This window comes from Notothenia rossii, assembly GCF_949606895.1.
Source record: "Notothenia rossii genome assembly, chromosome: 2".
NCBI lineage: Eukaryota > Metazoa > Chordata > Actinopteri > Perciformes > Nototheniidae > Notothenia > Notothenia rossii.
In genome coordinates, this window is record NC_136904.1 from 13,523,254 (window position 1) to 13,811,611 (window position 288,358).

Here is a 288,358-nt window from a genome sequence, read left to right on the forward strand (position 1 = left end):
GACCTCCTTTTTAACAAAGCATTTAGGGTTGGTTTCAGGCTTACTTAAAACATCCTACCAGGTCCTATATTTTGTATTTTACATTCTATCTTGTAATTTAATTCGCTTTTTACATTGTCATTCATGTGTGATGATCTGAAAAGCCCCTTGAGACAAATGGATTTTTTTCTGATATTGGGCTTTATAAATCTGAAGTCAAATTAAATACCTTTTAAGACCTTTTTTAAGACCCTTTCCATACATTTTAAGACCTCATCAACACTTCAAGTTTTAACCGGTTACATTGACGACATACTTTACCTCACATTGGCTATATACAATATTGATTATCCTTCCTCCTTATCTTCCAACCATTTGGACGCAAACTTGCGTTTCCTCATAACGATGTTTAACAACCGGCGTAAACGGGCCTTCGCACGCTATCAAGCAGTGAGCGTGCAATGTGCTGTTCAGATGACGTAAAATCCAACGGGATGCCATAAATAAACTACACAGAATCACACTACACACCTACGCAATGATTACATTCAGGCAGACTGTAGAATACAACCTCTTTGGACCATTTATATACTTATTGAAAACAAGCTACAAAATGTAACACCTTGGAAAATGCCGTTTAATACTTTTTAATAGCCTTCATTTTCGCTAAATTGATTTATCAACTTTTAATACTTTTTAAGACCCCGCGGACACCCTGTAAATACATTTGATCGGCTTCAGCAGTGGAAACATGGCACCCGAGTAGTAGCTAATAGTCGTCCCTCTTCCACGGGATGCTATGATGCATTTTGTAGTGAATATATAATAAATAAATTCAACCTAGATTTGGAAGATTATTGGAATCCAAACATACAAAAGGAGTTAATAGTAACATCTGCATAAGCGTACTATGATTGTCTGAAAAAGGCTTACATCTCTCTCTCTGCCCTCCCTTATCCAGCTTCTCTTCCCTCCCTTCTTCTACCTACTTGTTGTTACATCTGTACTTTTTCCTTCCACAATAAAGTAGTGGAGAGTAGATACTTACTTTATGCTGAATATTGGTGCATTTTCAACAATTGATGGTTTGTGGAGTGAGGAGCCCGTATGTTTTCTTTAAGCCTTTCTTGCATATCAGGCATGTTGGAGTAATTAGGAATTCAAAAGGTTTCCATTCATAAACTTTTGCACAGTTACATTTTTGAACTCAAGCCAGGCTCTGAAAAACTGAGACAAAGACAGCACTTCCTTCTGAGATCAAACTCAACAGAAAAGTTATTGTGCAGAATCATAGATTTTACATTTTCCTGAACTGAAAGTATTCTGAGAGTATGGTATCATCACAGACTTATCTTTTACATCTCTCTGCGAGTGAGGAGAAATCTTGTTGGGCATGTTCTGCAGCTGAGGCATGTTGTAGCAGGCGTGTATTTCAGTTTCCTGATGCAGCTGATTCTGGGTTTTGTTTTAGAGGAATCCATTTCTGTTACATGCTCCAACCTACTAATAATCTATCGACTAATCTTGTCCAACTGTAGAGTAGACCTCCCGCTCAACTCTGCACACTGAGAATACTAAACATTAATATATGCAGGAGCTTTACACAGATGGTATTTTATGAAAGCGTATATCTGCATTTTTAAGTACATACTACTGGTTACTCTTTAAAAAAAATATATAATTCTGGCATTGGCCCTTGTCTCGCTGAAACTATATACAACACATTTAAAAATCTACAGTTTAAAAGACTTGAACTAAGAGCAAATGAGTTCAGGAAATATCAAGAAGAGAAGAGAAGTGATAGTCAGGCAGAAATAATTGAGGCTGAGAGAGCGAGAACAAGACACAGAGGAGCAGGTCTATAGAGTGTGTGTGTGTGTGTGTGTGTGTGTGTGTGTGTGTGTGTGTGTGTGTGTGTGTGTGTGTGTGTGTGTGTGTGTGTGTGTGTGTGTGTGTGTGTGTGTGTGTGTGTGTGTGTGTGTGTGTGTGTGTGTGTGTGTGTGTGTGTGTGTGTGTGTGTGTGTGTGTGTGTGTGTGTGTGTGTGTGTGTGTGTGTGTGTGTGTGTGTGTGTGTGTGTTATGGGGTAACATGTCAGTTGTGGAAGGGCTGTGTGTGTGTAATGGTCTCAATGCAGCAAGGGCTGATGCAGCATAACAATAAGTTCCCACACACATACACACACTCACAGGCAGGCTTGTAAGTGCACAAAAACACATTAGATTATCATGGTACCATAATCGTCAACTGTAATATGTCTCAGTAATGCGATACTAGCTTTTTATTTTATTTATATGTTTTTACACACGCATCAGCTTTTTTTGCTGCTCAATGGTGCATCCCCAACACACACAGATATGTATAAAATTACACATAAATACACACACATTTACAAGGAAGGTAATTAGACATGCTAGCGAACATGCTAGCTTAAACACACACACACACACACACCCAAGAGGTGAATTTGCTTGAGGGAAGCAATAAAACGTGCCACAGCCAGATCTCATCTGTCAATGCTTATTGCACCACTGCAGCCTGACCAACACACACATACACACTGAAGCAACGAAGTATCCAAAGACACACAACTGGCAAACATACATCCCACTGCAGTCTATCTGCATCACATAGCTGCAGTGCCACACACACACACACACACACACACACACACACACACACACACACACACACACACACACACACACACACACACACACACACACACACACACACACACACACACACACACACACACACACACACACACACACACACACACACACACACACACACACACACACACACACACACACACACACACACACACACACACACACACACACACACCCCTTCCCTAGGGTATATTATGGGCAGTAATGATGTGGCATTACTTCATTGTGTGTGTCTGTGTGCATGCTTGTATGTGTTTGTGTAACGACTATTAGTGTGCTGTGGAGAGAGTAGCTATTAAGATAAAGGATGTTTTATATAGAACAAAACACTTTCCAAACGTAGAAGAATAGACCTCCAACACACACACACACACACACACACACACACACACACACAATAATGACCTACTTTGTTAAGCATACTAAACATTCCAAGTACACAATAATAAACTCCTCATTTGTACTATACTGGAGACATTAAAGAGAGAGCATAAGGGGAGGAGGAGAGATAGGGGGAATAAGAAAGAGGGAAGAAGAGAAGGGGCTGCATGTGTAGAGAGAGAGAGACGTGGAAAGAGATGTGAGGACAGACAGAGAAACACAAGGACAAGGACAGAGAGATACATGGACAGTTAAAGCAGAGGAGGGACGCAGAAAACATTAAAACACTTCTGCAGAAACAGAGAACACAGCCAAGAGGTTGAAGAAAGGGATGAAACCAACATAAAGGACTCCTCCTCCCTGCTATCCGTGCAATCACAGTGCCCCCTATTGGCAGGCTGTTAAATACCACTCTGGATATTGGCAAAGAACTCCTGTCACACTGGTTCTGTGGTTGTGTCTTTCTTTACACTTGTTATGGAAGGCAAGGGATTGTTTGGATGTTGCATGGGCAGGAAATAATTAGGTACATGCATTTGAGCCTGTGTAAATGGTTTTGGGTTCTCACTTACTTCTTACTTACTCTTACTCGTCCGAGACAGTTTGGCTCAAGTAAAGTGGAGGATATTGATCCTAGGCATCCGCGGTAATCTTAATAAACTACTTTGCTTATAGTGTGAGTGTGTGGTTGGTGTGAGTGTGTGGTTGGTGTGTGTCTGTGTGTGTGATTGTTCTTTGTTCTTTATATCAGGAACCTGTGATTACGGTTTTATTATGTCACTTCTTTTTGTTAACGAGTAAAGTTACTACACACCCCATCTATACCCCACTATCTCAAAATGTGTTGTATAATACCCCTGCATCATATAATGTTTGAAAGCCCTATGTACTACTAAGGTGCGCTTTTTTTAAGATGTGAAATGACAGCACCTTCTCTCATAAAGAGCTGAAATCGTAAGCACACTCCAAAAAAACAGGTTTTCAGTATTAATACAAGACTGTTATGGCGTGAAATGTACATGGTTTGCCAGATTTTTACATTTTTACACTAAACTCAGCAATTATCTTTTCATAAATGTTGTGTTGAGTTATTTTTGGGTTATTATTATATATTATTTGTACAGCCCATTTCTAAATGCAGTGAAAGTTATTTACAACCAAGTTCCTGCTCCTTTGTAATCTCTCTGTGTGACTACCTCCTCTTTTCTCCCTCCGTCATCTCTCTCTGTTCCCCTCTCCTTCATATAGGAGTAATGCCCCAAATGGCCCTGGACACACACACACACACACACACACACACACACACACACACACACACACACACACACACACACACACACACACACACACACACACACACACACACACACACACACACACACACACACACACACACACACACACACACACACACACACACACACACACACACACACACACACACACACACACACACAGACAGAGAGAGAGAGAGAGATATTACACTCTCTCTCTCTCTCTCTCTCTCTCTAACTTTCTCACTTAACCTCCATAAAACCTAATGCATTATGCAAAATCATGGAGACAAACACAGTATGTGTGTTGGTTTTGAGAAATGAAATTCTCCAGTTCATGCGCTGCTGAAATTCTCCTGTCACATAAATTAAAGTCAAATACAAGACTCAGAGTCCGCTGCAACGCCAGTGATGTTCCCTGTATGTGATGTTCACTGTATAGCTCATTGGTGTCAAAGGAAGTGGTTTATCCTCAGTGGACCTGGGAAAACATTGGTCATGTAAAAGTCTCGTGTTTAGTCTGTCAGTGGCTTTCCAAACTTGCCATGTTAACACACTGATGTTTATCACATATGGCTGACAGGGAATTCCTTTTACATATCTGAGCATCACCAATGATATAAAACCTTAAACCTGTGGTAGACATGAACGAAATATATCCAAAACATCCAATTTATTGAGATAATTTAGTGTGGACTGACTAACTGAAAGACATTTTCAACCCAAAAACCTTATCAAAGGTGGAGTTTAACAATAGTTTTTTGTTAAACTATCTTTGTTTAAAGTTCAAAACTAAGCACTGACATCAAAGTCAAATGCAAATCCTGTTTTGGATATAAAAAAATCATTAGATGACCTAAGCAGATCTGAGTGAGAACATCAATGTCAGGAAGTTTATCGGTGAGTTAAGCGTATTAGCAACATTCATGTTTTATTGAAACACCATTAGCTCAGCCGCCTGACTGCTTCCAATTAGTATTAAAATATACTAATAAAATCATTGTGATGGGAAACAATGCCCACACACACTTTTGTTGGAAACACCTCAGAGCTATAACATCTCAGAGAGGAGTCAGACATCTAACAGATGACAGAGCTAGAGTGAAATCCAGGCAAACACATCCTTGCATACATAATGATTTGCGGTGTAAAGTCTACTGAAGGCAGCTGGTGAGTTTTAACAAAAAAATAAGACTTGAGGTTGTTCTGGGAATACACACACACACACGGACATAATCACAGATGCTGGGGAGATCATAGACATGTGTTGGGGTCCATCGAAACGCAGCAGGGGATGCTAGAAGCAATAAACTGTTGCTTGTGTCTGTCCTTTTTGTGCAAGGGTAAACATGTGTGTACAGCCAAGGTGTGTATGTGTCTACAAACTATATTCAAAAACAAACGTATACATATATATTTATATGTATAATGCAACCTCCAGGTCTGAAAGTGAAACAAATACGCAAGTGCCTTTTAAACTTCATTCTTTCTAACGGCAAATCCACTGGTTGCAAAAAGTCAGGTTCTATAGAAGTCTATGATAAAACAAGCCTACATTTTACTTGTCTTTTTAAATAGATAGACCATTTTCTGATGGCCTCAACTGCTAGATTAAAGGCTCCGTTCATTACATCATGATTCATTTTGTAGATTATATTCCCCTTTAGAGTAAAATAATAATAATAATACATTTGATTTATATAGCACACTTTAAAGACAACGTCATCTCAAGGTGCTTCACAAAGCTATAGAAGCAGGATATAGACGAGAAAGCAGGATATGCTTTACAGCAAGGCTACATTGTCATTGACGATTCACTACAACGGTGTCACTACCACTAAGACAATATCACAGCCTCTATGACAGCATTGTTCAGCATTTATTGTTCTTTAAAACAATCTTAGCGGTAAGTTCACTTCAAACAAGCCTGTTTTATGCTAGCAATACCAGCTAACGAGAGCTGGTCTCACCGGGCCCCGCTCCGTCCCCCAACCTCTGCCCTTATGTCAAAATATGGTCACAGTGATTGGCCAATTCTTATAAACAGTTAATGGTTAAAAACTCCTACCTTTGCAATGAGGCTTAAGGGTTCTTGGCAGGAAGGAGGAAGAGCTGAAGTCACTTCCAGGTCAGATACCTCCTGTTGAAGGTACAGCTCTAACATGGAAGCCAGCTGAGACAGACCCTGTTTCTTCTGCTCCGACATGGAACTCAGGTCTGTCAAAAAATATAAACAATAAAGAAATCATTTGTCTGTGCCTGACAGCCTCTGAGTGCGTCTAGACAGAGATGTGGCTTTGACACTGCCAGACACAGAAACACACTCAACTCTTTCAGTTGCCAACATGTCTGCAGAGAGCTTGCAGGTTTCTGCACAGGCATCAAACTTGTGCAAAACAGACACATATTCCCACAGGAAGGAAAGACTTACGTGATTCATGGTCCTCCAAAGTGAAGAGCTCCTCACTCCTGCTCTGAGATGGATTTAACTAAAAAGAAAAAGGGCATCAGCATGTTACTATAGTTTTTCATCTTTGTTACATATTATGAGCTACTAGAAACATATTGTTGTTTAATTTGTTCAAAAAACATTTGGAAATAATGTCATTACTGGTTCTTAATTATTGTAATTTGTTGTATTTTAGAAGCACAGTTGAAGCAGTTTTTTAAAAAGCAACAGCATTGACTACACTCTAATATATGTTTGTGTATCCAAAGCAATATTGTGACTGCTATATTTTACAACTCTATTACATATCGCACATTTTCCTGACATTGTGCAGCAATATTGAGCTTGGAAGTTTAAACATGACTATCCTGATTTAAAAAGAAAACATCAATAGACAGCCCACCACTACTGACAAAAGGAAAGATATGAATACAACACAAATTGTATCTGTCTTGAACAGGATAAAGCTCTGGAAACATACCAAGCCAAAGATGATTCTTGCAGCGAGACGGACTGAGTCAGTGGGAATTCTGGGTAGAAGGCTCTTCAGACATTTACACTCTCTCTTATGGCCAAGCCATGCTTGTTTCTGCAGAAGAAGAGCATTTCATCAAATGGAGCATACACAAACACACTTTGATACGCGCAACATAATACACACACACTATACCTGGCAAGTGGTGTTGCAGTAGCGAGCCATCTTGCACTGGGAGCACCGCAACAAGGTCTCCTGTCTAGACAGAGTGAAAGAGAACATATTAATTCATTCTGCAGATTGTCAACAGCGTCTCCACAAAGACACAAAAGCTGAATCACTGATATCAAAAACTCTCAAGGCCAAAGGTAGAACATGTTAAACAACTGAATTCATTAGTGAATTAAAATGTTAAATGGATCCAGCACTTTATATTTCTTGAATGACTGATGTCAATCTTTATATGAGTTTGTATTCGACAGTTTGGGAGATATTTAAGCCGCTACACGACCAAACATATTGTCTCAAGCATTCTGTCATGGTCTTGACCTTTTCCATGTAACCTTGTCTTATCCTTTCTATTTACTTTATTAAGTTGACTGTGTGCATCCATTATCTAGTTTATCTACCTACCCATCTTCTTTTAGATTGACTAAGAGCAATACATTAGGTACATTCTCCTCACTGTCACAGCCGGTTAGTATCACAGCACTTCATGTGTGCGCATGTGTGTGTTTGCTGTGTGTGTTAATGTCTGCTTGTGTGTGTGTGTGTGTGTGTGTGTGTGTGTGTGTGTGTGTGTGTGTGTGTGTGTGTGTGTGTGTGTGTGTGTGTGTGTGTGTGTGTGTGTGTGTGTGTGTGTGTGTGTGTGTGTGTGTGTGTGTGTGTGTGTGTGTGTGTGTGTGTGTGTGTGTGTGTGTGTGTGTGTGTGTTTGTGTTTCCTGCCTCCAAGGTCTGCTGTGTTTCTCAGTGACACTGTTGTCCACTCCAGTTTGCCTGTCAGTCTGATAACAAGCCGGAGCATAGCAGTGTCTGTCTGCTTCACGCAGTGTTTGACTGTGTTTCTATACACCGATTGAATGTATATGTATAGATATGTATGTATGGTCACATGTATGTGTATTGAATGTATATATGTATGTTGATATGTATGCATATGTACATGTGTAGACATTTGCTATTTCAAAAAACCCTGTGTACTTTTTCGTTTTTATTTTATTTTGACTAATTTTGTCTGCCATTTCATTTGTCACTTTCGGGTCTCTAAAAATATATGATTTGAAAAACTGTACTTGTACTATAATGTGACCCCAAATAAATAAAGAATAAAAAATAAAAATAAAAACAGAAATGTATCCAGAAGATAACACAAAAATGAAAAAGAGATCATAGCTAAGAGAGAAAATGAGTTAACGATAGATAAACATTTGTTTTGCATAAACACTTATATGCAGACACCCCTAGTTGCAAACAGAAGAAACTTGAGGCTTAAAACGTACTTGAAAAAAACATTTTGGCTTAAGACACAGTTACTTCCTGCACTTCTTCTATACCATTAATAGTAATAACATTTATATGACAAAAGACTGGCAGAAAAATTCAAAAACATTTCACACACAGAAATCAAATCAGGGATGTGGCGATTTCATTGGGTGGGCCAGAGACCACTTGACAAGGACGATGCTACACAAATGAAGTTTTCAAGGCGATAACCTTGGACCTTATCTCTGTATCAACACATTGTTCGGCCTTGGGTTTCCGTACTGCTTGATAATCAGTGCTTTCGAGAGGCAAAGCCTGAAGAATGCTCGGTATCACAACTTTGTTAAACATGCTCATTCTATGTCACTGCAATTCAGATTTACAAGAACCAAAGAGTGGCAAACCAGAATGCTTGGCACTTTGCATTCAATTTTGGGTGTGTGAAGGATTTCTCTGCATTGCTAATGTCATTACAACATTAGATTATAAGCATAGTTGAGTCAGGGGTATCAGAGGAGCCCCGGGCTTGTTTGGCATTAGCTCACAACCAGCAAGAAGTCCCTCTGTGAGGTTTATCATATGATAAGAGAGAGAAAATGATATAATATTCGTAATTAAATCTGACAATGGATGGTGTTATGAGCTTACACAATTAGGTAATGGAGAACATGCGATGATGGATGTAAAGACATTAGCATAGGGCTTATCGTGCTGAATATGTGACATTTGTTTAGATTGGACATACTTATAAATGACATTTTAAGAAGCTTAAAGGCATATCAGACATATATTATGAACACACACACTCAAACAGCGCATTTCTGACAGAAGGCTGTTGCCTGTTAATGTTAGCGTCAGAAGTTAAGTGTTTCATATGATGGTTTATCACTAAGGCACCAGACTGGACTGTTGTATTTGGCTCGTGGCCCTCACAGGCTTCAACGAGTTTCCACACACTGTCCTCTCCGTCTCACCCTTTTAGTTTCTGTGATTTACAGCTTTCCTCTCCCTCCTCCATTACCTGTTCTTACCCTCCTGTTGTTATGCCCCTGTGCCTTATTTGCAATGACCTTTCCAGCCTGAAACCTAATTGTTAATTTATAGTCTCACCTTGAGACGGAGGTACAGGAAAACACAGCTATTCTTGTCACGTTGAGACCCTCCAGAAACAGGAGAGCCACCCACGGTTATAAGAAACACATGCCTGAAGAATGGGACTCAAAGCAATAACAACAGATAGAAGCAGACCAGACGTGAACACGACAGGTTCTGTGCAGCTTCACAGATGAACCGAGAACATAACTCAGACACTACGAGTCGGCGGGTCACATCACGATCTGCCAGCTGCAGGAAGTCCATCCATCTTACACTGACACAGACAGGAAGGCTATACTTTCTGTACGTGTTCCCTGCAGCTTAACTCAGTGGGAAATGTTGCTCCCAGGAAGCAATCTCATGTGGAAAGAGCTCTACTGTGTTCACGTTTATGTCGTTTAGTAGATTTCCATAGCTTCTCTACAATGCTTTATACCTGTCAAAATGTCTTAAAGAGTTATTCCAAGGTTAACATCAACCAAAATAACGGTCACGACAGAATATAATTAATTATATCAAACAGCTAAAATCCTCTCAACTACTGTAATGACTTTAACGTGCATTACCATGTCTGTGGGGATCCGTGCTGAAACACATGTACATGTAAGGTGATAGAAACAACAAATCATTCAAACAAAATGATTTGAATGGTACACAGAAAAGGAAACTACATTCAATAAAGGAAATCCGGTACCGCTTTACAATAAGACTACCCTTATAGAGGGTTTACAAACAGGTTGTAATTCATTTATTAATTAGGTTGTGAACACTTTATAAATCATTAATAAGCTTTTATAAAGACATGAGATAAACAGGGCAACTGTGACCGGTTGTTTGCCAAATAGTGAGCCCACATTTATCTGTACTGCTAAGCCTTGTTAGAAATGGTAGAAACTCATTAATAAATGGGAATGTGTTTTACACTTTACAACAAGGCTCCCATTTGGTAGTTATAAATGTTAGTAACTCGTAAATAAATGGCCATAAAGAGATGCCAAGAAACATCAAGATGGAAGGGGGGGATCAATCAACTCAGTGAACAACAGATACCAAGGATGCTGGCTGATGAAGATGACGAAGTAAGCTAGGTAGCCAATATAAGGCTTAGTCATCTTGCCAAATAGTGAGCCTGTGTTGATGTATGAAAACTATGTTAGAACTGGTTTATAAATGGTTCTTAAATGATTAATAAAGTGTAAACTAATTCATAACCTAATTATAAACCCTTTATTAATCCTTTATTCGGGTAGTCTTATTGTAAAGTGGTACCGGAAATCCCTTGGTTACAGTGTTTAAAATCATGAAGAATCATATATAAGTTAGGATTTAGTTGATCATTATTTTGCGTATAAATGTTAAATCAATATTTATTTCCTTTTTTTTATTATTAGAAAGAGAACAAGTTTTCAGTTTTATCAAAAAGTTATTAATTAAAAAAGAAATTGGAGAAAAAAAGGCATACAGTAGGTTAACAAAGAAATGCTGGCTTGTTATAAATATTATATACATTTATATAATTTACAAAAGGTTTCTGACTGATTGGGACGTGCAAAGTGATGATTTCTGCCACAAGATGATAGAAATTAGATTTTGCCACGCTTATTAAAATGGGGAATCTACCACAGTCCCGTATAGGCGAGGTTGCAAATCTTTGAGCTGGACAGTTTTACGGCAATATCGAGTTAACAGGACTTCTGCATCACTGTGATGAGGAAACTTCATTTGCAGGGTACCTCATTTACTGGATCAGCTAAAAGATCTGACATCCCATATGGTAATTTAATTTGTATCGTTTCTCCAATTCAGTTACCAGGAAATGTAATACATCACAAATATGTACATCTATACCACTGTCATTGCTTATTGAAATAAAATATGGATACACTGAGAGGAGAGAGACACCGGCTCCAATACTGTTACACATAGTTACCAAACCACATTAATGCACAGTTGCACCACAGCAACTGTTGTTATGGTGACTGCCTCCAGGCTGATAAGCTCTCAGCATTTCCAAGGTATCCACTCAAAAAACACACACACACACGCGGCTGTATAGATATCGATTAGATGATTCAGGTATTCCAGAAGGACCGCAAAGGTTATATCTTGGCGAAAAATAATTGAATATTTCTTGTCAGGAAGGGTTGTATGACACTCATGAAAAAAAATATGTTTGCACTTCTGTCCTTGCAAGCGGCAACGTATAATTGTGACACACTTATGTGGATTATTGGCAAAATATATCAACGGGATTTCCAGACCATCTAAACTCTCAAACTATTGCTCCAACGCAACCGAAGCAACCACCAAAACAAAAACACAATTTGTGTTATATCTTGTAGTCCAACATTTCAGCCAAATGTTCTTCTAACTGACTGTGTCTTCCTGTCTTCCTTAATCCTGAAGTAAGCAAACACCCACACACATTCAGTGCATTTCACACACATTACTTCTGGATTCAAATACATGGAGATGACTCTGTTTAGGCCCCCAGGCGATAGCCAACCAGAGTTCAGAACATACGCTGCTACATACTGTACAGTAAATGCATACCCTATGAGACGTACACTGATGCCACCCAAATATAGATGTGGACAAAAACAACAGCGCAAGACGGATCAAAATAAACCGCAAAAGACGTCAAGACATACAGTCCTCCATATAGCCTTCGTCATATTACTGTGTGCAACAGAACCATATTTTGTTCAATAGGAATACTGATTTTCATATCAAGGTTATGATTTCTAGCATTAAGCATAACCGTCTCATCTTTGGCCATGTTTTCTCAAAGTCAACTCTCATGTCAATTTGTCTGTGTGTTTGTACAGACTGAGGGATCAAAATAAGGTTTCCAACAATCCCGAATACAAAATATACAAAAATGTATAACTTCTACAATCAACATTTATACATATGCACACATTAAGATAAAACACAACAATCAATATATACAAAATAACAAGTCACTTCAATATCTTAGGGAATGTACAGAGTGCAAGATTCTCCTTGCCTCTCTTTCCCTCTCTCTTTAGTCCTGCCCCTTTTCTCCCTGTGTCAGATGTTGTGTGCAGTGATGGTCTTCTAGATGGCAGGTCCATAGTGGGTCTGCAGGTCCAGAAGAAAAACTCATGAATAATATTAGACGGCTTTCATTAAGAACATGCACAACATGAATTAAAAAATAGACACATACTCTTTCTCTCTGCAGCCCCTCCTCTTCTCCATGTCAAACTCTCTTAAATGTGTCCTTTTTCTGTCATTCGATCTTTTTTTCTTTTATGCCCTCCTTCACCTCTTTCAAAAACAGTTTAGAGTATCAATACATCATTTAAGTCTTATACCTAAGTGTACCTTTGAGGGTCCCAGCTTCTCCAATGTAAGAAATTAGATACTTTTTTATGTAATATCTTTTGATTTTGATTGGACAAATTAAGCAATCACCCACATGTCACCTTGGGTTCTAGGAGAATGACATGGACATTTTTCTAAATTGTTTAACATTTTATTGACGAAATAACCCACACATTCATAGGCAATGACTATAACCGATATGTGTAGCCTTTATCAGAATCATTAACTATTTCTCTGGACATGACGAGGACACTTATTCTTTCCTTTCTTTGAAATTTAATTTAATTTAATGTAACATGGAGAAGCTTTTATTTTCTTAGAGACAAAAGGCAGGGAGCTCTTAGATTCAACATACTGTATCATCAGTTATTGCAAAGAACATAAATCCTTTTACTTTTATTTTGTATAAATAACTGGTTGCTTTAACATGATGATCTACTAAAAAGGGCTTCAGTGTAGTTTATAAACAATAGTTTTAGAGCAGCAAGGCAAGTCCCTGTTATATGAAACAATCAAATTATACAATTCCTTCTGTGGGTATATTATGTCCAATAGTGTGTATACAGTCAGCATAGGGCTGCTCGATTATGGCAAAAATCATAATCTCAATTATTTGGGTCAATAATTGATATCAAGATTATTAAAAACGATTATCCATTTACTTTTAAAACATCAATTTATTGGAGTAAAATGCTTTGAACAGTATGTTTTAACAGTTGATTGCCCCGAACTTTAAGTATAATTCAACTGAAAAACCAAAAGAAAAAGAAAAAAAAAAAGTAATAAGAAAAAAAAAAACGTTTTATTTCGATTACGTTGTTTTTGTAATCGTTGCAATTAAAGGATTAAAATATGATTAATGGAGCAGCCCTAAGTCAGTGTCAATTTTGTTTTTGTTTTCCTTCTCAAAACAACAGCTGTATGTTTTTTTGACCTTGCAAATTAGCCAATTCTGAAGTTTTTCAAAATGTCAAACATGCAGTCACGATCAACTTCTGGAAAGTAGATTTGTTTCAAAGATAAAGTACTTGAGCAGACAGGAAATCAGGAAGACAAAAACAAAAAAACTGTCCCCAGACAGCAGAGGAAGTGACTGAAAGATGCTGTTTTGTCACATTGAAATGCAGGAGCAGAGATGTGTGTGCACTCACATGTGTGTATTTATGGTCAAATGTGTTAAATCTATGCTATCAGACACCTAATTAGGCCTACCTCAGCATGTCTCTGATGGGGGGGGGGGGGGGTGTGTGTGTGTGTGTGTGTGTGTGTGTGTGTGTGTGTGTGTTTGTGTGTGTAGCATGGTAATTAATTTCCCGCGAGTATTGGATGCTGAGAGAGAGATCTAGCTCCGTGTTCATGTGTGTGTGCGCTTGTGTATGTTAATAATTAGTGGGGTCCTCTTTTCTGGGCTGTCCGGTCGTGCCTGAGTGGATTTTCTCATTTCCAGGCTGAGTGGCCAACGCAGCGTGGTACAACTCACTCCCACGTGACAGGTAATGGTGTGCGAGTATATGTATGGTGAATTACTGATAAATATCAACATAAATCAACTGCAGCATTCCTGATGCTTCAAAATGGTAACTTCTTGTTTCAAAGGCAATCCACACAGAAACCTGTGCCTGGGCTGCTTGAGATCTTTTTATGGGAAAGATCCAACTCCTGCGAAATCCTCATGCAGCAAAGCAAATTCCAGCACAGACTCTCTCTTTGCCAACATTTCTGTGTAAAATGTGAGACAATGCAAGAATTATAATTCAACAAACGAGCTTCCTGAAGGGACACTACTGCCATCTAGAGTTGTGTCTACTCTCTGATAGTCCAGACTAAAACAGCACTGAGACGCTCAGTACGCTGCAGACTCCCAAAGCACAGCTACACATCAACACGTGAGCTTAGTTTAAATGAGTGACTGGCATGTGGAGCTGTGTGTGTGGTTGAGCGTGCGTGTGTGTGTGTGTGTGTGTGTGTGTGTGTGTGTGTGTGTGTGTGTGCGTGCGTGCGTGCCAGCTGTGCAGCGCCGTCCACAGCCATCCTGGAATCCTTGCTGTGCTGTTAATGATTGTTTAGAGGATGATTCATCGACACCTGAGGGGACTCGTATGAGAGAGGCTCCTTATTGCTTTATTATCCTGATGATAAGAGTACATGTGCACACAATTACCGCCTCAGGGGAACATCTACCTTTGAAAACAAATGTTTTCTGAGCAACAAAAAATACAGAATCAGAGGGAAGAAATAACAGTTCGCTTCATAGCAAACAGGTGTATATGGCACGATTTTCCATAGTTCGGGGCTGTACTTTGATTGAAGATATTGTTTCTTCTACGGATGGGACATAAACAAGGATATAATGGTTATATCGTTAAAGTATTGAAGAGCTATTCTCCAATCCTATCGTCTACTACTACTACTACTACTACTACTACTACTACTACTACTGGTAAATAGAATAAACTGGACAAATATGAACACGCAAATAAAAGCATTAAAAGTCAAAAACATAATTAGATTTTGACTGAATTATGCAAGTTGAAAAGAGGATTCATAATCTGAGTAGGCTGCAATAGAGGACTTAATAACTTGGAGTCCTAGAATCAAACAGTAGATCTGACCTTTTCTTTAGTTCTGAGATAAAAGGAGCATGGCTGTACCAATCTTGCCACGTTGATTGAAATGCAAAACAAAAAATCATACAAAAATTCAACTCAGAAATACAAGCACTACACGACACCATAGGATCCAAGGAAATGTCAGAGAACTCCAGGATTGCCATCTGAACCAATAATGACATTTTCTTTCTCATCAATATTTAAATGAAGGGAAGGACCTCATCTGGATTGGTCAAGGACATCAGCGATTCAAATCTTGACCAAATGAGTTCAATGAAAGACAGCAATCAAATGTTAATAACTTTGTCTCGGACGTCTTTTCAGAAAACTATTCATATTCACAAAGGGCTTAAATTACGTTGCACGTTTTCCCTTTAGGTTTTAGACATGAGTGTTTACAAGCAACAGATGCACCGTCTTAGATCAGGGGAATAATGCAGTCCACAGGGAGCTTTTCGCTTTAATCAAAAATCTCCTCGGATCAAACCCTCACACAGATCAACACTGAAGGTTCTGCACTTCTTGGAAAATTACAATGTCTCTAATGATGTTGCTTTTAAGTAAAAAAATACTATCCATCCTCGTGAATGCCGACATTAAAGTAGTTCACAAAACATCTGGTCTTCACAAGGACGGTTAAAAACAACCCATGCAGGGGTTTTACTTGATGAATACTGAGTATTTACACACGAGAGGTTTGTACAGCAAATCACTTGGCTTGCAAAAGATATACAGCTGTGTGTGTGTGTGTGTGTGTGTGTGTGTGTGTGTGTGTGTGTGTGTGTGTGTGTGTGTGTGTGTGTGTGTGTGTTTATTTTCCGACATCAAGATGCTTTGAGACACCTGGGTATCTAACAGCAGGAGGGAGAAGGAGAACCAAGAGGAGGAGGAGGCGGAGAGAAGCAGATGCAAGCAAAATAATCTACATTAGGAATGAGGCTGGGGGAGAGAGGCAGGCGGGACCAAATGTGAATCTAAACACGAAGGTTGGAGAGAGGAGTGAGGAAAAATAAGGAGAATGAACAGAGAAGGAAGGAAAATGGAAGAAGAAGGGAGGAAGACATAGATGTCAGAAGTAGCAGATGGGAGGATAAATCGGGGAAGAGGGAACAAGGAGGAGGGCTGACTCGCCTTTTGAACCATTTCAACCTCCTCCTCTCATCTGCTGCAGCTCCACTTACTGTCGGCTCGTCTAACTGCATCTAAAGTAGTAATCTGTATGCTTCATATACCACTACACTCTTATCAGTGGGTCTGTGTGTGTGTGTGTGTGTGTGTGTGTGTGTGTGTGTGTGTGTGTGTGTGTGTGTGTGTGTGTGTGTGTGTGTGTGTGTGTGTGTGTGTGTGTGTGTTTTGCAAGCAAGAACAAGGAGGGAAGCGGGTGTATGCATGCATAAGCAAAAGATAAAATGCCTGAAAAGTGAATGCAATCATGAGGAGACATACAGCATGTTCCTGAAGATAAAGAGAACTGGGAAAAGAACTGTATTGAAACACAATGCAATGTAGGTATACAAAGTTATGTGGAATGTATGCGCACAAGTATTTAAAAACAGTGAAGAGCTCCCAAAAGGTGGGTCAACTCAAAAAGTGAATCAGATTTTAGATTTGTATTTTATTTATGATCAAATAAGCGCTCTCTGTGGGCTGTTAGGCTAAAACATGTCAATTTATTAAGCAAACGTTTCAAACCGAAGACGTTACAGATTGAATTATCTGTATCTCATTAAATACATTTTCTTCTTAGTGTATATGACCTTACATCTTCACCCTTTTATGTTTGTATTCACATTTATATTATCTAGATCAGTGTTTCTCAAACTTTTTCATACCAAGGACCACTTAACCAATAAAAAAACACTCACGGACCACCTGAAAATGGTACAAACAAGTGGCAACATGTGTGACGTAGGTGTTGCGCTGGGCTATATCATGCAATTGAAAGTGAAACTTAAGCTCGCTCCATTGCGGAGATATTCCCACGAGAGTGCGGAATACTTAAATTTATTTATTTATTTAAAATGTGAAATGTTGCCAATATACTCACGGACCACTAGGGGGCGCTCACGGACCACCCTTTGAGAAGCACTGGTCTAGATCTATTTCAGTAACATCTGTTCAGTTGGTACATTGGCTTGCAATAGGAATAAACCAACAATCGAGAAGAACAAACACAAAATGCATGAGCCAACATTGTCCACACGTTTAATACTTCACTGCTATTTACACACTTGGATCAGTTTTGGGTTTACACTGGAAGAAATGGCTGTGACATCATCTCAGACTCCAACACCTAAAATCTATTGTTGCTTTGTTTTGTACTTTTTGTACAAGTGCAGTTTCCCTGTAGCAGGCAGTAACATCCAGCTGAAATTAGAACAAAACTCTAGAGTCAACAGCCTGTCAATATTTCTTATGTTCTTTGAAATAATGAAGACCCTTTGGAAATGTGTTTATCCAACCTTCAATCAAAAGTTTCCCGCTATAAATAAGAAAAAAGTTTAAGATGTTTTGTTTTTGTTGTGTGGTCCAAAGAGACAGTGAGTGAGAGATTGGTGTCAAATATAAAGACTTCATCTCACACACACACACACACACACACACACACACACACACACACACACACACACAGGGATCTCAGCAGGATTTAAATCGCCAGAGGTCATCAAATAAACAACTGTTAGAGATTCTGACAGACTCACAAAGCGAGAAGGGGGTGAGGAGAGATAATAGAGGAACACATCCAATAAAAAATTGATTTTATTTTATATTCCTCAACATTTCAAGATGTACAAATGCAAAGGAAAGCAGTATTGAAATTATTCTACATTGCCAATTAATTCGAAAATGCAATGTAACATTATCTTTGATGTCAGTTGGGTGTCCCTAAAGTCTTTTTGACAGAGCTCCGTTTATCAGACAGATACATCTCTATATATTTATCTCTAACCATGTCAGTCCTGTTCTGCCCATCTGTCTGATGATCTCACATGCCAGTTGGGTTCTATGGGACTGTTGTTATGGTCAACAGTTTTTAGGTCATTTATATTATATATAATATGCAATTAATATAGTTTATAGTAGAGTATGCCTGTGTTTTCTTGCTAGATTTGCTGGTGGAACACAAAGAAAATAGAAAAGGGGCCAAAGTTGTTGCTAAAGATTATAAGCAGGGCACGTGCTTTGTTAAAGGCAAATTATCTTACATGAGGAATAAAAGAACACTGGCTGCAATCCTCCAAAAAAAATGGCCGGCGTTTCTCGTCAAGCAGTAGGCTGAGGCTCAAAAGGAAAAACTGAAATCCAAGATCATTTTCACATTTTAGATAAAAGTTGTTTATACTGGCATTTCGCATAAATTATGAATGTGTAAATTTCTCCCAACACAGTGACAGGTACATACGTATGTGCATTGTAACTGTGAGGAAGTTCAAGAGAAAGATTGAGGTATAAGAAAGACGACACAGTCTCTGTTGGTCGGACAGATAACACATCAAACACACACACATAGACACACACACATACAAAACACACTTTGATGGGTATTTCTCCGGTTTTGACACACCAAAGAAGAATCTGATGGTGTGTGTGTGTGTGTGTGTGTGTGTGTGTGTGTGTGTGTGTGTGTGTGTGTGTGTGTGTGTGTGTGTGTGTGTGTGTGTGTGTGTGTGTGTGTGTGTGTGTGTGTGTGTGTGTGTGTGTTCCCTCAGCATTTATCAGTCATTACTTAGATACAGCCTTCAAGGCCTGTAATTAACTTCAGCTTTGATGCCCCCCAACCTGCTAATTTCCTGCACGCACACACACACGCAATATAAGCAAACACAAATGCATTCAAACGTGCAAACCTTCAAACACTCACTCATCTCTCTGCTGTTCCTACAGTGAGATACAGGCGCACAAATATATGCACATCCACAGATCTGCACACATTCTTCAACACTCGGTCATGCTGTTAACCTAATTGTGTTCTAGTGAAAACAGAACAACAAACTTCAAATCTCTGAGCCCAATATTTGCCTTTGAGCTGTGCGTGTGCGTGTGCGTGTGTGTTTGTGTGTGTGTGTGTGTCCAATGTTCTACAACTGTTTTTATGACACCAACACATCTCGCGGATCCATCACTGATATCAAATCAATAAGAGATGTGCAAAAGTCATCCTGACAGTGAGGTTGTTGAGCATCGGCCACAAGGCAAGCAGATGTAGCCATGACACTTATTCAATATCTCAAAACATGATCATACTCTACACAACATGGCCTCGGTCTTTCTCCACACACTTTCCTCTATTTACCCGAAGCACATACAACAATAATTGAATTCAGTCGTGGCACAAAGACTTTAATCTACTATTGATTTCTGTTATTAAGAATTCATCTTCCTGTGTGAGAGGTAGAATAGGATTTTTGATATATTTAATAAATGCCCAGTCGTAATGTTTAGGCTTGTAACCATGAGTCCTAACACCGTGTGTGTGAGGTTTTTTCCATCATATTGTAATATTGTAACTGTCAGGCCAGCGTTGCCAAGCCGGGAGTCGTAATGCGTGCCTTCAACAAATGACTATTTCAATTTGATGAATCTGAAGATTATTTTATGGTTCAATCAATTAATTGTCCAGTCAAAAAGTGGTCAGAAAAAGTAGAAAAATGTCACAGCTTCTCAAAGTCCAAGTCTTCAAATGTCTTGTTTTGTAAGTCCAAAAAACCCAATAGAGGTTCAGTCTACATTTTTTAATACAGAATGTTAAATCGTTTAATTAGTTCTCGGATAGATTGATTCGTATCAACAGCAGCTGTTTTTCTGTTAAATTATTTATTCGAAACGATGGGCATCTCTATATTAACAATGCGGGACCTACATTTAGGCATTATGGGAACTTCAGTCTTAACATAGAATAGTTTAACGATTGTTGCCTTCATACAGTAAGTATTCAAAGCTACATGAGAGAAATTGAAACATTAATGTCGTAAAATGTACAAATTCAAACCAAAGAACACGTCTGCTGGCTAATACTAATCATTTTGTCTCACACTATTGTTTTAAAATTTGTTGGAGTCTGTGAAGGTAGCAGCTGAAGAAATAATTTCAAATGACATTGAATAAACAATACTGGCCTGCTGTTGTGTATTTATGTAGCGCAGGGGTGTCCAAACCTTTTTCACCGAGGGCCACATACAGAAACATATAAGAAGGGCTGGGCCACTTATACAGGTGAGGTATATTGCCTCGTAAGTTAAAGGTCCCATGTCATGGCCATTTCTACTGATCAGAATTCCATTGTTGAGGTATACTAGAATAGTTTTATATTGTGCAATTTTCCAAACTCACATTGGTTTCTCATGCAGCATCTCTGTATAGTATGTGTATTCACTCTCTGTCCTAAACGGCTTGTTGGAGCTCCTGGGTGTGGGCTTATCAACACATGAATACTACTGTGTAATATATGTTTACATATATTTAAGAAGTACAATATAAGAAAAGCACAAGTTTCATTTGTGGGCCATATTTCATTATACTTTTTTAATTTGCTGAGGGCCGATTCAAAATGGCGTAGTTTGGACACCCCTGATGTAGTAGCAACAACTGAACTGAAACACATCTATTTATTTTTCCAGGGGTCATCTGCTTTAGTTGCTCTTATTTATCATCTCCCCATTGTTACCAAGGCTTATATACAGTACATTATGTATATAGCCAGTATTTTACCCTTCATTCACCTTGCAAATCAACACATGCTCTCAACTCTCTCACTCTGCTTACAGTCTCATTAAATTCACATACATCTGTTCAGCTAGATGAAGCTGGCTCTGGCTACAATAGAGAAGACAGTAGTGCAGCTATTGAGTAGGGCTGAACGATTAATCGATTTGTAATGACGCGATTATCCAATCGCGAAGCCTGCGATTTTTTTAACTTTTTTTTTTTGTTTTCTTGTGTGTCAGTCATCCACACCAATCAGAAGTGCTGTGCTCCACATGTACCAGCCATTGTTAACCAATCAGAAGTGGCCCATGATAGAAGGTGATAGACAGATTGATCCAATGGCTTCCAATGGAGCTTTCCTAGATGGTTTGGTGAAACAAATCATCTGAGTCAGGTTAGTAATGCTCCATCACATGTTTTACATCTATTACAGGGTGAATCTGAAACTCAAGCTTGACTTTAAAGCAACCCAACGGAGGTTTCATGTAAGTTTAGTTCTTTCACTCGTAGCTCGGGCTTTGGGGGTGCTAGAGACGGGAGCATGTTAATGCGACCTTCCTAGCCGGAGATATGGCCTCATTTTACAATAAACTTCCGTTGGGTCGCTTACAAACAAATATCGCAAATCGTGCAGCCCTACTATTGAGCATCCAGCTGGACAAATATCACGAGCAAATCGGATGAAACAGAGGAAGAAATCCTCACAAGGAGGCAGAGAAAGGCTACACTGCACATCTTTGCTACATCCAGAGTGTCTGTACAGAAGGAGTGGCAGACACGGAAAGCTCCATCAAAGTTCATTTAATTTTATATTTAAACAATATTATGATAGCATTTTTTTTTATTGATATCTATAAGGAAAAGTATTGTACCACATATGAGTGAATGGGAAGTCCAATAACAGCCTGTCCTCCAAAAAACGACCAAATAGGTTGATGGTTCAGCAGCTTATTACGACCTATAGTCACGTTTAGCACCTCTAGTGGTCGTGTAAGAAACAACAATTTAGTTTAGTTTGGCCATTAAAATGTTTTTTATTTGATTTCTAGGGAGAAGTGTATATTGTACTTTTAGAATCCACGTCCAGTGGATGTGTGATCTATAGTTTGATTGATATTACGAAGATGATTTTACGTCTCGTCTAGGAGAACGTGTATATACTACGTCTTTCCCCCTAATCATTTCTATTGACGGCAGCGTCCATGTAAAGTTGGCGTCAACCCTCACGGGGTGAAAACAGTATTTCCGGTCTCAAAGTTTTCATAATAAAACCGTATTCCCCTCACTGTACAATGATTTTGCAGTGATATCTGCAGTACTCATCCACTAAAAAAACATCAGTTTATCCTTGTTAATTACACAACATTGATTGGTTTAAATTGTGTACAATGCTTTTGTGTTTTTCCCCTTCAACTCGGAGAAACAAATAGTTTTTTCTGAGTTTAGGATGGCCGAAGACACTACACTACCCACAATCCTCAGCTATCGTTTGGGACTACAACATCCGGTTTGCTTGACAAACCCCGTGATTAGTCCTCAAGCTCTCTGATTGGATGTTGGAGTGGCAGTGCGCCAAGGTTACGCCGAGGGTCAAACAGCTCTTTGAAATGGAATGAAACTATGGCAGACTATCCAAAACTGGACTCGAACGGGTCCAGTCCGAGTCCCGGTCCCCCTGTTTATTGATCCCAAGTTGGCAAATGTTTTTGTTACTGCTGCAATTTATTGTTACTTTGTAATTCTACTCCACTACAATTCAGAGGTTAACCTGGTATTTTTACTCTACTACATTTATTTGAGTTACTTTGCAGATTCTGATTAATGATGTGAAATATAAACAACCCTTAAATCAGACTTTAGTTACACCTGAGTAAAATTCAGGGAAGGTGATTGTTAAGTGCCAAAATAAACTATGCAATATAGTAGAAGTTAAGTACTTTGTCATGCTTAATATTTATCTCTAGATACCCCCAAAGCTTTTTTCTTATTCAAAAGAAGACCTTAACTTAAAGTATTCTTTAATGTTTGAATAAAGCCTTAGTTTGTCTGTTTTGCACATCCTCCTATTAATATCTTTGGACGTCCTCCACTAGCTGTTTTATTGTAGAGATCACTACAGTATCTTCTTGATATTTTCTATTCTATATTTCTATCATTGATCTTCTACTTTCCCCCTATTTTGTATCTAGGCTACTCTTAATATTTTTATTTTTTTATCAAATATAACATATTCAACAAAAAAATGCAATAACGTGCTTTAACCACTAGGCGGTGCGGGTTAAAAAACTGTCAAGTTTACAGTGTTAACACAATCAATTATACTTTCCAGTATAATTTTGCAGTTTAGTTTATGACGGATTTTGTTATCCACACATACAGTGGGGCAAAAAAGTATTTAGTCAGCCACCAATTGTGCAAGTTCTCCCACTTAAAAAGATGAGAGAGGCCTGCAATTTTCATCCTAGGTATACCTCAACTTTGAGAGACAAAATGAGAAAAAAAAATCCAGAAAATCACATTGTCTGATTTTGAAGACTTTATTTGCAAATTATGGTGGAAAATAAGTATTTGGTCAATAACAAAAGTTCAGTTCTAGTTGAGTTTTTACCAAAAAGTTATATTTTGGTTTCATCTGACCATATGACATTCTCCCAATCCTCTTCTGGATCATCTAAATGCTCTCTAGCAAACTTCAGATGGGCCTGGACATGTACTGGCTTAAGCAGGGGGACACGTCTGGCACTGCAGGATTTGAGTCCCTGGCGGCGTAGTGTGTTACTGATGGTAGCCTTTGTTACTTTGGTCCCAGCTCTCTGCAGCTCATTGACTAGGTCCCCCCGTGTGGTTATGGGATTTTTGCTCACCGTTCTTGTGATCATTTTGACCCCACAGGGTGAGGTCTTGCGTGGAGCCTCAGATCGAGGGAGATTTTTCAGTGGTCTTGTATGTCTTCCATTTTCTAATAATTACTCTCACAGTTGATTTCTTCACGCCAAGCTGCTTACCTATTGCAGATTCAGTCTTCCCAGCCTGGTGCAGGTCTACAATTGTGTTTCTGGTGTCCTTTGACAGCTCTTTGGTGTTGGCCATAGTGGAGTTTGGAGTGTGACTGTTTGAGGTTGTGGACAGGTGTCTTTTATACTGATAACGAGTTCAAACAGGTGCCATTAATACAGTTAACAAGTGGAGGACAGAGGAGGCTCTTAAAGAAGAAGTTACAGGTCTGTGAGAGCCAGAAATCTTGTTTGTTTGTCGGTGACCAAATACTTATTTTCCACCATAATTTGCAAATAAATTCTTTAAAAAATCAGACAATGTGATTTTCTTTTCTCATTTTGTCTCTCATAGTTGAGGTATACCTAGGATGAAAATTACAGGGCTCTCTCATCTTTTTAAGTGGGAGAACTTGCACAATTGGTGGCTGACTAAATACTTTTTTGCCACTGTATATTGTTTTGATATTTGTAACACCAAACCGACAGAAAATATGGTCTTAACATGACCCAGTGGTCTAGTTAATAAAACATAGTAATATCAAACATAATATTACTATTTACTTTATTGTGCAATTAAAAAAGAACGGTAAAGAAAAATACAGTTTCATTCTCTCGATTTGAAGCTTATGCATTGTACCATGAACCTGTATAGACCTGTAACAGTCAACTGGTGAGGAGTTGGAAAGGTGAAGATGTTACAAATAACACACGGCATACAATGCCATAATAACTTTGTATTATTAGTGTAGGACACTTATGTATGTATAACATCTGAAGATGTGTAGTTTTATTCATGTGTTCACATCATTTTACAGGATATTGCTATAGTATTTCAAATATTGTAGTTCTACACATTAATATCTGATTTGTAAAACATCACAGACAGAAAGGTATATCCGTCATTTAACGGTAAGCTATTTAAATTGTGAATCCATAGATGTGTCTCCCATCACCCAAAACCCCTGACTATTCTCTCAACTCAGTATTTACATTCTTATATTCAAAGAAAATCAGTAATATCTTTAAAAACTTTTCTATCCGCTGTGCACCGTTGTGGTGTAAATGTAACCTATCTACCAATTGGATCAAATATAAAATTTGACCGAATTACTATTGATACTGCAAGGAGACGTATTGTCTGAAGAGAATTTGAAGATGTTGTTTAATTGCTGATATATTTATGATCCAACTCACATATTCAGTTTCGGGGGCAGTTCTTCCAGTTTGCCCAAAGGTCTTCTAATCAGGGCTCTATAAATACAGAACTACGGCAGATGTGTAATATTTATTTCAGCCGAACCGTGTATAACAATGCCGTTATGTGATGACTTCCAAAGAGAACAGCAAGCAAACACGGAATAAAGTATTATTATTTTATTTACTTTTTCATGTTTTCGGATTTCATATCGCATAAACACCATATCCCAACATGCATTGCGACTAAAACATCCAATCACCAAGCTTGATCGATAGCTGAGGATTATGGGTAGGTACATGTTTTAGCATCAAAACCTGAAAAACGAAACGTGTCTTTCAGAATCGAAAGGGAAAAATGACAAAAGTATTGTACACAATTTAAACCAATCAATGTTGTGTAATTAAAGGATAAACTGATGTGTTTTAGGGGATGAGTACGGCAGATATCACTGTAAAATCATTTGACAGAGAGGGGAATACGGTTTTATCATGAAAACTTCGAGACCGGAAATACTGTTTTCACCCTATGAGGGTTAACGCTAACTTTACATTGACATGCCGTCAACAGAAATTAACAGGGGGAAAGACGTAGTATATACACGTTCTCCTGGCGAGACCTCAAATTATCTTCGTAATATCTATCAAACTATAGATCCTACACATCCACTGGACGTAGATTCTAAAAGTACAATATACACTTGCTAGAAATGTAATCAAAAAGCATTTTAATGGCCAAACTATCCTATGATTTAGGATTTTCCAGAGAGGGTTATTTTTTGGAATATAGGACCAACCGGAGTGTTTGCAGTCAACGGGAGCACTAGAGGTCGAAAACGTTCAAACGTGATTATAGGTCGTAATAAGCTGGTGAACAATCAACCTATTTGGTCGTATGAGTTGGAGGACTTAATTAGGGATGCACCGAATATTCGGCCGCCGAAAATTATCGGCCGAAAGGGCCTTTAGCACCGAAAAAAATATCACCAAATGTCAGGGAACAGGGTTACGTTGGTAAACTAACGTGTTGTTGTGATGACGTAATCAAAACGCGGCGACAAGCACGGCGCGCGACCATGCTCGCGGCTGGCTCACAGCCAACATGTCTGGCGCTTGGAGATATTTAAAAATATCAGAGAAAGAGGCGCAGATTGCGATTTGTAAAACGTGTTCAGCTGACATTTCTCGAGGGGGTGTAACTGCAAAGACTTTCACCACTTCAGGATTACTCCACCACTTGAAATCAAAACACCCGGACAAATATGCGGAGTAAGATCAAATCACAAGCACTGACAGCGGGAGACTGTTCAGCGCTGCCTCTCATGTGCTTGATGAGAAGAGGAACAGACTTATGGCTGATAAAGCAGAGAAGCTAATGTTCATTAAAAAGAACCTCCCACTTTTCCTTAATAAGTAGACAAGGCTGGCTTATCATAAGCTTATCTAGTTCTCCATGTCTACTATATACCCACTTTCCTGAACAATTTTCATTGTGAGTTATAATTCACCATCTCAGGTTATCATTAGGGGGAAATGACAGCAGCACAGTGTTCAATATTTTGTACTTTCGGTATCTAAATGATACAATGTTGTTTACATTGCTCATGAGGACAGACCACCTTATTTGCAGATTCTTGAAATTGTAATTTAATTTGTAATTGATTGTGGACTTTGCATCCAGTTTTCACTTTATGTATCTTTATACAATGTTTACTACTTTTTATTATGAGGACAGACATCCTTATTTACAGATTCTTGAAATTGAATTGTAATTTCATTTGTAAATAGTTACATTCATGTGGATTTATCCAGTTTGCACATTTGTATGCATGCACTTATAGGTGCATTTGTTGTTGTTGAAGGCCTGGCTGTTACAGTCTTTATTTACTCTATTTTGTTGTAGGCCTACTGGCCTAGATGTTTATGCAGTTTTAAAGCACTTTGACTTTGTTCTGAATGCACTTTGTTGTAGTTATCCTACAGAGAAAATAAAAAGGACTTGACTTGGAATTAATGTACTGTATGCATTCAGAAGTGCTGAATAAATGTTTTATGGACCCATAATAGTGATTATTATTTAAGTTAAGTTTTGCCATAATCATGTATTTTTCCATAATCAGGCAGCTGAACAACATTGGTAAAAAATGTATACATTATATATACATATATATTTCTATTAATCATTTTCGGCCTTTCGACTTTCGGTTTTCGGCCAACCGTTTCCTATTTTCGGTATCGGTTTCGGCCAAGAATTTCCCATTCGGTGAACCCCTAGACTTAATATAAGATAAATGAAATACCAGACAAATGAAGTGAAGCCCTGGTCAGTAGTTTGCAAATTAGTATTAGGCTGCTTAATACAAACCAGAAAGATGACACAAAAGCGTGGAATATATGGCAAAACCTCTCAAAGCAAAATACATTAAACCAGAACATGCAACCCATTCATGGCTAATATTTCTTAAAAATAAATTTTAACAAAGGGCCCTTCTTCAAGAAAAGGTCTCAAAATCAGGTTATAAAGCAGGACCTAGCTGAAGACCTATATCAGTAAATAATATGCTTTAATTAGTAGTGTGTATAGTATAACCAAACAATGTAAGAATAAGACATACTATTACTACTGCCCTCTCACCCAGCTCTTGTACATGGCATGTTTTCCCCAGAGCTATCCCAACATTAATTTTGATGACGTTCAATTTCAAATAGAGAAACTTTACCATAAAACGCCTGCCACTCAGCTCAAGCTCTTTACAACAAAGGTCTGCATGTTTTCGACTGTAATCATGATATTTACAGAGTTATTTGACTCTTAATTTTGTATTATTACATCGTTATGTCAGCCCTTAAGCCTTTGAATAATTATCTGCACACCACATAGCATTATGGTGTCACTTCGGCCTCATTTGAAACCATGAAAGAGCAATAGTGCCATCTAGTGATCGGTTTAAGAAATTAGTGGCATCTACCAGAGTGTCAAGGTTTTATAATTTTGGTTTTGAGAAGCGAGAAATTAAAAACAAACACTTGAATGGCCTCCTGATATAAGCCGTATGCAAACATACATATGTACCGACATATACATGTTTGATGCAGACCAAAGAGTATGGTACACAGAAAAATTGGCACAGAAAAGTGAAAATATCAAACGACATGTGCGGTATAAATCTACTTTCTCTATTCAGAAATGAGTCAGGAACATGTGCTTATTCACCAAACTGCCTTCAAACCACCAGCTCTAATGTAGCATACGTCTACTATTAAACACCGAGCAGCTTTTAATGGTAAACGCAGGATGTTGGTGACTCAGAGGACTCACCGGGAGAAGCAGTGGTGGCAGACATGTCTGGACAGCTTGTTGGACACACAGCAGGCCAGCGGCTCTGCAGAGTGAACCAGCTCTCCCCTCTGGATCCTGGCTGCAGCCCGCAGACCGTCCCCCTTTCCCGGGCTCACGAAACGCTCCAGCTTCGGTGCCATTGCCGAGTTTCCCTCCACGTGAAGCGAGCACTCTGTTTACATCCGTAACGGAGAGGAGCGTGATGACGTCACAAAAACGTGCGAATCTTTGCCTTCCATCAATGCACTTTAGTTTCAAATATTGTTATTGAGAAGAAGCATACAAGAAGTGTAAGCAATACTACAGACTTCTTTAGGGTGGAAATCATGCTTCTTTTTTTCAACATAAAAGATAGAAAGAACAGCCAACAACAAATAATAAAGAAAAAACATAGCATGAAAGTAATACCATACTTAATGACATACATAATCATCCTGGGAAAGAACATAAAAAATAGTATATAAATACATAAATAAATAAACTTACTTATTGATTGTTGTCAAATTTTATTTTGGGGGAAAAAATGTTTTTTTGGTTGTTCTTTAGAACTAGCCCAATCCCTGAAAAAGAGCCAAATTAGACCAGGCCGAATGTGGGAATGGTGCCTAAAAAGCCCATAACTTGAGAATGACAACTCTTTCCCTCTTCAGATTTGCTAAGGTATGAACCAGGTGGTTGTCATCACCAAATAGTCAGACACTTATTTAACTAAAAAAATACTGAATTATAGTCCTGTAAACTTAGCTTTAGTTTAGACGGAAATTGTACTTTTTTGTGATAGGAACATAGGACTCCATCACTTTTCTCTCATTTATCAGAAAAACAGAAATCCTTAAAAAATATACCATTACTGAATTGTCTAGGGTGCTATTGAACACTATCCAGTAGTTGTATGGAAATATCTGGTACAGTTCTATTTCAAATGAGATTTCTTTAGACATAGGCCTACCTCTTCTCTGATACAGTCACATTCCGAATGGGGGATAAGTGGCACAATAGCCTATAAGTTAAGAATGCTTACTCTGATTGTCATCATATTTGGAGAGGGAAATACCAGGTGGCTGAACTACATCACCAAATAGTCAGAATAAGAGTAACCCAATACAATAAAGTGTATTAGTTCTAAATTGCAAGCCTCTAAAACATAGGTGTAAATAGTACGGTTGTATTGAAACTGGAACCTTAATTGAAAATACAGAATACAAATCATCAAATAATTCTGTGAGAGGTCAGGTATAATATAGATACTAGAATATAATGTTAAATGTCAGGTTCCTCAGAAACGTTAAGGGACACATTTTGACATTCTGCACAGCATGGTGCAGAACCCCGTACAGGGAAGGCCAACAGAGAGGCTCTGGCACTTTCCACTCACTCCACACTTTGCATCTTTGCAATACAAGTGAGTAATGTCTCTCACTTCTGTAGGTGCTGTTTTTTTTTTAAATAGCACTGGTTGAAGGGCCCCATCTCTGACAATCCACCCCTTGCCAACAGGACTCCATAACAAGGGTTTGGGTTTTAATAGATATAATCTCTCTATATGGCGCTGCTTCATACTATTGGAGTAAGTCGGCATGCTAAAAATCACTCCTGAAGAAATCACTATTTTTGGTCAACTTTTGTAAGGTAACCATATCCTTTTTGACATATTTTAGTGTCAGAGCACTTACTGAACATAATTAGATAACTTGATGAACAAAACATTTTTGTAACAAGGCTGTAATTATTTTTTGGAAAATATGCTCAACCAACCTGTCGAATTGGCCTTCATATTGTAAACTATAGACTTTTTCAGAGTTTCAGAGATGTTTTCCAATAACATATGCTAAATAAATGGCTATATGGTAATATTAGTAAATCTAGTACTGCCTTATGAGTCTCAGAGTGAAAGAGTGATAATAATGTATATAGCACCTTTCATGCATGAAATGCAGCCTAAAGTTGCACACAGATGAGCAAGTTAGGCCAGCACAGGATATAGAAATGTGCTGCTGGCCAGTTGTTTGTTGTTAGGCCAATTCAGCATATACAGCAACATATGTATACATTGGTGGGAGTGAGCTAAACTCTATGTATTAAAGTTAAATTAAGCATTTTTTTTTCCTACGATTTAATTTGAGCTCTCCATTTGCATTTGCTTTATAAGCCATGACTTTTATCTAAAATAACACATTGTATGTGTCCTATCAAAATCAGTCACTTCAATGCTGAAACACTTTTCAGTTATACACAGCATTGGAACGAGGAGATCATTAGCTGTCCAGTGATATCATATATGTATATATTTTTGTGTATTTCAAGGCAAAATACGTCCCTTTAGATAATGATTGTTACCAATACAGAATTATGAGAAAAGGCTCAAAGTTTTAAGGCAATTTTTAGGTATTTATTCCACTAAATCATGAACTATAAAACAAATTCATCTTGACATGTTTGCAGAAACCCATACTCACACACTTTACTGTTTCACCTTTGTCCCTTACATAAATCAATCGCTGGAAAAAAGTCACTAAATTAATCAAAGTTTATTTATATAGCCCAAAATAACACATTTTTGACACATTTGTCTCAGGGGACTTAACAGTTTGTACAGAATATACATTATATTTCCCCGACTCAGACTGCAAGGAATCTGGGTGTGATCCTAGATAACAAACTGTCCTTCACTGCAAACGTTGCTGCTACAACCCGCTGCTGCAGATACACTCTTTACAACATCAGGAGGATACGTCCCCAGCTGACCCAGAAGGCGACGCAGGTTCTGGTCCAGGCTCTCGTCATCTCACGCCTAGACTACTGCAACTCCCTCCTGGCTGGTCTACCTGCATGTGCCATCCGACCTCTGCAGCTCATCCAGAATGCAGCGGCTCGTCTGGTCTTCAACCTTCCTAAATGTTCCCACACCACGCCGCTTCCGGTAACTGCTAGAATCCACTTCAAGACAATGGTACTTGCGTACCATGCTGCGAATGGATCTGGCCCTTCCTACATCCAGGACATGGTTAAACCGTACACCCCAGCACGTGCACTCCGCTCTGCATCGGCCAAACAGCTCGCTGCACCCGCACTGCGAGAGGGGCCCAAGTTCCCATCAGCAAAAACTAGTGGGTTTGCTATCCTGGCTCCAAAATGGTGGAATGAGCTCCCCATTGACATCAGGACAGCAGAAAGCTTACACATCTTCCGGCGCAGACTGAAAACTCATCTCTTTCGACTCCACTTCGAGCGATAGAATTATTAACAGAGCACTTATATACTAATAAAGGACTGGCTTATCTAAAAGCCAGTTGAGTAGCACTTGAAATGTTTTGGCTCTATGAAACCTGATGTACTGATATGATTCTGTTTTCTTCAAGTTTGTATCTTCCTGGTCGTATGTACTTATTGTAAGTGGCTTTGGATAAAAGCGTTAGCTAAATGAAATGTAATGTGATGTAATGAATATGAATACGCAAACGACTCCCTCTGTCCTTAGACCCACACATTGGACAAGGAAAATCTTCCAGAAAAACACCACAGTTAATGGGGGGGAAATGGGAGGAACCTCAGGGAGAGCAACAGAGGAGGGATACCTCTTCCAGGACGGACAGACTTGCGATAGATGTCGTGTGTGAATAAAATAAATAAATCAAAGATATTATTATTACTGTTTTTGAGGAGTGGGTTGGAGATCAGATTAGCTTACTCTAACAGTTTTTTTACACTGTATTTGTCTAACACAAATACTGATGCGGGACGAAACGCGGAGCGAACCCTGGAGAAAACCCTTACATACGCAGCACTATAACCTATATGGTCGATATTGGGAAGTTCATCCAACGATTAAAGGATGTTCTCTACTGTTTTGAGGAGTGGGTTGAAGTTCAGATCTACTCAGTCTGACAGTTGTTTTGTTTTTTTGCAATTTATAGTGATGCGGGACAAAACCCGGAGAAAACCCGGAGAAAACCCGTACGCAAGTTACAACTTACAGGTAAATAGTTGGAAGGTCATTATCCTCATGTGAATAGTTTTCAGAAGTCACATTTATCCTTTTCCCTCGGGGGAAGTGTCCCATTGTTTCATCTGAAACCATTGTTTCATCTAAAAACAACATTTCCTCTGAAACACTTTTGGTTTTTCTCAGGTACTTTTCGTCTAACCACGAGTCCACCCTCTTCGGTGTTGTGTCTGTTGCTCTTTCAAGAAGCTTTTCCGTGATTCTGAGTTTTTCTTTTAGCTTCCAGATCTCGCGTGTTGACTCGTTGATGGTGTTGGTTTTTTCAACACACAAGTCAATCTTTCTTTGATTAAAACAGTTAACCTCTTCCTTGATGCGTTCCACTAGCTTGGCATCGGCTGTGTGAACCTTTGTCAAACCTTTAACCTTACGCATCAAACCATCAACCATATGACGATACCCTGTCCTCGTGTTTTCCTCCATTGGCACTCTGTCATCGCCATCTACGTGCTGTGCTTTGAGGCGAGCAACACCGATAATAAGCTTCTTGGGGTTAGTGATATCAGCCACTGCTTGTATATCTTCCTTACAGCGCATGATGCAGTTTGCCATGATTTGGGTTTTTGCGCGCTCTTTGATTAAGAGTGGCTGACAGCCCCTGAGTTGAGAGTATAGATCTAAGACCTTTCCTTTCAGTACCTTGTTTTCATTCATGTTCTGGTTCAGCCTTGCCCTGGTCTTCCTGTGTTCAGTCTCGGCGATTCTGAAGTTTTGGTCCAATAACCTGGATTTCTCCTTCTCTTTCTCTAATTTAAGATTTGTAATAAGGTTTCGGTCCTTTTCATTTGTCAAATCGTCTACCAATAATTTTTCATCCTTTTTTAAATTTAATATTTCCGTATTTTTTCTTTTAATAATCATCTTGAGATGCTCGCATTGTTTATGTGACTTAACCAAATCATTAGTTAAATCCGGCTGCGCACGTAGTTTCATTACTTCTTTCCTCAGTCTTTCAACTAGGTCCTCCTGGCGTTTCTTGCCCATAAGACTTTCCACATTTGCACCTAATCTTTTATGAAAAATACCGGTCTTGATTTCAGCGGCCATTGCCTCTCTTAAGTTCGCCATCTCTTTTTCCTTCTGAAGGACTTTATTCGTCTCCTTTAACACATCAGCTTCACATTCTTGCAACTTCTCTTGCAATATTTTATCTAGTTTTTCATTTTTCTCTCCCAAAATCCTGCTTATTTCCCTCGTATGCGTTGCCAGCAGATTCCTCTCATTTTCTTCAAACTCTGCTGAGCTTCTCCGTATGAGAGACTCATACTTTGCAATGAGTTCTTTTTTCTGTTCCTCAAATTGGGTGTCCTTAGTGACAATTGATTGCTGCAGCTCAAAGATTTTTGACTCTGCCTCTGCGTCTCCACTTTCTTTGTTCCAAGATTTTTTTTCGTCAAGAAGGTCCTTAATATACTCTAGCTTCTTTTTTAATTCATCCTTGTTTTCTTCAATAGTTGCCTTTAGAATATTATTTTCAGACTGCATAGACTGTAGTTCGAGGCTTTTTGAGAGCAGTTCTTTAGCAAACAGCTCCTGCTTATATTTTGACGCATCTTCTGCAACCTTGAGATGGAATTTGCTATAATATTCAGTTCTCTCCATTTTGAGAAATGTGTCTAAATTAAACAATTGAGTTTCAGCAGCAAATTTGAATTATACTTGAATTATAAAGCTGCTTTTAGTTGTTTTGTGTGTGCAACCTACAGTTGCTGTTGTTCCTGGAGTTCGAATTTATTAAACTTTTAGCCTAATGTTTAAATTAAATCGAAAATGTTAAAGTTTGTATCTTTTCTTACTTGCTGTCTTTTCAAAAGCTACAGTCTCTCTGAACAAACTAAGTCTTACAAAGCCGGGAGTAGCCTACTTCGAATTCAGATGTGTGAGTCTCTTGCAGGGAAGATGACATTACTCATTACGTCATAAAACATCAAGGCTCTTCGAACGACGCCAGGAATTACGTCATCACGTTAGGTGTAAAACTACGGTGGCCGAACATTAACAACGTTCCATGAAACGCTGCATACGTTAAAGGTTGTAATTAATAACACTGCAAGAAGCTCATGACATAAGGAAAACCAAAAAGGAGACACTAAACCGTGATGCACACGGCTGGGGCCAGGAGCGCTTGTTGACGGGGATTTACTCGACCAGCTAGGGCAACAAGAACATCAGGGTAATCGAGTGTGACTATTAAAAAATAAATAATTATTATATTAATATTGACAATAACAACCGACCGTCGGGGTAGCATTTGCTTGGCATTTCCGGGTATATCTCCACTGGTTGGGCCATGTTAACCATTACCGTGTAACTGTCACGTTTGAAGGGACGAAATCGTGACATCTTCACGTCTCGTCTCCCAGCATGGTAAATCGTCACATGTTCACGTCTTGCCGTGATACCGGGTTGCATTTGGCATAGTATTTGTTCATTGGTTCATGTGTGTAGCATTTTTATGGCAGTGTTTTGAAAATGTCAGATGTCTGTTTCTTACTCAGAGAACCGTGTGCAGTGTTTTGTAAAAATTGCAAATTGGGTGCAGAGCTGAAAATGTGTTTAGAGTTTTGGAGATTTGAGCTGAGGTTTTGCTCTTTGAGTGTGGGTTTAAATAAGTATGCTTTATGTGAGATTTGTGTGTGTTAGCAACTGTGACAGGGTTCTTCGTTGTGGCGGTGGGAGTGCTGCACAACTACGTACTCAACATTAAAGCAAACAGAAGAAGACGACATTAATTGATCAACAAACAGCAGGTCAAGCCTTGCCACTCCTACATTACTCATATGTTGTTGCTGGTTAATCTTTGGTGGAGATTCAGGACTCAACCACTAGATGGCAGCAGGCCCTTAATTTTACCAGATGATGCTGTTGTTTTCCATCATTCACATTAGTTAAAATTACTTTTAAACACACTTTAAAATCCGTTACAGATTTTATCAAACTTAATCAAGAATTATTCAATATTAGACATATTAACTAACTCCTAATAGAACACAGTTATATCATTTTTTTTTAAATGAACGTTTATTTTTCTATTGTTCATTATTGTTTAATACATTACAAAATATATATAAATATATTTTTGTAAATGCATTATAACAGAATTTATAAATTCACTTCATCTTAATAACTGCTCTTTAACTCACTTGACAGTTTAAGTGTCTCATGATGGTCCAAATACTTTTTAACGTAAATAGACATTTTCTGATGTATGTTATTGTACACTAATCATATTGTTAATAAAGACTTGTTTTCACAACATATCAAAATCAGCTTCATATGGTGCTCATATCCGCTCGGTAACGAATCAGCTTAAAGGTAGGGTCGGTAATTCACTTCAGACACACTTATGTTAAATATTCCATGGAATGCTCTTAACATCCCGATAGCAATGAATAAACTAAATGCTTTGACAATAAATATATACAAATATTTCATCTGTGAAAGCCGTGGCGCTGTAAAAAGTAAGTCCAATTATCTGCCTCGGCCCGCAGATAATTGGATGGCCTACCTGTTTGTCAGCCTTCCATCTCGTGCACAAACTTATCTCGTGCCCTCATTGGTCATGTGCGCGTTCGTGCGTGTTGGAGGAGGGGCTCTGTAAGGAAGTCTGAAGGAAGGGGCAGATTTTTTCGGTTGTGTACGTTCAAATTCTAGTTTACTCGAGCTGGTTCTCCATTGTTACCTACCCTACCTTTAAGAAACAATACAGTGTAGAAACAATGCCTGTGCATTCCCGTTTTTTTAAATACCATTATTGATGACGTTACCCAATACGGATTATCTGGCTCATATTTCGACTGAGTTACATGACACAGGGTGTATCAATGGTCAGATTTGGAATACATACAAACCATATTTCACTGGGTCATGACCTTTATATATACAGTCTATGGTCATGACCTATGGTCACTGTCTCTCTCACAGTCATATTTCAAACTCTGGCTCCAAGACTGACTAGTCAAGGGCAGCTGGCTTTATAAAGACAGGGCTGACTCACTCTGTCAAGTGAACACAAGGACATGAGGAGTGGGTTACACAGGCACACAATACACACACACAAAAGTGACATAGTGCCCTTAAATTAGATATTCACAGATGCTACTGACTGCATCCCTGTATAATGTGCGGCATGCATGTGACTTTAAATAAATACAATGTAACTTGTGACTAAAGAAGCTTTTGTCAAGATCATCTTCACGGAGAGATTGGTAGAGAATGACTGCTTGTAAACCGTCTATTTATGTCTTGTAAGTCACATAGGCAGAATCTTCAATATTGGTGGTGGCAATACACACCGATTTAAACCTTTAATCAATGCATTGCTCTGATAAATACTTTATCTTTAAGAATTCAAAAGTCTCCAGCAGGTTCTATATTCAAGTAAATCTGCTCACAGGATTTCATTTACATGTTCCCTTGATGTTGATCACATACAATTCGTACGACACTTAAATGCTAAGTGATTTTTTTTTTCAATATGACTGGATGAACACTTTAGATTTTGTGTGTTTGACATCATGGGAAATATGGGTCAGTTGAATTGTTGCTGCTTTATCTTGAACAGAGGCATACATCATTTGAAACCTGTTGAGTGTGGGGCCCTGAATTAAAAAAACTGTCAATTATTTGGAAAGTGACAGTAAGTTTAAATTGTGTTTATCATGATTTTTCGATACTCGAAGTGTCAAATTATGATCCCTTATACTAGCTCTAAGAAAAAATAGTTATCAAAATACTTACTACTGCTAATCTGTATTCACATATTTGAAGTGTATTAGAAAACAATGTTACTTATTGTATTCCTCATGTTTTCGTTTAATTTAATGAGCATTAAATGAAAAATAATTGTCGACTGGGAGAAAAAGTTCTTCTGGATCCGAAAGCAATGATACACACTGCTCACTAGATGGATCCGTTTAACCAGGAGAGCTCAGATCCAGCTAATAATACTGCTTTGTCAGTCATGGAGCGAGAACATTGTGTGCCAAAACACAGGGTTACCTGATTTGGCAAATAGAAGATTAGACAGTAAAAGGACAAATGAACATCACATTCAAATGATGAAATAAAAAGGCACCACCAAAACAAGAGCCGGTATGTACACATTTATTAATGCAGTGCAGCACATTAACAATGTTGTTATAAACACAATATCATCGAGATGTGACAGGGCTTCCTGGTCTCCTGCTAAGCCGCTGCTGAGCTCAGTCAGAGGGATGGATTCATTATTACTAAATGTAGTTTAGCGTAATTCTCTAACCTCTTCTGCTTCAGACAGGTCAGCTGAGCAAGCAGTACAGACCGAGGGAAATTCACAATTCCCTATGAAAAAAATATCTTTTTAAATATACTTTTGAATGGCCAAACACATGTAAAAATAGAACATAAACATGGCAACACAATTCATTGATTATCTGTCATCATATTTTAGTGCTTGTGGATGAAAGAGGCAATATGTGAATACAAGACTTTAAGAAAGGAGATGCCGTCTCCTTTAGGACCAACAGCCTCCTTCTTCACGTTTAAGTTCTGGTTGATCTACAAGTACAAATGATACTGACCCCAAGTGCCACAAATCTCAAAGAACTAACCAACAACTTGATGACAACTTTAGCAGGAGGATTTCAATAAAATAATTAAGAGCATCCACTTAAAAATGTAAGAGCCACAGCCTTCGGATACGTCTTAACCAACATGGCTATTCTACCAATGTTGAAATGCGGGAATTTAGAGGGAATTCTGATTACAGCATGTAAAATAAATGATGACCAAGCTAAACCAATAACTGATTGATTTGCAAAAGATATCAAGATGATCTCATTGACTTGAGATAGACAGAAACCTTAGTAAATACTGTTAAAAGGAATGTGGGGCAGACAAACCCGAACATGTCTCGAAACATTTTGGGAACTGAGTGAACAATTTATAAAAATGCAACATACAAAAACTATTTAAAATGGCTTAAAATAAACAGTCCTAGCCAGACTGCTTCTCTTCAAATCAGCGCTTTTTACATTTCTTTACAGTCTTATGTACAGTCAGGGATGTGATCCAGACAACAAAAAAAGCAGGAAAAAAGGTCAAATATATGGAGGTCTGCGAGCAAAATATGACATCACTTGTGATCAAATCACAGCAACGTTGACGTCCTGTTTTCAATCCTTTGAAACACCAGGACCAAAAAAAAAAAAAAAATCACATCCCTGTACAACAGCCGTTACAACAGCCGTTACAGCAGTCCACTTGTGAATTTTAAAAAAGTCTGATGAAAAAAAGTTGGAGTTGGGGAGATAAAAAGGTAAGAGAAGGAGCTGCAGGTTCTACGTTGTCTTGCGGAAGCCTTTCAGGATGGGATAGATGTTTTCAAACGCTTCGTAGATCTCTCCCCTCACTTTGGCGCCTTGAAAACAAAACAATACAGATATCATTCATAACAATAAGATACAGCAGCAAAAAAACACAAGGCTGAAAGAAGCAACCTTTATTCCCATAGACATTATGAAATAAGATGCACTAAGTATTAACATTACATTTTAACATTCATTGATATTATATGTATTACCCTAAAAAAAAAAAATTCCAAATGTCCCATGATATAAGGAATTGGAATCGCACATGATTTATAGGCATCATCAAAATCAGTTATTAAATACACAGGCCAATTCTCTTCCTGCCGCAACCTCCGCTCGAGCTCTACCAGGCTGAGGAACAGCTTCTTCCACCAGGCGGTCTCCCCTCCTCTCCCTGCCTCTGACCTCTCCACCTTGCCTCCCCCCCTGCCCCAAATGGACCTGGACTTTATTCATTTATGTCACTCTGGGGGACTGCGAGAAACGGTATTTCAAGATTTCTGTATGTATAACACATGTAGAAATGTTGAAAATAAAGCTGACTTTGACTTGGACAATTAATCCATCTGATTCGAACAGGCATCTATGCATTGGCACAGAAATATAAACTAGTATAAGTGAAGTAAAGCCATTAGCAGAGTCTTACCTGTGAGTACAACTTTCCCAGAAACAAAGATGAGCAGGACGATTCTGGGTTTGATCATTCTGTAAATCAGTCCTGGAAACAGCTCCGGTTCGTAGCTGAAACAGACCAATCACTTGCTTTTAACCATTTCCCTGACTGAAACCTCACAACGCAGCCATCATATGCTGGGGCTCGACAAGAATGGCAACATGTGGGACCTTGTGTTTTAGCTGCCCAAATAAATGAAACAATCAGAAATTACCTGCTAAACTGCTGATGTGTGAGGACTAATCCCTCCAGTCGAATGGGGAACTTCACGTCGCAGCTTCCCACCATGTTCTGAATCTTAAAATCCAAGAACTTAGCAGGAAAGCCGAGCTTCTGCACCACACGAGCGTATTTTCTGGCAGCTAACCTCGACTGCTCCTCACTGGAGAAAAGAAAAGTCAATACAGGATGGATTATAATCAAGGTAGAACACTTTAAATGGAAAACAGGGGAAGGCTAACATCCCTATTAGAGAAATCCATAAGTTCTAAATCAGTCTTTTTTTAAACTCAGCACATGAAAGATCAGCAAATAACTCATTTTCTGACCTCTTGGCTCCCGTGCAGACCATCTTCCCAGAGCTGAAGATGAGAGCCGTGGTCCTGGGTTCTCGTATTCTCATGATGACCGCAGCAAAACGCTACGAGAATGAAGAGAGACAATTATTAAACACCAGCAGCGCTTCAACACGGATACAGTTGTGTGGGATGTTTAGCATTAATAACATTTGGACCATTGAGTTGTGGTGTTTTTGTATAACAAGACATGTTGGCAGTATATCAGTACTAGAGGAAGGATCAGGGAATGATCAAAGACACTCCCTGTACCCTGGTGGATTTCCCATGAATGGGACACTATGGTTCGTACTAACTGTGCACTTGCAGCCTCCTGACATAGGTCAGTGAGCATCGATAGTGGACCTTTTTCACAGCAGACAATTTGACATGTCATTACAGGAAAGGCATGTAATTGCGATCAAGTGCCAGGGCTCTGCAAGCACCTAAACACTGGTATCATTTAGTGGACACATTAGGATCCAAACATTTTAAAGTTGCTCAAATAATTACACAAGTAAATTAAACAACATGCAAGTGGAACCGGATTTGTTCCCTGTGCAGTAAGCCTTTACAGTCGGCCACTTTCTGGGTTTACAGGGACTTCAGAAATTGTACTTAAAAGCCCACAGGTGACCTTTATGAGCTGTTGAGCAGCATGGGGCTGATCAGATATGAAGTGTTAGTCAGTCTCACCTTTGGGTTGTACTCTGCATTCCTGGCTCTCAGGGCGATGGTCTTCAAATCCAGTTTACAGCCCAGATTTACAGTAGATACTATGTTTCTAAAAGTAGAAGAAGAAAAAAGGTAAGAAACTGAGAAAGAGACAAAGGCAAACCATTTAGTCAATAGCTCTGTAACAAGGTTAAGTCCAAAATAATGTCAATGTAGTTTGAATTCTAAATGTGTATATTTACCTATAGCAATGTTTAAACAAAACTTCAACGATAACAGCTGGCTAAAATAGCACAACATAAAAAGTGAAAGGCTTTTGTATTTGCTAGATTATATTTCAAGTGGCATTGACATAAATTGGACATACTGAAACTTTGACCATTGTTTGTATTGGATATGAAACATACTGTAGCTGTGGTACTATTCCAGAGCTCTCTGAGGCAGGTGTTGCCGGTGTGATGGGGGTCATGGGGGTCAGCGGGGTGTTGTAGAGCGGGGTGTTCCCTGGCAGCGCTGTGGTGGTCGAGCCTGCAACCGTCTGGGAATTGTAAAGCTGAGGGGTTAGCCCCGACGTTCCAGGAAGACCTGGAGAACAGAGAACATATTTTATTCTCTATAATATACCACCACTTTTGATCAGACTTTGATGAGCATTTTCTATTCTCAGCAAATATCTGAAGAACACCAATTCTAGGGATATGAGATTATGGTTAAAGGATTGAGAATGTGTGTTTACCTGCATTTGCCTGCTGTGCCTGTTGCTGCTGCTGTTGCCTCTGCTGTTCCTCCAGTATAGACAAACCGGTGGCCACGACGGGCTGAGGTGTCAGACCTGAGCCATAGGGCATCATGGGACTGAAGATAGGCATGCCTGGGGTCATGGCACCCTGCACAAGGACAAGACCAAAAATATGAGGTTGAGTTAGAAAAGCAACATAAGTAGCACTTACTATACTGACAATTGAAAATGCAACAGTTTTTCAAAATGTTGTCTGCCAGCTATCTGACCTGTTAAAGCAAGAGCACAACTCTGGGTCTGAATTAACAGAGCACTATTATTTATTTCCGAGATATTTTCAGATATTTTACAAGTATGGTAATACCAGAAAATAGTTGAGTCAGGATGTTTGCATTCTCTGAGCTCAGTCAACTTGTGAACTTTAAAATCTATATTAAATTGCCATTAAATAAATTGTAATTGCAATGCTAAAGCTTCCAAATGGGACATAAGACGCTGGTGATGGTAAACTGGGGGATCATCCAGGTGAGAAGAAAATATTAGTAACAATTTTAAACCTACCTGAGGGGAGGCCAGTCCCTGGAAGGGACTGGCTGAACTGTTGTTCTGGTCCATCTCTGCAGCTCCTCACGTGAGTTCACTGCCACCCGAGAGCAGGAATTTATTTTAGACAGAAGGTGCAAAGTTGTGCGTCTTCAGTCTTTTTTTACAGTAGAAAAACCACGGTGGACTGGACTCAGAAAAACACCCTCTTCTTGTTTCTTCTGTCTGGCTGTCAGGCCTGGAAAACGGTAAAAACAAAGGTTTACTCAGACAATGCTTAATACTGTCAGTGTTGGAAGGTAACCAAGTACAATAACTCAAATACTGTACTTACCAATAACAGTTTTAACGTATTTGTATTCAACATAAGTATTTCAATTTCCTAATACAATTCAGAGGAAAGTATTAGCTTTTTTTGTATTGCTCTACATACATATACTTATTTTTAAGATTTAAATGTCTTTATGTTAATTATATATATATATAAATAAATATAAATAATTATTTTTCAGGTTTCAAGGTTAGAATATAACTTAATTGATCCCTTGGTAAAATTCACACAACAAGCAGTATATATAGCAAAGTCAAACCAAGGTCCTCCTTTACCTGATGCAACTATAAAGCAATGAACGCATAAATGCAGGTACAATAATTGTTCGATAATATACTACATACTATTCTGAAATGGGCCATTGTGCAGAAATGTGTACTTTTCATACAAGTAAATGCTAATATGTTGGTGAGTAACATTTTGAACGCAGGTGTTTAACTTGTCCTGTGTGGACCGTGGTGCAAATACGAGACCTGTTACTCAAGTACCATCTATATATATGTAATATATCTAAATACCTCGTCCACCACTGATAACTGGTCATTATTTAACAAAAGTGCATAATGTTGCAGATAAAATGAAACAATGTGTGCATCCTGCAGCAGTGGCGCGAAGACACTTACTGCTTGCTAATCATCACATTTAGCTTTATCGTACATTAACGTCACTTAAGCTCGTTATTTCATGCTTTAACCCGATGCATTGTGTGCCCTTTGAGTGGATAATGAGAAAAATATGGGTGACAAATATGTTTATACGCAAAAAAGTCTTCTATGAGTGTCTCTTGACAGCCTCCAAATGAAACACATCAACATTCTGGCTAGCTGAAGTTAGCCGCAGAGCTAGTATTAGCATCACTAGCTAATGATACTCAGAGTGAAAGCAGTGAATTAGTGCGCTAAAATAGAACTGAAAATAAGTTAGACATATGCCAGTGCACCGCAGTACATTGCCCGGTAACTTACACGCACACACTCGCAGTTCAAACCACCACACGGAGTGAATGAATTCAGCTTCAGGCTCGCTTCATCCTCGGTCTTGCTGCAGTGCTTCTTCGGCGCTCATGAGTGCTGTCGGCTAATTCCGGAAGTAGAACCTTTATTTTCCGCTGTGTCACAGTTCACGGCAGACAGAGCAAAGATGGCGTCGCTGAGTGACAAATCAGTTTGGGACGAAGTCGAGGATGGAATCGGCGAAGAAGTGTTAAAAATGTCCACAGACGAGATAGTTCAGCGGACTCGTCTCCTCGACAGTGAGATAAAGATCATGAAGAGCGAGGTGCTGCGTGTGACCCACGAACTGCAAGCTATGAAGGATAAAATCAAGGAAAACACGGAGAAGATAAAGGTGAACAAAACACTGCCGTACCTTGTGTCTAACGTGATCGAGCTGCTGGATGTGGACCCCAACGACCAGGAGGAGGACGGGGCTAATGTGGACCTGGACTCCCAGAGGAAAGGAAAATGTGCCGTTATTAAAACTTCCACTCGACAGACCTACTTCCTACCGGTGATCGGGCTAGTGGACGCGGAGAAGCTGAAGCCCGGAGACCTGGTTGGTGTCAACAAGGACTCCTACCTGATCCTGGAGACCCTTCCTACCGAGTATGACTCCAGAGTCAAGGCCATGGAGGTGGACGAGCGCCCCACAGAGCAGTACAGCGACATAGGAGGGCTGGACAAGCAGATCCAGGAGCTGGTGGAGGCCATTGTCCTGCCCATGAACCACAAGGAGAAGTTTGAAAACCTGGGCATCCAGCCACCCAAAGGAGTGCTGATGTACGGACCACCTGGTACCGGAAAGACCCTCCTGGCCAGGGCCTGCGCCGCCCAGACCAAAGCCACCTTCCTGAAGCTGGCCGGTCCACAGCTGGTCCAGATGTTCATCGGAGATGGAGCCAAGCTGGTGAGAGATGCCTTCGCCCTGGCCAAAGAGAAAGCCCCATCCATCATCTTCATCGATGAGCTGGACGCCATCGGTACCAAGAGGTTCGACAGCGAGAAGGCCGGAGACAGAGAGGTGCAGAGGACAATGCTGGAGCTGCTCAACCAGCTGGATGGATTCCAGCCCAACATGCAGGTCAAGGTAAATATGCGGCCAAGAAAACACCTGTAATTAACTTTGTATGTGTAGAAACAGTATTTAAATTGACATTCTCTAGTATTAAAGAAGTTACAATACATTTACAGTATCATTCTAGGAGAAAAGGGAGCTCTGTATTTAAATAAGAATGAACACAATGATAACCATTAAAATATGGATACAATACATGTTTTCACAAACCACACATCCAAAAAGTGTTATGAAATCCTAAAACAGTCTAAGTTTATTTTACTTGACAAAGTTAAGCACCAAGTTTCCTTTCTTTTTAATTGCCACCTTGTTATTACTTTATAGTTTAACTACATAACATGTTTTTTTCTAGGTTATTGCTGCCACCAACAGAGTGGACATCTTGGACCCTGCGCTGCTACGTTCAGGACGTCTGGACAGAAAGATCGAGTTCCCCATGCCAAACGAAGAGGCCAGAGCTCGCATCATGCAGATTCATTCCCGCAAGATGAACGTCAGCCCCGACGTCAACTACGAGGAACTGGCTCGCTGCACCGACGACTTCAACGGAGCCCAGGCCAAAGCGGTGTGTGTGGAGGCCGGCATGATCGCGCTGCGCCGCGGGGCCACAGAGCTGAACCACGAGGACTACATGGAGGGAATCCTGGAGGTCCAAGCCAAGAAGAAGGCCAACCTGCAGTACTACGCCTAAGGACACTGTCTGTGTCTGTTTTTGTGTGAGAGAGTCTTTGATTATTAAAACAGTTGTTGGGTAAACACTTGTTACAGTTGCTGATTTAACTTGGGTTAATAAAAATAAATAAAATGTCCGTAAGTGTTGTGTTTCTTCTTGCTTAGCCCTGATAAGACGGATAGTATTTTCACATTTCCAGGTGGCGCAGAATAATATAATAAAATCGTTATCCTTCTTAAAGTTTTATTGGTTTTTAAAACCTTGGTTTTATTGAGAAAAAACATTAAGCATATTAAAATAGTGCAAGAAAATCCACCAACATTAGACGCACCACAAAGTTGTTTGGATAAATGTTTGTTTATTAGTCACTCATGAGCAGAGGCAGCCTTAGTGTACTGCAGGGAAATGTAAAACAAGACAACTTAATAATGGTCACTGTATACACATTTGAACAGTTATACAGAAATATAAACCTACTGTATGTTTTTCATTCATTACATAATTACACCATAGTTGCATGTATTGTATGTTATGAAAATAAACCTTTGAATCTTGAAAACATAACCATTTATATCAACAAAATGTGACACTACATTGAATTTTAATTAGTTTGGAAAACCATTTAGACTTCACAAGGTGATGAACATTTCCCCTTATACTAATACACTAGTTTTGTTTCCAGTATTATTTCCACCACCTAAAGTTATTGATGTTATGTAACCAATAACAGGTACTGTATGTAAGTACAACATTAAATGTACTTTCCAAAACAACTTTATGATTCTACTCCACAAAGTTAAAAACAGGACTGTCTAAGCTCATGGAAAATAGACTTTTTAGAGATATGTGATTCTCACTGGACTGTAACGCTACAAACATGAGCTTATAGAATATGATGCATTGTAATAAATGAACTAACAGAAAAAATAGACTCAAACCTTTTTAATTAACTCCCTTAAGCTGTGTATACATAATTGATCATATTTAATTTCCCTTCAGAATGAAACTTCTATTTTAAAGAAATGTTTGTTGAAATACCGAAAATCATCTGAGGTTTGCGGGATATTTATGAACTTGCATAACACTTCAGATCCTGTACTAAATGTGATCAAGAGCCTTGAAAAGCTTGACATGAGGGTTCCACTGAAAGAAAGTAGTTATCAGTCGCAAAATTAAACTGTCCACCTTATGGATACATGTATCATTCTAGAACATCTCAGTGTGAGCGTCTTTCTGTATAAAAGATGATATTGTGATAAAGATGTTTCGAGTAGTAATACTATTACTTTATTATTTAAGGACAATATTAACCTGAGATGGAGTGTTCATGTGTGAAGACCACACAAAGAAAGACAAGACATCCTTTTTCAATTCTTTACATTTATTAAGAATGTAAAAAGAACAGCAGAGTATGTATCCTTCCAAAACATAATGAAAAACTGAAACATTAGGAAGTGTCTAGGGGCGATCGAGTGAAGAGAGTGTCTTGCTTCTCATAAACAGGAGTGTTGATCTAGAATAAGAATGTTTAACCAAAACAATACAAATTATGTATCATAGCAGAAATTGAAGGGGAAAACGGAAAAGCAGGAGAAAAGTGTCATTTTCAACTGATATAGATTGTTAATGGATATAAAAAATGGAAATCTGCTTTCCCAGATTAAGCCTGACCTAAGATACCAAAAGAAGCAGATTCTGGAACAACACTCCTTTTATTAAGAAATTTGAAAAGAGCCAAAACAACAGGGAAATGTGGAGAAAGGAGAACACGTCCCTCCTCAGTCCTTCCTCAGGGGTACAGTCTGCTCGTTGATGCCCTCCTTAGTGATGATGCAGAGTCGAAGGGCATCTCCAGTGTAGACATCTCTCTCTGCGGCCGAGATGAAGACATCTTTGACCAGCTGAACTGCCCTTTCCTGAGACAGAGGGATGTGCTGCACACCCTCCATGTTTTTGAAACCAATCTGTGATGAAAAAATAAGACATACATCAATTTACAGTACTTTATGGAAACTTGGCTGGAGCACTGCATTGTTAATACTCTTTACCTGGTTGTCCAAAAGTGGCTGAAGCATGGCACTCGCTGATCCTCCGGCCTTGTAGGTGTCTCTCTGGTAGGAGCCCACTGGATCAAAACTGTACACTGCTCCCTTGCCTTCATTACAAAAACAGGAAATATTTCAAATAGAACTAGTTAATACAACTTACACAATCGAGTGTGTATGCATACAAAAGCAATACATTTTCTCATCTCAATATTTACAGCTTTAAAGTCCCTACCATGCTCATCCAGTCCTCCGATGATGTTGTAGACGTAGTAGGGGAAGAACCTCCTGCCGTACAGAATGGTGGACAACATGGCTGCGATGGCGTTGCTGGTCATTGTCTTGTTGTTTGAGTGTTTGTACATCTGAGAGAGTGGGCAGGGACATCACTTCAAGTTAGAACAGAGTTAATACATGGACATCACATTGTTGCAGGTCTGTCAGAAAAAAAAACGTTGCAGAGTCAGCTGAATGTGGTTATTTTAGAACGGAGATTAAAGAGAGAGTGAAACCAAAAACCTTGCTAAACCAGCCCACCTTTAGTCTGGCATCAATGATTTTTGTCAGGGTCAGGCAGTCACCATGGAAACCACTGCAGCCAATAACGGTGGTGTCTGTCCTGTAAGTGGAAAGAGAAGCAGAAAAATGAGTGACAGTCAAAGCACTTAGTTACTTATGTTGAAATGAAAAGAGATTTCAGCCAAGAAAATTGTATTTATTGTTATTCATTTTGATGTGTTTTTTAATGCATGTTTGAATGCAAGGCGCTATATAAATAAAATGCATTATTATTATATAAATAAAGGTTGAATTGTATCAGAAAAGCAGTGACTTCAGTGGTTGCACTCCAAATTCAACTGATAATGGCTTTTAATGAAGTTGAACATAACTATGAAAGTAAAAGGTAAAAGGGACCAGTTATAGACTTCAAATTTGAGATTGTGTCCTATAACTGCCCATCTTTCATTTACTGACAGTTTGCAGGATAAAGGGTAAATACGTGCAGAATGAGTGACAGTGCAAACTTACAGCTTGTAGCATTTTGGCGAGTCGCGGCTGTGGATTGAGTATCCTTCACTCAGCCTGGTGTCTGAGGCTACGATGGCGAAGTCTTCACCAGCAACAGCTAGTACGGTTCTGAAGAAAAACACAACATACACACTTGTTTATTAATCGTATACACTGCTTCACCAAAGAGGAACATTATTGATACTATGCTAACGGAAGCTAAGCTAGTTTCGAAAATGAAACTGTCGTATTAGCAAATCGTATCAGGTAAACTAATGTATATTTTCTTTTATCCTTTTTGAGCATATAGAATAAATGAGGATGCTAAATGTGCTGGACAAAGACCTTTTTCTGTTCACATACTTTCCATTAACTTCACCTTTGTTTAGTTTCCTATCGTTTGCTAAGCTGGTTAGCTAGCTAGCATAATGCAGTTAAACGTAAACGTTAGCTAGAAGGCTAGCAAGCCAGCGGTTTAAAAAGTCACACTCACCCTCCGTTGAAAGAGTATGGTGAAAACCGGTGCTCTACGGGGCCGGAATAATGATAATCTTTCATCTTCCCAGGGTCTTGGTATGATTGAGAAGAAAGCATTTTGATGTGTTCAAGATTCAGTCCGGTAAACTCGCTGTATCACTGCAATATGGCAGCCTCTTCTTCTACTGTCATGTCACCCGCCTGTTACCGTGTAACCTGGGCGACAGCGCCACCTCAGGCTGTTTGGATGTAGAGCACGAGATATCACAGTGAGACAAGTTATGTCACTTCTAGTCATAGTTGGAAGTTGTCCGATTCTTTACTCGAGTAAAAGTACTAACACCACACTAGAAAAACACTGCATTTCAAGTTAAAGTACTGCATCAAGAAAAGGTACTTAGGTAAAATTATTTAAGTTGTGTCAATTCAGTGTGTGTCTAAATCTGAATTTATAAAGTAATTACATCTGTCAAATAAATGTAGTGGAGTAAAAACTACGGAAAGTAAGGATTTTTGATTTAACAGATAAAGTATACAACGAATTTCTTTGGTCTCCGATTTGTGGAACTTTTAGTTTTTAATCAAAATAGTCATTATATTCTTTAAACTAATCTATTATTACAAATAATATTGCCTTCTAGAGAAGTGAACCGGAACCCATCAGGTCCGGTTTGAGGAATCATTCCTTCACAACTTGGTGGCAAAAATAATAAAAATTGTAGTCAATTTCCAGTAAAGTAGTTTACTTGAACATCCAATGACCATTAACGGCTCAACCAGAGCAGCCAGCTGCCGTTTTGTATCACTGCTCGAGAACTTTGTCCAATAAATTGAAAGTACCAGATAAAACTGTATTTTCATGACGCAAAGACAGAAACTTCAATCTTTTCAGCACACTAAAGATTCTGTTGCTCCTTTGAAGGTTCAATTTAACACAGCACACAATTAGCAAGGCGATTAATATGAGTTGGTTTTAAGTAGCTTTTATTAAAAATACACTTTATAATTCAGTGACTACGACATTATTAGCAACACATGTTTCTTAAGCAAACTGCCTACTGAGTGACAATACAAAAAAAGAGTAAATTAAATACAAAACAATACAAAATAATCTTTCAAGCTGACTGCAAAAATATCAGTTGGCTAATCATTGCTAATGGATGTTTAAGTTCAATGTAATTACAGTGAGTGGTTACAATTTCTGTTAGGGTTGAAAACTAAATGAATAATGTGAAGACTCATAAAAACCTGCTGCAGCCATGAGGTCTACTCGAACCAAAGTCTGTTACATCTGATTACGCAGAATCACTAGCACCATGTCATAATTCAAAACATTTGTTTAAATAGGATTGCCCTTTATTGACCTGCCTCGTAAAATACATGGTACTAAAAAAAACAAACATAAAAAATGTGTTTTGAAAGTCAAAGAATAACATAGTTGAGCTCGATTGTCTCAGTAGCACCACTTGTTCCAGTGAAACACATTTCTCACTGTAGAAATGTTGAGACAGTAACCACAAGATGCATCAGTTTGAATGAATTAAGAATGCCGTTATACCGTTAGTGGTTAGATCACAGGATTTAGTGCAGTGCTGGATGGAGTATGAGGTCTTATACCGAACAGACTTTACTTTCTCAAGCCAATTCATCTTGATGTTTCTGAGCACGTACACATGAGGTATAATCACACACGACTTAAGGTTTGTTTTGGTGATGGAAAGAGAGTTTTGCTAAGCTGATGCTTTACAGATGTCATTAAAGCTGTCACAGGAAAGATAAATACATTTGTTTTTCTAGTGTCAGCCTGTGTATTTACAGATGGAAAAAATTACTTGATTTACATTTCGGAAGAATTTGGTCGAGGTATCATTCTTAAGGAGGCTGTCGATCATTTTTGAGCTGACTTGGACTTCTTAGGTGTTTTGGCTGATCCTTTTTTCTTGGGTGTAGTGAAATCTTTGTCGCAAACCTCACACACCCAAAGGCCTGAGGAAACAGACAGAACTTATTAATATCCATACAAGAAACACATTTTTTTAAAAGCAGACAAACAAAAAAGTGTGTGGTAAAAGAGAGTTACAAAGTAAAAGATGTAGACACTCCTACACAGTTCTCCAACCATGTAGTTGTATTTATATAACAATACATATTTCTATGACATTATACATTGTGCTAAAAGAAACAAATTATACTTAAATATATAAAAAATAAAACTTTCCAAAAAAACCTAAGCTACTCAATAACTAGTAGCTGCAGTCTGAACATTTGCGGTAACTACATTTTTGTTTTAACTAAACAAAAATGTAATTAAATAAATCCACATTCATAACTGTTATAACCTTGTTCTGTCTGAATGCATGTGTGTGTCTGAAAGTGTGCGTGTCTGTCTGTCTGAATGCGTGCGTGCGTGTCTGAATGAATGTGTGTGTGTGTGTGTGTGTGTGTGTGTGTGTGTGTGTGTGTCTGTATGCGTGCGTGCGTGCGTGTCTGCCTGTCTGCCTCTCTGTCTGAATGCGTGTGTGTGTGTCTGTGTGTATGCCTGCCTGCCTGCCTGCCTGCCTGCCTGCCTGCCTGCCTGCCTGCCTGCCTGCCTGCCTGCCTGCCTGCCTGCGTGCGTGCGTTCCTGTCTGTGCTCATCCACTCACCAGTGGGGATGGAGTCCATGCCGACGCAGAACGTGTGGTATCCTCGGTCACATTTGTCGCAGAACATCATCTCGTCCTCATGGTGGGGCTGCTGGCACACGATGCAGGTCTTACACTCCATGCACTGCCAGCGGTACGTGTGGATCACACTCACCAGATCCTTGCTCATGTCCAGGCACGACGGGTGGCCTAAAGTTTACAGACAAATACACAGAAACAAGCGTGCACACACAGAGCCAGACACACACAGAGATATAAACAAGAGGCATGTGCACCAACAAATATAAGAAGGCAAGTGGGACAGTGTAAATCATTTGAAGTGAATTTTACAAATTAATTAAAGCTTAACTGTCTAAAAGTAAACACTTCCAGCTTTTTAAAGAAGACAATAAAGACACTTTCGACTAAATATTTGTAATCTTTTTTTATGCACAATGCAATAAAGTTGTCCTTTCAATGATGCATTACTCAATGAGGGCTATCTTGCTTCAAGGTTGTATATACAAATAACCAAAAAGAAATGTAAAAGTAAGTGAACTGTCTTTTGAAATGAGCAGTGTGAACTTACCGCTGTTATCGCATTGGGAGCAGTGAATGAGAGCCTCTGGCCGGCCCCTCTTGTTGGCCTCTTTACCCTTCTGGCAAATGCCACATATAGCATTGGGAATGACCTTAGGCTGCAAGGGTAGAATAACGCTATAAAAACAATGTTTATCCTGTAGTCATTGACAATGTAGTATTTAAAATGATGTTTAATGCCAAAGAAAAAGACAAAAACAGCATATTTATCTTGACTAACATGAGAAACATGGCTCTCTGGTACAAATGTGCTCTTGTATGCTCTTGGCATCTGAGATCTACAACAGATCCAAGTGTTTGTTTATTTGATAGCAGATTCCCGCCTCGGCCGCCACTGCGTCAGGCCGTTGTGTTCTTGGGCAAGACACTTCACCCACATTTGCTCCTGTGGGTATTGTCCACAGTAATGACTCTTACATGTCTAATATGTGTAATGTGTAATTGTAAAGCGCTTTGAGCACCTGTAAGAGCGCTCTAATAAAAAATGTAATGCATTATTATTATTATTATTAGATTAGTTTAGAGATCTATCAAGCGCCTCTACAAGAAGCCACAATAAAAACATGCAAGATGGCATTATATCTGGACTGCCACTGGCCTAGCTAAAAGGGTTATTGGCATTGTAACCCGCCAGCAGGCCGCAGCGGTCTCTTTAACTACTGGACCAATTAAAAAACATGTTTATCTCTATTATTCACTTAGAAAGATAATGTGGGAAAACAGCGGGGAAATAAACGACATTAACTTCTTCATTCAAATGTCCCCTGACAGGAAATGAGCGGGGAGTAAACAGCCATGTAAAGGCATAAAACGTTTGATCAATAAAGATAATTCATTTTTAAGACAAAAAACAGAGCGAAGGATTAATCTAAGACAGACAGCAGCAAGAAAAGAGAGGTAAGAAGAAGGTAGAGCTGGACAAGGCACCTTATCTACATTCTCAGTATGCATAGATACACACTTTTAAAGTCAACTACCTACTTTTGACCTTGCTGCATAAGTACATGGTTAGTGAAAAGAAAACCCTTTTTGCTATCGCTCTTCACAATTGTAAAATGTGTGGCCACATGCAATGCCTACATTACAAGACAAATGTCACATGGCCTTTATAGTACTAAACATCTCTTCAGTGGAAACAACCTCACGTAAAAATAAACCATGATCACTTCACAAGGTTGGTTGCTGTTTTATTCTAAATGTACTGAATTAGGATCAACACAAGAAATGCTGTATTGTTTGCACATAAAAGAAAGAAACTCAAAGAACTCACTTTCAGGCATGTTTGCTTTTATATAATCTGGTATACTGTGGAGTCATATAGCTATAAAAACATTACGTATAATTCAGACAGAGAGGCATTCATACTGAGACACAACACCTTGGGAACTGTCCATCTGACCACAGAGACATTAGACAATCTATTTCAAACATTGCTGTTACTGTAGATGGTCGCTAGACCACCGAGGGTAACATTTATCAGCTAGCTGCCCGCTACACTGACTTTTTCGCTTTTAAATAAGAAGTATAAGAAATAAGTAAACCTTTGACCTAATTCTGAAAAGGGGGAAATAGATGAACAATCTACCACTGAAAAGGGCACTGGTGCATTTGAACTTTTCAGGCATATAACTTTGGCAGATTTACCAGAGCTACAAAACCATGAATAATACTTGACTTCTATATACGACATATCTTTAGATATAGAAATGTCTGAAAGCTATCACATCTCTAGGTCTGTTTGTACGCATCACAAATTGATAGAGTACATTATGTCACTGGTCTGATCTAATAAACTCTTAATACCAACATGCCATGCCATGTTTTAGGAACCAAAAGCACACAGAAAATGATCTGATGAGGTCAGTCAAAGTGAATCAAACTTAAACACACTGACGGTTTTAAATAGACACTAGAAAAGGACCATGGCCACACCACAAAGCTGAGCTGACTACACTAGCATTAAGGGTAACATACCAGCATGTTTTAAGTGTTGGAAATGGAAAGAAATGGGCACGCTGACATTATACTATTTTCCCATAAATAAAAGCATTTTTCCAAATAAAAATCAAAGCCATGCCATGACTGGTTTAAAGAAAGGGAAGCTGGTGTGGGAAAAACCAACGACTTGTAGCTCAGCTCAGCAACAGTGTGAACAGGGTCAGCACGTCCCCATCTCTCCAAGAGGACATGATAAAGGACAGGTAAACCTCATGTCAAACAACTCTCCATACCTATTAACAGTACATCACATGGAGTATAAACAAAGCATATTACCAATAAACACTTAAAACATTAGGGTTAAGTGCAATCTACACTTCAGATATAAATGTCAAAATCTTCTAGTGTTAACATCAACTACTTTTCTTTTTTTTTTAAAAGCAACCACAAATTCTATGTGGTTAATATTTGATATATCAGAATAACAAAAAGTATTTTCTCCATCTACTTACTTGTCTAGGAAGTATCTTTTTTGACAAGCGAGGACAGACCAGAGGTATATTGAAGACATTCAAAAGGAACAACTTTTAAAGTTCAAATTTGTCTTTGCTGAAAAACTCAAAAAGTGAAAGTGCATTGAAAAAGAAACAAGTGAACTGTTCCTTTAAAATGTTCTTATTGCTCACAGTCTGGTATGAAGAGAAAAAAAAAGTCACGTGGCAACCATTAAAACAAAAACTGAAGACAGGACCCCCAGTGTGTATGTTTGAGTGTGAGTGTGAGTGTGAGTGTGAGTGTGAGTGTGAGTGTGAGTGTGTGTGTGTGTGTGTGTGTGTGTGTGTGTGTGTGTGTGTATCAGGTTTTCCCAGCTGAATAGCTGACCAACCGTAGAAGCCGGAGAACAAAGTGAAGAAAGCTAGGTAGAGGTGGCGGGATGGATGGAGTAAGGGAGTGGTAGTAGTAGAAAGAGGAGAGGGGGGGGGGGTAGAAAAGTGCTGCTGCTGTTGTTGGAGAAGAGTTCAGGTGCTTTTGTCCTCTACCTTGTACCCTGGGGTGGCTTTGTGGGAGGTAGAATGACGCTGGCTGCCATCTTTGCCCGGAGTGGACGTCCTGTCTTTGGCCTTGGACTTGCTGCCCGGTTTACCTCCGGCGTCCTGGCTCTCCATGTCTGATGCGTTGCCTGAAGAACTGTCCTGTAGCAAAACAGACGAGGGCGAAAGAGTGGAAGACAAGTTGGTTTAAATGATTCTGATCAAAAACCAATCATTAGGTTACTTTCATAGTTGAATGATAAACTTTTATCTTCACCCGTGTACCTCACTTGATATAAGTTGTTCCAATGGCAAAAACATCTTTGTCTGAAAGTCTTCCATACTATTAATTCATGTGATTTTTCACTTAATCATAACCACCAAATATTCATTTTCTTAATTTTAACCCTTTATGGCCAGTTTGTATTACATAGTGCATCTGATTTTTATCATCAATTTGCTCTCTACGACCGACATAAAAATCTCGTGGAAATAGTATAATCTCTTAAATGCTCAGTTCAATAGATTGTATGAGTTTATGATTTCAATGTGTGGTTTTGAATAAAGGTTAAGGCTAAGCATCTCTGCCACTAATCCAGGATGGGCATGTGATGTGTTGTACACCCTCATGTCTTACAGATAAGTTCTTTTTCTTTTTGTCCTTGCCATCCTCTGCATCGTCTGAGTCTGGTTCTGAGTCCAGAGCAGGGAGCTCTGGGTCCAGTGGAGGCTCAAACAGAGCTGTGTTCATCGGCAGGTATCGCAGCTCATTGGGAGAGTACCTGTGGTGGAAAACACAATGATGCATCATAGAATAGAATGGGAGGGATGAAACCCTCTTTAATGGTCTCACATGCAGAGCACACAGCACACAGTGAAATGTGTCCTCTGCATTTAACCCATCCCAGTACCAGGAGTCTAGTACTAGGAGCAGTGGGCAGCTATTGTACAGCGCCCGGGGCGCAATGGGAGTGAGGGGGGAAGGGGGGTGTCCGGTGCCTTGCTCAAGGGCACCACGGCAGGGCAGGAGGCAAACTGGGACCTCTCCAAGTAGCAGTCCACACTCCATTTTTTAGGTCTGGTCGGGGACTTGAACCGGCAACCCTACAGCTCCCAGTCCAAGCCCCTACTGACTGAGCCAACATTAACAACAGCAATAAATAACAGGCTGACAACCTAACTAGAACATAGTTCCACTTAGGGAGGTAACATATGGGTTATCTTGAATACAAAAGAGGTGATTATAAAGCATCAAGTGTGTACCTTTTGTAGTATTCTTGGAACTGTCCTGGTATGAGAGCCACGGGATAAGGCCCCGCCTTGGTCATTTCTGGAGCCAGCACCTTGAACCTTCCCTGGGGCACCTGGATGATCTGTGAAAACCCCCACAAAAAAACAATGTATGTAAAAAATGACACAAAACTATTTTCTAATACCCTCTACAAAAACACTTCAAAAAAGATGATCTAGCATAGTTAACAGATGATAATTGGCAATCCATCCTTCAAAGAGTTCACTCTTCCTCAATTTGTGCCAAACATGGCCTTCTCCAATTTCAAGGTATTACACCGCCTTCATTTATCAAAGGAAAAACTAGCAAAGATGTATCCAGGGGTAGATCCCTTATGCAACAGATGTAAGTCAGTAACAGGGTCCCTCATCCATACTTTCTGGACATGTCCAAATCTTCATAATTATTGGACATCTATATTTGATACGTTTTCTAAGATCTTTAAAGTAAAATGTAACCCTTCTCCTCTTACTGCAATTTTTGGAGTGGTCCCGGACGACATTGTCCTTTCCAGACATTATTCAAACGCTGTTGCTTCCCTAATTGCGAGGCGACTTATACTTGCGTCTCCCACTCATGTCCACTGGGTGACAGAACTTATGATGTTTCTACACATGGAGGAAATAAAGTGTACTTTGGGTTAGGGGTGGGCGATATGATCATATATATCGTGGAGACGATATTAGGTCTCCACGATATGCCTTTTCAGAGATAACATATCTATCGTGACAGTGCACCAGGGTAGGATTTTCACTAGCCCCGAAAATAATTGTACATCCTACGGCCACCATGGCCTGCGTGCCCCTGATACTGTTAAAATCTCGAAGTTGCTTTAAAAGCGTCAGAACAGTGTTTTCTGAACTGCGTCATGCTGCGTTCACAACGGACGCGATGCGAATATTCTCACCCTAACCGCTGGAGTTTCACCGCGGCTGTCAGCTGTGTTTACTCCTGTCATTCAAACAGGACACGCTGGAGAGGGGGCGGGGCTTATATCCATGTAAATACTGTGGTGGAAACCAACTACGACAAAATTAACCTATTTTACCGTGATTTAATTGTAATACACATTTCAAAATAATGCTGAAGTAACTAAATACTGATAACGGTTAGTAAAAACCAAGCTGTCTACTCAGGATTCAGACAGTATTGCACTTCATATATTGTCTTGGTTGATTCTGTTGGCTTATATTTTATTTTATCAATAAGGTATTTATATTGTTTTTCCCTTTTGAAACAGATGTTCAGTTATGTTAAAGTCTTTGATTGCACTTCAAGTCTAAAGTTTACATTTTAATTGTTTGGCACTGACTTTTCCTCATTGATGTTTTATGTTTTACTTAGTTATGTTTTACTCTCCTTTTCATGTTTATTGATGTTACATCACTGCTAGTGCTACCTAAAACAGAAAGTGAATTTTTAAACTGAGAAACTGTGCCTTCAATATTTTATTTTATTTAGCAAGAGAGTGCACTTTACTTGGTGAAGAAACCAGTGTTAACGTTTGTTGTGTAGGGTGTAGGCCTACCTACTTGAACACTGAGGAAGCCATTTCAAAATTCCTGTTGAATTGTTCATTCAGGGATTCATTGCAGAATTAAAACCAGCTTGAAATTTTATTTTGGTGTGTTACTCCTTTTTATTTTTATTTTTGTTACCTTGAAGGTGGTTGTACTGTTAAGTAACTTGAAAAATAACCATAATAACCGAAATGAAAAAATATCGTGATAAATATCGTCTATCGTGATACTGCTTGAAAAATATCGTGATATTATATTTTTTAATATCGCCCACCCCTACTTTGGGTGGCTCCACTTGTAAATTCTATAGGACATGGCAACCATTTTTAACATACATGGAAAGTTTGAAACTGCCTACTCTTCTCTAACTGATTTATATCTCTTTTTAAAGAAAAAACTGAATTAGAACAGATTTTCTCGAGTCAACCATGATTAACATGTATCTCGACTTTGTCATGTCTTTTTTAGTTTTTTTGTGTGCTGTGCTTTCAACAATCAGTTTGTTTATTATTTTTAAAATGTTTTTGTACTATTAATCTTGTCTTATTCTGTAGGGGGGGGGGATAGTAAGCTTTTCTTTTTGTCACTGAAACTGAAACTGTATGTGTTGTTTAAGAAAAAGGAAAATAAAGTTTCTTTAAAAAAAAAAGACTTCAAAACATGTATCCGTCTTCAGTGGATGGACTTACATGTGTCTGGAGGTCAAAGTAGGCTCTCCTCTCTTCCATACGCTCCCTGTTGAAGTTACTGTTGAACTCCGCAGCTTTTTTAGCTGCCTTCTTAATGTATTCAGGAACCTTGCTGGCCTCCACCTTCTGAGGATTCTGTGTCTGCATTTGCTAGAAATAAAAACAGACAAAGACTGTAAGAGACATTTACATGAAGGATCTTTTTGAAATGCATTACTTTCTAAATAAATGTCACAGTAATGATGAGCCCTGGGTTACTTATTTTAGTTTATAAACTTACAGAGTACTCTTTAGCTATTCTCTGCCGCTCCCTCTCCTGCAGTATGACTGAATACTCAGCGTGTTTGATGGGATACTCCTTTATCATCAGATCTATCACCTCGTCACTCCGCAGAGCGGTCAGACCTGGAAACAAACGAAAGTTACACTTTTATCTGTTGGAGAAAAATGTACAAATGATGAAGAGAAAGAGGAGGTTCCTACCCAGAGTGCACTGTGTCTCAGTGATGACGTTCTGTTCCCGCAGGTAAAGCTTCTCTTTGTGGGTCAAGTCTCTTCTCTCCATATCTACAGAGTGAAAAATAGAAACAACACAACTTGTCAATTAATAGCTTACTATCCATCAGATCAGAACATGAGTACAGAAGAGTCATTAAAGCATTAGGCAGACTAAATAAATAAATATGCATAGCTACTAGTGAAGGCAGTGTACTCGTTCTCGATGCCTTTTACTTCTATCGTCATTCCATTATTACATTTATATTACTTTGAAATAAAAAATAGCAAATCAATAAGTTTAAAATATAGAATCAATATTATTATTTTTAAAGAAAAGAGTATCACGTTATCCTCAAACACTTAAACAGATGCAGAACTGTTTCAGATGTCTGCTTCAGTCTTACCAGGGTACTTCCTCTTGAAGGATGTGACTCCCAGATACTCGCTGACCTGCTCCTGCAGCATGTAATACTCTCCTGCGTCATCTGATGGCCACTTGTACTCTGTCAGGTTCTCTGCTGGGAAATATGTCGGCCTGAAACAGGAACACAAGGGGCAAGAAAAGTAGAGGATTGAAGCTTTATTGAATGCTTTTTGTGAGTTGATATAATATCATCATGGCAGGCCTCTGAATTGAATCAAATCAATCGTAATAGTATTGTGAAATACACTGAGATTCACGGGATAATGGTTTCCAAAGAATAAATGTATATATTATTGGGATAAAACTTAAAAAAAAAAAAATTACAATGCCACAAATGTATTTTACAAATGCCAACTAATGTTACACTGCAAAGTATCAGGCAAACCTACCCCATGTCTTGACTGGAGGTGTCGCAGCTTCGAGAGCTGTCACCTGAACCAATCCTCCTTCTCTTCGGTACCTGGCTGCCATCATTGGACTCCTCTTCAATGACATCCTCCTACAGAGCAAAATGTGGACATATTTTATTAATAATAAACTGTAATGTAATGTTGGTCAACTCCACGGAACATTCCTGCATTTACAAACTGTTTTCATCTGTGTCCATCACAGCCATGATCACAGCTGGTAAAGGTGGAGCTCATTTTAATTCCGTTGTATGCTGCAGGGTAGGTTGTGAGATGTAATCCAGGTGTAACTTAAAATGTTATATAAGTGTTGATTAAATGTCATAATATTAATCAAAATCTCTAACTAAACAAACTAAAAAGGTATAAAGTACACTTTTAACCTCTGAATTGTAATGGGATAGAAGTACAAAGTAGAACAAAATGTAAACAGTCAAGTCAAGTACAAGTATCTCAAAACTGTACCTCGAGTAAATGTACTTAGTTACTTTACACCACTGCAAGCAAAGGCACAGCTAAACGTTTTCGCTGTGAAAGCACTCATACAAACACCATTTGTCGTTTCTTATGGGGACATAAATCATGTAAACAAATGTCATTAGATACGAAACAGAGAAAACAAACCACCCCTAACATTCAGCACACAGTTGAAAACAAAGGGGTGATGCTAACGTCGCCATCAGTTTGTCATTCATGGACGCTGGTAGCCGTTAGCTGAGCAAGCAACCGTGCAGAGCTCCGTGAAGAGAAGTATAGTTGTTACTATATGCGGGAATAAACGTCACCTTTATGGATTGTGCCCCAGGGGTAGCGGGGTTGCTGTCGCAGGGCAGTCTCACTGGGAGCACAGCAGCCATATTTCCCTAAATAAAGCCTGCAGCTAGGCTAGCTCATTAGCCACTTCTTCTTCTTCTTCGTTTCCTTGTGAGGGTTTGTGGTTTGTGGCGGTGGGCAAACTCTAAGGTACATAACCGCCGCCTTCTGGCCTGGAGTGTAAGGGGATAAATCATTATTATTGATTATAATTTTAAAAATAATAATACATTTTAAACTATTCTATACTTTTAACTATTTATATAGCATCAATTAAAACATAGTTACAAAGTGCTTTCACAGAACACATTACACATAGAGAAAGTGAGCTAAACAACAGCATCTAAACATAAAACACAGAGTAAAGCCGATAGAAAATAATCAATGAAAAATGAAATAAAAATCACATAAAGCGTTTGTTACTTAAAGTAAAACAAAGTGAGTTTTAAAAGTTCTGTCTGCTGCCGTCTGGCAGGCGGTACCGCAGCATCCGGACTAACACCACCAGACTCAGGGACAGCTTCATCCCACAGGCAATACGACTATTAAACATTCATTTAATTTGGCTGCTACTCAGGAATTATTTATCTAATATATCATTCCAATCACTTGTACTATTTCACAATTTCCCATTTTTTTTTTACTATTTTTCCTTTTGTATTTACTATTTACTTGCATGATTTTGTTCTGTGTATCTGTTTTATTGTGTTGCACTGTTGGAGGAGCCTGTGACCTAAGATTTTCATCGTCATCATAACTACACTGTAGCTTTTCACGTATGAACAATAAAAGCCTTGAACTTTGAAAAGTTCAAAAAGCTGACAGATTGTGCAGCCCTGATCTCCTCAGACACGTCTTGTTAGTGGTACTCAAATTATACACGAATGTGATATGATAAAGATATAATTATTTGGCAATTGAATAATTATTTTAGAATATGTTTATACTTTCGAAAACTGGTTTTGAAATAAGGCTGTGTCAAAAGCATCAAAACACTATTGGTTAAACAGTGGCACCCTGCGGCGGTCTGAAGTAATCAAAAAGCTCTGCCTGGCTTTTATTTTGAAGAAAAAAAACGCTTACGGGAAGTCGGAGGGGAATCAGCTGGAATCCGCGGAAATCATCCACAGGACTATTTTCCTTTACTTAGCTAGCTATCCATCTGTCAACTACTATCTCTCTTTTCCTTCGTGTTGCGGTCAAAACGCCACACTGGCGATGTCGGAGTCATACGGTAAGGATGCAGTTTTTACTAGTGGCCACTGTGTTAACATCTCACAGAGAGGGGATGAGGCAGGTGTGCCGAGAGAGCTTTTCTCATCGTAAACAGATAGCTGACAGGCTAACCGAGGGATGCTGGCCTTAAAGCGTCCTGTCAGCGCAAATAATACCTCAGAGGTTACACAGTAGTTTTTACTCTGCCTGTGCGGACAAAATGATCGGGTTTGTAAGGTTGAAAATCCCAATAGAGGTTAGCGGAATGGACATGAAGCTGACACCAGGAGACAGGGCTGAGGATGAAGATCTGCCTGAGCATGATGTTTTGTCCTGCTCAAAACACATAATACAAGGGGTGTAGATAGGAATACATGTTATAACCATGGAGCATTTAAGGGAATGATGTCATTTCATCACCATCTGATATAAGGATGATCAGGATGTTGAGGCATCCTTATTTATGAGAGCTTTTAAGTGTGTAAAGCATAGCTGATTACAATTGTGCATTTTGAAGCTGAATGCCACTGTGCTGTTTTCGGTTTCTGTGGATTCTATTTTGAATTCTATTGAATTTAAAAGTGCATTAGTGTTCTTTACTTCAGAGTTAGAAAATCAAATAAGGGCTTTTGCACACTATTTTTTATTTTATTATCACCCAGAATTAAATGTGGTTATAAAATAATGGTATTGAGCATAGTATTTTACAACAACAATTAACTGGTCTCTCTACAAACTATATAATAGTAACATTGTTTCTACATTGTCACAAACATATCTTTCACATGTCCTTACTGCAATTGATTAATACATAACTGTGTTTAGCTACTGTCAAATAATATTGGCACATCTCAAGATCTAGTTATGGACATCATGATCGCTGTGTCTTAAGGGACGAATGTTGTCTTGGGTTGAATGTTAACACCAATATTTCTGTGTTTTCTCGCTTCAGATTTCCTGTTTAAATTCCTGGTGATTGGGAATGCTGGAACCGGCAAGTCCTGTCTGCTGCACCAGTTCATAGAGAAGAGATGTAAGTCAGGAAGATGCAACACACTGTTCATTATTTACTGTTAACAGACAGTTTCTCTGACCTCCAGTTTACAGTACTGTAGTGTTGAGTAATCAACACATATAAACATGAAATGTAGGTCAGAGAAAACGAAGTGTCTCTACGTATGTGTTAGGTACATATAATGGTATTCATTGTCTCTTCCAGGGCACCAGTTATCTAAAAATAAACCTTGTTTTATTGTGTTTTCCAGTTAAGGATGAATCCAACCACACAATTGGAGTCGAGTTTGGCTCTAAGATTATTAGTGTGGTCAACAAAATGGTCAAACTGCAGATTTGGGACACTGCAGGACAAGAAAGGTTCAGGTATGGAAACACGTTCAAAGGCATATTTATTTCTCTTACCCTCTATCCCAACACATTTTGTACCCTGTGCATGTCATTCCTATTCCACTCATACTGATATTTACTTGATCACTGTTGAAAGACAGAGGTCACAGAGATAAATGTTTCAGTAAAAAAGTTGAGAGGAACAGGTGTAAACATTGACATTTATTCAACAGCGTAAGACAACGGTCTCTTATGTCTTAGTTTCACCTTTGCTTTTTTAAGCTAAAATGTTATGATTGAAAAGGGGAGTGACATAAAAGAGGATAAGGATACAAAAAAGTGTAGGAATCACTGGGTCCCCTGAGGCCCTATCATATACCATATCATCTGACCACCTGCTGACATAGACTATGAATTAATTTGTGTTTTTGTTTGTTTGTTTATTTTTTGTTTGTTTGTGCGGGTCAGGTCTGTGACCAGGAGTTACTACAGAGGAGCAGCAGGAGCTCTGCTAGTCTATGATATCACCAGGTAAAATCCTTGGACACCTTTTCAGATTGCCTTTGTGTAAAGTACCCTTTTTTCTTTTTTAATGTCTCCCTTCTTTCTCTTTAAACTGCAGTCGAGAGACGTACAACGCCCTGACCACGTGGCTGAGCGATGCCAGGATGCTGGCCAGTCAGAACATCGTCATCATCCTCTGTGGAAACAAGAAGGACCTGGATGCAGACAGAGAGGTCACGTTCCTGGAGGCTTCACGCTTCGCTCAGGAGAACGGTAGGTTCAGAACTCCGTGATCAAAGGGGCATGCTTTGACAGATCCTGTCACAAACTCTAATAATAGCCAGGGAACTTGTATCTCTGAAATTGTTACAGTTTGCTTCTGTTCTGTAAAGGTGATGCTGCCCAAAGTGATTGTATTGTGTGTGTGTGTCAGAGCTGATGTTCCTGGAGACCAGCGCTCTAACAGGGGAAAACGTCGAAGAGGCCTTTGTCCAGTGCGCTCGGAAAATCCTTAACAAGATAGAGTCAGGTACTGAGATCCTCACCTTTAGCCCAAACCCCAGACTCTAAATCCCCTCTTATCCCGACAGGGTCAACAAGGCGGGCTTAGGTATTATCACCCCAGACCCTGAACTGAAGCAGAGTTATAGCCCTAAACAACTTCATTTAATTACTCAAAAATAAGTATTTAAGAAAAATACCATATTCTAGAGTTGGTGAAAATCCTTACATGAGGAACACTTTCTCACATCTCTGTCTCTTCCTGTCTCTCATTTCCAGGGGAGCTGGATCCAGAGAGGATGGGGTCAGGAATCCAGTACGGCGACGCTGCGTTACGACAGCTTCGTTCTCCTCGTCGCGCTCAGCCTCAGGGCACCCAGGAGTGTGGCTGCTAGTGGACGCGCCCAGTAACACACTCAGAAAAGGCCAGTGTGTCTGTACTGTGTGTGCATGAAATTAGGTATTTTCTTTCAGATTTATGATATTTATCCAGAGCTTATTAGCTGGTTGTGGTGACTTGACATTCAGCTCACTGCTCTCAGCGCTGGGTGTTTCTGCTGCACACAGCCACTCCTCGCCTTCTGCTCACACCTATGTGATAATGTCTCTTGTGTGTGTGATCAGTGTGTTTCAGATGGGTTTTTGAAGACCAGGAGAAGAACAGCCACAGAGGACCCAGGGTTCAGGTTGTTATGCTGGTGATTCATCTCTGACCTTTGACCTTTTGCTTTGTTGTCATGGCTGCACCTCCCAGCCACATCCCCCTCATTGGTAACAAGAGACTGCCCCCCATCCAACATACTGCTCTACTATTGGACCAATCTTTCCCCAACTCTCCAATCAGGAAGTGAATTACTGACTATCTTTCAATCTGCCCTCACACTTGCTTACCTCCAAATCTACGTTTAAGTTTTCTCCCTTAACACCAATCCCATCGACATTCAATCTGGAGTGCTTAAGGCGAAGTTTACATTTTGGAAAGTTTATTTTTTTTAGCATTAGAGTTTAACAAACAAGATATAACATGATTAAGGACAGTGTGTAGGATTTAAGGGGATTAATGGCATACAAGGAATATGATATTATTTTTAGGTGAAATAACTTTCCAGTACAAACACTTACACAGCCCCTATGTCTTAAAACTTGTAAACAAATCACTGATGGCCAAACCCAGGGTTATTTCCGTGCTGCTGTTCATACAGAAGAGTTATTTTATACCAATTCGTATAACCTTTATCATGCGCCACTGAACCACTTTTATATGAATCAGTAGGGTCCTGCCTCAAAAGATGTTATTATTTCTCATAATACATCCATGTTTTACAGTGGCACAGATCCGACAAACCCAATCCTTGGCTCTAAGGAGGTGTTTTACTTGAAAGTGGAAACTTAAATTGTGTTGCGAGTATGCACCTGAAGGCCTCTGTTGTCTCTTTTACATACTAGTAAAAATGGGGAGGAGTAGAGGTGAACATTTCTCACCACAGTATCGCACTAAATCCTACACACTGCTCCTTTTAAGGGAAGTTCCTTTCTTTGTGCATTCAAGTTAAACAAACAATAAATACCATGTGCATTGATATTTGATGCATAGACATGAGTTATGGGTTTTATCATCTAACTGTTGCCAAGAAAACCATTGTAAACTATTCCTTTAACAATGTATATATATACAGTTGCAAGAAAAAGTATGTGAACCCTTTGGAACTTCCTGGATTTCTGCATAAATTGGTCATAAAATGTGTTCTGATCTTCATCTAAGTCACAACAATAGACAAACACAGTCTGCTTAAGCTAAAACCACACAAACAATTATATGTTTTTATGTTTTTATTGAACACACCATGTAAACATTCACAGTGCAGGGTGGAAAAAGTATGTGAGCCCTTGGATTTAATAACTGGTTGACCCTCCTTTGGCAGCAATAACCTCAACCAAACGTTATAGTTGCATATCAGACCTGCACAACGGTCAGGAGGAATTTTGGACCATTCCTCTTTACAAAACTGTTTCAGTTCAGCAATATTCTTGGGATGTCTGGTGTGAATGGCTCTCTTGAGGTCATGCCACAGCATCTCAATTGGGTTGAGGTCAGGACTCTGACTGGGCCACTCCAGAAGGCCTATTTTCTTCTGTTGAAGCCATTCTGTTGTTGATTTACTTCTGTGCTTTGGGTCGTTGTCCTGTTGCATCACCCATCTTCTGTTGAGCTTCAATTGGTGGACAGATGGCCTTAAGTTCTCCAGCAAAATGTCTTGATAAACTTGAGAATACATTTTTCAGTCGATGATGGCAATCTGTCCAGGCCCTGAGGCAGCAAAGCAGCCCCAAACCATGATGCTCCCTCCACCATACTTCAGATGAGGTTTTGATGTTGGTGTGCTGTGCCTTTTTTTCTCCACACATAGCGTTGTGTGTTCCTTCCAAACAACTCAACTTTGGTTTCATCTGTCCTCAGAATATTTTGCCAGTAGTGCTGTGGAACATCCAGGTGCTCTTTTGCAAACTTCAAACGTGCAGCCATGTTTTTTCTGGACAGCCGTGGCTTCCTCCATTTTATGACCAACTTATGCAGAAATCCAGGTAATTCCAAAGGGTTCACATACTTTTTCTTGCAACTGTATATATACGTGGTATATAGCACTGTGTATTTCTATATATATATATTTAAAATCCTTCCCTACCTAATTCCTCTCCCTCCACCCAGCTGCTCTGATTGCCTTCCTGCTCACACTTTTTAAACACTCCACTAACAGTGTACTGTTTCTGCCTGTACATTTTGCACTCCCTGTGTTCCTCCTACACACTCTCTCTCCTGTACAGTGCCCCGGGCGATGCAGCTGCTGAATGACACTTCATCCCCCTGCCTACCTTACCCACTGTTTACATCCCATCTGTCTCTCTGATACCTCCTCACACCTCTTCCCCCACCCCCCGACTGCATCTTGTACACTGTACAGTGTTTCTGTATATAGAGACTGACGCATGTTTTCTCCAACAGAATATCAGAATATTTGATTATGAAGAGATATTATATGTATATTAAAGTAGATATCATATCTAACATCTGTTTAATGCTCCACTGTCTTATTATCATGTAAAGCTACATACTGGCAACTAGTAAGCAGTATAGCTGGGCGGTACTGTTGGGAGAATATGTTTATTTGTGAATGGGACAAGCTCCTGTGAGTTATGTTAAGTACTAACAGTTTTATTATCGTTCAAGCTCACACATAAAGAAAAAAAATTCTGATCATACATTTGGCTTTTATGGCAGATGTATGTAATTTTTACACGTCATCTTTTGAATTTACTCTGGCACACTCAGAGGTGTTACACACTCCTTTACCCAAAGGTTTGAAATAATGACTGATCTCTCTCTTTTAAAAATGATGCCTGTTTAAAGAAATACCTCTCTTACTGCTGCCAGCTGTTAGGAAATACTAACCGAATGCATTTCAAGTTTTAGCAATGGTATAAAACTGCCTGATGTGTGTTTGATTTTTATTTGACTCCAAAGATTCTTAATGTTAAGTTCAGCCACATTAAACTCAACAAAAGTCTTAATTTGAAGATCTAGATTTAAAAAGGTGTGTTTTGCATTGGTCTGTTCAAGCATTACAACATTTGTTGGTTTTTTCTTGTATTTTTTTACATTTTTGCCCCTTGACAATTATGCGTTTCATTTTTTAAATCAATCACTTCAAACTGTAGAAATATTTCATGTTAGAGTTCATCTGATTGTGACTTTGGATTTTCCACGTCACGTTCCCGTCTTGTGTTTATCACATTAGGTCCTTTGTTTATTTATGGACGTCTGTTTTTCTTGTGTCATTATTAATATCATGGATTTTTTATTTATTGTGTATGATAAAAACACATGTTTTTAAAATAAAAAAATACAACAAATGAGGAATCGTCCTTGAAAAGCAGTTTTTGTTGGTTTGAACACATTTTTTGAGAATATTCCATTCCATTATTTATATCTTACTTTAAAGGGAGTATGTTTTCTGAATAATAATGTAACATGGTAGAGATACCGAGACAACACTGAACACTCGTATGGAAAAGTGATTTATTAAAGCTTTGCACCACATAATTGTCTACCTGTAAAACAAATACAGCATATACACAGTATTTTAAAAGCCTTAAATCTCGGAATCATTACGTTTTTACACTATTTTGGAACTTTTACATACTGCCATCAGTAAATTATTAAGTAAGTATTAAGAAGATCTTTCTTATAAAGTTACCGTAACTAACTATTGGAGAGAAAATCAGTAACTAACTATCTTGTTCCAGTTCCACTTTTTGTGACAGTCAAAGTTCACCACATGTAAAAGACAACTGGTTTTAACATAGTATTGCACAAAATGTCACATCTTCACATCTTTTCTCTGAACTACATTGCAGTTAAACCTTAAAAGACTGAACATCTACATCATTACAAAAGTAAATAAAGTAATACTGAACTCAGAGTTTCAACAACAAAACATTAAGATAAATGTGTAAATGGTTCAAATTTGAAACTATATTTGTTCAAAGGAGAAAATACTTTTCTCAAGATTTTATGGCACAGATTTTTGTTGAATGGATCGGATCAATTACACAAAATGACTTTTGTACAAGTAAAAATAACGTTTTGCTCATGTTAACAAACATACAAACATATTTACACTGAATTAAAGAACAAGCAAGTTACAAGGAAACCTAAATAGGTAGCAAGATATTCTGTACAAACATCAGAAAGGTGGCTAATCATCAAAGTGCATCAGCTAAATGTCCATTGTTGTTACCGTTCAACTTTTGGTCTTAAAGAATAATCTGTTACAGTAATAATAAAATACATTTGGTCTCAAAAATCGATTGTTATGTTTTCAAATGACCTACATTAGCTGCGTGTGTTTTTATATTACATTGCACCACATAGAAACACACTGATCAGTCCTCCAATGGCTTTAAGTGTCACACATCTATTTCTTCGCTGCAACAGCACCATGTAGATTCACTACTGTACACTAACATCAATTCAACAACAAAAAAATGCACATGCTGTTGTCAACATATTGTTAGTCAACAACATCGTGATATTTAAAAAGCTCGTGAGAAAATGTGCCACATCGTAAAACTTTGAGCACAGTGTGATTTACTCTTTATCTAAACCAAGTCAGGGAGGATCAATCCATGAAGTGTAACAACAAATATTAAATCTACAAGAACAATTTCACACCGCTAGGGGATCTATCTGCTAAAACTCCTGAATGGACATATTTGTGTGATTCAATACAAATACAAAATGCCTATCCACAAATCTGCATACATTTGAGAACACTTCCAGTTATTAAGCCATCTTGCTGTGCTTAGTACACTTTTTGGAATACAAACATTGTGACTTTGTGTTTGGTTTTGTCTTTATGTTTGAGGTCTCACGTTCTCAGAAAAATGTGGCTGAATCTTAGCATACATGCTGTCACACGCCTGCATTACTCCTGTGTGACAACACTGTAGTTTGATATCCCTGTACAACAATCACATTTTATATAGCCTGTGTTTAAAGGGAGTGCACCAAAGTATGTCAAATGCATGTAAGACTTTCTAATCAAAACATCTGTACATGGTAATACCATGACTCAAACTAATAGTTAAAAGTCTCTCATACCCTTTGAATGGTTCTTGTCGTATAGATTAAAACTGACTATTATACAAAAAACTTGATTGTACACATCTGGGGTGATAAGCCACACAGTGAAGTTACATCCAGAATGTGATGCGCTTTAATCTACATCCATGGGCGTTTATACTTCAGGGGTGGTAGGCAATAATGGCTTGATTTATGTATGTCTGTCTAGAACCACCCTGACGTCAGTATTTCTGCTGAGAATGTGTGTGTGTGCGTGTGTGTGTGTGTCTTATCGGGAGCGAGCAGAGAAGCAGCGCATGTACTCTGTGAGCCAGGGGTTGAATTCCGGTTGAACCGACTTCACGGTCTTGTCCACATTGGCAGACTGGGCTCTCCGGCGCTCGGTTCCCTGAGCCTGGACCTGACGCTCCACCTTCCGCCTGGTCTTGGCCCGCAGAGCCGACTCATGGATCTACATAAAAACATCATAATTGTCAGTTCCTGCAATATTACTTGTTTACTTGTAAAACCCCAGAAGGACAGTCAGAAACATTACCTCAGTAGTCGAAGCTGCAGGGCCAACATTGTGTGTTTTTCTGTTTGCCATGTCTGCATCCTTCTCCCCTGAAGCGTACAGAGCGAAGGGATGTCTGCTCTCCTTACTGTCGTCATTGGGCAGCTTGGTTGGTGCTGGTCTGACCCGATGGGAGCGCCATGGTTGCTTTGAGGATTTGATGGGTTTACTCTGCTGTTGTCGAGCTCCTCCAGTGACCCCTGTTTCAAACAAAAAAGAAAAAAACAAGATAAAGCAACGGAAAGATCTCTGATAATACTGAATTCAAATGTTCATATATTAAATTCCTTGGGGGAAGATCATCAGCAAGAAAATATGCAATGCAGAGATAACGTTGCTTTAAACACTTATGAATCCATCAGAGGACTTGTGCAAGGCACTGAAGAATGCACACTGACTATGGATAGTGGTTTTCTGTTTTGAGTTACCTCCGTTTTGTTCCCTGTGAGTCTGCTGCTCTCTCTCCTCCTCTGATGCTCCTGTCTCTCTGACACCTTCAGGCTGTGAGTCTGAGAGGAGAGAATAACACCAGTACAGTTGTGTAACATGCACAATCCATTTTATAGTACAGTCATTAAAACATATGCATGTTTTGGTTTCATCGAATTACATGTAATCAGATTACACGACATAACTACAGTGTAATGTACAAATGTACAAAACAAATACAAAACATTTGAATGAATTCAAACTACTATAGGCAAACTGTCAAGAATTACCTGATAATATTTTTTTCCTTTAAAATATGGCACATTTTAAGTTATAGGAATATAGAAAAAAGGTTATCAGAGTGAGTTACACCTCTCAGGGCAGGCAGTACGTCTGATGTTTACTGCTGAATCTGCAAAATGCATTTGGTTTTGCATAAAAAATGTTTAGTGAGACACCCACACTAATGTATTACATTGTTAAAAAAATATGTTATTAATATGAATTTGAGTATCTGAGTCTGACCATACCCTGATCATTTAGCAGATGTTTACCTTGTTGTGCTGCAGACTCATCCTCCTCTTGAAGGGGCAGCCTGGGCACAGTCCCCGGGACTCTGCTCTGCTGCCCGGGCTGTCTGTCCACCCTTGCCCCGTCACACTCCGGAGCGTCTCCGACCTGGTTCTTCCCGGGAGGAGCAGGACTTCTTGCCCCGGAGTCTGAGTCACTGTCGGGGCCTCCGCTCCAGAACCAGGGCTTGTGAGTTTGCTCCAGCAGCCTGCGGGTCAACCTGTATTGCAGCATCTCTTCATAACACCTGCTGTAGCTCTCCCATTTGGGGTCTTTGAATTTCTTCATGTACTCCGAGCGCATCCTCTTGGTCACCATCTTGAACTCAAATACGACAAAGCTACACAACGAAAGGAAAAATATGAAAAGCTAGCATCGTGAAACACCCATAAAACGTTTTTGAGATATGTAACACATTAAAAAATGTGTTTGAATCGTAAACAAAGCCCTTGTAAAAATTGGCTGCGTTGTTTTCATACGCAGTTAGTATCACCGCCAGACATTTAAACCATAATGCGGACACTGTATGCACCAATGGCAGAGCAGATGGAGGCTTGAACCCGCCTACTTCCTCCTCTACCCGGGCCTAATTTGCCTCTTTTAGAAGCTGGGGTGAATAAAAGTGCAATTTTCATTAGATTACAAGTTATATAATGTCTTTCGCATGCTATATTGAAGTTTAACCGTTAAAATTGGCTGCATTTCGAATTTTATCGTCAGTAACTTTAACAGTTGAAACGTCTTCAACGCGATGACGTAGATAGCGACTTGTCTTCTGATTGGCTGCTGCGATCTAAACAATATCCCAATTAAATGTTCATTCATAATCACTGCATGAAAACAACCCCGGCTTTACTGAGATACAAACACTAACACGTTATTTCCCAATAGCTTGAAAACGTTTTATTTTGTTTCCGGAGGTTTTAAAATATACTTGTATAAAATGACCATCATCTTTGAGTGTAGCCTTTCATATCAACACCGTAACAGCGTACAGATGATTAATGAATTGCTTGTTGTTCTATAATAGCTGCTGAAGAGTCAAGACACATGTATGCTTGTTATTTAAAGACGTTTGTTAATCATATGTGAGTATGGAGCAAGGATAATCGCCTGTCAGCGCTAGCACATAATAGCCCAAAACGTCAAATCTCATTGACAACTCATCGACTCGCTCATCTATAACAGTGCCTGGCTTGACAGCAGAAATGCAGGGCTGTAATAGTCTAAATGTGTACAGTAAATATACTCACACTGAGGTCGGATTTCACGGAAGCAAAGCAGAACAGATGGCGTCCACTGTGCTGCTGTAATAACCCAATAACAGGCTGTCTCTAAGCTCCGCCCGCTTGAGGACGTTTTTAAAAAGCCAAACACACGCGCAACAGGTGGCTCGGGCCGGGGTGACAGGAATGAGGTCGGTGAGGGAGGTTTTCAGCGATTTGGTTTGGTGATGATTTCTATCAGATTAGAGAAGAGGTTTAAAGGGCAACATTATATTTAAACCTGCACTGATTTAATACATGTTATAGTGTTTTATTGTCTACTCTAGGGTAGGCCTACCTGTTTGTTGATGTTTGTAGCCTACCTATTGTTTATTTTTTCTATTTTTGTTTCACTTTTCAATTTGCATATACACCAAAGCAACATTCCTTGAAAGTGCCAACCACTTGACAGTAACCGAATTCTGATTCTGATAAAGAGCATTATTGAGTAACTTGTTCAATTTACTTTACACAAATGGCTTCTAAAATGCTGTCAAGGAAGAAGCGTGAAGGGTGTCTTATAATAGGCTGGGCTGGTGTCTGAGACGCGTCCAGCACTCCATTGTGCTTAAAGTCCACACCCACCCAGATAACCTGATGAACTTCTATGCATATAAGGTAGGGCTGCACAGGGTCCAGTTTTGTCTAAAGATGGTCTGGGGGCTAGGCCTATGGTCGTGCAGGGCAGGCAGCTCAACGGGACTCTGAGCCGGGTGTCGGATGTCCCACTGATCCGCCTGTTCTAAAGTGGAGCTGCTGCTGCCAAGGCACATTCCTGGCAAGTCAAACTCCGACTGTCGGAGCTTTCAGGTATCGACTTTCACTACCTCTGTCACCCAGCAGCCCCCTGTCAGCAGTGTCTGATGAGAGACAGAGAGACACCCTGTCTCCCTCCCTCTCACCCTTCCAATTATTCAGGGGGCTGTGCCACACTGTCGACCTCTATGAACTTCCCCTGGTGGCTGATCAGCGAACTGGATCAGCTGCTGCTTTAAGGTGTAGTTGGTGTCATAAGCGTTATATTGAGTCAATAAAGCCCGGGTATAATTATTTGGGTGATTTTGGTTAACTCTCCCAATCCCCCCAATTCTTGCTGATATTTCTTGATATTGAATCTTTAAATGATTTCCATTAGTATGAAGGCATTAATTCCCCCCAAATGGTACCTTTATGATTTAAATCGTCCAGTATTTCAGCTTCTCCCACTATTTTCCAGTAGCCTATTCCCTTTTTTTTGTTTCCATCAAAGTTTTTGTTTTTGAGCTTCTCCCACTATTTCCCCTCTTATAGAAAAACAAGGCCAGGGTCGAAAATACCAAATAATGGACTTTAATAAATTATTAATATGTATATACACTTACATTCACATGTGTTGGTCAACATGTTGTTCTTATTTTTTTATTAAAGGTTTCTTTGGGTAGATGCATGGTTCAGGGTTGGATTTCCCAGCCTTTCTCCGTGCAACACATACAACAAACAGCTACAAAATATGCACATTTTAAAATAATAAAACAATGCATATAATTGCCAACATGGCAGACAACAAGTCCATTGACAGCAGAGTGTTGAAGTGCCGCAGAGGTTGATCCTCCTTTGCTCCAGATATCTTGGGATGTAAAGGATGGAGAAGCTGCGAAGGTTGAGGATTTAGAAGCACTTCCTGTGGACAATGCTGGGTCCTGCCTCGTCGTATTCCTGCTTGGAGATCCACATCTGCTGGAAGGTGGACAGGGAAGCCAGGATGGAGCCACCGATCCAGACAGAGTACTTCCTCTCGGGAGGGGCAATGATCTAGAGACGAGGGAGGGAGAGAAAGTGCATCAGTGAAGTGCCAGTGTTTCATAGATTTCCGTCAATTTATGCGTAAAAGTATTAAGTTTAGGGATTCATTATAATGTTTTTGTTGTTATAATATTTACCTTGATCTTCATGGTGCTGGGGGCCAGGGCAGTGATTTCCTTCTGCATACGGTCAGCAATACCAGGGTACATGGTGGTACCACCGGAAAGCACATTGTTGGCGTACAGATCCTTACGGATGTCAATGTCGCACTTCATGATGCTGTTGTAGGCAGTCTCATGAATACCAGCAGACTCCATACCTAGTCAGGTGAGAGCGAGAAGTGTTAGGAGGAGGGGTGGATATAGTATGGCACAGTATATCCAGTGATGTGCGTAATAAGAGTAAAATAAGGATTATCTAACATACCAATGAAGGAAGGCTGGAAGAGGGTCTCAGGGCAACGGAAACGCTCGTTTCCGATGGTGATGACCTGACCGTCGGGAAGCTCGTAGCTCTTCTCCAGAGAGGAGGAGGAGGCAGCGGTGGCCATCTCGTTCTCGAAGTCCAGAGCCACATAGCAAAGCTTCTCCTTGATGTCGCGCACGATCTCACGCTCAGCTGCAGGGAGACAAGTTGATGAGTTTTTTGTCCAGAGTGACAAACAGCTGAGATCACAGACACCGCGTGCGTAATGGCTGAAGTGGGCAGCTGAACTACGAGAGTTACCGAAAACTCTGAAGCTGAAAATGAACAATTCCCCTATCACAGCTACATATTATTTTTTCTGTCTATTAATACTTATTTAGAATTCAAAGTAGTGTGCCAATTTTAGCGGCACATTCGGATATACAGGCAGTATCACAATCGGTGTCCACACAATCTGAACTACACAAGTTTTTAATCTTTGTCTTTTTTGCAAAACTGTGGGTGAATCTTTGTTTAAATTGCTGATCAAGTTTCTGTCAAGTTAAGTTGTTATGTATAGCAAACTGTTCCAAAACAGTATATAAATTAAACCATGATAATCTAGATTCGACTTTCTGTCTCTTTGCCTATAAGCTTGTATGGGAATGTTTTGCTTCTTTTTATTTCTTCCTTTTTCCTTCCTTGTAGGTGTTTTGTTATTGGCTGAGTTCCTCACCGGTGGTCACGAAAGAGTATCCGCGCTCAGTCAGGATCTTCATCAGGTAGTCGGTAAGATCGCGACCAGCCAGGTCAAGACGCATGATGGCGTGGGGCAGGGCGTAACCCTCATAGACTGGGACGTTGTGGGTGACACCATCACCAGCATCCAGCACAATACCTAAAGAGAGGCAAGCGAGTGTTTTAGTAAAGTATTGAATACTCGGGTGACAATAATCATCCAACAGTTCAGTGATGTGTGCGTAAAAGTGTGGTTATAAATAATGTGTAAAGACGATTTACAAGCATACACAGAGGGCGTAAGGCATAAGGACAGTCCCAGAAACGCTGGCCGACTCTCTGTAATAGTTGTGCGCTAAATGGGCACAGTGTGGAATAACTCAGTTAGTTGTATGTGTTGCAATTGTAATATTATTTTATCAGTTACATTATATTTTGTTTTGTATTGTGTATGTTTATGGAGTTGAGTAACAGCTGTTTGTTGTTGTCAGTCTCACCGGTGGTACGACCGGAAGCGTACAGGGACAGCACAGCCTGGATGGCCACATACATGGCTGGGACGTTGAAGGTCTCAAACATGATCTGGGTCATCTTCTCTCTGTTAGCCTTGGGGTTCAGGGGGGCTTCAGTGAGCAGGGTGGGGTGCTCCTCGGGTGCCACTCTCAGCTCATTGTAGAAGGTGTGATGCCAGATCTTCTCCATATCATCCCAGTTAGTGATGATACCGTGCTCGATGGGGTACTTCAGAGTCAGGATACCTCTCTTGCTCTGTGCCTCGTCGCCGACGTAGGAGTCCTTCTGACCCATACCGACCATGACACCCTAAGGGGGAGGAGAGGGCAAGATGATGGAAAGGTTACTTCAAATAATACAAACAGAGACATGACCTTCTTATGGCCAGATTAAAGTATTTACTGTGTGATGCAAAAGGCACGTTGGCCATTGCGTAAATGTGCCAAATAACAGCGTGGGTCAGAGAGACAGACACAGAGCAATAGTTTGACTGTCAGTTATTCTGTGACTAATTTAGTCTCAAAGTGTCAAAGGCCACATTGCTGGTGGTACAGCTGGTGGTATGAGCCACATTTACATGACTCAAGATACATAATGCCACGCTCTAAGTTATAACTCAGAAATATGATAATTTCTGGCAAATAGTTGTTATTAAATCCAGTAGGAATTATTTGCCGAAATAGTGCCTGAAAGAAAGGCTAACTTGTTTTTATTTATTATATTAGTATTAACCGAATTATTTTAACTTTTTACTACGGATTATTTTTACTTATTCTCCTATTATTGTTTGGGATATCCCCGGCTCTTTACCTGGTGACGGGGGCGGCCAACGATGGAGGGGAAGACGGCCCTGGGGGCATCATCTCCGGCGAAGCCAGCCTTCACAAGGCCGGAGCCGTTGTCGCACACAAGGGCGGTTGTTTCTTCGTCGTCACACATGTTGGCTGCTGTAAGAGGAGAGGGGGAAAAACAGTTGAGCTCACTCAATCAAATCCACATGGCGATATTTACTATGTGACAGTAATAACCCCAAAACGAACTCCTTGGTTCACTCTTTTGTTTCCTGCAAGTTTAGGCCAGATGTAATTATAAAGGCTATATTTTTTTTACTGGAGAAATATATTTTGCTGGAAAGTAATTGGAAAAAACACTAGCATGAACATGATTAGGCCCATGCTTTGCGCTAAATGTGTCAATGGCACACTGACACCAGGCCATTACGCATGGTGCTTACGCCCACATAAATCTAGAAAATCACATTAAAGTGATACAGAACTACACTGCTGTTTTCCTTCAGTCATGCATCTTAATTTGATAAGTATCTCTCTACTTCGCATCTATTTATCCTCTGTATCTATTGTATTCCAAATTTGCTGTAAGCTAAAAAGAATCACATTTGTGCTGAAATTCAGATTAATTTACAAACATTCTCACTGTTTAATTATCACCTGTGCCAGGTAAAAATATATTCTATTAATTTAATTAATATAAAGGCACATTGTGTCTTGCTGCATCAGCACATTTTTGTGTTACACTTATAAAGATGCTGACATCAATAATTATTTATCTTTTCAATTAATCTATCAATTTCCAGACCTAATACAGCTTCTCCTATCCAGCAGTGTCTTTCTATGAAAGTTTTCAGCCTTACAACTATTTAAAATTATTTGTTTCCCTTCTCCTTCAGCATCAAGTCTGTCCTACAGTGGAGTTGCCCATGTTCCTGCAGTAGTATCTAGTCCCGGGCGTCCTAACTCCTGCTCCAGTAGATGCTCCAGTATTAAGTCCTACTCTTGAGTCCCAATCTTTGGCTTCAAGAGTCCCAGCAGGGTCTTACCTTAGGTGAGTGTCTGAGGCTCGAGTGAAAGGATAACCCAACCAATACTGTTGCTGAACCAGATACAATATTTCCTTCTAGCTGTCCAGCTTATATACCCAACCTCCACCATTCACAAACCTTAGGACTGGCCCCCATCCCGGCCCTCTGCCATATTAGGATACTGACAGGCCGAGGGTGAGGCGTGCGGGGAGGGGGGGGGGCGCGCCCCGAAGAGGAAAGGAGGGACCTCCATCCATTAGGATTGAGGAGTGGGTCCGGTATTACGCTGCGCGCCCCCGAGAAGGAGAGAGCGCGCGCCATATATGGAACTGTCGCTTTGACCTCCCATCGAGACTCGCGGTCCCACCTCGAGGGCCGTAAAAGGAGCGCCCGGTTCAGTGGGGGTTTTCTCGGGGAGACGCCAGTTGCTACCAACCAGAGTAATAGATTTGCTGCTAGTAGTCCTCATCCAGCCTTAAAATGGGAAAATGCTGCCCTCATCTGAACAGAATTAGACCCCAGAGAGCCAGGACCCGGATCCTGACTGACAACTCGACCAGGAGCCGAGCCGCAGCATCGGAGTGCCAATTATGAGTTCAATTCACATTATGGTGATCAATACAATATAATACATAATTTCTTAAAGAAAAACAAAACCTGAGGGTGAACAATTGGTCTATAATGAGAACAAATATTAGCTGATTCACCATTACAATCATGTCATTTGAGTAGTAATGTTTTAAGTACATTATTTGTATTTGTAATGTGCATGCATTAAATGCTGCAGCCTGATAAACTCTAGGTTGCATTGCTTTGAGACAATTATGGAGCCATAAACAAAACACATTTGTTTTATTAAAAAATGGTGAGTGTTGTCTCTATTTTATTGTGATATAACATGTTATGATCAAAAGTGAATAATAATGTTTATGATTGTGCAAAGAAGAGTTTGCTCTGCCATATCAAGAGATTGCAAGCTGGAATTCCTATCTTAAATATCTAACACTTGCACGGCCAAAAGAAGAATTTTAACAATGAATTCAAATGGTGTTATTCTGTTGAGCACATGGTCTGATATCCACATCGGCCTAAGTCTTATTTAATAAATAAGGAGGTTAGCAGGGAAACAGCCAACAGCTGAAACGTTATCTTCAGGGGCTACTCTGCTCTGTGACAGGAGCAGTTAGATTAATTATAACTCTACATGGAGGAAGGGAGCTAGTTCACGTGCGCATGTGTGAATGTTTGGTGCACATGTAGGAGTGAAGAATGGAGTGTGTGTACAGTACATGCATGCACATATATGATTGTGTGTGTTGTGGCATTACACACCAGAAGGAGGGGAAGAGGAAGTAGAGCTTTTAATAAACTAAAAGAAAAGTGAGGAATGGTGGGAACATGGGGGAGTGAATTTAAAGAAAAAAAGGCATGATTTGGTAAATTAAATAAAACAAACAGAGGAGAGGCAACTCTAATAATAATAATAATAATAATAATAATAATAATAATAATAATAATAATAATAATAATAATAATGACACATGGGTACAACTGGGGACTCCTTGCCACAAGCAGATAATGTTGCCATGAGGTGAGATAAAATGGAAAATAAAATAAAATCAACATCTTTGGAACTTTATGTTCATTAAAAGAGATATTTGTTATAGTCTTTTATTCAACAATGTTTGTCATTTAATGTTCCATGTTCTAAAAAGACAATTAAGCGATTCAAAAATATGAATGAAAAACTTCCAGTCATAATTATTGGTACAAACACTGACATGACTTATTTTTATTCTACAAATATTACCATGGGACCTTCCAAGAAGTGGATTCTCTCTATGGCAGCAACAGAAAGCGCCAGTATGAATTGAGAGTGTTTGACTTGTAAACAGAGATTTAAAGAGATAGAAGATAATGATAGGCAAACATATTAAAGTCTTTATGCATCCTCTACCTATTTTATTGGGGCATATATGGTGGGCAGTCATGTACAATTGCCTTAATTGGCCCTGCAAGTTTACCATGAATATTGTTTCTGTGCATGAAGGGGTGTGTACCTACGTATGTGTGTGTTGTGGGAGGGGGTTAGGGAGTGTAGGGGCTGCCGAGCAAGGTAGAGCTACTTTTATGTACTTGTTGTGAGCCATTTCGGATCCAGGGGCATGCGAAACGCCTAAAATGTAAAGGGGTTGGCAGTTGTCAGGGAGTGAGAGACTGACGGGCATGGTGGGGAGGTGTGTGTGTGTGTGGGGGGGGGGGGTTCAGAGGGGCCGAGGGGGAGGAGAGTCCTGGGAGTCTCCAGGAAAGTCTACTAGTGGAAGGGGAGGAGATAGAGTGAGGTGAAAGGGCATGTGCAGGCAGCAGGTGGCAGAAAAAATGAGTTAAGTTAGTCAGAAGATAATCCTGCCAGCTGAACGAGAGACTTTGGACAAGGAGAGGAATTTTTGGTGGTATTTCCTAGATGTATTTTTTTTTAAATGTATGACTTATAATGGTAGTATTAAGCCAGTGAAATGGGGGGCGAGAAGGGAGAAAAGTTGAGAGGGTGAGATAAACTGAGTTTGATTTTCTTGTAGCATGCTCAGACTCTACCTTGATGCCTACTCAGTTAGACTTTCCTTTCAGTCGACACACTCTCTCCCTGTCTCCCTCAGGAGAGCACAGAGGGTCAGAGTGACAGACCAAGTGTAAGAATAGCACAAGCCTCGGCATTCAATCGCTGGGACCAATACACTTGCTGCACACGAGTGTCCTACCTTTTTAAGTGTGTCAGCGTGCTCAACGACAGAGGCTCCTGTGATGAATGTCGAGAACAGACAGGAGGAGGATGGTTGGAGATTAGTTTTCTATCTCAGGTGTTACAGTGAAGACAGTCTGAGGATACTGGTACTGGAGATATTGTTAATGGACAGGTAAAAAAGTGCTAGGGATAGTTTAATCAAGTTTGTTTTCAGTCTGGTGTCCACATTTACATTCACACTGTTGTTGTTTGAGACAAACTTGCTGAAATGTGTACTAATTATGTGATTTGATCCCATCCAGTTTCAGGACGTATTCCTCTTCCTGTTTAACCTCATCATGTCAGTGATATGCTGCACAAATCAGTAATTGCTGAGTGAGCACTGCTTTCTAATGCTGCTTTCTCAGGCACCTGATGAGGTAAACAAGACAATTGGAACATTTAAAAAACAGAAATCCATTTGAGTTCATTTGTGGTAGAAGGCCTTCTGCTTAATGGTGGACAGGAACAACAAGAGGTGGACATTTCTTTCTTTTTAAAGGAAAACTAAATATACCATTGTGCCTGTGCAGTTCATTTGCATTTAACAAAGTTGTGCGTCTCAGATTGTCAGTGATTTCAGTGGGACTGAAGACTCTGCACCAGTAAACCTCTGCATGATCTTCAACAAACCATGCTGCTGTGGCACGGTTGAGCTTCACCAAATTGACTTATACTTTAGAATACTTTTTCTAGTTGAATGCATTATTTTGGGTATCTTATCTTTGGAGAAATAAGGCTTTGAATGTGAGTTTTTTTTTTAACGGGACAAGCCAACAACAGTTCCTGTAGTTCCTCAAATAGCTCGGGCAGATACAGAGAAAGCGAGGGGAGCTGGGAGCACATGGAGCTGGAACTGGAGACCCTCGCTGGGCCGAGCAGCACCTGGTGGGCTGCAGCCGGAGCACAACTGCTGCCTCCGCTGGAGCCTGTTGGTCCTGTTGGGGGATGTCACTTTAAGAATGAGGAGACTTTAGTTAGGGTTTACAGAGAGAGATCACGCTGTCTAAAAGGGTTGTGGAGAAAATAATCTAACCAATAAGGCTAATATTACATTATTTTTTTTTACCGTATGCTGTCACCTTAGGGCTTTGGATGGAACCCATGAACAAATCTAAAGGGAGTGTTTAACTCTTAAGATATTTTTGAGCAGTATTTTACAGCATGGCTTTGCCTCTGCTGCCTGAACTGTTTGGATCTCACAAACAGCATTGCATTTAATTATTCACATTGGTTGATTTGCTTATACTTGAGTTACCCTGATCAATCCTAACCAGAGGTGCAAAACTATAATCAGATCTTTACCTTGAGTAAAATAATGAATACCTCCGAGTAGAAATCCTATTTCACAGGTTACTTTTTTTTAGCATAAAAAACAAAAGTACAAAGTAAAAGTACTCATAATGCAGAATTTCCCATTTCATACTTGTAATATATATTAACATCATTCATTATAATTATTGATGCTTTACAAGTGTAAGTCTCCCTAATGTTGCAGCTGCTAAGGGTATGTATAGTAGGGACTATTTTATAGTCTGCAAGGTAGCTTAATACATCATAAATGATGAGTTTGTAAATAATTTGTAATACTATCGCAACACACAGACAAAAAGACCAGTCCCGCTTTTTGAGAGAAATGTGGTGGATTAAAAAAGGACAATATTTGCATATGGATTAAAGTTTAGTAAAAGTACAAGGTAGAAAATTAAAACCTTAGTCTTGAGTAAATACAGTAGGTTACTTTCCACCACTGCTCTTACGTTACCACATAAGGGCAACACACACTCACATGGAAGATAAATCAATAGATTGCATTGTGTATGGTTTAGCAGGTGGAACAATGTGCAGAGTCTATTTGCATGACGAGCTCAGCGTGCTGTCAACACAACCTGACAACAGCTGAACACACATACCGCACATCGGTACCAGGACGTTTTATTTTGGTATGATGGATTGAGGGAACATTGATCTCACCAACCTGAGCAGCAGCAGTGATCTGAGCCAGGCTGCGGCTCATTGGTGGAGCAGCAGCGCCACCTGCTGGACACAGTTAGCTGTGAGACAAAGGCACAGTATTGAAGGAACATGTCAGTACGGTTAGTTGAAAAAAGTTAATGGGATATGGAACAAGTCGTACAATTGAATGTACAACGAAGGAGAAATAGTAGTGTTTAACTATGATCCATATCTATCTCTCTATCTATCTATCTGATGGTTGTTATAGTGTCTCCTGTTTCCATAACAAGTGGCTAAGTAAGGGAGTGATGATTTCAGATTTAAGACAATACAAACTATTATATGGGTATAGCCAATCCCCTAGATTTTTTTTATAGAATATAATATTCAATAAATTAAATATACATGTTAAAAGCTTTTAAAATGTGCTTTACAACAGTATTTGTGTATTCAGAATGAGTCTAAACAGATGGATTACAAACAAACACCCACATAAACAACACAGATCTCTCCATTAATAAAACTATTAATATCTCACTTTATTTACCTTTACATAGAGGTAGAATAATTTACAAACACAATAATAAAAAACAAACCTTTCATACATCATTTCGGACATATTATTTATAACTTATACAAGTTGAAAAAACAACCTTTCAGTCTTCTGTGATTATTTAAACAACATGGATCCATCATTAATTTGTTCAAGCATCGTCAGGGTTTACTTTACGGAGTGAGTGAGTTTTTAGCAAAGCATGATTTCTTTTTTATTTAATTTGAATGTGATGGTGATGGTGATATAACAAACACATTTCCACAAGAACCACAACACAAGTCTGGACCTGTGATGTTCACACACAATGATAAAAGGCATCATATCAAAATATAATTTAATTTAAAGAAGACTAACATGTTGGGAGTAAATCAAGTAAATAAGAAATACTTTACTTTGAGGCGAAATAAAAAGCGTCATGGCCAAAAGAGAAAACATGAGAACTGTCCATAGTCAACAGAGATGACATGTTGCTGCCATACAGTGTAATAAATATATAAAACTCTACATATACATCCAGAGAGCGATCACTATCACACGTTAGTAAGCATGTATATGGCCAATTAGATCGTTACCAATGATCAATGTATTCATGTATCCATTGTTTGAATATTACACATCACTGCCTTCAAATCTTGAAAATGAAGAAACGTTCACAATGATTCAAGTTTCCAACCTCTGTCAAACAAAAGAACGGAAAATCACACAGGTTGCAGTCTTGTCATTTGAGAAGAAAATAAAAAGGTTTGAGTCATGGAATAACTGCACAGTTAACTCAAACCAGTAAACACTGTCTGTAACTGAAGGAAGTTTTGCAGATTGGATGGTTTCTGAGCAGATGTTTTCCTTTGAATGTGGAATCACAGATGAGTTTCCTCTTGGATTTTGGAATGATTAACAATAACACTCACTTAACAGGAATCTTTGTTGGCAAATAAGTGTTTTTTCTGATATTCAGGCTGATGCAAACAATCAGAGGTAAGACTCTGTAGAAAAGCAGCTTGTATTCACTGTGCCTTATCCCTTGAGATAATAATCCGATCCAAAATAACAATTTAATTTAGTTTTCATCACAGAAATGAATTCAATCGTTGGATAACGGGGTTCGTGGTCTTCAAAACACCAATCTACAGTCACTTTAAAAACTGCGGGGAACTTTAAGCACTCGGCCAGACTCCCCCTGAGATGTGAAGTGGGCTGTTAACCTACAAATATTTACTGAGGAGAATCATTACTTCTGAGTCAAGCCCTTTAAGCCAGTTAAATATTACAGCTGGCTCCACAGCGCTGTGGCTAACGTGTGCGTGGTTAGAGGGGCTGTTTACATAAAGTCTAATGCCGGCCAAGTGCACATCCTGTAAACACAGAGCAGCGGACAGAGTGGAGTCTAATGTTTTTATTACGTTGGTTTCTGTTTTTCCATCATTAATATATTCGACAGAGAAAGCTGACTAGGATTACTGGAGACAATAACAGATGAAGGGATTAGGGGCTTTAGATAATGAGATAATTGTTAAGAGAGGAGTGATTATGGCACATAGACCACATCTGATTGTAATGACATGTCTCTTGTCTGCTCACCCTTCCTCCCTAAGAACAGCAACACCTCTACCAGAAAAGAGGCGGTTTAACAGACTTCTATGACCTTCCCAAAGTACCTGTACACATTCAATCTTGACATCTAAAGACGTTAAGTTTAGCAGTTTCAGGGCTGTCACTGAAAAAGGATTGTTTTTTTTTTTTTTAAGAGGGGTTGTTGAGGTACTTATCCAAAGTCAGTGTATGACCCACAGTAGATGGTAGACGACAGGCAACCAGTTTAAAGAACCAAACAGTACAAGAGTGATGGGAGACACAGCTTTGGACGGAGGGCAACAGCAAAACACACAGTATCATAGCCACTCAGAAAGGCCCAGCTAAAAAAAACAATATCTGTTTAAGTGTGCGTTATATATAGAATACATCACGGCTTTACTTTTGTCAGACAGCCCCTTGTTATCTATGTTCTCTGATAGGCTACCTAGTGTTTTGAAAAAGAACATGTGGGTTGGTCTACTGCTGCCTGGACCAGTGAGTGAGTTCATGTTATTGTGTGAAATACATTTAGCTGCTGCCCCTGTCAGCACTACATACCTTTGCTTCCAAGTCTGTGTCTGATTCTCCAAACTATGAGTGTGCCGCCCATAATCTACTGTAGGTAATAACCTGATAATGGATAAGCACCTATTGCAACAACACTTTAAGCAATACGAATTATCCCTTTAAAACAAAGAAAAACGTTGAATCCAAACATATTGTCAGACGCATCCTAACATGATTAAATGAGACAAAATCCTTGATTTAGATGTACGCCACTTAGCTGGAATTTAAGCACAATCCTTAATAATCTTTTCATGGTGAATGTGCATACATTTATAAATGTCCTTATAGTGTTCACATAGGTGCTTCATTTAGTTTGTTTACACAAAGAAATGACTACAAAAATGCTCTGCGTGTAAGCTTCAAGTTTTAAAATCCATAATATGTAGACACATAAAAACATTTAGCAGTTATGTAAGGATGATACTGAACTGTTTTTGGTTTGAAAATCATGAAGTGATAACAGACTAGTGTCCCAACGCAGAGAGAGAAAGTCAGATCTGTCACATTAACATTCAGCAACTATGCATGTCCCAAAACGATGGGACAGAGTCTGTCTCCTCTCTCATTTAGACCTCAGTGTAGTATGATATATATATATTCAAAATAAAGCATCTGTATAAGCTCGCTGATCCATGTTTCAGTTCTTAGGGTCTTCGCTGTGAATTACCCTGTCCGATTCCTTTCCTCCTGGGCGCTATATAGTTTCTTCAGCAGTGAAAAGACTCTTGCAGCATTTAAGAAAATGTTTCTTAGTGGTTTTCCATCTTTGTCTCTAGTGTTCATCTGAAGTCCTTTTCTTCATTTCTTTTCTCCATCTCTATTAATTCCAGGAAATATCCTTTTTTCCCCTCTGCCCCATCGCCTCTGGGGCAAAGCCACTTATTTCCCCAGGCCCTGACCTCACCTGAGGATTTTCCCTCTTCCTCATCTCCTGCTACTCACTGTCCTCTCAGCTGAGGGCACGTTTCTGCTTCACCTGTAGAAACGCCTGCTTCTCCATCAGCTTTCTGAACAGTCCTTGCGTGTTGCCTAGCAGCTCTGTGTGCTGGCCACACTCTGCGATACGCCGCTGATCCAGAACAGCCACGGCGTTAGCGTTCTGGATGGTGGACAGACGGTGAGCGATAATCACGACCGTCCTCCCTGTTGATTGGGCGAGAGGGACAGGAACAAAATTAGTCAAAAGAGACACAAAGTGGCTTTAGTGTACCAGTAGAGAGAGGATTCAGGGTATATGCAGGTCTCCTGAAGTCAAATGTAATACCTGTAAGACCTTTTTTAGAGACCCTTTCCATACATTTTAAGATCTCATCGCCTCTTGGAGTTTAACCGGTTACATTGGCGACACACTTCCTCACATTGACTATATACAGTATTGATGGTCCTTCCTCCTTATCTTCCAACCATTTGGACGCAAACTCACGTTTCCCCATAACGATGTTGTTTAACAACCGGCGTAAACGGACCTTCGCGCGCTATCAAGCAGTGAGCGTGCGATGTCCTGTTCAGATGACGTCCAATCCAACGGGATGCCATAAATAAACTTCACAGAATCACACTACACACCTACGCAATGATTACATTCAGGCAGACTGTAGAATACAACCTCTTTGGACAATTTATATACTTATTGAAAACAAGCTACAAAATATAATACCTTGGAAAAGGCCGTTTAATACTTTTTAATAGCCTTAATTTTCGCTAAATTGATTTATCAACTTTTAATACTTTTTAAGACCCCGCGGACCCCCTGGGATTGTAACTTTATTCTGAGATGAAAACAATTGAACAGGAGAGAGATCTACCTGTCATCAGACGCTCCAACGCCTCCTGGACCAGGAACTCATTCTCAGCATCCAATGCACTAAAGAAAGATGGTCGTTTAGGGTTGTCTTCAACTAATTAAACTAAGATGTGTTTGTAACAAGCACAAATAAAAAACAGTTTCTAAAGGCAGGAACATTATCATATAAAAGGTAAACTAATGCAAGAGTTATAACGATAGTGAAAGTATTTTTTGTTTATTGTCTTTCTTACCTGGTAGCCTCATCCAACAGCAGGATCTTAGGATTCTGTAAAAAGAGAACACAAATGGGAGAAAGGATTAAGGACGCACACAACAACAGGAAGTGTGTAGATCCTGGTTCAACTTGACATTTTAAAAAGTGACAGCTCACTTCAAAATTAACAACACACATTTTCCCTTACTCTTGCTGCTATTCATCAATTTAGATAGTTTTAGATCTAAAAATAGAACCACGGGTCCCTTGTGGATGATAACAGTCTGTGAGCACTGACGGTAACAATCAGGCCGGGTTAAAGGATAATGAATGTTAAGTGCATGTGACTGGTTGTATGACGGGAGTAGTGTCTTTCTTCAGATGTGGTTAAACAGTAAAACAGCCATGTTGTTGTACTCACCTTGAGCAGAGCCCTGGCTATGGCTATCCTCTGCTTCTGACCACCTGAGAAACAAACACAAGTTAACCTTGTGCACACACAAAGGCTGTAGATGTTTAGGTGCTCTGTGTCGAATGTATGCGAAAAGCCTCGACTAAAACATGTTTGAAGTTGGAGAACAACAACTTTTATGACCAAAACAAATTATTGAGTAGGGTAGGTGAGAATGGAGAAACCAGCTCGAGTACGAAGCCGGAAAAAATCTGCCCCTTCCTTCAGACTTCCTTACAGAGCCCCTCCTCCAACACACACGAACGCGCACATGACCAATGAGGGCACGAGATAAGTTTGTGCACAGATGGAAGGCAGATGACATTTTTTTATGTATTTATTGTCAAAGCACTTAAGATATTCATTGCTATCGGGATGTTAAGAGCAGTCCATGGAATATAACAAAAAGTGTATCTGAAGTAAATGACCTACCCCACCTTTAACTTGGGGTTAAAAAAACTTGCTAAATACCTTTTAGACTTGGAAACATTAAATGGACCAGTCTTTCTAAAATGTAAAACAACTAAAACTATTGCAAATTAAATTACAGTTAATATAAAGTAGTATTGAATTGAAATAACCCTTTTAAAAAAAGGAATAAAGAACCCTTACCATAACCTGAACATGTACTGATTTGCAATTGTATGTACAATGGCAGCCAGGCAAAGCCTCTTTAGGGAAGGTGGTATGCCATCTTTGGTATCATTAACCCAGCCGCCTGCTTTCAACATCTTCAGTTGTGTAGTTGTTGTGATCACACCTCTGTGTTGTTTCTCACCTGACAGCAGCACCCCCTTCTCCCCCACCACAGTGTTGAAGCCGTCGGGGAAATCCTGGATGAAGTTGAAGGCGTTGGCGGCTCTTGCTGCCCCGTAGATTTCCTCTGTGGTCACAGCTTCTGGGTCCACTGCACCGTAAGCTATATTATCTCTTATAGAGTAGGAAAACAGCACGGGCTCCTGGGAGACAAGCAGGGAGACAAACTTCACTCAATATTTGATTGACTTGAAGTTAATAGAAATGCACATTATGCTCAGCTTATGCGTGAGCTGTCAGATCTGTTGTATAGGAACTGGCTAGTTAAATGCACAATAAGTGATTTTCTGTTGATAGGGGACTCTTAATCATAACAATAACAAAAGAGGAAGCTCGTAAAGTCATGAAGTAGCGTGGGATCATTTACTGGGAGCAGCTTTCACCTCTCTAAAACAATTGGTGAATAAAACAGGTAAAAAAAATAAAAATAAAGTTATTAAATTGAAAATATCTCAGTTTCTGTCACCCTGTTGGACTCCGGCTAAAGCCTTCTTTTCTGATATTTTAAGATCTAGATAGTTTGATGACTAAAGTATTTGATTAAGTAAACACATAATTAGCTAAATCCCAGATCTAATAACTGTATTGCAAAAATATGACTTAAAACTGGACCAAAACTCAACGGCCGCTTCTACCAGACAACCACAACGCTGCCATACACAAAAGGGATACAATACGAGCATTACAAAATCTAAGTTTGGAAATTGTTGTAGACATTTAGGATAATGTAAGTTCGCTGCTCTAATAAATATATAACATTTTAGTTTAGTCATTTTTAGACTTTTTAATGAAGAAACGTTACATTTGATACCTTTAAAGTTTAGCTTATTACCTGGCTGACAGTTCCAATGTGACTCCTGAGCCAATAGGGATTCAGATCTCTGATGTCGTGACCATCGATTGTTATAGTACCTGGAGAAAATGGGTTATTTTATAAAAGTTTAAACATCCATCTGACAGAGGTTTGTACTTTAAGTTTGTCATCAACAGATATTTCAAGACGTCCGATTACATATTAGACAGACCAATAATTCTCACCAGAGTTGCAGTCGTACAGCCGGAGCAGCAGGGACACCAGGGTGGATTTCCCCGAGCCGCTGGGTCCCACCACGGCCATGACGGTGCCCGCGGGGACCAGCAGGCTGAGGTCCTGGAAGATAGGGGCCTCAGTGCGGGTCGGGTAGGCAAAGGAGACCTCAGAGAACTCCAACCGCCCTTTCAGCTGGTCTGCAGAGAGCATGAGACCCTCTGAGGAAGGAGCACAGACACAAAGAGAGAACCAATATGTATCTTACTCCACTGGTTTAATACAGGCATACAACGCAAAGGGGGAAATGAGGAGAAAATAAATCAATTCAAACGGGAAGAAAAGTAGATTATTTGATGTTAATATTTAACTAAATGTAGATATTATCGTGATTCAAAGAACATCGCAAATAGACATTAGTTAGATTTATCACACTATATGGATCTTAACCTATAAACTTTTAGATTTTTTTTTATTCTATACATTTATTTTTCTTGAAACTGAATTGCAAAACAATCTTTCTACCGGTAATTCGTTTTTTCTTTCTAAAAGGTAAAGGATGGTTATTGATGTTAAGGTCCTTTTGCTTCTTACTTCTTCTGCACAATGTTTAAACTACAATTCTAACGCTCGTCATTCATCTACGTGTGCAATATGGGAACAAACTAAACCAAAACCCTCCAGTCTGTGTGTGTGTGTGTGTGTGTGTGTGTGTGTATGTGTGTGTGTGTGTGTATGTGTGTGTGTGTGTGTATGTGTGTGTGTGTGTGTGTGTGTGTATGTGTGTATGTGTGTGTGTATGTGTGTGTGTGTGTGTGTGTGTGTGTGTGTGTGTGTGTGTGTGTGTGTGTGTGTGTGTGTGCGTGCGCTAACCATTAAGAGGAAACTCTGGTTTTCGGTCCAGCAGCTCCCACAGTCTGGATCCTGCTCCGAATCCTTTCATCAGCTCAGAGTAGAAGGAACTCAGACCTGTAGATGAAGCAGAAGAACAAGCCGTCACACACACACATTTCACACTGATGTTAACATTACAGATGAGGATAAACCAGTGGTAATGCTGTATGTGTGGATATTACCTGCAATACTGATGCCCACCCAGAAGGTGTACATGAGGAAGGCTGACAGCTCCCCCACAGTCATGTGCTGGCTGGCCATCAGCAGGCCTCCCTTGTAGAGCACTGACAGGATCATGATGTTCCCACTGAGCCCGGTCTGAAACCCACATGCACACACACACCCTCTGGTTATTTGATTACTCCAACATCTGGCCTCACTACTACTTCCTGACACAGCGCTGATTAAACTGATTGCTGCCCATTAGGGAAACTGCTGTTGAACTATAGTTCACTGAGCCTGGAGATTAGTATGTACCTGATAACATCTGAACTAGAGAAACAGGAAATGTAGGTAGAATTATATCATTCACAAAGAGCTTATTTCTTTATCAGATTGAATTGCCAGTTTATTAGAGATGCCTAACTAAACCTTGTCCAATACAATAGCCAACAATTGGTACCTAGCTTATCATACTGTAGGTTATTGTTCTCAGTGTTTAGATGATTTAGTGATTATTACATTCATTGGACATTTTGATTTGTAGTGGAGTGCGGAGGATGATTTGCACAGCATGAGGAAAGAAGCTGCTCTGTAGTCAGGCGGTGCGACAGCAGACACTCTGACCGTGTACGGAGGATTGGATAATGCTTCTTTGTGGTTTAAGATCTGTCATTAACAGAAGTGTCAGGTACTGTGGTGTCGTGACGAAACAGGTGCAAAAAAGCAGAAGCCCCTGTGCAATATTTCACATCCTAACTGTGGATTTGGTTTGCTTCACTGACAGGAAACACACAGATGCACACACACTTACCACTCCAAAGAAGCCAGCCCGTAGTACAGCTTCCTTCCTGGCCAGCTTGAGGACCTGGTCTGTCTTCTCTGTGTATGTGTTGACCTCAGACAGCTCTTTGCCAAAAGCCCTGACTGTCCGCATGTTGCTGATACGCTCCTCTGCCAACTACACACACGGGTAAAACATTTATTACAACTTTTAGAACTCAGATCAGTTTCAGAGAATCTGTACATTTAATTAAGATGCCCCAGGCAGTGCAACATTAATCAGATGGACATAAAAGTCAAGAATAGAAAAACAGTATAGCTTCACTAACCAACAATATGAAGCCATGTTTACAGAATAGAACTTCACTGAACTTATACAAAAGGTAGATGAACTTGGTTTATTGACACAACAAATTTGGAATCACATTTTGTCACAGCTTCCTTGTTTTTATTTACCACATCCTCAAATAATGTCTTATTTGTTAGCGCTGTAGAACATCTGACAACAACGAACACCAAAAATGTCATTATGAAACTATTAAATACAAAGAAAGAAATAAGAAATGTGCTCTGCTGTGTTTCTGTGCACTGTACCTCTGTGGCTTGTGCGAGTGCGTCCTGTGTGCTTTTGGAGATGGAGCGAAGGTGTCTGCCATAAACCACAGCAAGACCAGCCAGAGGAGGAACAATCAGCAACACGAAACTTGCAAGACTGGGAGAGACATAAAACTATAGGAGGAGAAAGAAGAAAAAACAGAAGTTACTGTAAAGGACGGGTAAGGTAAGACAGAAGTGGGAGGGAGGAGGGGAGGAGGGAAGCAGAGGAGGAAGACAGAAGGAAAATGTTGCACCAAACTATCCTAATCAGTAATTACAGCAAATACTTTCATTCATTTCCTTGAACGTTCGTTATACCAGCAAATCATTTTACTTCCTTGTGATTGACTGGTAGTCATGAGCTTGCATTGTTATATCGTTTTCTGTTCGGGAAAGTACAGATAGAAGGAAGGTAACGGACCTGTTGAACAACAAATCTCACATCACTGTTAAAGAAGAGATAATGAAAGTGAGACTGGTGACAGAACGTCGTCACATGAGCGTCATTTAGATGAAAGCCCAGGAAACATCATCAGTTGAACTTTGTGAGTTTACAGGTAAGTGACCTTTTACACAATGCTTTGTGTCTCTGGGTGTGGCCGTCAGTCAATAGACTGTATCCTTTTCTTTGAAAATAAGTAAATCTGTAAAGATGTTTCCCAACAGCTCAGAACAGAAAGGAAGACATGGAAAAAGAAACCAAAGACATAACTATAAGTATTTCTTTGTACTGAACAACATAACTCCACATTCAGACACCTTACTCTGCAGTAGAGCTGAGACTAAGGGTTATTTTGATGACGGATTAGTCTGCCGGTTGTGTTTCAATGAATGGTTATGTCTATAAACTGTCAGTGAATAGTGAAAAATGGCCATCACATATTCCAGAAGTCCAGATTTCAGTCAAAACCCCAAAGAAATGCATTTGAAGTCCCTTATGTCCCTGTACTGAAAAACAACTACCGTATATACCATTCGCACTAATCAGATAATTTAATTGTGCCCTCCTCAGCAAAACGTATTGTTAAATAAATGTAACCTTTGTTTTATGTTGTTTTTTAATGTAATATTTATGGCATTATAACTGTATTATACTCAACTCAAGGCATATTTGAATTATTCCTAATTGTAGCCATAATTGTGCTGTTTCCATAGGTGTCACCAACTCCTTAAAGGTCTCCCCTATCATACTGTTTTTCATAAATATAATTGTAGGTCTCCGATATATACAAAACATGTCTCTGAAGTGTTTGGCTCCAAATACCAAACACATCATTGCAGCATCCCATAATCCCCTCTGTTTCAGCTCTGTTTCAAAAGTGCTGATTCTCTGTCTGTTACTTTAGATGAAAATAAGGAGCCACTCCCCACGCCCCTCTGAGAGAGATCTGGTTAAAAAGAACACAATGGTGCTCTAGGAGGAGATTCAGGTGATAAGGTGGGGGGGGGGTTACCTTGGTTGGTGATTGGCTAATGGTTAAACAAGTCAAAACATCGTTATGACATCATAAAGTGGCCAAAATCTGATCAGCTCATTTTCAGACAGGTTTTTCTATAAATGGATCAGGACAACAAGTGAGAGAATCTTTTTTCCTGAAACCTTCAGAATCTCTTTACACAGAGGGGACACATGGTTATTTATAAGAGACATGAAAAAGTGGATTTGGCACAATAGGTGACCTTTAATACAGCTTGGGTCAACAGCAAGAAAGACAGTTGGTGCTTGCAACTAAAGTTTTTTAGACCCTCTAGTTACACAATATCTCAAACATTTATTTCAAACGATCAATGTATCATAAAGGAAACATATTCCTTCCTTATTCAAATCTGTCCTGCCCGCCCACAGCAGACCCCCGGAGGGTTACACTCACCATCATACTGACTCCAGCAGCGGCCTGGGCGACGGCTCTCAGCCCGTCGGACAGGTTGTCGGTGATGGAGCGGCCCACCACGGCCGTGTCAGCAGAGAGGCGGTTGATAAGCTCTCCGGTCCTATTCTTGTCAAAAAAAGCCACTTCCTGTCTGAGGATGGAGGAGAAGAGGGAGGCACGGAGATTACGAACTATCTGTTGGCCTGAAAAGAGAAGACAATAGACATTAGTGAGGAAGATAAAGATAGGAGACTGTTGCAAAGAGACACCTCACTTTCACTTGATTCATTCATACTCCAGGCAGTCATTCAGTCAAAAATAATAATTGTGTTGCTCACAGCTTAATACATGTGGATAGTTGCACATATTAAATAACATTTGTGAAAAAATAACAACAGGCTCTTTTAACATGTGAAGTGGCATTTGTCATTGCCAGAACAACGATAGGAACTGGGACATGTTCATAAAAACTGATGACACAGGGTTTTACACCCTATACTATACTATATAGCCCCTGAAGCAAAATACACATTTATTAGAGTCATTCATACCAAAGGCAATAGCTGCTACATTTGTAAACAGCATTCACATTGAAACCATGTCCATGTTATTGTCGTCTGTACATGTTGTGTTATTTATTGTATGTGTTCTGATTCAGTATGATGTGTTCAACCAACCATTGAAGCAGAAGGCATATTTCCACATTTGAGGACCATAAATATTCTTCTTATTCCTGACATCAGCTCATTGATGCGGACATCAGTGAGTTTTAATTTAGTGCTGGCTGGATGAACCGTGTAGTGATCTTGTGAGTCAACATGTGTCTCTGTAGATTATTTGGATCTCTTTCTCACCTGATGTCTGCATGAGGTAGACTCTGGCAGCGTTGGCAGCCCCTCCACAGAGGAACACCCCCGTCATCATGATACATAATGATGTGAGGGAGGCGGTCATTGTCTCTGTGTCTGCTCCAGCAGTATAAATGGTGTCAATCACTTTACCCAGGAGGAATGGGGCTGACATGGTAACTCCACTGGACACAGTCAGGAAGCCAAGAGCAGCTGAGGTGGGAACAGGAAAAGACAGTATGACAGATCAATGAAATTAAAAGAAATGATTGTAGAAAGCAAAACCCAGGGCTACAATGTATAATTGGAAGGTTTATCTTCATGTTTTAAAAGGGTTACCATGTAAAACCCGATGAAAGATACTTGAAGGGGTTTTTCCAACCTTGGGAGTACTTTAATAGATGAGACTAGCAGCCTGTGCCAGGTGATGAATACAGTTTGACTCAATGTAGACATTTCTTATCTGGGAAAACCTATTTCTTAAGGTCAGAGCAGGTTTTCTGAAGTCACTGCCATTTTTGTTTTTGTTTAATATTGCTGTACCTCGGGTGTCAAAAAAACAAAGTGTATATTTCTCATATGGTTATACTTTGATCTTGTACTGCTTTGGTTTTTACATTTCCTTAAAAATATCAAAACAACAACAATATTTGTATACAAAACCAGGTGGAACAAGAAGAGATCATTAGTTATTCCTGTGCGGATTAAAAACAAATCTTTCTCCTGCATGGTCATATAAAATGATGTTTAAAAAAATGTAGCCTTGCACACATTCCCTCCTATATTTAGGCGAGGCACATCCAGATAACAAATACAAGAAGGGAAACACTGAAGAGTTTCACTGTGTAAGCTCCAAAATCTGTGTTGGACTGACAACAGTGAATAGATTTTTTAGTGAAATACTAAAAGTTTAGTTTTAACCAAATGTGCAGACACTCTCCACTTATTCTTAACCATTGTTAACATTTTAAAACTGTTAACATTAAGTACAGTAATTGAGTAAATGTACTTTATGACATTCCAGCACTGCTTGTAAATGAGTATTTCTACAATGTGGTAGTGCTAGTTTTACAGGTAAGTATAAGTGGATTCTCAGTGTATACCAACCTGCCAGTTTCCATCTCTCCGGGTGAGCTAGTTTCAAAATCCTTTTCACATCCTCCAGAGGGACCGTGGTGGAGGTCTGTTCGCCCTCTGTGTCCGCCCGGGTCTTCACTTGTCCGGCTGGTGTCGGTGTGGAGGCGGCCGAAGAGCTGGCAAAGGCAACATGTGTGTTTGTGATTGTCCGTGCGTGTGGACAGAGAATGGAGAGACCTCTGAGGGGACTGCAGGGCAGGACGGACACGAAGAGCCCCGGGGAGCAGAGCGGGAAGGCCGGGTGGGCTGAGGATTTGACCCCGGTAAACTGCCTCTTCCTCCGGGGGGCGGCTGAGAGAGTTAGCCGGTGATCCAGCCACAACATCCTCGGCTGTGTTAGCTTGAATTTGGATACTCCATGAGAGCAACTTGACATGCGGTTTAAAAGCCGCATCGTCCGAGTTTAAATGTTAATAGAAGCTCAAAAAAAATAAAGACAAGTATTTTCCTAGTTAGTAAATCAGTGATAAATGGAGGCCAGGTGTCTGTTGTTGAGTAAGTCCACTTGCATGGTTAGTCCCCAAGTCGGTAGGTCAACGAACCGTATCCATAGTGATCAGTTGTAGCGCCTCTCCCCGCTACATCCTCGAGTTTTAACCGTTATTGTGTGTTTTATCTGCGCCTGACAGCCCCGGGTTATCTCTTATTATCACCGAGCAGCTAACAACACCCTGCTGTCACTCTCATATGTCGCTCAATATGTAGCTTGACAGGCGGGCCAAGTGGAAACAGAAGCTACCGAAGAACGACTAGCACCACATCCACTCTGAGAAATACAGCTTGTTTTCATAGAAAGAGTCTAAATGGGTAAGAACCAGAAAGGTGACCCTGGTTTGGTTGTCATGTATTCACGATTCCTCCTCCTCGACCGACGGTTGAATTCAATGGCTGACGATACAAGCAAACTTTCCCAGGCACAACCAAGCGAGCACAGATCACCAATGAATAGTGTTTAGGGAACTTCTCTTTTTTTTTTTCACTTGGTTGAGCAAATTCCACCTACTCACTCATTTTTACAATAGAAAAATACAGCAAAACACGCATTCAATCATGCCAGAGGGAAAACTACAGACACACTTGTTTATAGTAAATATTCGGTGGTTATTTTTCTATAATTTAGAAGCAGTTTAACTCCATGTTGCACGAGTGTGTAAGTAGCTACATTAATATTAATCTAATATAATAAATTAGATTAGATATTGATATTTATAGTTATTGATCCCAATTTGGGAATTTATTTTGTCACAGCACCATGTAGATAAAAATATATCAACAGTACAACAAATTTAAAAAAAAAAATATATATATATATAGTGAATTATACTTATAAAGTGTATCTATTGAATACACAATATAAATATACAGAATTAATAATGATATATTGACATTTATGTAGTGAAATTACTATTTTAAACCTTTTTTATATGTCTTTTTCGTTGTTTGGATTACTTTTTCTAAGTAGCTTTAGTTGATCAAACTACACATCACTCCTGGGCCTTGGGTTACTTTTCTGTAGTTCATCTTATTCCAGTTTGAAGTAAATGGTACTGTATCTGGAAAACAATAAGAAAGAAACAAATAAAAGACGTCACTTAATTAATTATAAAAAGAAAAGGGAGTCACATTTAATCTACTTTTCATTCTTAAATAATTACTTTTTAACACTGCCTCTTTTAATCGTCTATCGATTGCTCGTGCCTAGCCTTCAGGTTGAAAGTTGAAAGTTCGTCTACATCTGAAAACAGGAGACACGTGCGGGTTGAAAAGTCGTAAGTCTGATAAACTCAGTCACCACAAATGCATTTAACTATCCTTAAACAATGTTTAATGAGAGCTCATTGATTGTTTGCGTGCGTGTTGACGAGAAGCAGCTCCAGTAGTTTACTTTGACTTTAGCAGGAAGATGCTAACGTCAGATGTCTTAGCTATAACCACGCATGTCGGTGTTAAAGCTTGTTTTCATTATGCTATCTGATGAAATGACACATATTTGCCTTTGCGTTTAACTTTTAACGATATATTGTTGAAAATGTGTGTCTGTGTATGCTTACCTGGCTGAAGTTAAGTGCCATCAGTTAAAGGTGTTTTTTTATTTTATGTTTAAAACACCGGTTTCCATGGTCTTTTTATTATAGATGTCATACACTCTTCTCTTGTCTCTCACCCAAGTTGTGTATCACTGCTAGAGAGTGGTGGAGGAAGTACTTCGATCTTTTACTTAAATAAAAGTAATTAAAAGCGCTGCAATGTTTACTTAAAGAAAAGTACAAACGTATTGACACCCACATATGCCTCTTAATAAATACCAAATAAATACATTAAAAGCAGAACTTATACAGAATGGCCCATTTCAGAATTAGGTTTATTATGTTCTTGAATTGTAATGATTGATGCATACATTTCACTTAGTTATGCATATTGTAAAGGTAGGGCTCATATTAACTATTTACTTTGTATCCCGGGTAGCTTGTGAATTTCCCCAAAGGAATAACACTTCTAAAACTCGTCTTCTCCCTCCCCTCTCTTCAGACCTGTGCAGCAGTAGCACCATCTGCAGAGATGGCGGCCATCTACTCAGGTATCCATCTGAAACTGAAGAGTCCTCATACTCAATGGGAGGACAAGCTAAAGCTGGCCCGTTTTGCCTGGATCTCCACTCAGTGCCTGCTCCCCAACAAGGAACAGGTAACCACTGTTATGTTACAGGTGTTTGTGTCTTCACAGAATGACAGTGGTTGCTGTTGTTTTTAGATGTTCTGTGTTTACTGTGAGAAGTGCCTACTGTAGTTTATTATCTGACAAAACCCTTAATGTACAGTATAATCAATCATAATCAAAGACCGGTACCAATTGTCTACACCAGGCCTATTCAACTGGCGGCCCGCGGGCCAGATGCGGCCCAGAACCAACTCCCGAGTGGCCCAGCCTCCCGTAGCCAAATTCCTACACTAGTGCAGACCATGAACGCAACACTCCGCGTTGCATAGAAACCACCAAACCACAACGCAGCACGTTTTTTGAAAGTGCATCTAGTTGTGCTAGTAACGGTGGTCCTATGATAGCAACTCTAAAACATGTCTCTCAACTCTGAAGCGTAAACAGAGACAAAACTAGGGGTGCACCGAATGGGAAATTCTTGGCCGAAACCGATACCGAAAATAGGAAACAGTTGGCCGAATGCCGAAAGGCCGAAAATGATTAATAGAAATATATATATATATATATATATATAATGTATACATTTTTTACCATTTATTAATTCCAAGTCAAGTGCATTTTCTTTTCTCTGTAGGATAACTACAACAAAGAGCATTCAGAACAAAGCCAAGGTGCTTTAAAACTGCATAAACATCTAGGCCAGTAAGCCTACAACAAAATAGTGTAAATAAAGACTGTAACAGCCAGGCCTTCAACAACAACAAATGCACCTATAAGTGCATGCATACAAATGTGCAAACTGGATAAATCCACATGAATGTAACTATTTACAAATGAAATTACAATTCAATTTCATAAGCAAAGTAGTAAACATTGTATAAAGATACATAAAGTGAAAACTGGATACAAAATCCACAATCAATTACAAATTAAATTACAATTTTAAGAATCTGCAAATAAGGTGGTCTGTCCTCATGAGCAATGTAAACAACATTGTATCATTTAAATACCGAAATTACAATATATTGAACACTGCTGCTGTCATTTCCCCCTAATGATAACCTGAGATGGTGAATTATAACTCACAATGAAAATTGTTCAGGAAAGTGGGTATAGAGTAGACATGTAGAACTAGATAAACTTATGATAAGCCAGCCTTGTCTACTTATTAAGGAAAAGTGGGAGGTTCTTTTTAATGAACAGTAGCTTCTCTGCTTTATCAGCCATAAGTCTGTTCCTCTTCTCATCAAGCACATGAGAGGCAGCGCTGAACAGTCTCCCGCTGTCAGTGCTTGTGATTTGATCTTACTCCGCATATTTGTCCGGGTGTTTTGATTTCAAGTGGTGGAGTAATCCTGAAGTGGTGAAAGTCTTTGCAGTTACACCCCCTCGAGAAATGTCAGCTGAACACGTTTTACAAATCGCAATCCGCGCCTCTTTCTCTGATATTTTTAAATATCTCCAAGCGGCAGACATGTTGGCTGTGAGCCAGCCGCGAGCATGGTCGCGCGCTGTGCTTGTCGCCGCGTTTTGATTACGTCATCACAACAACACGTTAGTTTACCAACGTAACCCTGTTCCCTGACATTCGGTGATATTTTTTCGGTGCTTTGTGTGAATCAAGCTTTTTCGGCCAAAAGCCGAAAGGGCCTTTTTAACCATTTTCGGCCGATAATTTTTGGCGGCCGAATATTCGGTGCATCCCTAGACAAAACGGTCGTTGATCTTGTGGAGCAGATCCAAGTCAAGCTGGACCTTTTCGCGACCGACTTGAACACGGGTCGGATGCTGCATTTTCCGATGCTCCCCAAACACATCACATCTCCGGCACAAATCACGGATGTGATGACAGATTTCATTGCGAGGTTGAAAGAGAACTTTGCCGGTCGATTGGATGGACTTGCTCTGCCCACAGAGGTGATGGGCTTTGCCAGAGACCCCTTCACTGTTGCAATAGAGGGGGACGTATCAACCAGAGCAAAGGAAGTGGTCCCCCGCATCGACAAGGGGAAATATACACTGGAACTTATTGACATGCAGCGCACATACGGGCCAGCGAAGTTTTGGAGTGATGTCAAAAAACAGCAGTTCCCTAACGTTCAGAAAGTAGCGATCTGTGTGCTCAGTATGTTTGGATCAACATACACATGTGAATCAAGCTTTTCACACATGAACTCAATCAAAAGTAGCACTCGCTGCTCCCTGACTGACAGCACTCTTCACCAATGTCTTAGGATTGACATCCTATGAGCCATAAATCACTGCTCTTGTTCAAAACAAAAAATGTCCCTTCTCCCATTGAGAAAGTCAGCGATGACAAATCACAAATGAGGTGATAGTAAGCACCTAGTTTACTTTAGTAGACGTGTTGTGTAGTATTCATTCATATAGTTACCCGTATCTCTTGTTATGGGTTTGTGCACTGAAGGGTTTGACAGTTCTTTCTGTATTCATTTAAATGCACTTTGTAATGTGTCTGGGTCAAAGGTGACCAAAACTTATGATTTTTTTGTTATTACTTGAAAAGTGAAAAAATAGTATTGCTACAGTACTACCTCTTTGTGTTGCATTGGAGCTCTTTAGCTGTTTTTTTTGTATGTGAGCGCATTTATTAAGACGGCTATTATTGTATTCAGTAAATGCACTTTGTGATATGCCTGGTTAAAAAAAATAACCTGAATATTTGACTTCTAAAGCAAACAAATGTAATGCTACAACTGTGCGCTTTTTTTTCAGATTCTGTTAAATTAATGCTAATTTGTTGTGTTTTTATGCACTTTTTGACGTACCTTTGTTACAGTAGATAAATAATGAATAAAAATTGCATGTTTTTCATCGCAGTAATATGTGTTGGTTTAAAATGTGTCACTACCCGCTTTTTACAGGCCGCTGAATGTCTGGCCCAGCTGAATTTTGTAGTTATAAAATCTGGCTCAACTGAATGTGTAATTGAATAGCCCTGGTCTACACTTAAAGAGCAGCAAATCGTTTTGTTAATTATGTTATTTACATCATCTGCAGATTATATGTGTCCTACAGTACACCTTTATTCCAATAAAGCCTTTTTTGAAATGTATTAATTTTAGCAGTGCTGTAGTCTTTTTTTCTTTTGGATTGCTTTTGGAGGTACTTTTAAGACTTTGACATGAATCTTAGTGCATGTTTTTTGACCAAATGTACCCTTAGGGTAATGTACAGTGCTATATTTTCTATTTCCATTCATTAATTGGACAAGTTTATGATAAATAATCTCTGTCATTTCAGATATACATGAGTAATTCATATTGTCTGTTTTGAATTATTTGAAAGCAGCTTATACATGTCCACCATGTACTCTGTCTCGGCCCTCTTCACATGTAGGTGCTGTTGGACTGGTGCACCCACGCTCTGACGGGCCGGTACAACCAGAAGGTGGAGTTTTCTGAGAATGTTCTTGAAGGACTGTGGTGTTACCTTGACGATCTTCTTCACAGCAAGAGGCTCCACTCTCTTCTGAAGCAGGGCAAGACCGTCAGCCTGAGGCTCAACATGGCACAGGTGTGATGCAGATACTTTCATAAGAACACCAGCACTCATGTACACCCTTTTTGCCTCACCTTAAAAATAAATGACTGGTGTGTATCTCGCACATACGATTAGGTGCTTTGGCTGCAGAGCATTCCTACTCTACAAACATGGTGTGTTGAGATTGAAATATGAGGATTTTACTGACAACCCTTTTTTCTTTTTATCTCTAGCTGCTGCTTGACCGTCTCCAGGAATGTGCACGTGTTGGCTCTAAGTCTCCGGTGTGTGTGTCCACCATCCTCAGTGTGTGTCAGGGCCTCCTCTCTTCCCCTGCGCTCTCGTCTGTCTTCACCACAAAGTATGATCTCATAGTTGATCTCCTGGCTAAGCTCTGCTCTCTGGCCTGCTGTGAGCTTCAACAGCCATTGCTCACAGAGCCCTTAGTGACAGAATCTGTCACATGTGGGGATGAAGTGATGACTGAGAGTCATCAAATCGATTTGGACCATTCCCAAATTGATCCGATAACTGAAAATCCTCCTGTTGAGCCTGAGTTAGACGCTAATAAACCCCCTGCCAAGCCAAAGGAAAATGTCCGCTCAGCTAATTTGTTTGATGTCTTGCTTCAAGTGCTGTCATGTTATTTGTCTGTCCAGCGACAACAAGCCAATCCCAACAGAGTCTCTACCATGGTAACCAACCAACTGATCCAACCTTTAGTATTACTCCGACACCTGCTTACCTCTGGGGAATTTGCTGCTGCTCACACACACCTGCGCCTCCGTCAGCAGCTGTCCAGAGACGTCCGCATCAAGATTGACTCCATTCTCCAGTTAGCTCTGTTCCCCTCGGAGCACCTGACCGCCTACAAGGACGAGCTTCTTCCATCTAAAGAAGAGTCTGGGAAACGCGGTCCTGGAGGCGCAAAAGGCCCCTTAAAGCCAGTCAGTGCAATACTCTCCAAACTGAGTGCTCCAGGATACTGTGAGCCGGCCCTCCACTACACTGTGAAGTCCAACACAATGTCTCTGCTGTTTAAGTTCTTTGTGGAAAGCTACGGAAAAGGGAGAGGAGAAAGTGATGAAACACACAGGATGCTGTGTTTTTATTTCCTCACCAGATTGGTCCCAACCTTGGATATGCATCTCGATGAAAACTCCCCTGCCAAAGCAGACCAGCCAGTTCCTGTTACCCCGGGGCAGAAGTCTCCCCCATCCTCCCCCGGTCCCCCAGAGAGCTGGAGCCTGGCTCTGCTGGCGGTGGAGTCCCTGCTGAACCAGACTCTGTCAGCTGATATTTACAATGTAGCAGCAGACCGGATCAGACATGCAGAGGTCCAACTCAAGTTTTACGGAGCTCTGGGACAAATGCTCTTCAACCACGCCCAGCCAAGGTAAACCAAAACTCCTTGATGTATTCAGTTAAAGGTGGAGTCTGTGATTCTGGAGAAAGACTGTAGCTATTTGAACAACAGTTTGCTCTCCTTTTGGCCGGCAAGCAAATCAAGGCACACTCCTGTATTGGCTGGAGCCTTTAAAAAAACAGCAATTTAACCGCACCATCACTTATATTTAAAAAACCTCATTTATTTACGACATTAAGCCAAGCTTTATTCAAAAAGTCATAAAAAAGCTTTGAGTGTAAAATAAAAAGTGTAAACCTTTGAAGTGTGACCTTTTTCTTTGTTAAATTGTTGTTATCTTTTCCTTTTATCCTTCAGCATCCCGGCATGGTACCGCTGTTTAAAAGCGCTGTTGAGTCTCAACCATCTGATTATTGAACCAGACCTGGACCAGCTGTTCTCTTCAGCCTGGGTTGACTCTGAATGCATGGAAGCACGAGTGCAACGGGCCAGACAGGTTTTTACATTTAATCCTAAATGATCTGTGTATTTCAGAAAAGAAAACTTAACTTGCGAATGCAGGATTACAAATGTGTGAGACATTAGTTTTGACTGAGACCAAATGTTTGTTTCCCAACAGCTCCTGGTGTGCAGTCTCCTCCAGACGTACACTAAGCTCCGTCAGCTGCCTCGCTTCTTCTCCGAGCTCTTGACTGTGATCTGTCAGCCAGCATCAGACGACCTCCGACCTCCTCTGCTCTCTGAGGGCGCCTCCGCCTCGCTCAGGACTTGTCTGCTGGACACTCCTTCTTCCCAGGGCCTGGAGATCTGCTCATTAGTGTTGGAGAGCATCAGGACACATATACTACCTGACATGGTGCAGGAGGAAAGAGAGGCAGAGAAAATGGAGATTGATGGTGAAGTAGATGACAATGGAGCGAAAAAAGATCAGAGTAGAAAAGATGCATCTAAGAAGCTGTTCTCCCTCAGTCAGCTGCTGCATGTTGTTTTGTTTAGTCTGAAGACTCTAGACAATGCCTCTCCTCTTCCCATAGTCAGGCAGAGTCAGGCTTTGATTATGGAGATGCAACAGGTTGTCAAGGAGCTACTGAATCTGTTGTCAACAGAAGAAAAAGCTGTAAAAACAAGTTCAGTTCAAAGTACCCCACGGAAACGCAAAAATCCTTTGAACCAGAGAAAGTCGGAGCAGATGTCGGAGTATAACATGTGGGAACAGAAGACCCTTGATGCCACTCTGCTTCTCCGATACACCTTGGTGGAGGTCGACACGCTGTTTGATATCCACTGCAGCAAATACACAGCGCTGACAGCCGCTGAAAGCGAGACTGAAGACCGTGCTCCAGTCCTAACACAGATAGAAAGCCTCCTCTCTAGTGAGATTGTTCCGTCACATCTGCAGCCGTCCTGCAGCCCCTTGAGCCGCCTGCTGCTCAAACTCCTCACTTTGCAACAGATGAAAAAAGTTCTCTTAGACACCCCCTTACTCTCTGAACCCAACACAGCAGCTCTTCTAAACAGCGCGGCACAGTTTATTTTAGCTAAATCAGAATTAGAGTTGAGTCTGGATGGAGAGCAGGTATGGGACGGGCAGATAGCGAGTGTGACCTCCAGCTCTTACCTCGCAGCTCACTGGTATCTCATCACATCCAACTTGCCTCTGATTGCTCCTTACCTGACCGGAGAAGATGTGGGCTGTGTGGCTGATATGCTTGTTGGTTCACTCCTCAGCAGACAAACCAACGGAGGAAAAGGCTGTCCCCCCGGCTCTCTCAGCGTGTCTCTTGTATCATCACAACTTGTCCAAAGCCCCATTCTTGCCGAGTTGCCTTCCCTGTTCTCTGCTACAGTTTGTTCCCTTTCAGACAGGATTGTTAGTGTTCTCAAGGCAGCTCATATACCCAAGGTTTGTCCTACACTGTTGAAGATTCAGGAGAAAGGAACTGGAGCTTGTGAGAGACTGCCTCTGTCCACACTTGTGAATAAAGAGACTATAGTTGAGGATATATTGGCATCCTCAAAGGCTGGAGAGGTGTCTGTGTTGCTGACTGACACTCAAAGCAAGGAGCTGGTAGACTTACTCCAAATCTTAACCAATCTAAACCCAGACGGGATGAACTCTGAGGATATCTCCTCTGTTTTCCTCCTGCTCTTCTTCATGCTCACCTCCACCTCCAATCAGAAAGCCGTGGAGCCTCCTGAATCTGGAGGTGAAGCTCTCTTCCTGGTGAAGCTGCTCAGGATTCTCACCTGTTTCCTGGAGGGTAGAAACTTCCAAAGTGTTTTGAAGCTCATCCACGGTGGGACCCTGCTGCAGGCCTCTGTTTCCTCTCTCCTCTGGCGCAGCAACAATGGAGCATTCGGAGTCACAAGCAGCTCCGATTGGTTGGATTTAATCAAAGAAGCGCAGGGCTTCATCAGGGCCTTAGTCCAGTTGATTATAATCAGAAACAGCAGCGTTCGACTCAACCTGGATCAGTTTGTCTCATATCTTACCACTGAGGAGATGTCAAACATGAAAATAGTGGCCCCCAGTTCAACAGCTGTGTCAGGTAAACCAGGAGCGCCCATTTTGTCTGTTCATCTCCTGCTGGCATCGCTGACCTCCTTCTCCCAGGCAATGACCTCTAACTTGGGGAAGAGTAAACAAATGGATCAAACTCTGACTCAGATGCTCACAAGAACGACCGCTTCATTAGGACCGGCTGTTGAGTCCATCCTTAAACCCCAAACTGTCAGCGAGTCACCCATCCAACCGGGCAGCGTCCTCGGCCAGGCCTTTGTAGTAGAAGTCGTGACGGTCATGCTGCACTGCGAGCTGTCCTCACTGTCAGTGGAGGACGAGAACAAGCAGAAACAAATGAGACACATGGCTCTCTATCAGGGCTGCTGCCAGCAGATCCTCAAAGAAATCAGTTGTGCCCACAGGCCGTTGGACTTCCTTGTTTCTTCTCTCCATTTCCTGTCCACTTTCTACAAAGCAGTGGAGAAGACCAGAGGAGAGAGGGAGGAGGAGGAGAAGGAAGGAAAGGAGAAGAAGGAAGGGAAGGAGTTGGACGAGCTGTACATGCAGATACTGCAGAATGTGCACAGACTGCTGACAGGTACGTGAAGCAAACAATATCCTTCACATGTGCAATCAGCCAGTGTTTGTCTTTCATTATGCTCCTCTGCATACTGTACATATTGACACAAGTTTACAACTGATTTAATTTAGATAATTCTATGTATCATGTCTTAAAAAAGCAGCAATTTAACAGCGCCATAAATTACATTTATATAACCTCATGTTCCAGATGTCCATTTTGATACATTTGTAGTTTCTAGGAGACATAATATAAAATAAAAAAAAGCAGGAAAAGGAAAGTCATTGTTATAAAAGGCAATATATCTAAAAATGTGGCATCATTAATCAAAATGCTTAATTATATAGACCAGCGGTTCCCAACCTTTTTCAACTCAGGGCCCACTTTAGAATCAAAAAACTTTTCGTGGCCCACATTCAACCTTAAACAATACGGAGGCTAAATAAAGTTCTCGGAGCACTTTTGATTTTAATTAGAAAAGGAGCTGGCTATCAGTAACAAACAGACATTTTTATTACACAGTTTATTTGAATACTCGATTCTGATTGGTCAATTCAGAACATGTGACACGTTGTTAATCCAGTAGTACAGACCGCTTTCAAGGACTGTAATAACCGTTGCTAAGGAGGATCAAGAAAGAAAAAGGAAAAGAGGTTAAAATAAAAACAAATCTTAATAATGAAATGTTTCCACACAAATCATAATGTTTTGCATATTATTTGGCGGCCCACTTGCAATGCCTTTGCGGACCACTAGGGGGCCGCGGCACACAGGTTGGGAACCGCTGATATAGACGGTAAACATTAGAAACACTTATATTGCCGTTTTTAGTGCAACATCACTGCTCATTTCACTCATTGGTAAATTAACTCAGACAGTGTCAATCAAAACTTTATATAACACTTATTTAAGTTTTGTTTTTCAGTCACGCATCAATATCCTGATTGTGACACTTCTGCTATTCAGCTTCTTGGCTCTCTGCGAGTGATGTGTGTGAGCTGGAGCCGGCTGTGCAGGAGCTGCTGCGCCACCTGCTGGAGAAAAGCACAACGGGTCGGTTTAACCTGCTGCTGCTGCTGATCAAAGAGGGGCTGGACACAGGCAAACTGAGGGCAGGAAACTACAGGGTGAGGGTCAACCCTGGTCACTTTCATACATTTAGATATCCCTTTAACTCTTTGAATAGAGTCTATTTATTTTTTATGTGCAGTTTTTACAATGTGTCATATGAACAGCTCTCTTAATTGATGGGAGGGAGATTCTGCTTTGTTTTTTCCCCACAATGAATCATATAGGCTGTCGCATTGAATGACAATCAAATGATCAGATTTCTCCCTCTGTCTCTGTTCTCCAGGAGGTGCTATCTGCAGTGATCATCATTAAGCTGCTTTCCTGCTGTCAGTTACCTGAGCCCTGCTCTAAAGCTCTGTGGCTCATTGCACCACAGATTATATCTGCCATGGTGGTGAGAAACGCACGCGCGCACACACACACACACACACACACACACACACACACACACACACACACACACACACACACACACACACACACACACACACACACACACACACACACACACACACACACACACACACACACACACACACACACACACACACACACACACACACACACACACACACACACACACATATCATCAAATAATTTGTCTCAGTGGGCCTGTTTGTTACTCATAGAAAGAAAACACAGATTTGTGTATTTTGTTGTTAGCATCAGGAGTTGTTTGGGCTAATCCATTTATTTTTTAATTGGCATTACGCTTCTCGTATCAGCAGGGGAGAGACCAGGTAATTGCTTTGCAAGTCACACAAGTAATTTTCAAATCAAGTCCCAAGTACCAAACTTTGATTTGCAATTATAACAACAGAGTAAAAGTATAATTAAATTATCAATGCATATTCAAATGTGTTTTTGTTTGTTAAAGAAAAAGTGTGTTAAAAATGCGACTAAGCCTTGTTATATAAAAAGTTATGCTGCACTTTCTAAGCATTTAATTAGGTTTCTTAAAACACAAGTTCTAATCTTTTGGCTTAGTGGACTGGATCAAGTATTTGTAAAGTCAAAGGGCTCAGGTCCAAGTTTAGTCATATGTCATTGGTTTTAATGTCCAAGTTGAAATGTATGATTTTGGCCATTCGGTTGAGTCTAAAGTCATTAAATGTCTGAACTAAATGTCAGACCTTGTAATGAATAATTAACATTTTGTTAAATGTCGTTGAAAATGACCTTCAGGAGTGGTGAACAGTATTTCAGGATGAAAAGACAATTGTACTTGAGGATTGGAGTTTTCTGAAAGCCTGACATGAGGCCTTAACATTATGTTAACGGTATATAAGTACATGTTTGTGAATCAGAGAAAATGGATTGAATTGATATCATAGTGCACTTGCTGGATAGAGGTATACATTTCTAACATTCGTAGAGGAAAATCATAAAGAAGGAACTCTCAGTGTAACATGCCCAGGTACAGAAACACAAGCAGGGCACAGTGACACTGAGAGCATTTTGCAGTATGTTTTCCTTCGACCTTACATCAGTAAACATCGTAGGGACTGGAAGCACATGTGACAGACGTCGTGAGTGACTCAGCAGCCAAAATGACAATCACAGTCTGCTGGTTTCCGTCAGAGAGCCTGTTATCTGTATTTTCCTCTAGGGCTCTTTTAGGTCAATGTGGTTTCCATCAGAGCTGCTGGGAGGAGCAGACAGACAACACAACAATCTGCTTAAAACATACTGTACACACACAGCCACACACACAGCACTTTCTTAGTATGCTAACCATGCTGCTGTGTCATCTGTCTGATCTACTAGATATTTAATAGCAGTAGAATAGGGGCGGTTTTGGCGCAGTGGTTAGAGCGTTGGTCATCAGATCAAGGGGCGTTGGTGAACTCCAGTTACCACCTTGGCCGCCACTGCGTCAGGCCATTGTGTCCTTGGGCAAGACACTTTTCCTGCATTTGCTCCTGTGGGTAATGTCCACAGTAATGACTCTTACATGTCTAATATGTCTAATGTGTAATAGTAAAGCGCTTTGAGCACCTGTGAAAGCGCTCTAATAAAAAATGTAATGCATTATTATTATTATTAATAGATATAAAAAGTCCTATTTTTTGGGGAGCAACACACAGATCTTGAACAGCATGCAATTTGGCAAAAAAGGGTAACATCCGAAATAGGTTTTATGGTAACATAATAGGCATTTGTCACGGAGCACATGTTGACTTGTCACAGCAGAAACGGCACAGGTGGAGATAATCAAATAAATGATGGCTGAATTTGAGCTGCTTCGGTTTAAGCTCCCTAAAATGAACAGAGCCATTGTTTGTTATTAATAACACCTGTGCTCTTCCTGCTATGATGGAGCAAGATTTCCTGCTGTCGAAAAGGCCTGCAGCTGTTGCCAGGATCTTGATTTTCATATTGAATTCTCTAACAAATACTTTTAGAGAGCCGTAAAAGGTCATTTAAAACTTGTCCCTGAAATGTATGAGCCTTTGTTCATTTGCAACTAGGGATGGGTTGATATAGAACTTCAATAACTGGATGGTACATTTCCACTAATATGCACTCGAGACTTGACAATTCTTTCTAGTTTACTATCATGGCAGATATGTCAAAAGAGACCCTGATTTAAAAATAAAACTGAAAGTGTCATGATTCACGCTGTGTTGCTGGTTTTAAAATGCCATTTTAATCATCCCTTACCATATTTTGAGGACTATATCAATTATATAATGAACTGCAATTTTATTGAACAGGTTAATCTTCACATAAAAGTATTCATGACCTGTTTGCACCTACCTGTTTGCATATTCTTCCTCTAACTCTTCTTCTGTGTGCTTATCCCTGTTGTTACAGTTTTTGGTAAAATCCTCCACGCAGGACGTCTCTCTGACCGTTCCTTTCACGGTTCCCACGGTGACGTCCATGACATCACTGCTGCGTCAGGGCGAGGGGCTCCTCACCAACCCTCATCATGTCCTCCTTATCCTCGGGGCGCTGCAGTCGGTGCCCCTCGACCACCTGACCCCGCCCGTCTACCACTCTGTGTTTCTGGTCGTTCATGAGGCGTTGTTTGCCATCATCCAGCGTCATCCACAGGTAAGAAGAGGGTTCATGGAAGGAGGAAGCTAACTTGAAGATGATTGTATGAAAACACTGTCAAAGGTTTATAGGCGTAGATTTAATAGGGGATTACATTGGAATCTAGGGTTTGACTTTGCCTCTGCAACAAGATGTGATAATATTAAAAATACAGTTATTAATGCATGTGGTGTAACCTTACACACAGCCACCAACAAGTGCAGCAGAAATGTGTGAGTGAGACAAAAACATAAAATATGCCAATAAGTCTATTAGATTTTTCCAGAAAATTTGAATTATGGTTCATATAAACTGAATCGCTGGTTAAATAAATAAATCCTACCTGCTAGAAGGTTATATCGTTGAGTGTTTCTTGAAACGGTTTTACAAATGTGTTGATTTAACTTGATGGTTTTTCTAGGTGGTCCTAGTGTTATATCCTACCCATTTCCATTTGTATCATTGAAGGTTGGCTCTTTCCTCTGGGATTTTGTCTCAATCAATCACAGAACATGCAGGATAAGACTTTCCTCTGCTCTTTGTGATGTTAAAAATAAAACATTATTTATCAGGCACTTACCCTATTGTGGCCTTTACAGAAACCAAACCTAACCTTTATGTGATAAGGTCATTACAGCTCAAGGCTGCTGGTATAAGGTATTAAAGAATACCTTATTTAAAGAATATGCGGTGTGTGTTTTAAACTCTGCAACCCAGGATGCCCCAGAGGAATGTGTCTTTTCAAAGAAAGGATATTGCAGCTACCAGAGTCATGCTGCAGCCGCACCAAACCACAAACATCCCAATTCCCAGTTTTTACTGGAACTGCTTGCAATGCATCCTAAGAATACAAAAAATACATTTTCCCAAGAGAGAGACATTTTTACTACATATATAAAACATTCAAATGATAGTCCACATTTCAGCCCACGGAAACTGTTTGCATTTTTGTTGTGGTGGTGTTAATGTGATAATTTCTTTGTTGTACACTTCCTCAAATGTTGACTATTTTTTTTGTTGAGAGAAAGTGACATGGTGCAGCTGCTTTGAATAAAACAAGGAAAGAACCAGCTAACTGATATCAGATGTTAGGGTATAATACAGCGGGGAAGGAGGGGTAGGAGGGAGGTAAAGTGGGGGGGAATAAAACTGAGAGACGAGTGGAGGCAAGAACAAAACAACAGGGTAGAAATGAAATAAGAATGAGAGGAGAGACAGAGAACAAAGGACTTGCGATTTGAATGCGATGCACGAGGGAAGTTTCAGGAAAAAGTATAAAAGAAGGGAGCGAGCTGGAGAAAGGAGGTGTGATAGAGGAGGAAGAGGGGAGGTAGCGGGGGAGGTAGGGGAGCTGGCATGCAGTGGTGGTTGGCATGGAGCAGGTATAAGTTGATGGAAACCATTACTAAGCCCCAATTAGAGCTGCTGACATCATCTGCTCCTCGTTTTATATTCTCTCTTTTCATCCCTCCTCGGTCCACTTCAGGCCGTGAAAAGGGAACAAAGAGAGAGGTGTGGACGGGAAATGCAAACGTAGCTTAAATGGAAATCCATTTTACTTCAGTAATTTTTGGAGTGTAGCTTTATAGCTGCTCTGTTACGACTTAATTAGTGAAAACGATGTGATGGACAGATATTGCAGGACAGTTTTCTCAAAGTAAAGAAGATGTTTCTCTGGTAAACTTCTAACATCCTAATTTCCCCCTTTTTAATCTTCCCATACATCTTCTTAGAATGTACACAAAAAAGAAAGATTTTATCAAACTGGCAATATCACTTGTGTTTGATCTATTCTTCTTTGTTGGGGGGCTTTTTCTAATACATGAAGTGAAAAAACGTTCTTCATTGTTTGTGGATAATTGTCTACATATTTCCGTGTCATCTGGCCTACATATTTGGTGTTCATGTTGAACAACCAAACTCCACTAGAATTTTGAAAGTGTGTCAAGCACCCGGGAGCTACAGTATTTAAAATATGGATTCAAGTTAAAGTCTGTGTCATAAACTGTTAAGTCAGTTGGATAAACATCAAGAATATATGTACCATCCCACCGCATCATTGAAAATGGAGGTTTTCCCAACATAAACAATGGTTGGGGGGAGGGAGTAGAGGAATACGTCATGAATCACAGGTCCTGAAACTGAACCAAGATGATATGGCATGCACTGTAACCATTCAGCAACCAAAGTGCTTCGGTGGTTTGCTTGTCCTCAACTCTTTGTGGCTGTGGAAAAACCAGCCTAGCAGATTTATACAACACTTTGAGTGTCCACACCTATAATATAGGTTAAGTCTACACAATTCTGCTGCAAAACAAATGACGTTTTATGACTGTGAACGTCTCGTGTGTCCAGGTGATGCTGAACGCCGCTCCGTCCTTCTTGAATGTCTTCTATCGTCTGGTGGCATCCATCATGCAGGAGGGACGGCAGCGAGGGGACAGTGACACAGGTAACGTACAACCACTCTAACCAAAGGACTTGTTATATTACCATACATAATGTGGAGGTAAATACTGGCTTTGGGAAAAAGCACTCCACTTTCTGTGCAAATACCTGTTTCATTTACCTACTTTGAAAAGCATAGGAGTTGAGTTTTCTCTTGTCCACACAGCAGCTTTAAAAAAATCTTGAAAATCTTGGAGCTGGGCGTGCCTGAAAGCTTGGGGATTTTTTGCGAGCAACGGGACCAACAACCAATCACATGAATCTCCCGCCCGTACATACAAAGCAATAGCAATGTTAAAACGAAGTAAACTGGATATAAACTCTCCAAACAGGCGAAAGCCTACCAGTTTCACCCACTGTCTCTGCCACCTCCCTCCATGCCTGGTTCCTCCGGTTTGTATCCCGGTAAATAGTTCTGGTCGTAAAGAACCGGGTGATTTGCTACCGTAATTTCTCGTTTGGAATATGAGGAAATGAACTGCGGTCTGGCTCTCCCAGCTTGCACACGCTTTGATTGGCTACTATGGCTAGCGCTTGTACTGTCAGATTTGCATAAACGGGATTTGATTGGCTGACGCTTCCAGCTCAGCTTCAAAAGTTGAACATTGCTCAACTTTTGAATCCTGAAAAACTGGAAAATCCTGGAAATCTTCGCTTTGCTTCCACACAATGCAGTTCGGCGAAAAGCGAGGCAAAGTGACGTCACCCCCATTCAAAGTCAATGGGCAGAGAAGCGTTGAAAGATTTTTTTAAAGCTGCTGTGTAGACGTACCGTTAGAGAGAGTAATAAGAGAAGTTTATAACAGTCCTGAAACCCTGATGTTCCACCCATGCAAAAATAATTGTTAAAGACGACAAAATCTGCTCATGTTCAGGTTCATATTTGTATTTTGTGCCTCTATTGTGACATCCTTTAATGTAACATAAGTAAAAAAAAGAGTCCAATGGATGTGTTCCAGGCAGGGGGAGTGGGGACAGAAACTCCCTCTGTATGGAATTTGGGGATTTTAGCCTTTTCAGACCATTTACATGCATTAAAACCTATGTAACACACTACAGGAAAGGGAAACCCCCAAAAGCATTATAGGGCCACTTTAATACATTATAAGCAAGACGGAAATATATCTTTCCAGCTCTTTCCTGTTACTGGATCTGGTATTTGTCATGCCCAAACACTTGGCAGTTTTTGATTTTCCGTCAACAGCAGTAGCCCTCCAGAAAAGACAAATGTTGATACACTTTTCTAAATCCATTGTAAGCTGCAGACATCTGTTGCATAAATCTCTACCTCCTCAATGCATGAATGATTGTACCAGCCAATCGGTGTGCTCTTTTACCAAGTTAGAGAGGTTTTCTGTTTGTTTTATTCTGTGCTGCTCTACCACATAGCTTAAATTCAATTTTTAAGAAATACAAACACTTCATCCTTAATGTGTTTTTAAACAGTTGTATAGCAACATTGTTTATAACGGTAGGATCAATTTAAGCTCAAAAGGTACACTAGAAGTGTGCCAATTTTCTCACTTCTCAGCAATAAATCCAAACTATATTGCACAGTGTATACTTTGGGATGATATCTCAATAGGACTTTTTTTATCACATGTAAACTCTTTTATAATTTAACATTGATCTTTGTTGTTTTTCTTAATTTCCAGACGGTGACGTGTATCTCCAGTGCTCCAGATTAATAGAGAGGATGTACTCTCACATTGCTGCTACAGCCGAGAGCTTCACCACACTGTCGGCCTTCATGGTGGCTCAGTACGTCACAGAGCTGCAGAAGGTACACACACACACACACACACACACACACACACACACACACACACACACACACACACACACACACACACACACACACACACGCGCGCATACTAACACACACTCAGAAGTCATAGTATCATACAGAGTCAACACGATTCCTCATCCAAACCCAGCTGTCATCCCCACCGATTTTCCACAGCTGTGGGTTACAAACACACACAAATACACAAAAACACACACACACCGAAACACACACAGTCACCAGGGTCTTATCTGATCCTTTGATCCAGCAGTTTGTCTGGTGGTGTGTGTTGAGCTGGCCAGATTCAGTTGAGCATGGTGACGGAGAAACTGTCGCTCAGATTCAGAGATGGGAAGTATTTTCATTGGCCTGAATGTGAATGTGCTCAGATCTGTGTGAACGGGTCCCGGATTACTGTAACTCCATGTGCTGGAAAAAAGCTTAAAGCTGGACGGAGCAGTGAGTAACGTCTAGCCTGTGAATGCGGCTCCTCTCTGTCAACACACTGTATTTAACATGTCGCCAATCTGACTCAGCAGTTTCCACATGGAGAGAAGGAAAATAAAATATCCATCCATACAGACAGACAGGCAGGCAGACAGGCAGACATGAAGGGGTGTTTGGGATCCTTTGAGCTCTGGGTGACTCATCAAATAATCCAAGAATTGGATTTCTAATGGGGCTTTTCAAAGAGATGGACCTCTTTGTAAATCATAGCTAATTTAGCCGTCTCTCTCTGTCAGAATAGCTTCTAATGGCTTTTAGCCTCAGCTGAACTTTCTGAGTGGCAGCCAGGTGTTATTGGCCCTGAGTGCAGTGCAGTTAGAACAACTTTTTTAATGTGGGAGAAGTTTGTGGATTTGGGCATTTATCTCGAGTTAGACATGCTATTCTATTAACCCTTAAATGGTTTCTGTATTCTGGGGGATACAGTCATTTTAAAGGCTGTGTCCATGTGTAAAAAGGGTGTAGTAACGATGTAATATATGGGTGTACTATTGGCGCTACATTAGTTCAATATGGCCCTAATAACAATCTTGTATGGGTGCAATAACAAGTGTAACATTGGTATAATACAGGTGTCCTAATGGTTTAATATGGGTGTATTAATGTGTAATATGGGTGTAATCATATATTTTTATGAGATTGCCCATTTTACGGTTAAGAAACCCTATTAAAAGAGTACTCTACTAGATTCGAATTGTACTCCTATTATATTGTTGGACTCATACGGGATCAGAGTCAATGCACAAGAAACAGAAACTGAGATATCTTGCTTTTTGTATATTGTATGCTTCCTTCATCATTGCTGTTAGGACTTCTTAACCTAAACACAACTTTGTCTAGCAGCGTTATGTTCTATTGAGTTTTCCCAGAATCCAGATCCAAGTATTCGGACAGCCAGCGAAGCACTAATTGTAATTTTGGCAGACTACAGCTCCTCATGACATTTGATCGGTTGTTTTCACGAAACCCATAATAGGCTCTCCTCTTCATAATGGGAGCCTGTAATCAGGTGAGCGAGGTCTTATCTAATCATTTAACAGTCCGCAGCGGAGAGCGGCTCTCAATCTTACAATGAGTGGTTTCAAAGGTCTGACGACTGAGGTCCAGCCAACTGTACGAGCCATCAGGTCATCGTGTGCAACACCTGCGGGGGCGGGGCTACGGCTACACCTGCGGGGGGCTACACCTGCGGGGGAGGGGGCGGGGGCTACACCTGTGGGGGTATAAAGTAACAGCGGGATGAATAACCAGGCACTGGTGAATTTCTCCTGGCTTATTCTGCAGGGATCACTGAGCACAAAAAGTGTGTGTGTGTGTGTGTGTGTGTGTGTGTGTGTGTGTGTGTGTGTGTGTGTGTGTGTGTGTGTGTGTGTGTGTGTGTGTGTGTGTGTGTGTGTGTGTGTGTGTGTGTGTGTGTGTGTGTGTGTGTGTGTGTGTGTGTGTGTGTGTGTGTGTGTGTGTGTGTGTGTGTGTGTGTGTGTGTGTGTGTGTGTGTGTGTGTGTGTGTGTGTGTGTGTGTGTGTGTGTGTGTGTGTGTGTGTGTGTGTGTGTGTGTGTGTAGATTTTCAGATACTTATGTTTAAAAATGATGCGGTCCACTTTTACGGTCAGGCTGCAACATATACTTGAGTTGGCAATGGTGAAAGAAAAATAAGATGTTGATGATACAGAGCATAATATTGTGTTTATTATTTAGTGCCTCTTAAATCTTCTACGATGTTCAATAGACAGTTCTCCGAAAATCATATTAATAATATATCGATACCCTGATATGACTAGATACATATTTTTGAGGCAGTGTTTAGATAAAATGATGTAATCTTGTAACTTATAACATTGTTATCGCTGTATTTGCCTTTACCCACTCATTATATTCCATCGTTATTATATATTAAATATTTAATTTTATTTGCTATAATCAAGAAATAATTGTATATTTAGTAAAAGCACCAATAGTCAACCCTACAACATCTCAAAATGTAGTACAATCAATACTGAGGTCAAAAATATCATCAGCAACCCTAGTTGAGACTAACTGTTGCAACAGAAGAGGAACTGATTACTATGGAGTTAATACATATCTACAGAAGGCTGAAAAAAATAAAAATAATCTTTTGATATTTTCTACCTCCTTAAAATCAGCCGTCCTTCTGAAGCCCCTGTGGGCTCTGAATCCAGATTGATAGACCATCTCCTTATATCTAGCACAGCTCCATTTGGCTCTTTAAATATTTGATGTGTCTTTTCCAAACAGGAGTAATTAATTGATCATCCTTCCCCTCTCTTTGGAGTCCTGCTCTTTACATTAATATTAGCAAGGATAGATGATGTTTTCTGTCATTTGATGTCACTCAATTTGAGTTTCATGGTTATGAAGCTGGATGTGAGACTGGGATGAATGTTCAACTATTGTGGCACACAATGTGTGACCAACAGGTGTGCCTCAGGCTGTATGAAGCCGCACAGTATTATGTTGCCAGTTAACTAAAAAAGAGAAAGACGTGATTTTTATTTTAAGTGCATGAGGAACATTTGGAAGCAGAAAATTGCAGTATGTGACACAGAAAGGATAATCGCTGCCTCATGTTACTAAGCCTATGGGTGGTGAAACAAAGATAGGATTTATGAAATAGATAAGAACATTGTTTTGACCTCAGATTCATATATTTTCTACTTCGCTCTTATCTTCCTCTCCAGGTTACTCTGCGTCCAGACGTAAAGCTGCATCTAACGGAGGGGATCTATCGGATACTGGACCTGTGTATGGAGCAGGATATCAAGTTTCTGACGGCCGGGCTGCAGATGGGAGTCAGAGAGGTTTTCAACGAGCTGTACGGCAGCTACACGCACTACCACAAAGCTCAGAGGCAAGGGGAGGAGAAGTACACTGTGTGAACTGTACCATGCATTCCCAACCACAGATCAGATTTCAATTGAATTGAATTGAATAAATAATAGAAAGCTATTTTCATTTGTAATTTATGCTTGAGAATGGGAACAGCTTGTGGATACCATGCGATGTATTCAGAGTGTAAACATAGTAGTCAATAAGAAAGTAGATTAGTTTTTTCTTTAGAGATTAGACTCTTGGGTAATGCTTTCAATTCTGCATACAAACACAATACAATACACAGACACAGAGGAAAGCAGCCAGCAACACGCCTGCAAAAACAATGAGTTTACCAGGTTAGTTGTGAAGAAATCAGAAAAATTATAATTTCATTGTATTCTTTTTCGCTTGTCCAATGGAATTACTGCTAAGAGGACCTACACTCTGATGGAGTCAATACAAATAATGGATTGAATGCCGTGTTTGAGTTCAAATGTAAAGCTGGTTTTCAGTGACAAATGATTACACATTCAATGAATTAATGAAGAGAACATATACATTTGTGTTTGAATTATTCCTGTTTCTGTTCTGTTTTTTTACTGAAACTTAATTACTTAATAGATACTTTTGAAAACAATGCTGTCTGTGTATTTGCTTCATTTTTTAAGAGATACATACATTTAGCCGGGCTGTAACGCTTTGGATTTAATCAGAACATTTTATTTGAAAATCAATGAACACAAACCTTAATCAATAATCGTCAGAAGAACTACATTTAAATTAACTTTCTGTAAATCTGTCATTGTGCAACGCCCCTTGTAAAAACACTGTCGTTGTGGATGCTTCATATTTAGATAAACTGAAATGACAGTCATTTCTTTATACTATCAATTGATCAACTGAGCTGTTCATACAACACTTCAGGCTTTCATTCTGCAAATTGATCGTCTGGAAATATTTTTTAATATCGTTAATGCAAAGCTGTCAAAATACCCCGGATCAGAATCCAGATTGACATTACTTCTGTTCTTAATAAAGATGAGGGGCTTTGATGTACTGACGGTACTAAAATAGAAGTCTGCATATTTATCTTGACAGTCACTCAGATGTTGCTATCAGATAAATATCATTTGTATAAAAATGAATAAAATGTACTCTTAGCCACTGTGACTGCACGTTAGGGTTTGTGGAAATTGAAAAATGTTAATTTGACAGAATAGGAGTGTCAAATCAAGAAAATGGAAAAGTGTTTTTAAAACCTTGTTTCTTCAAAGAGCCTTTTTGCCTCAGTAAAAGCTTCACAAATGAGGCTCTTAGTAACTGTTCAGACAGGAAATGGCTTAAATGCACCTTCCCAGCTCTCAGAAGTGTTTGACGTTTTTGTTTTGTTCTGACTCGTCTCTCCTCGCTTGTTCCTTTTTAAAAAGACCTTTGATGACTGAACGGGTCTTTACTTGACCTCTCACTCTCCTTTACCTGTTTCTCCAGAAAATAGGAACTTGTGTTTTAGGCTGGTTTTAGGTAGTGCAAAACCAAGAAACATACTAATTTAAGTAATTTAATTTTAATTTAATAATACAAAGTAAAATATGACATAACATGTCCAATCACGTTTTACAATATAATCAGATGTGTAAGAAATTCATTTCTCTAAGTTTTGAATATGTTAATATGGACATACATAATCAAATCCTATTATATTGTTTAAGTTAAACTGCTATACATAATGGCAAAAAAGGTTGAAGACAAGATGCAATGAAAACCATTTCCAACATCAAAGCAATGAGCGCCATTTAATTGTAATTCACAAAAAACGATAAAAGAATAAATCAAATGCTGTGTGAATGTGTGTGAGCTCTGCTAATGTAATAAATCAACAGGGGAAGTTTCATTATATCTATATGTTAATATCCTTTATATTTTATATGTATCTCATTCGCCAGCAGAGCCTGGCAGACAAAGCTGAATGATTGCTTATGATTATACTTTATAATACCATGAAAGATGATAATGAAATACAAGCATATTAATCTTGTTTAGAGGAACCCTTTACAAGCACTACATTTCACTTAAGATGTCGCCTCTATTTCTGGAGGAGTTCATGAGAGCCGAATGTATCTCTCTTCATGGGACATTTGAGACCCTTGTAACAAGTTATTCAGGACATGCCAGGCAGAGGGCAAGAGATAAAACCCTCTTTCAGCTTCTGCTAAATGTGCACATCTGTTTCTCTGCTTCTCAATCCTCCCCTCTCTAACTTCAGCCTGACTGCCATCCATCCATGCCCTAACACTACTGTAGGTAACATACACATGCTGAGTCGCTCTTCAGACCACCAAGCAGGAGCAGCAATGAATAAATGTTTGTGTAATACTACTGGGACACTCTTTGGAGGCACGGCACAACGTCCGTATTGATAGCATCTTTTTTTCTAAACTTGGACTGCAGTGCCTTTTTGCTCTCTAGTCAAGAATCACATGTTGTCCCTGTTGAAAAGAAAAATGTCAGGGGCAGGTTTAACCATGCTGAGCATTCATTTTTATTTCAGCCAAAGGTGTTTCTGAAGAGATCTATCTGAGAGAGAGAGAGAGGTGACAGAGAGCCATAGGCCATAAATCTGTTTAAACTGAGCCCTCACGTGTTTTCACAACCTGGGGATGACTTGTCACAAACATTTCCGGTAATGGAAGGAGGGAGGAAGGAAGGAATTGATAAATGACCAAGGAAGGGAGGAATGAATGGAGGGAGGAAAAGATGATTGAAAAGAGGGATTAAGAGAGGAGCAAATTAATGGAGGGGGAGAAAGAAGGGAGGAATGAATGAATGGATCAGAGGAAGGGAGGGAGGAAGAAAGTTAGGAAGAGAGGAATTAATGCAGGGATGAAGGATGAGGAAAGGAGGAATGAATGGAGGGGGAGAAAAGAAGGACGAAAGGAAGACACTGAAAGAAGAAAGGGAGATAACTTAATCCCCTCCATCTTTTCCAAACTGGTTCAGAATTATACATCCACGTTTCAGAACCAGTGACGATAACCCTTTATAGTGTTCTCTGATTTAACCCGGGTTAAAGTGTCTCTGGCGCCCCTAGCGTGTCCTCGGTGCAACTCCAGCCCAGACAGACACGATGATCAGATCCTCTCTCTCTCTCAGCCACATTACTGAAATGTTACAGCACTCACTTCCTACAGGGACAGTCCCCACCCCCTTTACTCGGCTTTAGCACGGATCTCCGCACGGTTCGGCTCGACTCGCTGCCAGCCCCGGCCCTCCTCCAGGGCTGCCTGAGCCGGCGTTTGATTGGATTAGAACCGGCTAGCCTTTGCCCTCTCACCCCGCTGATGCTGGCTGCTTCCTGCTCCCTCAGCTCCCCCTGACCGACTGACGAAGCTCGCCGAAGCCGCACGGCGAAGCGCCCTGCACGGACACAGAGCACCGGGACGAGCCGTTGCAGCCCGACCACAGCCACCAAACACGCAAGTGGGCTGCGGAGAAAACGAGGCAGTCATGCGGAGGAAATCGAGGATATTGTTATGTTTTGCGGTGCTGTGGGTGGTGGGGATAGCCTACTACTTCTACTCGGGGACAGCGCTGAGTCGAAAGGTAGGATTTCCTCTACTGCTTGTTCTGTCTCCGTGTCCTGGTGGATGTTTTCTCCCCGGACAAAGCGGCGTGATTTGGCGCTGTTGTGTCTCTTTTTCTTCCTTTTTCTATTGGCTCTGTTTTTGCAGGCTGCACCGATGCTGTGAGGAATGTGATAAAGGGCCCGCTAGTATCAGTGTGCAGGCATTGATTTGCTGGAGATGAGTGTAGATAAGGGCAACGGGGGATCGGGGCTGGCCGGTCGGCGGGCGCAGACCTCCCGCTGCGCCGCTGCTCGCTCCCTGGTGAAGTCACAGAGGAGCACGTCCACGCCGAGCAGCCTGTCACCCACTTTAACGTGGCTGCACCGGTTAATGTGAGAGCAGAATAAAAGGTGCAAGCATGCAGAGTGATTGTTATTAATATTGGGGCTGCTGGCCTGGCTCTCAGGGCCGGGGGGAGGTGGGGGGGTTAGCCGATAGAGCACGTCAGCACTTAAGCTGCTGCTCCCAGAAATGAGCAGAGATCAGGAAGAGTGCAGATTAACGCTGAGTTAAATCACTGATACACCATGCTGTCAGGATGTGATTTCAAAAAGACTTTTCAATATGTATATTATTTCTACTGTGGGAACAACCTCAGTTTAACCTGACTGCTGTGGTGTCCAGATGTTCTGTCTGTAGACTGCTGATGGCAGAGCTGTGTGAACATATTTTCACATCTGTATTTGAAAGCCTATACACTCACATGCCAAATCTGTACACCAAGTTATTTGCCAACAATGTTCTTATTTTGTTCAGATTTAGTCCAAGCTGTTTAAGAGATTCAACAATATATTTCTCATATTTTGTCTGCCACATTTTGGACAAGGAAACTGAACAAACTGGACAAAATTCTAGAAACTAGAGCTAAAACAATCGATAAGGTGATTGACAGATAAGGTGATAATCATTTCATTCATATCTCAAGCAAAGACAAGCCAAACATTTGACATTTACAACTTCTTAAATGTGAAAATGTCATAATTGGCCTATCATTAAAATATATTTGACAGAATATCTTTGGGGCGTACAAAACTTAATGTCATGTCGTTTTCTAAAGCAATGATTTGATGGTAGATTAATTAAATTCGATTAAGTTTATTAGTTGAAGCCATTGTTGAAGAAACAGTACCACAAATGAAGTTCAACTGTACAACTAACTAAAGCACCCCAAATGGGTATACAGTTGTTCAACACCTTTCTCAATCAACATTATCATCTTTTGTGTGCCTTATAAACTCTGTTGATCAATTATGTATGCTGAACACACTATTTACCAAATTACTATTAAGTCTGTGGTTACTGATTCTTTCTATATGAGTCATGCTGTTGGTTTTCAGCGACTCCTGAAACTGTGGGTCTTTATGGCACACGGCAGGAAAGTGTACACCTCAGTACTAGTAGCACTTTTTGTATGTGTAGGCATGGATTCCATTCACGATAAACCAGGCCTGTACTTGCAATAGTATGGCATGTCTGAAATGTAAGTTAAATATTCCCCAGGTATGGAAAAAGCACAAAGACATGTTCCCATAGTACACACATCTCCTTATATTCTAGGTGTGTGTGTCTTTCTTTGTGGATGTGTGTGTATATTGACACTGGAGGTAACAATTATCTTCATTGATAACTGTTGATTGTTTAGTCATTTTTTTGTTCACAAATCCAGGATATTTAGAAAATATGACTGAGTTTAAAAAAAAGATTTGATAATTCATGGATCATCAAAATAGTTGCCGATTATTTCAGAAGTTGACAACTAATCAATTAATATTTGCAGCTCTACTTGTGTTTGTGTGAGAAAAAGAGACTAAGTACAGTCCTTTTTTTGCATTGGGGCAACATCCAGCTTACTTACTGTGTGTGTCTGCCTGTACATCCTGCTGGGGAGTGTATGAAGTGCTCTGCGTGGGTGGTTGTGTGCACAGTGCCTCTAATACCCTGTGATGTGGATGTGTGTGTGTTTGTGTCTGACTGTGAACGCCCCGTGTGTATTCCACCTGTCTCTTGTCTTGGTCTATCTGTCTCTCAGTGTTTGCTTTGCTCCAGTCAACCAAAGCAGCCCTTTTACTTTTCCATTAGGCTGATAACTGTGTGAGTGTGTGTGTGTGTGTGTTACCGTGTGTGTATTTGTGGTGGTTAAGGCTGTCAATGTGACTCTCCATGATAAGAACTTTTTCTGGAGTTGGATTGGAGGCAGCATTAATCTGGTTCCGGGATGAAGGGCTGCACCCGGCTGCTGTTTTTACACAGGGACACGTATTCTGGTTAAACAAAGGTGGAGTTGCAAAGGTTGAGTGTTGTTAGATTCAAACAAAAGCTTTACATGGATAGACTAGTAATCTGAGTTTGCAGCCTATGAAATAAAACCATTACAAAAACACTCAATAATCCAGTAAGTGGAATTGGGAGATACTTTAAATCATCTTTACAATACAACTTTATTTTGAAATGGCACAACTGTGTAAACATTTCCACCCAACAGAGACCTGTAATACAATTGTTTAATCATATTGGAGCTGCTTTTTGTGAGTTCATATACATTTTATGATTATAATAAATAGACATGATTTAGAGGCCCCTTGAAACAATGTATCTTGTTTGAGATAAAAGAAAACAACATATCCGTTGTTGCAATAAGAATGGCTATAATATTGTTTATCCTTTATTGAAACACCTATCTGAATGACTGTCCAAAGTCCAAATGCATTCTTAAACACAATGTTAATAAAACTGAATATTTTCTTATTTAAGAATCTAAATCATCTTAAGGATGAGCTTAATCAACTGATACATTTGGTAATAGTGCTATTGCCATTAAATCCTAATAATTATAATGACATAAAAAGTTCTCTAGTAATCCCTTTCGGTTCCTTTGACCTTTTTTCCTTTCTTGGCAACATAGGATTGAATTTGAAGTGTTGTGAAATAAATTAGGCAACAATGTTATAGTTGCCAAAGACGGCTAAATGTTTATTGAGAATTACGTTCAAAGTGTGATTCACAAGTTCTTACATTCATTCATCTGTCAGACTTGAGATGATGGCAACTTTTTTATGGATTCATTTAACTCCTCGCTTCTCAAAGGTACATGTCGGTAATCTGTGTTTGCACCCAGCAGCTCTGTGCCTGCCAGCATACGGTCGAGGCGGTTTATTCAAATGCACACTTCTGTATAATCTGAAGGACGGTGTCTCGACCAGAATATGTAGTTCAACCGGTTTCTCCAACTGTGTTATACACCCAAGATACTGTGACTGTAAAGATCAAAGTGCCCACCAAACAGCATTTCTCACTATTATCAGTTCAAAAGTAGCCAATTTAAAATAATGTCCCTCTGGTAAGAGTCTGTGTGCCTTTTTAAAGACACTGTTTGAATACAGTATCACTGCCTGTAAGCTATACTGGCGTCCTGTGCAGAAATGAATGGGGCCATTCCTGACAAATTCCTTGTGGCTTTTTTTCTTGGCCTAGTGATAAAATTAAATAAAAAGACTGATATCCCACCATGTGACTTCAGAGGTCTCAAGGAAACCTTTGTTCAAAAATTGTCATATTTTATCATAAAATCGAAAATATTTTTCTGTGGGAAATGTTGTCTTCTTTTATAAGTGTACTCAGTGATACTTATGATGAGTGCTAACTGACCTTAACTTCAACAATGAAATAAGAAGACTTTTACTTAAGAGCTGAGAGTTTTGTGAAGTTCACCCCATTCACAATGTGCAACCTCATTATGATGGTTCTGAAATTAAGGAACATTCAATATGTTCAATCATTCATATTGTAACCTATGTTGAATTAAGACATATGGAGGATGTATAACTTGTGTAAATTATCATACTTAATTGTCTACAGTATTTATATTATATATGTATGTTTTCCCCCATAGTTGATGTATAGAAAGTGGAGTTTCCTCCATTCCTTTTTTCATCAGTAGTTTTACAGGAAACTTTCGAAGACACCCTACAGCGAGACTCATACAAACAAACTTGTGTCTGTATCTTTAAGTGCATCATTGTACACACGAGGATAATGTTGCAAACATGAGCCTGCACGCTCACCAGGACGTCCCATTAAAGTCTGCCGTGTTGGACAAACCTCAGAGGGCTTTTCCTGCCAGCTCTTAAGAGCAACGCCCCACTGTTGAGTCCACTTTCCTGCTAATCAGCGTCGTGTGAGAGGAGCTACATGTCAGATAGTGGAGGGTGGCACCAAACCACAGGAAAAAAGTGATCAACTGTTTGAGTAGATTAGTAAACAGACGGTAATTGGATTTATCAGCGGTAGTCTAAGCAGCACACACTTTTTGTTTTTTTTCCTAAGGTGTGTGGCACGTATCTGGTTCAACCTACAGTGTATCACAGTCTCATCATATAGACACAAGCCTATCAATAAGACACATCAGATCCACTGTGGTAATAAACCTGAGTGTCATTTTCTGCAGCACTGCAGTTTCGAATCTCGGCTTGCACGAACACAGCCTTACTACAAAGACGGCCACGTTTTCTTGCTCCTTTTCATCTCTGTCCAATTTGTCGTTAATAAATGCTGGTGTAGACGACAGTGGTTGCAAACAGCTCTTGGCAACAGAGAGCAGGCTGACCTCCATGTTGAGTTAGTAATGGTGTCAATCTGAAATCTGCCCTGTTGGTTGCTGTAAATGCTAATCGATATCCGTGTTTGTCCTGTCCTATATTTGCTGAACATAATGGTACTCTGCCAGCAGTTTCAACTGTGTTTATTTTCATAAAGAATAGAAGAAGAAGGACTGTGCAAGAACAAATCACACACACATGTGGTAAACACAGTCGTGCCAGACTGACTGACGCACACTCTGTCCTCTGCTGATACGGAGCTCAGCTCTCACCCAGAGGTGGATCACTGCAGTAGAATTGCGAGTATTTCTCAGCGTTTTGCGATTTAGCCAGAGGTTTGGATTAGTTTCTAGTTGGTGGCGGAGAATTCAGAAGTGACTTGTGAGCTTTTCTTGTGGCACACATGAATTGGCTCAGCAGGGATCCAGAGAGCTTTAATGCTGGCTGGTCCAGAGCCTGCTAGTGAAAGTTACAGTCTCTGTTATCTGCTGCGACTGCCTGCCTATACATGTCTCAAACTCCGGCCTTATCCATACATCTTTCTCGTCACATGAAGATTTGACTTAAACGGAGTGTTTCACTGTTTTTAAATCGAAAAAATGATAGAAAAATGTATCAGTTAACACTCGTCACTGAGGGTGAAGGTGATGATGGTCCATTGATAGTGTATGTTTTGTTCTTTGGCCTGTTATTTATGTGTATCAAAGTGGATGCTGCCCTCTGCTCCTCCACACAGGAACCCACACTAACTGCTGGAATAAGACACAACATCTTTGTCAGCCCTCACACACAGACCCAGCAGTATGTCGGCAATCTTTACGGTCAAACCCTTTCTTCATAACCACTTATATACACACACTGCTTTGCTCATCACACTGATTACATGTGTTAGAGTTCCTGCTGTTGTCTAACTGCAGTGCAATCATCCCCCTGAGAGAGCTGTGGCTTTAAAACCACTTGAGGCCTCAGCAGTTCAATATGTTTGTAATGCCATAATACAGAGTCATTTCAGTCAGCAAGGCACACCTATTATTACAAACTAAATGCAGTTTCATAGAGCTAACACTGAATCAATAAAAGGTTTGAATTAAGCTGAAGATCCCTGGGTATTGCATCTCTCAGAAGTGGTGTGTGTGATCACTGAGCACAAAGTGTGTGTGTGTGTGTGTGTGTGTGTGTGTGTGTGTGTGTGTGTGTGTGTGTGTGTGTGTGTGTGTGTGTGTGTGTGTGTGTGTGTGTGTGTGTGTGTGTGTGTGTGTGTGTGTGTGTGTGTGTGTGTGTGTGTGTGTGTGTGTGTGTGTGTGTGTGTGTGTGTGTGTGTGTGTGTGTGTGTGTGTGTGTGTGTGTGTGTGTGTGTGTGTGTGTGTGTGTGTGTGTGTGTGTGTGTGTGTGTGTGTGATTATAAGAGATGAACACTTCCGAAAGATGCTCAACAGATTCAGAGTGTTGATAGAGATACTAGAGAAGAAGATGTGTCACTGCTGTTTCTTTAGATTGTATTTTCCAATGCTCTTTTGAACCCTAGTAACTGAGTCACAGCCACACAAAGAGTAACACTAATTCATAGCTGGAGACCCAAGAGAGATAACGTTGTTCTGTGCGGGGGGAGTGCCTTGCTCAAGGGATGATTGATGGTACTCGGGTTATTGTTTCATTAACTATGCACAGTAGTGTTGTTAGCCTTTGGAAAGCGATATAACAGTCCAACCCTAGGTGTTTCTTTATCTATTTATGTTACATTATTAGAGTTATGTTGCTCTAAACTGCAACTCCTCTACTCAGCTGGTGACTTTTTGATTTGTGTATGTAGCTGAAGCTATAGTCTTTCATCACCATGTCATTTATGTAGCCATTTAAAACCCTTCTACAGGGCCAAGTCAGCTGGAAACACTCAAAAGTCAGACAGAGAATATTTGTTCAAACAGGTCGTGGAGCTAACGTTGGCTTCATCATAGGGCTTCACTTCACTATATGAGGAATATAGGCGATACAAAATAATGATTTTATTTGCCATCAATAAATAGAAAATAGGAATAGCTACTCGGTTCTACATTTCTGCTGTTTTCATTATACTGCTAAAATACAACAAACTGCTTGTTTTAAAACAATGAAGGGAATTTCCATATTTTTTTTAATGTGTCTTTTGTGTTAAAACCAAAATATTGTGCAGCCCTAATTCATAATGTAATGTTAGTTAACTTAGATAATCAACTGAATAAGCTAGCTAGCTGTTTGTATGATGAACGCTTTCAAGGGGAAATCTGCCCGTGTCAGCATGTTAAACTGCATAAGTGCCATGTGAGAACGGAAAGATTGAAGGTTAAGTAACATCCTATTAAAGAGCTAAGGCTTAGCAAATGTTCAATTTAAGCAATAACTGTAATTTAGAGACCGTAAAAAGGAGACAGAAAGACCAGTTGATGATGACAAAAGTAAATAAAGATTGATTTAAAAAAAGGGCAAAGTGGTAGAAAAGAGAGTGAATGGATCCACAGCATGAGAATGGTAGGTTTGGCAGCTTTATTTGCTCCAGTCAGAACGTGTTGGTGCTGACTCGCCGGCCCTGAGACTGAGAGCCGCGAACAGACCGACAGCTGTGCAGATACCGGGAGATATAGTCTGAGACATCGCCAAGAAAGAAGACAAATTGTTTTTTAATAGCCCCGTAAAAAGAGCAGTTTATATCTGTTCATATCAAACTGTCAGATGTTCTACTACATACTACTTTGTTGCGTGGGAACTCCAGTTTTTATTTACTTCATTTATTCTTTATCTCTTGTTTCATTGGTAGTCTCCTTGTGGTTAAACACCAAAGCATGTTGCATCTGGGAGTGTGCTCTAAACTGGATTATAGTTTCCTCTTATGATGAATTTCTTCCCTGGCAGCAGACAAGCATTATGCAGAAGTTGAAAGGAATGAGGATATCTATTGTGCATGGGACCAGCACAGAGGCGAGAGACTTTCAAAGATCTGTCTGTTATTGAAACATCAAGAGAAAACAGAGCAAACCTCTTTCATTTAATTTGTCACAGACAGGCGAACCATAGTAGCTCCTTCAGAATGTTGACGTCTTCTTGACTTCACAGCAAAGCCAGCGTTCAGGTGGTCAGCAGTAATCTATGCTCCCGTTATCAGGGTAAACTATTCAAAGTGGCTGATAGGGAGCGCAGGTGGCCATGATGCTTTGCCTATGTCCTCTCTGTGGCAAGGACATTCAAATCCCTAAGTAAAGGACAAGCAGCACCCAGCCATATCATGACATCATTGAGTTGGTCCACTGCTACTGGCCTTTGTAATGCTTTAATGGAGATCTGTTCTGTGTTTGACTGGGCTAATTGTTGTGAATAAATGATAAGAAAATGCATAAAATTGTTATATTCAAGTGCAAGATCCTTGTGATTTATAGAGGCGTGTGGCGCAGTGGAAAGAGCCTCGGTGGTGGGATCAGGGGGTCACAGGTTCAAACCCCACTGCAGTCAGCATGTCGTTGTGTCCCTGGGCAAGACACTTCACCCCAAATTGCTCCTGTGGGGATTGTCCACAGTATTGAGTATGTAAGTCGCTTTCGATAAAAGCGTCTAACAAGTGACATGTAATGTAATCTATCTGCAGTTAAAAAATGTCTTTATCAGGATTCAGATTTTATTATTATTTTTGTATTCAACCACCTGAACGATGATAGGCTGCACTTTCATTATACCAGAAGTTGTAAAGGAAATCTGTCTTTTAGAAAATCAAGAGAAAATTGGAGCTCTATCTTTTGCCACCTCAGAATGTTGAAGTCTTCTTGACTTCACAGCAAAGCCAGCGGTCAGGTGGTCAGCAGTAATCTGTGCTCCCGTTATCGGGGTAAACTATTCAAAGTGGCTGATAGGGAACGCAGGTGGCCATGATGCTTTTCCTATGTCCTCTCTGTGGCAAGGACATTCAAATCCCTAAGTAAAGGACAAGCAGCACCCAGCCATATCATGACATCATTGAGTTGGTCCACTGCTACTGGTCTTTGTAATGCTTTAATGGAAATCTGTTCTGTGTTTGACTGGGCTAATTGTTGTGAATAAATGATAAGAAAATGCATACAATTAATATATTCAAGTGCAAGATCCTTGTGATTTACCTGCAGAATATTCTTTTTGTATTCAACCACCTGAAGGATGATAGGCTGCATTTTCATTATACCAGAAGTTGTAAAGGAAATCGGTCTTTTAGAAAATCCAGAGAAAATTGGAGCTCTGCCTTTGCCACCTCAGAATGTCAATTCAAGAGTAAATATAGCAGTGTGTGCTCTGATCTGAAGTGGAAATGACTCCCTCAAAAGAGAAGCAGTCTGTATGAATCAGCTCTCTGGAGAATATTTGAGTCCAACCTGTTTTTTTGAAAAGGATAAAGTATCTCTGCCTGAATGTCCCATCTGCCCAGCTCTCAGCTGTTGGTTGCTGCCGATGTACAAAATAAATATAACACGGAGCGCATTGAGACGCAAACAGGCATCTTACCGCCCACATCATCCTGAAACATTCACAGTGTGTGGATCGGTCACAGAAACCCGAGTCTCACATTGTGAGTCTGCCTCAACCTCGAGTGACGCGGAGATCTTTATTCACCCCCTTTCTTTTCGGAACATAACTTACAGGCAGTATCCCAATAATCATTAGAAATACTTAAGGATGTGGTGGTGCTGATTGAGAAGTCATGTTGAATGTTCAAATCCAATAGTCAATGGGGAAAATAATAATCTCTTATTTATTTCAGATCTTTTATTATAATATTATTTAGAAAATGTTAGTAAGGAAATATTGCCCTATGATGGCTTTTATCAATCAGTCAATCAACCATTGACAATTTAGAGTGAACAGGTAATTAGTTCATTGGATTTATTATTATTATTTATTATAATATTATAGGATAGTTTAGTAGCACGGCAAACAAAGACCCTTCTTTAATGAAATTCAGCTCCCTATGTAACACATTTTTAAGAAGGGAGAAAATGTCCAAAAATGCCAAAAGTTGTGGGAAGATAGATTTGTTTTTTTTTAACATTGGAGGGGTGGGAGGTGTTAATTCACTCGGCATCACATCATGGCCATCGAATAGCGGACCAGTATTTGTTTTCAGCTTTACTCAAGAGAACTATTACCTTGTAAGAAAAACACTTATACGACTGTTACAAATGGTTATTTGTGATTCAATTTGTCTTTTGGATGATTCTTCAATTGGTTCTTCTACTTGTGTCATAATTATGCTTTTATTGTCTTTAAACTTCAATTTAATCCTGGTTTAGCAAATCCTATTTTAGCACCCACTGCACTTGAGACTTTTCATTAATATGTGATTAAGGGCTATATAAACTGCTCTGTGTGATTGTCAGCAATTGCATGATGATAAGAAGAGGCAGATGTAACTAATGTCCCCTGTCACAGCAGCCTCAATAGACCAGAATGCAATGCAGTTGAAAAGTGTTGGATAGGTTCTTGGTATTAAGTTTTTTTTGTCCACTTGACCAATGTTTACCTGACTGATCAAAATCAACAGGAAATTCTTCTTCAAATTTAAAAAAACAAACGCAACACATTAGATTAATACACTTTCGTAAAGCCATCAGACTCCATTGAACGAAACTCCGATACTCGTAAAAAACTTCATTCAAACTCTTTAAAAAAAATACATAAAACTCAAAACCGTCTTTCCAGTGTTCCAACAATCACCCAATAGATTGAAAAAGAGAACATACAGATACAGCACCTTATATCTAAAGGGATAGTTCCTGTGTAGAATAAAGGTTGAAAGAGATTTAATTGATTTAACCGACTACAGCTGCTGCTCGTGACCTCTCCACCCTCGTTACCCCACACACTGTCAGGCACACCCATTAAAAAGGTCCAAATTCCACAGTAAAGATTGTAATGTTACTTATTGTTCAATACTTGTAAAGAAGGAAGCTTGTAAAGTGTCGTTTCACAGTATGTTGAAATGGGTTTCAGGAAACAGAGGTGCTGACTCAGCTCTGCTGGCTCTACGGTTAAAAATGAGGACGAATTGCAGTGAGACTGAAAAAGGGGTTGGAAAACTAAAGTGAGCCGTTTTAGCACAGACTCCACAGTGTTCCTCTATACAGCCTGTCAGAGCCTCATATGCTAAATGAAGAGGTGTGACACAATGGATGGAAGTGGGAAAAATGAATAATTAGTTTGGTTTTTGTGTGTGTGTGTCTGTTTTTTCTCCCATTTTGCTGGCTTTCCTGCGGGCTTTCCTCTCCTCTCAGGGACACGTCAGCAGAGATTTAAGGACCCTTGTGTTTGTGTCTCAGTCTGTCCTGTGTTTGTACAGCAGCTTCTTACACAATTTGGCGAGACAGAAACGGTGTTTTCCACTCATCAATTCAATTTCACTGTCTGTGTCTGACCTGGATGGCTCAAAAAAGCAGGAAAAAAGACCGCTTGAAGGCGGCATGAATAAAAAGTCCTCTGTCCAAGTGGTAGAAATTCTGAAGGAGCCTGAATACTACATTTTACAAACAAAAAAAAGACTCCTCAGACAGCAGAGCTAGTGGAGCTAAAAACAGAGTGCTACTGTACGGCGTATTCCTCTGGTGACAGAAACCTTTGATGGTGCTTCGGTAAAAATAGACGCATGCATTTATACATTTAACGTGTTCAGTGTTTTAACATAAACCCTCTATTTTAACATAGAGTAAGTCTAAGGTTCCTATCAGCAGAGGGTTGTATGTAATGCCAGTTGTGCAGCCTCAGGACTTTGCAGCCTGTGCCAGTTGTAATTGTATGAGTTCATGTACAATGATTTATTGTAGGAAATTCTTGTTGCTCCAATTAATCTGCTGTACTCATCAGTCCCAGTCTTGGATACCAGCGCGGCCAGAAAACAGTTTGTAGCTGAGTGGCAAATTGCTTTGTTGTAGTGGCATTATTTATTAAGAAAACTTACTGAGGTGTTTAGTCTCCCTGTAAATATATGAACTGACCGGTTGTTAAACCCTCCACAAAAACAGAAGTGTAAGGAAATGGATTACAGTGTCTGTTCAACCTACTAACGCTTGGGGCATTACATACTTCTCTATTTTGCCGGGTTATAGGTTTAAAAAACACTGCTCACCAAAGCACACATAGCTACATGAACATTAAGGGTAGCCAGTTGCCCGTCGAAAGTAGGATGCTACTTTGGGCTAGTAAATCTAGAAACTACAAAATAATTAAACACCTTTTTAAAGTAGCAAATGAGCTTTCTTTATTACTTTTTTAAATCTCTTAAGGGAGTGTGCATAGGGAACTCTGGGGAAACTGTGGTGTAAAAAAAGACCCAGTTTATGAGCCGGAGCATTAGCAAGCACTTTAAATGTCCTTAAACCAGGAGCTTAGCTGAGTGCTGTTAGAGGCAGTGGGCAGAACTCTAAATGTGATTTCTTTAATAAAGATTAAACATTACAATTGACTTAAGTCTTTGTTTTTTTTTGATAACTCCTAATAAATAAAACAATTTTGTTAAAGACCAAAGAACACGGACAACCCTGAGCACATCCATTGTATATTTACGTTGTGAATTTAAAATGTGTCAGCTGTAACTTTGAAAAGCGTGCTGGAGACTGCTTTTCAACCAGCTTCCCCTTTCTCAGGACATATTTCAGTGTGCAATAATGATGACGTTTGACTCCTCAGTTTCTCTTAAAGGCCATATGGTAATGCACTCACTTCCATCTGTCCCTCCCACCTTCTCTTTTCCTCCCTTCCCATGGTTATTTCTTTGCTTCCTTTGTGTTTCCCTCTTGCACACATTTACTTTTGCATGCTTAATTTCTCACACTATCAGTCTTTTTAACTTAGTTTTGTTTTTACTCATTTAACTAGGCCAGAAACGTATTCGGTCACCAGGGGAGCTAATTATTAAAAATACAAAATGCTCGTCATGTACAGACCCTCCAGAAGCAGGCCTGTGACCTAGTTTGGGCCCTAACCCACAGCTTTATACACCACCTACATGAAGGGGGTAACAGAATACCCTGAGCTCTGGGCCTCATGCCCTTTTCTGTGTCTGTGCGTTTCTGCCTTAAAAGGTAGGTTTGATTTATCAGTGCTCTGGGCTCGGTGGGGGTGGAGCAGATGTGATTGTGTCAGACTCCGTCAAGATGGGCTAAGAATAGCTCAAACCATCTAACACTTTAGCATGGGCTGGTTTGAAATGGGTTCTTTCACGCTCTCTCTGCCGCATGCTATAGTGCTCTGAGGTCTGACGTCATGTTGGAGTCTTTGCTGACATGCAGCTCTCTGAGGCTGCGCTTTGAGAGCATTTATGGGGATTTGTGTTAAAAAGTTAGTTGCCGATTGCTTTGTGACACTTTTAAACGGCTGACACTGAAAGAGTATCCTCTGATTTAGACACTTGTCCGATACCGCCATTTCCCCTCTTTAATCAGCTAATCTGTTAATTATATATTTGTAAAAATAAAAAGATCATGCTGTAAAACAGATACTCTACTTCCCTAAATGAAGAAACCCACAAAATGACTCTTATTTTACACTCTTATTATGCAATACTACATTTTCTATTGGCATGCACCATTCAAACATTCAAAATAAAATGTAAAGTGCAGCTTCGTGCAAACTTTTAAAGGTCCCAGTGAAGATGTGATAGAACTTAATAACCTATACCTCGTTGACAGTTATTGACAAATAGTTGAGTCTAATGGATCAGTTTATATCCCATCATTGTCAGATACAGTGTGTTTGGGTCAGTATAGGATTTATAAATCTCTACTATTCGACTGTATTTGTTTTGCTCTCTCTACTTATAACAAATGGACCTTCTCATAACAACAGTATCTGCTGTCTGTTTGTTTGCTCCTGACACACAACTCCCGCCCCTCCCTACCCCTCCCTACTGTCACCCTTTATTTAGTGGGAATGCTGTTAAAAGCAAAATTCTTTATTCTTATTATTCCACCCGTTATTTTGCCAGTCTTCTTCTCCCACATTCCACATCGCAGAAACTCCGTTCAAACATCAAAACGTTCAGCTCGGTCGGGAATCGATTGCTATTACTTTTCTCATTCATAACTTTCATAATTCCCAAGATATATCCCATAATTCATCACATTTTTAACCATTGAAGTCAATGGAGAAAATCTTCAGACTCGAACAATCTTCATGCGACTTCAACTGCTAACTGTTCATTCATACTTTCACTCAGAAACTTCATTCCAACTTTAAAATGTTGCACATCTTTCTGACATTATTCGTGTAACACAACCTGCAAATCTGATTCTTACTTTTAGAGATATTAAACATTGTTCAGACCTTGGTAAATAGGTCTTCTTCACATTTTAACATTAACTAGAGTGCGTGATGTCACAGCTAGAGTGTAGGACAGCTTGAAATTTGCCTTCATATATATTTTTTAAACCTGCCATAATTCCCGAACCCTACATTCCTGAGACATAATCTTTCATGACAAACGTAGGAAAACATCTCGTAGCTTGAAAAATGAAAAAATAATTAAGCAAAAATAATTAAAATGCCTTTTGAGGGCATGAAGTGACAAAAACTTTCAACATGTCTCCATTAAAGCCCATTGTAATTTCAGGCTGATATTTCCTCACAGCAGCAGCCGCACACCTTTAGTTAATCTGCCAAAAAGGCCACATTATTGACCCGAAAGTACACAAAAAGCACACTTCAGATACTCAAGGTCCTTGAGATGCTTCACGCTTTGAAATTTCACCGATATATGTTACGGTTCTTCAACAAAACGTTCACATGTAAGAGGTTTATCTCTTATGGAAACCTTTGATCACTTGACACCTCGTTTGCTCAAATATAAACACCTGTGTCATGGAACACGATGATGTCATAACTCCAACTGACATGCTCAGAGCAGCAGACTTCAGATAACGGTCCTGCCCTCAACAGCTCTACGTCAATTATGGGGTGTCATCATATGCCGTTTCCATGGAAACGCATCCCTCGCCATATAAGGCGATGTCGCTATACATTAACTCCTATGAAAATGTTCAAAAAGTGCTCAAACTTTCCATGTGTGCTAACAGTCCAGCCAAGAAGACATCTACGGGACGGTTTTGAGATTTCTTCAAATGCCGTTGCCATGGCAACACAATGCTCGCCATGAAACACGGTTTTCGCAGAACTTCAGTGAAAATGCTCCAATCGTCCCCCAATCTTCACTTGTATATCACCGGTCCATGCCTCAACAGCTCTACGCCAAATCTGAGATCTCACCGTATGCCGTTTCCATGGAAACGGTATACGACAGGGGTGTCTGTGCCTGTTGTTCCCTCGCCATAAAACACGATGTCGCTATAACTCCTATGAAAATGTTCAAAAAGTGCTCAAACTTCAAATGTGTGCTAACAGTCCAGCCGTGAAGACATCTACGGGACATGCCGTTGCCATGGCAACACAATGCCCGCCATGAAACACGGTTTTCTCATAAATTCAGTGAAAATGCTCCAAATGGCCCAAAACGTCACAGGTTTGGTTACGATGCAGCCATCAACGCATCTAAGCGTATTATGGGATGTCATCAAATGCCGTTGGCATGGCGACAGATCATTCACCGTCAAGTTAGTTCAAAAGTTTGCAGTTCAAATACTCTGCTGCTTTTCCAAGCCTTTTTACTTTCTTTTCTTCTCTCATCAGTCATTCAAGCCCCTAGTGTTCATGTATCATTTCAATCTAAATTCTTCACTTTCTTCTTACACATTACATTTCAACATAGCAGTTCAGCGTCAGATTTTCAGCATAAAGCATTCCCACTAGCAATTTCTTCAGGAATTACATTCTATAGTTCTCTCTGTTGCTGTCCATTTACAACGTGTCAGCCGCAGAGCGTGTGATGCTCTCAGAGGTTAGAGTTCACCGCCCGTCCTGCCTGTGAATGATTGACCCGTCTGTGTGCAGCCATAAACAGCAAACAGGGGTGTCTGTGCCTGTTGTTAATGTCAGCTAACTAATTATAATTTATGAATACTGCTAAATGAAATTATACTTTCACAATCTGTAATGGCAGCATTGAGATAGATTGTAGCACCAGAGCATTTGTATTCAGGCCTAACTGCTGTGTCTGCTGTTTCTCTTGTTGGTAAATTACTGAGCTCTCTCTCTATACTCACTCTGCTTACAGTTCCTAAAAACAGCAACACAGTAGAAATTAAATCAGACTTAGTTTTTGTTTTGCAGTAGCAAAATGGTGCTGAAAGTCAATGTCTGTATACAGAGTGTAACCTTTTTTGATTAGGAGCTGAACTTTAAGAAAGGAGCAGATTTTTCCTGATTGGTCTTAGCACCGTATCTTCTCACAGTTTCAATCAGTTGACATCGATTCCTCCTATCAGAGAAATGCCAACATGGGAGATAAACCACAAAGATTTGGCCCAACGGACACATTTGAAAACATTAGTAAGTGGTTACAGGTGGTGGTGGTGTAATACTGGGCGGAGAGCAGCTTGTGGTATTTAAATCGTCCACTGAATCATGTGGCCTGTGGAAAACATTATTATGGTCATAAAGCTGACAGTTTGCCTGTTCCAACATGCTGACATTAATTCTGTTCCTAATTGTTGCTTTTGTTGCGACACATTTTGACATTACTTCAGTTGTTTCACAGTATTGGTTGATGTTTTTTTGTTCAAATTACTCATTGATATGATTGAGAAATACATGACATGAGAAGTCATAAAATGTAGTAAAGAGATAATAATACAGGGTGTATAAACTCTGCCGAGACGTCACATTAAGTCATTTTCATTTGGAGATTATCACTTTATAACCAGAAGCTTGGAGCACTTGTGATTGATACGTTTGATAAATTGAAAAATGAACATGGGATGATTTACTTTCAGTTAGTATCCGGCTTTACACTTTTGTATATCATTCGATTGATCTTCCAAAGCATGCCAGTTTTAAAAAAAATCTTATTTGCACCCAAAAAGATCCAGACAAGACATTTGACAGATGAAGTACATTGCTCCACTTAAGGAGAAAAACATCAATAACAAAAATTGTGGAGACAAAAAAATAAACTCACATAATCTAGATTAATACAGAACACAATAAATGAGAAACAAGCTAAATATTCTTGCCAACCAGTCCAAAGTGAACGGTCCAGAAAAATAAATAAATGCATGAAAAACAATGCAGAGGAAGGAGTTGTTCTGTGTGCTGTAATGTTCACACCTCTGGACACGGAGCACCATCAGATTGTTTTCATTTAAAACATAAAGTAGTTTCACTTGCAGTTTGCATGTCGCAGATGTGATGTAATGAAAGGGAAACTTCCAGCTGCTTTCCGAAATGGGCCACTGCCAAACTCCATTTGAATCGTATAACACATCCAAGAAAAAACACACAGCCCTAAATAAAAGTGGCTTGATTACGGCCTGTAATATGTCACTGTCTGGTTAGTGAAACTATAGGTCGTAACTCAAAATAAGACATGCGCCTTTCCCCCGGGGAGAGCCGCATGATGAGAGTGGCAATTTGTTTCAAAGCAGCCTGTATCCCATTACAGGAAAAAAACTCCTTTTGTGTGCGACCCGAAGTTACAGAACAAGAGTTGGACTGTGTAATTAACTTTCATTACAAGTCTTACATTTGCTCATTTTCTGTACTTTCAGCCAGTTGAATAAGATTCTGACATATACTAGCTTAAATATTGATGAAATCCTGGCATGTGTGCTCGTTGTTGTGACACACATAAATACACTGCTGCATACTCACACGCAAAAGGCAAGCCATCAGGACCATGTGTATTAATAATGCTAAATAAAGTATGAACAGGCCCCTTTACAAATTGACGCACAGGGACTGTGAGAGGCCGTCCATCCCTACTTTATTCACCATGGTTGAACTTCTCAGCCTTTGAAAACTGTTTTTATATCCTCGGCTCTCTAGGAACTTTGTCAAGTCAAAAAATAAATAAGGATGTCTTCGTGACTTTAAGGCTATGTTAAGACTGCATAATTTGTTTCTTCGTAACAGTGTTAACGTCACAAATCTGATCATTTTAATTCTGACTTGAGCCACTTTCATATGTGTCCCTAAATAAGTATACAGTAAGAAAAAGAATTCTGTCTAATTCTCAGCCTAAACAATCATTGATGCACATTTTACGTCACTCCAGATTGACATTGGTGAGAATTCTGCACCGGCAGGAGTGAAATGCAAACATGGAAGAGAGCTTTGATGAGGTAGTCAGGGGTTTGTATCATCTGCTTACAAAGTTGTCAGCTTACATGCAACTTGTTAACGAAACTGTAAACGCTGACATCAGTGGCCCCCATGTTCATCTCGTACGACGGCATGCTGGTTGTTAAGTCTTTGTTTTTGTTCTTCTGCACATGCGGGTTGAGTTCAGAGACGTGACCATTTAACACTGGAATATGATAATGCAAACAGCCAAACACTTGTGGCAACAAATCTGATTTAATCACTCAGGCATGCAGTGTGAACTTCTAAATCTGTAACTAGAAGCTAGTGTTACAAACTGGGAGTGTGGAGTTTGAAACATAGCTGTGTTTACTGGACTGTAAGGGTGTAATGAAAGATGGGTTTGAGTTGCATCATGGGAATAGTAAGGTCTATTTTCTAGCTTGTGTCATGATAGTAGCTCTAACTAACCATATCTCCTGGTCTGCTGGAGTGATTTTACGGAAGTCTGGTTAATGTCCAAACAGGAGTCTGTCAGCATCCATTGATACATCATGTTGAGTGTAATTTTGTAATAGCTAGTGTGTGTATAACAAGTGTGTGTGTAAAAATAGTTTTTAGGATCTAGAGCAAAGGTTATATGTTCATGTTTTTACGTTAAATCTACATAAAGAGTTATGCAGCACAGGCACGATAACATATATGTGAGACATCTTGGCTTTGGTTCAACGTAAACACACACGTTACCCGCCCATATGGCTCACTTTCATACATGATACCCATTCACTAAAACACACACCTTCCCATGCTGACTTACAGAAAAGGTTCTCCTTGTATGGGAAGGAAAATATTTATGGACTTTAAGCGCCTTCCTGTTCTAACCACACACACACACACACACACACACACACACACACACACACACACACACACACACACACACACACACACACACACACACACACACACACACACACACACACACACACACACACACACACACACACACACACTCAGACACACACACTCAGACACACACACACACTCCTATGTACGACGTGACATGTGCTGCGTTTCAATTTCCGTGGCTAACAGTATAATTTAAAGGGATTTACTGTTAATGTATCCAAATCTTTCCAAAGCTGTTGGCACCTTTTCATCTTCCTACCTTCTTTTCTAAGAAGCTAATTAAATTCTCCTTTTGATATTCCCTTTTAAAAATAGCAGGAGCAGCATTGTTCACCAGTCACAATCCTGTAGTGAACAACACAAACTTGTGGATTGTCTTTGAGCGAGAGGAGCGTTTTTGTGGCAGTAATCACAGACCGCCGCTGTGGTCGAGGAGGGACGATCGTTTGCTGTGAGCAGGGAGGAAGAGGGGGGTGCAGGGAAAGAAAAGAGAGGAAGCAAGTGCTTGATGAAAGAGTGTGTGTGACTGAATTGGGTATTTTAAAATCCCCACCCTCTGCAACCCTCCACCCTGGCCTACTTTTCCCCTTCTGCTAAGATGATTCAGCACTCAATCTCCATCTGGCTCCTTCTTTCTTTCTCTCCCTCTCTCGGTGTCTACAGCAGCTCTTTTTAAAAATGTAAATCTGAACTTTCCCATTTCAGGAGTAATTTGTCCAAATTAATTCTAAAACCCCCGCTGATGAGCAGCAGGGAAGAAGAAACTTTCGTAATGCTGATTATAATAATTATTGCTCCGGGAACACCTGACATTTGGAAACGTATTTCAGGGATTCAACATGTTTCGCTTTTAGACTGATGATCGTCAGTTCTTGATTGTATCAGGGCTACATAGGGGCGTGTTGTGACTCCATTGAGTGCTTCTCAATCAGCACATAGATCATCTTTACATTCAGGTAGAGGGATGAAGACGGACTGCATAGTTTTACACGATAACGGTGATGACTTGTTTTGTCCAGCTCTGCCTCCCGTCGCTCTGCCTTTCTTGTTTCTCACAGATCTCATCACTGCTTCTGTCATCAACTGTGAATCAAGAGTACTCTCCAGCTGTCTTTCCTGCATTCTTCCTCACTTTTTATCTTCCAGCCCTTTTGAGGCTCTTTCATGCAGTCCAGAAACACAGAAGGTCCTGTCTCTGACCCTGCTCACACACCATGACAAGGGTGTGTGTGTGTGTGTGTGTGTGTGTGTGTGTGTGTGTGTGTGTGTGTGTGTGTGTGTGTGTGTGTGTGTGTGTGTGTGTGTGTGTGTGTGTGTGTGTGTGTGTGTGTGTGTGTGTGTGTGTGTGTGTGTGTGTGTGTGTGTGTGTGTGTGTGTGTGTGTGTGTGTGTGTGTGTGTGTGTGTGTGTGTGTGTGTGTGTGTGTGTGTGTGTGTGTGTGTGTGTGTGTGTGTTCAAAGGCATCATTACAGTGCCACAACAAAAGATGTAACGGACACCATGACACCATGAACCTGAGCTCGGTTTATTGTGTCCGTTGAAGCGTGACTGACAGACAGATGACCGGCTGATGGTTGTCCTTAACAACAGGCTGACCACTGTGTGTGGCCTCTCCAGTTATTTTACCAGTTAATGGATAGGAGGAATATCCTGCCAAATATGAATGGACAGTACTCTGACTGTTGCAGTAGGAAGTTGGTATGATGTTTAATGAGAGGCTGTACATTAGTGGTGCATTGATCTCCAATGATCACTGGAGCTGCAGCAGTTAGTCAGTCAACAGAAAAATACTTGCCAACTATTTTGATAAAGGTTAAATTGTTATTTTTAATGCAAAGATGTCAGAAAATGCAGTTGTCATTAAATGTTGTCTCTGTCTCTGCTCAGTCTGACACGCTGGCTCAGATCCAGAGCATCACGGGGAGAGCAACAGCGCCTGAGGTGACACCTTCAAACGTCTTGTCAGTCTCAAAATATTAAACGAGGCAATTAAAATCAGTAGACTCTTACAGGAAGTTACAAAATGTATAAACATTTGGCATTTGTGCCTGAAAAAGGACTAAACAATGAATCTGTTGTCAAAATAGTTGCGGCTAATTGTCACAGATTTAGTGAAATGAAAGTGTGGAACAGTGTGCAGCAGTCCACGCTCTGTCAGTGCTGTGCAGACAGATCAAATAACTCATTCTCCCTCCTGAGAAATGTGGTTTACGGAGAGGAGGGGGTTTGTCTCTTTCATCAGTAAAGTTTCCAATAAACAGGAAGAATGAATCCAGGTACTTTCTCTTCAGTACCTGTTGCTTAAAAGGACTTTTTGAATGTTTCCTGAATGCTTTCGTTTAGGTTTGGTTCTGGACGACAGATTAAGAGAGTAGGGCTTATTGAACATCTTTATTTGGTCTGATTCAGACGTCATCCTTTCTTTGCGTATTCGTTCTGAATAAGGTTAGGGTTTAAGCTCGTGAGTGTGTGTGTGCGCCCATCTTTTGTTGCATGTGTTTTCTGTGTGTGTGTGTATGTAGGATGCAGATGGGGTTTTGGGAAGGAAGCCAGCACACACAATTGCTCCATTGAGCTGACTCACACCCCCCAAGTCTCCCTCACTCTCCCTTTCTCTCTCTCTCACACACACACACACACACACACACACACACACACACACACACACACACACACACACACACACACACACACACACACACACACACACCCTGGTGAGACTTGTCACAGTTTGCTCAGTGCAGTCTGAAATCTCAACCCAGTGAAGTTGACGGGGCTTCAGGGTTAAAGTCGGGTGGTTTTACAAACAACCCCCTCCCCTCTTGTTGTTGTTCTGTCCTCCCTCTTGCTACTCTTTCTCTCTATTTATTTTTGGAAAGTTACACAGAGCCTATTAAAGTCCTCCAAGTGTTTGAAGCAGAGTGGGAGTTCCTACGGCTGTGCATCACTTCTGATTATTCTGTGTTCTGTCTAACTTTGCTCCTTTGTCACGCCTTATTAAAAGTCAGAGAGATAGACAAACAGAGAGGAATGATGTTTTTTACCCATCAGTGGTTTCACTCTGTGCACAGTATGCGAGTGAGCCTGGGTTCCTCATCGAAGCATGAATGTTCAGTTTTTTTATTGTACAAATGTCAGTGTACTGAATTTAAAATGCTTCGGGTGGAGTTACGTACGAATACTTGACAGCTTAATTACTGCTGTGTGAATGGTATCAATGCCATGCATTGTTTGTCCTTTGTGGAGTAGTTTACACTTTCACCATGTGTAGAAATATGTGTGTAGACAAATGAGCCAGTTCATCCCACAGAGGAGCAGCATGATTTATGATTTCTATGAATAGGCCCACTTTTAATTAGGAAGTCTCTCTGAACAAACCATAATCGCCCACTAAAATAATGACATCAGAAAAAACGGCATATTTTAATAATAAATGTGTTTCCCGTGAAGCGATAAGTAGCACAGAAAATAGATCATTAAATATAATTTCTCACAGCTTATGTTGGGTTCAGAATTCCAGAAAAGACAGACAAATTCTAAGTTTAACTATTTATTGTAAAGAGATCAAAAGATATATTTTACTTGGCCAAGGACTCATCACGTCTTTGGGAATCACAGGCAGCATAGCTGTAATCTGTAACCACCAAATCCATCAAGAGCCTCGAACCTCGTGCGTGCATACATTTTTATTACATAGGGCGTGGGCCGTACATTTATGATTGGTCAAGACTAGATGAAGAGATACCATGGTTTAGACTTGGTTCTCTTTGGTTGGTGCGCAGACTCAGATATAGTGGGAAACCATAATGTTGCTTCCTAGCTTTGCGGGGGAGCGCGGCTCCCATACAAAGTGAAGGCCGATGCGATGTGCTGTTCTGACTACCTCTTTGTGTTCTCTAAGTCTCTGCACTCGACCTTGCTACTTTCAATATTTCAAGCTAAACTTTCTTCTGACTATTCCCCTCGTTGGTATCTAACCCATCAGAACCTAGGATTAGTGATTTTGTCTATTTATTCTATAGTCATAGCAATCGCATGAGCACAATAAGCATATAATGTAATAATAAGAATCAGTCTTGTAATGTTATATAAAAATAAACTCCACACTTAGAAAGATGACATGTTGTTTTACCATTGAATTACTATCTGAAATAATTCCTCACAACGTGTTTATTTCTTTATAGTACTGTAGTTTGACTTTGTGGATGTAGATTAAGTTCCCATTGGCTGACGTTTTCTCTGCTTTCTGGTCTCTAGGCTTTTATCAATTTCCTGTAGCTATCTCTCGCTCTATGTTCTCGCAACTAGCTAGTGTAGTTCCCTCTAGTATTTCCTTCAGCATTATTTAGCAAAAGCAGTTAATTGCATTCAGGGTTCAAGCAGAGTCTCAAACAGAGTTCCTGAAAACCCATCATCAGAATATGAGATGTTCTCACTTTAGTTAGAGGCTTTGACCCATAGCATGATATTAGACCTTATGGTTTAATGAAGTCGTACATTTTGATGTCTGAGGTTTGAGCGAGCTCTAAAGCTCTTTGATGTTGCCATAGTTACCGAGTAGATTGGCGCTTGGGTAATGTAGTCTTTCAGAAAATAACAGTGACACAAATTGTAATTGTTAAGTTTGAGACTGAGGGAGAAAAAAGGAGGAAGAGGAAAGTTAAAATTGTTAAGTGAATGTTGATCCGTGAGAAGTAACACCTGGAAATGAGGCAGGAGGAGATATCATGTGACCAAAGAGGAGAAGGGAGATGAGGTAAACAATGTAATACATTTAGGAGACATTGGGAGGAGAGGTGAAAAGTTCAGGCAAATGAAATTCCACAGTTTCAGTTCAACAAAAAGTTTACTGCTACAGAGGCACAATAACAGGTTCAACGTTCACACTGCACTGCTGGAAAGCTCTGCTGGGAGGCAGAAGAAAGGACTGCCATTGCCAAAATCCCTCCGTCTGTATCCCCTCTCCTCATAACAGCGCTCTCCTCCTGCATGTAATGACATCCCAGCTCTAGCTTTTTTTAAGACTTTTTTTCAGCAACAAGCTTCTTTCACTGCTCTCATCCTTTCATGTGGAACTACTGCCAGGAGATACAGCGCTGTGTGTGTGTGAGTGTGTGTTTGTGTGACCTGAGGATATAGTGCTGTGATTAAAGAGGAGGGGAAAAATGTGACTTGTTCTAGATCCTTTCTTCTTCTAAATAAACAACTTGCCGTGCCAGCCGCAGAGGACAGCATCACCGCAGGGAGGCTGAATCACAGATATTAGAATGGTTACAATGTGACAGTTTGCGCTCTCAATGACACATTATTGTATAAAATACAGACCATTTCCTACATTTTATTTCCCCGCTCATACATTTGTGGGTGGGAGGGATTGTAATTTATACAGTTGATGTTGCAATCTCATTTTTGTTTTCCAACTTGTTAGTTGTCTTTGAGAAATTCCAGCGAAAACCCCAACCTACTGACTCACACAGGACTGGTGTAAAAACTGCGAGAACTTCAAAGTTCTTAGAGTTTAAAGAGAAGGTCATGAATCCCTTGAGCTAGTTTGCTTTTTAATTGCTTTTCATGAACTATGAAGTTGAGGCAAATTAGGAGCAGTTGATTCAAAAGTAGGGGTTTGTGACCTTTATTTGTTCCTAATAACTCCTATTACTCTGTATGGCGGTGTTTTTATGCTGTACTTTATTGCTAATTAGCAAATGCTAGCTAACAACTTAGATGGTCAACATTATACTTGTTGCACGTTGCCATTGTGTTAGGAGCATGTTAGCATGCTGATATTAGCGATTACCTTAAAGCACTGCTGTGCCTCAAGACTCACAGAGCAGCTAGCATGACTCATAGCAATGACATGCATGTGTACCAAATAAACTCTGAGGATTGGTATGATAGATTTTCCCTGCCGAGAAAATATTCTGATCATTTAAAATAGGAGATTATGTCCTTCATGATGAAATGTAATTGAAGCGTTTGTCTTTGTTCTTCCTCCTTTTTTCATCTTCTGTGGTTATTTGTTATGCTTGACTCAACACTTAACAACAGGCTGAGTTCATTTCCAGGTCAGTCTGACCAGGTTAAGAGAAGCCTCTCCCCGGACTCAGCTGATGCTACAATCTTTGTGTGCTAAATCAAAGTGATTTAACTGTTTATTGGTAGCTATGAATATGAATAAGAAGAACTAATGTTTTATTCTTAGCCATAACTGCTGTTGATTCTTCCAGAAGTAGTTTGCCCATAGCCGTGGGAACATGTTTCAAATGGGGGGTGCCGTGGGGATGACACCAGGGCTGGTTCTGACCAATGTGCTGCTAGGCAAGATTTTAGCTGGCAATGAAAAACCTCTACAAAAGACCAATACACTGCAAAAAGAGAAATATATTGACATGGTGGACAGCTTATATAACAAGGCTTCAAATTTATTATATATTATAACATGTTTTAATTGGGGGGGGTGGACTTCACATCCTCTAGGGGGGTCCGGGGGTACCCCCCCGGGAAGATTTTTTTATCATTTTAAAGTAAAATGCTTCAATCTGGTGCACTTTGAGCGCCCAATTAGAGACTGATCTAGGGGGTACAACTGTAAACACCCATATGAAAAAGATCGGTTTGCATTTTATTAATCAAATAAGTAGGTATGTGAATATTTCCAATAACCTACCATAGCCAATAACAAATACATGTAACTTATTTTATTTGTGTTGTTCATTCATATCTTATTTTACCAGTTAACATTTATTTATTTATGTATATTTTAGAAAATCTCTCCAGTTTTAAACCATATTTTTGGTTTACTGTCCTATAGTATACATTGCAATGATTTCAAACCTGTTTTTATTTATCCTAATAATTATAAAGGTGTGCCTTGGAAATATTTGTTTACATAAATTGTGATCAAAACGTTTGAGACCCACTGAGATAACTTCGACTAAAGTGAACTATCTAAGCCCTCAGAGTCCTTTACCTTACTGAGCCTCTCATTCTGACAGGAGAGGACTCTCCCTCCACATGATTGTAGAAACAGCTTCTTATATCCGTTAGCGCAGCAGAAGCTAACAACAATCCCCGCCGGTACCGCGGTATCCCCTCTCTCTATCTCTCTCACTTTGGCTGTGAGCTGCGGGCGCCTGCTAAGCCAACATCCCCCACTTTCATCACTTACAGCGCCCATCGTACAGGACAAATGGAAAATGTAACCGGGGTGAAAAGGGTGTTATCTTTACTTAATTATGAATGTTGTTACATCAAGGCTGAAAATTCGTTTTTTTTATTATTATATCTTGTGGAAGTGCAGATCCCCTGTCCTCCACCAGGGGGTGCTGCAGCACCCTCAGCACCCCTACTTCCCACGGCCCTGAGTTTGCCTGTTAAATAGGTTAATCGTCCATTTACAGTCGGTGTATTTCACTTTAACACTGCGCTATTCCTGAGAAATGCAGTGGAGGCCACAACGGACTTTCAGAACGGAGTTAAAATGATGGGAATGGGATTTAGCATTAGATGTATCTCGAAAAGAGTGACTAAGCCATGAGCCTTCTTTTTACATTTCGGGGGCCGTATTCACAAAGGATCTTAGTGCTAAAAGTAGCTCCTAACTGGCGAATTTAGGAGAAACTCCTAAACATAATGGGCGTGTCAGTCTTAAATTTAGGACTCCTAATTGTATTCACTAAGAGCAATTCACAAAGTATTTTAGGCCTAAAAGTAGCACCTAAGTTTAGGAGAGCTTAAAAGTCCTCGAGAGGACTCCTAACTCAGTAAGACCTATTCACAAAGAATCTGAAAATGGCTGCGAGACGAAATGTTTTGGAGACAATGGAAGACTGTGAATTGATAAATCGATTTAGGAATGTCGCAACCATCAGTCAGCCGTGCCATAAACCAAACCATCAGCGCGCTCTCTAGACCACATATCATCCAACAGTTTATCCGGTTTCCTTTGGACAATCAACAACTACACAGGATCAAAGCCAACTTCATGGCAATTGCAGGTATGCCCGGTGTGTTCGGTGCTATTGACGGGACGCACATACAAATACTTGCGCCATCAAAAGATGAGGACGTGTTCGTCAATAGAAAGAAAGTACATTCCATCAACACGCAGATTGTTTTCATTCATCATGATAGGGGGACTTGAACGGCGGTATGGGCTGTTATTGAAAGTGTTTAAGTGCTGGAAATATGCTCATTGGATAATAGTTTGTAGGGTGCTTTTAATTGCCTCCTTGATTTAATGCAATTTACGTATTTTTATTGTTTGCTCTCTCTCTTTAACGTGCAACGTCATTATCGTGGTCTGCACAAACTTGTCATCATGCGTGTATTCTGCTAACTGCACTGTCCATAACTATTTGATAGGAATACATTTCTAGCCTAGGCTATTTCCTTGTTTTTCGGTGATTTAGTGGGCTCGTTTGTGGGATGTTGCGGATGAGTTTCACCGAGACCGCCTGCTCTGAACAACCAATCACCGTACTGACCGCTTCTAAACTCATGCACGAGAATCGACGTAATCCATAGCAACAGCGCGTCACTCTTAGTTCACTCTTAGTGATTTATCCTTAGTATGAGTAGGTCTCAGCGGCTTTGTGAATAACTTTTAAGAAAAAACTCCTACGTAAAATGTTTTAGCGCGAGTTAGGAGCACTCCTAGCGGTAAGATAAAATGCTTTGTGAATACGGCCCCTGATGTTTAAGTGGCCAGGCAGATGTATACGACTTCCTCTCCATAGGATCGATCATGAAAGTATTTTTATTATATATTTCGAGGTAGATTGCTCTATGATGTTCCTTTGAATACATCTGTGGACTTTATACCATTTTCCGATGAGATACATTTTCCAAAAACTGATTACGTTGCCATCAGGTTCAGCTGTACTTTGTTTTTACTTTAGTGCTAATTATCATGCTAACATGTTAAGCTAAGATAATAGCCATTAGAATTTAGATAATTGTGAATTGGAATGCTGGTGTTAGACTCTTCGTCTTCTTTAGAAATGAGTTTGTTTCTCACTAGCTTTTTACTTACTAATTTAATTATGTTTAGCAGGGACCTTGCACATTTTTAAAAACCAAAGGTACTGGCTTGTTTTCAAGATACATTCAGAAGTTCCCAGGCGTGCATCCAATACATGATGTTTTGTACGCAAAACACACATTCACACACATTTATTCTAAATAAACACTCATATTGTATCATCACTGTTTGCTGCTGTCCATCTGTGTGTTTCATAACCTCCTCTCCCTCTGCTGCTGCTGTTCTTCATGCTCGACGCCCGCACTGTTGTTCTGTTTTCTCTTGGAGGGATTTCGTAATGAGCTAAGCCTTCAGATAAAATCAGACCATTGGCACTACTAACTGTATCAGAAACATGCTTTCATCTGGATTTACGCTGTGACATCATAACCAGCTTTGGCTCGAGTTTGAATCTATTACAGAGAAAATAAACTTCAAACACACACACTAGAGTAAAGATGTTTTCCTCAGTGACAGTTCAAATGCAGAGTGCATGTGGGGCCATGTCATTCATAAGTCTGCATCTGTCTGAGTGTGCTTTTGTGTGTAAGTGTTTGTGTTGGTCAACTCTTGGCTGCCCAGAGTTAATCTATCAGTTGATGTGATCAGATTACTGTGGATTATACTGACTTTCAGAGGCTTGTACAAGAGGCGGTCAAACACGCTAACAAACACACTAACAGATACCCTCGCGTGTGACCAGACTGACAGACTAATGCATGTGAAGTCACAAAGCCGTGCATACACAAATATGAGCACGCACACACACGCTTGATCCAATCTGTTGGGGGATTAATTTCCATCCCATTATCATAGAAGCAAGTGCCAGATCTCTTTTGTGTCCTGTGTTCATCCTGCAGGTGGGATTAAAAGAAAGGGGAAATTGCTCCCACTAAGGATGTACTATTATATTACATGTTGGCCGATATTCCATGTGCTGATATGTTCCAAAACATTTTGGCTGAAATAGAGACATTTAAATAATGTACGACGATGCTTCCCCACCTAATTGCAGTCATTTTTTAAGTCTGTATTGGAATTAATTTTTTGTACCTACGAATTATTGTGATGGCCCTCTGGCAGTTGCATAAAAACAATGCTTTTTTGCTTTTTGTACAAATAAATGATGAAAGAAACTACTTCAAGATGCAATATTAACATATCTTCCTGTCATGTTGCATTTCTTTTTTACTATAATAGACTGAGAAAAACTCATTTGAATGTGTTTTATTAAATATACATGAGCTCTGTAGATTGATAAGATGTGGCTTTTCCATCTATGTAAATTCTTTAAGTACTTCAAGTATATTGTTTTTTCCTTTTCACTGAAAACTATTCAAATATCTTTTTGATATTGCACGAAGGATATGTTAAGAGCAGCTGTTCATATAAAATCACAACACAGGAGCCAAGGAAGCATTCAGTACATCATCTGCAAATAGAAATGGTGTTTCTGACATGTGCAACAGGCAGATTAAGGCTATTTTGAAATCCGACAAAAATGTGATTACTGAAATTAATTCTGACAGCCTCTGTGTGTGTTCAAATGTAGTTCACTGCAGGTATGTGACTACCTGTCACATTGCAGCAGTGTTGCTTATGACATGTCATTTTCTCCCTGGACCTTTAAGTATTTCCGTCAGCCTGTGCTACTGCGTGACACAAAAAGCCCTGAAATTGTCCCTCTTTTCTTAATGAATATAGTCTCTCATTGTGTGCAGTAAGATGCTTGATGCTGCCCTACATAAACCAACAACAAAGCACGAAGATAAACACACTCCGCAGGGACACAAACACCCACGAGAGTTGTTAGGTGGCTCAAACCATGAAAACAAACCCACAGCCTCAGGGGGAAAATCCTGAAAAGGGAGATTAAAGCGGCCTGAAAGATAACAGAAAGGAGCTATACCTCACACAGATATTCAAGACCACGCCGTACATGCCTTTATAACATTATCTATTCATAGTGGAGAATTTATGAGATTAACTTCAGCTCTTCTCTCACTGAGCGCAGAGCTGGACAGAAACTGGCTTTACACCACAGTGACAGACGCCTCAACTCTTCTCCTCTGAATGAGATGAGTGTGTGTGGCTTCTTTTTTTAATTCAATGTGTGTATGAAGGGCGTCTTTTTGCCTCTTGTTTCATGACCATCTGTCAAATGACAGACTAAGCAAACTGCTGCCAAAGTGATGGAGCACAAGAGAAAGAGACAAAGTGAGGACATCAAGTGTGAAAGACAGACAGAAAGAACAAAAGACAGACACATGGAGGAAGAGAAAAGATGCAGGAGGGGAGTAAAAGTATACATACAGAGCAGCTAAGCTAACTAGCTGCTGGCTGTAGCTTCCTATGTACAGTACAGACATGAGAGTGATATCAATCCTCTCATTTACCACACTGTAACAACCCGAAACAGACCTGTGCATGCATGTCATAATTCCCTCATATGATCCCATCTGGAGTTGGGAAGTTGTTCTTTGGAGTTCTGTGTGTTTATGAGACTGTAGTCGTTATATGAGAACGAGATGGATGCTAATAAGAGGCTTCGTTGTACATTATCGCTCATTGATATCTGTTCCTATTTTTTCCGCCACACCACATGAATACAGCACCAATTGCAAGGTTAACAAAAGTGATATGAGTGATTTGGATCTGCTCCTAAATGTAATGGCTTCTTCCTTTGCCCTTGATACACCTGTTTACCAATTTCTATGAAAATCGGGCCAGTAGTCTTTCGGTTGATGTCTCCCGTGTTTAGATGTCCTTTTGTGTGTGCACAGTTTTAATCAATCTTGTTTGTGTTTGGGGCCCAGGCAGATAAAAGCTGGGGCCATTATCACTAAGAGGTTTTCAAAGCTATTCATGCGAGTTATAAAAATAGCCCTCCAAACATCTGCTCTACACTTACCCTCTTCAATGATGTTTCAATCAGCGAGAAGTCATATTTATAGCAACCATTTGTTGATCAATCATGCGCAGAGCATTGTTCTCATCAGCTCCCAATGCTTTCTTTCCGGGTGCTATCTGTGATGGACTGCATTTCCCATAAATCGCAAGGGGATTAGATGGGAAGGGAGCAGCACAGATGCAGCTTGAGAAGTGTACTTCAATTACTTTTTTTTAACCACATTTTACTATTTTCCCCACAATTTTTAGTTCCCATTTTATCTCAAAACTATCTATATATGAATTACTACAGTTAAAAGAGTAGGATAAAGTGATTGCTGATTTGATCCCAGCACTGGCTCTTCAAAAGTGTGTTGGGGGGGTCACAAGCCTGGCAAAGGCATGGGAGACATGCAACATAATGTTCAAAGAATATAAAACATTTTTAAAGTTTTATTTCTAGTTATCTATTTATCTACAATGTCCCTGGTGAATGGTCAACACAGCTGATTGTTCAGCCAGCTGTCTTTCATTTAAATCTTCTTGTGAGTTAGTTGTAAATAGAGAACAGCTGCTTGAACTATCGTACCTATCAAAGGTCCTTCAGTAGACTGTCAGCAGGTTGTGTTACATATTTAATAACATGTGGTACTATAACACACTTCGCTGAGTCACAAACGATGGTATGATCCCCCATGAGACACATATTCCCAATGCACCTTGTAGCCCTCATGTTAAAATGCTCATAATAGCCTGAATAATATTGGCATATCCCACATGTCTCAATCACAAAATGTTGCTATGGAATTAGGCCTAATTCGGAAGATGCTGTTTACATAACAGCTGTTTACATTTTTCTAATTTGGAATATTTTCTTATTTGGAATAAAAGTGTAATATTAGTGTGAACGTAGTCAGTGTGGGAAACTTGAATGAAATGGAGCCATTGTTAATATCATCAGTATCACCAGTGCTGTTTGTGCTGGTTCCATGACACACTGACACACCTACATGGGCAGTTTGTAACGTTATAACTTCCACATGTGCTTTACTTATAGGATTTTAAGGAAAGGTCTGTTAAGCAATGCCACTTTTGCAACACTGAGTTAAGGACTGCGCCATATAATATTGCGCCATTTCATATTTAAAACATTTGCCCCATTGTAAAAGCAGAAATGAAACCCTTATAATTTTACGGCTTTCTTTCTTCAGGGCAGCAGGCCTGGTTTTATAAAGTGCTTTTGGAAAGTGCATGCATTAAGGAACAGAGCTGTTGTCTTTGTGAACTTGCCAAGGTCTACTTTGTATATGAATCTGCACATGAGATGTATACTCTGGGGTCTTTTCTCATGAAACACAGACTGACACTGATTCAAGATAAAACTATTAAAGTATCGAACAAAGAACTGAACTGTGGATCGTGAGACAGACATGCATGATAAGAAACAGGGGGAGCTTAATGAGGCTCAGAAAATATTAAAGACATGACAGATGTAATCAACTTGATGGATACTCACGCTAATTAGCTGCTTAAGGGTCTTAAAATCGTGTTAGCGATATACTTCCAATCTGCAAAATGTATTTTTTTTCCTCCAAAGTTGCCAGCGCATTTAAATGTGAGTATACTTGCTTCACGGTAAGTGACAGTCTAGAGCAGTGAAAAGTGAAGATTGAAGGGCAAAAAGGTTTCTTCTGGTTTATAATCTGATCAGCAGTAAAGGTGAGCCTTTTTTATCACCAGCTCAAAAAAGAAGCCCATGAAACCTTTCAGTTTGAGGAGTTGAACATAAAGTGTCAGAGAGACAAAGCAGCCCCCGTAGCAAAAGTCTGAAGCCAATTTGGAGCTTTGTTTCACTTGAAAACGTGTCCTGTTTTTCCCTCAGAGCCTGTCAAACTGTGATTCTGCCCAGCCTTCTTCCTACACTGAGTAATACCATCTGACTGTTCACTCACTCAGCTCAGGGTGTCCGCGGGGTCTTAAAAGGGATTTAAAGTTGATAAATCAATTTAGCGAAAATTAAAAAGTATTAAATGGCATTTTCCAAGGTGTTACATTTTGTAGCTTGTTTTCAATAAGTATATAAATTGTCCAAAGAGGTTGTATTCTACAGTCTGCCTGAATGTAATCATTGCGTAGGTGTGTAGTGTGATTCTGTGTAATTTATTTATGGCATCCCGTTGGATTGGACTTCAACTGAACAGGACATCGCACGCTCACTGCTTGATAGCGCGCGAAGGTACACAACATCGTTATGGGGAAATGCAAGTTTGCGTCCAAATGGTTGGAAGATAAGGAGGAAGGACCATCAATACTGTATATAGTAAATGTGAGGTAAAGTGTGTCGCCAATGTAACCGGTTAAAACTCGAAGTGGCAATGAGGTCTTAAAATGTACGGAAAGGGTCTTAAAAAAGGTCTTAGGTATTACATTTGACTTCAGGATTCCTGCATATACCCTGCAGCTGTCATAAACATGAATAAATTGATTTGATGTAGGTTATATTTGTATGGAGGTTGTTTCAGTTTCAAATGGGTATAGTTTTAGAGTAGGATTGACGCGCTATTCACTGTAGATACATGTAAATGCATAAAAAGCATGATTTAAATAATGTGAAAATCTCTTTTCTACCCGTCAACGCTTCTCTCTGTATATTTAAACTGTTGAACACTGTTTGTGGTAGTCTCTGAATTCACCCTGACATTGGCTGTCCTGAAAGAAAACAGATCAATGGAGCATTGAGGAGAGGCTGAAGGTGAAAGGTAACTGCAGAGCAAATAATAAGTTTGGAAAATAGTTTTCTGAAGTGAAGGTCGACGGACAGGACAAAGAATGAGCGGCTCTAATCACTGTGACTCTGTGTATCGATCCAGTGGCTTTTAATGGACACACGGAGGGGTGTGTCATCGGTCCATTTGGAGAGGCTGAATGCTTGAAGTGTGTTTCTAAATGCACCGGTGGACTGGATGAATGAATGAACTGATTAATGAAAGGGAGGAAATGAAAAGAGGAGATAAAAGAGTGGCTGAATTAATGGATGACTTTGCCAAAAGCCTGGGCAATGCATTTAATATAAATGTTGTGATATAAGATTCACTGCACCTTTCTTTACAGTAATTTGTCATAGTCTTTACATATTTCCTTTTTTCCTGTATATTTATATTTTCTGTAAACATTACAATAGTTTTCGTGGTAAATATAAAATGTGTCTAATGTGTAAACTTACCTGTTAATCACTTGATTCTGATTTGAGACGAGTGATAAGATATCTGATCATGTTTAGGTAATATGCCATAAGTGTTGTCTATTCCTGATTTTAAAGGCTGCTCTTTGATTGGCTGTTGCCCCATTAGTCATTATATCCACAGTAATGCTGATTAAGGATTATGTTTTTTTTAAAGAAAATCACATAATGGAAAAATGTTCTGAAAACCTCAATGGTCCACCCTACAATATCATCAATGTAGTTGATCAAATGATTGAGATATTTGATCACCCCGCCTTACTTTGCTTATATCAAACCACTGCACACACTCAAAAAATCAGTTCAGTCTGATTATCTGGCTGTGGATGACTCAATGAGTGGATGAAACATGAATGAATTGGTTTATCATTCGCCAGAAGACAATTTTGATGTTCAACTTGATCCTGTTGCCTAAATGGATTTAACTCGAGTGGACTCAGCTGAGCTCTGGACTCATATGGTTTTGTTTATAATGAAGTGAGGAAACGGGGAATCATCTTAACAAGAAAAAACTGGTTTACATCGAGTTGTTTTTCTTATAGCGTGGTAATCTTCAGCAAACAGCGCATGATCCTTTAAAAGCAGATGTCTGTGTGTTCTGGATCATCTGCCTCTCACCTGCTAAATGCTTATTTATTATCAGACTAAATGTTGTGTATCCGGGCTAATCTGTGTGTTTGTTTTCAGGATGAATGGGGCTCCAGTGACTCGTCGAGTAAGAGCAAAGCTCAAATCTCTGACGACAAGACTAACGGCCTGGAAACTCTGCCGCCAGGTACGAAACTTCGCTACCCATCTTGCACTGCAACCACACAATGCCTAAACAAGCTAATGTATATTTCTTTTATAGCCAAAAAGGTCTTAAGTATATATTTGTTTGTCATATCTATAACCAGGATGTCTGACAAATATGTGCTTCAGGATCTGGAGAGATTTCTGTGTGTCATTGTTTCTGCTCATGATTATAGTAAAGGAAAAGGACAAATACATCCCAGCTGTAAAGCATGTGCTTGGCTGACACTGTACACCACAGTTATGTATCCAGAAAGACACATCATGTCCCCACAACCCAAACCATTTCCTTTTTGAAATGTGGTGACATAGTGGCTTAGTTTTATAGAGCATTTATATTTTCACCTTACCATGTTTAAATAACCACTGGGAACGAGAAGACAATTCAACATTCAATTCAGCTATTGAAAATAATTCAAGTATCTACTTTAATCTCGCCGCAAACCCAGCTATGCGTCTCCACCCAGGCTTTCAGAAACATTGTTCCAGAGTCCCACAGTCGCAGCATCTGAGCGACGATTTGTCATTCAGCTCTCGTCCGCGCCCCGACTCAAAGCCGCCCCTCCCTCACAACCCTCTGACTTGTTAAAGCTGAACACACACTCTCTTATCTGATCCAGCGGTGGAAATGGAATCCAATTTGAATGTTGAAGTGGAAGCATTTTAACTTCAGGGTGACTCGATTACAACGACACCAGGCAGCGAATCACAGCATCCCTCACAACGCATATACACACTTAAGACGAGAAGAAGGAAAGAAGTATAAAATAAATGAAAAAGTAGGAGACTGTAAAAGTGAATAAACCAAATGAATATAGTCCCCAGAATAAGTATACGTCTCTAGTTTCTAGTAGCCCTGCTTTAAACAATTCAATTGTGGCACCTAATAAAAACAATTATCCTCAAATCTTCCTTCTAAAACATTTATACTTAGCAATGTACCAAGTCAAATCTTATCAGAGAGAGGGGAGGGGATATGAAGCAAGCAAAGATATTTAGTTTAAAATAATAGAAACATATAACAATATATCTTAATGTATTTGTTGATTCGATTTTGTGTGAATAATCTGAATATGCAAGTCATTTATGTCATAAACACATATCGTGAAGTGAAAAAGAGCCTACTTTATTTGCCTCCGACATGTACAGAAGCAAACTATAAAGTAGCATAAAAGCTTAATTACTTTCCACTGCTGCCCGCTGGTAACCGTGGGTTGGAAACTGGACAGTACTAAAGGATGTGTAACAAAAGAAAATGTCAGCCGCTGAGGATGGAAGATTTTGGTGATGAGACTATAAACTATTTCAATTTAAACTGACCACTCCTTTCTCTGATACAAAAACACAAAATCAAAGCACCAGCTGGGAGTGGATACCTGAACCTGCTTAAGAGAGTATTTGAAAATCGATTTTTATTAATCTCACTGAGAAATCAAAAAGTTCATCTGCTTTATTTGGTTTAGCAACCAAAGAAAAGGAGGTTTGAACAAGTGTGTGATATAGACTTTGGAAGCCTGATTTTAAATACTCGCAAAGTGAGAAGTTGAAACATTAATTTCACTGCATTAATTACTTGCTGCCACTAAACGGAGATATCAGCAAGGACATCTCACACTCGCGTACCACAGTGTCTCCGAGGCGCCGCTGACAGTCGCAGGCGAATCAGCATTGTGATTTTCAGCGAATTAGCATGCCAGACACATTCACGTGCTGTCAGCAGAGACGCTTGCACACACACTCTCCTGCTCGTCAGGCTCCACATCCCACTGTCTGTCTGTCTGTCTGCCTGTCTGTCATACACACAGGCATCCATACTGAGGGGTAGTGTAATCTCACGCTGCCATATGCTAAACACAAGTCATTAGCATAGCAGCTGCACCCGGCTAATTAGTTGCATTATTATTCGTGTGTGTCTGTGTCTCAGTAGTCTGAGATAAACTGTGAAATTAAACATGAGAACTTTCTCTGTTTGGCATGCAATGATCTTCTTAATCTGGTCGGACACAATGTGCTCCGTTTGGATGTGTGTAAGGGGGTAAAGATGTTTTCCAAACTTTTATTTTTAGGCCCCAGTATATTACTTAACTCACTAGGATTTAATTAGTGCAGTGCATAATACATTTGTTATTTTCTAGCTTTGCCACACCATTTCTGGCCTTGTCTTCTGAAAGCTGCACAGCTTCTCATATAAGCATCACAAGTCTCATGTCAGCTTTGCTCACTGCCGTGCTGCCGCCTGTCAGGCAGCAGCTTGAAGCGGCGAGGTTTCCTTCCTGTCAGTCGAGAAGGATTCATTCACCAGGCTGGCTGCTGCCTACGCTTCGTATTCTGTCTGATGTATAATCCCAATTATTCCTGAGACACATTTTTTGCCTTTTTGGGAAGGTTAAAACTTCATGTTTGGTGGCAGCTTTTATTTGTGGATACGCTCTGCTTATGTAATGTGTATTTACCAAAGATTTGCATTGTGAATGTATTTGTTATTGAAACGATGAGGAACAGTTTGTTCTTGGGTTGTTCACTGTCAAAGTACAAACATGTGCCACCGGGTTCGAACCCGGCCTAGGACCACATGCAGAGTGTCATTCCCCCTGTCTTCTCCTTGTATCACCGTCACTATAATAAAGACACTAGTTGTTCTTTATTCACAACAGCCTTTATATTAATTCATGATTGAAATGTATAAATCAATCCTGTAACCTGTCAGTTTTTCCCAAAATCCATCTTCTGCTGGATTTGTCTTTTGAATTATCTGGAATCTTTCTTTACCATTTTTTAATCATTCCACTCTCCATCTTAGTTAAACCTCAAATGTGAAGAAGAACACAAACAAGACAACAATTGCTCCAACTTCTTTAGACATGTATTAATACTAGATCATGTCTTCAGTGTGACAGTGTGTCTTCGGCTCATCCTCCCCCCCGGCCCCAGTCAACCATGGTGTCCCCCAAGGCTCCGTGCTTGGTCCCCTACTTTTCACCATTTACATGCTCCCCCTTGGCCAGATCATACGTCACTTCGGTCTCAATTTCCACTGCTACGCTGATGACACTCAGCTCTATCTCAGCACCTCACCATCTGCCCAGCTCCCTCCACAGTCTCTGGTCAATTGTCTCCATGCCATAAAAACCTGGATGACAGCAAATCTACTCAAACTCAACAGTAAGAAGACTGAGCTCATGGTTGTGGCCCCCAAGGCACTGCTCCGGAAGGTTGGGGATCTCCTCCTCCACATTGACGGCTGTTCCATCTCCCCGTCTCCCGAAGTCCGTAACCTGGGTGTCATCCTTGACTCAACTCTCTCATTTCAGTCACATATCAAATCCGTCACCAAGTCTGCCTTCTATCACCTCAGGAACATCTCCCATCTACGACCATCACTCTCCGATTCCGTGGCCGAGACCCTCATCTATGCATTCGTCTCCTCCCGGTTGGACTACTGCAACGGAGTCCTGTTCGGGGTTCCCAGTAAAGCCCTGGACAGGCTCCAGTATGTGCAGAACTCGGCTGCCAGGGTGCTCACTCACACCAAGCCCTGGCAGCACATCACCCCCACCCTCATCCACCTCCACTGGCTCCCAGTCAAGCACCGTATCACATATAAACTCCTTCTTCTGACCTACAAATGCCTCCATGCCCTCGCCCCCCAATACCTGTCTGACCTTCTCCGCCACCACACTCCATCCCGGAGGCTCCGATCGTCTGGACAGGATCTCCTCTCTACCCCCCGCACCAGGTTGCGGACTTTCGGTGACAGAGCTTTCAGTGTAGCATCCCCCACCCTCTGGAACTCTCTCCCCCCCGAAATCCGCAGCGCCCCAACCTTGGACACTTTCAAAAAAGCCCTCAAAACGCACCTTTTCACCAAGGCTTTCCCCACTATATAGTTAGTTTGATAGGTTTATTTTTATTTTTCCGCTACTTGCTTGCCCCCCCCCCCTCCCTGACCTGTCTGCCTCTTTTCCCCTACTCCCCCCCCCCTGCCCGACTTGTGAAGCGACCTTGGGTTTCGTGAAAGGCGCTATATAAATATTATGTATTATTATTATTATTATTATTATTATTATTAATGTTTATGTGTTTGTGTTTCCAGGTAAGGTGCACTGGCAGGACTTTGACCAGGATCTGTACGTTGGAGCCACAGTGGTGCGAGCGGGTCAGGATCCGTACGCCAGGAACAAGTTCAACCAGGTGGAGAGCGACAAACTCCGTATGGACAGAGCCGTGCCCGACACCAGACATGACCAGTACGTATCTCTACCCTTACACAAACTGTCTCTCTCTCTCTGTGTCAGGGCTGGGAAATATATTGATGTTATTTTGATATTGTGATACGAGACTAGATATCGCCTCATATTTTGGATATTAAAAAATATATTTTACTGATTTGAAAGGCTGCATTACAGTAATGTGTGAGTGATTTGCTTTACGTAATTTACCAGATTTGAATTTTTTTTGTCTTTACCCAGAATAAATCCACATTACTGGCAGTTATTTATCTTTTATGTATTTTGTAAAATCATGAAAATCACCGGTCCACCATACAATATAGTCACAATATCACTATTGAGTTATTTGCCTTCTGACCAACCTAACCACACTCACCAAAGTGTGATCTTGTGTGTACATGCGGTCCTTTGCTGTCTGTCTCTTTGACTAATTAGTACCAGACTGGAAGGTCTCTTGGAAACTCCCTCTATTGTGTTGTATCAGACGTTATCAGGAAGTAGCTGCATATCAGACCCGCACTGTCTGCTCCATTCATAACGCAAACCTCCGGAAACCGCTGACGATTGTTCTGCTTGTTAAACAAACCACGAGACAGAAATAACCCATAGAGCCATATGTATAGGATCACTTCAAACTTTATTGTGTTTAAGTTGGCTTCATTATTATGTCTGCCAAATTGTCTGGTTGTACACAAGATAAACGTCCTATATTAATCCATGATGCTGCTTCAGTCCTTGTAAAACTTAAGTCAAAACTGTTCAGCTTTAAAGCTCCCTGATAAGTTAAACACATGGTTTCTGAAATGTTAAGAGTATGATTCATGCCACATGCCACAGCTCCTACTTTGACCGGTTTATCTTGTGTTTCTACATTGTTATCTTTAATCAATCATAAATACATTGGAAGAATGTCAAAAATGGTTGTAAGTGTGTAGAGTGTCAGCAGTGTGTCTCTTTAAGAATTATTTTTAAATTACTCCTTGAGAGAACACCTTGTATTTTCTTCTTACCAAGCAGAAGGGCCAACAACTGCAGTCCCTCAGATAGTCACTTGAAACTTTAATAAGGGAGCCCTGCGTGAACATTCTGTAAAAACAGTCAGATTTTAACCATGGAAAATAAGATGTTTACTGCCTAATGGCGTCCAAAGTTAATTCCACCAAATATGAGCTTTGCAGCAGCTTGTGTTTAATATTTTATACAGTCTTACTCCATACATTGTTATTTCCTTCTATGGAATTGAACCACTCCTGATTTTTTTAAGTTATAGAAAGTGACTGAATTTTGGTGTGTGTGTCATTTTGTCATCTCACCTGTTGATCCAGACCCTCCAAAACACACTCAGCCACTCGGCCGGGCTTTTGTTCTCTGGCTTTGCCTCAACCTGCTCTAAAGTGAGAAAAAACATTTCTATTCAGAACCAAGGCTATTTTTCAACTTGTTTAAATGTGTTCCTTCATTAAATTATTAAACGCATAAATGCTGATCACAATATGCCCTGACGCAAGAAACTATATTTTTACTAATATTTGGCCTTGAATGGAGCAGAAAACCTAGCGTTGTAGTGCTCAGTGAGTTTTAAGTTAAGCTGTAAATCAATGTTGAACACAATAAGTGAACATACAACACGTTGCTCGTTACAGTATCGTTTTCAGTCACTGGTTTAATTCTTGCAGATCTATCTCGATGCACACTGTGTGATATAAAGTCTATTTTTATAAAGGCAGTTGTCTGGCCTCACTGATATATTGAGCCAAATCAGACGGCTAGACCCATTAGCCTACTAAAAGATCCGGACGTGTCTCATATTGGTGTGGCCCTGATGTGTCCCCTGCACAGCACGCAGCAGCACTGATTGTTGAATGTTCTCCAGAACAAAAACAGCCTATTCAGTGCTTTTCAACACAAGATCAAAGTATCTTTATTCTAAAGCTTTTAAACACCAGGAGTTCAAACATACAGGAGGTATGTCGATACAACATGGATGTTGCTGCAGTTCAACATTCTATAAAGTTTAAAAGCCTGTTCTCTATACTGGCCTCTTTTTTTGCATCTCTTTTTAAATCATTTTGTTTCTATTCCTCATTGTTTTGGGTAACAGTGTGTTACTTTGGTCTTTCTATTCTTAATTTCAGTCCGTGGTTGTTCTGCCCCTTTTGTATATGTGTTGTGTTTGTTTGTAGTCAGTTTGGCTGTGTCTATTTGTGATTATTCAACCTCTGCCTAGTCGTTGTTAGCTTTCTGGGGTCATTTAGAAGTTGTATTGCACCCACTTTTAGTCTTCGTGAGTCTTTTTGTAGATATTTCAATTTATTTCTATGTCATTTTAAGCCTCCTGCTTTTTGTGTGTCTCTTTAATTGACATTTTATAGTTGAATGTGGGGGGCGGCCTGAAACACTCAATAATCCATCAATAGATACAGGGACTAAAGAACGGTACACACCATGCTCACAGACGTTCAATACCAATGTGTACTGTCGTTCTATATGTACTGTACTGGTTTGTGTTTCAGCCTCCAAGGCCAACCTCTCTTAGTTTTTTTTAATTGGAGCCGAAGGTTAATTTTCTAGAACTGGATTCTTTCTCCGCACCCAGAGATCTGTCTGTGTTATGTTTATATATACAAGGACAAGACATCGTGATTTCTTTGTCCTCCACGTGGCTCTTTGTCTCATGTAGCATCCTCTCACTCACGCACGCACGCACGCACGCACACACCATCTCATGGGAATTGGTTGGGTACTGAATCCTATTTATTGTGTTCATGTATTTAGGAGCGGTTCCAGCTCACAGCTTTGTTCACACATTCAGCTGTGTGTGTAGGAGTGGATGTGTACATTTGTACACATGTAGGCAATTATGCTGTTCGATGTCCATCCTTTTAAACACATTTTGATGATTTGTGTGTGTGTGTGTGTGTGTGTGTGTGTGTGTGTGTGTGTGTGTGTGTGTGTGTGTGTGTGTGTGTGTGTGTGTGTGTGTGTGTGTGTGTGTGTGTGTGTGTGTGTGTGTGTGTGTGTGTGTGTGTGTGTGTGTGTGTGTGTGTGTGTGTGTGTGTAGTTGTAGACATAAACAATGGAAGACTGAACTGCCTGCCTCCAGCGTCGTCATCACTTTCCACAATGAAGCTCGCTCTGCTCTGCTGAGGACTGTGGTCAGGTAGGTGATGATTTGTGTGTGTGTCCCAAGTTTTTTTCTTTCTTAATATATATTTTACCTTCATATAAACTCCCTCTCCTTCTCTGATTAGTGTCCTGAAGAAAAGTCCTGTTCACTTGGTCAAAGAAATCATTCTTGTTGACGACTACAGTGATAACCGTGAGTTACGCACACAGACAGATTACACAAACAAACCCAGTGAGATCAATGTTAGAAACAGAAATACTTTATTGATCCCTGAGGTTTACGTTAAAGTTTCCATTCAAGAATATAGATGTGTATAAATATAAAGAAATTATACAAAAATAGAAATTAATATTATTAAAGGTTATGCCTTATATTACAATATATATATATATCTCAGTCTGTACACACAAACTGAAAGATTGACAATAAAGTTGACTTTGACTCCTGACTTGAATATACAATTATAAGTAATGTGGTTCTAAAAAAATATATAACATACATTATATGTATTTTTGAAATATTTTCAAAGTATACAGCAATATATAGTACGTACTAATAATATTTGAAATGGGATCTATGATTAAGTGTGTTAAAATATTAAAGAATAATTGAGTTGAAATGCAGTATTAGTGCTAAAGTCACCCAGATTATTGCACAGTAAAATAATTATTGCACAAAGTGATTGTACGGTTAAGTCAGCATCGCACAGCAACTATACATAAATAATGGAGTACTAGCTGCTGAAAGGGGAAAAAATTGCAATGTCTGCTCTGTGTGTGTTTCAGCGGAGGATGGAGCGCTTCTGGGGAAAATAGAAAAAATACGCGTATTGAGAAACGACCGCAGAGAAGGTAGTGAAGAGAATAAATGAACGTTTTATTTCATTACAAGGAACATTAACTAATGAGGCTCCACCTTTTGTTTATCGGTGGGGTTGAAATCATTCTAAATGTGTTTTTATTGACTGGTGTTTCCCTCAGGACTGATGCGTTCGAGGGTCCGTGGAGCAGACGCCGCCGTGGCTCCAGTCCTCACCTTCTTAGACTCTCACTGTGAATGTAACGACCACTGGCTGGAGCCGCTGCTGGAGAGAGTGGCCGAGGTACACACACACACACACACACACACACACACACACACACACACACACACACACACACACACACACACACACACACACACACACACCCACCCTCCTTTATAAATGTTAAGTTTATTATCGTTCATATAAACAAAGTAAAAGATTACTTAATCCAGTTAAAAAAAACAATGATGGGACAATAGACGACAGACAATAGATGTGTTTTGTTTTGCCAAGAAAGAAACTTAAATATTGGTTTATTTCAAAGGTGAAACAGTGAGATACTATGAGTCGTTACAGTCCACACGCATCCTCGCAATCAAGCATCTTTCCTTCTCTAAACATGCTCGCCAGGCATCATTCAAAAGTGAAAGTGAGGATAAAATACATTAGTCCTCAACTTACATATTTGAGTAAAGCATCAAAAAGCATGAATTATTCTTAATCAACAGGGTCAGTGAACTTTTCTTTGATTGCAAGAATCAAACTAAATCAAAAAAAAAAAAAACACCAACCCAACAAATCAAAATCACTCAGTTTTAATTACGTGCTGTATCTCAGTGCTCAGAACTGATGTTGATAATGTTATCCTACGAAGCCCCCAAGTTCTGTCAGGTGATATCATTTTATCTTCTGCACACATTAATTAACTTGCAAGATAACACAAATATGACCCTATGGGACTCTAGGGGCTCCGTTATATTCATTTTTGTAGGGGAATTAGCTTTTTCACATAGAGGTCAGAGATCAGCAGCATCCTGCAGCCGTCAGTCAGTCAGTGTCTTGTTAACATTCATTTGAAAAACAAGGAGCGCATGACTTCAATAACACAGGAATGTTTGGACTCTCAGAGTAAAAGTACCATCTCACAGCTCCAAAAATTCACATTCCCCTTTTTTCTGATCTTACATGTTTATTCAGTTTAGATTAAAATCTCATGCTAATGTCAAAAGGTATATATATGTATATAATAAGCCAGTGAGACGGTAAATGAAATACTGATGTTGATCTTTACTTGGTTTATGCTGTAAAAAAAGAAAGAGTAACCCTTTTCAGAATGTGACCCCTCTGTAAATTGGCAGAATATCATTATCTCTTATCATCTCGATAATAGACGATGATAGTTTTATTTCAAGACTCAATACAGTTTTCCACAATATTTATTTGATCTTGAAAAAGAACCCTACAATAAACATCCTCAAACAGAATAAACCTTAACTCAATTACAGCTGAACAGTGTGTTGCTATTAAGTCTTTTAGTAATGACTTCAGAGTTTCTTGGTGAATAGTAATCTCAGTCTGAAGTGGGACTCTGTGGGTAATACAGAGGTTGTTTAAATATTTATCTGATATGACTGAATAAAGTCTGATCTGCTTTTGATCCTCCCAAACGCTGTGTTTTGTCGTTCCCTAGTTAATAAACACGTGGAGCCAAATCAAAAACAATTTGCTCTCAGAGTAATTGACTTTGCTTATCTTTGCTTTAGTTGCACTTCTAAATGATGAATCACTCGAAATAAAAGGCAAGAATGCCATGTGTGGGTGAAGCCTCATGAATCATATCAAAAGGTTTCAACACAAAATAAATAAACTCTCTCTCTGCACCTTGAGGCTTGTTTCTGGGAATTGTCATTTTTGCCACTTGAGAAACCCTCTTTTCTCTAAACTCCTGTGTGATGTGGCTCTGTGGGAGTGACCTAAAGTCGAGAAGACAGAGCTGCTCTCCTTGCAGTTCTCTGATACACTAAATATAGAAAGAAAAACCAAACATATGAGTCATATTTACTTTTGAACTACACAAAACCTGGTAGACTTGGACTTTATTTATTTATTAACAAGACACATTTCCTGTCATTCTCATTGTAAGTTTGTTCAGAGCTGAAAAGGTTTCACGGATTTATTTTTCTTCATACTTCCTTCTCAGGACAAAAGCAGAGTCGTTTCTCCAATCATCGATGTCATCAACATGGACAACTTCCAGTACGTAGGAGCCTCGGCTGATCTGAAAGGAGGTACGGTACACATGCAGAGAGTCACACATACACACACACACACACACACACACACACACACACACACACACACACACACACACACACACACAGAGACACACACACACACACTCAGACACACACTCAGACACACACTCAGACACAGACACAGACGATGTCCCTTGATGTTCGGTACTAGCAGCATCACTACCTGTTGAGGTCTTGGCATCCTGTGTGCTTCTTCATAAACAGTTTTCAGACTGTCTCACACACGACAAACGCTTCTGCTAATTATACACCTAGCATGTTTAGTTTAACTCCTCCTGGAAATAAACTGTTTTCCACACTGCATACTAAAATATGAGTGTGTAATATATTTATGTTGGTAAAGTTGGTGGAAAGATATTTAAAATCCACATTTAAATTTGTAAAAATGTCTATACCTATATATATTTTGTTAAATTGTGAACTACACATTTTGAGAAATACGTCATTTTTACGCCCTCTTTAATTTGGTTGCTAGTAATGTTAATGTTTAGCATGTGTCAATGTTGTGGTTGGTTGTCAGAAGCCGACAGAAATGTACCTTTAATCAAATTTCAAGCCATATTTTTATGATACAGTTCATAGGTAATGTACTTTGCCGATTGAAAGACTTTAAATAATGTGCTTTATTTGACTGTCATATCCCAGCATGTGCATCCTATAATAGTATATAGTTTAAAATCAGGACAAAACTATACATTGTCGAGTTTAAGAGGTGTCTCTCTCTGTGCTGACACATGAACACATACAGTACAGACATGTGATATCATGCAACTGCTGCTGTATCCAGTCAACTGACCTGAACCGGCTAGATCTAATGATATAACAGCTGTGTGCTACTTTATCTCAAATAATAGTGTTGTCCTTTTGCCGTGTGTGTGTGTGTGTGTGTGTGTGTGTGTGTGTGTGTGTGTGTGTGTGTGTGTGTGTGTGTGTGTGTGTGTGTGTGTGTGTGTGTGTGTGTGTGTGTGTGTGTGTGTGTGTGTGTGTGTGTGTGTGTGTGTGTGTGTGTGTGTGTGTGTGTGTGTGTGTGTGTGTGTGTGTGTGTGTGTGTGTGTGTGTGTGTGTGTGTGTGTGTGTGTGTGTGTGTGTGTGTGTGTGTGTGTGTGTGTGTGTGTGTGTGTGTGTGTGTGTGTGTGTGTGTGTGTGTGTGTGTGTGTGTGTGTGTGTGTGTGTCGGCAGGTTTCGACTGGAATTTGGTGTTTAAATGGGACTACATGACTCTGGAGCAGAGACGAGCCAGACAAGGCAACCCCATTGCCCCCATAAAGTAAGACGGACACTATCACACAGACATCGAGGGGTTTAAATGGCAGACTCACTTTGTCTGCCAGCTTCCACCCCACTTCTAATCTCTCTTCTCCATCCTCCTGCCCTCTGCCCCTGCAGGACTCCAATGATAGCAGGAGGTCTTTTCGTCATGGATAAGGACTACTTTGAGCTGCTGGGAAAGTACGACATGATGATGGACGTGTGGGGAGGAGAAAACCTTGGTGAGTGTTGCTAAAGTGCCAATGTAAATTCAATACACAGTGGAGCGTGTAGACTGTAGAATCACAGGCAATGGTGATTAGGAAATCTAATGTATGATTCTGTAATGAATTTTAGAGTGACGGAAAATATAGGTTATATGATATATAACCATGTATGAAAATGCATTTATCTCAAAAAGAGAAGATGCTATATGCCAGATTATGGCTAAAATGTCATTCCCATCTGCAGTCCGTGGACAGGTACACACATAACAATCAAACTAGATTAAGAATAAAACATTATAGAAATGAAATATTACTAGGTGAATGAAAGGAGCAATAACACATAATGGAGTGTAATTAAAAGTGGCAGGTAGAGCAAGAAAACTATCACTGTCAGTGTTTAGCATGAATGAACTTCTCTGTTGTAATGTGTTGTTGATGACTGTCTCGCTCCCTGACTTTCTGCCTCTGGTGATGAAAGACATGTCAGGAGTTTTGCCAGAAGCAGTAAATAGTTTGACATTTTTTGTAAATGCAGATTAGGAGATTGATACCAGAGATCACATGTCTGTAAGCTAATATGAATCTGCAGCGTTGCAGCTCATAGAGAATTGGGGGCTAGAAAAACGGGCTAGTCAGTTTTGTGCTTTAAAAAAAGTCAGTTAACATTTTAAAGTCAAACCATAGTTCCTCAAATGTTCTGTTCATTGTAAATTATACACTTTCCGGTTGAAAGACAACATTTCTGCTCTCTTTTGGTTCTAAAGTAGCTTCATAGATATGTCTCGCTACATGAGCTTATCTTGGGTTTGCATACTAAGAACGTGATAAAGAGCACAGAAAATCCTTTTTTAATTTGAAGGTAATTTCAGACTGCAGGGAATCTTAGAAATTAGAGTGTCAATGTGATAATGATTGTATTAGGTATTGAGAGAAATAACCATAATGCCCACAATACAGATCATTTGTAACCATTACAATGAGATGACAACAACTGCATCTCCCCGTGGCCTTTGTCTTTGTCATTCTTCTCTCAAGACGGCACAATGATTCAGAGCGGCTTTGAGAATTCAGATTCTGGTTTCCTTGAGATCACGCTCAAAGAACATTTAATCAGACGCAGACAATGTTTGAGCGGGAATCTGACAAACTCAACACTCTGCAAACATTAATGAGGTGCAGACAACACAACAACGCTGCTTACATGCTGTTCATTAAAATAACGTGGAAACAGTTGGTTGGAACACATGTTTGACGTGTGTGTGTTTTGACGTGTGTGTTTGTTTGTGTGTGTGTGTTTTGACGTTTGTGTGTGTGTGTTTCAGAGATCTCATTTCGGGTGTGGCAGTGTGGTGGCAGTCTTGAGATCATCCCCTGCAGCAGAGTTGGGCACGTCTTCAGAAAACAACATCCATACACCTTCCCCGGAGGCAGTGGGACTGTGTTTGCAAAGTAACACACACACACACACACACACACACACACACACACACACACACACACACACACACACACACACACACACACACACACACACACACACACACACACACACACACGATGGAGGTTAATGAACATTAATTAACCACCAAGGCTCAAGCCAAAGTTAAATTCTTTCATTAGATGACTGAACAACAATTAATCCCATTCACACCCTCGCATTGCTGCCAGTTCTCAAGCATACACTGGATTCATTTTGCCGTCCTTTAATGAGCCATAAGGTCTTCATTACGCTTTGTATAATTATGTTGTGTAGATTTGTGCATTGGGTTGGAATGAGAGGTATGTTTATGATGAATGCTTGTGTCCTGTATTAGTGATATTAGCGAGACAGTGATCTGTAGGAAAAAGAAAAAAGGTCATGACCCCTGCTAGTCTTTGGATAATTATTGGGCAGCTCAGCAGGTAATGTGAGATGTCTACTAATCGCTGGCTTGGTTGATTGAATGACAAAAATGTTAATTTCCAAATATGTCAAACTATTTGATATGCCTGGAGGGTAAACTCTGAGGAATATCGTGTGAAGTGTTCAGAAAAGCTCCAGAACAGTTACTAAAAGGACCTTTTCTCAACAAGCTGCACCATAATATTACAATATTCATAATAACCTCACATGGCATCTATTCCAATCTAATTGCAGTTAGTGGATATAGCACAGCTCTACCAATGTTTCATTTCTGGTTTGGAATATATATTGTAATCATCGTTTTCATGGATATTATTTATTCATTTGGGTTGATAACATTCGCCCCAAACAACTCTTTCTAGACCTCTCTTTATGCTCACATTAGTTTTCCTGTAAACACTGAAACATACATAATGGATTTGTATTCCAGCTTTGAGACTCAAACCAGTGTTGGATAATTAAAACCAAGCACCAGCAATTAAAAAACAATTAAAAAGTAATCACATGGAAAATTGGTTACAGACTAGAAAGGAATGTTCTTCTTAAATATAGCAGAGCTGTTCTTGCATGCGATTCCCTTTAGAGCTTTGATAAATATGACAACATTATCGGTGAGCATCAGTAATGGGAAACATGATACAAGGGAAGATATGCATCTCTCCTTTATTACAGTCTCCAACCTCAAGTAACAACCCTTGGAAACGAGCCAGACAAACCCACTGATAAAGAACTTTAACAAAAAGATAACAGGGAATGTATAGTAGCTGTGGTTTCTCTGGTGTGCCCAATGAAGTACGTATCACTGTGGAAAACACAAGTAATGAAGGGCATAATAGATCAACTATGCAGAGTGTTTTTGGGCTAGTCTTAAAGGGATAGTTCGGAGGTTTTGAAATGGGGTTGTTTGAGGTACCAAAGTTAGCTAGTTTGGAGTAACAGACAGGATTAACAGCACAGAGGTAAAAGGTTGTCCTGCAATTTGCTCGACTGCTGCTGCCTCGATTGGTTCGTTGTTTGTCTGATTCTGAACTTACCCTTTAAAACAGTGTTTCTCAAACTTTTTCATACCAAGGACCACTTAACCAATAAAAAAACACTCGCGGACCACCTAACTCCACAAATATATCCAAAAACACATCGTTTTTCTAGAACAGATTACAAATCGCCTGAAAATGGTACAAACAGGTGACGAAGGTGTTGCGCTGGGCTATATCGTGCAATCGAAAGCGAAACTTAAGCTCGCTCCATTGCGGAGATATTCCCGCGAGAGTGCGGAGAACTTAAATTAACTTATTTATTTAAAATGTGAAATGTTACCAATATACTCACGGACCACTAGGGGGCGCTCATGGATCACCAGTGGTCCGCGGACCACACTTTGAGAAGCCGTGCTTTAAAAAAACTAAAGAAACACAATAACACAAAGTAACTAACCAACTGTGACGGCAATAGACTTACATCTCCCGTGTTCTGTGGTGTGAAATCACAGTGTTTGTCAATGGAGTTACGAGTTTAGCTCCCCAATTAGAAAGGGTCTGACGTTAGAGTGGTGAAAATATTTTAAATATAGCAGAAAGCTAAACTGATATTGTTTTTTTAGGTGGCTTACACTGTTTAACTCCTGCCCGTCCACAACAGTAAATTGCTTCGCTGATATGTCTGTCTGTCTTTTTCTCCAAAATTGAGCATGCAGAATGTTCCCTTTTTAAGTCTAAGATGCTGATGAAGTGATATTTGTGATGCCAGCCGCAGATGAAAATGACTAAATGTTTTCTGATGGCATGACCATAAGGAATGTTCTAGATAGAAGTGAATCAAACAGTGCTCAAGTGAAAAGCACTGACCTCGTAATAATGGTATAAAACTGTGGTATTCCTTATAAATTGTGAATGGATGTGGACCTGGATGAAATAGAAAGTGAAGACTGCAGTGGATCTGAAGGAACTCAACAGTTTCAGAGCTGACTATAACAAGCTGTCTCTGCCATCTCAGCCCAGAGGCTTTCTGTGGACCTCAACTCCACATTTCTCAAAGTAGTTGCATAACCTTTTCCAAACTTTGAAAATGATAAGTTATTTATTGCTGGTGTTCTCTTGTATCAGCCTCAACAATGCAGAGCAGCTTCACTGTACTGAGGCAGCTTCAGTTCAGCGTCTTGCCCTTCAATTTGGAATAACGCCCCAGACACCCGGTCCCTGGAGAGCCTCGAGACAGCGCCTGCCCAGATGGGTTTATAATTGTTCTGGGAGCAGCATTTCTATCTAAACTACAATATCTATGTGTACAATCATGAAAAGGAAAGACAGTCTTGACTCCGCATAGAGTTCCCTACGAGTCCTCTGTCCAAACTATGTTCCTGGGCTGCATGTTGATCAGGATGAATACACAGATTTCTGCATAATGCAAGCTAAGATGGTTGTTGTAAATTGTAACGGCAACAAATACAAAAACAATATGTGATTTCACCTCCACCATCTGAAATCTAATTCCCTGATCTTCCGATCTACAGCGGGGAAATGTACAGTGTTACAGCAAAAGTGGCATAGCAGGTAAAAAAAAAGCATGTAATAATACAACAAATGTAAGAAAGGCAGACATTAGCATTGAAATAGAGAGAAATAAGTAAACAACCATGGCTAAAACATTTGAGATAAATAGCATATTCAAGTATTACGATCATTTATGACAAGATGTTTTTACATAGAATGATAATAGAAACGTACAATCACAAACAGGGGTTTACTGTATATTGCACAATATGTCAACAGTCCGTATTGTGTGGTGGTCTACGAGGGGGCCGTGGTGGGTCTACACAGCCTGACTGCTACAGGAAGAATGTGGCTTTTAGAAAAAAGAGAAAACTCTTCTTCTCTGTTTCAATATGAGATATGAGACACATTTCCTGTCGAATAAACTGTAGCCAGTTGTTAATCCTGTTTTAGAGACGAAAGCAATGAAGGAAACTTTCCCTTAACTGGTGTCACCACAATGCCACTTTAAAGTTTCACAAGTACAAGGTGTGTTTGTGTCTGGTGCAGGATGTGTCTTTATTTCATGAATCATAGGACCTGTTTTCAGTCTCCACATCCATCATCATCAAATGTATTTTGACTCTCAGTTAGGGCCTGTTATGAAGTTAAGGCCTGTAACCAACAATTATCTTCCACATGCATTAATCTGACTATAACTTTGTTGAATTAACGTTTGGCCTAAATGACAATGTACTTAAACCAAAGGGGACGTCTTTGGATAGCTTGTTTTGTACGACAAGAGATGTTCAGTTTACTGTCACTAAAGATAGAAAAGCATTAAATCCCACAATTAAGAAGCTGGAAGAAAAAATGTTATTTGCTTAAAAAACTGGGAAATTTACCCATTAGTTTTTAATTACATATACTGCCAATCAATAGATTAAGCAAATAATTGTTTCAGCTCTAATGAATTTTAAACAGCTCAGTTAAACCAACAGTGTGTTCACAGTGCTGAGTGAATATCCTTTTCTAAATGAGGCACACGGACTGAAAAGCTGTTCTGGTTTTGGCTCAGTTTTGCCAGTGGCGAACCGTCGGGGCCTTCAAGGTATTCAGAGAATAGCCGGGAACACTCAAATAAAACAAACAAAAAATCGATTTGATTATATAAATAAAATGAATAAATGAGATTCGTATCTGTGTTGTTGATCTGTAATATTACAGTGTTACGTTGATTTGTTTGTCCTTCTCGGACCATGCACTACGCATTTCAGTGGTTTTGTGTTAGAAAAGAAAGCAACCAATCAGATCTGTTTCTGGGTCTCTGGGTAGAATATCCTTCAACCAAGGTATTCTATATCCTTGATCGAATGCCCTGGCCGTTGCACTGAATGAGAGCGTACCTTGTTTGGACTGACAGTTTGATCAACCAATCAGATATTGATTTGTAGCCAATGGGCGTATTCTTTCAGAGTTCCCCTCGGTTCCAGGGTACTCTAGAAGGCCCGGTAGTTCACTGGCTTGAGACAGAGGATCTAGATGAATGCGACGAAGCAATTCATGCCGTGTTATTGTTTTTAACGTTGAAATGACAAGTGCAACAGGCGAAGATGGTGTGTGTGTGTGTGTGTGTGTGTGTGTGTGTGTGTGTGTGTGTGTGTGTGTGTGTGTGTGTGTGTGTGTGTGTGTGTGTGTGTGTGTGTGTGTGTGTGTGTGTGTGTGTGTGTGTGTGTGTGTGTGTGTGTGTGTGTGTGTGTGTGTGTGTGTGTGTGTGTGTGTGTGTGTGTGTGTGTGTGTGTGTGTGTGTGTGTGTGTGTGTGTGTGTGTGTGTGTGTGTGTGTGTGTGTGTGTGTGTGTGTGTGTGTGTGTGAGTTTTGCCAACTCGGTAAACTTCATTGGAAACATTTGTATACGAGTGTTTACTTGCCTCAATGTAACTTTATTCTTGCCGTCTGGTTTATTTAACTATCTCTCTTTTCAACAATGAGCACATGCATGATTTAAACTATGACATATTCTTATATTCAGTATTTTTAGGGCAAAAACTTAAACCATAAATCTGCTCAGTATCAATGACTGTCACTATCAAAGAAATCCAGAGCTGTCTCGCTTTTATCTGAGGGGAAACCCAGGGAATTTTTAAACCACAGTTTTAGAAAGAATATGATCCAGTTGAGTTTTATTCTGACTCCTGCTGACACATGGTCGGACAGAACTGGGTTTTATTATGAACAGAAAATGGAAATCTGACCAATTGTCGTTTGATATCTTGTCAACACTTTGCTGCTTGACCGCACGCACGCACACACGCGCGCGCGCACGCGCGCACACACACACATTAAATCTATCTGCCCCCTTTCTTCAATCCTCTGTCTAATGTTCTTTTTCTATCACTCTCTGTTTTTATTTCCTCCTCCAACCTTATTTTCCTCCCTTGCGTTTTTTTGTCTCCCATCAAACCTCTCCCCATTTTCTCCTTGTCTGCCATCCGTCCCTCATTTTCTTGCCTCTCGTCTCTCTCAGGAACACGAGGAGAGCAGCAGAGGTGTGGATGGATGAGTATAAAAACTTTTACTACGCTGCCGTCCCGTCAGCGAGAAACGTCCCCTATGGAAAGTGAGTACCATGAAGAGCGAGCCCTACAGGAGGCAGAGGGTGTAATGTAACAAGATCGTGAAATTACAAAGGCAGCCATGTGATGGGCAGATTAATTGGATTGCCGATCAGCAGTATGTCAGCTGTAAAATATATGACAGAAAGTTAATGTGGGTTAAAGAGGGCAAAAAGTCAAAAGACTGCTGTATTATTTGACATGCAGAAGGGATTACTGTAACGATGGTCACAATGCATTTGTAAAAATGAGCAAAGACCCATGAAATAGGGATTTCTTTATAAATCAAACAGGCTTGTTATAGAGGTTTTATACATGTCATGCAACTGTATTTTTGAATTCATCCATTTTATGATATTTTCTGCTACTTTATTTCACTTTATCTGTAAACTAGGTGACTTTTGTTCTGTGCACCACAACAATAAGTACTCTCACATCCATACAGAGCAGCTGTAAGCTGTTATTTTCTGTGCAGGATGCCTCTGTTATCTGCCTTCAAAGAATGTCTTAGATTTAATAAATGTTTTGAGAGACAGTTAGATCAAACCTCTAATTCTCTCACCGTCTCTTCTCCTCTCTTTTTTACTCTCTCTCTCTCTCTCTCTCTCTCTCTCTCTCTCTCTCTCTCTCTCAGTATCCAGAGTCGTATGGAGATGAAGAAGAGATTAGGATGCAAACCATTTAAATGGTACCTGGACAATGTCTACCCGGAACTACGGTAAGAGAATTGGAGCTTTTTCGACAAAATATGATAGGGGTATAGATATAATATTACGTAATAAGAACTTAATGACATTTAACAAAACTTGTGAGTGGCAGTTTCAGTATGAAAAGAACTCAGTTGGTAAGAAACCGCAGCTCTGCCAGCAGTATCGGTATGACTGTGATCTCCTCTGTGCTGCCAGCTAAGGTTTCATCCTTTAATAAAGCTCTCTAGGGTCTGTGATGACACTAATGACTAACTCAGACTAGCAATTATGACTCAGGCCCATTATTACATTTTGTCAGGTTTGCAATTTGTCACTTTCAGGAATTATATTAATTATGTATAAATATCACAGATCTAAATTTGAATAATTTCAGATGCAACAAGGTTATATTATTCTATTTGTTAGAATAAAATTGCTCACCTTATTTAACGCAAACTGCTTTTTTCTTGTCTTTAGTGTCAGTTTACACTATTTACTTTTACATAATAAATCCTTAATATTTGGGGTGGGTGGAAAAAATAGAATCATGAACGAATAGAGATTCCTATCTTCTAGGATTTCGATAGTGAGCCTACACACCAGAGCGAAGTTTTCTCAAATAGAACTGTGTGATTGGTTAAAAAAACACAAAATAACAATTTTAAGGAAACTTATCATGCCATGTGTGACTAAAACTGTTGTTTTGTATACAATTCATTTTCTAAATTGGCCGCAAAAGGGCAGCTAGCCTAAGCCAATGAGTTGTTTTAATTTAACAGGCATCATTTATATATTTTTTAGCATAACCCTTTTTTTTCTTGAACTCGGAAAAAAACGTTCTAGTAAGAAGTGTACCTTAACGAAATGGTACCTCTTTGTTTCAGGTTTGCTGTGTTGTTTATACTGCACTCAGTTTAAATATCTTTTTAAGTATTAAAAACATAATCCTTTACACACTTTACTCTGCCTCCATGTTATCATTTGCCCACCGCCCTTTATTAGAGCACAGCGGACTGGAGTAGATGAAATTAGCAACCCTATGTACAGAGTGCAGAATCGTTTTGAATCCAATCGTGACCCCAAGAATCGAATTAAATCGTGAGAAACCGAACGATTCACACCCTACTTAATGTCTTAGATTTGATACAAACATGATGAGGGGAAATATTTAACAACACGGTGTCTGTGTGTATTCAGTGTACCGGACCACCAGGACATCGCGTTCGGAGCGCTGCAGCAGGGAGGAAACTGTCTGGACACTCTGGGCCACTTTGCTGATGGCGTGGTGGGCGTCTACGAATGCCACAACGCCGGAGGAAACCAGGTAGCGTTACTACGACGACACACACAGGTCAGCATGTCAGTTGCTTTGTTTTAAAGCCCCACGGTGGCAGCTGGTGACACTGGTGGTGAGAGAAGAGGGGGTATGGTATGGGATTTTACCAGATTCAATGTTGGTCTTTCAGTAACCCTGCACAAGATGCACTTTTTTAACTCCCACTCTACCTCATTGCATTTAGTCAATTAAGAAAACTGTCACTACTTTGCACACTTGTCTGATGCACAGAGTGTCCCATGACGATGTAAAGCCAACATGCATCCGGAAGACAATTTTAACAGGTGTGGTGGTCTTACTGGGTAAACAGTTTTCATACCCATTGGCTTCTCAGGTCTGGTTTAATAACATCATTTTGCATAAATTGCCACTTGACTTCAAATTAAAGTCTCAAATGTTCTCAAAATGAACTGCCACTCTTTTTTTTAGATATGTAAACGACAATATGGTTCTTTTGGCATAAATCTCCCTGTGATGAAATGCAGACACTGAAATAAAGTCTAAGTCCACCATCACTATGACATGTTGTTGTTTGTCAGATCTGCAAAGCACAAGCCATAACACAGCAACAACGTTCCTTTTTATTTCTTTTTGAATTTAAAAAAAGTTTAAATACTTGGAGAACATTGAAAGAAACGTTTTTTTTTTTGGAAAAGGTTTCTTACTGAGCGTTCTTACTGATTGTTTTGATGTGCAGTACTTCAACGTGTACTGTGTATTAAGTTATAAGATAAAACATCAGATATAAACATTATATTAGCCAATGCTCCATATAAAATGAATTGCTCAGAACATCCCTAACTCTAGTGTTCGAATGTGTATCAAACTATAGTTTTAATTCAATTAATTTGTATAATCCAAAGGAGTGGGCCCTGACCAAGGATAAGTCTGTGAAGCACATGGACCTGTGTCTGACCGTGGTGGACCGCACGGCCGGCTCCCTCATCAAACTACAGGGCTGTCGAGAGAACGACAGCCGACAGGTAAACACGGTAATATAAGAACATCGAATACATATTATTGCATTTTTACATACATCATATATTATAACACAAACTGCCTCTATGTATGATCTCTACTGACATCTATAGCTATCAGTAGCTCTCACCTTGCGGCTTACGGTTTTAAGGATGATGTGCAATGTTTTGTGTGATTGTCAATAGAGATTTCTATGATGCCAGGGACCATATTGGAAAAAAGTGTTTACTCTTTAGAAATGAATAACCCTTTGACTGTTTCATCTTCTATATCTTTGATGAAAATGCTTTTAAGGTAGATTTATTCATAAGCATGTAAGGTTACAAAAACGAGGTTAAGGATTTTTTGACCTCTGAATAATGCACATCATGTTTATTTTATGTGAAACCTTTTATGCTGAAGTCTTGGCAAGAATTCTGAATCTCAATACATTCTAGTTAAATGAGGATTAATTAATAATAAATAATTGAAACATTGTTGTGTCTCAGCAGAAATGGGAGCAGATTGAGTCCAACTCGAAGCTTCGTCACGTGGGTAGCAACCTCTGCCTGGACAGCCGCAATGCCAGGATGGGGGGCCTCACGGTGGAGGTCTGCAGCCCGAGCCTCAACCAGCAGTGGAAGTTCACCCTCAATCTACAATCATAGGGGGGGGGCTGCGGACCCTGGGAAGAGCTGGATGTTTGATAGAGACACCAACAGACTCTGAGACACGGATTAAGAGATGGAAAAAGACTGGATGGATAAACGGACCCCTCTCGCTCCTCGGAGGTGCAGCCAGTCTATACACCTCTCCCCCACCCTCACCCCTCCCAAAAGAGCCAAACCCACCAGGGGAGGGGCTTGTAGACGTTGCTGGAGTAAACAGGAAACGGACTGTATTTGTTGGATGAAAGGTGAAAATGATGATCATTATGAGGATAAAAGCGATGGAGCGACTTTCCATTCAAACTACATACCTCAGTGTTTTTTCATTGATGGTTCCAGAAGCAAATGTTGTTATTTTACGTTCTTTAATGCAGGTGAGGTAGAACCGTTTTTACTTTGAAATTATTTTATTATTAATATTTTGTATTGATTGCCGGTAACTCTCCGCGGAGGTTTCACAGGAACTCTTTTTTTCGTTTTCTTAAAGGAAGGGGACATTAATGTTGTTGTTCCTTTGGGCTTTCTCTCTGTTTCACCGCGCCGAGCCGGAGCCTGTAAAGGCAGGTGGAGGCTTCATGTTGAGGTCTGGGCGTAGAGTGATATGAAGGCTGGAAATGGACTCAACTCCTTGAGCTTTTCGTCTTATCATTAGTTCACAGGATCATTGGAGGAAAGAGAGCCACAGTGGAGAGAAGAAGCTGTGTGTTCTGCTTTGGTTCCTACACAGTTTCTTCTGCAGTTTGGGTCTTGGGGAAAGGGGAAAGGGGTTAAGGGAGAAGCTTCTCTGCTTTGGTCGGGGCCTGAAACTGGTTTGGTTTGGCCGGAAGTTCAAAACCGAAACCAGGAAGTGTCTTGAAGCCACCCCTCAGGGTTTACTGTTTGTCGTCGGGCTGTCGCACTGGCTGCCGCAGCATCTTCATGTCTACCCCATGATGTCTCTTTGAAAAAACAACTCTCTTAACACTCTTCTTTTGTCACACAAATAATGGAACCAAATTTTGATTGGATGTTTTTGTTTCAGGAATACGAGAACTTTGATTAAAAGGGTTTTTCTTCACAAGCTCTCGCTGCATTCTAACTGCTCCCTGTGGAGCCGCTTAATTTATACATCTCCTTTCCTGCACAGATCATTTTCTTTGTGTCTAATATTGCCATTTAGGGATGTTTACTGTCACACCCACTTGGATTTCATGTTGCAGTTTTACCAACTGGTTATGGCTGCAAAGGTACTACCGACATTTATCTATAATATTACCACAAGCATATCTTCCCAACTGAGATTTTTTTTTTACCTGATTTCAACATACACCTGCCTGCTCTTGCCCGGCAATAGAAGGAAACACTAATGTGTGGTAGACACCCAATGTCCATCTTTCTTATTGACAAAAGTAAAACATTGCTTATTCCAGCCTCCAGAACAGTTTTTATGCAAAAAGATAGAGGTTTCCTGACTAGTCAAACTGTACGAAATGTGCATGTGTTCTCAGCTGCATGGATCACCAGCCAGCTCCCCCACTTACAGTCGGTCGGTAGTGTCTCCATCAACATGTCTTTCTTTCCTTCATTGTGCCTGTTGGATGAGCCATCTGTTCTGAGGTTTGGATCTGTAATAAACAAGGTTTCACTGTTTGCCCCCCCCACTCTGTTCTGCTGCAGGTGAGCAGATCTTTCTGATTGCACAGGCAGGACTGCTCAGTTTCTGCTGATACAAAGTACTGAGGAGAACACCTTTTCTTTATTTTGACGAGCACCTTTATTCTGAGGAACAAGGTTTCCGTGTCCCCGAACCGCATTGTGCCACATCTTCATCTTTTGTTTCCTGATAGTGTTACTGATGCCAGTTACAGTTCATACATCTGTGTGCTAATCCATTACCTGACGCCTGTTTTGCATCTTTGCAACAATAGTCTCTCCTCGCCTTCAACACAGGTTCCTCTTAGCTGCTATGATTCTCTGTACTGGTAGTCACTGATGAGTCATGAAGGTACAATTTGGGAAAATCGTTTCGATTAAATTCAGAGCGACTCATCACTTGGCACCTTCAAGGCAACATGAACACAAAACATCTTTAAGCATACTGTACAACACAAATTGCCTATAATAATCAACTATTTCCTAGTTTAGTCTAGAAAGAGGTTGCATCCTCAAGTGTTGTTTTAATGTCAAATATCCTCTCTGTATCCCTCTCTGATTTTCACATCTGTTCTCTTGATTTTGTTTTACTGTGTTACGGTAACAGACAAAGACAGCTGCTCGTATTTACTGGGTTGTCTGGTTCTTTTCCATCCTCCGTTTCCATCCCATTGTTTGTTTTTCTACCATTTTGTTCCTTGTACCTGATGTTTACCTTGTCTTCAACATTCACACGACTGTAGACAGAGTGAGGGGCGAAGTGAAGGTCAGATCATACTGCAGCTGGATTCAAAATCATATCCTTAGACTTGACATGTCGCTGCATTGTGCTGCGAGGTGTGACTAGATGTGAGGAACGTTTTCTGTTGCTATGGTGACCAGGCTCAATGGCCCCAAGTCTGATTTCCGTTTATTTTTGTGTTGAGCAGCAGGTGGATTTACCGCTCCTGTTATGTCTTAAATTCAGATTAAGTAGAAGATTGTTGCAAATCAATAATTGTAATATTGAAGAACTAATAGAAATTAAAGTAAACAATATATATCTTATAATCAGTTGTTCCTTAACATCTCCTTTATGTGCATTACAACAGTGCCTCAGGTTTTAATTCAGTAATGGGGTAGATACATATGTTGTAGCCCCCACATTTAGTATCTTTTGACTACAAATTGTGTGGTAATCCTCAGAAACTACGTACAAAAGTCTTAAATTATGTTCACTATAAGAACCCAAAACTCTGAGCTATTCATTGTCAAAGCGTCTGGCCCTTGTCCTATGATGTGAGGATAAAATGCTGAGGTTTTTAATGGTGTATAGCGCCCTCTATTGTGGATAACAGCTATACAAAAAGGGACTAAAGGTATTAAACTTCTAATGCACAATGCACCAACGGGGACATTCCAAGATTTTTCTTAATCAAATTTTCTTCAGCTTTTTTCTATTATTAAAGTCTTAATCAAGCCCTGATAAAATAGCCAGCTGGTACAAACTTAACAGGCGTGAGAATCTAACTGCTAACCCCAGAGAGTGGTTGGTAATGCTGTGTGTTACAACTGTTCAGATATGTTGTTTGAAGCCTTTTCTTTGTAAAACCAGTCTTATTCTTGTGAAGATGAAAGAATTCTATTTTATTTGTTTGTTCTACGCATTTTGATTGGATTATTCAATGTTTACATCTTTAGCACTATGTGCCAAAGTTTTCCTTCCTATTTTCTCTGTATGAGGAAGAATGAGAAGGGGTAAAAGTCATTGGAAATGCTGTCGCAAAGAACTGAATGCAAACTGCAGATGGTATATGTTGTGTATCTCATTCTTCTTCCTAGTCCCAGTTAGACCTGCAGGACACACTGGGGTGTGTACGTCTCTAAGATGATGATGGTGTTAGTCTTATAATGGACACAGGTTGCAAATGTTTCATGTCTTTAGATGTGTCTTCAACAAGTCTGTTGTAGCAGAACTAACTCTGTGTGTTAGCTTAAAGCTAAATTCTAAAGGAGAACGAATGTTGTCAATATTGTAGACATGTATTATTAGAAAATACTTCACCCACAAAATCACCACCGTTTTTCTCAAATGCCTCAACGGTGAAAGCGGAATCAAAATACAGAGACATTTCTTGATTAATTGTAATAAATGGGAGCTGTGTTAACATGGGCTGAATTATTAATTATTATTATTATAATAATTATAATTTTGTGGTTTTAGTATTTCTTTAAAAGGAGGTGTATAACTGGTCACCAGTCAGTGAGCAAGAGCATTTCCCCAGCTGAGCAAGTAGGACTTTATTCATACTGTGTTTGGTGAACTATGAAGGTGAGCGCTGTGTTCTCTCAGCCTTTTACCTCAAATGGGAAGCAGAGTTATTTCATGATTCTTCCTCAGCCCACCTTAAATCCTCTTTTAGGGTTTACAGAAGAGTCCACTCTGATAAGTGAAAGCCCTGCGGAGACATCCAGCTCAGGACTGCTTAAGCTTCCCATCTTTTGCTACCAGTTTCAGTCACAGTGTGTGTGAGTCCAGACATGAGAGGGGCTTTGGACAAAATACTCTTCCCTTCAACCATGAAAGATATAAGGTGCAACAGTAATCAATGAACTACAGGGGTGGTGATGTGTTTTCTAAGAGGAGTGTGGCTTCATTGGAGGACAGTGGTGGGTGTTATGGCAAGAAACATGTAAAAGTGTATATTTTTGTATATACCTACATCAGTGTGTGTACAGTATGTACATATATACACAGTGTACTCAGCCGCGGTTCCTAGTTTTGTTGTCAGACTGTACAGCGCTTCTAACTGTCCCCTGTTTTATAGATTCTGCAGAAATTCAACTTTGAATGAGGAGAAATGATTAACTTAAATAAATGCATTTATATATAAAACTGTGTCGAGTATATTGGTCCGCTTCAGTGGTTGATGGTGCATGATCGCAAAAATGTCACTAACACGATTCATACCCAGAGAATATTGAAGTTTCTGTTTCAGTAATGCAGCTGTGTAACTGGACCACTATCTGCAAAAAACTAAGTGTTTTTCATGCATTATGAAACAAATACCAACAATTAAAGAAGATTTTTACATACATCAGTCAAATGTTTCTCTAATTTGGATCTTAAATTGAGTGAATGGCAGCATTTGTCAACTTTGAAATAGAAATTCTGGTAGACCTTTTGAATGAATAAATTACATATTGTGGTCATTATAACTGCATGATAAACAGTTCAAATGTGATGACTAATGTAAAAGTCTTTTAAGCCTCAAATTTCTGAAAAATGCAGATTGGTGATGTTTTCTCTGGTAGATGTGTTACTGGGGCAAATACTTCAAAAACACAATGAAGTGACAAATGTATAATGAGATGTGCATCATATGAACAAATGCTTGTTTACTTCATGTTTGAAATGTCATTTTTAGTTCTGTATTCTATACTCTTGGTCCTGTAATCTGCTGTTTACAGGAGAGGGTCGGTGAAAAACATAAAGCAGTTTAACAAGATTTTGTATTAAAAGCAGGCAAGGATAGTGGAAAGTAGCACATGAAATGCAAGAAATCTTTACAAAACAATGTGATGCGGACGATCACCAATTAAAACATAGAATATTATAACATTAGAAAATGAATATAGATCGAACCAAAAGGGACACACTATGACAAAACAAAACAAATGAGAGCAGACAATTAAAGTAATTAATGTTAATTCATTTGCTTACAGTGCACAGGGGGTGAATGTACTCTACTCAAGTACTGTAGTATGTTGAAGAACATGTACTGAAATGGAACATTTCCGTTTTGCTTATACTTTTATTCCACAAAATGTGTGTCACAGCTAAAGTTACTTCAGATCAAAATGATTCATTATTTTCCTTTCCAGTGAAAACGTTCCAGATGTGGTGATTAATTCAAGGGTAAAGTTCTCCTTTGTGTGTTGAGAAAATGGTGGTACTTTTTAATGTCAGTAAGCAAACAAAATACTATGAGCCAGAAACAATATACATCAAACGTTTACTGATAAAATAACTATGTATGTTATCACTGACAGAGCATCAGTAGGCCTAATTCATTGTTCACTACACCTAACAGTGGACTACAGTAGTGCACACCAGTAGCCGTCTGTGAGGTCTCCTCTCCGGCAGGGGGCGCTGAGAGCCGCCCGGACACCCAGAGGACCGGAGAAGAAGCCAGGGCTCAGGGCAGAAGCTGATTAGAGGAACAGCCAACAGACACAGGTGGTGGTCGGTGGCATCTGACAGGAGAACAATAAATAGACAAAACAACATGAACGAAGGTATAGAGGGGACGGAGCGGTTCCTGAGCCCGGGCAGCGGCAGGGGCCTGCGGGCGGTGAGGCACTTCTCTGCGGGGGAGCTGGTGTTCGCCTGCCCGGCTTACTCGTACGTGTTGACGGTGAATGAGAGGGAAGCACACTGTGAGAACTGCTTCTCCAGGTAACACCTTACCTCCATAACACAGCTGGGAAAACACCTCTGAGACGGCTAGCTCCAGGGTGTTGTGTTTTATTGTGTTCTTTTATTAAAGCAAAGAAAGGGACTGAAGGGTCCAGATGGACGCAGGCTAACCTCCATGCATAGCTAGGTTAGCTTGTGAACCTCTGCAGACTTAAGTGGGTCAGTGCAGGCAGTAGCTCACCTGACTGACTCTGCAGAATGTCTTCAATGCACTGCCGTCAGGAGAGCCTAAAATAGATGCAAACATTAGTAGTAGTGGTTATAAAGAAACCTGCTTCCCTGTTGTCACAATGAGTCTATTTATATGCTAGCACACATTCTTAAATAGGCTACTCATAATTACAGGTAGTGCAGGAAGAAATATTGACATATGTCACTTAAGTAACAGTATCTGTTACCATTGAAAGTACTGCATTCAAAATGTATATTAAGTACCTAAAGTAAAATCATGCAGGATGAAACATTTCTTAATCATAAATATTGCATTGCTGGATTACAATTTTTACATTTGTTATTATCCAATAATATGTTTATCACTTTAGTAGTGTAGTCAATGAAGGTGGGGCTCATAATATTCCCTTTTTACACTGATAGGTATCTTAACATATCAATAATTTATGGTTGAGTTACATTATGTTTTAAGATTATGAGAAAAATATACAATATATCCTTGTGAATTAATGTGAAGCAGAAGTATAAAGTAAAAATAAAATGGACACGCTCAAGTCAAGTACCGCAAAGTTTCACAGTATTTTAATAAATGTATTTAGTTATAAATTACCACTGATAACGGGTAGTTAGCTCACTTAAAGAGTCACTTCAGTCATGTTCTAACGTTTTTTTGTAGTATCACATTTCTGATTTCACCACCACACTTCAAGTACTCTCTGTTTATCTCTACGAATCCTACACATGCTTTTATGAACCTAAAAGTCAACGCAAGAAAGACAACCCAGTCTATTATATAATGTTCTATATTTGTTATTTTTAAGTATAAAGTTTAACTCATGTGTCAGTTGTACATTAATTCAGGGTGTGTGTGTGTGTGTGTGTGTGTGTGTGTGTGTGTGTGTGTGTGTGTGTGTGTGTGTGTGTGTGTGTGTGTGTGTGTGTGTGTGTGTGTGTGTGTGTGTGTGTGTGTGTGTGTGTGTGTGTGTGTGTGTGTGTGTGTGTGTGTGTGTGTGTGTGTGTGTGTGTGTGTGTGTGTGTGTGTGTGTGTGTGTGTGTGTGTGTGTGTGTGTGTGTGTGTGTCTTTTTGAGACTTTTTAGAGTTAAATGAACTTTTCCTCTCTGTCTGCCACTTTCATTCACACTTGCTTCCTACTCAAGCTGCCGTTAAGTTTCGTAGAGCACTAAAAGGTTAGGGTGCTAAATATAGTTGTCCATGTGTCCGAAAACAGGTGGAGAAGGGGTAAGAGTCCAATGGAGGTGGTGGACATGTGTGTACATCTGTTCATAATCACTCAGAAACACTCTATGAATGTGTCTCCTGCTAAGATAATCCTTAATCACTTGTGTTAAACAACTGACTTGACTGGACTGGAATTGGCTTGTAATTCATTTGGAAAGTTTTATGCATATGGAGTAGTTATGAATAAAAGGTTTTGGCAATTTATTACTTGCTGTTGTTGTTTCAGCTTATTTGTTATTAATTTGTGTATTCCTGCTTTTGTCACATGATTAAAGCAAACCTACAAGACTTTACGTTTAACAATGAATATGCCAAGTTTCTGAAACATTTGTGTTTAATCCCACGGTTAGCAACTGTAAGCATCAGGTAAAGACTTCTCCCCAGCTGAAGGAGTGTGTTATTTCATGTAGATGAATACGTTTATATCCTGCGGAAATACTGTTACACCAACACATTCATCACATCTGTAGTGGAGTAACGTGTTGTGTCTTCATGTCGTTGCAGGAGAGAAGACCTTTTTAAGTGTGGAAAATGTAAGCAGGCCCACTACTGCAATGTAGAGTGTCAGGTAAGAGTGCTTTCTGCTTCCCTTTTTGAATTTTCATGGCATGCTTGTTGTTTCTATTTGCAGATATGTGTACCAATTGATATGGTCAACTGAAGGAACTGAACACAAACAAGTTGATCTCTGTTACATCAAAATGTTGCACAATTTAAAATTGCTGAAAAACAAAATGTGCAGATTTTCCGTGCGATTGTTAACTAAAGAAAATGAAATAATATAAGTAATGTTTAGTTAAAAAAATATGTCTTAAAAATCTTCTTAATTCTTTGTTCTTGTAACCAACATTTGAACGTTGGACCCCACAGCTCCATGCAGGCACACATTTAAACTGCTGTTGCTATGACGATTCAGTCTATCCGCGCTCTGCCTCTGTCTAGTTTTAGTTTCATGTCATAAAACACACTCGGCACACTGCAGTAAAAGTAAGGAGTTTTCTATTGTCTTAAACAAATGCAACGGCCAATAATTTATAGATGATAATACAAATAATTTATCATCCATTGTGTTAATTTAAGTCGCTCTGTCTTCTTGTCTCGCATTATTGCTTTTGTCTCAAGTATTGTCCTGTTGAATGAGATGAATTGCTGTAATAAAGGAAGGTTACTAACTTACTAACTGTTCTCCATGTGTGTGTTATTTGTGCAGAGAAGTGATTGGACCATGCATAAGCTGGAGTGTGTAGCTATGTGTGCCTATGGGGAGAACTGGTGTCCATCAGAGACTGTCCGACTGGTGGCTCGAATCATCCTCAAACAGGTACATTAACAAGAAAAACAAGTATGTGTTAGCAACCAGTTAACCATAAGAGTTAATATGGTATTTCCCCGTCATCACCAGAGCATGGAAAACTAAAAGTAGGAACGTTAAAGAAGATATCGAGTCAAATAATATAAGTAGCTGTTCAGATATAATATAAATGTCATGAGCTAGATCTTATTTTAGGCAATAAACCAGCTCTGAGCCGCTGGAGAAACAATGCACCGACTTAACTGATCTCAGTTTAATTTGATACTTTTGCATGAGTAATGTTATAGGTGTTTAATTAGTTTAAGTTAATCAGCTTTGACCACATTAAACAAGCTCTGAGCGAGTTAAAACAATAACACAAAGCACTACTACTACAAACTATACTTTGGCAACGTGAACATAGCCTTCTTATTGTAATAGTTGACGTCTGTGTTTAAAGTAAATGTTAGTGCCATTTAACACCAACGTTTCTGAAGCCGATGCTGCTTTCTTGCAATTAAAAAAACCCCCAACATTTGCGATAATAAAGCCTAGAAAAAGGTTGTTTTTATTTTCATGATTATTCATTTAAATGTCTGTCATGTTGCAGAGAGTAACACCAGAGCGCGACCCTTCTGAAAGGCTGCTACTGCTCAGCGAGTTTGAAGCCCGTAAGTAGATATATATATATATATATATGTGTGTGTGTGTGTGTGTGTCTGTGTGTCTAGGAGTATATGAGCATGCACATGTTAGTTACATCTGTGTGTTCTTTTAGTTACAAGTGATGTGTGAGTGTGTGAGTGTTCTGTGTCTCTTCAGTTATAGCAGTGTCTCTATATATATCCTCTGCTGTAGCCTCCGGTCCTGGTTCTGTCTCTTTTTATTCACTCACAGGCTCCAGAGCTCTGGGATTTAAATCCCAAGGTTCTGGGTGCTGTAATTTCATTTTCTCTATGCTCCGTTAAAATCTACTGCCACTGTGCCCTTGGGCTAGGTACTGAACCCTCATTTTGGGGAGACAGATTGTACTGAGAAGCTCTTTCTTGATAACATATGTGCTCCGTATTCGTTGTCAGCCGATAATTACACACAAGAGTTGTGGTGAGAAAATAACGCTGTGTAAATAAGAGATGAAACTGTTACCTGATTTGCCATAAACCATGGTTATATTGCCAACGACTGGTATAAATGTTTCATCTTTAAAATGAACCATTATAGCAATGTTTCATTACCAAGATTTAGATACTGTGCAGCATTTTGCAGGGAATTGTGCGTAAGTAAATATAAGATAAATAACTTTTTAATCATACCATATTTATACAGATATCCGTGATAATTTTGGTCGCTATTAATGTAAAATTTGGTTTTCACAACCTTTCATTTATTGACCAATTCAAGAATTATAGCATAATCATACACAGTAAGTTAATGAAGGAGGGGTACAAAGAGTGTTTGTCAAAATACACATTAATGGGACTGTGTTTCATGTAAGTGCCCGCAAACAGTTTTCTCCTCTCCATTTGCTGTTATCATTTAGTCTAAACTGTTGTTGCAGACTCAATGTGTCATCAGAGGATTGTCACATAATTAACCTTCACGCCTGTCCCTCATGCACATAAAGCAGATCAGAGGCTGGCTGGCTGGCTGGCTGGCTGGCTGGCTGGCTGGCTGGCTGGCTGGCTGGCTGGCTGGCTGGCTGGCTGGCTGGCTGGCTGGCTGGCTGGCTGGCTGGCTGGCTGGCTGGCTGGCTGGCTGGCTGGCTGGCTGGCTGGCTGGCTGGCTGGCTGTGTGTGTGTGTGTGTGTGTGTGTGTGTGTGTGTGTGTGTGTGTGTGTGTGTGTGTGTGTGTGTGTGTGTGTGTGTGTGTGTGTGTGTGTGTGTGTGTGTGTGTGTGTGTGTGTGTGTGTGTGTGTGTGTGTGTGTGTGTGTGTGTGTGTGTGTGTGTGTGTGTGTGTGTGTGTGTGTGTGTGTGTGTGTGTGTGTGTGTGTGTGTGTGTGTGTGTGTGTGTGTGTGTGTGTGTGTGTGTGTGTGTGTGTGTGTGTGTGTGTGTGTGTGTGTGTGTGTGTGTGTGTGTGTGTGTGTGTGTGTGTGTGTGTGTGTGTGTGTGTGTGTGTGTGTGTGTGTGTGTGTGTGTGTGACAATGACACATGACCTATACTGCAGCAGTGGAATGCTACACCCACTAACACTGACTGCTTCTTTTGTGAAGCAGCTGCAACAGAAAAGCACTCTGTATGATAATAATAATAGATTTATTTTGTTAGCGCTTTTACAGGTGCTCACAGTCGCTTTACAAAGATAGTGAAAAGAAAAGAACAACAAATAAATATAGTTAAAGTCAAATCAAAATCAAGCAATACAAAAACAGTCACACATTAAAAGCCAGATTGAAGAGGTGAGTTTTTTGAAGGTGGTGAGGTCAGTGCAGTCTCTGATGGGATGGGGGAGTGAGTTCCAGAGGGAGGGGGCAGCGACGGAGAAGGCTCTGTCCCCCCATGTCCGGTGATTGATGTGGGTGGGGATGGATTGGAGGTTGGCTTCTGATGGTCGGAGGCAGCGGGAAGGGGTGTGGTGGTGCAGCAGGTCTGTGAGGTGGGGGGGGGGGCTGATTGTTGAGGGCTTTGTGAGTTATGAGGAGGACTTTGAAGTGGATTCTTTGACGTATGAATAGTAAAGGTTATGTTTAATATCTGTTAATGTCTGTTCTTTGTTGTCTCTTACTCTTTCTCTGTCTGTGTTCATTGCCTTTTTTCAGATTTAGATAAGATGGACAGTGAGAAGGACGAGATGAACAATGCAGACATAGCAGCGCTGCATCACTTTTACTCCAAACACATCAGTGATATTCCAGGCGATCAGGCTCTCACTGAACTATTTGCACAGGTACAATTATACAGCCCTTTGTCGTTCCCACCTAGAAATCCACTGCTAAATAAACTCTGTGATCCTAGAAGGATCCTGGACCGCCGGTGTGTTTTGTAGCCGTTGTTTGATTAGTTAGGAGAGAGGTTTTCGCTGACACATTGACAGCTGTTGACTTTTCTCAATCTCATAATTGCAACGTACACAAAAGAGATAACATGTTCACTCATTACTCATACTCAAAACATGCTAAACCCAAGTGTTACCAATAATGGAAAAAAACTAAACTATTTTACTTTCTGTACTTAAACTTATATAGTCATTCAGGGCTTCCTAGTTGCACAGAAGAGCACATCATTTCATGTTTTTACAGGTTCAGATTAGGGCCAAATGTTTGGATAAAAGTTAAGAAGAATAAAAGGATTTTGATGATTTATCACTATTTCAACCGTAGAAGCTTTTTTAACACATTATTTAGGTAACAAGTTCATAACATTTCTCAGTTTGAAATGTTCTCTCTATGACAAATGTTGTTGGGTTCAGAGTGTTGCTTGTGGTTTCTATTTCTCACATGGTTGTCATACACTTGTTATCGGATACACATGTAAGCAAACTAGAATCTGTCACACACACACACACACACACACACACACACACACACACACACACACACACACACACACACACACACACACACACACACACACACACACACACACACACACACACACACACACTACAGCGGTTAGCCCTTTAATTTGATCCGTCTGTCAGTGCTGCTTTCCTCTTTCTCTCTAAGCTTCACCAACAGCCCTGTTGTCTTCTCCTCTCAAAGCAACATTCAATCCCCACTACCGGATTTCCTCCTCATTAGAGCAGGCATTACAGCACATTATACAAATATCATACTCAAATATATTATTCATATCTTAGTACTCATCCTGCTGTTCTCTCTTGTTTGTCTTCTTTCTTTCTGGCTCCATTTCTTCTTTCGCTCCCATTTCTATTCTTCTTTCTTGTCTCCAGGTTAACTGTAATGGTTTCACCATAGAGGATGAGGAGCTCTCCCATCTGGGATCAGCTGTTTTTCCAGAGTAAGTAGTCAATGTGACACATCATCAACAGTCAATCCAATAATCAGTGTATTTAAATTTTGAATATGACTCATCTGCTTTGGATTTGCTTTATTTGTTTTATTGTAGGTGTTTATTCTCAACATTAAAGAGATGATTAAAGGTGGGGTAGGTAATTTTGGAGAAACCAGCTCGAGTGCAAATTTGAAAATACACAACCGGAAAAAATCTGCCACTTCCTTACAGAGCCCCTCCTCCAACACACACGAACGCGCACATGACCAATGAGGGCACGAGATAAGTTTGTGCACAGATGGAAGCTTGACAGGTAGGTAGGCCATCCAGTTACTTTAGCCGGGCCGGCTCAGATGATTGGTCGTGCTTTTTACAGTGCCACGGCTTCCACAGATGACATTTTTTTAATGGATTTTTTGTCAAAGCATTCATTGCTATCGGGATGTTAAGAGCATTCCATGGAATATAACAAAAAGTGTATCTCGAGCTGGTTCCTCAAACTTACCTACCCCACCTTTAATGTTATTATTTCTCTGATTTCATATATTTTTTTAAACCGTTGTGCTTCTCCTCCTTTCCTTCTCCTTGTAGTGTAGCACTGATGAATCACAGCTGTAGTCCTAATGTCATCGTGACCTATAAAGGCACAGTGGCAGAGGTCAGAGCAATCAGAGAGATAGACCCTGGAGATGAAGTAAGTGGACAATGGACTAATCACACAACAAAGATACCTCTCAGTGACAGCAATGCTGATAACACTCACAATCATGTAGAGAAACAAGAAAGGCTTATTTCTGTCATTATTAGATGTTCTTCCCCCTCTCCCTCTGTAGGTCTTCAACAGCTACATAGACCTGCTCTATCCAACAGAAGACAGGAAAGAGAGGTTGTTAGATTCCTACTTCTTCTCATGCCAGTGTACTGAGTGCACCTCCAAGTCTAAGGTATGATAGCCTTATCTGTCCCAAGTTTTTTTTGTCTATATTGTTGCCCCCATTAGCCAGTAAATAGTAATTACCATTTGGCAGAGACCACTGCAGGAGCAGCAGATTGTAGAATATAATGTAATCCAACGTTTCTGGAGTACGTGCTTTGAGCTGTTTGGGCTTATGACAGTTAAATAAAAACAATTCTCCAGTCTTTAAATTATTCTTTTGGAAATTACACCAAACTTGTGGAAACATGTATCTAGTATCAATAATCAACAATTTTGCCTTTGGAAAAATGTGAAAATCGTATCTAGTTTGTCATTTTTTGAGTAGCTCCCATTGTGCATAACTCCCTTAATGGTTTAGATTACCTTATGTATGATATGTTTCCGTGAAATTGATCCTCAAATCATTCCCTTTATTTTCTTTCTAGGACAAAGCAAAAATGGAGACCAGGAAGCTGAGTTCTCCACCAGAGCCGGCGAAAATCAAAGCCATGGTCCATTACGCCAAGATTGTGATCGAGGAGTTCAGGAGAGCCAAACACTACAAAAATATCCTCTTCCTCGGTTTACAACTGCATTTCTCTTACATTTCCAACCTTTCACTTCCCAGCCTCCTTTTCTTCTTCTCAGCATTGTTTGTGTCATTATTCCTTGACTCTGGCACCCCCCAGTGAGCTGCTGGAGATTTGTGAGCTCAGCCTGGAGAAGATGGGAGCGATATTTGCAGACACAAACGTGTACATGCTGCACATGATGTATCAGGCCATGGGAGTCTGCCTCTACATGCAGGACTGGGACGGAGCGTTGAGATACGGAGAGAAGATCGTTCAGCCGTACAGGTGAATTCATCTTTGGGGGATCTGTATAGAATCAGGATTGAAGTTACAATAGATCCTTATAAGAAGTAACAATGAGTTATAACGGCGACACAATCTTTAGACAAAGAAGTGGATGATAAAGCCCTGTAGAAACACTCCAGTATTGAAATGCATTTATGACATTTCCAGGCAAAATATGCTAAGAATATGTATTTTATTCCTATTTTACTGCTTTAATTAAATGAGTTAACTGGACTTTGCCGCTTAAAATAATACAATATGACTTTAACCTTTCTCCCCATGAAGAGTTCTCTGTCCCGCTTACAATATACAGTATATACTCTACAACAGATGTTATATTGGGTTGTTTGAATACACTCACACTCAACATATTTCCCTCTGTGTTACACAACACTCCACAACATCTGAAATATCTTTCATATTTTGCTGTTGAACTCTACTAGTTTTATATGTTCTGAACTTGTATAGTACAACAACAAAACCCGTTGTAACATCAATCAACATTGTTTCATCTCGCATTCACAGCTTGGCTTGATGTATAAATAATGTTCTCTCTGCAGCGTTCACTACCCGGCCTACTCTCTGAACGTGGCGTCTATGTATTTAAAACTGGGACGTCTGTATTTGGGGCTGGAGAAGAAGAAACAAGGAATCAGAGCTTTGAAGAGGGTACGTTTACTGACATCTGGACATTATGCATACCAACTCATTTGTGCTTTTGTCAAACAATATTTCACTTTATTGTATGAAATAACGATAGTCCCATGCACCCAAGGACTTAATACAGTATGATTTTTTAAAATGACTTTATCTCATAATATACAAACAAATAATCAAGTATTTAGAACCTATGAACTGGTAATAATATAATCTAAAATATACACAGACATTTAGTGTAAAAAAACCACAAACAATCACAACAAATGGTTTGGTGCAGTTTTCCATATAATTCTAAATATAGTCATACTGTAGGGCACAAATTAGTTATTATTTGGCAAAGTGAATACAGAACATTAAAGTAAAATGAAAAGCATTAAATAAGTGAGCAGAAATGTAGACATATTAGGTAAGTCAGTTTCTTGTTTAATAACCATGATTTGTGATGTCCTACCTACGCTGTACGAATGTTTAGGAAACAAAACACATCACACATTTGTAATCTCTAGTTATTCCAAATATTGTAGTTTCTATGATTTTCATGCTTTTCTGTTTTCAGGCTGTTGCCATCATGGAGATGGCTCATGGGAAAGATCACAATTATGTAGCGGAAGTCAAACGGGAAATCGAGGAGCAGAAATAAACAATGAGAGTTTAAAGAGAGACGCACTGGAATAAGGAACCTCTCTTTAAAGCAGCAACAACAAAAAGAAACATCACAAACGCATGCTATGCATCTTATACCTCTCTGTTTTATGGTCACCCACTTTATTGTTTTTCTTGCCTGATGGGTTTTTTTCATGTCTTTTTTTCAACACTTTATTTGATGATAATCATGTTTTCTACCTGAAACTCCACACTTCCTGTCAGACCTGGAGTCAAAGCAAACAAATAATGGTAAAAATGTTTGGAATGAAAAAAGTGACTTAAATACTTTCTGTGTGCTAAAACTCAATAAACCCATTCAACGCGATAAAAACATAACTTAAAACTGCCTTTTTAAAGCTGTCTTTTCGGGGAAGCACCCCTTTCATTTGAACGCCACATAAACTACATGTTCTGCCTGTGTTCATTACACCCATCAACCCACGTGTTTCATCATCATTTATGTCTTCGTCAGCCGTTTCAGATGCACAGTTGTCCTCCAGAGAAATTGTTTAATGATTTGGACTTCTGTACAAGCTGGTAGTTGTTATAAAGGGCATTATACTGATACCCAGCCAATGCATTTTATTCTATCAAACTGATTAGCTGGCTTCATAGGTTCTTATTTAAAATGTAAAAATATGAGGACTGACCATGCATCAGACACTCTGTAGCAACGGAGAAGAGGATGCAAAGAACTTTTCCTAAATGAATAACAAGTGGTTTGTTTGTCTTGTTTTAAAGAACCAGAAAAAGTGTTGCATGTTTATGTAAAAAATGTTTCATATGAGCCTTGTTGACCAAAGGGGCCATGGGTTATTCTGATAGGAACCAGCTATAATCCTCTATTCACAGTCTATCCTTAAATAGGGGTGCTGATCTGAGACCATGCTGCTTCTTAAATCCCAGTGAGGACATTTGAACCATTACCTGACCAATGATCCTGGGTCAAGGCTCTCAGGAAAAAAGGAACAACACGGTAGCTTTTGTTGCCTTTTGTCCAGAAATGCATTATTGTACCTTGTTTTTTAATCAGCATGAATGCAGATTGTCATTACCTTGGGAATAAAATTTCTTGAGCACCTGAGGGCAGATTTTTAACACGCAGTATTTATTTTAGACGCAGGTGATCATTTCAGAGGTATCATCCTCACAAACTTTGAATTTTATGAACATTATTTAAAAATAAATTGTATCTCCCCTATATATATCTGCATGGTTGTCAAGTCATGTTGACAACCAGGATTTTCAGAGATGCTCAAAGTGTTTCTTGTGTTTAATTGTTTTCAAAGAACCCTGACATCATTAGAAAAAAGGAGCAGTTACATGTTGTAAAACTGTCTCTCTTATGAGTGAGCATGCAGTGTGTCAAGGTGGCTTACAGAAGTTTGAACTTGAGGCAATGCCAAGATCATCACCTAGGCCTTATGTTAGGGTTCTTGTTGCACTAAATCTTTTTACAATTTCTGTGACAAAATGATGTCAAAATGACATGTAAGCACATTTTGTTATGTTTTCTTAATTTATGTTCATGGACAGTTGGCCTTGCTGTCTTCACATCATGCCCCACCAGAAAAACTACAGTTATATCTAATTCCTTTATTCTTTTAAAAAGCTGTTGCTTCTCCCTTTTGCTTACATTTGAATATGGACGCAGTCTTATGCATGGGTTACTGAGGGTTAGTATTCCCTTGAGTATGAGTCGCCTCATATTTGTAGCAACCTCTCCAGAGGTGACACTTTTTGTAATCTGCAAAGGTGAATCTAAGGTGCCTGCCTTTTGCATACAACATGTCATTCAAAAGGTATGTTCTAATGTTTGTTTTATAAATGAAAAGGGGTTTGAAGTCTGCACAAACCATAAAATATCAAAACCCTCAGTTTGTCAGATTTTAGCACTTCATTTTATTTTCCGCCAGACTGTAGGAACATGCATTTGATTGGTTTTCTGTCATGAAGAAAAAGCATGTTGCACTTAACAGTCAAATCCATGCTCATGCCGCACAAAAAAAACAGATTAAAGGCTTTTCTGCATTTCTGTGATGACTTTTTACTTTATGAGGCATGAATGTTATGCATAACTAAAACTGAACCTCTGATTCTTTATTTATTATGTCACTGATACTCAATAAAGGGCAGTATGGCACTTGCTTCACATTTATACCTCTTTATTTCTGTTTACCTTTATTTAACCAGAAAGTCTCAAATACATTATCCCTTTCAGAAAAGAGACTTGCACACAATTGCAGTGTTCTGAACCACCACTATGTTTGTATATACATCAGAGTTGTCCTTTATCTACATTCAAATTAGTCTCAGGAAATCCTACCCCGCCCATACCAACTGATTTAATTTCCAAAAGATCTGAGGCAGATATACTTCAGTCAACTGTTACAGTACTTCTAGACTGTTTAGTAGGCTTACTTTTTCATCATGCCTGGCAGAAGATCGTTTTCCTTAGTCCGCTGTGCAGATTTTATATATATATATCTATATATAGATATATAGATATATATATATATTGTAGGATCTCAAATATTTAAGTTACAATGTAAAATGTAGTCTTAACTTGGCTCAAGCTCAAGACGAGCTTGTCATCCCGACCTAAAGTGTATGTATCGTGGAAAACAACGAATAAGTTAGAAGGTATTTCAAAAGTCTATCTGGAGAAGACGTCCAGATATAATAAAGAGAAGAAATATAAAAATGACCTTCCTTTTTTTTGTTACATTCAGCTCTACAAATTCACACCACACGGTGGCCCTGTTGGGACAAACGGAACTAAACCAATCTTGTTGAGTGTATGATTTACGTCACAAAAACTGAAATGTTGTATGACTGACGTCACATGAAGTAGCCAATGAGCATAGAGCTGAGTGAATTTCGGTTTCCTCCGGTGAGTTTGAATTTTCCAACGAGACCAACCCCAAACAACCTGTGAGATAAAGGAGTAGCGCGCCCAAAGTAAGTGTGCATCTATCTTTAATTTTAACTCTTGTAGCGATTCGTTTAAGCCATACGTTTACTTCAACACAACATGCCATCTCGTTTCACAAAGCATGTTGTATCCGCCCAGCCGTTAATTTGTGGAGTTTTGTTTAAAATCAAAATCAACGTTTGCTCAAACAATTTTCAACCCAGCTAAAGTTAACGCCAGATCAACACCAACATAAACAGACTTCGCATACGTTAACGTTTCTTCTTATATTGACAGTAAGTGCAGTGTCGACTATCTCAGACGTGCGTTTATCCAGTATTCTGTAAAATGTTTTTGCATCGAGTAGCTGTCCGTTACGTTAGCTACGGTTAACTAACGTTTAGTTAGCAAACGCTAGCTAATCGATAAATGCTAACTCCACGATACCCACACTTTTGTAAAATACGGCTGTCTGGGGCATAACCGTTTTATTAAACTAACTGAAAGTTAAACTCCAGCGAACGATGCTTTCAAAGTTTACGTCAACTTAGCCTAAATGTTTGTTTATGAGATGTCATGCATCAACGCAAGCCTGGCAAGCAATTGTTGTCGTTTTTGGTAACCATTAATTATCTCGCGACAGTGGCAGAGAGTAACTAAGTACATATGACATATTTGTAGTTAATGATACGTTACACTTCTACTCAACTACATTTTAGAGGCCGATATTGTACTTTTTAATCCGCTATATTTATTTTAACACTCATACTTACTAGTTACTTTATACACATAAAAGACATGTTATACTATTATGGTATAATGCATTACTGTACTACTAATCTACGCTTGTCCACACTGACAAACTACTACAACACTAAAATAGAATAGAATACTAGAAGATAATAAAATAACCATAATAATAACATGTTGTGAACATTTCCATTCTGCAATGAGTACTTTTACTTCCAATGCTTTAGGTACATTTAGCTGATAATATTTCTGTATTTTTGTTTGATTCTGAAATGGGTCATTGTGAGGAATGTAAGCTTTTACTTTGAGGACTTTAATACATTGTGATGCTGTACTTTTACTTAAGTAAAATGTTGAACTGCCCAACGCTTAATTACGTTATGTTTAACACAAGTTGTATTTTGCACACAAGACCTGATTTACATTTGAACTATCGCTACCCATTTTTGTATCAGCTCATACCCTAATATCTGTTACTTATGGGTCATATTGGAATCATTAATGAGTTGCAGATTAGTGGTATTGCCTTTTCCCTTCAAATAAATCCATGTCTGTTCATTCAGGATTTAAACCATGAGCTGGGCTGTGGAGGAGTGGAAGGATGGACTTCCAGGGAAAGCCCTGCAGAAGATCCAGGAGATGGAATCGCAGCTGGACAAACTGAAAAAGGACAGGAACCAGAAACAGTTTCAGCTGGACTCCTTAGAGGCTACCCTGCAAAAGCAGAAACAAAAGGTCAGTGTTTAAGAGGAATGCATTGTAAATAAATGAATTGAATAGGTATAGATCACTTAAACTTTTGAAACCCCTTGCATAAATTACTGGTGCATTGTCCTAATGGGAGTGGATACCCAATATTCCAACATGTGCTAAAAGAAAGATTGTTGATTACTTCTACTTGTTTGTCTTTCTCCAGGCGGACGGTGAACGTTCTGAGACCTCTGCTTTGAAAAGAGAGAACCAGTCTTTGCTAGAGTCTTGTGACTCTCTGGAGAAAGCTCGTCAAAAGGTCGTCCATGACCTCGGAGTCAAAGAGCAGCAGGTCAGTTACTGATGTGAGACAGAACGGAAATATCAGCTGCGGTTTATTACTATTTAATTTGAAGTTAGAATTTAGTTTAATTCTATTGGACACGGTTACAAGATCAGTAATACTTACCAGCCAGTAGTCATGTATTTCAGATGTATTTAAAACAAACCAACTAGACCTTTTTTTTTTATCAACTGTATTGAAAGAAAACAAAAACTAATAATTGTTTTCCCAAACCTAGGTGAGCTACCTTGACGGTCAGCTGAACTCTTGCAGGAAGACCATAGAGCGACTGGAGCATGAGCTTAAGAAGTGAGTGACGATAAATTAACAAAGTTGCTGCTGCTGTTCCATCGTAAAGTACTGATTAATTCATGCTTAACATAATTAGATGTACCCTATTTGATCCTGACTTCTGAATGAATGATTACTCTTCCTTTGTTGTCTTTCCATCTGCTCAGGTACAAGAATGAACTGGACCGTTCGCAGCCTGCTGGCTCTTCCTCCTTGTCGTCCTCCTCCTCTTCTGATATTCAGCACTACACGACTCCACAGAAGAGTTACCCTACCCCAGTTTCTGGAGCAGCCTACAGGCAGCAGGGTATTTTTGTTTTGTTATTATATAAGTTGTATAGTTTCCTCTCAGACTGGTTTTAATATAATTGTTAAATATGTTGCTTCTTCTCATCTTTTTTTTTTTAAAGACATGTATCTTACTGACTCTTGTGTTCCATAGATAACAGACAAGATGTGCTTCAGGAGAAATACAGCCAGGAGGTGGAAGAAAGAAAAAGGCTGGAGACTGAACTCAAAGTCATGCAGGTCAAAGTGAGTACATTTGTTATATTTATTATGTGGTTTATTTTTTGTAGTCTCTTATGTTTAATTATCTCTTCTCTTCCAGATGTTGAACCAGTCCTCAGTCAGTGTTAGCCACAAGGACATAGCTGCTCGCCAAGCTGGATCTTCGATATTCCCATGGCAACAGGATCAGGCCCACAGCCGCCAGTCCCAGGATGCAATGGAAACGCCTCTGAAGAGGCGGGGAGCCTCCCTGTGGGACGCCCTGGAGGAAACCCCCATTAAAAGCAGCCAGCGGATGAGCTCTACCAGAGCGGCGCAGAGTCCCTGTGGATCCTCCCAACAGATGGAGCAGCTGAAGACACTCAACCAAGGTAGACTGTTTACACTTGATTGGGAAATAATATATTTTATAGTGTTGGTGGTATCCTTTCATTTTGCACATGTACAACCTCTGAAAGATGTATTTTCAGAGGTTAAACTTTTGAGTTAAATATCCCTATTACGTCCTGCAACAACATTTCCATTATACCTTCTCATCCTCAGAGTTGCGTGGCCGTGTGTCAGAGCTGGAGAGGAACCTGTCCACTCAGGAGAAGGATATTCGTAACCAGGCCTCCAAGCTGCAGGAACTTCAAACCCAACTGACCCAGGCCCGCAAAGAGCTGACTGAGCGGGACAGAGAGGTGGCCAAGACCAGCCACGAGCTGAGTCAGGCCACAGACAGACACCAGCAGGTTGTGACCAAGGTAGGATCTTATGATTGGTGCATGGTCACTCTATTAATATGGGATATATTGTTTTTGTTTAATATCTGCTAGATACCCTTGTTCAATATAGGCAAGCCTTTGTAAAATCATAAGAAAACATTTGAATGACTGATAACAATTCTGCCTTTTATTCCTTAGTGTTCATCAATTGAACAGAAGCTGAAACAAGTCTCAGAGGAGATGAGCTGTCAGAGGCACAATGCTGAGAGCTGCAAACGAGCCCTGGAGCAGAAACTCAAGGACCAAGAGAGAGACAGTCAAAAGGTGCGACAGCCTAGAGCCATAATACCATCAAACCTTTCCCAAATATTCTTTTCTTTTCTTAAACTTAATAAAACAACTTCTTGTCTGTTCTGTGTAGGAGCTAGCTCAGCTGCAGAATTCTCACCAGGCTTTGGACCAGCAGCTGAACCAGACCAGAACCAAGCTAACACAAGAGATCCAACAGTCTAAAAAAGAACACAACGTACTGCAGGCTGACATGGAGAAGGTAACTTTGTACCATCTCTGTTTTGCTTTCCCTTCCTCCTCTCTTAATCGTTCTTTCTTCACAGAGCTATCACTGAATCCTTTGAGGATGGCACATGATCCTGTATTTATTTTAGGGCTGTCAAATGATTACAATTTGTAATCAGATTAATCACAGCTTAAAAATTAATCAATCATGATTAATCACCATTCGAACTATGTCCAAAATATGCCATTTCTTTATGTATATTGTTGTGGGGATGGAAAGATAAATGAAAGAAGGCGGATATATCCATTTAACAAACGTATGTATGTTTATTATAACATTGTTCTGTGTTCACACATATCAATCATCAAACTGTGGGGTCTTAATTCATTAGGTGTTGATTGTGGGGGGGGGGCGTGAACGTTGTGATCAGCTGTTTTAGCGCAGTTCTCCAGTGAAGGGGGGGGGGAAGTCTCTCTCCGCAGCCGGTTGGCGTAGTTTTGGCACAATTCCGTCCGGTGATCTAACCGCCTTCTGGAAAAGCTTCACAAGTACGTTGGTACGCAAATGCGCTTTGTGACACAAGTGACGGTACGCATTTCAGATTGTTGCAGCGCATGCATACCTGCGTACCAGTCATGTGCACCCCTGTACTACAGCAAAAGTATTCTCCGTCGGGACTTCCTGCAACAACACCACGCCGTTATCTTGATTCTGATTGGCCAGAAGACATTATCAAAGATGTTCTATTGAGAAGACGATCACTACGTGACAAAAGTTTTCAAAACTGTTTCTAGTCTTCGGCATTTCCAGACAAGTGGCTACTGAAATCAATCTTACTAACTGCTGTCTGCGCAATTTACTCCGCGAGTTGGCAGACTTTATTTTGCTTACTTTAACATCATTTTTCATGGTGGGATTAAGCCATTTCTTGGTATGGGTGTAGCCTACCCCAGCCATACCCTGGCGCTGCCACTGGTGGGATGTATGGGGCGGGCCATTCTGCACATGCGTTAAATATTTTAACGCAAATAATTCAAAAAATTAATTACCGCCGTTAACGCGATAATTTTGACAGCATTAATTAATTAATTTGCCCAATATTACTGGCTACACAAATTATACTATTATATAGTATAATACATGGCATACATGGACCCAACTTTAATGATTTGGATAATGGCTGTGAGAATATGGAATTTACCTTGAGGTCTGTTGCACCACTTCCCTCTTGTACTTTTCTGTATGTAGGCATGCCAACTGTAGGCAACACAGAAACTTTTGTTTAGCAGATCATATTTTCTCCAATATAAGCATGTAGTTTCCAGCTGTTTGCATCAGCTGCTCTCAATGGTGTCAATGGCTGGATGTGTCAGACTTTCTACTCTTGTGTGTACTTCTTCCTTCTCATTTTAACTCTTCTTACCGTCTTTTCCAGGCGTCCTTTCAAAAGACTCAGACAGAGAGGGAGGTGGAGGAGCACAAGCAGAAACTGCTGAGGTCAGAGCAGAGCCTCCAGGTCAGTCAGACCAAAGAGCAGGACCTCCGCAAGAAGATGGAGGTGGGTTGCTTTTCATAGAATATCCACTTCATATAATTCTACACTGACAACCATCTTGCAAATATGCTGGTATCACTTTATTTATTCAGTCTGAACAGCCGTTTCTGGCCAACTAAAAACAACATGATATGTTATCCTTATTTGTTGCTAAAAGGTTTTGGTGTACAGTATTAATCTCAACACTATGGCCAGGTGTCTTTTTGCAACATTTTTGTTCTCACGGTCTCCATGTCTTCCCTTAACTCATGTTCTCTTCACATTTCCCTTGCCTCCAGGAGCTGCAGAGAGAGAAGAACAGTGTGACTGTTCAGTTGGATCAGAGCAGCAGGCGTGTTAGTCAACTGGAGGAGGAGAAGAAGGGTGCAGATCAGAGCTTTAAACGCACCCAGGGCTCACTAGATGACCTCAAAGGTAAGTTAGTTATAGAAACGTTAGCAGCAGAATTTATTACCGAGAATAACCTCATGTTTAACTCGTTTGTCTTTTTGTTCTCAAGCTAAATCTGAAGGACAGACGGATGAGCTGAAGAGACTTCAGACTAAACTGGAGCAGCAGACTCAGAATTCAGCCCGAGATCTGGAACATTTGAAAAAGACACTTTCTGATGCAGAGACCAAAAATGACAGGTAAGCATAGTAGGGGTGCTCGATTATGGCAAAAATCATAATCTTGATTATTTGGGTCAATAATTGATATCACGATTCTAAAAACGACTATCTATTTACTTTGAAAACATCCATTTATTGAAAAAAAAAATGGGAACAGTTGATTACCGTGAACTTTAAGTCAAATTCAACTGAAAAACCATTAAAAAAAAAATCGTTTTATTTCGATTATGTTGTTTTCATAATCGTTGCAAACCAAAATCGTAATTGCGACTAAAATGCGATTAATTGAGCAGCCCTAAAGCATAGTTGAACTGTTGGAAAGAACGAAATTCAGTCACATATTGTTCACCAGGGTGTCCTCTGGGTCTTAAAAAGTATTAAAAGTTGATCAATCAATTTAGCGAAAATTAAGGCTATTAAAAAGTATTAAACGGCATTTTCCAAGGTATTACACTTTGTAGCTTGTTTTCAATAAGTCGGCCCGTTTACGCCGGTTGTTAAACAACATCGTTATGAGGAAACGCAAGTTTGCGTCCAAATGGTTGGAAGATAAGGAGGAAGGACAATCAATACTGTATATAGTCAATGTGAGGTAAAGTGTGTCGCCAATGTAACCGGTTAAAACTCGAAATGGCGATGAGGTCTTAAAATGTACGGAAAGGGTCTTAAAACAGGTCTTATAAGGTATTACATTTGACTTCAGGATTCCTGCATATACCCTGTTAACGAATAGAAAACATACGTTACTATGATATTTAACATGCTCAACAATCATCTCGAATGTATTTATCAACGTAGATCTCAGAGTGAACTGCAGAAACAGAAGCAAGAGACGGAGAGGCTGACCAACAAGTTGACAGTTTTGGAGAAGGAGAGCCAAGAGCTGCAATCCAACCTCAGTACGAGTCAGAAGGAGAGCAAGGAACTGAATCAAGAACATCAAGTTCTGCTGGAGTGGAAGAAAGAAAAGGAGACCGTGGTTAATGAAACCGAGGCTGTGCAGAAAGTCCTCTCTGACAAGATTGAAAACTTGGAGAAGAGCATCAACTCGCTAAATGAGGCCAATGAGGCAGTTAAGGTACAGGTCTATAGTTTTCCAATTAATGAACTTAAAGTATGGGTTTGGAAAGATAAACGACACAGTTTAACCCTTAGATGCACGAGTGACTGGACCCTACACTCTTCCATAAGTGGGTCAAAAAGGACCCGTATTAGAATAATGTGTGTTTTTGTCATTTTGGTTAAGAAAAATCACTTGTATTGAGTATTATATTTTGGTTCACGCTAGAAATATTTAATTTTTCAGTATTTAGACTTTTTTCCTATTTACATTTTGAAAAAAAAACGTTTTGAACATATTGATGCAAAGATCTCCGCTATTCTGAGACCCTCACAGTATTCCAGTCCCTTTTCAAAACTCATCTCTTCTCCTCTTGTCTACTCATAGCCCTCCCCCTCCATCAATCCATGCCGGTTGATCAAGTTTTATAGTCCTATACCCCCCACCCTAACCTTCCCTTATATTGTAAAGCAATTTTGAGTCCTTGAAAAGCCCTATACAAATACCATTTATTTATTTACTATCTTGCTGTGTAAAATAATCTTCCTGAGAGGTGTCACTTGTGATCTAGTCTGTGTCCCACAGTGAATGTATTCCTGACAGCAACAGGTGATAAGAATCAAAAGTTCCCATAGGATTCCATAGAAAATGCATGTGGGTCCTTTTTGACCCACTTATGGAAGCTTGGGGTTTAAAATACAAAAACTACAATTTCTTAAACTGTAAATAAGAAATGTTAATGGCATGATATCCAAAACATGTCTTTTAAGGAATAGCTGGAATATGAAATGATAAAAAAATTATTGATTTAGAAAGATACTTCAAGACAAGCACCTCACCGGGTCAAAAAAGACCCACTTATGCATCTAAGGGTTACAGTCATTGATAAGAACCTGTTTTTTTATTCTGTCATCTAGTGCATCATAAGACGTGTTGATGTGTATTTATTTTCAATTAATTAACCCTGGCTTTTGAGAATTTGTGGGCTGATACATTTCTTCTCGCTATTGTAGAAGCAGCTCACGTGTGTCGAGGGAGACAAGGTCCGTCTGTCTGCTCACATCGATTCCCTGAAGGGAGAACTTCTGAACAAGAGCACAGAGTTGGAGGAGAGGGAGCATCAGTACAACCAGCTCCAGTCTAAATTATCAGAGGTTGGACAGAAGCACACCAAAGACCTGGAGAATGTGGCTGTGCAAGTGGCCCAGCTTGAAGCACAGGTGATTTATTATATTGCTGTTTTTTTATTTATTGTTTTTGTACAATTAATAGTTCATGTTACATGTTGAATGTGTGAATTGGAAAACAAGATATCCCTTCTTTCCATTATGTAATGGGTTCATAAACATAAACAGATTCTCATCATTTTAATGGCTCAGGATACCAAATAACACCATTTAAAGCTGGCTGTCCCTAAAGCAATAGAATAAACAGCCATTGATTACATGTATTCCTTGTTTGTCCTCTATTATCGGCACAGGTCAAAGCTCTGGAGTTGCGGTTGCAAAGGGAAACAAGTCGAGCAGAGCAGGCGGAGAAGACAATCACAGAGCTGCAGGGGGAGCACCAGGCCGCCTGCGACCTCGCTCACTCCAAAGATCAGCTGGTGGAGTTAGGCCAAGCTGAGATCAGCCAGCTGAGAGACAGCCTCGCTCAAACCTCTGCTCAGCAAGAGGAGCAAGCTGCCAGGTGGGAGTTCAGTCTGTGGTTCAATTACTAATATTGAATCAACTCTTTCTAACAGTCCTTTAATGAATGTAACTTTGACAAACTTCACAAATTAAGTTTTGCTGGGACGGCATCACTGTGTAACACATGATTAAGAGGACATTTGATTTTGCCCCTATAAAATACTTATGTGTATCTATAGGGATGGGTATCGTTAAGGTTTTAACTGTACTACTACTTTTATGGATTCCGCTTATTGATCCGGTCTTTTAACCGTACTCTTATCGGTTCTTTTGGAAGAAAAAAAAGGAGGTACTGTAAACTACTAAACAAATTGTGAACAAAATTAACATTACTTTTTATTTAAATTAAATACATAATATTTCACATCAAAAGAAACAACAATGTTTTAACAAATCGTATTAAATAATCTGATGATAGAACTGTAAACGGAATAGCTGAAACTTTAACAAAATGAATAACTCAGTTACCTCTAATCATTAACCCATGTTTGTATAATTGAGTTAACTCAGTGTGTCGCTGCTAGCATACAGAACACCTGACGTGGATGGGGCTACAGAGCTACTAGAAAGACAGTCGAACCCGGTGCATTTCTCCGTCTGAATGTGGGGCACTTTTGCAAAATGTTTAGACAAATTGCTTGTGTTACCGCCCTTACATGCTAAACTCTTATTGCACTTTTGGTAATGAGCATTGTCCACATCGAGACGGGTAAAGTTTAACCACACCTCTGAGCGCTTACTTCTCTCCGCCATGTGTGTGTGTTGCTGCATGTAGCAACTGCGTGTGTGTAAACTGCCCGGCCCCCTCGCAAGCAGGCGGGGGAGAGAGATCTCTCGTCTGGGTTGGAAAGATCAAAAATACAACAAATAATCAGACGCATTTTGCAGTCTTTTTGCATATTAGAAACGGAGTTGGCGACACTAAAACTGCAATATAATGTTTGTGTAGCGTAACACATATGACATAGCTTTGTTTTAGATGTATCCAGTACCGATAACGTCGAAGCTTAACGGTATCATGGTCTTTAATAATTCCGCCCCGGGGACCCTTTAATACCGGGGCGCCGTACCCATCCCTAGTATCCTATGATACAAGTATGACATGGTACTGTAACCCCATTGGTTTCTTTAAGTAAATAATAGTTATGTTTTGCTTCTAACATGCATATTCTTTTTCTTGGTGTCTAATCTCCACCAGGTTGGCCGAGGAGAAGGCGGCCCTGCTGAAGCAGTGTGAGGAGAGCGTTTCAGAGAAGGTTGAAGAGATCGAGACCCTCAAGCTGCAGCTGGAAGAAGTTCAGCAAGCGCTGCTGCTCACCCAAAAACAGGTCTGTTTAATTAATTGGACTATCACAGAAACTATTATTAAACAGATTACCCATTACTTAGTTAAGTTAAGTTATTTCTTTTGGATGAGTACATTATGTATGAATATCTTTGCTATCGTACATTTTATTTGTGGCTGTGGCGCATGGGAGTAGTGTGTTGGTGTTCGGATCAGGGGAGCACAGGTTCAAACCCCACTGCAGTCAGCATGTCGTTTTGTCCCTGGGCAAGACACTTCACCCCAAATTGCTCCTGTGGGGATTGCCCACAGTATTGAGTGTGTAAGTCGCTTTGGATAAAAGCGTCTAACAAGTAACATGTCATTTGTATACGTATTATTATATCTTGCAATAGAAGAAGAGTATGTTGTGTGTCTCTGATTTCAGTGACGGATCACATTTGGTCAGTAAGTTCTATATTTTTGGGGGTATTTTTCCTTACTTTTGTCCTTGTGTTTCAGATCAGTTCCACGCATCATTTGCTAAAGGTCCAGGAGCAACTGGGAGCTGAGCTTCAGAAACAAATCAAGACGTTGTCTGACAAAGAAGAGGAACACAAGAAGATGCATGAGAAGAAATCAGAAGAGCTCAAAGAGTTAGAGGGGGAGCTGAAGGGTCTGCAGAGCCAGGCAGAAGAGAAGGAGAAGCAGCTCGGAGAGGCGGACGCTCACATTTTGTCTCTGGAGAAACAAACGGCTGAGCTGGAAAATGCAGCTCAAGAGTCGAAGAAGGAGGCCGAGGTAAAATAGTCCCCCAAAAATGTATTATGGTTTGTCCATGCTTCATATGTTTTCATACTGTGTATACCAGGGCTATTCAATTGGCGGCCCGCGGGTGATATTTACTGGCCCTTTGAGTATAATGTTAAAAAGTAATCATCAAATTTGATTTATTAAGATTTTTTATTTTTGGGGTCAGAGTGCCTTTATTCCAGAGAGGGTGTTAAATCCAGAGATAGAGGGGAAGACATTGCCTGAAAACTTCTGCAGGCTCGGGTTTCGAACTCTGCGTGAATGATTAGATCACTTCACCTAAATTAAATCAAATTAAATGATGGTTAAATGAGCTTCACATGAGTTCTGAACTTGCCATTTAGATCTCTAAAGGCCTTGGGGCTATGTTGTTTGATTTAATTCAACACAACATATGCACTCCACTGTGCTCTTGTAGTATTTACTGTATCTGAAGCTCTTAATATGATTGCTCATATTTCAAGCCATCTTTTTCCCGGCCCCTTGCTTTGGATCGCCCCCATTCCAAACTAATTGAATAGCCCTGTTGTATACCATGACCTGTGTTTCTCACAAGTAATGATTCATTCTGTTTCTTATGAAGAACCTCCAGCAGTCTCACACTGAGAAGATCAACTGCCTTCTGGAGCAGATATCTTCCTTACAAGAGGAGCTGACTGCGAGCAAAGACGAAGCAGAGAAGCTCCCAGCCTTGGAGAAAGAACTGGAAGATGTCAACCAGTCCCATGCTGATCTTAAGAAGCATCTAGAAGCTCTTGAGAAGAGTCACTCCTCTACTATTGAAATCAAATCCAACTTGGAGAACACCATGAACGAGAAAAACAATCTAATCTGTAATTTGGAGAACGAGGTTAAGGAGCTCGGAGAGAAGGCGAGCAAAGAGTCGGCAAATCACACTTTGAAGGTTGAAAATATGATCAACAAAGAGAAGATCCTCAAAGAGAAGCTCGAGGCTGCGAGGAAATTAGTTAATGCATCAAAGACAGAATCAAGTACTCGACGAGGAGAGATCAAGACCATGAAAACGACTCTGTCTGCTGCTTCACACGGCTTAGAAGAGAGAGACAACGAGATAAAGAGTCTGAAGGAGAAGCTCAATAACGCTGAGGCAGAGCAGGCTAAATCATCAGATCTCTTGAAGGAGAAGATGGTTGCCATGCACAAAATCAAGGTTGGTTACTGATGTACTCTGGCGGGACCATAGTGTGTCACTTTTGCAACGAATCAGAAAATTCAAAAACGTTTTGTAATTGTTCACATTAAGGTTCAGCTGGAGATGCTTCAAATGGACCTGGAGGACAACGAGACAGTCATGAGCACTTGTGAAAGTCAGGTGGAGGAACTGAAGGGAACCATAGAGTCGCTGGAGGCTCAGCTGACTCACAACAACACCCAGATGACTGACATGGAGGCAAGACTGGAGGACAGCCAAGCCCAGGTAGAGTCACAGTTACACTCAAATCTGTCCAAATCATTTTGTGCCACAGATTGTAGACTTACTGTGGAGATAACCTTTCATCATTTGGAGCTCAAGAGGCGCTTTCACACCCGAGTACTTTTCCCGTTTAGTTCCGATAGTTCCTGGGATTTTGCGTTCACACCAAAAAGATAACTTTTCCCCCCTTTTCAGTCCCTGCTAGAGAGCAGGTACTTTCCTGGGAAGAAAAAAGTTAAAATTTCTGTTTGGCTGGGCGAATTGCAAACCACGCCCCGTAAAACTCTGAAAAGTTTTGTGAAGCCGCCATTTTATTTGCTGGTATTAGCGTTATTAGCATTAGCCCTGCACACCAACGCAGAGGGACTGACTTATGTCAACACAAAAGAAAACATGGGAGCGGTGGAGATGAGGAGGTGTTGGCATTCTGGCGATTTACTCTGAAGGCTTCAGTAGAAGCTGCTGGGAGTCCCAGCAGCTTCTACTGAAGTCAGTCCCCAACTCCGGGGACTTCCGGCCGGGGACTTCGGGTGGCAGTATACGCCGTGAAGTTGTTTGCTGCCTGCCAGTACACCCAAAGCAGAAGAAGTGACGTCAGCGGCTTCATTTGTGTAATCCTCCCTCAGGGACTTATTCCGGTGTGAACGCGATTGGCTCTTTAGTTCCATGGGGGTACTAAGTGCTGGGAACTAAGTATGGCAAAGTACTTGGTGTGAAAGCGGCTAATGACACATTTCACATGTCTCATCAATGAATTGTCTAAACTTCAGGCAGCAAACTGGCATCATCTTTGCCAGCTCCTGTTGCTCTGTAGGCAAGCAAACATACCTAATTAGATTCAATCTACAATTATTTTCAGGTCTCTGTCCTGGAAACCCGTTTAGACGATGTCCAATCCCAGAACTCGTTGCTGGAGACGCAGTTTGTCACAGCGAGGGACGAGCTGATGGAGAGGAGCTATGAAATTACTCGTCTCGAAGAGGACGTCGCCAATCAGAAACAGCTGGAGGAGAGTGTTGCTACTTTTGAGTCTAAGCTCTGTCAGGCCACAGAGGAAAATGTCAAGTTAGAGACAACTCTCAGGCAGGTCATTGAAGACAAAGATAATAGTCTTAACCAGTTACAACAAGAGAAAAACTGCCTTGAAGCTTCTTTGAAACAGGTAACAGATGATAAAGAGAAAGTAGAAACTGAAATGATTCGAGTAAATGCAGAGAAGAAACAGCTGGAGGTCAGTTTGGATGAGCTTTCTGAGAAGAACAAACAACTGCAGAACAACATTCAGCAGTTAACTGAGGAAAATCAGAAGGTCGATGAACTCACCGCTCAGAAACAAGTCGCTGAATTAACTCTGAGACAGGTCAACGAGGAGAAGGCCCAACTCGATGTTACCCTCACTCTAATTACTGAGGAGAAAGTCCAACTCGAGGCTAAACTAAATGAGCTAGCCTCTGAAAACAGTAACCTCGTCACTAAATGTAATCAAGTAGTTGAGGAAAAGCTTCAGCTAGAAGACAATTATAATCAGCTGACCGAGGAGAAAATCAAACTACAGTCTAGTGTGGATCAAGTCACCGAGGAGAAAATCAGACTACAGGCTAGTGTGGATCAAGTCACAGAGGAGAAAATCAGACTACAGGCTAGTGTGGATCAAGTCACAGAGGAGAAAATCAAACTACAGGCTAGTGTGGATCAAGTCACAGAGGAGAAAATCAGACTACAGGCTAGTGTGGATCAAGTCACAGAGGAGAAAATCAGACTACAGGCTAGTGTGGATCAAGTCACAGAGGAGAAAATCAGACTACAGGCTAGTGTGGATCAAGTCACAGAGGAGAAAATCAGACTACAGTCTAGTGTGGATCAAGTCACCGAGGAGAAAATCAGACTACAGGCTAGTGTGGATCAAGTCACCGAGGAGAAAATCAGACTACAGGCTAGTGTGGATCAAGTCACAGAGGAGAAAATCAGACTACAGGCTAGTGTGGATCAAGTCACAGAGGAGAAAATCAGACTACAGTCTAGTGTGGATCAAGTCACAGAGGAGAAAATCAGACTACAGGCTAGTGTGGATCAAGTCACAGAGGAGAAAATCAGACTACAGGCTAGTGTGGATCAAGTCACAGAGGAGAAAATCAGACTACAGTCTAGTGTGGATCAAGTCACCGAGGAGAAGCTGCTGCTACAAGACAGCATAGAGCGGCGGGAAGACGAGGTGGCTTCACTTAAAGAGCAGCTGGAGAGGATGGAGAAGAGGACAGAGGAGGAGAACAGAGAGAGGTACAGTTTGATTTACGAGTTACATTTTTATGTGTATATATACTTTTTTTATGTATTCAAAAAGCATAAATACTGCAATGAAAACAGATATTTCTTCTACCACAAGTTACTTGTAATTTTTCGGGGGTAAACAAACCGTTATTGACATGTCTGTGGGTTTATTTTATGAGCTCAAGTATTGCAGCTCAATGTCTTTTGAACCCTCATATTCTGTACATTAAATCAAGTTTAGAACTTTTTGTTTTTATATGAATGTGTGTTCACTTCCTCCATTTTATAAATCCCATGTATCACAGGAACCGACAGTTTGAGGCGGAGCAGTCCGAGCTGCATCAGAAGTTGGCGAGTTTACAGACGGAGCTGACTGAGTTGAAGCTGCAGTACGACTCCCTGCTGGAGCAGGTGGGCCAGCAGCACAGCCTCATACAGCAGCTCTCTGGACCACAAGGTACCCAGAACTCAGGAGAACAAATCATCCTCATGGACAACCAGGAGACATTGGATATTGTTGGTGAGTGTGAACCAAAACTGCTTTTAATTCAGATAAACATATTTACATTTATGTTTAATAATCGTTCCCCCCCCCCCCCCATCAGAAGCAGCAGTACAGATTGATGTAGAGCCGACACTTGATACGAGCACCAGTCTTGAGTTCCTTCCAGTAAATGAACAGCTGAGCCCTGAGGTGTCTGAACTGGAACTTTCCCACCATTCTGACAAGGACTTCAGGTACAATGCGTTTTTATAAAAGCCCTAATACATTATTATTAGGAATGGGTACCGGGCCCCGGGGCTGAATTATTAAAGACCGTGGCACTGTTGAGCTGCGACGTTATCGGTGTTGGAGACATGTAAAAAATGTCATATGTATTCTGCTACACAAACATTATATTGCAGTTTTAGTGTCGCCAACTCCGTTTCTAATATGCAAAAATACAAAGAAATGCGTCTATTTTTTTAATTTAATCGTTTATTTGAAGAGGGACAGTGCACATTGGTGAACATTTAAAACGTAAACATGCCGGATTTTAGCTTTGAGCTCATTTCCATCCGTAGTCCCTCACATACAACATTTAAGAACCTGACATTTATATACATAGCAAAGATAAATACATGATATGCAGAAAGAGCATGAGCTGCATATACAAGCATTTACCACATGGCAGTACAATGTAGCAGCTACGACATATAAAGGGCCAGAGGAGATACCCCTGTATTAAAGTGCATTTAGCGGTGATTGCACGTTTGTTTGTTTCTCAACCATTCTTTTAGTTGACCTTTTTTTTAAACTGTTCAAATTGGGACAATCCCGTAACTCAGTTGGGAGGCTATTCCACAATGAGCTGCCCTTAACTATGATTCTTTTTAGATAAAAGTACCGTTGAAATACTGGATCGATAAGCGGTATCGATAAAAGTAGTAGTACCGTTAAAACCTTAGCGATACCCATCCATAATTATTATCCTGTTTGTTTTATAATGTGATCAATAAATGTAATCTTTCAACCTGGCAGTGAGACAGAGCTGGTGTTCAAGGAGGACATCAGTGAGCAAGAGATGATCCAGGAACAGCTGGAGGAGGAGAGGGAGGCAGGTGTGGCAGATGTTGAGGAAGCGGGCTGTAACGAGGAGAAGCATCAGGTAGACAATTAATACAAAGTCTGTCAGTTTTTCAGTAACGATCCTGTAAGGGGTATATGTTCAGGGGTACTTTATTTATTGATTTATCATACATGTACTCGGGGACTTGATAGTTGTGACTGATATGTCTTTACTACCTGAATTGATTATGACATTGTTCGAATTTCATCTTGTTTCTTGAAGCTTCCTGAAGACATCAGTAGTCCCAAAGATGTCCCTGAAAGCACACCTGAAATCTGTGAGATGTCTCTACCACCATCATCCATTGGGGAGAGACGACACTTGGAGTCCATCGGTGAGTAATTTAATGGTGCTCTTGACTCTTATCAATTACAGATTTTGTTCTTACAAAACACAAGTCTCACAAGAAGCGTCTAAATGAGCCCTGAGAGAAAAAATTCGAACACCCTTAGCACAGAACTCTATGTATAAATACCCTTATTACAAATCGGATCTGCACAAACAAGACATCAGATAAAGCTGAGATTCCACAGTTTCTACAGGTATTAGTATCATCCCTGAGCGATCAGAACTCGACAGGGGAAGCAAACACAGACATCACAACACGGAGCTTTACAGACATTCTTGCCACGCATCACTCATTGACCAATGGGTCATGTTTAGATGGATTTTAGGAACTTCCCCTCGATTCTATTGGTTCTAACGGTTAGAAAGAGATGTCAATCATCAAAATCGAACGAGGGGGGCCGGAGATATGGCAAATCCATCCAAATGACCCCAGAAGTGTTTTTTTTTTGCTAAATCTCTCTAAAAAGGTCAAATGTCACCTGTTTCGCATCAGTCTTGATACAGGGTACTTGGGCCTATTATATGTTATAGTTTGGATTCCTAAAGCTTTTAGTCTACTATCCCATCATTCAAGGGTGGTTTTCACTGTAAGTAATGGGTTTTTTTTTTGGACAGAAACTATCATTTACATTTTTTTACTATGTTCAATCTGAATTTACTATAAAATAAAAACATTCTATATTGATTCTGACTTTTCTGCATCCAACTCAAAGGTTTATCATTGCTTTGCGAAAAAAGATTATTAACTTACCCCTTTTTAGAAGTGAAGTTATAGTCATTTGTTCTGGGAATGTCATTTTCGAACCTGAGACCTGAAAAACAGGCCCAGGGCTTAACAGGTTAAAGTGATCATTTAAATAAAATAAAAAGTTTAGAACTTAAAAATGAAACTAATTGCTATTGCTAAGGCAAGAAGAGTCACAACCTTGGTTAGACTCCCAGGGTCACAGACTTAATGATGATTTAGATACAATCTGATTCGCACTACATTGTACAACTTTAAATCTGAACAATTCTGTTTAAATGTCTTGTTTTCAATTTTCAGAGTCATCCCAGGTCCAAGCTGACACAGCTATGATCACAAAACAAGAACTCCAGACCCTGCGCTCAGACTTTGATTCACTGAGTTCGGACCTGGCACTGAGAATGGAGTTGACCTCCGAACTGGAAGTCCAAGTTCAAAACTTAGAGACCAAACTTCAAGCAACAGAGGAGCAGGCACAGGGTGCAACGCATAAGCTGAGCATCGCTGTGGAGGAAAAGAAAGTCGCTGCTGACCAGGTTTGAGCAAAGAAATTGTAGAATTAATACCACTTAAATAATAAATGACAAGTTTACACTTCAAAGATACTAATACCATGTTCTAATTGTAGTTGTTCCAGCTGTCAGAAGAGAGGGAGACCTTAACTCAGCAGCTGCAAACAGCTAAATTCCAGCTGACTGATGTGATGGAGATGATGGAAGGACTAGAGATGGCCAAAGGTAAATATCTCTCTGCATGTGAGCGATTAACTTCATCATACTAGATTATTTACGGATCTTAAACATCAGTCCTCAACAAGGTGCTAAATGTTAAATACATCTTGTTGTGAGTGCCTGCAATTCAAGAGCAACCGTAGTTTGTGTTCATATGTTTAGGAGCAGCTTACACTTCCCTGCACAGAAAGGGAATGGGCAGGCTTTAAGGTCTGTTCTTTGTAACTGCGTGTTGGTATTGATTAGACACTTTCCTCGGTTCTGTAGGTGGTTGGGACGAGAAATTCCTTCAGCAGGAAAGTGAGCTGAGGAGGGTTCGCTCTGAGAAAGCTAACCTGGAGCAGCACTTCCTGGGCATGGAGTCTGAGCTGGAGACCCTGCAGGGGCAGAGGAGCAAACTGGGGACTGAGATGGAGACGCAGAGGAGGACATGTTCAGGCATGGAGCAGCAGATAGAAACTCTCAGGACAGAGGTGAGCACTCGTCAAGAGCTAAAACAACATTGTGTTTCTTAAGCCTACTGATCCATTAGTGTTGCATTACTATTCTCAATCCTTCATTTTCTCCAGACAAGCCAGCTCAGGTCTGAACTTGTGTCCTGCACCGAGGAGAGAGACGACCTGAACCAGTCCATGGGCCAATGGAGAGACAAAGTTCACAACCTGGAGAACACGAACTGTGACACCAGAAACCTAATCTCCATCCTGGAGGATGACATCAGAGCAGGGAGGAAGGAGTATGAAGTCCTTCAAAGCAGCATGGAGAAACTGAAGACTGAGAGGCAGCAGGTATTTTTTACTTCAGGATTCCTGCATATACCCTGCTGGTAGCATTAAGTAAAGTCCACAAGTCTGTCATCTTGTTAGGTTGGCTTCATCAGGCCAGAGGCACAAACTCCAGATGGGTATCTTGACCTTGTGTTTGTTTTCTTCTCATATTTGAAGCTGCTGGATCAGGTTAAGGCACTGGAGCAGGCAATATCCCATCAGAGTGGAGAAAGAGATGAGCTGATCGGGAAGCTGGACCAAATCCAAGAAGATCACACATCAGCCGATAACAACACAGAGTCCATGTTCGGCAAGATACAGGTGAGGGGCTGTTGCTTGTTGTGTCTAAGTTTCCTCATTATTAAAACAAATTGCTATCTTAGGTTTTATGTTTTCAAAGCATTATCAATTAGATTTAAGTTTAGATTACATACACCAAAATACCCCCTAATTGTTACTCCTCTTTCTCCTAAAGGCGTTACAGGGAGAAGTGTGCCGCCTCTCACAGTCTCTGGAGTCTTCTCTTCTGGAAAAGGGAGAGATTGCCTCTCGCCTGAACTCGACACAAGAGGAGGTCCAGCAGATGAGGACTGGCATTGAAAAGCTGCAGGTTCGCATCGAGTCAGACGAGAGGAAGAAAAAGAAGATGGGAGAGATGCTCAAAGGTGACTCTTAAAATCTTTGAAATGACAAAACCTATTTAGTTGTGTGAGGTGGTGTCTGTGTGATGTGGTGTCTGTGTGGGGTGGTGTCTGTGTGAGGTGGTGTCTGTGTGAGGTGGTGTCTGTGTGAGGTGGTGTCTGTGTGAGGTGGTGTCTGTGTGGGGTGGTGTCTGTGTGGGGTGGTGTCTGTGTGGGGTGGTGTCTGTGTGAGGTGGTGTCTGTGTGAGGTGGTGTCTGTGTGAGGTGGTGAAGTGGTGTCTGTGTGAGGTGGTGTCTGTGTGAGGTGGTGAGGTGGTGACTGTGTGAGGTGGTGACTGTGTGAGGTGGTGTCTGTGAGAGGTGGTGTCTGTGAGAGGTGGTGTCTGTGAGAGGTGGTGTCTGTGTGAGGTGGTGTCTGTGTGAGGTGGTGTCTGTGTGAGGTGGTGACTGTGTGAGGTGGTGTCTGTGAGAGGTGGTGTCTGTGAGAGGTGGTGTCTGTGAGAGGTGGTGTCTGTGTGGGGTGGTGTCTGTGTGGGGTGGTGTCTGTGTGGGGTGGTGTCTGTGTGAGGTGGTGTCTGTGTGAGGTGGTGTCTGTGTGAGGTGGTGTCTGTGTGAGGTGGTGTCTGTCTAACTGTGTTGATTTACCCCTCTAGCTGCCCAGAGGAAATCTGACTCGCTGCAAGATCGCATTGCTGTCCTGGAGAGAGAGAAGGAAGACCAAGAGGAGAGTCTAGAGGAGGCTTTGCTTCAGGTAGTTTCAAACATGCATATGTTTAAAAAATAACCACTGCATCCTTCTTGCATTGTAATGTCTCAATTTAACCATTGTATGGAAGAAACGCACATGTGAGGATGTTTGGTAAAATGCCAACATTTGCTTAGTAGTAGTAGAACCTTTATTCAGCTAGGAAACTCAATTGAGAACAAATTCTTATTTTCAATGATGACTTGACAGCAGGCAAAAGGCTTGCTGAGGGGATGGGGGTTGGGAGGAAGAAAATCAAAAGACAGACTCCTGGCACTACAGAACCCAGGAGATGACACAGAGCAGAGATAACAGGCATAGCAGTTAAACATAACATATCTAAAATAATACTGCTGGAGTTCAATCAGTCATTAAACTAATATAGAACATTCATCCATCCATTCATTCATCCATTCCTTCCTTCATGGCAATGCATACTATAGGAGAGGTCAAGACAGAAGTTTGTGTTAAATGAATGTTTGATGTTCCTACACAGGCTGAGACAGCCACAGCTGAGCTGGAGGAGGAAAGGATAAAGGTATATTCACTTTCATTAGCGTTTGGCTTAATGTTGGCGTTTCTCATGTATCTATACGTTCTCAATACCAAACAATATATTAATCCGATGTCTCGTTTATTTTCTCTTATGCTGCTTTTTCCCTTTCCATCCTGATTTTCTTCTCCTCCTTTCTGAACTCTGCTGCTGTCTGTCTTCGACCTTCCCCTCCAGGTAGAGGAGGAGAAGAGGGAACTCACCGAGAAACTTTCCGAGCTGTCTGCCACACTGGACGACCTGAGATCAGAGAAAGAACACATGGAGAGAGAGCTGGAGACGAAGAACAGAGAGATAGAAGAACTGAAGTCCGCTAAGGAGCAGCTGGAGAGAGGGTTGGAGAAGGCAGAGGTGGAGAGAAGAGAGGGAGAGGAAAGGCAGAAAGGGCTGGAGAAAGGAATGAGAGAGGAAGCCGAGCGGCAAACAAAGAACATGGACGACCTCCAGGCACAGCTGGAGGCCTCCCAGCAGAGAGAGGCCTCCCTGGAGCAAAGGGGTGCAGAAACAGAAGGGGGGAGAGAGAGGCTGCAGTCTCTGCTGGTAGAGATGGAGAAAGAGAAATCCTGCCTGCACACTTCTCTGGAGGAGTGGGAGACGGAGAGTAACAACCTGAGGAACAGTATTAAGGCTTTAGAGGAAGAAATAAAAGAGCTCCAAACACAGATTAAAGAACAAAAGAGGGAAATGCTGGAGAGGGAGGACGCTTCAGCAAAATCCATCCAGGAGGAAGTGCTCTCGACTCTGTCTTCAGTGGAACAAGAGAGAGATCATCTGCAGTGCACTCTTGCATCTGTAGAAGGAGAGAAAGAAAGGCTGGAGCAAGAGAGGGGGGTGTTAGCTGAAGAGAAAGAAAAGCTACAGGCTGACCTCTCATTGATCGAAAAGGAGACGCAACAAACGCTATCTTCATTGAAGGAAAGAACAGAGCAGGAGAAACTAAAGATCGATGGGGAAAAACAAGAACTGCAGTCTTCCCTAACTTCGATTGAAGTCGAGAAGAATAACCTGTCCTCGGCTCTTTCCTCCCTGGAACAAGAGAAGGAGACACTCGCAGGAGAACAAGAGACTCTTCAGTCTACTGTTGCCTCCATGGAGAAGGAGTTGGAAGAGTCCAAAGAGTGTGCAGCAAAGCTCAATGAGCAGGTACACACACACACACACACACACACACACACTGTAGTGGCTTTTTAACTTTATCCATAAGTAAGCCACTGAGGGATGGGAACGGGAGAACTAAGTTTGGACGCGTGTTCCAGATGACAAAACAATGTCCATACGAGTGTATATCTTTCAATCCATCGATCCATTTATTTTGTTTTCCATATAGCCTTTCTGTTACCATTCAGATACCAATAGATGCACGCCAGTCACGCTGAATACAAACAGGTTTAACACACAGCTCATATTAACACGGCTTCTGCCGACACGGTCGAAAACTGTTTGCTTCCGTCCCACACACCTGCACCTGATCACCCAGTGATTACATTTCTATACACACACAAGTGAATACTCTATCTTGTGTAGAAGGTTGGAACTGCATAATTAATTAAACGTCCGGATAAAATACAGACACATGCATTATGGCTCCAACACACACATAGATCTATTTAAGTCTCAAATGTCCCCACGTGCCAACCGTTCGGCATGTATCCTAATAAATAAGTGAATTTGAGATAAACCGACAACATAGTGTGAATGATCTCTTGTTTCATTTGATGTTATGTTATGTTTAGCATGACTAAATCCTATCTCTTTCGGTCTGTTTCAGGTGTCACAGCTAACGTCTCAGGCCGCTCGTCTGTCCAAAGAGAGAGACTCTGCCCGGAGCAAGATGAGTCTGTTGATGAAGACCTGCAAACAGCTGGAGCAGGAGAAGCAAGAGATGCTGAACGGCTCAGGTGGGGAAACACATTCAAATGCTTCTGTAATAAATACATAAATAAAACACATATTAAAGGATGAACATACAACTTTCATGACATGCAAGACCTGGGGACAATGTGTAAGAAATCAGGATTGACCAGAATTCTCTATCTGTACACAGACATTAGTTTGTGTTTGCAAATCAATCCAAGATGTCATGAAAGTATGTGAATGATTAAGTAATTAGGTTGTATCATTATACCAGCTAGCTACGGTATAACTATAGAGAGGCGAAGTCCCTCCCTTTCCGGTGGACCTCCATGGGACCTTATTTCGGAAAAATTATGTATTGAAGTCGATGGGGAGAGAAAGATTATCTTTTGATCCCGTTTGAATTGTGCCACGAATTACACATATGATTTTTGTCAATCTTTAAAAAATACTTTCCATGTCAAAAAAGTCACAGTTTGTCGTAAAACTGTTGAAATGTAAGACTATGAAAAATACGCAACTAGAAAGACTACAAATCCCAGAATCCCGGTCCTGTATGATGGCTCTTACGGAACCAACTAACAGCTCTCAACATTCCCAGACTTGGAATGATTTTCACCTCTTTTAATACTTTTCGCCTCATTCTCAAAGAAAGAAGTGAAATGTGCCAACGTGACGGCCGTCTTGGTGTGTGGTGCGAGACGGGAGATGTAGTTCATTGAGCGATTTCACACAAAAAAATGTGTTACTTCACAGTTTTACGACACGTTTTTTTTTTTTTACTTGCAAAGTTATCTTTTAAATTGACAAACATCATATGTGTAATTCGTGGCACAATTCAAACGGAATCAAAAGAGAATCTTTCTCTCTCCATTGACTTCAATACAAACTTTTTCCGAAATAAGGTCCCATGGAGATCCACCAGAAGGGGAGGGACTTCACCTCTCTATAATATCCAATTGAGGTTGGACTTGGACAACCAAAACAAGACATTACCTTTGACTTTGTTCACTATAATCGAGTATTTTATAGACAATAATCAATTTAGAAACATGGCGACTTACTCCCTCGACAGTGCAAACTAATTATTTTGTTAACATGGGGCACATGTGTCACAGGCGACGTGAAGAGCAGCGACGCGGTGCAGCTGAAGGAGGCGGCAGAGCAGAGAGAGAAGGAAGTGGAAGACCTGAAGAGTGCTCTGCAGCAGAAGAAGGTGGAGGCAGAAGAAAAAATAGTGGAGTCACAACAAAAAAGTAAGGAAGTGGAAGAACTTAAGGCTGCCCTCGATGGAAAGAAGAAAGAGTTAGAAGAGAGGAACGGAGAGCTGCAGGAGATGAAGAGCGAGGTTGACGAACTAAACCAAAACCTGGAGGAGAAAAGCAAGGAGGCCGACGAGAGCATCGAAAAATACTGCAGCGTTATGCTTAAAGTCCACAAACTGGAAGAGAGCAACGATTCACTGACAACCCGGCTGGAGCAGCTCACTGCTAGCCGACCAGCTAACGAATCAAACGTCCCCTCCAGCGGCGCAGACGCTACTCGCTGGCGCCGCTCAGGGAGGAAGTCTTACTCCAAACATCCCGAGGAAAAACTGGATGAGAACACGGAGAACATGGCACCTTTAACTCTGCAGAGGTCTCCTCAGGGGAAACGAGCTCACCGTGACATCAGCAATAAAGACAGCGCCCAGGAAGCCCTGCACAACCTGACAAAGAAGATCAAAGCCAACGCAGTGACTACAGCCAAACCAAAAACTGAGCAGGAAGACGATGAGTTCAGACCAGAGGGGCTGCCTGAGCTGGTGCAGAGAGGTAATGTAACTGCAACTCAAGCTCATCAAAATCTAGGGAAGAAAAAAACCTGTTTCTTTTTTTTAACCCCTTATGGATTTAGATGTATGCAGTAAATGTAACTATTTAAATGCTGGTGCAATTTTACAAAACATTTAAGGATGAGAAAAGTAATAATTTGTTCTCTGGCAGGTTTTGGTGATATTCCTCTGGGGGAGGCCAGTCCGTTCATCATGAGGAGAACCACAGTGAAACGCCGCAGTCCTCGAATCGCTGCCAAACAGACGGTTCCCTCTTCTGATGGCATGGTGAGCAGCAACACACACACACACACACACACACACACACACACACACACACACACACACACACACACACACACACACACACACACACACACAGTCTGTGCTACTTCTACCCGACAGCCAGCTACACAAAATACACTACTTTTGCATGTCAACACAAGTGGCATGTTCTTCAAAACAGCTAATCTTGTTGCTACTTTCTAATGAATACATGGTATAAAGCAGAGCAAACTGATCAATGGAGTCCAGTTCCAGGCACAGTCCTTTGTTGTGTTAAGTTCAAATATTCACTTCCAATTCTTTTTCACTCTTCTTATCTTGTCTTGCTCTTCCTCCGCAGGTCTTGGGGTCCATGCCCTGTCTCTCCCCGAATGCTGAGGAGAAATCTGCAAACCGCTCGCTGAGTGTTCACCAGACACCAGAGAAACAAGAAGACAACTGCCACGTCCAGTAGATTATGATAGACAGTTTTGCACTTGGGATATATTTGGAGAAATATACACATGCATGCGTCATTAATATAAACAATCCACCTTTTTAAAATCACACGTTAACATAAAGACTCGTTTATTTTCTTTATATTTGGGGTTGGCAGGCTGTGTGTCACTTTTTTCTGGGTCTTTAAAGTCACAACTACACCTGTCAATGTCTCATTTATCTGTTGGATGGTTTAAACACATTACAAACAAATCAATAACCAATATAAGATGATGAAGCAGGTTAAACGAGTGTTGAGTTTCTTCAAAGCACTATTTTTCTAAAGTGATTTTTAAGGAAACTTCTTGAAATGTCAGAAAAGTGTTCTACTATGAATGCGAACATCCCCTTGTTCTGCTCCTCTTTCTTCATGGCTTCAGCTTGCAACTGTTTCCTTGTCTTTACCACTCCGTTTGTACTGTATTTGTGTCCTTTGTTTGCGAGAGTCTTGAACCGTGTACATAGTCGATAATATACAGTAAATCAGCTATTCATCGTCTATCTGTTAGTCCTGTAACATATCATATATTTGCTCATGGCAGCTAAGATTTTGTAGATTTTATGCTTTCATATTTTTGTAGTTAAAAACTCAAGAACACGTGTTTTTTAAAACATTATTTTCTTACTAATCTTTGCAGGATATGTTAAAAGCTGATGTGATTTTATAACTCGTTTTTGTATGTTTATAGTTAATTGTTACTGATCATTGCAAATAGTTCATTTCCCTTTTTATACTAAACTTTTACTGCTTCATAATGTGCCTGGTCTTTTTTTTTACAATCACATGGGTGCAGTGGCGTTTTTATATGTACAAAAGTGGCGGGGCACAAAAAACTTAGATGTCTATAAGCTTCTGCAGTGACGTGCAGTGAGGTTCATGGCTGGTGAGGCACTGACTCTTCAGGTTTACAAATATAATATTTTGACCTAAATCAAAATATAATATTATTTTCAAAAGCTTTTTTTGTCTGATGCTTCGATTAATTTTAAACAGACAGTTCAACAAAAGGATACCCAAAAAATCTAATTTTATCATTCACATATTTAATTGTTCTCTCTTAGTAAGATCCCATTTTCAATAAAATTGCAGTCTTACTTTGACTTGAAGATTAAGTCCATTTGCCTATCCTTCTTGACAAAAATCTCTATTACTTTTTTGTAAAAGTCCTCCTTATCATCTTTTAGTTTAAAAAGTTTAATCATAAATCTAATCGATATATTTATGATTAGAAAATTATAAAAGTCGGGTAGATATTATCCGGCTGAACAAAACGTGCATTTATCTAACTGGTACGTTTCCCACAGATCTTATTTTGAACTATTTTCTAAAATCCTATGGAGAAATCTCATTGCTTTTTTGTCGAGGGAACCCATGCGCAGCTTACTTCCGGGTTTTAGGACGCGTCACTGCCACTGCACCTCTCTCTCGTCTCCTCTTGACACACCACACTTTTCGCGGCACACGTACTTACAGCCAATCAACTCTGAATTATGTGAGATGACGTATGGTGGGGATGGCAGCTCAGTGCCCCTATGGTCATTATTGTTTTGCCACACACATTAAATAGGAAAATACTCTGAGCATGCGCAGTGTAGTTTTCACAGTCACCATTCAATTAGACAGTGAGAGGGAGGGGAATGATCGGGTTTTGTCCCACATAAACAGCTGTACACACTGTAGACACTAATTAGAACACAGACTAAAACAGCAATGTACAGACGAATCAGATGATTAAACATGATCTTAAAATATCTTTTATATATATCTTTTTTTTTTTGCAATCATTCTTTGTAATACTCTCTGCTGACACTAGGTGGGGCTGTGCCCCTAATGAACAGTCGCCACTGCATGGGTGAGTGTTAGTTGCTAAACTTGCTATCATATGATAACTTTAAAGATATACGAAATAGCAGGAAGCACAATAGAGCAGGGGTTCCCACATTGCCCCTACAAATAGAATCAAATTCTGTGGGAAACACTGGATAATAAAAAAATATTTTTATTATCTCGCGACCCCCACTTTGGGAACCCCTGCAATTGAGTACACAGTATGCAGCTGGTTTACAAGTGAGTGCACAGTTCACTCTGCCGCCACAGGGTGGGGGGGTAGAGCCATGTGGAGACAGCGTGTTGATCAGAGTTCAGCAATCTCAGTGCAGGGGATACTTCACCTAAAGCTGTCAGTGGAGGATAAAAAGGGTTAGAGTTATCAGGCCAGAAACTAGATAGTGGTAGACCTAATTTAAAAACAAAAGCATGAATTCAGCTCAAGCAACTGTGTATGAAAAACAAGTTTTTTAAATCTTTTTCTGAATGCCAAATTTACTAACGTTTTTACCTTACATAGAAACCTATTTGCTCATGGATGGCAATACTAATACAGGGAGATATCAATTTGGCTTTTACGGAGATCATTGTGACATTTTAATAATGCAGTCTGACTTTTAGTGGCTCTACATCTAGATTAGGATGAGGAGAAAAAAATTATGTATTTTGTTTAACAGTTTCACTTATAATAGAAAATACCTTATTTAAATGTCCATAGTGCATGTTACACGGCCCGGCCCCCTTACATTGGGGAGGGTTGTTCTGTACTCTGACAAGATTTTTTGTTTGATTAATTTCTGTCAATATATAATTTGTCAGCCCACCTGTACTTGGATCAGCCTAACGGGCCACCACTCATCTTACATCTAGTTAAAGTTACTAAATCACCAAACGGTGGTGTTAGTGACTGAGCATAAACCAGCTGCTCCGCCTTTTCAAGGATGAATATATTCATTCAGACCAATTTCAAAGCACACCTAATTACAACATGCTCATAAATGACACAATAGAGGAAAGCAATCCAATGTTTTCATGATGCAGGGCTGTAATTCATTTGGGCTATTGAGTTGTTCAAGTGAAAGCAATCAGACCTTCTATATTAACAACAACCTCTGTGCTTAAATCATGTCCCAGCATGCCACTGAAGAGACATTTCAACATCAGTACAACACACATTTAATTGCAGATGTTTTATTTAAATCTGCAAAGAAAAGCATTTACGCAAATGAAAAGGAGTAGGACAGATATCATTTAACGTACTGAGCATAGAACTGCATAAATTAGACTTTTATTATACAGCATGTGGTTCCAAATTTAGTTTAATTCATCAACAACTTTCTCCGGTTTTGGACTCTTCACCATGACGGCAAGTGAGGAAAACAAAGTTATCTCCACAAATTCAAGGAAACACAAGGTGAGTAATCTATATTCAAATGATCATTTGGGGTTCAAAGGTTTTTCTTTAACTTGACAAACCCTCTCTGCTTTCAGATATTCAAGTTGAAAGCAGCTTGTTGCACGTCACTTCTAGCATAATAAAGCATCCTTAATGCTGTCTGACTGTGACAATACAAACACATTGCAGCTGTGGCTCTGCTGATTGGAAATGTCAGGGATTATTAGTGGGATTTCTCTGGGTGAACCTTTAGGATGCGTCTGGGGAACACTGCTCTGATCAATGACATTGATCCTCTGCTGCATGGATGGCAGATAAGATTATTGATCTGAGCCGACCTTTTGGCCTCTTGATCTTCTGAGGCTGTAAGGACACATTGAGATGACAGATTCATCAGGATCTTGTTTGAAGCGTCAGTGAGAACATCTGTTTTTTTTTCTTCCACTCATCATGGCTTTTTATTTCTCTACTGGCTGGAAGCAGGGCATGCTGGGTTATTTGCTGTGTTTGGAAGGTTACTTTTGACTTACTTGACTTGATCCTGAAATCAGCCAATGTGCAAAATGAGTAGGCCTACATTTTGATGCTTTTATATGTTCACTTGAGTAACATTTTGAGGACTTGTATTTTTTCTCTCTGTGGTATTATACTGCTGAGAACTTGTGCCCAGTCCCTCTTCCGGTGATGGGAACAGCTCGCCGCGGTCTCGGTGCTCTGATGTCCGGCTGCTGGAGCTTTTTAGCGGAAACTGCAATGCCAGAACCAACTCTGGACGAGGACACGGGAAATGAGGAGATGTGTCCGCTGAGCTGTGTTATCACTGGCCCTCAGAATGGTGGGTGTGTGTTTGTGTATGCATGTGTGTGTGTGTGTGTGTGTGTGTGTGTGTGTGTGTGTGTGTGTGTGTGTGTGTGTGTGTGTGTGTGTGTGTGTGTGTGTGTGTGTGTGTGTGTATGTGTGTGTCTGTCTTTGAAACGGACAGACTGACTGACCGTCGATCCCTCTGCTGTATGCATGATTTCTCCCATTCTTCCCGGTCAGCCCTGTGTAAGCAGCCGCTCTCAGTCACCCACAGGAAGTTTGTATGAACAGGACAGAGGGGAAGAGGCAGAAAAAAAGAGTTCAATTTATGGTAATACACTTGAGTTATTTTCAAAACTAAGTTATGTAATCTGCAATGTGAAACCCACTTGCAGCTTTCTGTCGCGGGTGAGAGGCCTAAATGGACCGGTCAATACTCAACATGGACACCACATTCAAGTCACCATTTATAAACTACTTGTACGTGTTAACCATGGCTTTACAATGGTGGATGAATAATTTATTTTTAAAAAGGGCTTTTCACTTGAACTATTTTCCATCAATTAGAAGGAAAGGTATTTTTCAAAAAAACTCTTCAACCCTGAAATTACCATTTGCATCCCAAACAACCTGTTACATTAAATCTGTGAAGACACTTTGTTGTTCTCAAATGCTGAACAAAGAAACCAAAAACTGCGAGTACAAGTCTTGTATAATTGAAAGGATTGCGGATAGAATTTAACAATGGCAAAACTAGGTAAAAACATCAATTTAAAACAACTATACAAGCAGTAGATTACGCTTTGTGACTAGTAGATTGAAACTGCGTTGTGCCTATATAAATAACACAATTGAATCACATGCAAACAACAACAATCATGGGTATCCACCACTATAGTCTCTTAGAGTTCGAGAAATGATTGTTTTCTTTCTCTTTGGTTTTGGTGGGTCTGTGGACCAATTGTCAGCGCAATAGCGTCAAATCCCTGACTAATACAGTCTCAGAACTTTGCAGATGTGTAGACACAAGTCACATGACTTTTCAGGTGTGGTGTTCAAATCAAAATGAAGACAACATTCGTAGATTGGTGTTGTCCAATCAAGGGCATTGGACGTTTAGAGGTGCCTCTGGTCAGATTTGGCGTAGCCGCTGTTGTCATCACCTCCAAAGATTGTCTCTCGTTTGAGGTCTGCATGCTAGCTACTGTATGTGGCTTGTTCTGCAGCAGGTTACATTAAGTGTATGTTCTGTGGGGATCAGTTTGTGTCGTCCGTCTACATGTCTGAGTCCTCTGTGAGGAGAGACTATAAGGCTGGAAACCAACAGACAGAGGAAGAGAAGAGGAGGAAGAGTCCCATATTAAGATCAAATTGATAAATGATTAAAGATAAATCTTGAACGTGCATATCTTTAAAGGGAGATAAAGCAGGAACCTGCCTGACCGAGCTCGCTTGACGTCACACAGGATCAGCTTCCTTCTGCATTGAGATATAATGTTCAATTACACAAACAGAGAACAAGCCTTTTTCAGGCTATTGTACAGATCATTTCTAGCAAAGAATGACCTATAAGTGTGCAGAACTACAAATAGAAACCATTATAATATAACAACCTAAAAGCCTCTGGACGCTTCAGGCCATCTGACTTCTGTTGTTATAATGTTACCAAACTTTAAAATCAGGGAAATTATAATGAAAAACGTATGTTACAGTTATAGAGCTGTGGCAAAAAGGCAAGGGGAGATAAAGTTCTTGTTGCTCCATGAGGCTGCGTCTGAGCTTTCAACGGATGTTACTGTATTTACTCGTCATAGCCAAGGACTTACAAACAGCAGAAAACTTTAAGTAGAGCTGGGTAAATACCTAATTACCAGTGCAGTTCTGATTTTAAACGGTGTGCAATGGAGATTTTTTGAATGTCTTTCATGTATCACATCTACAGGTTTTGTACTGACAAAAGCCGACTTTAAGTAACAGGGAAGGACATTTTTTGAAGTTTCCCTGGCATTTTGTAGACCAAACAGTCCAGACAATAATCAACAGAAGAATCTACAATGACAATAATTGTTAGTTGCAGTCCTAATATACACCAAGATAATAAATCAGCGCTATAGTTAAGTAAGAGCCTCTGGCTTGATCGTCTTCATATGCTCTAAATGTAACGTATATTTTAGTGTATATGTGCCATCACTGTTTAACATTATCAATAAATACAAGGAAAGGTAATACATTATGCTGTATATAAATGATAGAACGAAGCTATAGGTTACAAAGGGTACGTGAAGAATATGACAATGTCAGGTAAATTAACAGGTTAGCGGTTAGCGGTTAGCTTAGCCCAGTGGTTCTCAAAGTGGGGGGCGCGCCCCCCCTGGGGGGCGCAAAGGCATACCAGGGGGGGCGCGAGAGACCAGGAGGAAAAATGGTAAAAATGTAAAAGATAAAAAAATAAAAAATCATAAATTGAAAAATTATTTATTCGAAAATAATATGATGCAGTACTATTACGTCTGGGTCTCTGTGTTTCATTAAAGCTCGGCTCTGTGTGTGTGTGGAACGAGCCATTTTGTGTGCGCGAGCGAGAGAGAGAGAGCGCACTGGTACCGGGGATCGTTGTTGTTAGCTTCTGGTGCTAGCGAGCTACGCTAACGGACATAAGGAGCTTTTTCAACAACAAAGTGGAGGAGAGTCCTCTCCTGTCAGACTGAGAGACTCAGTGAGCTAAAGCAGGGGTTCCCAACCTTTATTGTGCCAAGGACCGGCAGATACATTAAAAAAAATTCGCGGACCGGTTGTCAATTTTAGCTGATTTTAATATTTACTCACCAGCAGGTGGCAACAGAGGCTAATTGTTTTTAACAGCCTGAAGAAATACTAATATGCATCCAAAACATATTAATAACGTTTAAAACCAGGATACAATTAAAACAAAAAATTAGGACCGCTTTACAAATATTAATATAATATATAATATAATATAGCCTAATATGGCAATATAAGGCTGTTACATTGTATGTAACAAATAATAGAACAATATGCATCCAAAACATATTAACAACGTTTAAAACCAGGATACAATCAAAACAAATTAGGACCACTGTACACATATTGATATAACTGAAATGTCAGGGAGACCCCTAGGCTTGTTTGCCTGCCATAATAACGTCATACCGGGACGTTCGTTCCGGTGCACTCCGACAGCATTTAGAACTACATCGAGATTAAGATTAAACTAATTTATTTTGGGAACACCCACATACCTATGGAGTTGGCCAGATGTGTGTAATTACTGTTCATGGTAATTTGAAAACAAATGCCGTTGTTGGACACACACAAACACACCGAACATACACACACACACAGCGGAGCTGAGCAGAGCACATACACACACACATCATGTGCCTTTGTGACCGGACATTTCCTTCATACAACGAGTAATAGGGGTAATATTCAGGCCGTTCGGTGTGTGTGTGTGTGAAAAGTAGCAGCCTGCAGTGGGGAACACAGTGAAGGCTGTGTGTACACGCTGGTGCTGCACTTCTCAGAGGCTGCCTCCTGATGCTGCAGCCATTTCATGAAGTGAAGGAGGTTTTACAAATAAAAAAAATAGCTCTACACCCCTGGCCGCAATGTCCTTAAAATGAAGTCCGAGTTCGAAATATATCTCAAATAATGTATGCACTGCCACTTCCCCACATAAACATAACAGTCTGCGATTAAACGGTTGTCTCCTGTGTGCTCCACTTCCTATTGGCGCACCGGTAACTTTCTCTGTGCATAAATGAACAATGATAAAATATTTTTAAATATTTCTAATTCTGCAAATATTACGATAAACTCACAGCCATTTCGCGGCCCGGCAGTAACACCTCCACGGCCCGGTACCAGTCCGCGGACCGGGGGTTGGGAACCCCTGAGCTAAAGGACTCTCAGTGTTTAGATAGTTCACTTTAGTCTAAGTTATCTCAGTGGGTCTCAAACGGTTTGTTCACGATTAATGTAAACAATTATTTCTGAGGCACACGTTTATATGATCATTATAGTCATAAAAAAATAAGAGAATAAATGAAAAACAGGTATGAAATACTATATGGCAGTAAAACAAGAATAACGTTTAAAAGGGTGATTTGTAAAATATCCATAAAGAAAAAGTAAATCTGTTTACAGTTCTGTTTCATATGGGTGTTGAGAGATGTATCCATAGATCTCTTCATTTTGCTCTCAAAGTGCTCCAGATTGATGCATTTAACTTCAATATTTAAAAATAAACCTTCCCGGGGGAGCTTGCCCCCGGACCCCCCTATGTGAGGTCCACACACCACCTATAAAAATAGCACTTTACCCTATGCCGTGAGCTGATTATCGAGCCTTCATTGTAACTGTCTCACTGTGTGTATGCGTGGGGAATGTTGCAGTAGAAAATTCCACTGTAGCGCCCGGTACATTAATGGGAAACCCTAAATGTTTGAGCACCCTCTATGAAACGTCAAGCTACCCCACAGCACCCCCAAAAGACATTTCTGGCGCCGCCACTGACCCTGACTATTTGTGTTGGGGGGGCCCGACTTTTTTTTTTCTCCAAAGGGGGGGCCTGACAGAAAAAGTTTGAGAACCACTGGCTTAGCCTAAAGCCCGGGAACAGGAAACGGATAGCATGGCTGTGTTAAAAAGTCAAACAAAAAAACCTTCCAGCACCTCTACAGCTAATTTCCTTGGTTTATTCCGAACAAACAAGTATACAAAGTTTTAACATTTAATTGAGGATTTACAGTTTGATGTGAGCCGACCTTGGCTCGCAGGATGTGCTCTTACAATAGAGAAAATGTCCTGGTGAAATGAGCCGCTGTACTGTATCCATCTCATTGTGAGCTGTTGATTCTGCTCTGTACTTCCTGCTTTGATAACTTTCCCTCATGCATCATAAGATCTGCAGCCACATGCCAGTCACTCATACAGGAAGTTTAAACACTAAAAATTACTCACTAGCTGTGAACTGTGTGAAAGAAGAGAAGATGCATGTACTTATATATATCTAATAAAGCAGAGTTAGGTCTGACAGTGAGTAGAAGTTGGTCATTTCACGTCTGAGAGGAACTGGATTAACATTACAGGTTATTTGTGTGTTTATAACTTTAAATCCTTATGAACATGCAAAGTTGTTAATCAATGACTGTGTCAGTGTGTATTGTTAAGATATGATTGACAGTGACAGTAAAAAATGCAAATATATGCATTACATCTGCAGCATTTATGCAAGTGAAAAGGGTTTTAATCAGCTTGTACATACTGCTGTACAATACATGCAAGTCAAATATCACTACTTAAGTTTGAAAAATATCAACAACAATGGAATTCAAACTTTGTTTTGCAATGGAGAGGAGAGAGTGTAGGATCTTGTTTGCAGTAAAGGTCAAAGACTTTAAAAAAGACAGCAAACAGAAAAATTATTGAAATCTGATATATTTTCAAGTTTGATATTGTACAAACATCTCTGTTACATTGCGTTTTGATCAGCTCTACAGACATTATTATTACAATGTGTTCTCAGTTAAGAAAGTACTCTACAAGTATAAACATACAGTTTATAAAAATACAGTTCTCATCATCATAAAAAGCATTCACATTTCTAGCACATCAGCAGAAAATAAAATGTCTTTAAGTTAGTTTCTTTTTAGCACAGCTGAAAAGGATGATTGTGTTACATTGTCATATGTTTTCTAAGGAAAAGAACGCAGACCAACAGCCTCTACAAAGCGTACGTCACTACTGTTTCCATTAGTGTTAGTACTGAACCTGCAGACTGCTAGTCTGCTGGAGAGAAAATCACAACATGTATGGGACTCTCCTGCTGACCCCTCACCCTGTCTTAGGTTCGTTTTAGATATCTAGGAGGCTCTTTAACAACTCTTTAGAGCGTCCAATAGAAGTAAAATAACCACAGACAGATTTTTACCTGCTGTTCTCAGAGTGTTATTTGCACCAAACAACTAAAGCTGCACCCCCGACTTTCTTTGTCAATACATTCAACAGATTCATTAAAAAACATTTTAACTTGAAATCGAGTCAACCTACAATATGGTTTTTACTCCTAATGTAATCGGAAAATGTTCGAAGTGTTAAATGATCTGTGTGTTTCAAAAGAGCCGTTTAAATTATATTATTATAGAAAACACAATTGGTTTGATGCATATAGGCACGCATGGCTCCAGGCCTGTAGTTACAGCAACTGATTTGGTTTTGTTGGACTAGATAAACACATCAGCAATGACCTTATGAAACACCTTATTTAGTATAGTTTAAATACTTATAATTGTTGCACATATGAATAAGAACAACCTCTTACAATGTGTTGTGCTAGCCTTGATTAGGCATAATGAAGAGTTTAAGGCACAGCAGCGGTTTGACAAATGTCAGACATTAAGTGATTATATTTCTTTCAAAATGATATCCAGAATCAGAGAGACTACTTTGAACCTCATCCACCTTCGTCCTCTTGACCAACACCAAAAAGAGGTGGTGGACATTTTTTACTGGAAATAATCCAATGTCAAATCAAAATTATGATGAGATCGAAACCTCAAAAAGTAATGTGGAAGCCGCAGTGGTCAACCCCATTAATTATTCTCCATTGTAGTCTTTAGTTTTCTTCGTTACTTAATGACATCACTACGTTACGCTCACTCTTCTAGTGGCTAGCGCTCCAACACATTGTACGTGAAAGGCTAAGCGGCGGGACATCTCTAAGCAATTGACCAATCACAACAGAGCCGGCCAGCAGACTGAGCAGAGCAGACTGGGCCCTGGTTTCAGACAGAGGGTAAAAACAAAATCCTTTGTGAACATTAAAGCATGGAAACACGTCACAATAGAGGCACAACATGCAAATATGAACCTGTAAATGACCATAATAGGGCCCTTAAAAGTTGAATATTTGGGTCAGGACTTTTCATTCTTGTTAAATATAATGTTTGCTGAAGAGGAAAATCTGATAAATACAGCTCAAATAGGATCTAGAGTTTGTAGCTTGATCAGCAGCACAGTTTTCCATCAATGTTGTTCTTCAGTACGGCTGATTGTACGATAAACCAAAGCATATCCCCTCCTCTCAACATCTTCACATTCTGCAGTCTTTAGCACAACATCTGCCTCTGCCCACCAGAGTCTGTCATCTTTGTATTTCATAATCTTCTGTACCTTTTACAACTCTGATATCATCACATCAAACCATCATAATGACATCTCTGACATGCCTTTTTTTATTTCCTGATAAAAGTCTGATTGTCTGATTCTCAGTTTCTGCACTAGGAACATTTCCCCCCAAACTAATATTTCATTAGTTTTAAAGCTCTGTAGTTAAAATATATCCTTAATTGTAAAATATTGGACACAGACAGGTACCATCGACATCTTAGGCCTTAGGGCATTTCAATTTAGTGTATGCAGTATGTTGGACACTTTCATTTATTTTGTCTTTTTAGAGAACTGTCGTTTTTAAATTGTCATCTCTGCTTAATTCCAAGATCTTAAGTTGACAGACACTCACTTAATGTCGTTTCCAACAAGATCAACTGTTCTGTAAGTCCTCCATCTTGCTCTTTATTTCCCTGGCGGTGAAAAGTGTCACGCTGTATCCACAAATGTTCTTCAGCAAGGCTTACATTCCTGCAGCGGAGTGAACATGTCTCATCTGGGGTCACAGAGTACCACTTTCTCATTGTCATACTTGTTTTTCAATAAAATGAACTTACCAAAGCTGAAGTAGATGGTCAACTTCATTCATTTTCTTTCCGTTTTACTGATTTTAATCGCTATACGCTGCACCTCTCTCGTCTCCTCTTCACAACTACACTTTTCGCGCCACACGTATTTACAGCCTATCAGCTCTCTGAATTATGAGATTACGTTTTGGTGGGGTTGCCAGCACTTTGCCCCACTGGTGAATAGAAAAAGACTCTGAGCATGCGCAGTGTAGTTTTTACAGCACCCATTCATTTTGGCAGCAGAGAGAGAGGGGCTTGCCCCACATCGCTCAACACGGCTCAATAGGCACACTGTAGACACTAGTTAGAAGAACGCAGACTAAAACAGCAATGTACAGACGAATCACACGACTAAATATGATCTTAAAATATATTTTAACATATATATATTTTGCATATTTTTGGAATTATTATTTTCATTACTTTCTGGTGACACTAGGTGGGGTGGTCCCTAAAGACGAGTCGCCACTGCTTCATTCTCATCAGGCCACCAACAGAAAGACCATGGAACTATTTCTCTACTTGAAGTGGTCCACGATATCTCCTCGCTCGGGGTCCAACCCGTTCATGAAGAAGCCTCCGTTTCGGGCCAGAGGAGTGATCAGGCTCTCGCTCCGCTCGTCGCTGAAGTTGACGGACATGGTCCTCCTGGGCAGGGTGAGCTCAGGGCCGGGGATGAATCCCAGATCAGTGGACAGTTTGCGTTTAATTGAAGTGGCACGCTGGAACTTATCGTGGATGTCCACGCTAACACGCCGCCGTGTCTCTTTGAACTCTGCGGAGACGTTAGCCGTCCACTCTGCAGCGTGAGCTCGGATCTCCACTACCTGCAAGGAGAGATATACATTGAAATAAATAGAGATTAAAGGTGGGGTAGGTAAGTTTGAGAAACCGGCTCGAGATACACTTTTTGTTATATTCCATGGAATGCTCTTAACATCCCGATAGCAATAAATATCTGCCCACCAGAGTCTTTGACAACAAATCCATACAAAAATGTCATCTGTGGAAGCCGTAGTACTGTAAAAAGCACGACCAATCCTCTTAGCCGGCCCGGCTAAAATAACTGGATGGCCTGCCTGCCTGTCAGCCTTCTATATGTGCACAAACTTATCTTGTGCCCTCATTGGTCATGTGCACGTTCATGTGTGTTGGAGGAGGGGCTCTGTAAGGAAGTGGCAGATTTTTTCCGGTTGTGTATTTTCAAATTCCAGCGCACTCGAGCTGGTTTCTCCAAAATTACCTACCCCACCTTTAAGGGAGGAAACACTTAAAGTGGACCTATCATGCTATATTTGAATAATATAGTGTAGGACCATACCTATATAAGGCATATTCATACTTTTCATTTTTCAAAATACCAAACAGATCATGCATTTTAGCCATTCCTCATTTCGCTCAATGTAACACTGCCTTTGCATGAGCTGATTCTGTGAGAACAGCACCATCTACAGGCCTGGCATATGTACTACAGCGTCTCCAGCGCTTTGGAACGGCAATGTCCGTGGCTGTCTCCTCCTGATTGGTGGAGTTGGCCCAATAGCTGTAGCGCCACTTCTGTGACGTCATAGAAGTGTTCAAATCTGGATCAGTCTGTATCAGATCCGTTGCAGCCCCTTTTTAAGAGATTTGGGTATGGAGGAAAAGAGAGATGGTTGTGTTTTCTGACACTTGGTGAGTTCCCTGGAACACCGGGGACACATATTTATGTATAAAAGACGTACAAAAGTGCCTTTTGCATGATAGGTCACCTTTAAGAAACTGCTGGAAAAACGATTCCTTCTTTGGTGACAGTGGCAAAATGTAAAATAATTTTAAAAAGACATAACCTTTAAAAAGCGTTTTGTCTAAATGTCTCACCACAGTGACCTGTTTCTTTTTGATAGAGTTACCATATATTATTATCACCATTTGATAATACAATGAAATTACTATATCCATGGACAATCAGTTATCCATGACCTGTCAGTCGATGACCAAATCACATTATGTCTTTTCCATGTTTGAATGTTTTGTTTTTTTGTAAATGTTTTCCCCTCTGAATAAGATGTTTTATATAAACTCAATAGCTGTAACATATAAGTGCATGCTATTGTCCTTTAGTTAGAAAATAAATTACGTTCTGTAATTGCGCTCCTTCCCTCGAAATCCAAATTAGGGTAGGTTGAGAAAAAAAACGTGTTCAATGTGTTGAACCAGGATATTTATGCTGATGAGTAGGCTTCAGTTTTGTCTTTAGAACTCATTAAAAGAGGACTAGAGCCGTTCTGTTAACACATTTCAAAGCCTGTACTTCAGACTATACCCCACTAATAAGAACACACACACATCACCAATTAACAGTTTCAGACCTGAATAATACAACTAATTATGTTTAGCTAAGGGTTACACCATGTCATGTCAGCATGTTCTTGTTGAAAGAGTAGTGCTATAAGATTTTTTTCCTTCTGATGAAGACGTCATCACATGTTGTCTGAATGACCCCTTTCTTCTCTGGAGATTCTCACGGTAATGGTATACGACTGCGTTTATGTGTTTAGATGGCAGACGGTGGATTGGATTAGGAAACAGTCTAATCATTGAAATGTCGTTAAGCAGAGGGCAAAAGTTGAGGCACTGTAACAGTAGCATGAAGAACCTGAGTCACTTTACTGAAAGACACAAATACATCGAAAGATAAACAGATTTCTAATAACACTGCATTACATGATAAAAATGTTTTGATAAATGTTCACTTTATTTAATATCAATGCCTTTTCTATTAAACAGCCTGGGCGCAACATTTTATAATTCCCCCTGCATTTTAAAATTATTATTATTATTATTTTTGTCATCATCACACAATGCAGTTTTCTTTCCTGAAAATGAAATATCACATACATTATGAAATAACAAAACCAAAAAAAGGGAAAAATTGGAGAAATCCCTGAACATCAAACCAGCGCTCTCATACCTCTTCTTTGGTCTTCTTGGAGATGACTCGGAGCCAGTCTCCTATCATGCTGAGGATGGCAGCAAAGTAGGCGAGTCCCACCAGAATCCAGAACCAAACAACTGGTTTATAGTAATCTAAGTACTCTATTTCTGAACCACCTAGACATGGAGACAGAGGCAATGAGTGTGACACATCAAGAAGAGTTCACCAGGTGATACAGGCAGAGAGACAGACAGGTTTAAATTAGCTGTCTGTTTTTGCTCTTCAGTCATTGGCTTTGTGTTTGTACCTGCCACAAAGTCTCCAAATCCTATGGTGGTCAGCGTGATGACCACAAAGTAAAGGGACTCCAGCACAGACCAGCCCTCGATGTGTTTAAAGATGGCCGCTGGCAGCGCCACAAACAGCAGGCAGCCGAACAGCACGAACAGCAGCGTGGAGATGACCCGGATCTTTGTCTGACTGATGTCCCAGTGCTGAGAGAGAGGGGCAGAGGAGACAGGACACGTCAGGTACCTTTACAAACTCTACAGATGGGCTGTTTGTGATCACTGTAAATACACATGAAGCTTTTGTGGTCATTGTCTGTTTAAATCAATTTGAGTGGCAACAAGTAGCATCTTGAAATGGATCCAATGTAGATATGTAGATGCTAAAATATGTACATTTAACTTGTCCATCCGTGAGAAGCACTTGTTGTTCAAACCAAATGTATCTGAGCAGGGCGCATGAGGAAGACTTTGAATTTATAAAGACTAAATCGAATTGAATTGTAATCAATTTGGCGCCATTTTTGTCTTTTAATAAAACGTTATCAGCTTCATCTTCATCAGCTCACAATTTCTTTATTATATAATACCTTGGTTTATGATCAAAAACTGGTAATCCAATGACAATTTACAGCTTCATCAAATGTAAACTTGGAGGGTGAACATAGTATAGATCTATCACTGTATATATGTTTTTTTGACTCATTGATAGCATTGTAACTCAGTGCGTTTACCATTTACATTCAATTGTTAGCAATTAGTGAGCAACCATGCATTCAATATTTCTTTGGACATTTAATTTAAAACCAAAAGTCACAAAGATTAAAAGTCAAAGGATTGACAAAGTGATACGATTCATCTTCTGGGATGCATAAATGTTTTTACAACATTTCTTAGCCAGCCATTCAACAGTTATTGAGATATATCAGTATGGACCAGAGAGACAACAGCTTTCGAGGTGATTTGGTAAAACAGATAGACGCTGTAAGTAATAATAGCCTTATTCCATAAATTGGTCCCCTGGGTGCAGTAGAAAGAAAAGACATTCACAGTGTTCACTGGGGATAATGCTGCAGTCTCACACACTCTGGGCACAGAGCAAAACGGCTTTGACAACACCCACACAGACACAGACTAACACAATGAACTTTTGTCCTCTGTCCTCAGCCTTAATCATAATATTCATTACTCCATCCCTCGGGTGCCCTAAGAGCAGCAGAAGGAGCAAATCGTTCTACACTGCACACTTCAGCTCCTTTCATTCAAGGCTCGAACGCATTCAACTTTAAAAACACACATTTTCTGAGCTTTGTTTCTCTTATTGGGAGCTGAAGACTTGACATAAAACAACAATGCTGAGGCATTCCTTTAAAGACTCAACCATCTCCTCTTAGAAATACTGTTTTTACAGAGACACTACAGGTGAATCTAAAAAACGACACAAAACAAACAAACTAATCTCTAATTCTAAAAGGGTTTGCATGTAAACCCTTATTCTGCCTAATACCTCATCAAAACCTTAGTAAGCACAAAAACAAAACCCCTCGTTACTGTAAGTCATAACAAACTATAAGGACAAAACTCAAATATAACCAAGTAAAAACTTCATAAATCAGAGAAAACATTTATGTCATTTCAGTGTTGGTTAGTGCAGCTTTCAAAGATAATGTTTTTGTACGTTTGTTAAAATGCATACGTATCACTACGTTCTTTTAATGTATTCTTGTTTATATTCCATAGGTTGACCCTATAACTATCACCTCAATATGTTTCACATTTATCTCTTGATGTTCGTTATTCAGGGAAGCCTAAAGAATTCAAATATGTAAAACAATATCTGTATGTCTGCCCAGCGTACGTGATTGAACTTTACCCCGGACTCACCACAAACATTTTCTCCACTCGGGCGATGCCCTTGCCGAAGATGGTGCCGAGCTGATCTCCTACGCCGGCCAGGAGGAAGCCGAACAGAGGAATCCCCAACAAGGCGTAGATGATGCAGAAGATCCTTCCTCCGTCTGTGTGGGGAGAGGTGTTCCCGAAACCTGCAGAGAACAGAGACACCAAAAGAGGATATCAATCACCATTTCATACTTCCCACAGCAGTTGAAAGAAGCACATTGAAATAACACATAAACATGCAAGTAGGGGTATGTGGTTATCTTGTTATATACTCTACATGTGTTGGGAATTTTTAAACAATTTATTATTCTTAATCTCTATTTTATTCTTTTAGAGTGAACCCTCTGAACTTCTGTAGCAACATGGCAGTGCTCCTGTGAGTAAGTGTGAGTCATTTTAAAGTAATTGAAGGTCTGTCTGATAGGAGGAATTTGAGAGGGATCAACACTGTGTGTCCTACCGATGGTTGTGATGACAGTCCCAGCAAAGAAGAAGGCGGAGCTTAGGTCCCACAGGCTGCTGTGATTGGTCAGCCTCCCTGCAGGGTTCACTCCTGAGCGGATGGCAGACACTACTTGCTGAAGAGGAGAAAGAGAGAGGAAGAGAGATGTTTAAATGTGTGTTTCAGATCAACAATTAGTATTGATTTACCATTGGAAACTATCAAATCCTGGTTAGAAACCAAATATTATGTTGTGCAGTAAATATTATCACGAAACATTTTAGCTGGTGTTTTTGAGCTTTGTCTTTCTTGTAGTGCTGCAGGAAGGATCCAATAGAAGACGGAAAATACAACTTGGCAAACTGGGCGGGGCAAGCTGTCTCCTAGAATGCACTAAAGTGTGAGTCCCTGTGAAGGGTTTAATCATTCAGAAATGTAACTGGATGAGAGTATCAAAACAGAAACACAATATCTGTGGCTATACATGTCCTCCTTCTCCTCCTAAGCAGCTGTAGGAGCTGTCCATGGTGCTGAATCCACTGGACTGTGCTGCATTATAACTGTTCAAATACAGAACAGTATTTCAATCAAACGTATGTAGTTTTTAATGTGAGGCAGGTCTAACCTTAACCAGCTCCTCCAGCTGGCTCTGGTTGACACAGGAGTGTGTGGAAAGGAACTCCAGCTTCTGGGTGAGAATGGCCAAACGCTGGGCACTAAAGGGAAAGTATGGGAGAAATGTTTCTGATCATTAGTTCATATTTCACAATAAGAGTCCACCTTTCTCAAAACCCTTGTTCGAAAAACAATACAGTAATAACTCTGAACGATGACTTTACGGCTAATTTTCTTAAAATGAAATGTGTTTATCTTTTTTTGTGTGAAAATGACTTGACTTGTGAAAGATCATATTTAGGCTCTAAGCACTACAGTGAAAAAGATAACATAGAGATGTCTTCTTGCTGTAATCACCCACTAAGGCACTAAGTCTACAGCAGTGATTCCCACCCTAGGGTCAAGGCTTTGTGTGCTTTGTGGTTGTTAAAATTAGATTTGGAAATGTATAACTAAAAATCATAATAACACACTTACTGAATAATGTATACACAAGTCTGTATACAAAGTAATTTAGATATACATGGTTTGTCGTCAAAATAGTGGTCTTCTTAGTACAGGGGTGTCAAACTCAATTTCATCACGGGCCACATTAGCATTATGGTTGCACTCAAAGGGCCGGTTGTAACTTTTAAGACTATATAAATATACATGTATAAATATATCGTATATATAAAATAATGTATTATATTACATTATTGCCTCTGAATTGGATTATTATCGGATAGGGTAATAACTTCATAATTAACTAGGTCTGAAAGCAGAAGTCCAGGGGAAATAACAGCAAGTCTCTTCAGTGCGCACGTCACAAAACGAGATGCATTGTGGTACATGTAGTTTAGGGGCAACGTGCTTCTGTAAATCGGCATGTAGCCGTATAATAAACGTATTATATTCTTTGCAAGCGGTGGGGTTAGGTTAGGGTTAGGGTTAACCCACATAAACTGAAGTCACATGCCGGATTTGGCCCCCGGGCCTTGAGTTTGACACCCCTTTCTTAGTAGGACACACCTCTGTGACCTCTCAACCTCTGTGACTCTCTTTGGTGGCTCAGCCTGTTTTTCCTGCAGACATTAGTATCTCTAAATCATGAACGAAATCTAAAGACATCATCAAATACCAAATGTGCACAGGGGAGCGACAGGTTTGAGATTGAGGGATAGATGGATGTTTGTTCTCGTAGCGCCGCAGACAGACAGCTGTAAATGTATTTCTCCCGCCTACCTCTCGTGAGGCTGCTCCAGGGATCTGAAGACTGCTGCTCCCATCACCAGGTACAGGACCACCAAAAGAAAGATGGCCGTCACCGTCTTCCATTTCATCACTGTGGCAACCATCTACAACACTTCAACTGATCAATCAACTCACATAAATACTTTATAAACTTTTAAAATATGTGTTTTTCCCCACTGTTACATGAGCACCGTGTGAATCAAGAGATAAAGAAATTACTTTTAAAAATCTGGACTCCTCTGTTTTTTCTCTCACCTCACTCTCCTCCCGGGGAGTCAGTGTGATTGGCTTTGTGGAGAAGGAGAGGCGGGGCTTGGTGTTGTGAGTGGCGGATTTAGGGTCCAATAAGTCTGGAGCTGCCACTGTCAGGGGAAATTAGATAAAAAGACATTGAGATTTGTGTCCTCAAACATCTTTTCCCCCCTCCAATCAAATATTGATGTCTTTTGAAATGTTTCAAATGGAGGTGTTTTGTTTATCTGTGTGGTTCTCTTCTGTCACTTTTTTGTCATTTTGTGTATTTTTATGGTAGTTTTGCACCTTTTGTGGTTATTTGGCTTTTTTTCCATGCCTGAGGATTTACAATTAGGTTTAACAGGATTACAGAGTTTAAAATACAGTCTGAAAACCAGGGCAAGAAGTTCCTTAAAGGCAATATATAAGATCTTAAAATCATTCCTAAAACAGTGTGAAACAGGTGTGATGAGACTTTTGGTTCTGGTTGAAAGCCTGGCATTGTTGTACGAATTGAGACGGGAGTACAGGCTGTTGTTATAATGAAGGCCTGAGGAGATTTTGAAGGCATTACATTTGATTTTCTTAGGGGCAGCTTAACATGTTCGGGAAGTAAGTGACACACTGTTGGACCCGCCCTGCCTATAGTGCATCCCAGAGAGTACGAATGTGTGTGTCCGTGTGTGAGTGTGTGTGATGTCTGAGGGGAATGAATGAAGAAGCAGTGCAGCGGAGAGGAGGAGAGGTTAAGGGAGGGTCAGCAGGATAAGGAGTCTGTTCCTTCAGACAGAAGAGGCGAGACATTTTGATAAAACATGTTTTATGAAAAGTAATTATATTTGGACCCAAAACATCAAGGCATGAAATCTTATAACTGTTTTTTCCTTGTATAAAACAAACTGAACCGAACTGAACGTTTGTATTCCTGTTGCTGTTCAATTAAGTCACAGGTGACACTACGATAAAGTAGCCTACAACAAGCATTGATTTAATGTGAGCCCGTTTCTTTAAAAATTCAGCAATCATATCAAAACATTGTATTCAATTTGAATGAGATTGAAAATTGTTCAATACAAAAAATCTGGTTGTTTACCTTCCACCACATAAATATTTCTATATTATTTAACAATGTCAGAATAATATGATCATTTATCAAAATATCTTAAACTCCCGGTGTTTATGTAAGAACCATGTTAACTGAATGTCTGACAAGTTGAAATAGTCAACCTCTCTGTGTTAAGGAAAACCGACCATCTGAAAAACTCACACACACACACAGACACACACACACATACACACACACACACACACACACACACACACACACACACACACACACACACACACCCACACACACACACACACACACACACACACACACACACACACACACGCATACACACACACGCACGCACACACACACTCAGACTATGCAGGAATAAGATAGGGTGAACAATTTAACAACCTAACATCTTGCCTGAGCTACATTACTTTTGAAAATGGTGTACCACTGCAAAACTAGCTTGAAATTGTTTTTTTAACAATGCAGCCAGTTTGAATTGTAAGATAAGATAAACCTTTATTAGGGAAATCCAGCCACAAAAGAAGGGTGAAACACAGGATAGAAGAGGAAAGGTAAGCTCACACCAGGGTAATAACAATAAAAAAATAAGTATTTGACATTTTAGATTAAATCAAACTAACCATAACAACAACTACAATTGTATTGAGCAGAGATGTTGAAACACTTGTTTGAAGTTAGAGTAAATTGAAGTTTGAGAATAACTTATTTCGACTCACTCCTTGTTGCCTATCCGATGCCCTCCGCTCTCCTCTTCTCCTCATCCGACGCTCTCACTGTGTTTAGGGGAATCTTTCCTCCCCTGCTTGTCTCCTCCCTGCGGTGCTGACCCGGGGGGACGAACAAGCGCTCCGTGTTTCTTCCGCTGCTCTCCTCTACTTTGACCGCGGATCGGACACCGATGCTGCTGCACTACCAATGTGCATTTATTGCGTCCACATGTCCCTGCACAGAGATGTTTCCTCTGGTGTTTCTCTTTCAGTTTTGGACCATCTGCTCCTCTCCGCCTGCGCTCCGGCTTTTGAACACACCGGTGCAGCGGCGGGATATCACGGAGAGGGGGGAGAGAGGAGGGGGGAGAGAGGAGAGGAGGGGAGAGATGAGGGGAGGGTGGAGGTGCAGGACAGGGAGGTGGTTCCCAAACTCAGAGGGAGGCCAGACTTTCAAAAGCCCCCCTTCACATGTTCTATGGTTATTGACTTGAGGTATAGGAAAGTACTGTTAGGTGAGGATTTTGGCCATATAGGCTCCTCTGATACTTTTACTTTTACGCAAGTTCAAGATCTGAGTACTTCTCCCAGCTCTGCTAATATAAGAGCAGAGGACTACCAAGGAGGGCAGTGAAACAGCTTTTACAGTTTTTCAGAGGCCAAGATACTTCTGCATAGTTTCATTCAGCCTTACAAGTATAGCTAACCGTAGTGAAGTCTTATGATGAATCAGTGTCTTGTCTCTTGTCATAAATTGCATATGTTGTTGGAAAAACTCCACCACAAAATGTATTTATCTTCAGAACTTGTTGAATATTTTCTGGATCTGGATTCTCTAATAATCAATCTTTTTGCTAGAAAATCAAGTTTGTCTGAAAAGCAGACACAAACACATGAACCTGTTGACCTTATTGAGGGGTCACCCCAAGATTGGAAACTGCTGTTGTAGAAAAAAAACGCCAGGTTTGTAAGATGTCTGATTTAAATAAATGGATATAGGCTAATTGTTTATGAGGATTTTAATATTCCTTTATATAAAAAATAAAATGTTTATCATGTTGTAGATGTTCTTTTCACTGTGCTTCCCATTGGAAAACAAAACAATCCATAGTAGGTCCAGTCTGTTTGAACTGCATGGCATGTATGCAATGGAAATGTTCTGGATGTTTAACCCGTAGGTAAACTCTTTGAGGGAACACAATGCTGGTTTATTATCTCACTCATCCTCTACAATCAAACACATCCTATTTGCTCAAGGACATAAAGCAATATTGCCATGGTCGTAATTTAAATGTGTTTGGGTCGTTAAAAGAGCGTAATGCTGAGTTTCCGAATTTCTTATGAGCACATCTCTAGTTACTAAAACATTTAAAGTTGTCCCTTTGCGTAATTATTTGTGGAATGATTAAGAATGTATGTAGTTGAGGAAGACAGTTGCTAACTAACACATATAAACAGTTGCTTTTATGTGTTAAGTATCTATAATAAACACTGATCTGGTATCATCCATCTCTCGTTCTCCACTGGTTTCTCTCTTTCCTTTTCTTTCCATCAATCCCCCCCCCCCCTGCCTCTGTCTGATGGGAAATTAATAGCAGTTTAAATGTTCGTGTTTCCACTTCATGACTCCAACATCTAAACCTTAATTATACGCCTATTTATACAGCTAAAGATAGATACTGTGCGTGTGTGTGCGTGTGTGTGTGTGTGTGTGTGTGTGTGTGTGTGTGTGTGTGTGTGTGTGTGTGTGTGTGTGTGTGTGTGTGTGTGTGTGTGTGTGTGTGTGTGTGTGTGTGTGTGTGTGTGTCTGTGTCTGTGTCTGTGTCTGTGTGTGTTGTGACAGTGTGTGTTGGTACTCCAAGTGGGTTGTTGTGTAAGTTGCATGCTTTGTAACACATGTAGTGTGTGTGTGTGTGGGCCGATAGGATATGTGTTACATGAAGTCCCTTTGTTAGTGCACAAACACTTGTTATGTGCATGGTGTGTGTGTGTGTGTGTGTGTGTGTGTGTGTGTGTGTGTGTGTGTGTGTGTGTGTGTGTGTGTGTGTGTGTGTGTGTGTGTGTGTGTGTGTGTGTGTGTGTGTGTGTGTGTGTGTGTGTGTGTGTGTGTGTGTGTGTGTGTGTGTGTGTGTGTGTGTGTGTGTGTGTGTGTGTGTGTGTGTGTTAGAGAAAGAGCATAATCAAGTGTTACGGACTCGCCCCACCTGTCTAAATTTGACAACACACCTGCTGTTCAGTGTAGGCAGACAGAAAGACCAGATGTGTCCCTGTTCTCTCACATTGTGCAGAACCTGCTGTTCCGTGCAGTCAACTATGTTTTGATCATATCAATTAAAAGTGTAGTAGGTGTCATATAAACTCTTAATTATCATCATTAATGTCACGATATTGCTTGTATCCTGTCATTCCTCAACTGCCCTTCAGTTGAAGACTTTGCTTCAACCTTTCCTTGGCCAATATGTTTTGAGTTTGGTCTTCATGGCTGATTGCATTTATTGTAGGTCTCCTTGGATATAAGCGTCTAATAAATAAGACGCTTATAATAATACAATTAAATAATAAATCAAATGTATTTTGATGTAATACAAAAAACTGATTGAACAAGACTTGAAATCACCTGTTTGCTCAACTGTTCTTTATTCATTCACTGGGCTGCTGGTTTACATAATATTTCCCGATCAGTTTGCTATTCTTTATCAACCTATAAAGGTTTCATAATGTGTCCATCTCCTGCATCTTGTGTCTCTCTCCTTTTGAATCAAGTATGAACACATTTATGTATTTCTTTATCTATCAATTTTTTTACAAGTCTACTCCAAACAGGGTGGTCCTCTTCCTCTGAGCAAAAAATAGACTGATGTCTAACACTCAACAGAAATATTATTCCAGCTGTGTTTTACGTGCCTCGGTTTCTGTATATCTTTGTGTCTGGGGCTGCAGTAGCAAATTAAGAAATGGATTGCTTAATGATAGCAGTCAGTCTGCATGACAATTACTGACGCTGATACTTGGTCACAGTCAATTTGCACAGCAGGGACCAAATATAGAAGTCTCATTTCAGCTTGTTTTCCATCATTTATTATCAGTGTTATTCAATCTGTCTGAAGGATACCTTTAAGTAAAATAAGTTATCCTGCATTGGAATGAAACCTTGTTTTAATTAAAACTTAATTGAACATTTTTGCTCCACTGATTTAAGAAAAAGAAATACATTTAAACTCTATATTAGTTTTACAATTATGGCCATCACGAAAACAGTGGTATCATGTAAACCTTTAATTATGAAGTGAACAAAGAAAACAGTTATTTTCATGCAACAGTGGTGATTTTTAATTGGTTGCACCTGTATTCATATTAATTTGTCTGATTCATGCAGAAACACACAGTATCTGCCCAAAATAAAAACTCTCTTACCGTAAATTAGGTAATTGGTCTAATGTATTTATATCTTCAGGTCAATAAATTGAATCTGGTTTGAAGTTAATAAATATTTCAATGGGTCTGACACAGACCTTTGACTTGGGAGGCTGTGGCTCAGTGGATTAGTGCGCTGATAGTCGATAGGGGAGCACTGGTGAGCCTCTAACAAGTGAGATGTAAGGAATTATGAGAACCTCTACTGTGTTTTACACATTTCCAGATGTAAATCTAATAGGTGGATTTATGAAATGCTGTGGTAATGCTCTTTCCTGACAATACCACAGCAACACGACCTTGAAAATGAGTTTCTGTTTATGCTTCACGATCACTTTTTTCCATCTGTGTGCAGTAGGGCAGTGCACCTACAGTATGTGTACCTGTGTAATGGAATTGTATTTGATCAGCAGGGTTTCTCTAACAGGTCATTGGTCCTGACAGTGTGGTGCCCCCTCAGATTCCTGTGGAGAAATGCTGGACATAAGCCTGCAATTAAGTGACAGTGGAGCGGAACTGCCCTCTCCTGTGTGTGTGTGTGTGTGTGTGTGTGTGTGTGTGTGTGTGTGTGTGTGTGTGTGTGTGTGTGTGTGTGTGTGTGTGTGTGTGTGTGTGTGTGTGTGTGTGTGTGTGTGTGTGTGTGTGTGTGTGTGTGTGTGTGTGTGTGTGTGTGTGTGTTTGTGAAGAAGTACAGTATACAGTATGTGTTGCCAGGGTGCTAGAGAAACATCCTCTCTCCGTCAGTCTAGTAGAAGCTGCTCTATCTGTGTGTGTGTGTGTGTGTGTGTGTGTGTGTGTGTGTGTGTGTGTGTGTGTGTGTGTGTGTGTGTGTGTGTGTGTGTGTGTGTGTGTGTGTGTGTGTGTGTGTGTGTGTGTCAGTGTGCCACTAATATACTTAGTGCTTCCTCTGGTTTTCCAGTTGTAATGACCTGAACCCCGAGGACTTGGCTTGTGGAATGTGACAGCAACTATTTCAAAAAAACTCGTACGGAAGTGTATGTGTGCGGTGTGTGCGTGTGTGTGTGTGTGTGTGTGTGTGTGTGTATGTGCGTGTGTGTGTGTGTGTGTGTGTGTGTGTGTGTGTGTGTGCGTGCGTGTGTGTGTGTGTGTGTGTGTGTGTGTGTGTGTGTGTGTGTGTGTGTCTGTGTGTGTGTGTGTGTGTGTGTGTGTGTGTGTGTGTGTGTGTGTGTGTGTATGTGTGTGTGTGTGTGTGTGTGTGTGTGTGTGTGTGTGTGTGTGTGTGTGTGTGTGTGTGTGTGTGTGTGTGTGTGTGTGTGTGTGTGTGTGTGTGTGTGTGTGTGTGTGTGTGTGTGTGTGTTTGTGTGTTTGTGAAAGTTGCAGGTCAAGCAAAACTTTTTGCTAAGATGACACACTTTGTCCCAATTGGAGTCAACAGAACCTAACTTGTTTTCTTTACTACATGTTCTCCTTGTCACGAAGGTTTTATTAGCTGTTGTACTACAATGTCCTATTATGGTCATTGTAGGTACAAAAATAGCAATGACAATTATCTAGCTAGTGGAGGGGGATAATTTTCAGAGAAAAACTGAGAATTTCCCAAATTAAAGCTTATCATGCCTGCAGTAGATTACCTTATAATCCAATTATACTTTGGATTCATAATTAGCAAGAAGGAAATACTCTTGATTCTAGCCCAGTCTCACCACATTATCATAAAAGTCCTGACATCGGGCGTATTGGGAGAAAAAAAAGATTTAAATGATGAAGTCATGTTCGTAGCAACTCCTCACTAATGTGTGTGTTTACCTGCAGTGTCTGTGCTGCAATGAGGTTGAGCCAATCTTGCAAAATAAAGTTTCTTCTTGTAAATGAAAACCATTGACTTAAAAATACAAAAATGTTCCCATGGTTTAGCTGCCTGTGTTCAACTTACAAGTTGTGAAAACTTGAAAGATGTTGAGCCCAGTGAAGACATTTGCATTTCAATGTTATGTTCTCTACATGCATCCATCCAACATCGATCTTTGCTTTCAATTTACAAGCATTATTACTCTCACTTCCCAAATTATAACTTAAACTATGTAGCATGACTGTGACACTCAAGCTAACATAACTACTTTTCAACACTTGTGATTGTGCTGTGGGCTCATATTGATTGTTTAATATGACTAAGCAAAAAGCTTCAGCTCTAATACTTATAGTCAGACTCACTGAGGGTCTTAAAATAGTTCCAAAGCTTTGAGTTGCGGCCTCAGATGTGTCGATGAAGGGACAATGGCTGTTGCTGTTGTTATTTGAGGCCGTTAATATTGCCATTACTACGGTAAGCGTCTGTTGATATTATATTGAGGTCCAGGGTTAAAAATAGTTTGCATAGTTTGGACTGTTGGGGCCAGGAGACAGTGGAACCTAATCCTTGTTACATAAGGGCTTCTGTATAGGAACTGTGTGTGTGTGTGTGTGTGTGTGTGTGTGTGTGTGTGTGTGTGTGTGTGTGTGTGTGTGTGTGTGTGTGTGTGTGTGTGTGTGTGTGTGTGTGTGTGTGTGTGTGTGTGTGTGTGTGTGTGTGTGTGTGTGTGTGTGTGTGTGTGTGTGAGTGTGCAGGGGGGTATGTGTCCAATGTACAGACTTGTGCGAGTATGCATATGAATGCACTTGGGCTTTGCTAAAAACAAACACAGCCATGCAGTTACGTGACATGCTGCTGGGAAGCGGGAACAGCCATCGGAAAATACCATTCGTAGTTTACAGCTGGAGATGTTAAAGGCGAACGTACATTATGTTACATGTTGTTGCTGCTTTTTGGAGCTGTTGTCTGGTGGGTGCAATTAAATGTGGCACAAAATTCAAACATTTTTGAAAATGAACGGGAAGCTTCACGGCTGACTGCAAGTGACCACTGACTTATTGCCTTCGACAGTACACAAGCATCTGTGACTGGAAGCCATATTGTCCCACAGCATGGTCAGACTAATTATGCTGGTTACTCTGGTGTTTCTATTTAACCAAAGCACAAACACAGCCGGGGCTACAGGAGACTCGTGTTAACAATAACAGCACATTCTGTGCGGTGTGATCTGTGAGTCGCTGCCCAACAGTCCAATTTTCTGCATCATGTCTGCCTCAAACTGGCACCTGTTGGCCTGCTGTGCGTGAGAAGGCAAAGTGTTTTCTAAATGAAATGCAATACCATGAAATACAAACACACAAAAACACACACAACTAACGTTTGTAGTCTCATTTCAGTTGTTAAAGATTGGATTGAGGGGTGAAAAGCAGTGGTGAGAGAATAGAGTAACAGAGAAACTGCATGGGGTAAGAAGAAATGGAAACAAAAAGGGTGCGCAGGAAAAAAAATTGTAAAGTGAAATTGAGATAGAAGCCGCATAGCAGAAGAAATAGTTTGAAATAAGAAGAGATTTGTTCACAACACAATGCAATCAGTGTGTGTGTGTGTGTGTGTGTGTGTGTGTGTGTGTGTGTGTGTGTGTGTGTGTGTGTGTGTGTGTGTGTGTGTGTGTGTGTGTGTGTGTGTGTGTGTGTGTGTGTGTGTTTGTTTGTACAGATTTGTTTGAGTTTTACTCAACCGGATGATTGGACTATTACCAATAGAACTGCACAGACCAGCGTGCACACCCACACACACACACTCACACGCGCGCACCCACACACATGCACACACACACAAATGCATGCACACACACACACACACACACACACACACACACACACACACACACACACACACACACACACACACACACACACACACACACACTGTGTAATCTATACCAGTTGAGTGCGGCAGAAGGTCAGTTCAAACATCCCTGATCTTTTCATGTTGGGATATTTGTTGATCCCAGAGGAGAACTCCAACTGTTTGAAACTGTGTGGTTGAAGGACAGTATCACTACTAACTACTGTAACCTGCTTCCATGTCACCTCGCATTGCTGCAAGACCTTCGTAAGTTGAGTGGCCGCCGTTTTCATTTTGACTTGTACTAACAGTAAAATGTGGTTTCCACTGGCTGCGGTCAAAAGTGCCGCTGGGGTTCATCTCAAACAACTGATTCCAAACATTAAGTTGCATGCATTTTAGTACCTGTCACGATTCTCATGTTATGTCACGTTTATAGTTTTGTAGGTTTGGGTGTTTTTGCTGTTTTCCATGTCATGTTTTCCTTTGGGTTATTGTCTGGTCCTTTTCCCTGTGTTTTCCTCTTGTCATTAGTTTCCCTGGTGTGTCTAATTGTCTGATTATGTTCACCTGGGCCCCTGTGTTTTCTCCTCCCTCCTCACCTGTGTCTTGTTGTGTGATTGAGTCTTGTGTGTATTTAAGTTCTGGGTTGTCTGTCTGTCTTGATCGGTTCGTCTTGTTCCCTGACTAGTTCTGCGGTGAGTGTTCTATTTTGTCATTGTACATATAGATCATAGCCTTGAAATAAAGGAAGTTTCAGTTTATATCTGCATTTGGATCCTGCTTGTTTCACAAACCGTGACAGTACGAACCGACCAAGAAATGGGCCCAGCAGATCCGTTCGAGTCGGAATTATTAAATGTTTCCTTTTTTTGGCTAACTGCTCGGATAGATGGAAGAGAGCACCCGGAGTTCAGCAGCGGGAGGCTGTGTTGTCGGAGGCGCGCCAGATGGCTAGAGAGAAACCAGGTATGGTGAAGTTCTTACCTGGCTGGATTTCAAAGATCCTCCCTGTGTGTGATTCCGGGCCTGCTAGCCCCAGGCATGCTAGCTCCCGGGCTCCCAATTCCCAACCTGGCACCATACGCCTCGGTGGGTTCCGTCTGCAGTCAACCCGTGCTTCTGCCCCAGTTCCTGCTCCTGTCCAGGAGTCATATTCTGGCGGCTGCTAAGAGGAGTCGCCGCAAGGCCAAGCTCAAGCCCCAAGAGCCATGGTTCCGGCTCCAGAACCGGACCTTACAGCCATGTTTCCGGCTCCAGAACCGGACCTTACAGCCATGTTCCGGCCCCAGAACCGGACCTTACAGCCATGGTTCCGGCCCCAGAACCGGACCTTACAGCCATGTTTCCGGCTCCAGAACCGGACCTTACAGCCATGTTTCCGGCTCCAGAACCGGACCTTACAGCCATGTTTCCGGCTCCAGAACCGGACCTTACAGCCATGTTTCCGGCTCCAGTGCCGGCCCACACAGCCATGTTTCCGGCTCCAGAACCGAACCCTACAGCCATGTTTCCGGCTCCAGAACCGGACCTTACAGCCATGGTCCCGGCTTCAGTGCCGGCTCCAGTAACCATGGTCCCGACTCCAGCTCCTCGTCACCTGCTGACTCATCGGCCGACGCCAGCTCCTCGAGTCCTGTCGGCGTACCGGCCGACTCCAGCACCTCGTCTCCGGTTGGCTGTCCGTCCGACGCCAGCTCCCCGGGTCCTGTCGGCGTACCGGCCGACTCCAGCACCTCGTCTCCGGTTGGCTGTCCGTCCGACACCAGCTCCCCGAGTCCTGTCGGCATACCGGCCGACTCCAGCACCTCGTCTCCGGTTGGCTGTCCGTCCGACGCCAGCTCCCCGTGTCCTGTCGGCATACCGGCCGACTCCAGCACCTCGTCTCCGGTTGGCTGTCCGTCCGACGCCAGCTCCCCGGGTTCTGTTGGCGAACCAACCCACTCAAGTGTCGTTGGAGGTCCCGCAGACTGCCCTTCTGCCGGGGGTCCTGCCAACCCCATGTCCTGAGCCGTTGGAGGTCCCGCAGACTGCTCTTCTGCCGAGGGTCCTGCCAACCCCATGTCTTGTCCCGTTGGAGGTCCCACAGACTACTCTTCTGCCGGGGGTCCTGCCAACTCCATGTCCTGTGCCGTTTGAGGTCCCGCAGACTACTCTTCTGCCGAGGGTCCTGCCAACTCCATGTCTTGTCACGTTGGAGGTCCCGCAGAACGCTCTTCTGCCGAGGGTCCTGACAACCCCATGTCCTGAGCCGTTGGAGGTCCCGCAGACTGCTCTTCTGCCGGGGGTCCTGCCGGCCCCGTGTCCTGTGCCGTTGGAGGTCCCGCAGACTACTCTTCTGCCGGGGGTCCTGCCAGCCCCATGTCCTTAGCCGTTGGAGGTCCTGCAGACTGCCCTTCTGCCGGGGGTCCTGCCAACTCCATGTCTTGCCACGTTGGAGGTCCCGCTGACTACTCTTCCGCTGGGGGTCCTGCCGGTCCTGTGTCCTCTTCCATGGGGGATCTGGCCGACACCGACTCCTGACCGGCCTCCGGAGCTGTCTGGTCTTCACCCCTCCTCGGACTCTGCCTTGCCCCCGGGCCGTCCGCCCGAGATTCCCTCCGTGGACTCTGCCTTGCCCCCGGGCCGTCCGCCCGAATTCCCCTTTTTGAACTCTGCCTTGCCCCCGGGCCGTCCGCCCGAATTCCCCTTTTTTGAACTCTGCCTTGCCCCCGGGCCGTCCGCCAGAGACCCGTCCTCCAGACCCCCTCCACCCACCCTGCTGGACTTTTGTTTTTTTTGGGACGTCTGGAATCCGTCCCTTGATGGGGGGGTTATGTCACGATTCTCATGTTATGTCACGTTTATAGTTTTGTAGGTTTGGGTGTTTTTGCTGTTTTCCATGTCATGTGTCCCTTTGGGTTATTGTCTTGTCATTAGTTTCCCTGGTGTGTCTAATTGTCTGATTATGTTCACCTGGGCCCCTGTGTTTTCTCCTCCCTCCTCACCTGTGTCTTGTTGTGTGATTGAGTCTTGTGTGTATTTAAGTTCTGGGTTGTCTGTCTGTCTTGGTCGGATCGTCTTGTTCCCTGACTAGTTCTGCGGTGAGTGTTCTGTTTGTCATTGTACATATATATCATAGCCTTGAAATAAAGGAAGTTTCAGTTGAAATCTGCATTTGGGTCCTGCTTGTTTCACAAACCGTGACAGTACCAGCATGGGCTGCACATACAGAAACCTCCCCGTGGTGCAGCCTGGGAAACGCTGGTTGAATGAGATATACATCCAAGAGGATATAATCTGATACTGCCAGTAGCCCAATCTCTGTATACTTACCTACACAATCAAATGATGAAGATGCCTGCCGGATCTCGACAGCGTCACAGATACCTGCCCCTCTCTGGACCCGCACTGTCAATCGTCTCAATCAACATCGAAGGTTTCTCCGGATGCAAGGCAGAGATACTGGCAACGATGGCCAATCGTTTTGACATAATCTGCATGCAGGAAACCCACATCGGCCCTGCACAACACCGACCGACCTACCATCCCTGGAATTAAACTGGTCGCTGAGACCCGACACAGACCGTATGGATCAGCTGTTTTCAGCAGACCAAACCTCAAGATTGAGGAAGTCTGGACCCACACTATGGAAGGAAACATGGAAACCATCACAGTTGCCCTCTCAAATGTCTCTGTCACATCAGTCTACAAACCACCCGCAACCGCAAAGATGCAAGAGGAGATTCCATATCAGCATCGGGTACTTCAATGCCCACAGTACATCATGGGGCTATGAGAACAACAACCAAGATGGAGATGAAGTTGAGACCTGGCTTGAGTCCAAGCACCTGACCCTAATCCATAACGCTAAACTACCCAAATCCTTCCACAGCGCCAGATGGAAACGAGGAAACAACCCAAACCTCGCAGTGACATCGCATCCAGAACTGAGAAGGAAGTCCTGGACCCTATCCCCCATACCCAGCACCGGCCAATTGCCATCACCGTTAGATCCGCTCTCCAAGCAACCACCGTCCCATTCCGCAGGAAGTTCAACCTACGTGAAGCCGACTGGCTGTCATTCCAATAGGAGATAGAACATTCCATATCTAACATACCACCATTTCCCAATAACTACTCCAACTTCACAGACATGGTAAAAAGGTCAGCCAGACGTCACATACCCAGGGGATGCCAGACACAGTATATTCCTGGGCTATCAGAAACATCCATTGACCTGCTGAAAGCCTACTATGAGGAATATAATAAGGACCCTTTCTCCTCTACCACCATGGAACTTGGAAAGACCCTGTTCCGTGAAGTTGGGGAAGAACGAAGGAAAGTCTGGAAGGAAATGATAGAGAACAACAATATGACAACTAACAGCAGGAAGGCATGGGCTACAACCCGCCGTTTTGGCGAAGACCACACCCCACCACCCATAATCACAACGGTCACAGCAAACTCGGTTGCATCACAGCTGGTGGCCAACGGCCGTAACCAACACCGCCGCCAACCCACAGGAGAACACCATCGCAGAGTGGTATCAGACCAACCACAACCAGCCAGCCCTCTCACCAAACCCTTCAACATAGAAGAACTCAAAACTGCAATGGGTAAGCTGAAACCCGGAAAAGCAGCAGGGATTGATGACATACTGGCAGAAATGATACAGCACCTGGGACCTAACGCAAAGACCTGGCTCCTGGAGATGCTGAACACATGTCTGGCACAAAAAAACATACCTCCTGTCTGGAGAAAGGCCAAAGTGGTTGCAATCCCCAAACCCGGCAAAGACCCATCATCCTCAAAGAGCTACCGACCCATTTCCCTCCTCTGGATCACTTACAAACTCTACGAAAGGCTGCTACTCCAACGCCTCATGCCACTCATAGACACCAAGCTGACTAAAGACCAAGCTGGTTTCCGTCCTGGCCGCTCCTGTGCTGGACAGCTACTCAACCTCACCCAACACATTGAGGATGGGTTTGAAGGAAAACAAACTGGAGCAGCATTCATAGATCTTTCTGCTGCCTATGACACTGTCCAACACCGTACAATGGTCAGGAAACTACTGGACATGACTGGTGACCTGAATCTGTGTCAAGTCATCAAAAGCCTCCTCAACAACAGGCGCTTCTACGTCCAGTTAAATGACCAGAGGAGCAAGTGGAAAGCCCAAAAGAACGGCCTCCCACAAGGTAGCGTACTGGCCCCCCTCCTGTTCAATAAATGACCAGCCATTACCCCCAGAATGCCAGCGTTTCATCTACGCAGATGACCTCTGCATCACCACCCAACAAGTAGACCTCCAGAAGATTGAGCCTGTCCTTGAAAGTGCCCTCCAAGAAATGTCAAGCTACTACAATAACAACCACCTGAAACCCAACCCATCAAAAACCCAACTATTTAGCTTCCACCTGAGGAACCGAGACGCTAAAAAAGAACTGAGCGTCACCTGGTATGGCCACAAACTGTCCAATACGCATCCCATGTACCTTGGTGTTACACTGGATAGGACACTCTCCTTCAAGAAACACCTGGAGAACACCAAAGCCAAGGTCAACACCCGAAACAACATCCTGCGCAAACTAGTGGACTCCAAGTGGGGCGCAGATCCACCAACAATCCGTGCAACTGCCATGGCCCTGTGTTTCTCTACAGCAGAGTATGCCTGCTCAAGCTGGAGCCGATCACGTCACACCAAACTGGTCGACACAGCCTTGAATGACACCTGCCGCATCATCACGGGATGCGTTAAGACAACACCTGTCCCGTCCCTCTATGCGCTAGCCGGCATCTCTCCCCCGCACATCAGACGACTAGGTATCGCTCAAGATGAACGAAGAACACATGAGACAGCCATCAGACACCTCTTGCATGGCCACGTAGCACCCCCACGCAGGCTCCGATCCAGAGCCAATTTGGTGCAGACAGTCCTGCCCCTCCGGACAACCAAACAAGCAGCAAGAACCAACATCTGGGAAGATGAATCGCAAATAAATGACACACAAGCTCTTGAATGGCTGGACAGACGAATCTCACCAACGGAAAGCCTCGCTAGTGACCACGACCTTGGCTGGACAACCTGGAAGTCACTTAATAGACTGCGTGTGGAACAGGGGAGGTGCAAAGCACTGATGAAAGTGTGGATCTACACCACAGAAGACACGTGCAGCTGTGGATCAGTGCAGACAATGTCCCACCTACTGGAATGTGCCGATGCCCCCCGGTGCAGTCCAGAAAACCTGGCAGAACCTACCCCATCAGCTGTGGCCTGTGCCCGATACTGGCAGAACGACATCTGAGATTGCTACGGACTCGAAGAAGTCCCAGCATATTAAATATTGTTGTCACAAAGAATGTTGTCCATGTAGAAGACCAAGACTTAAATCCAATTTATATTTTCATTGCATTCAACACCCTGATGAAGGCTTGTTGAATTGAAACATGCTGCTAATCCATTTTTACAAAAATTAAATGTTACTTATACAGTGCCAGGGACTGTTAGCTAAATGTTGATTTGAACTATTTATTAATTTATTTCAAAGGGGAAAAAGTAATTATGTTGCATCAACAATAGTGGTATTTGTTAAGCAGTGATTGATTTCATAGTATGACAGTTATTTTATTTTTTTTTATATAAAGTGGTTCTTTAGCTATAGACCTGTGTTTACAGCAGTATGATGTTCAGATTAGCTTTTGCAAGCACAGCTGAACTCATGATTTGATATTTTGAAGTATTTTCAAAATCAGTTCTATGCAAAGTGTCTTTATAAATATGTATATTCCATTTGGAAGTTACTCATTGCTGAAGTAATGTAATTGTTCTGTTAGAAGTGACTGTCAGTGTTATTTGGGCCATTCTAACGAATTGGACCAAAGTCAGGTTGGAAATGTTTTGAAATGTTGTATGTTTTTTCCCCAAAACTTTGTCCATATATATTTTGTACCATATCTAAATTACACATATCTAGTAAAAGAACCGTACATGTTTATATCGTATTTTCAGACTGTATTGGAATGTTCTTCCTCTACCAAAAATGGTCACTACCGAAACATAGTAAATACACTGTAGTAAAAAAGCATTATATCAACCTGTTAAGATTGTTTTACCTTCCCTTCTCTAAATAGTATTTTAACAAATATTTCTTGAGGGTTTTCACAATTAAATAAATAAAAGTGCATTTTTAATCGAATTTCAAAGTTCAATTTATACAATTCATAAAAATCATAATGTAAACTTTCTTTGTAAAATGCATAATACTGATCATATTGATTCCAGAGTTGATGATTGTTGAAATTGAACATACATTAAACCAATCAGTATATCATTTTAGTTGATAACTCAATATACTTAACTTTTTACAAAACATCCAGTGTTTCGGTAGTGACCACAGTATTTTGTTCTCAAGGTTGTATCATATTCCCTCAACATTATTGCTTAATCGTAACTCATAATATGCATTATGTTGAAGTGTGAATGTTTGAAGCTACTGACCCAGAATCAGCACTTTAGTAACAGGCTGAAATAGAGGGGCATGAGGCTAGAATGCATGATCTGTTTGGTATTTTGAGCAAAACACTTCATAGACATGTTTTTTATATATCCGAGACCTATAATATATACCTAAACATATTATAATAAGAGAACTTTAGAGTAACACACTGATTTTCAGACTTTAAAACACATTTATTTCAAAATGGTGGGATTTACCTGCTTACCATTCCATGTTGTCACTACCGAAACGATCATGTCAATTACGTAACCACGTGTTACGGTAGTGACTGTTTCGGTAGTGACGATTCTAGCTAAAATTGAGCATAACTAAAGAATGCTAGCAAGTACATGGCTGGCATACACGTTTTTGAAGAGGTTTACACACATACTATACTTAATTGTTTTGTTAGTTTTTCTTGTTGTGGGAACGCACTTTGTGCTAATTCGGTAGAATGCCCCACTGACCAACCCATATGAACATATAGATCAATGTTTAAAGCGTGTTGTATTAAACATGAGAAATAAATAAAGTCTGTCAAAAACTAGTAGAAATGTAATCAATGAAGATACAGGGAAACTGACTTCAGACCGGCGGCTGCACACACATTTGTGTCAAGGAGGGAAGTGTTTGTCCTTTCCCTGTAAGATCTGAGACCTGTGATTGGGAAAGAATAGTAACACCTTCATAACCCGCATGAACCAGATCAAAGTCACACAATCACACAAACAAACACAATCTTCTCCATGTGTGACTCACTGAGTGGCTGAGCACTGTCAGTTCATTACTTCACAGCACACAAACATCCTAACGTTCACTTACAGGAAGGGAGATTATCCAGTAATTGTCAACATGAGTTTTAATCTCTGTGTGTGTCTGTTATTCCATGTTCGAGACTTGAACATTTTACCCTATTTACATGATGAGTTTTATTTTTGAAGAACGCAAGCATTATTTATCACATAAAGCATTTTATTTTTGAAATATGTAATTTACAATTTTACATTTAAAAAATGATCATTGTATGTCTATGTCAGTTATGAGAGAGGCTGCTGTATACGTTTTATTAATTTTTTGTGACATGCATTATTCATACTTTGACAGTTTTTGTAACATAGTTTAAGAACAATGAGCTTCTCTCTAAAACCTTTGAAAAGAGACCTGCATTTCCCACTGTTTCAGTGTTTGGAGATAGCAGCACGAGGTTGGTAAAGTAAAATGTCCCCTTTGGGACCAATGAAGAGATCTTAAATGTGTCAAGACATTCATCATCAGTGATGTGTGATCAAAGGAAGACACACCCTGGGAGCCAGTGGGACATCAGCATGACAATTATAGTGCACAGCTACTGTATGACATAATACTGGGTGATTTACCATGTGTGTGTGTGTGTGTGTTTATCTTTAGTTGAGCCATTTTAACTTAAGAAGGGAATCAAAGGAAATATTGAAACATGTCAAACATTTTGTAAACATCCAAATTAACAATATTATTAAAAGTTTTCATTTAATTTAATCTCTATGTGTAGGAAACTCTAAGTGGAATAATTACTTTGTACACCATTCTGAATAAACAACTTGGACTAGAGGAAAAGACAACCATTTGTTATATTTTTGTCACAAAGTAAAGTTAATAAATAACGTGTTTTTTAATCGTCTACATTCGTGTTCTGCTATTATATGTTATTACAGTGCCCATCAGGATAAATCAGAGTTACAGGGACATCTTGTGGTGAAGAACGTTCGGTGCATACCTTTGCTTTGAGTGTACCTGTGAAAGAAAGAGGCAAATACTTCATGGCACAGCACACACTGGATTACCAATTAGGCGTTTGGATTTGCAATATTACATTGTTTGCTCTCTCTTAAAGTAGTATATGGAGTTCTTATTTTTGCGTAGGCCTATACGTTTTAAACCATTTTAATTTAACTGTTTGTGAATTTTAAATATTTTATTAATTTCACATGATACGATATATTTCACAATTTCTTTGGTATGTGACATTAATATTATTATTATTAGTTTTACTTGAGTCATTATTATCATCATTTTATTATTATCGTTGTTATCATTTTTAGTATTGTATGTGATTACATTTTGTATTTTTAATTAGCTAATAAAGTTTCTCATATACTGTATGCTGTGGAGTATCGTGAACAATAGGCCTATTTGCCTCAGTAGTGGTGCAAAAATAAGTAGCAGAATAAAGAAAAAGTAAATTATAAATTGCCTATCTCAGTACTTAAGACGCAGCCTGCAGTCCTATAATAAACCCACTCAGTTGCTCTTCTCCTCTGTAGCTGCAATACAGCTCTCAGACTGAATGTGAACCACAGCTGTGAGCACTCTAAAACGCTCCTCGCGCACTACCGGAATCTTTGTGTCGGTGAGGACGTGGCGCGGCGGAAACCCCGGAGAGGAGCTGAATATACTGGAGACTGAAGATACAAAGGAGCACAAAGAGGGTCCTGCGCACACTCGCTGACACGACTGTTGTTCCACGTGGCCCCTGTCATTGACCAAAACACTTGCGCAGTGCAGACCGGGAGGCGCGCGAGCAGGGCGGTGCAGGGCAGAGGTTTCCAGATGTGAACCTTTAACCTGCCCGGACTAAAGCTTTACCGTTCATCAACTATGCAGAGAGGTAAGTTTTCAATGACTGAACTGAGATTTAAAGTAGCACAGCTTGTGTTTATCAGAATGATTAACATCACTAAATGAGGGTTTCCATACGCGTATGTTACTTCAGCTCTCTTAAATGTAATGTAGGCTACATTTTATTATGCGTACTCTCTTTCACTGATACTCTTTTACGCCACACATAGCTTTTATTTTTCTTTTGTATTTAATTCAGGGCTGTAACGTCAAGCAGGAAGACAATAACAGTTTATAAGAGATCTTCAGTGTGCATTATGTTACTGTTCTCCACTTCAGGCTGTGATAATGCTGCGTTGAGCTGAGAGGAGTGTGAGCCTCGCTTTGTTAGCATCACTGCTACTTCACATAGAAGCAGCAACGTTAGACGGTTTGTCACACAGGGTCATGTCAATTGGCTGGGAAGGTTTTTTATTTACTCGTTGTCCAAAATAGAGAATACTTCATAAGCTGTAAGAGATGACACATTTATTTATTCTTGTTCTTGTTCTTGTTCTTGATGTTCTTGTTGTTCTTGTTGTTCTTGTTGTTCTTGTTGTTCTTGTTGCAAGGTTACACATCCCTAGCCAAAATTTACCTTTGCATCTCCCACTGTAGACACATCGAGGACATACTCACAGACAGTGTGCTGAGCTGAAAATAGATGTGTCTTGAAAAGTCTGCAGGATTGTAACACAGTTAAACATTCATGTAATTAGTGGTTTCTGTTGGTAGGGAGTACAGTAGGTGATACATGTAGATAGAATAGTTGACACAACTAATAACACAATTGACTATGAGATTAAGAGTTTACAAGCATTTCGGCACATAGCCATTAGCATTAGCCATGGGGAAATTCCACTTTGTACAGCATCATCAAACCATCACTTCTGATGTATATTTTAGTGTTTCTTTTCCAACCATCAATTAATTCTGGTCATGTTTTTCAGTAAATCTATGACTTTTGAGCAGATACATTCCTGATAGTATCCTATGACTGTATTCTGTGCAGATGTGATGAGGTTATAACCTGGCTGTGTGTTGTAGGTGTGTTCATGGAGTCTCACCTGGGCAGGACGACCCTGTGTGTCCTGCCTCTGTTCCTGCTGCTCACTCACCTGAGCCAGGCTGCACCGGGTCAACCTGCGACACAAAGGTTACTCCATCTTCTTACTACAAAATGTTGCCTTTTCTTCACACCAAAACAGAACATGTTGTGTCTTTCAAGTACAATATATTTTCATGTCTACATTTTCAGTTTGTCACTATTTGATGGTCAAAAGACTTACATTTGCACACTATGGGGGGGGGGGGGGGGGTTGCAATATCAGAATGGACACCTTTATATATGACGCTGGTTATTTGAAGCAGACCTTTGACGTGACAAATAATGAATGTTTCTGTTTTTGATGCCAGCAAAGGGAAACAGAAAACATTTATTTGCATCTTTATTTGTTTGTCTTTCAGGGAGGAAGCAGTCGAGGCCCGCCCCCCTTCAGCAGCGCTAGCCAATCCCTTTGGCTCTGGAGAAGAGGACCGCAGGTGAGTGAAACAAGATGATGATGTTTCACACACATACGATACACTTTTTAATTATAAGTCTATTAAGTGCTTTCTTATAAAGGTAGGAATTGATGTCGTCCCTAAGTAGAAAGAAGAACGTTCCTTTAGTCAGTCACTTAAAATGCAGCTTGAAAGTAAAACTTTATCAGAGGATGATTTAATATATCTCCCGCAGCTGAAATATATTAACAATTGCTGACGTAACAATATATATTTATTGCCGGGAATACACAGATGCATGTAACGGTGTTTGGCGATTAGACCCCGTTGTGCGGGAGTATCGTTCGGGAGGGGAAAAACCGACCCGATGAATCCCCCCCCCTGGGGTCTAGACACTGGTGGTGGTGAAGGTGGGAAGGGATTGATGGAGGTCGGTCTGAAGAGGAGGGGTTCAAGCTTGACCCTGGATTTGGAAGAAAGGAAGGTGGAAGGGGTTGAGGAGGGCTGCGTTCACTCACCTGAAATGACAACTGTGAGGAAGGGGAGAGAGCAGATTTAAAGGTTTAGCAATGCACAATGATAGGCTTGTGGGAATAGAGGCAAAGTGATTTAGCTGGGGAGTGACGCCCCCGATCACTGATTGAGAGGAGAGAGAGTAGTAAACTGGGAGTATGTGAATGAATGACTAAAGACGGTCTTCCTGGTTGAACTTGGCTAAGCTCCATTAGTGTGACTACTGATCCAAATGTGTTGAACCTGCAGTCAGCTGTTGTGGACTGTAGCTGCTGTCTTGTCACTCTGTGGACTTCGGCTGCTGTGTTGTGCTAATGATGTGGCCTGCACCATAAACCGATAAGATCACATGTGCTTTACGCTGTCATTATGAAATACTTTTTGTTTATGGAGATGATGTAGGGGACAGGTCACATACGTTACAAATACACTGTCTTACCCTGTACAGTAGTCTGAACTGAGTACTGACCAATAAGGAGTCACAGGTTTGATTTAATTGAGGAGCAAAGAGAACGATAACCACTTTGTGGATTTTGTATCTCGAAGAGAACTTTGTTTGTGACGATGTGGCTGCAGCTTCTTTCTCCTTGCTAAAAATAATAATAATAATAATATGTATATGTATATGTATATTACTCTACCATCGTGTTAGCTTAAAGAGATAGTTCCATTTCCTTTTAAGTGGGTTTGTATTAGGTACTTAGGCAGTGTGTTTACGACTTATTCTACAACCAGTACCCACACATTCTACCCTCTTCGACTGGGACAGTTGCTGCATATGTGTTGTTTAAAATGTTTCTACTGTGAGCATAATTTTTACGAAACATGGTATTGCCGCTCTTCTTTTCCATATAAACAAACAAAGTCTGAAAGACTCAATAGGAACACGTTAAAACATTATAACAACAACAACAGAAATAACAATAATATTGTGATCTCACCTGCAAAGAGTTAGGGTTGAACCAATCTGTCCCCTGAGTGTTAAAGTTTGTCTCTTAATAATTGACTGATTGACACTCTTTGCACAGATTGCTGCAAAGTTACATTCAATCCAGTCTGAAGGACAGCCAAGGAGGACCTGAAATCAGCACCTGGGAGCAAGGTAGAAAATCCCACATTGTGTGTAACGCTCATCATCATTACCACATATAAATACGTTTTTATAATAAAACTGAAAATCTATCGGGTAGAGCTGCAATATTAAATCGACTGAAGATAACTGACATCTGTTTTAAAATCAATTAGTTGTTTAAGTTGTTTTTCATGCAAAAATCTCAGAACATACTTTTGAAAATATGGAGATTTCCTATTTCTTCTCTTTTATGATATTAAATTGAATATCTTTGGGGTTCGGAGTGACTTGAGTGACACAAGACTTTAAAGAAATGATTATTAGATTAATCTAAAAAAGATGATACGATGAGCAGAGATTACAAAGTGTCCAAAACCACCATATAAAGGTTATTGAAGTTGTGTTTGTGTATATACAGTTTGAGTGTTATAACGGCAGAGGATATCACATGTGTGTTTGGTCATAACAGTCAGTTCTCTCCTGCTTTGTCTCATCTCAGAGGTTTTCTTCCTGTTTGGTCTTTATGACTTCGACCGCAGTGAGCTCCTGGATGGCTTGGAGATGATGAAACTACTCTCAGACTACAACTCCCATCATACACCTGGAGCAAAGACCAATGTGCTGGTGAGGAGGAGAGCCTGTCTACTTGTACATAAACCACTTTCATACTCTTTAGCCGGTTTATCTGACCTGTGTGTGTGTGTGTGTGTGTGTGTGTGTGTGTGTGTGTGTGTGTGTGTGTGTGTGTGTGTGTGCATGTGTGCGTGCGTGCGTGCGTGCGTGCGTGCGTGCGTGTGTGTGTGAGTACAGGTGGTGTCTATGGTAGACTTTTTACTCCAGACTCACGATCTAAACCAGGACGGCCTGTTGGCCCCGTCGGAGCTGCTGTCTCCTTCATTACCTCACACACAGGTACTGCACAGTCACACACTTGTTTTTCGTGCAACGTCATGATCATTGCCTCCAAGACACTGACAAGGCAAGAGAGCAAGTACTTAAGTGGACAAAATTCAATAAACTTAATTGTAACTAAGGGAGTAAAATGAAAATATATTTTCATGATTTAAGGTTATGTTTTTTCAGTTTTTCCAGAAATTAACAAATAAATTACAGCTGCCTTGATCAGTGGAGTAGTCGATTATTTAATCCATAGACAAACAATTTCTAACTAATTTTATAATGTTAGTTATTTTTCATGCAAATAAAGCAAAAAATGCTTTTTTCAGCTTTTTGAATATTGTCTCAGGTTTTTATTATAATTAACTCATAGACTTTAAAGATCACACGCTTGTTTGATACATGTTTTGAAACATTCACAGTATAATTAAACTCACATTTCCACCACAGGAATCCAGCAACAACAAAGCAGCCGAGGAGAAGCTGTCAGACCACGGGACTGACGAGGAGGCAGGAGGAGCAGAAGAGAGGGAGGAGGCTCAGCAGGAGGTGCAGCTTCAAGATGAAGACAAACCTCAACAGGAAGTAAAGACAGAAGAAGAGGAGCTCATAAATCAAGTGGAAAAACAGCAAGGACAACAAATCCCAGAAGCCCCTGCTGCAGAACATGGGCAGGACCACAAAGTCCCTGTTCATCAGGGACAACCAGAGATGTGAACACACAAACTGTGGGCCCCAAGATTTCTGTTGAAAAAATACCAAAATTCCGCTGAGAGGACTTCTGAGTCTGTGTCCCTACAAATGATCTTTACCTCGATTACAATCCTCGATTACACTTTCTAATTCAATTGAGGATTTACACGTAGATGGCTGATTAATGAGGAGATCAGAATCTGACATCTCTTCAACGAGGAATGTATTGAAAAGTTCCCTCTCACTGCATTTGTTTTCTACGGCGAGTAACAATGACTTAAAAAAAGCTGGAAAAGGGAGAAAATGACTACATTTAAAAAAAAAAAAAGCAGTATTATTTATATTAGTAAAACAGAAGCCATCCCTATTAGGCAAAGTACTTATACATATTATTTTATTCTACATGCAAGTGAAACAGTTGGTCATCTTTTTAAAAATAATTTGGAAAGCACAAGATGTGAATTTTGTTTTATTCACTTGTATTTATGAAGCATTTTCTATCATACCTGAAAGAAGGAGCATGTTTTAATGTTAATGTGTTTGTCCTTAGAGGAACAGTTTGTTCATGTTCACACTGATTGGCCTTATGACTGAGCCACCAGGACTGTTATTTAGTTACACTGCTCTCTTTTACTACCGTTTGGCAATATGCTAAGACTGATGTGCCATGAAATTAAATCCGCTCTTCCTTGGGAATTTCGCAATGATTAGTTTATTTACTGAATAAAATTAGGCTATTTTGATGGAGAAAAGCACCATATTATGCAGTATCACTCAAGTCTCCATTTTCTTTTTATGCACTTAATCTAGTAAGCGTTTACTTTTGATGATTTAATGTGCCGGAAGGAGTTGGAAACCATCAAATCAGTAAAGGTTGGGAAGTTAGAAAGTCCCCATTAAAATGACATTAGTTATTAGCTGCAATGCAAAGTCTATCTGAAAATTTGACATGTTTTCAGTATGAAAGGGTTTCCAACTTGTTCAAATGTTCTCTTTTTGACCATTTATGAATTCATACAGATTAAAAAATAAAGCAAACATTTCATTTATCGTCTGCTTTTTAAATTCTGTCTCCAGTTACTAAGATGTGTTGAACTTGTAAGAACAAGATAAGGTCTTTTTATAGGAAAATTAACGGACACATTTAGTTTTTGTTGTAAAATGGTATATAGCCTACCAAATGACATTTCAATTTATGAGGGAAATCGCACATCTGGCTCGTTTTTCTGCAGCCAGGTGAATCAAACAAGTCCTAACACATCTCTGTGAGCTCAGCTCCACAATCCTCAGTCTTTACGTGTAACCTTAGGGAAATAGTGAGATCGAACGTTTTCCAGGGAGATTGGCACCATCATATATTCTTTAAGTCTGATTCCACAATCGGGAAGTTGTTTAAAACCAAAACACTGACCTGTCACTTGAACAAGTCTTGAAATTGCTTTTATATTTGATATGAGGCTGTATTTCACAGTTGAGTTGTGTGTTCAAATCTGCAAAGACGACCACGGTACACTTATTAATCATTCATCTGTTTTTCCAAATCAAACATCAGACTTCTTTAAATAATGTATGCCACTTCTTTTAAAGCTTGTGCTCTTATGTGCCTGAAGCTGCTAAGTGAGTTCTTAAGTATATACTCTGCAGTAAAGGCAGTTTAGACATTATGTTTTTCACATCTGTAAGAATCATTTTAAATAGTCAAGGAGACCTTCAAATACTGTCAAAGGACATCTAATTAAAACAGTGGTGTTTTTCCAAACCCTTCTCAAGCTGCAGATTCCTTATTAGCTGATTACATCTCGGCCCAGTGGTGGTATGATAAGGAGGAGGTCATGTATTCATTCAACAAGATGTTCAGATAGCATGTGCAGCCAATGGACAACATGAAACATGAAATGTGCTTAATGTTGGAGTGTTAAGAGAGACGAAGAAGCCATGACGATCCCACTTACTGTAAATCCTATTCCTCGAGTTTAAAAATAAATAGATTACAAATCAAGTGATAGCTTGTCCACAGTATTATTTTAAACTGCAGTTTGAGCCAAGACGGACGTGAAACATGAGCCCAGGTATGAAAGAATAACAAAGCAACGAGTGCTTTATCAGCGTTTTATCTTAAGTGGTTCTGCATTGAATAGTTAACATGCATTAAAACTTTACACACAGCTTTGGATGACAGGACGTATCTAAAGCTAAGATATGATATGTTAGCAAACACAAGCAGTTTATCTGAACATGAATGCATGCTGAAGTTCTGCTTTAAAGAAATTCATTTCACAGTAAAAACATGACCCATTACTCATCTTCAAATCAATCAAGACAAAGGAAATGAAACATAAGACAAAGGAAATGAAACATAAGACAAAGGAAATGAAACATAAGACAAAGGAAATGAAACATAAGCATGCCGCTATAGAAACACTCTGTATTACACATTCCCTTATCACTAAACACCAAAAGTCAAACAGAATAAGGCTCATTTACTGTTTAGCATAAATAAAACAGCCTTCACGAGTACAGTGCTGACATACAGAGGAAAAACGTTGACTGGTTTCTTTAGCTCCTAATCGTTGCACTGTAACATGAATATGCGTGTTCCTTAGTGAAAAGGGGAGCATGTTAGAAAGAAAATATTCCACTTGTGAAGATACTTATTGAAGCTTGGTCTGTGGAGGAATGTTTTATATGGATACAGTGTGAACAGTTATTCCCATTTCAGTCAGATATGGTTTCAAAGGAAAGGGATTTCTACTCTGTGTACGTTTCAGGCCAATTAGAGACAGGGGCCACTTCTATTTAGACCAATGGGGATAAAGGGGATTAATGGTGAGTTACACTATAGCTTGAGATCGACTTTACGATAAAAAACAACAACCACTAGAGAGGAGACTGTGTCACTGTATGCAGCATTATAATATGAGAACATGAGAAGTGTCTACCAGTGATGCCTCTTTAGCAGCAATGTTATCAGGGATAGTCCACACTGGTTATTTGGTCCTTAAAAACATAAATAAACACAAGAAGATAAATGAAAGATAGAAAAGTTTGTCAAAGTGGAGAAAGATAAATAGCATGGAGGTAGAAAGGAGGTCTTTGACATCATATCCAGCTACCAAAAGTAGTCTAGTTTTTGCATTAGTACTGCAACATAAGAATCACAATCAACAACAAATCAAAACACACCCACACGAGTATTCACATTTTCACATATATTAGGAAGAACAGGAGGTGATCACCTCTCTAGCTTTCTTATTTCAAATCCTAAGATAGGAGAGGGAGGAGGCTCTCATTAAAAGGGTTGGGATGTGACCTTTAAAGGGGACATATTAAGCCGAGTTTCACACTTGGACTTTACGTTTCCAATAGAGCATCTTTACATGCGTTATGGTATACATTAGGGCAGGTTTATTCTAATGAGCCTGTTTCAGTGTAAGGAGTGGAGCCACATATAAAGGGCTTGTTGAGTCTTTGTGTTCTGATGTAGGAAGGACACAAAAACTCTCAAAACTCAAGATACCCAAATGCACTGATAGTGTGTTTTTCACGACATTCCCCTTTAGAAAAGGAAGTTCACTTTTCAGCCTTATTTTGAAACTGCGTATGCTGCAAGGCAGGGGCGGTCACATCTGAAAAAAGTGCCTCCAAGAAACAGGAGATTTACCCAACTCTGGATAAGTCTGTTGCATAGTGAAGTCACATGTTTCAATAACAAAAGAAAAAGAGCTAAGTTTAAGTTTGTAGCTTTCTCAGCTCCAATCCTAAACAAAACTTGTTTTTTATGGACTGAACCAAAACCTCATCACTCCTTATCTCATCCAGACTGAAGTTCTAGTCTTGTAAGGCCTTTGGGAAGTAGAGTAGGACAGGAGTCAGATGATGGGCAGCGATGACGTTGGATGTGCTGCATTATAAAAAGGACAAAGCAGGGCAGTGTGTCTTTTAAAGTTTTAGTTGTAACAAATAATCTGGAAAAGCCAAAGGGCTTTGCACTCAGGCAAAGACAGTGTACAAATATTAATATATGTACCCAACGTTAATAAAAGAAACACGAAACTAGCGATAGTGCCCTCCAACCTAATGTAAACTCACACACACCTAACTGAGAATTAACTGCAGATAGTCTGGTTTGGATCAGTCAATTTACTAAACTGTAATGTTTGACTTCACCTGTTTTTATCTGCATCCCCCTAACAACCAGGCTCATACATTTGAAATCAGCTGATCATACCTGAGTAATAACCACTGAACCCATCATGTGACTTCTTTAACTGATATTCACTTTTTCTATTGGTCCACCAGGAGCTGCCAGGGCGACAGCATTAGCCTGAAACATTTTACAATCAGTACCCATATTCGCTGGGTACTCTGTATCACACCTAGATCAAGTGTCCAGGCTCACAGAGCACTACACACAGATAAAGCACACGGTGTCCTTCTCTAGATCTGCAGCACCAGGCCGGCGGCTGAGATGTTGTCTCCTCCTCCTGCAGTTTGGTAAACCTCGGTGCACACGAGCACCGGCGCCACGCAGATCTCGTAGTCGTCCTCGTCCCAGCAGCTGACGGGCCGGCTCTCCTGCAGAGGGATCCGCACGCTGCCCTCCCGCTGGCTCACAGAGAACGAGTCGTCCATGATGAGCCGGGCCTTGCTGGGGTCGATGTCATCGGAGCCGCAGACGTGGCGGTTAGCCGTGAGAGACGCCTTGGCGGTGGCCGACATGGTGTTCTTCCACTTGGAGCCGTGGGTCACGATCATGGCCTGAAAGGCGAGCGTGTGGACGTGGAGCCGAGTCAGCGGCTTCGCTTTGGCGCTGCTCGTGTCGCTGTATTCTTTTGAGCGGAGGTTCACGAGGCGGTACACCTCCCTCATCTGGTCGAGGACGGTGGCTACACGAGGGTTAGGGTCTGACAACACCGTGATGTTGGAGCCTTTCAGCAGGCTGAGCAGGTTGGGGAGCTCCTGTTCATTCATGCCTAAAGAGTCGGCCTGGGAACACAGAGTGACGAGTTAGATACTGGTCAGCCTTTAACTGAGCTGGCATCTTCCTATGCTGCCTTCAACTTCTCTTTACTAAATGTGTTTTTAATACAGCAAGAAAATAGGAAGCTAAAATAATCATACAAAACAGATTAAAGAAAAGAAGAGATAGAAATGCAGGGGGGCACATTTTGTTTAGAAATGTATTCAATACATTTGAATAAGCAAATCCAGTCTCGAACTACCTGGAAATATTTGTCAAAACACCTTTTACCTTTTTATTATTTCCCTTATTTCCTTTTTCGACCCTGTGTTTGTGTAATTGTTCGAGTAGCCTTCAATGTTAAGTAATGTGTTGATTTGAAAAGTTTAACCAGCAGTTATACATACATGGGGAATGACGTAGTGAAAAAGTTCCTCCATTATACCCTCCTCTACAAAACTGGCCATCTCAAAATGGACTCCGATCGTAGGAGAGGAGGAGGAGAGGAGGTCGGCGAGGCGGGAGAGGAGAGCCTCGCGCTCACCTGGAATCGAGAGATAAAAGAAGGGAAAGGGAAGAAAGTTTAATAAAAATGAACGACTATTTCTCTTGTATCACAGACAAAACAAAACGAAACATTCTTAAATTAAGTAAAACATAAGTCATAAAGCAAAGTAAGGATAGTAATTAATGGATTTGATGAACTTAGAAGCAACATTGTGAGATTCTATTCTTTCTTAAATCATCATCCCTGTATTTCCTTTTTTTTTTTTAGACTGTATTTTTCACTTTTTTAGCTGGAGATTGTGTTCAAGTAACTCATGTCAAGACATTTACAATGATGCGGGTTTGAAAACTGACCACAATCAAATTATTCTGAAAATCTAAATTCTATATCATCACATCCCTATTCACCAAATTCCTGTTACCTGACTGGAAGGGGAAGTTATCCATCATTTGCAGCCCACCCACCACCAGCAGATCTGGGTCAAAGCCTTTGAGTTTCTCTGCAAAAGCAGCCATGGAGTCCAAGTAGGGGTTATGGTCATCGCTGTGGACGATATATCTACAGAGGGAAAACAGTGAGCTTCAAATACTGCAGAGGGTTACATTAATATACACACACACACACACACACACACACACACACACACACACACACACACACACACACACACACACACACACACACACACACACACACACACACACACACACACACACACACACACACACACACACACACACACACACACACACACACACACACACACACACACACACACACACACACACACACACACACACACACACACACACACACACACACACACACACCTGTGCATGATTGAAAATGTGCCTCTGGTTTAAATACTGTCACATATACAGTTCCCTGCAGCTTCTCAAAGTGTGTACCGAACGCTCCACTAACACATACCTGTTGGCTCTACGCGACGTGTATTGACCCCAGCTAGCACCAGACGGATACTCCAGGATCAGATGAATGTCTGGCTCCTCAACTATGTTCCCTGCCACTGGAAACACAGAGGGATTCAGGACAGGAAGTGAAGGAGAACGGGTCGGTTTAGTACACGGAAGGCACAGAAGTGTACTGTATACGTGTATGTGTTTGTACCTGTAATGTGTTCAGACAGGACATCAGTGAATTCGGGGCTGAAACTCCCTCCTAGCAATAAATCACATCCCTCGGCTGCCATGCGGCCAGCCATCACCGGGGCATTGCCGCCTATTGCCCATCTGTTGCCGGGTAGGTCACGAGACGCTTCCACCAGCTCGCTGAAGAAGGTGTCATTTAGCACAAAACGCCTGCAAGACAGAAAGAAGTTAAACAATGTTGAAACTTGAAAGAACCAACACAATTTCCTCTCAAAACTTCATCTTTTTCTCATCGTGTCGTAGTTATTTTATTCATTTGTAAAGCATTGTGAATTCAAGTTTCAAGGCTTTTATTGTCATGTGTGCATAGCTACGGTGTAGATATGACAATGATGAGGTCACAGGCTTTTGAAATATGACGTTTAAATAAATGTGGCTTGGTCCAAGAAATGAAACCTGGGAAACCTGTTTGCCAGGTCTGTTGCAGAAAAACCTGAATCTCAAAATCTGTGAACAAGTTAAGTTGTTGGAAAACCAATGTATACTCAGAAAAATAAAACAGACAACTTAAAATCCTCTTCAATACTTGACTGTGTTTAGTACAGGAAGTGGCTCCCCTTGTTGCTATGAGACACCTGACACTACGTAAGCAATGTGCCACCCTTGTAATAATAGCTGAAATATTTCTGCCGAGTCATTCTGAGTGAAGCCATCACATGGAAAACAAAAAAAGCATGAGTCGTGTTCATGGAGCCTCATGGTACACAAACAACCATAATCTGGTTCAACCTGTAGATATTTCTAACTTGTTTATTCATGCTTATCTGTACTCCTAAAAATATTTCTCTTTCTGAAGACATACAACGCATTTGAAAATGTGAAATAATCTGCAGTACTCGTGGCAATGACGGAGAGAAGAGAAATAGAAGTAAAAGCTTGGAACAGAAAATAAAACTATCACACATGTGGTTTGGCCCTCTCGACATTTGGCAGAGAGACCCAATAATTTCTTCCTTGCACAGATCAAGTTTCTTTTTTGGCGGAAGTGCCTCCAAATTATAGTCTTTACAATCCCTAAATCCACAAGAAGACACACACACACACACACACACACACACACACACACACACACACACACACACACACACACACACACACACACACACACACACACACACACACACACACACACACACACACACACACACACACACACACACACACACACACACACACACACACACACACACACACACACACACACACACACACACACACACACACACACACACACACACACACACACACACACACACACACACACACACACACACACACACACACACACACACACACACACACACACTTGTAAGCATGCTGGACTTTGAATCAGGGGGGTCATAGGTTCAAACCCCACTGCAGTCAGCATGTCCTTGTGTCCCTGGGCATGACACTTCACCCCAAATTGCTCCTGTGGGGATTGCCCACAGTACCGAGTATGTATGTATGTATGTATGTATGTATGTATGTATGTATGTATGTATGTATGTATGTATGTATGTATGTATGTATGTATGTATGTCGCTTTGGATAAAAGCGTCTAACAAATGACATGTAAACATTTTACGTAATATAGTATGTGCAAATAAACCCTCTCCCATTCATGGTGAAATCGCATAGTGTTTGTGAAAGATCATGTGAGCTAGGCAGCCTGAGGCGTCTGAGGCACGGCAGCCTGAGGTATGCATTGCAACAAAGAAACTGTTTTCTTTTAAATCTACTCTTGACTTGTCTTACTCCTGACAAAGCTTCCATCTACTTCATGTTCCCCATCCCTCTTATTCAATTAGAATGTATTAATTAGTCAAGTTTTAGCAAAAGTGCATGCGTTTGGAAAACAGTGAGCTTAAATACAACTTGAAAAATGAGCCTTGGAGTGTGAGAGTTTGCTAACGGATGTTTTATGTATATTTGCTGTTGTCACAAACAGACTTAAATTCATCAAGAATGATGGAAATGTCGTACTCACTCTGCGGCAGCTCCCGGTGCAAAGAAGTAGGCGAAGCTCTGAGCCAGCTGCAATTCATTTTCTATGAGGTCGTGGTGCAGGGGCTGGTCTGTGTGAGCGAGGCCGATCTTATTCAGCAACGAAACCCCGTCCACTATCAGGTCCACACAGCCTCCAAACCCTGTGGGGGGGGGAGGAGAGGGGGAGGAAAAGAAAGTCAAAGAGATAAATGTTTGATCAAAACATTTACCCAGAATCTAGGGTCAAAATGAAGAAGATAAAGAGTTGACCTACACTGTCTTTACAACATCAAATCTTCAAGGATAATTTCTTTGACTTATCGGTAAAGGAAATTGAAAAAAATAATAAAGAAAAACTATTTTGATAAATGATTAATAGTTATAATTCATGCAAAAATGGCACAAAATATTGTTTTCCGACTCTTAACAAAAAGTATGTTTCTTTCTTTGCTCGTTTATATCATATTAAACGTCTAAGTGGAATAAATAGCTTTAATTAATACCTTTGGGTTTTGGACTGATACAACAAGACAGTTAAAGAAACCTCCATGGACTTAGAGGGATGGACATGTTTCGCTAGTCTCTGACGTGCCATTGACAAAACCATTCATCTCCAGAAGATCATTCACAGATTTTATTCAGATGCTGGTTTCTACAGTGAGAACTAAACTGGGTAAACAGCTTTTAAATAAGCTGCCCCCACAGCTTGGAAAAATGTTATTTAACATTTGAATAGGTTTTAAATATTGAAATTAGTCTGACATTAGCTTAACTTCCTGCTGCTTTGTTTGCTTTGCTTTGCTTTTCAATGCACTTACCTAACCATCTGCTTTTCTCTTTAGATAACTTGCTTTCCATAATATAAATAAGAAAGGTCTTCTTGTTTGTGTGCATATTATTAGGTCATAAGATCAGCACAAATTACATATTTACTGTTATTTTTGTTTGAAAGTCAACAGGCCAGTATTTGTGAGGCACCTAATATAAGAAACATTATAATGAGATGAAACTTGTTATGCCTTATATATTCAATCTGAATAATAACAATGTAAGCGATGACTGCGTGGCTAAGCATGTTGAACTGGGTAAAGGTTGGACTGATATGGGGATCACTTCTGTTGTGTGGTCGTAACAAGGCTCAAAGGACAAGATTTTAGGATTAGATCGGGATAGTGAAAGACGGGCCAGCATGCAAATAATGTTGTTTGCTGTAAACTATCTTAAGCAGCTTGTCAGGTGAAGAATTCCAGCAATGTTCCTGGTGGTGGATGGAGGATCTCTGAACTGATGTTTAAAAGTGCTAATCATTAATGGTTGACCCTCTGTAACCTCCCTATTTGTCCAAACTACACTCAATATACAACATTAGCTAAGATCTAATTGATTTTCCCTCAGTCATTCATTTGCTGACAAACCTCCAGATATTAACAGAAAAAAGGAAATGTGTAGCTAGGTTAACTTCATAGTGTAAACATGTTCCCAGGGTCCTATGCCCCCCAGCTCAATATCCTTTACACATTTAGGAGACCTCTCAAATTGTTTTATGTTTTCAGAATGGTTTTAAATTGCCTTGGTCAAATATCCAAGCAAGTTTGGGTTAATGTGTGAAAATCACCCAAACCATAGCTCTTTAGAGCCCACTGATCTTGTACTTCTTAATAACAAATGTGTTGCCTCTAGACGTTGACATCTCCACAGTGGCTTAAGTGGTTCAAAGTGCATTGGAAACTTCAATTTCCCTTTCAACCATTCCCATAATTTAAAATATTTTACGTAATAAGGACCCTGGAAACCTAGGAATGACCCCTTTAGCTATTGTTTACCCTTGTGTCAGTCAGTGGTCTAAAGTAACTAGGTACATTTACTCAAGTAGTGTACTTAAGAACAATTTTGATAGCAGGACATTTATTTATAATATAGTATTCCTACACTCTGGTATTTGTACTTTTACTTAAGTACAACATCTACTTACTTCTTCCACCTCTGGTATACATGGTTAGAATGATGTGTTTTGTTCTGCTGTGTTACAGAGCAATTTATGTTTCGTTATTTAATCTGGAGCATAACCAGTCAATACGAGCTCTTGTACATGCTATTAATTACATCAATGATTATTAGCTCAAAGACTCCGTATTTAGACTCTAATTGATGTGAGGCTAGGCAGCGTTAGCTAACAGCACCTGCACTTACCCACTGCAACTTTAGGTCGTGCCACGTTGTTCACCCCGACTTTTCCTTCAGCCCGGAGCAGAGAGGACAGGACGGTGTCCAGGCGGTCACCCAGTACTTCATTCTGGGGTGACCGGAACCAGAAGGACAAAAGAACCACAAACAGGGACACAACAGGCCCATATTTCATCCACGAAGACCTTCCTTCTCTCTCCATCGCTCGCTGTTTTACTGGATCCGGTTGCTCAAACCGCCGGTTAAATAACAAGCCGTGCGTTGAGTTCGTTTGTTTTACTCGCCGGAGTGTCCCAGGTGGGACCTAACTGGGCGGAGACTGAGCAGAATCCTTCATTTCTGTTATTGATTTAAAACGTCGCCACTTGAACTGTGATTCAGTATCTGTAAAAAACTATGATATTTTTGTAAAGAAAGCTTATTTTTTGTGTTTTGTTTACTGACGTACCGATTTTGGTTTTGTTAAGGGAATACGCCTGTATATAAAACAAACAACACTTATTGTACTATGAAGGGGGAGTGTTTGTTTTCGCTGACAGCAAGGCGGAAGTGAGGGAAACTTTCACACATACAAATGGGCTGGAAATCAGATGTCAGAGGGGCAACCTCAGGACGAAAACCTGCAAAAATAAACACCTAAATAGAATATAACAAGTAAATACATAGAGGAATGTTTCATGCGCATCACCAATGTTTAATTTAAATGCTTAGCAGGCCCCAAATGTCCTTTCTTTTCCCCAAAAATGTAATAACTTGTACAGTTCATGTGTGTAAAATAGATTCTAAAGTTTTTTTTAAAAGGGCGGTTTTGGCTTGTAAACTTAAAATGTACATAGAATGTATCCACATCATCCTATCTGTCCCATTCAACTGTACATGTTCTCAACAAATAACATGTTTATTAAAATGCACAGTCCATGTACAATGTAACCATTCAGCCATTATAGGAAATATTTACAATGCCAGACAAGATGAGGTAGGTTTAATGTAGAGCAGTGCAAAAAGTTAAATGTATATCATCTTTAAACTTGTTGAGAAAATGATTTGCAGGGTAAAACATGTGTATGACTTTAAAAGACGTTTAAGTTACTAATAAGATTGAACAAAAGTGCATTTTTAGATGCAGGAAAAACATACTTCTTTGATCAACCATCAGGATAGTTTGGACTTATATATGACATTATAGATCACTGCTTGACCCACACTTTCTTGGTGATTTAATGCCCATCACGGGTGCAAATAATTCAGATAAAAAAACAAATTGATTTAAAAAGCCAGCAAGCATATTAAAGAGTAACACATATTGGGAAACACATATTCATTTATTTCAGAACATACAGTTGGGCGCAAATATTTTAGAGATTCAATTGGCGGACAATAAAAACATCCCATTATCAACCCCATTTAAAAAAGGCAATTTGTCCACCAATGCTTAATATGTAAAAACACTAACAGGCATCACAAGGAGTTCATCCTAACATTATGGAGTGGCATTGAGAAATTATATTGAATACAAATATCAAAGTATGAAAGCTGTGACCATTACAAATTAGACACATTCATATCGAACTGACCTTTCTTTGCTGTGTTAAGGCAGGGTATTGTAATTTCTTTCAATCATGGGCTGAATAGTTGAAGATGCCCCGCACTTTCCACCAGTGTCAGATAAGAAAATGTGTCCACAAGGGAACAAAAACAAATTCTAAAAACAGTGACAGTTTGCTCCAAATCACCTGAGATTAAATTAAATGCACATTATTTTTGATTTAACTTGCTGTAAAACAATGACTCGGTCACAAAAAAAAACTTCAATTCAAGAATGCTAGTTTGTGCTCAGGCACATACTCCTGCTATTTCACCTAAATGAGGTGATGGTGTCTGGTGATCAGTTTGTTTTATCTAAAAGAAAGGACTAAAAGCTGTGAAACAAGTTACATTTGAGGTGAGTTCAGTGCCTCCTCTTTAGTGATCATGAGTATTTGGAAGCGGCAGCCAAAAACCTGCAAGAGAAAAAACGCAGAGTCAAAAAAGGCACAGACGTCAAGCCACAGAAGCTATTCAACTTTTGTGTAGGATTTCATAACCACAACAACAGCTTTTCATAGGAGCACAAGGGGTGGTAAACAGTCAACAATCAACTAAGATATTTGAGGTTCATGCAACAATACAAATGAATGCTCCACTGTTTAGAATTAAGGAGGTTGCAACAGAGAGATCTTTTTCTAAGCCAATATCTGAAGCCACTTGGGAAAAGAGCTATATAAATAGAATACATTTTTATTCATCCATGGCGATTTTTGTTGTCTCACCTCAGTATTTACTTGGGAATCCCAGCCACAACCTCAGACTCAATACCACAGTGATCAGATCCACGCAGGATCTTGAAGAACCCTAAAAACAGAAACACAGCAGTGGTCAGTTTACACAAATTGAAAAATAATTGGTTTTGCTAAACACCAGAAATGCCATGTTTGTAAGTAGAAAATAGGAGTAGTGCGACACTACATGATAAATGCTTTTGTGTCTCATACACAAGAGGTAGGTACGTTCAGTTCAAAAAGTTCTACATAGTAATGAAATTGATTTACTATATATTTTTACTTTATTGTCCACAGAAGGAAGATAAGAGGGGATGAGGACATTGTTTTAGGATACTGACCAACCTAGATTAAAACAAAACAAGTCAAAATAAAACATGCATCTTTCGCACCATTATCTCCCCAGTCAGTGTTCCAGGAGTTGGCGCAGAGCCAGTAGGGGACGCCGCCCTCCTCTCCCCAGCCCAGCATCTTGATGGCGTGGCCTCCCAAAGCAGAGCCTGACACATGCTGATACACACCTGGAGACGGAACACAAATAGCCAAGAAACAACACACAGCGGAGGGTCAGCAAGAGTGTGAGTTCAAATGCGTCAGAAACAACATTTTACAGAATCACTGAGCAAAATCTGCCTTCAGTATTACCCTGTGTTACAAACACTCAGTTCTTAAGTGTTTGTACTGCTTATAACCGTTACTGGTGACCATCATCTTACCAGTCTTGTACAGCGGGAAGTCTTCATAGACGGTAAAGGCTCCCTCTACAGGGCCGTTCTTGGTTATCTCATTCTGAATCTGCTCCTCATCTGACGGCACGCTGTAAGAAGTTTTACCTGCAACACACTTTGAGTTAGTCCTGTGCTGAATGTGTGTGTGTGTATACACATGGGATGTTCATCAAAAGCTAGATAACAGTTTTACATGTCTTTATCGAAGATCTAATTAACACATTCAAGGCAGTTAGTGTAAATGTAGTCCCATTAGTTAAGCATTTTTAGCAGTTTTCTATTCCAGATTTAATTAATTTGTCAAAAACGAAACATCAATTAACTTGTAGCAATCTGGTCTTTCGTATTTTAAATAATAAATCATGTTTTAACCAAGTCTGTTTACAACTGAAATAATTGCCTTTTTTCATACTGTGTTTATCAGGAGAACATTGGATCACATCCAATTATAACAACAAAATATAATACAGAAACATTTTTCCTGGAATGAATAAATAATAAAATCAAAGGGTTGGAGCAAAAATACAGTTCCATTTTTATATTTCATTTATTATTTAATAAGCTACATGTAGAGTATGAGAGGACACATAGCTAATGTTAGTATGCTACGCTCTAACCCCTTCTGCCCCTCTCACCGAAGTGCTTGTCTGCTTTGTAGCTGGGAGTGTATCCAGCTTCACAAGTGGAGACGCACTCGGGGGTGTCCCCCTCCTCCCCAGAGCAGGAGGGTCTGCTGCCGTTCACATGGTGTTCACAGGGGGGGATGGTGTAGGGCCGACAACCTGTAGCCATAAAGAGTAAAGTTTTGTTTAAAATCTCATGAGAAGTTGGCCTTCCAAAGATGGCGTGCTATCTTTGAAGTCGTTTTAATGCAGACTGTTTTATTGCATTCTCTGAAACAGCAGAGGGCGCACTAAAGCAATATTCCAAACAAAAACACAATCGAGCAAACATGCAACTCCTCAATGAAGAGGAGGAATTGTAAATTACAAGAAGACATATTTTATCACCCTTTTACAATCTAGGCTGGTTCTCCACAAACAAAACTCTGATTCGCCTAACACAATTTTTTTGCCGTCAAAGGTTGATTAATTACGGAGCCCCTAAAAAGGTACATGAAAAAAAAAGTCGGGATAACGGGTTAGTTTTTCGTGCTCATGAAAAGTTGGCGTGACGTTGAAGCAGCGACCCTGCTGTAGTTCGTTTATAGCATAACGTTAGCATTTTGCTTCTGGCGACTAGATTTATGATTAGAAAATTATAAAATTAGGGTAGACATGTGGATATTATCCGGCTGAACATAACGTGATCCGTCTCTTAAATGTGTGTCAACCACAGACCTTATTTTGAGCTATTTTCTCGCTTTATTTCAGACTTTATTTTCTGACACTTTGTGAGTTCCCTGACACACATTTATGTATAAAAGACATCAAAAAGTGCATTTTGCATGATAGGTCCCCTTTAAACCTTATGATCACCAGAGATGGCTTAAAACTTATTGGAAATAAATTCTGCATTAAAAAAAACATTTATGACCAATATACTGAAGAAATCTTAGTTATGGACGATTAGTTGACGAATGCACTAAAATATTTGAAACAATAATTGTACCATACCACTTTGGGAGTTTCACACATAAAACTCACCAATGTGGGAGTCATAGAGACCTCCAGAGACCAGACCCTCCTTGGTCCAGAAGTCCCAGGCAGCTGAAGGGTAGCCACCATTACATCTAAATAAAATAAAAAATAATGTTAACATTTAAATGTTCCACTTTTATAGATATTATGAACCACTATGCTGCTTCAAACATTAGGGAGGCAACTTCCAAACTTTCCCCTCACGCAAAACAGACTGAATTCTACATCTCACCTCAGTACTGCAGCTGCTGATACTAAGAGTCAAAAGCTCACTTCAAAACATGTTTACCTCAGTGTGTGGATGTCACTAGAATCATCTTTATGTACAGTAAGCTAACATTGGGGCTGCTGTATTTCCTGTAGAGCAGTTCTGTCATGGCAGATACCTGATCCACTTAATAAGGTCAGTTTGGGAGTAGTTGGCATGTCTTCATATTGAACCGCTGCATTCCTATAAATAAATGCACCTTCCATCTTGAATTGATTCATTCACTTCTACCAGTACATACCCAGTAATTCAAATTTCCGACCACATGGTTTGCTACTGAGCTTTGAATTAAGGTTCGATAGGTAGTAGTTCAGTAGGTCACAACAAATCATTTAATTATAAAAACTTTTCACACGTTAGTGATCCTCACCCCATGCCACAGCTCTCGCAGCAGGTCAGCAGATCCTCGGAGGAGACCTCCACGCTGACCTTGGCGTTGCTATGGATACACACACGGTCGGAGATGGCCTCTGCCGCGCCAAACGCCTGGAAGATGCAAGGAATGTCACAGACAGGCCAAAAACAATCTGGTGGTTATTGTAAGGCTCGAGTGAGTCATTTGCCGATTGCCCAAAGTTGACATTTTAATAATAAAATAAAATAAATCAAATGCTGAGGAGATTTTTTTTGCATTTTTATTGATCCCATTTAAACCTGATATTTCTGCACAGAGGCAGGAAAAGATAAGGCTGCATTAATAATACTAGTATTATACTATACTAGAATCAGACTCCATAGGTAGATGCATAGGATTGTTTGTCATGTGTGGGCTTAACATTTCCAATAAGTCCAAAATATAATGATGTTATCATTTCTAAAATGTTCAACATGTTTTTGTTCAAGAATTCTGCTTCAATCCATGTTTGTTGACATTAAGCCTTTTATACTGTAGGTGTTTGTGTGACGCTCAGACAAAACAACAGCCACAATCATGAGTAAATGCCTTTAGAATAATCTTTTCCTTCAAAAAATATTAGCCTTTAACCCAAGTTAAATGTGGTCACATCTTTTTCCTCACCCAGCAGGACCCACAGGAGCCCTGGTCTCTGATCTCCTTCAGGGTGGGACAGTCGGGCCACTGCTCTCTGGAGTCAAAGCTCTTAGCCAGCTTTATGTCTCCAGAGTACTGAACCCTGCAGAGGAAACAGAGTCAGGTATGACTGTGTACTACAACTACAGTTTTATGGTGGGCAGGTAGGGTAGGAGTGTTGGTCTATACTGCTTGTAACGTACACAATTTATGGAGAATGAAGGGATGTACAACACAGCAAATACTCATATGGATATAGAGCATAATGAAATCTGAAGTTGTTGTTTCACTAATGAGACTCACATGATGGGCAGTTTAGGTCCATTCAGCCTCGTACCGCAGAGTCTCTTTACATGACTGTAGTCGACACTATGGAAGTTGTGACCAGCCTGCAGGAGAAGGAGATTTAGTCAGGTAAAACAGCTTTCAAGAAAATAAAAATAACAAAAAAGAAAGAAGAAACTCACCGTCCAGGTAGTGTTGATCTTGTTGATGTAGTTGACCATGTCACTGGACAGTGGAAGGAGGCGGGGTGCAGCCAGGCTCACAGACAAGCTGGCAGCCAATAACAGGAAGGCTGCATGCCACATTGTTCCTGAAAAATACAAAGTGAAGAGTAGTGTTCAGTGTTTCCCGTAGGATGGAGTCATAGCAGCGGTGCTAAGGCAGGTGGGCCCAGCATAATGTGAGCGCGGGGCGCGTGGAATTATTTAGTGTGTGTGTGTGCAAAGTGCACCCCACCAATTTGTTTCTATGTGTCTGCCAGCACAAGAAAGGCTCTTGAGGCCTAGTACCAGTGCCGGTTCTAGTGAATTTGCTGCCCTAGGCGAGATTTTATATATAAAGAATAAATGAAAAATCTCTACTAAAGAAACATACACTACAAAAACAGAAACTTATGGATATAGGTAATATACGTCAAAATGGCTTGAGATGTATTCAGTATTGTGTATGAACATGTGTGAATTGGGGGGTGGACGTCACATCCTCTAGGGTGGTCCGGGGGTATGCCCCCCCGGGAACAGATTTTTTGAACATTTGAAAAGTAAAATGCTTCAATCTGGTGCACTTTGAGCACACAATTACTAGAGACCTGGGGCCTCATTTATAACGCCGTGGGAAGGTTGCTTACGTAGTAGAAATCCAAAAAATAGGTACAGAAATGTTCCGACATTTTCCGATTCACCAAACATTGTGTACCAGCGAGGAAAGTGCGTACAGCACTTCCTACGCCGGTTTCCCTTTATAAATCACAATCGACTCGAAATGCGGTGCAGCTTTTGCGGGCTTCATGTAACGCCCATATTTGCCTATAAATAGTCAAAGAAACGCCCTTTCTTTCATTCATTCATTTTGACTGACTGCATGAAGAAGATCGCAGAAAATGACGACAGAACAGCTAAAAAAAGACATCTCACACCGTGTCAGATTTTGGTTATTTTGGGGAGGTGGAGATAAATCATATTGTTTGGTGGATGCAGTTTGAACCAGAGTAGCAGCATGGAGGTCGGATCGTCACCAAAATAAATAAATAAGTGGTCCGAAAAAGGTTAATGACAAAAAAAATACACAGCCTTCCTCAGGCAGTGTGTTTGTACCGGGGACAGGAGACCCCCCCCCCCCCCTTGATGAGAAACTGTAAGAAATGATCGGGGAATCCCTCCGGAGTGGAGTCATGATGACTGGATCTGAATTATGTTTTCGTATTTGTTGGTTTGTGTCCCAGCTGTCGATCAGCTGTGCGCAGCGTCTCCACTGCAGCCTATGCATCTCAACCCCCTCCCCCCCGCAGCAACTCTATAAAGGAAATACAACTAATGTGTTGTGTTATATTAGCTGTACAATTTACCACATATGGTGTTCTTCGTTTCCTTACCTCCTGTATTTTATGAGCGACTTATCAAGTCTTAGCAAACGGCATAAAACACGATTAAACATATATAAAACCATGCTCGTATCTACAACCTATAGAAATGCAAAACGGCGTCGGTTTAGACATAATTCTGTCCTCCTGCTTATCGCATCATTTATGAGAAAACATTTCATAACATTAACACAACATATTCGAGGTAGTTTTAAATAACATATCCGTATTTATTTATTTCTCCCAGTTATGTTTTTGTGTGCAGTGAGGAGTCTCAAACAGGCATTTGTTTAATCATTTTAAGATTGGCTTTAATCAATGTTTGAAAAATTAATTCTTCATATATGATAAATGAGAGGTAACATTTTATTTATGGTATTATTTCCACATATTTCTCTCCATTCTTCCTTCTGCTAACGGTGTCGCAGTTTCTCGTCTCTCCCGTTTTTGTGCTTAGTGCGTACGCATGGGTTAGAGTTTGCGTGGAGGACCGCACGTTTTCCCGTCAAGTTAGTATTTTATAAATCGCAAACATTGCGTAGAAAACTGGCCTACGCCATTTTTTGAGCGTATATCCCTTTATAAATGAGGCCCCTGATCTAGGGGGTACAACTCTAAAAAACACCAATATGAAAAAGATCAGTTTACATTTTAATAATCAAATAAGTATATGAACATAACAAATAACCTACCATAGCCAATAACAAATAAATCTAACTTATTTTATATTTGTTGTTCATTCATATCTTACCTAGTTAACATTTATTTATATCTCTCCAACTTTAAACAATATTTTAGGTTTACTGTCTTATAGTATACATAATTTGTGGTCTCTCTCTCTCCAAAAATATCCATTTTGATTTTTTTCTCTGAACCGATCACAGTAAAGGCTGTAGGCTTAAGGGATAACAATGTCTTACAAAGAAAGCTAGAAGAACAAACATGCAGGAGCCTATCTAGCCCCAAGTGAATCAGAACATTTTACTGAGAAAACGATAAGAAAAGGGTAAGAGGTCAGAGGCTATAACAGTAAGATAAAGGGAGCAGTTTATAAAAACTATGTGGAGAAATTCTGTGTCGATTGTAAATCAATACAATCCAATGATATGCTTGAACACACTCACATAGACTCCTGAAACTTCTGACTAGAAAAAGAGAAACATTTTCCCACAGCTGGAAAGACTTCGTCACTCTGGTTGCAGCTACAAGTGGAACATGCACACAGTGTACACAGAGAAAACCTCTTACTTTCAGTCATGCTTGACACATCTTTCCAGTGGTTAAAAACGCTGCATCAGCAGGCATCTACAATATAGTTCTGTAAATTTAACCAATACCTTAGATTCAACACTAGGCAGACAGGGTTTCGGTTCCCCCTTAAAAAACCCTGAGAACAACACATCCTCATTCTGCAGAAAAAACGCCTTGTGAATGCTAATGTATGCAGTCTTTTAGATTTGAGGTAAAGCATGCTGGTAATGGTCCACGTCACCAGGAGAGGTGAAGTGCACTGGTGAGAGATGAGATCGGCTCCAGACATGGATCCATTAGAAAACATAATGCAGGCTATTAAATATGAGGCATGGAGTGTGCTAAGAATCAATACCAGTGCATATAGGGAGTGGCTTAACATGCAGCCTCAAACTCTTAATGAACAGATGAGGAAAGCCAAACAGTACTAGCAAAGAACAAATTACGTTGAGAAGCGGAAAAAAAAGCATTGAGATAATGTTTCTGTATCACCCTATTTTGTTCAAGGTAAGATTACCAATCACTGCATTTGAAATCAATCTCATGCCAAACTCAGATTTGCCCTGGCAAACACAAGTCTGTCTCAGTCACCAGCGCACCTGTTTAAGAATGTGCTGTTTGTTTATTACAGAGAAAGAAGAAGAGAAACAGAGGAAATATGAATCTCAGAGAAACTGGTTTAATGACATGACTGAGGCCAATGAAATATATACAGCAAAAAGTACACGGGGGGAAATTAAGACTGTATAACCCTCTTTACAGAGTGAGGTCTTAAACCACTTGTTTTTCTTTCTCTATAATCTAAACAAGGCTTCTGTGCTCAGCTTTCTTTAATACCACAAGCTACTCTTCATCTGATTATGGAATGCAACACAAATGGACAGTCGTTTTCTGATCAGTAGAAGTTCATTACACTAGATTGTAGTGGTTGTAGATTGGTTGTGGGGACTTCAGAGTCATACATTTTTTCTAAAGCTTTGAACTATATTGATGATCTGTAAAGCGATTTACAATGTGCAAATTATTGAAAGCTTTGGGTCACAACAGAAATTCAGTTGACAGGACACGTTTAGTTTTTAGAGAAGTGGTTAAATCACACAAACATAACTGCTGTGCAGATAAAAATATGCTTTGGATTACTTTTTGGGGGAAGTGAACCTTCAGCTTTCTGATCTGTCAGAATCAGTCTCATGACTTTCAACAGTTGTCATAGCACAACTCACAAAAGCTACATAAATCAAGACTGCAAGGACACATTGCTTACATCTCAACATTTTTGGCAGCCCCGCTTTGAGCTTGATGAGTAACGAACAGCCTTCTAAAAAGGTGAGGGGTTGTGCATGTTCCTCTATGTGGTAGATTTAAGTGATACAGGCAGAAATGGGTGAGTCAGAGCCACCGAGAAAATGAATTTGCTTTCCTCTCCACCTCCGACCTTTATACGTGGAACCAATGATCCTCACATGACGAGTTCTACAACACTCAGGGTTGAGTCTTCTTTCATAGAAAAATTCTGATCACTATTGGTACCTCTGAAGAGAAAGACTCCAAACTCAAGTGTCAAAATTAGAGGTACTCAGTTACTGTATGTGGGACCAAGCAATATTATGTTATGTTACTTTTTACAATATACAATTATTCTTTTTTTCCCTGCAAAATAGCTGGAATTAGAGCCAGATTACTATAAAAGTGCATAATTTCTTGAACATAAAAAGTAATACATACACACCACTCATTTTACCTGCACATACAGATCATCTAGTTAACCCACAGTTTGATACATCTGTAACACTTTGCTATAAATCTAGTAGTATTTTTTCCATTGTTCTGCTAACCGATTAAACAAATCCATTATTCCTTGTCACAGTCCTGAGGACCTGCTAACAGGAAGGGAATCCAACACTTGATTAACTCAATAGATAAAGTCAATGACCATTTTGCTTGCGATTGCAAATGTACCACTTTTTCATGTCCTCCCTCCAATTTATTTTGTAAAGAAGAGATGGTATTAATCGAGCCCATATTTAAAAAAGGACAATCTATTCCAGTTCCATAAAAGTATGCTCCCCCTTTCTCCGACATGTTAATACATCTGTAAAACAAGTCTCAGCTTACCTTGTTTGTCTAGTAGAAGCAGAGGACAGAATGGCTGCCTCCAGCCCTTACAAAACATAGTTTCGATTTC

General features: G+C 40.3%; 17 protein-coding genes across 32 annotated transcripts in view; 7 read left to right on the forward strand and 10 right to left on the reverse strand.

Annotated features, from left to right (window-relative positions):
- The window catches only part of smyd3 (SET and MYND domain containing 3), a 70,145-nt gene extending 40,933 nt beyond the window's left edge, over positions 1–29,212 (reverse strand). The window contains exons 1-5 of the mRNA XM_079666506.1: positions 28,984–29,212; positions 7,427–7,490; positions 7,238–7,345; positions 6,739–6,796; positions 6,376–6,524 (exon numbers count right to left, since the gene is read on the reverse strand). Coding sequence (XP_079522632.1) covers positions 6,376–6,524; positions 6,739–6,796; positions 7,238–7,345; positions 7,427–7,490; positions 28,984–29,144 — 540 coding nt within the window. The 5' untranslated portion in view covers positions 29,145–29,212. The remainder of the gene's footprint in view (positions 1–6,375; positions 6,525–6,738; positions 6,797–7,237; positions 7,346–7,426; positions 7,491–28,983) is intronic.
- Positions 29,213–38,097: 8,885 nt separating this feature from the next.
- On the reverse strand, positions 38,098–43,983 carry tbp (TATA box binding protein). 2 transcript variants are annotated; one of them, XM_079663864.1, is made up of 9 exons: positions 43,838–43,983; positions 42,560–42,779; positions 41,996–42,146; positions 41,667–41,844; positions 41,281–41,368; positions 40,579–40,670; positions 40,245–40,412; positions 40,004–40,098; positions 38,098–39,407 (listed from the first exon to the last, which is right to left on the reverse strand). In XM_079663864.1, the coding sequence occupies exons 2-9, from the start codon at positions 42,611–42,613 to the stop codon at positions 39,328–39,330; spliced, it is 906 nt and encodes a 301-aa protein (XP_079519990.1). In that variant the 5' UTR covers positions 42,614–42,779; positions 43,838–43,983; the 3' UTR covers positions 38,098–39,327. The 2 variants fall into 2 exon arrangements, with proteins under 2 accessions (XP_079519990.1, XP_079519991.1); XM_079663865.1 differs by having other exon boundaries at positions 43,844–43,933.
- psmc3 (proteasome 26S subunit, ATPase 3) lies at positions 43,979–45,754 on the forward strand. The gene is made up of 2 exons (XM_079663863.1): positions 43,979–44,957; positions 45,298–45,754. The coding sequence occupies exons 1-2, from the start codon at positions 44,013–44,015 to the stop codon at positions 45,634–45,636; spliced, it is 1,284 nt and encodes a 427-aa protein (XP_079519989.1). The 5' UTR covers positions 43,979–44,012; the 3' UTR covers positions 45,637–45,754.
- Positions 45,755–46,981: 1,227 nt separating this feature from the next.
- Positions 46,982–49,352, reverse strand: psmb1 (proteasome 20S subunit beta 1). The gene is made up of 6 exons (XM_079663866.1): positions 49,165–49,352; positions 48,693–48,800; positions 48,201–48,282; positions 47,899–48,028; positions 47,667–47,773; positions 46,982–47,582 (listed from the first exon to the last, which is right to left on the reverse strand). Exons 1-6 carry the CDS (start codon positions 49,263–49,265, stop codon positions 47,397–47,399), a joined length of 714 nt encoding a protein of 237 aa, XP_079519992.1. The 5' UTR covers positions 49,266–49,352; the 3' UTR covers positions 46,982–47,396.
- A 763-nt stretch (positions 49,353–50,115) lies between these two features.
- On the reverse strand, positions 50,116–61,129 carry phf10 (PHD finger protein 10). 3 transcript variants are annotated; one of them, XM_079663860.1, is made up of 12 exons: positions 60,956–61,129; positions 60,153–60,262; positions 59,744–59,874; positions 59,325–59,408; positions 59,122–59,246; positions 58,842–58,991; positions 56,605–56,714; positions 55,979–56,123; positions 55,351–55,490; positions 52,362–52,489; positions 51,794–51,982; positions 50,116–51,134 (listed from the first exon to the last, which is right to left on the reverse strand). In XM_079663860.1, exons 1-12 carry the CDS (start codon positions 61,025–61,027, stop codon positions 51,037–51,039), a joined length of 1,482 nt encoding a protein of 493 aa, XP_079519986.1. In that variant the 5' UTR covers positions 61,028–61,129; the 3' UTR covers positions 50,116–51,036. The 3 variants fall into 3 exon arrangements, with proteins under 3 accessions (XP_079519986.1, XP_079519987.1, XP_079519988.1); XM_079663861.1 differs by having other exon boundaries at positions 52,362–52,470; positions 55,351–55,503; positions 60,956–61,124; XM_079663862.1 differs by lacking the exon at positions 50,116–51,134 and having other exon boundaries at positions 51,813–51,982; positions 52,362–52,470; positions 60,956–61,126.
- Positions 61,130–61,312: 183 nt separating this feature from the next.
- rab4a (RAB4a, member RAS oncogene family) lies at positions 61,313–68,468 on the forward strand. Of its 2 annotated transcripts, XR_013805054.1 has the most exons (8): positions 61,314–62,217; positions 63,151–63,231; positions 63,464–63,578; positions 64,011–64,073; positions 64,165–64,319; positions 64,480–64,575; positions 64,827–65,007; positions 65,172–68,468. XR_013805054.1 is itself a non-coding variant. In XM_079663867.1 (7 exons), the coding sequence occupies exons 1-7, from the start codon at positions 62,202–62,204 to the stop codon at positions 64,940–64,942; spliced, it is 642 nt and encodes a 213-aa protein (XP_079519993.1). In that variant the 5' UTR covers positions 61,313–62,201; the 3' UTR covers positions 64,943–68,468. The 2 variants fall into 2 exon arrangements, 1 of the variants encoding a protein (XP_079519993.1); XM_079663867.1 differs by having other exon boundaries at positions 61,313–62,217; positions 64,827–68,468.
- Positions 68,469–68,605: 137 nt separating this feature from the next.
- On the reverse strand, positions 68,606–74,166 carry ccsapb (centriole, cilia and spindle-associated protein b). Its single transcript, XM_079666903.1, has 5 exons — positions 72,994–74,166; positions 71,725–72,080; positions 71,170–71,250; positions 70,724–70,941; positions 68,606–70,639 (listed from the first exon to the last, which is right to left on the reverse strand). Exons 2-5 carry the CDS (start codon positions 72,056–72,058, stop codon positions 70,457–70,459), a joined length of 816 nt encoding a protein of 271 aa, XP_079523029.1. The 5' UTR covers positions 72,059–72,080; positions 72,994–74,166; the 3' UTR covers positions 68,606–70,456.
- Positions 74,167–74,318: 152 nt separating this feature from the next.
- On the reverse strand, positions 74,319–78,439 carry acta1b (actin alpha 1, skeletal muscle b). Its single transcript, XM_079666902.1, has 7 exons — positions 78,281–78,439; positions 77,254–77,390; positions 76,428–76,752; positions 75,929–76,090; positions 75,214–75,405; positions 74,925–75,106; positions 74,319–74,796 (listed from the first exon to the last, which is right to left on the reverse strand). The coding sequence occupies exons 2-7, from the start codon at positions 77,380–77,382 to the stop codon at positions 74,653–74,655; spliced, it is 1,134 nt and encodes a 377-aa protein (XP_079523028.1). The 5' UTR covers positions 77,383–77,390; positions 78,281–78,439; the 3' UTR covers positions 74,319–74,652.
- A 5,069-nt stretch (positions 78,440–83,508) lies between these two features.
- On the reverse strand, positions 83,509–97,183 carry abcb10 (ATP-binding cassette, sub-family B (MDR/TAP), member 10). The gene is made up of 14 exons (XM_079663774.1): positions 96,249–97,183; positions 95,148–95,354; positions 94,294–94,496; positions 92,420–92,554; positions 91,857–92,003; positions 91,066–91,201; positions 90,863–90,958; positions 90,001–90,210; positions 89,795–89,874; positions 88,925–89,105; positions 88,117–88,160; positions 87,733–87,767; positions 87,501–87,559; positions 83,509–86,838 (listed from the first exon to the last, which is right to left on the reverse strand). The coding sequence occupies exons 1-14, from the start codon at positions 96,670–96,672 to the stop codon at positions 86,645–86,647; spliced, it is 2,151 nt and encodes a 716-aa protein (XP_079519900.1). The 5' UTR covers positions 96,673–97,183; the 3' UTR covers positions 83,509–86,644.
- Positions 97,184–97,932: 749 nt separating this feature from the next.
- Positions 97,933–119,210, forward strand: urb2 (URB2 ribosome biogenesis homolog). The gene is made up of 12 exons (XM_079666161.1): positions 97,933–98,047; positions 98,808–98,963; positions 102,297–102,473; positions 102,674–103,836; positions 104,164–104,302; positions 104,426–106,907; positions 107,856–108,016; positions 108,244–108,354; positions 110,778–111,020; positions 113,358–113,454; positions 115,106–115,233; positions 118,441–119,210. Exons 2-12 carry the CDS (start codon positions 98,838–98,840, stop codon positions 118,636–118,638), a joined length of 5,025 nt encoding a protein of 1,674 aa, XP_079522287.1. The 5' UTR covers positions 97,933–98,047; positions 98,808–98,837; the 3' UTR covers positions 118,639–119,210.
- A 1,766-nt stretch (positions 119,211–120,976) lies between these two features.
- Positions 120,977–183,909, forward strand: galnt2 (UDP-N-acetyl-alpha-D-galactosamine:polypeptide N-acetylgalactosaminyltransferase 2). Of its 10 annotated transcripts, none has more exons than XM_079663145.1 (17): positions 120,977–122,173; positions 156,712–156,799; positions 160,910–161,063; positions 164,107–164,205; positions 164,297–164,364; positions 164,958–165,023; positions 165,153–165,274; positions 167,178–167,265; positions 168,472–168,559; positions 168,679–168,782; positions 170,090–170,216; positions 175,665–175,757; positions 176,387–176,470; positions 177,444–177,539; positions 177,639–177,792; positions 178,641–178,769; positions 179,244–183,909. In XM_079663145.1, exons 1-17 carry the CDS (start codon positions 122,078–122,080, stop codon positions 179,400–179,402), a joined length of 1,815 nt encoding a protein of 604 aa, XP_079519271.1. In that variant the 5' UTR covers positions 120,977–122,077; the 3' UTR covers positions 179,403–183,909. The 10 variants fall into 10 exon arrangements, with proteins under 10 accessions (XP_079519271.1, XP_079519274.1, XP_079519273.1 ...); XM_079663148.1 differs by having other exon boundaries at positions 120,978–122,173; positions 178,641–178,760; XM_079663147.1 differs by having other exon boundaries at positions 120,981–122,173; positions 179,247–183,909.
- A 1,267-nt stretch (positions 183,910–185,176) lies between these two features.
- Positions 185,177–197,380, forward strand: smyd2a (SET and MYND domain containing 2a). The gene is made up of 12 exons (XM_079663217.1): positions 185,177–185,472; positions 187,409–187,472; positions 188,115–188,225; positions 188,806–188,866; positions 190,954–191,081; positions 192,087–192,154; positions 192,740–192,842; positions 192,982–193,092; positions 193,511–193,631; positions 193,747–193,921; positions 194,482–194,590; positions 195,138–197,380. The coding sequence occupies exons 1-12, from the start codon at positions 185,303–185,305 to the stop codon at positions 195,219–195,221; spliced, it is 1,305 nt and encodes a 434-aa protein (XP_079519343.1). The 5' UTR covers positions 185,177–185,302; the 3' UTR covers positions 195,222–197,380.
- A 688-nt stretch (positions 197,381–198,068) lies between these two features.
- On the forward strand, positions 198,069–223,774 carry cenpf (centromere protein F). 2 transcript variants are annotated; one of them, XM_079664228.1, is made up of 38 exons: positions 198,069–198,187; positions 199,454–199,625; positions 199,807–199,932; positions 200,162–200,232; positions 200,382–200,521; positions 200,657–200,748; positions 200,825–201,095; positions 201,268–201,470; positions 201,630–201,755; positions 201,853–201,981; positions 203,384–203,506; positions 203,782–203,917; positions 204,003–204,132; positions 204,913–205,192; positions 206,188–206,394; positions 206,655–206,863; positions 208,064–208,193; positions 208,652–208,930; positions 209,526–210,113; positions 210,207–210,380; positions 211,237–212,654; positions 212,951–213,165; positions 213,251–213,383; positions 214,168–214,294; positions 214,478–214,589; positions 215,649–215,884; positions 215,977–216,085; positions 216,347–216,552; positions 216,649–216,867; positions 217,024–217,167; positions 217,322–217,511; positions 218,141–218,238; positions 218,729–218,770; positions 218,963–219,928; positions 220,554–220,683; positions 221,758–222,453; positions 222,625–222,740; positions 223,078–223,774. In XM_079664228.1, exons 2-38 carry the CDS (start codon positions 199,464–199,466, stop codon positions 223,189–223,191), a joined length of 8,847 nt encoding a protein of 2,948 aa, XP_079520354.1. In that variant the 5' UTR covers positions 198,069–198,187; positions 199,454–199,463; the 3' UTR covers positions 223,192–223,774. The 2 variants fall into 2 exon arrangements, with proteins under 2 accessions (XP_079520354.1, XP_079520355.1); XM_079664229.1 differs by lacking the exon at positions 209,526–210,113.
- Positions 223,775–232,788: 9,014 nt separating this feature from the next.
- LOC307030497 (potassium channel subfamily K member 2-like) lies at positions 232,789–244,528 on the reverse strand. Of its 2 annotated transcripts, XM_079666972.1 has the most exons (9): positions 244,430–244,528; positions 242,615–242,757; positions 242,387–242,499; positions 241,173–241,263; positions 240,566–240,683; positions 240,088–240,248; positions 238,224–238,410; positions 237,953–238,092; positions 232,789–235,826 (listed from the first exon to the last, which is right to left on the reverse strand). In XM_079666972.1, coding segments are annotated over exons 1-9 (1,263 nt in total). In that variant the 5' UTR covers positions 244,431–244,528; the 3' UTR covers positions 232,789–235,517. The 2 variants fall into 2 exon arrangements, with proteins under 2 accessions (XP_079523098.1, XP_079523099.1); XM_079666973.1 differs by lacking the exon at positions 244,430–244,528 and having other exon boundaries at positions 242,387–242,507; positions 242,651–242,758.
- Positions 244,529–261,295: 16,767 nt separating this feature from the next.
- On the forward strand, positions 261,296–267,335 carry cgref1 (cell growth regulator with EF-hand domain 1). The gene is made up of 7 exons (XM_079663754.1): positions 261,296–261,617; positions 262,655–262,763; positions 263,075–263,149; positions 264,652–264,725; positions 265,195–265,319; positions 265,506–265,607; positions 266,043–267,335. Exons 1-7 carry the CDS (start codon positions 261,608–261,610, stop codon positions 266,307–266,309), a joined length of 762 nt encoding a protein of 253 aa, XP_079519880.1. The 5' UTR covers positions 261,296–261,607; the 3' UTR covers positions 266,310–267,335.
- A 1,020-nt stretch (positions 267,336–268,355) lies between these two features.
- On the reverse strand, positions 268,356–277,304 carry adpgk2 (ADP-dependent glucokinase 2). The gene is made up of 7 exons (XM_079663753.1): positions 277,081–277,304; positions 274,892–275,051; positions 272,882–273,072; positions 272,684–272,780; positions 272,175–272,311; positions 271,653–271,789; positions 268,356–271,271 (listed from the first exon to the last, which is right to left on the reverse strand). The coding sequence occupies exons 1-7, from the start codon at positions 277,274–277,276 to the stop codon at positions 270,723–270,725; spliced, it is 1,467 nt and encodes a 488-aa protein (XP_079519879.1). The 5' UTR covers positions 277,277–277,304; the 3' UTR covers positions 268,356–270,722.
- A 1,073-nt stretch (positions 277,305–278,377) lies between these two features.
- Positions 278,378–288,358, reverse strand: part of ctsba (cathepsin Ba) — a 10,592-nt gene continuing 611 nt past the window's right edge. The window contains exons 2-11 of the mRNA XM_079666507.1: positions 283,526–283,653; positions 283,362–283,447; positions 283,047–283,161; positions 282,399–282,514; positions 281,767–281,852; positions 280,756–280,902; positions 280,109–280,225; positions 279,785–279,913; positions 279,384–279,465; positions 278,378–279,074 (exon numbers count right to left, since the gene is read on the reverse strand). Coding sequence (XP_079522633.1) covers positions 279,392–279,465; positions 279,785–279,913; positions 280,109–280,225; positions 280,756–280,902; positions 281,767–281,852; positions 282,399–282,514; positions 283,047–283,161; positions 283,362–283,447; positions 283,526–283,648 — 993 coding nt within the window. The 5' untranslated portion in view covers positions 283,649–283,653 and the 3' untranslated portion in view covers positions 278,378–279,074; positions 279,384–279,391. The remainder of the gene's footprint in view (positions 279,075–279,383; positions 279,466–279,784; positions 279,914–280,108; positions 280,226–280,755; positions 280,903–281,766; positions 281,853–282,398; positions 282,515–283,046; positions 283,162–283,361; positions 283,448–283,525; positions 283,654–288,358) is intronic.

Bases quoted from the DNA above. Each gene is read 5' to 3' on its own strand.
- galnt2 (XM_079663145.1), top strand. From the start codon at position 122,078: ATGCGGAGGAAATCGAGGATATTGTTATGTTTTGCGGTGCTGTGGGTG. The intron at 122,174-156,711 runs GTAGGATTTCCT...GTTTGTTTTCAG, and splicing joins GGACAGCGCTGAGTCGAAAG to GATGAATGGGGCTCCAGTGA. The intron at 164,365-164,957 runs GTGAGTTACGCA...TGTGTGTTTCAG, and splicing joins TGACGACTACAGTGATAACC to CGGAGGATGGAGCGCTTCTG.
- rab4a (XM_079663867.1), top strand. The intron at 64,074-64,164 runs GTAAAATCCTTG...TTTAAACTGCAG, and splicing joins CTAGTCTATGATATCACCAG to TCGAGAGACGTACAACGCCC. The intron at 64,576-64,826 runs GTACTGAGATCC...TCTCATTTCCAG, and splicing joins CCTTAACAAGATAGAGTCAG to GGGAGCTGGATCCAGAGAGG.
- cenpf (XM_079664228.1), top strand. From the start codon at position 199,464: ATGAGCTGGGCTGTGGAGGAGTGGAAGGATGGACTTCCAGGGAAAGCC. The intron at 213,384-214,167 runs GTACAATGCGTT...TCAACCTGGCAG, and splicing joins CATTCTGACAAGGACTTCAG to TGAGACAGAGCTGGTGTTCA. The intron at 220,684-221,757 runs GTGGGGAAACAC...CATGTGTCACAG, and splicing joins AGAGATGCTGAACGGCTCAG to GCGACGTGAAGAGCAGCGAC.
- psmc3 (XM_079663863.1), top strand. From the start codon at position 44,013: ATGGCGTCGCTGAGTGACAAATCAGTTTGGGACGAAGTCGAGGATGGA. The intron at 44,958-45,297 runs GTAAATATGCGG...GTTTTTTTCTAG, and splicing joins AGCCCAACATGCAGGTCAAG to GTTATTGCTGCCACCAACAG.
- adpgk2 (XM_079663753.1), bottom strand. From the start codon at position 277,276: ATGGAGAGAGAAGGAAGGTCTTCGTGGATGAAATATGGGCCTGTTGTG. The intron at 273,073-274,891 runs GTGAGTACGACA...TCTGTCTTGCAG, and splicing joins GCACCGGGAGCTGCCGCAGA to GCGTTTTGTGCTAAATGACA. The intron at 272,312-272,683 runs GTATGTGTTAGT...TTCCCTCTGTAG, and splicing joins ACGTCGCGTAGAGCCAACAG to ATATATCGTCCACAGCGATG.
- ccsapb (XM_079666903.1), bottom strand. From the start codon at position 72,058: ATGGTGACCAAGAGGATGCGCTCGGAGTACATGAAGAAATTCAAAGAC. The intron at 71,251-71,724 runs GTAAACATCTGC...CTCTCCTCTCAG, and splicing joins TGAGTCTGCAGCACAACAAG to ACTCACAGCCTGAAGGTGTC. The intron at 70,942-71,169 runs GTAACTCAAAAC...TGTTTGAAACAG, and splicing joins TCACAGGGAACAAAACGGAG to GGGTCACTGGAGGAGCTCGA.
- abcb10 (XM_079663774.1), bottom strand. From the start codon at position 96,672: ATGCGGCTTTTAAACCGCATGTCAAGTTGCTCTCATGGAGTATCCAAA. The intron at 91,202-91,856 runs GTAAGTGTGTGT...TGTGGGTTTCAG, and splicing joins GGGCTGGCTTCTTTGGAGTG to ACCGGGCTCAGTGGGAACAT. The intron at 89,875-90,000 runs GTGAGAATTATT...CATTTTCTCCAG, and splicing joins GCTGTACGACTGCAACTCTG to GTACTATAACAATCGATGGT.
- psmb1 (XM_079663866.1), bottom strand. From the start codon at position 49,265: ATGCTTTCTTCTCAATCATACCAAGACCCTGGGAAGATGAAAGATTAT. The intron at 48,801-49,164 runs GTGAGTGTGACT...GTTTTTCTTCAG, and splicing joins CCATACTCTTTCAACGGAGG to AACCGTACTAGCTGTTGCTG. The intron at 48,029-48,200 runs GTGGGCTGGTTT...CCACTCTCTCAG, and splicing joins TCATTGATGCCAGACTAAAG to ATGTACAAACACTCAAACAA.
- acta1b (XM_079666902.1), bottom strand. From the start codon at position 77,382: ATGTGTGACGACGAAGAAACAACCGCCCTTGTGTGCGACAACGGCTCC. The intron at 75,406-75,928 runs GTGAGGAACTCA...GTCTCCCTGCAG, and splicing joins ATACTCTTTCGTGACCACCG to CTGAGCGTGAGATCGTGCGC. The intron at 75,107-75,213 runs GTATGTTAGATA...TCACCTGACTAG, and splicing joins CTTCCAGCCTTCCTTCATTG to GTATGGAGTCTGCTGGTATT.
- tbp (XM_079663864.1), bottom strand. From the start codon at position 42,613: ATGGACCAGAACAACAGTTCAGCCAGTCCCTTCCAGGGACTGGCCTCC. The intron at 40,671-41,280 runs GTGAGACTGACT...TCATTCTCGTAG, and splicing joins ATGCAGAGTACAACCCAAAG to CGTTTTGCTGCGGTCATCAT. The intron at 40,099-40,244 runs GTAATTTCTGAT...GGTCTGTTTCAG, and splicing joins ACACATCAGCAGTTTAGCAG to CTACGAACCGGAGCTGTTTC.
- phf10 (XM_079663860.1), bottom strand. From the start codon at position 61,027: ATGGCTGCTGTGCTCCCAGTGAGACTGCCCTGCGACAGCAACCCCGCT. The intron at 59,247-59,324 runs GTAGGAACCTCC...GTTTGTTTCCAG, and splicing joins TGAGACACAGTGCACTCTGG to GTCTGACCGCTCTGCGGAGT. The intron at 51,983-52,361 runs GTAAGTTCACAC...TGTAAACTTTAG, and splicing joins CTCCCAATGCGATAACAGCG to GCCACCCGTCGTGCCTGGAC.
- urb2 (XM_079666161.1), top strand. From the start codon at position 98,838: ATGGCGGCCATCTACTCAGGTATCCATCTGAAACTGAAGAGTCCTCAT. The intron at 108,017-108,243 runs GTGAGGGTCAAC...TCTGTTCTCCAG, and splicing joins TGAGGGCAGGAAACTACAGG to GAGGTGCTATCTGCAGTGAT. The intron at 111,021-113,357 runs GTAAGAAGAGGG...TCGTGTGTCCAG, and splicing joins TCATCCAGCGTCATCCACAG to GTGATGCTGAACGCCGCTCC.
- smyd2a (XM_079663217.1), top strand. From the start codon at position 185,303: ATGAACGAAGGTATAGAGGGGACGGAGCGGTTCCTGAGCCCGGGCAGC. The intron at 191,082-192,086 runs GTACAATTATAC...TCTTGTCTCCAG, and splicing joins TCACTGAACTATTTGCACAG to GTTAACTGTAATGGTTTCAC. The intron at 192,155-192,739 runs GTAAGTAGTCAA...TTCTCCTTGTAG, and splicing joins GGATCAGCTGTTTTTCCAGA to TGTAGCACTGATGAATCACA.
- LOC307030497 (XM_079666972.1), bottom strand. The intron at 240,249-240,565 runs GTAGGACACACA...TGTTCTCTGCAG, and splicing joins GACTGTCATCACAACCATCG to GTTTCGGGAACACCTCTCCC. The intron at 238,093-238,223 runs GTACAAACACAA...CTCCATGTCTAG, and splicing joins ATTTGGAGACTTTGTGGCAG to GTGGTTCAGAAATAGAGTAC.
- cgref1 (XM_079663754.1), top strand. The intron at 265,320-265,505 runs GTGAGGAGGAGA...GTGTGAGTACAG, and splicing joins GAGCAAAGACCAATGTGCTG to GTGGTGTCTATGGTAGACTT. The intron at 265,608-266,042 runs GTACTGCACAGT...TTTCCACCACAG, and splicing joins CTTCATTACCTCACACACAG to GAATCCAGCAACAACAAAGC.